Here is a 222,991-nt window from a genome sequence, read left to right on the forward strand (position 1 = left end):
TTACAAAAAATAAAAACCTAAGGAAAAACAATATGAAAATTCAGTTTCGACTTAAATAGGTTTTCAAAAATTAAAAATATTGGCTTCAACATTATTTTATTTTAAAGAAAATATTGTTTTCGACATTGAGTAGGTTGTTTTCATTTTATAAAAATCCAACAGTCCGTTTTTTATAAAAAAATGAAATCTACAATTGGTAAAAATTGATTATCAGTTCTTGATATCTTTCAAATTAATTTCATTAATCCAATTTGTTAAAATTTAAGAAATGCTACTAAAATTGGTAAAAATTTGTTTTCGACTAAAAATCCATTTAACAAAACAAAACTATTTGAAAAATGTTGTTGTTAATTTTAAAAATATATAAAATAATGCAACTAACAACTTGTTTAAGCCAACACGAAAACCCACAAACGGGTTGGGAAGTTTCCTTGGAATCTCTAAAAGTGGTAAGCTACTAGGCCCTTATATAGCGTTTGAAATAAAGTTACCTCGATTCAGGTTCACAAGTTTTGTAAGGGCATTATTTTTATGCTGATGCTTCTTCATCATATATCTCGTTTATTTTTCATATAATTTTTAAAATCAATAACTTTTATTTAAAACTGGCAATGCCACAGGTTCTATGTTTTCAATTGTTTCAAATTTCGAATGACGAACACATCACAACAAAGGGAAAACCTTTGAAAGATTTTATTCATATAAATGTTTTTGTTTACAAACATATTTATTGACAGTCGTAAAATAGATTGATTAGTCATAGCAAACCGATACCAAACCAAAATACCAGATAGGTGATATAGGCATAAATAGAGAAACTTGTATTCATGTACTAAATTATTAAGTGTACTAAAGCACGACAGTTGAGAGTTTCAAGTGTGTTGAGATTTCTGTTCAGTAAGGTTTAACATCAGAACAGCGGTTCTTATTTGTGGAAATCTACTAGCATTTGATCTATTTTACGTTGTTAATTGTGATGAGACCATTTTCGGGTCAAATGGCTTCGTCAATAAGAAAAATGGAGAAAATACGAATTATAAAAGAATCCCTTTGCGTCCAATATAACTGACTGATTGATAACATTTCGTGAACAAGACGGCAAAAATTGTAAAATCAATTTGGTGAAGATTTTATTTGCAGTAGTAGTAATGTTATATGTTCAAATGGTAGACATGTGAATTCAAGAGGGCACAAGCGTAAACAGATTTTTCTCAAAACCCACCTCTGTCTATCAACTCCTTCTCTCACCTCCCCGTGGTGAACATCGGGTGCCTAGTACCTCAACTGGAGATTGGGTTCCGACCCCAGTGGAAAGTTGTTGGGGGCAGCAAACGAGAGAGGGGGGGAGGGAGGTGTTTCCACTAAGGCACCTCTCCTTATCCAGACGGCATCGGAGAAATTCCCGTCTACAGTTCCAGTAAGGTTGAACTACTTAGTGAGCACCTTATAGAGCTTCTTCGACTTATTCGGAGCCCAAGCCCTATAAAGCAGACATCACCGCCATCCAGGAAATACGATGGGAAGGGCCGGGCAAAAAGAGGATGAAAAACTGCGATATTTACTATGGTGACTGCTACCACGAAAACCAACAGCGCTTATATGGAGGTGGCTTCGTTATTGGGGGCAGTCTAAGGCAAAAAGTCTTGAGCTATAGGTGCATCAATGAGCACCTCATGACCACATCAAGGCTAAATTCGGCAATATTACCCTGATATGTGCGCACGCCCCCACAGACAAAACATATGAGCAGTGTCCTACCTACGATATTAAAATAATAATGGGCGATTTTAATGCCAAGCTAGGAAGGCAAGACATCTTTGGTGGAATAATCGGGAAGAACAGCCTGCACGACAAAACTTCCGACAACGGATTCAGGCTCACAGATTTTGCTGCGGGGCGAAACGTCATGGTAGCTAGTACGCGTTTTCCACACCTCAACATCCACAAAGGAACTTGGACTTCTCCAGATAAATCTACCGTCAACCAGATTGACCATATTGCGATCGACACTTTTCGAACTTTCCGATGAGCTAACATCGACTCGGACCACTACCTCGTTGGAGCCAAGATAGCACTTCGGATTTCAAGACCCAAGGCAAAATAGGGAAGTGCTGGGAGAAGGTACAACGTCGAACGGCTTCAATCGCCACAAATTGCCAAATCCTTTTCTGAACGAGTTACAAGTAACCTCTCTCAAAGTTCTCTGCCGCCAACACAATGTATTGAAAACCAGTGGCAACATTGTCAAGATGCAATCAGAGAAGCCGCCTCTGATGTACTGGGTTATAAGCAGCCACCAACATGGAACCCCTGGTTTGATGAGGAATGTCGGCAGGCAAATGCAGCCAAACAACAGGCATGCAAAGCGGAGCTGCATAAAAAGACGAGAGCTGTTCATGAGCTCTATGAGCAGAAGAGGCGAGAGGAACACCGACTTCTCAGAAGGAAAAAAAGGGGGGGCATGAGAATCGGTCGAAGATGTTGAGAGGCTTAAAAGCAGGACTGAAGTTCGAAAGTTTTATGAACAGGTGAAACGAAATTCACAAGTCCATAAACCTAGAACCGAAGGCTGCAAAGACGAAAGTGGAAACATCAAAGTGGAACCACGGTCGATTCTGAGGATATGGAAGGACCACTTCGGCAGACTGTATTAGGGCGACGACGAACTGAATTCCGCTGTCAGGGAGGATGATCCATTTGACATAGACGACGAAACCCAACAATCCCGTCCACCCGACATAGACGAAGTCAAGATTTCCATATCTTGAATGCCGAGCTCTTTAAAGCAGCTGGAAATAAGCTGGTTAGGAGCATACACCTATAGAGGAATCAGTCTACTTAACATCGCCTATAAAATCTTCTCTGCCGTAATATGTGAACGTGCAAAGCCCATCGCCAACAACCTGATAGGTCCTTATCAGTGTGGTTTTAGACCAGGAAAGTCCACAGTTGATCAAATATTCACATTACGGCAGATCCTGGAGAAAACCCAAAAACTTATATAGTCTAGCTTTATAAGACCCTTATCATCCCCGTCCTGCTATACGGTGCAGGAGCATGGACTTTGACAAAAGCGGATGAAAGCACCTTGGGTCGATTCGAGAGAAAAGTTCTTCGTGTGATCTACGGTCCCTTATGCGTCGAAGGGGAGTGGAGGAGAAGATGGAACGGTAATCTGTACGAGCTGTACAGCGACGTAGACTTAGCCAGAAGGGTAAAAGTCCAACGACTAAGAGGGCTGGGTCACGTAGAGCGTATGGAAATCAATGCTCCGGCCCGGAAAGTCTTCGAATCTACACCCACAGGACAGCGTAGTAAAGGGAAGACCGCTGATCAGGTAGCGCGCACAAGTGGAAAGTGACCTCACCCAACTTGGAACGCGAAACTGGAGACATCTAGCTAGGGACCGAGCTAGATGTAAAAGTTTGTTGGGTGAGGCCTTAGTTCACACAGGACCTAAGTGCCACTTTAAGAAAGTAAGTGATACCACATGAATCTTAATGCTTTCTTCTTAGCTCAATGAAAATAGGTAAAGTCCCTTACGAAACACGTAAGACTGATTATGTTTATATGATTGAGATCGCTTAGATCGTTATAGAAGAATTCTCGTAGGCAAGACTTCCGTTTTTGAGCTAGAGCAGAGCATGTAGAGAGGAGGTGAAGACCTGTTTCTTATTCATACAGCTCCATTTGAAAATACGCCTAGCCGCGAGGCGTGCTTTAATATTAGACAATATCCGGTTATGACACCGATTATCGATGTTATATGCATTCTGCTTAGAGATAGCAAGCACCTTGAGCGTTTTAAATTTAGTTAAGGCCATATGTGACCTGACACGTGGTGATGTTATTCCATCTGGTGTTTGGCTTCTTCATAGCGTAGCGTAGCGATTCGTATGCCAGAATTAGCAAAACGTGGTACAATGTGTTGTACTGTACCATTTCTGGCAAGTTTATCTGTTTTACAATTTCCTGGGAAGTATCTATGGCCCGGCACTCAGCAATGGTGAATATTAAACGACAGTTATGGCCTGTAATAGAGTTTGTAGAAACAGGGTCCGGAGATTCAATAGCGGCCTGACTATCTGAGAAAATACGTATATCAGATGTTGATATCTCATTTTTATTTACGCGAGAACCAGACTTTTTTATCGTCAAAATTTCCGCTTGGAACCCGCTACAATGATTGGGAAAGAGGAATGAGAGACTTAATATCAGTTTTTTCAAAATATACACCTGCACCAACTCCTTCATTTTTCTTGATCCATCTGTGTAAATGTGGATTAAATCGTCTTCCAGAATGACCTAGAAGTTATTGAAATCTGGAAGTTTTTGTGAAATTGCAGTTGGGCGATGAGGTAGTCTGTGTGCTTTGGAATTGTGGCAAATTTAGTTGTTAAGCCACTGCGATCAAGCTTTAAGGCACAGATTAGAGCTTCTTGATTGCTAAGTAATTTGCCTTAATAGCTGTCGACATTTTGTTTAGGGTTGCCAACACTTATTACACTAATAGTCAGGGATGAAATTTTAAAGTGCTTTATTTATTGGAACACCCTTTCTATGTAACGAAGAAGCTAAACTATGGAATCTAGGTCAAATACGAATTCAAACCGTAAGCCGAAGTATCAACCCTAAGCGGAATTCATTTAAAAATAGTGTAAGTAATTACCGCATAGTGGAACATTCTTCAATGCATTACAAACGAAAAAAAGAACTTGAACCTTAAATAAATAATTCCAATCATGAAACCATCAAACCAAGAGCTCCCACTTTACAACTCCTCATAAAGCGAATGTTTCCCGTATATGGCTTTTAATCTTTTATGACAGCAAAACAACAACAACAAAAACTATGCAACTATACGCAACAGCAACAGTAACGGCTATACAAACTTTTATGGTTTCCTTTTATAGGACGCAAAGCATATTAATGAAACTATTTAATTGTTAATGCATGGGTTTGTTGCCAAAAGCCAAAACAACAACTTGCGTCAAAGCACGACAATCGATCCCCAAACGCATGATGTGGAAATGGTGGCATTGGTAGGAGAAGGAACTTAGGAAAAAAAATGCAAAAGAGAGGAAACTCTGGGAATTTGGTTATTTCGAGTTCCAACATAGGATGTCATGGCTCGTGTCGGTGTCGTTGTCGTTGTCGGAGTCGCATAGTCGAGGAGGCTGCAGCATATCATCACAATTTTATCAAAAATTTATCAGAAAGGTATTTCTGACATCAACATTGCAGTGCCTCGGTCTCGGTCTCGGATATACAATCAACGCTGGCATATTTCGTAGATACCATACCACCTATTTCTATACACACTGTGGTGTCATTGATGCTGTCGACGAGGATGTCCCAAAGCCATTCTCATATCACCTTTGAAGTATATGTACCTACTCGTCGTCGTCGTGGTACATGTCATTGTTATGCTTCTGTCATCGTGATCCACCTTTGTCATGTAGCCGTGATTAGAAAATATATAAATAAATCTGTATGCGTCCCTAGTTACCTTCAACTTCAGCTGTAGCTTCAGCCAGCCTTGAATGCCTTTATATTCCACATACCTACGAGTGTAACCTCTATCCCTGTCCCCGTTTGTTTATTATCTTTGAGCACGCCAGGTTCCAAAAGGTTGCTCTTTTGTTTATGTCGTCCTCATTCCTCATCCAGCAGCTTATAAAGGTCCTCATGCAATAGCAGCGTAAAAACAACGCCGCCGTACCTACAACCTATATTCCGTACCTTAACAAAAAGGTTTCTACCGTCCTCCTAGAGGACACGTGAAAAACATTGGGGAAAACACGTCTTCCGATCGAGTGTTTCCATCATGAAGTTGTTTCCCTTGTGTCGCAACATAATTTAAGTGTATGCAATAAATTTAATTGATTTCCAAGCATAATAAACCAATTAATTTGAGCAAAGTTTAGTGTTTGTTTTCGGTTCCTATTCAGCAACTAAAGGATGGCTTTCTGGTCGATGACGCTATATTCGATTGTGGCTGTGATGATATCGATATTATACCTACTCTATGTTTTGGTTACCCTGCTGACATGAATGACGGTGCTGACGCAGAGTGCTTTTGGGAATTAAGTTCCGGTGAACAATGGAAATATGAGAACCCGAAATTCTAGAGCACATTTTCAATTATTGAATTATGAATTTTGGCATTATTGTGTTAGAATAAAATTGCATTGCCTTGGAATTTTCGAAAACATGTGATTCTCATGATTAATTAGGAGTTCTAAATATGTATGTATGATCCTAGATAGCAAAATTTGTAGAAACTTTGTTTGTGAAATTTTTAATTAGGTAAGGGAAAAGTTGAAGAAGTTTGAAGTTAAGTAATTTTTCCTGATTGTCAATCTTAATTTATAGCCGTCAGTAAAATTCTGTGACTATTAAAATACAGCTTTTAGTTTTAAATTTAAAAATGTGTATTACATTAGCAATATATTACAGTTTAACTTAGCGTGTCCGTATGGAGCCAGTAAATTAGTTGTAAGTTGCGCAAGGGGAAGAAAGAAATGAGCTGGATTCCTCGTACCCCATGGAAAAGAAGAGGTTTATCGCAGTGTGCGCCGCCGTGGCAAGCGTAACCGCACATGAACGCATTGGCGCAAGAAGCAGAAGATGCCGCAAACAGTCGCTGCAGCCGGACCGTTTACAGAATAATCAAAGGGCTGACGGTGAACACATCTCAAAGCCATACCTGGTGAAAGAAGTAGACGGTTTTTTCCTAAGATCTGTAGATGAACAAGTCAGAAGGTGGAAAGAAAACTTTTCCCAGTTTTAAACCGAGTGTTTGCAAACAACGTGCAGCCGATGACTTCTACAACTGAGATAAGATACTAGCCGTAATTAAAGCACTTAAGAACAATAAAACGGTAGAATTCGATGGAATTCCCGCAGAGCTTTTACAACCAGCGTCAACGTCATCAAGCGAACTATCCACTCATAAACGAAGCCTGGACTACCGAAATCTTCTCTGAAGAGGGAAAGAAGGGATTTACCGTCAAGCTCCCAAAAAAAGGAGATCTTACAAAGTGCGTAAACTGGAGATGGATATGCGTTCTACATGTCGTTGCGAAAATAGTAGCAAAAATCATACTGAACCGCATCAGTGAACACCTTCTCCTGTGTCCTCCTGTATTGATCACATCGACACCTTGCGGATCATTACTAAACAGTTGAATATCGAGTATCACTGCACCTGGTTTTCATTGACTTCAAGATGGCCTTTGATAGCGTCAATAGGGAGTACATCGGGTTAGCTTTGCGGAGGAGAAGCATTCCAGAAAACTAATTGCTATTATGAAAGCAGTATGTGATGGATCCAAGTGGTAGGTTGGCAGATGATTTTTAAATCCGTAGCGGAGTCAGACAGAGCTTCATTCTGTCGCCAATATTGTTTTTGCCGATCATCCTCTCAAATAAATATTTCCTCGAAACCAGTGGAGAAAGTAGAGAGCTTTCAATGCTTTGAAGGCATAGTCTCCAATGGAACGGAACCGAACAAAGCGTCATCTGCCGCATCGGCAAACTAAAAGCGGCGTTCGGTATACTGCCGAAAATTCATAGGAATAGCTTTATCAGCTTAAGAACTAAGCCTTATACGAATGTTTTACACAAATGTCGAATCTGTACTTCTTTATGGGTAAAGCGCCTGGAAGGCTACATCAGCCATTAAAAGGAAGCTGCGAACCTTCTGGAATAGATGTCTTCGTAACATCCTAAGGATTTCATAGAATGACAGGTCAGGAACCTATATACTCTATTGGATCTAAGTGGCAATGGATTTGACATACCCTTCGAAAAGGTAACAGCTTCAATGCAGTGCAATCCACCTACAAAAAAGGGAAGAAAAGCTAGACGACATTAAGCACATAGAGCAGGACAGTCTAGGAGGGTCACTAGGCAAGAGTTGAATGGAGGTGAAACACATCTCCAGAAACCACACATGATGGCGCGTTGGCGTAGTAGCGCCCCTATGCCCTTTAAGTGTTCCCCAACGAACTTAAAAGGTCTGAGGACTTAAGTAAGTAAGTAATTAGGCTTCTTTTATGAATTTTCGGCTAGCTTTAAGGTAGTTATAAGTTCCAATAAATAAAAATGAATTTGAAAAAAAGTGCGTTGGACAGTCGAGGCACTATCTTTCAAAAGTCTGTCCAATTACTAGCGTATGCTGATGACATTGACATAATCAGAAGAATTCAAAACAAAGTACATGCTGTCTTCAAGAAGAAGAAAAGACATAAAACACCAACATCTCGGTCAAAACTTCAATATCGACAGACGTAAGTTTGAGGTAGTTGAAAGTAAACGAAGAATAACTCTTGTTAATCGAGGGTTTCTTAAAGCTAATTAAGCAATTGAGTAGCAAAGCCCTTTCTTGAGGGACCGAAGTGTCGCTATATAAGACCCTTATTATTCCCGTCTTGCTATACGCTGCAAATTCATGGTCTTCGAATCCACATCCACAGGACAGCGCAGTAGAGGAAGACCGTGGATCAGGTGGTTCGCACTAGTGGAAAGTGACCTCACCCAACTTGGAGCGCGAAACTGGAGACATCTAGCTAGATGGAGAAGTTTGTTGGGTGAGGCCCTAGTTCACACAGGTATATTGCGCCACCTTAAGCAAGTATGTAAGTATAAGTGTTTAGTTCTAAAGGATGTGTTAACAAAATTAACAAATTTTAATAACAGAGGTCAATTAATATGAAAAGTTACTATGTCTATAAGAAGAAGGACTTGCAATCCTCCAGTAGATCTTATAAAATGCGTATGTTCTAAGGTGTCCCTGAAACTTTTCAATTCTGTCTTTCATTATAAAGGTTCGAATCAATGCTAAAATATTAAAGAACTGACCATATTAGAGAATTGTAAAGAGATAATAAAGTATATGAATCTAAACATATGTTCGTGTTTCCTTTTATAAAAATCAAAAAATTGGTTTGCTCTGTTTATAATAAAATCATAGTGAGGCAAAAAAAGTTTTTGTCTAAGATTACTCCAAGGCCTTCCTGTTCCTTCCTTCTCCCTGTTACATACCAATGTTGAGAAAGTGATATATGATTCTGAAATAACTCAGTAAATCTATTACAGGCTAGAAATTTTACAGATGGGTCTTTTATTAGTTATGTCCTGATTTGAAAATTTTGTGATAGATAGGAAACCTTCCAGCAGGAATCCCATCAGACTTTTAACTCTTATTAACATCCAAATTAGATAAAATATCTTAAATGTATACTTAAAACTACAGAACCGATATTGAAAACTGTGCTAATATAAGGTAACTTTTGGATAGGGGGAGTATATAAAAAGTATAAACTAATTAAACAAAAAGAGGATGGGATGCGACCCACACTGATAACTTCCCATCCCGTCTGTCGATCTGTCTTGCTTAAAAGTTTGTCAATTTTTACCAAATTTGCGTATTATTTTTTGAAGATTTTATTTTGTATGTAAAAACGGACTGTTGGATTTTTATGTAAAGATTACTGAATATCGCAATTAATATTTTCTGTGAAATAAAATAAGTCTGATGCCAATATTTTTAATTTTTGAAAAGCTATTTGAGTCGAAAGTAAATTTTTACCAAGTTTTAGTATTTTTTTAGAGTTTATTTTTTTGTAAAAAAAGACTGTCCATTAGATTTTTCTCAAAATTTTATCGAATATTGAAAACAATATTTCTTATAAGATAAAATTAGTTTGAAGCCAATATTTCAAATTTTGTAAAAGATATTTGAGTCGAAAATCAATTTTTACCAACTTTTAATAATTTTTTTTTAGGTGTTTTTTTTTTGTTAAACAACTGTCAATTCGATTTTTTTTTAACATTTCTCAGAATGTTGAAAACAATATTTCTTATAAGATAAAATAAGTTTGAAGCCTAAATTTCAAGTTTTTGAAAAGATATTTGAATCGATATTAAATTTTTACCAACTTTGGGTAATGTTTTTTTTAGGTTTTTATTTTCTATAAAAAAAACTGTCAATTCAATTTTTCTCAAAATTTTATCAGATGTCAAAAACATTATTCTTCGCTGTACAAAATTGTTTTGGAGATGAAATCATATTTTAGTCGTAAAATTTTGGAGGTGACAAATTTTTTTTTTCAGTTTTTTTGATTTACAAAAAAACAGTTAAAAGGATTTTTTCCAAAAAAATATATTTCTTTGATATCACGTTACAATTTAATATATAAAATTTAATTCAAGTCTTTAGCGTTTTTGTTTCGTAAGATATTTAGGGTTAACCAAAATTTTTATCTTTTCTGGTTCTTGAGCTTGGACGACGAAAAAAACGTTGCGAACGTACAAACGTACGCCACACGCACGCACAAACATCTTTCTAAAAATCTTTTATTTCGACTCTAGGGCCCTTGAAACGTAGAGAAATGCCAAAATTTTCAATTTGACAAATCGGACCCATTACAATAACTTCCTTTGGGAAGTTAGTAATTTAAATATTGTAGGCACATCACTACTAATTGTATCCTCATACTTCAGACTACAAGGAAATCCACTTGATTTACACCTGAAGCTTATGAAATTTCAAAAACAAATGGTGTTTAATTTCAGGTCACTTTCAATAGGAATCAAGTTATTTCGATATTAGAATTTTATTAGAATTTATTGAGGAAATCGAATTCTCTTTGATGATTTAGATAATTTATACGGAATTAATAATTATTCTTATCATATTTATACAATTTTACCCTAGCCCCAAAGCAAAAATCCCCAAAACATAATCTCCAAATCTAAAATCTCCGAAACAAAAATGTCCAAAACCAAAATCCACAATTCCCAAAATCAAAGTCCTTAAGCACATATGCACAGTTTTCAATTATGTCTAAGAAATGATGTTTAGAACTAAACATAATTTCTTAGCTATGCTCAAAATATGGTGCATCTGTGCTTAAGCATGTTGAATTTGGGAATAATTCAGAACAAAATTAAGTAAATCGAGCGCGCAATTTAATCGCATGATTCACTTCTTGAATATAATTGTTTTGAATATATAAAATTTCATTTAGATTGCATGAAATGTAATCCAAAAACTTGGAAACAATAACATCATCCATTTCAATTTGTATTCCAAAAAAAAAAAAAATAAAAAAACAACATAATGATGCTGGGGATTTTCTTTTTGGAGATTTTGTACTAGGCGATTAGGATTTTGCAGATTTTTAAAAGTGTGGAGATTTTGCAATTCGGCATCATGTCGGTATTCAGTTATTTTTTTGTCCATAATACCAGATAGGACCAGAATTTTGTTAGAACAAGACCCCCAAAACGCTTACAAAACTAAGAGGTAATTCTTGTTATGAAAAGTGCTTTCTCAAATTAGCCGTTTGAATTCGGCATATAAACTGCTTTGCTGCAATTACTCGTACACAGGAATGGTTGATAATTGTAAGTAAGTATAGATCTTGTTTTTAACGGACTGTTGCACCACCTAATTTTCTTTTTTTTTTTAAAACTTGTTCCAGCAGTTAAAATTTGTCAGCAGTTTCACTATTCCCGATCGAAATCCCAAAAGTATTTTAGTTTTTCGAATTTGTAAACTGTACCAATTTCAATGCGTTGTTTAAGCCTTAGGTTAATATCGTCCCATTTTAAGTAATGCCGTACATTCTCAATCAAAAGGAGACACCTGCCTAAAACGCACTATTCATAATGAAACAGCTTATTGAAAAACCTTTTATTCCGAACGATAAAGATTCTTTTTTCATAACAATTGGTTTAACAAGTCTTTTCATTTCGTTTTATTTCATTTGTTTTGAATTGTCAATTGTCAGCTAGCACAAACATTGAATTTGCTTCAGGTAAATGTTTAAATAATTATTAAACAAAAAATATTTATTCTACTGGAACATTTGTTGACTCAAACAATTCTGTGGGTTATATTGCATTAATTAGTGTTGGCTTTAAGTTTTAAATAGGATGACAATATTATTAATAATAAGTTTGGAAATTTTGATAATTTATCACTAGCATCTGTCTTTTGTGAAAATATTATAACAACATTCATCATAGTTTATCCATAGTATTAATCCATTTCTAAAAACAAGTCCTTGCGACCCTGTCACGTTTTACGTTTTATTATGACTTATTATAATATTTATATTTGAATAATCATTTTTAAGGAACCGTAGAACTGTTAGAACTATAGCTAATTGCTTTAATTAGTAATTAGAAATCGTTTTAAGACGTTTGTGATAAGCAAATCGTGTATTTTTGTTAATTGTTTTCTTGTTTACACAACATCTTATCTTGTTTGTTTTAATTTTTGAGCAAACCAAAAAAAGTACATCATTTATGGGAATTTCAAATTGTTCAAAAAATTATGACTCATTTTTCACAATTGTGTATAGACCATACAGTTTTATTTGTTTAACCAAAAGAATTGTTTATTAACGAAGGTTTTACATTTGATTATAGCTTAAAATAGAAAATATTGATCATTATTTAAGATGCACACTCGATTGTTCCATACCAACATCGTTTCCGTTCTGAGAATCTTATGATCGGAGAATAATTCGGATTGGAAAATTAATTCTTTTAATAGAAAAATAATCGCAAAGAAATTAAGCCTATTTTTGAAATCATTAAAAATAATAACTGTGGAATATGTTTGTTTATAAAAAACTTTCAATCAGGTCTATGAAAAATTTAGAGACATCTAAGGAGTTAGAAAAGATTACCGCCTCAACTCCATACTCCATATTTGACATTTCAGTAAGGATAGTGGTATCGAAGTCTTTCCTAACCATCTCCCAATTCTTTCTGGCAGGAATTTGAAATCTTTACTTAGGTTCAAGGCAAGGGTGCAGTAGTCGGGTTCGTCTCAAAAATGGCCACTGGAATCAGATCGGATTGCAGTTAGATTCGTTGAGCCTTAGCGAGATGCACTGCACGATACTGAATATTTAATGTGTAGGTATACTGGTAGGAGCTGCAGCCATCTTTTGGACAGGATCAAATGTCCCCTGTTGCGCTGACACTAGCTATTCTTTGTACCTTCCTTAGTTTTTCGATATTGTGTTTCTTGTTAAGCGCACTCCACCACACAATCGATCCATAGGCAAAATAAGACCTAAAACGGCTGTTGTAGGTCGAGAATCATATTCCATTGAAGGCCCCACTTTTTACCGAAAATTTTTTCTACAGGTGTTGAAGGAAATGTAGGCCTCAACAACGTGGAAAGTTTCGCGGAAGGATTAAGGTGTGATGTCTTTCAAAATACATCTGGTGTAAGAATTGAAGCCGAACGACCTACTACGTAAATAAGCAGAATTGTCGATTTTGGAGTAAATATCAGCCAGAAGCATTGCAAGAGCTAACAATACATCCAAAAAAGTCACAGTTTGGTGCGGTTTATGGGCTGGTGGCATTATTGGACCGTACTTCTTCAAAGATGATGCGAATCGTAACGAAACTGTGAATGGTGAGCGCTACAGGTCGATGGTATCCAACTTTTTTTGTGTCCAAAATGCAAGAGCTTGACTTGCATGACATGTGGTTTTAACGGTGCTACACAGCACGCGCAACAATGGACTAATTAAGATGCTAGTTCGGTGAACATTTTATTTCACGTTCGGGACCGGTCAGTTGGCAGATCGTGCGATTTAACGCATTTAGATTATTTTTTTTGGGGCTATGTTAAAGCTCATATCCATATAGATGCATTGGAAGACAACATTAAAGCATTTATTCCTGAGATACAAGCCGAAATCTTGGAAAGAGTATGCTAAAATTGGACTAAGCGGATGGACCATTTGATGAGCAGTCAATGTCAACATTTGCATGAAATAAACTCCCAACTTTTCTGTAGCTCTTAAAAAATCACCCTTTAGTATGACTCCTAGATACTTCGAAGGATAAGGACAGGATTTGACCTTTCATTCAGGGTAGTGTGAAGGCAGGTGTTTAAGTTTTGGTCATAAAGAGTATCAGTTCAGTTCACTATTCTTGGCCAAGCTGCTAACTTTCTTTGGAGCCATCTGTGTGATGTCACTTATCACGGTGACGAACTTTTCCGAAACCAGTAAAACCAAATCATCAGCATAAGATACAGCTTCACTCCACAACTTTTCAACATTACGAGGATCTTATACATATATGACTAAAATCCATAAGAGATCGTGTTACCTGACGAAGCTTGAATCCTTTCATCACTTAGCATAGAAAATATCCATTCTTTAATGAAAACCTCTACACTAAGGTGAGTAAATTGTTCGAGAATCGATTTAGCAAGGACGTTATTGAAAGCCTACCTTTTACGTCTAAGAAAGTAGCAAGACTTAATTCTTTAGAATGAATTGTCTTCTAAATGATACACTACCTCTTGCAGGGTCGTCTCAGAAGACTTGGATTTGAGATAAGCGTGCTAAGATTCTTCTAGGGGACATTCTACGAGTATATCCCTGGTGCGTTCCAGTATTTTAAGATAAGAGGTCAAGCTAATTGGTAGGCCACGCCTACCTACTTTCGGTATACAAACTTCTTTAACCTTTGTTTATGTATCCGGTAGATGATTGCGATTGAAGCTTCATTTGAAGATGATCTCCAGCCATGTTAGTGCTTTGTCTTACAGTTTTTGTAGCATTACTGGTAGTGTGCTATCTAAATCTGGAGATTTAAAGGGTGAGAATGTATTAATAGCCCATGAACTGCTTTCTTTTCTAACAACAGAATTAATTTGTTCTATATAAACTAGTTTGGTGTTTGGATTTCTAGGCGTTTCAGGGTTGCAAAATAGACAGTTAAACGGTTCTGTGCTGTGCGTTTTTTGTTTAGTTTATTGAAATGCAACAGTTGTTGCTCTCACTGTGAGCTGTGATTTCGTTTGATACAGCATTGAAAATAAGTGAAATTGAGTTGTATTTTTCGATATCAGGATCTGATTAGCAGAAGGCAAGAAAAAACAATGGCACAGGCCTGTAGAAAAAAATTGTTTTGACAATGGGCGCAACAAAGAAAAACAAGATGCATATTTGTGTAGATTGATACGCAAAATTCAGTTGAAAGGCGTCGATCTGTGAGTAAAAATGAGATAAGGAAATACCAAAACAAATATTATAGCATGAAATAGAAGTTTGCAATAAAGCATTTAGTTTAGTTCATGGGAGTTAACAAAAGTAGGGTTGAAAGACTCTCTTGTTTCTTGCTTTGAAAAATTACAGCACATTCGGACACGAGACGTAGACACGTCAATAGGGCTAACAAGATTCCAGAACATGTTATCCAAAACATTTATACTAGCGATCTTCGCACTTTAGTCAAAATAAAATCGAGTTACTTACCTTTCCACTTAAATGTGAAAAAAAATGTATGGCCTTTATTCAGAGATGTTTGAACCTGAAGTTTTTGCATTGATGAGTGAACAAAATGGTTACCATAAGCCACAAGTAACATACGATTTTTACAGGGAATATTTTTCGAAAAATTTTAAGCTTTCGTTCGGATCACCTAGATCACATACTTGCCAGACGTGTGATATTCATCACATCACATCATTGCAGCAGCTGAATCTGAAGAAGAACTAAATTCACGCAAAGTTGTGCAAGACCGTCATGAAAAGAAGGCTAAGACGATTTATGAAGATTTATGTAAAAAAGCGCCTTGTGCTTAATAGACTCAAAAGTCGAGTGCATAACTTTCGATTTTTAGCAAAATTTGCCTCTTAATTTAATATCATCCGGTAATGTTTTTTACAAAAGTCAGTTATGGGTTTCTATTTTTGTATTTTCCATTGTAGTACAAAAAAAACGTAAATGTACGACGAAACTATAGGAAAAAAAGGTCCAAGTGAAGTAATCAGCTTCTTGCAACACTTTATTGCAAACTTTTGGGGGAAACTATACTTATTTTCTGATAATTGCCTCAAAACAAAAACAATACTTTCGTTCAAAACTAAAATACATACATATATGCTTGTGTAGAGCGCACAAATATCTCCGTCATTGTACATCACTTACTAAAACCGGGTCATCGTTTCTTAACCTGCGATCGCTCTTTTGGCGTTATTGAAAAACAAAAGAGAGAAAGACTGCCAAAACTTAGTGGAAAAATGTTCGAAAAGATTTAATGTGGTATCAGCGACCAATCAGGATATATTTGATTTTAAGTCCAGCTAAGGTCCGTTCTACAAAAAAACAGTGACAATTAAATTGACCATTTCAAAATATCGAAGATTTTGTTATGCCAAAGAACGAAATATCACAAGTATCTCAGCTTCCATAAGTCACGCTTAAATAATAATAAATAAATCGAACTGTGAAAAAAACCCGAACGCATTTAAACCGAAAATACTATACATAAACAGCCTTCCCTTAAACTCGAAAAAGTATGAGGATGTGATGACTTTGTCAAAAAATATGTTAATTCCAGATGATGAAGCCGAAGCCCTTAATTGATTTTTACCAAAAACGGTGCAAGAACCAGGCAAATCCAAAACTTAATATTTTTCTTCTAATAAACATATAATTAAAAAAAATTCTTGAACTTAAAAAATGTGTCTTATGTTTTTTTTTTAATAAATTAATATTTTGCAAAAGTTTTGATTTACTATTTTTAAAGTAGTTTTTTTTTAGTTTTCTCAAAACTTAAAAAAGTGGAGTTATCTGGTTGTTACTCTTGATGCTTCAATTTGCTTAGATACACAATGTCATATGTTCAAAGTTGGATTTCCCATTGAATTTTGTTGCTTAGGAAAGTTTACTACACTCCAAGACCGAAGTTGTTTGTTTTATATTTCAAATAATAATGAGTAACATATAAATATGATTGTGCTTTAGTTAGGGATCTACTAACTGAAGTCATTTCCACATCATCACCGAAAGCTGTTCTTTTGCAACTTTATGATTGTTCGAAGACAGTTTAAGCATACTAAATGCAATGTTCAACCCAGCACAGAACCATGAGAAACATCAAATGATAACCAGTTAATTTTAACTGTTTTATGTTTTGATTTATAAAGTTTTCCCAATCGCATGTCATATTAAAAAAGAGGCTGGGATGCGACCCACACTGATAACTTCCCATCCCGTCTGTCGTTTTGTCTTGCTTAAAAGCTTGTCTATATGTACTCGTATCAATTTTTACCAAATTTGCTTACTTTTTTTTTGTCGATATTATATTTTCTGAAAGAACGGACTGTTGGATTTTTGTATAAAAATTACTGAATATCGAAAACAATACTTTCTGTGAAATAAATTAAGTTTCAAGCCAATATTTTTAAGCTTTGAAAAGCTATTTCAGTCAATTCGATTTTTTAAAAATTTTACCAAATGTTGAAAACAATATTTCTTATGAGATAAAATTACTTTGAAGCCATTATTTAAAATATTTGAAAGGATATTTGAATCGAAAATCAATTTTTACCAACTTTTATACATTTTTGTAGGTTTTTATTTTTTGTAAAAAACTGTCAATTCGATTTTTTTCAAACTTTCACTGAATATTGACAACAAGATTTTTTGAAAGATAAAAGAAGATTAAAGCCAATATCTCAAAGTTTTGAAAAGATATTTGAGTCGAAAATCAATTTTTACCAACTTTTATACATTTTTTTTTTAGGTTTTTATTTTTTGTAAGAAAACTGTCAATTCAATTTTTTTAAAACTTTAATTGTGTGTTGAAAACAAGATTTTTTGAAAGATAAAAGTAAATTAAAGCCAATATCTCAAAGTTTTGAAAAGATATTCGAGTCGAAAATCAATTTTTACCAACTTTTACAATTTTTTTTTTAGGTTTTTATTTTTTGTAAAAAAGCTGTCAATTCGATTTTTCTCAACATTTTTCAAAATGTTTAAAACAATATTTCTTATAAGATAAAATAATCTTGAAGCCTAAATGTCAAGTTCTTGAAAAGATATTTGAATCGATATTCAATTTTTACGAACTTTGAGTAATGTTTTTTTTAGATTTTTATTTTTTATAAAAAAACTGTCAATTCGATTTTTCTTAAAATTTTATCAGATGTCAAAAACATTATTTTTCGCTGCACAAAATTGTTTTAGAGATGAAATCATATTTCAGTCGTAAAATTTTGGAGGTGACAAATTTTTTTTTTCAGTTTTATTGATTTTTAAAAAAAACCGTTATATTGATTTTTTTCAAAAAATATACCTGATTGGTATCACGTTACAATCTATTATATAAAATTTAATTCAAGTCTCTAGCGTTTTTGGTTCGTAAGATATTTAGGGTTAACCAAAATTTTCACCTTTTTTTCAAACTGCTATGGTAAAAAAACCACCCACGCAATTTTCTTGAGAGCCCTTTCTGCATCTTTCTGCCTTTTTATCTGTATAACAAAATTTATTTGAAGTCGATATCACTTCTGGTTCTTGAGCTATGGACAACGAAAAAAACGTCGCGAACGTACGGACGTACGGACGTACGGACATACGGACGTACGGACGTACAAACGTACGTACACGCGCACGCACAGACATCTTTCTAAAAATCTTTTATTTCGACTCTAGGGACCTTGAAACGTCGAGAAATGTCAAAATTTTCTATTTGACAAATCGGACCCATTACAATAACTTCCTATGGGAAGTTAATAAACGAACTGACATAGCCGGTCCATTATCAACATTAAGCACTTTTATTCTTATATGATTCTTAAAGAGCTTTTAAAATAGATAAGACAGTTTTTCTTTTGTGCTCATTTTAAATGTGGAAATAGGGTTTGAACAAATTTAAACACAACTTTCAATGTAAAATGGAACCAACCTATTAATTTAAATTCAGCCTCTACATATTTTTTAAACGTTGAAATTTTATGAATACAAATTCGCTTGCATTCGACACTTTAAACTTTTGTTATTTAAAAAACAAACTCATTGTAATAATACAAAACTCAACTAAGCAGGTACTCGAAGAAATTGTGTTAACTTTCAATGAGGGTACTAGTTTTGAACTGATTGTATATTAATTATTAATTTCATAGTTTCTGTAATGTGGGTGCCGGTTAATTAGTTTTCATAATGAATTCGTCATTGATTTGTTCTTGCTAAATAATTCAATCTAGTCTACTGTTTTATTATGATATGAAAATAGCTTAATATTCGCAAGCTAATTTATTGTAACGTAGTTCTCGTTGCGTGATAGTACTGTCATACCAGATGTCTGGGGTTCAATCAATACACAATTCTTGCGTGCCTTCTGCGTGGAACTGACAAATCCTACAAGATTAATTCTGGTCATGAAAAGTGCTTTCCGAAATGAGCCGTTCGAATTCGGCTTAAAACTGTAGGTCTCCTCCATTCTTGACAACATTACTCGCACCCTGGAATGGTTAGAGTTGTAAGTCACAATCCCTTAGTTCAAAACGTACTCTTGCGCCACCTTATTGATTTATTTATAGTTTTTGTATCAAACTGCCACAGCTGTATTTAATTTATTGACTGGCGAAACTCAGGATTCAAACAAGTTTGCGAAAGATATTATTAGCGTGGAAGTGGAGGTTTTGACAATTGAAGAACGACGCACGTCTTCAAAAACTAATTAAGAACATATTATCAAGACGCAAATCTCTTAAGCCGAAGCTATAAACAACAAAATAAAAACAATCTCTAAATTTAAACATACTCGTATTGTATAATTTTTCAGAGTCACATTTTACGTTACACATTGGTGAAGGTATCCATGGCATCGCGTACTGCAGCACACTTCGTTGGCAAAGCACTGCGAATTTGTAAAACACATTAGGACCACAATTCACAGAAAAAAAAAACTATTTCCATCTTACCTTGGATCCAATTTCGAGACACTGAGGAACATCCCTGGTTGTAGAAGGATCCTTGACTGTAGTGTAGATAACCTCTGCTTCTGTTTTCGATTCGTCTTCAACTGCTGCAGCCTGCTTCTCCTCTTCAATGCGTGGTACGATAGAATTTATTTCTCTTCCCACAGCAGCTTGCTGCGTTTTCAGAGGATTAAAAATGAGCTCCAGCAGCGATTCATATGACACTGTTTGGGGTTCAAACGCTATACTGGCCGGTGGTGAAGCCAGTTCCGGTAAATCGAATCGAGAGTCAAGAACTGGGGAGCTCTGCACCGAAAAGCTTACCGGCACTGGCTTATCCACAGGTTTGATGTCAGACGAAGTAATGTGTGAGCACTGGTACAGGAATGATAGACAGGTATTGGAGCAACAATCCCAGTGGTTCAGGCACTGCGGAGGGAAAGTTTAATTAAGTAAACCAAAACAAAATTGAAACTAAATTGAATTCCTTACATATGCTCCACCTTTTTGGCATGGTTTATTTGTAGCTGCAAGGCTGCAGCTAAAAAGCGTCACAAGCAGAATTATTCTTCTCTCCATACTCGTGTTTATGTCACTTGGAACTTGGGCTTCAGTGGAAATTTAATACCTTAAGCTGGTTTGCGATCCTCACGCCAACACTGGTCGCAAGTGAATGATAAAATAAAACTCACAGAAATTCTTGTTTATGATGAATCAAACTTTTTCTTATAACTTTATTGGAGACCAATTATTGAGAGCTCTGGGACTGGGTCTGAATTCTGAAGACACTCAGATGCAAGCGTTTACACTGCGAGAACGAAAATATTTATAAGTAAAAAGTTATACGGACACAATCTTAGGTGTTTTGTTTTGTTTATTCGGTTCAGATGTTATTGAAGATAGTGGCTTATGTATAGGCGTTTGAATGTTTTGATGTCTGTAGCACACAACTTATAGTTCATGGTTGCCATGTTGTGCTATTTAAAGATATAAAACTCGAGGTATGATGTGAAGTAAGAGTGTCTCACTGTAGTTTTAAATGGAACATAGGTTTGAAAAATTAGCATTCAAGAACAAGGCCTATTGTGTTTTTGGTACCTGTATTAATCAAATTGTTATTTCGGTCAGTGCATTATGTTTATAGAGAGGTCGAAAAGGCAAAATATATTCAGTCAATTCAGATTTCACTTGATTTTAATTAAAACTGGCTACACTGGTTAGACGTTGTTTGTCCCCTTTGGAAGTGCATTATTTGTATCGATTGTTGATTGATTACCGACGAGTGCATTAATTGATAAGAGTTTTGATTGTGAAAGTTTTCGTTGCATGCACTCGTAATTCTTATATACACAATATATACAATATTGAAATTGGTGCATTTTTCATTGTGTTCAGTAGAGCTAAAGTTAGAAACAGGTTATGTCCAGTTAAATAAGATAAAGAAAGGGGTCAACCCCAGAATGACAGAAAGTAAACTATAATCGTTTTATGGTTTTTAAACTGCTTTTGGTGATATAAACATTATTGTTTTTGCGTCGAGAATCTTGGAATGCATATATTTGGTTTTTAGAAATTTATTTTGGAGCACTTATCCCAGTTTGTGGAGTTTTGAATAATGTCTTAACCATATTTGATTTCAAAAATGCAAACAATCCAAGATAATATTTAGATGCTGTGCTTATCGATATAATATAAAACATACATAATCAGGAGTAGTTAAATAAACACGATAAATTTCAAAAATGAAGTAAATACATTTTGTAAATTTAACCGTTGTACTTGGTTTAGTAGTACCCATGATGTTAAGTGCGTTGGACTGTCATGCCAGAGGTCTTTGGTTCAAGCCCTGCCCATGCTATCTATAGTTTTTCCACTGGTATTGCCTCTTAAGAGGAATCGACAATTTTTGCAAGACTAATTCTTGTCATGCAAAGCGCTTTCTCAAATTAGCCGTTCGGATCCGTCCGGATGTAGGTCCCTTTCATCCCTGACAACAGTACTCGCTCACTTGAATGGTTGAGAGTTATAAGGTACTAGGCCCTCTTTCTCAACGGACTGTTGCGCCACTCAATTTATTTATTTACTTGATTTGTATGCCTGTTAAAATTATCTTGTTTAAAAAAAAATGAAATATGTTTGAGTTTTGATCATCTAACACAAAAAAAAAAATGCGTTGCATCGTTTGGATGGATGGATGAATATATTTATTTAAGCAGAAAATATATTACAATGATATCTTACGGTATATAACTACTTTCCTACTGACAACAAGAATAACAGTATTTTTAGCAAATGAAAAAGTAGAACAAAAATATAGTGAAGGAATAGCTTCTAAAAACCTTCATTAAAAGAGTTGAAACTAATAAGAGGCGGTGAAGCTCTATAAAAACCAAGCTTTACAATATTATCAGTAAATAAATAATGAATAAGTAAATAGATACATACATAAATAAATGTTTAATAAATAGATGATTAAATAAATAAAAAATAAATAAATAAATACATAAATAAATATAAGTCATAAATAAATAAATAAAAATAACTAATAAGTTTTCAAACATTGAACATTAACTAAAAAAGTGAAATATATAAATAACTTCAAAAAGAAATTTAAACAAATTAATTAAATAAATATTTTTTTTATATAAATATTTATTAATTAGCCAGGTTTGCTATCAATTCATTGGCGGAAAAATTGCATGCTATGTTATATCTCTCATAAAGCCTTGAAAGTCTTAACGATATAAGTTCAATATTACAAATTTGGTGCAGTTCTTCTGTCGAAAAATGTCTCGGAAGATTCAACATCAATTTCAAGAGTTTATTTTGAATGATTTGTAACCTACGAACGTGACTTATAGCACATCTGCCCCACGCTGGAGAACTGTAAAATATTATTGCTTGAAATACAACTTTGTATACCAACAACTTATTTTTCATGCTCAACTTAGATTTACGGTTGATGAAAGGGTATAAACCTTTTATTGTGATATTAATTTTTTTTACTATTTCTTGTAAATGTAAGCCAAAAGTAAGAGTTTTATCGAGGTATACCGCAAGACATTTTGCGCTTGTTTGCCAACCTGTACTCATTCCGCAAATAACTAGGTTATTGCTTGGCAAAAAACAGGCTTTTCTTTTTCGAGGGAAAATGACAGCCTGTGTTTTTGAAGCATTTATTTTTATTTTCCAAGCATTGCAGTAGCTTTGTATTTCTTTTAATGCAGATTGCAAGTTAGCTTCTATGAAGACGCTCACTGAATCTGAAGAAAAGATACAAGTATCATCGGAAAAAATAGCTTATTCACAGTTTGGGAAGGAGGGGAAATCACAAGTGAAAATGTTATATAAGATTGGACCCAGTACAGAGCCTTGAGGTCCACCTGCACTTACATCAAAAGCATCAGAAAAGTTATTGTTTACAGTAACTCTAAATGTCCTGTTTCTTAAAAATGATTGTACAATCTTTATGAGATACTTTGAAAAGTTTAGAATCAAAAGCTTATATAGCAAAGCGTCGTGCCAAACGGTACCTGTGGTTTTTTCTTCATTAAAATTTGTCTTAATATGTTTGGTTATTCTATGTACTTGGTGAACTTATTTGTGGAAGGCACGAAATCCAACATGTGTTGTTATTTTTTTTAATTACTTGTTCAAAACATTTACTTAATGAGCTAAGTAAACTGATCGTCCTGTAAGTGCAAGGCATATCTGCAGATTTGCTTAGTTTTTAGAGGGCAATAATTTTAGCTAATTTTCAACTAACCGGAAAATAATTTAACTTAAAGCAGGAATTAAACAAGTACTGAATGTATTTAATAGTTTTAATATCATCTAAAGAGACCACATCATCTGGAGAATCAACATTTGAAAGTTATAAAGAATTAATGGAATTATTTACTAAAGACTGAATAATGTTATTTGTGGTTCTGTTGTCTGAATGATTGTTAGAAAAACTTTGTGCAAGTGCGTTTCCTTTTTCAAAATTAGACAGACCAATTGTATTTCCTATTCTTAAAGCAAGAACAAATGAATTTTTTTTTATAATTTTTATAATGTTCCAAAATGGCTTACTTCCAGTTTTTAAACTTTTAAGTTTTTGATTCCAAGTTCTGTTTCGAGAATTTGATCTTTAATCAACGCGTTGAGAAACTTTACCTGCGAGATATAATACGGATCTTTAGTTCTTATCCACTTTCTACGATTGATGCTACGAATCTTGATAATCTGGACAATGTTTGAAGGTAGTTTATTACCTGAATCACATTGTACTTGTTTTTTTGGAATTGCTTTATTAGCGCTTTCGAGGATAGCAGTTGTAAAATTTGAAACATTCATATCTATCTGTTGAACATTAAGTTTATCCAAATGAATGTTATTCATTATTCTTAACCTTGATCGCATTTCTCTTTTATATATAGACCAATTAGCATTTTCCAGATCTAAATATTAATTTCTTTGTTGTAAAGGTGAAACCAGAGTACGGATTAGAACTGGTAAATGGTTTGAGCCTAGTTCTTTTATAACAATGGGTTGAGAAAACAGATTTGGGATGTTTGTTAGGAAAATATTCAAAGTAGACGGGTTTGGCCTACTATTACTAGGATAATATGTTGGCTCGGGAGGATAAAGTACATTGAACGAATACCTTGAGTTTATATTTTCAAGGATATTGCCCCACGCATTGGCTCTTGTACAGTCCCATCTCTGATTTCTGCAATTGAAATCTCCACCAACTAAAAATAAATCATTTGAACTAATAACCTTCCTCAGATCATTGTTAAAGTTGAAACGTTTTTCGTTTGTAGTTGCACTACCCGAAAAATAAACAGAAATTATGTTTAAATCTGAACCATTTGAAAAAGGAATTTTATACCAATATTTTCAATAATTTTAGTATTTAAAATAGGAATAAGTTCGTGACGAATTGTTTTGTTGACAAACACGACAACACCGCCTCCTATACGCTCTTCTCTATCTAAACGATAAAAAATATATTCTTGATTAACTAAACCTAATCTCTCTCATTAGGAGAGAGCCAAGTCTCAGAAACTAGGCCTACATCTACATCATGGCTTCTGAGAAAGGCAAAAAATTCTATTGTTTTATATCGAATGCTATGAGCATTCCAACATATATTCATGTATGTATGATTCATGGTGTTTGCTTATATAAATATTTAATTGCTAATTGTGCAATGGTATTAAATTGTTCTGCTTTTGTATTACAGTTGCTTAACAGTGTAATCATCTCCGCCGTAAGTTGGTTTATCTCTTCTAAGAAAAACAGATCACTCGAGCTGTTTAAATATATGAAGATATTCAGTTTTTCAACAGTTGAACTGTTAAATGTATTTTTGAGAAATTATTATTTTTCAAAGTATAGTTTTACTGCTTATGAATTATTCTTTGGAACGAAATAACTGTAGTTGTCAAAAGATTCAACAAATTCAATATTGAGAAAATAGATGGCAATACTGTTTGTCACCGTCATCTTCGTACTCCTGAACGATTTGGGTTATTAAAAAGAGACCTGGAGGTCATGGTGCTAGTCACATGTAATAACTTATATAATATTATAGTGGACGGAGAAAAAAAGTTGTCATATTACCAATCGTCGATAGTCAACATGAAATTTGACCAATTTGTCGATCTGACAACCAAAATAGTTAATATGACAAAAAATTGACTACTGAATAGTCAAAGCAACAATTTTCGATTGTCAATTTAGGGCAGTCAATATGAGAACAAAAGACAACCACTTTAACCTTACCTAGCCAAGTCTGTATTTATGACAGATGCGACAAAATGGCTCTAACATAATCGCTATGAAGCTTCTCTATCAATCTATCCCTTTCAATCAAAGGTCAAACTAGTTTTTTGTATCAAAACGGCGCACTACAGCGCTAATTGGATCTCAAGCTAGGTTGCCTTGAGATCGCCATTTCTACCTACCTACCTATGACAGGCATAATTTGAAGGCTAGATCTGATGGTAGTATCTATTCGAGAATTGGCCAAATAAAAAATTTTCTAAAAAGCTTCTTCATAACATAAGGATGTAAAAAATGTTTCGGTTACCTCTTAATCAAACCAAGAATTGAATTTCAATTATTAGTTATTGAGTTAAAGTGTTGCGAAGATTTTAATTTTCTATCGGAAAACACAACAAGGACAGATATGTATACTAAAAAAGTAGTTAAAATCACATTGCAACTCTTCACAATCACGGAACTTGAAACAGTTTTGAAAATTGTAAAATCTTCGGCATACATGATGCAGTTAAAGTACTTCAACACAGACGGTTAATTGTTTAAAAATAAAAGATAATAGGACCTTAATGACTACCTTGTGGAATTCCAGAGTTAACTTTGAATTTCTTTAGTTCGCAACCATTGAAAAGTAAAAAGTATCCACACTTCTTAATATAACAAACAAAACTCGATGTGAGAGTTTGTCAAACGCCGTACTGAAAAGTAAGTAAAAAAGGCCAATATTTTTTGCTTTTAATCTATGTACATAAAACTTAAAAATTTAAACACACCTTAAAATGAAATTCAATTTCATCGTTTCAATCGTTTGAACTGTCAAAATCAAATGTTGTTTTGTTTGTTATTTTAGCTGCATTTTAAATCAAAATTAAAAACACTTTTCTTAATTGGAACAAGTTGTCTGTTTTTTTTTTTGCAAAGAAACGAATGCGACTGATTTCTTATTTGGCAAGTATGTAGTTACACTTCTATTGTAGAGCCTACATTTTCTTTTCATTTTTAACTCCAAGCAACTCTTATGGAAAGAAAAATGTTTGCTGCAAATTGTAAGTGGGTTGAATAAACATTATCAGGAAGAACACCTTGTGTCAATTAAGAATAATGATTTTTGTTTGTAACCACTTAAGTTCTCATTGTTTTTATAATCATTCCATTAATATACAAAATTGACAACCGACAATTTATCATATGGACCATAATCGGCTGAAAATTGTCTATTTAGAAGTCAATTTGATTACCAAAATGTAGTTGTTCTCCCACAAATGTAACTTAGCTGTCATAATGTGAATAAAGTTACGCTGTTGTACATTCTTATATAAAATTCTTCACTTTACTTTTGTAACCGGAAATCTTATGACTTTCCAAGAAAATGGGAATAAAAGCCAATCAATTTGGTACTTTTATTTCGATATACCATATTATTGGAACTGCTTCACCATCTCAACAATTATGTGAAGTTTAAACGTTCCTATCTAGAATGGTGGAATGCAAAAACGTCTTAGCCGATTTTAATCTTATTTTTAACCTCACACAGTACGCAAATATAGCCATATCATAAAATAATGTTAATTTTTAAGTCTGGCAACCATGTTTTAATCTGTTAATGGTAATTTGAAGTTATAAACCTTGTTGTATTCTACCCAACTGGTTTTAATTTGCTTCTGTTAATCTTATTTTATTTTTACATATACCTATATGTACATAAACATAGCTATGGATTTTTATAATGTTTAATTTTTATTTTGTTTCGCGGTTCTCTATATGAGAAGAGTTTGACTTCAAGAACTTTATTGAACATTTAGAAGATTAATCGAGCTATGGTTTGTTTTGCGCATTCGCTGAAGCTAATGAGGGTATTATTTTTATTATTATTTTTTGCATCCGCTGTAAGATTTCATTTTATGATCATTAGTGTGTTGATAATAATGATTAATGATGTTTATTATGTTAATGAAGATGACTAATTTGTAGTAGAAATAATAATTATTTTAATATTTACAAGGAAATGGAAAAATGGGTTTTTAGTACAAAATTGTGTTATTTTTATAAAATGAACATAAAATCTACCCACCTTAGCACAGATTTTATTATGACAATTATTTTCTGATGAGATGTTTTTTATTGCAATTTTTCGAACAAAGTTCAATTAACCAGATTTGAGAGTGCATTTTGAATAACACAAGAAACGTAAGTTTATTGGGAATTATACTTACGAATTAATTCCAATATTATTTCACGCTTTTATAAGAGTGAAAGCGTTAAATTTTTGTTTACGTTGTTTTTTTTTTTTGGTATCAGGTTCATTGATATGGATTGAACTTATTGGTTATAAATAGTGTAGGCGTTGTGGACAGCTGAGGAATGTATAATCGTTTTGAAAAACATTAGCGAAATTTTTTTTTAAATTCGAATCCTAGGCTAATTTACCATAACCATCCCTTACATAATGTTTTCTATAATTTTGTTTATATCTTTGACAGGTAAAGATATTTATAAATTAAAACTATGTAAATTTGTTATGAGGAGATCGATAGCTTCGAAAACGTCGTTAAGTATTGTTTGAAAACGAAACAAATACAACGAATAATTTGCGTCTAGTGAAAAGTGAATCGATGAGAATTAAGACATTCTCATCGTAGCTTTTCTAGAATCGAGTGGTTGACTGAAAATTATTAAGAAGGTCCTCCTATTTCCCTTTCAAGCAATTTGAATACATATTCTTAAATTTGTTTGACTTTTCAACTGGCATAAAATACCTTCGAAAGGGATTTATAGTTTCCCCAAAATAGAAACAAAGTTCAACCCTTTCTACTCTTTCCACTGGGCTCTCAAGATATTGAGTAGGTAGTATGGACAACTTTAGCTGTAAATGTAAAATCGTGTTTTGGCGATTTTTGAAAACTACTGTATTGGAAATACTAAAATAAAGAAAAAATGAGTTCTAACTCGAAACTCAAAATAAGCCTGGAATGATAATGATTCTTACACAAGTCAAATACAACGCTGGCCGATGGTTGTATTTTACAACTTACTTAACATAGCACACTAGCGAATGTCATAGTTTTTCGACATTTCAACCCTCCTTAGGCCAGTTTAATGGCCCATTGTGTTTTAACATGAATCTTGAAGCTTTCATTTGAGCTCAATGCAAACAGTTTGATACCCTTACGAAACGTGAGATACTGAATACACTAATATGATAACGATCGTAATAGAAAAATTCTCCTAGGTGATTATTGTGTTTTAGAGCCAAAGCAGAGCATGTTTAAAGGAGGTCTATAACTGTTTCCTGCTCTTCCTCGCCCATACAACTTCTGCAAAAGTTATTTGAGAATACGTCTAGCCGCGTGGCGTGCCTTCCTATTAGACAGTGCCCGAGTATAACACCGATAATCGAGCTCATATGCGCGAACTTCTTAGAGATAGCAAGAACCTTGAGCGATTTAAATCTAGTGTAGGCCATATGTTTTTCTTGACCTGACACGTGGTGATGTTATTCCACTTGATGAATGCCTTCTAGCGTCTTAAATTAGCAATAGTTTACATGTACCGATTGATATGCCAGCATTAGCCAAATGTGTAGAATGGGTTGTAGTGTAACATTTCTGGGCGGGATCATCTGCCTTTAGTGATGGATTTACGCCTAGGCCCGTGAGACCCGGGCCCAGAAATTATTTATGACGATAATTTCGACGTTTTTGTGCGGACTAAAGCCAGGAAAAAGAAATTTTAAAATTAATTAATATTGAAAAAATATGTATGATTTCTCTGATTAAAGTTTATAACTTAAAAAAATTATATTTCAATAAATAAAGTTATTTTTAAATAAAAATATTGGATCAAAATCAATGAAATTCAATTTATCAAAAAGGGCGGCGCATAGAACGGGGCCTAGGACGGCAGCAAATCAAATCCTTCACTGTCTGTCTTACAGTTTCCTGGAATGTATTAATAGTCTGGCACCCAGTTATGTTAAATTTTAAACTGTTGTGCTATCCCCTGTTATAAAGTTTTTAGAGCAGAGTCCAGAGATTTGTTAGCGGCCTGACCATTTAAAATAATACGGATTTCAAATGTGGATATCACGTTTTCTTTAAGCCAGCACAAGACTTCTTTTAATATTTCCGCCCAATAATAGAGACTTAATTTCAGTCGTTCACAGTATACACCTCCACCTCCACCTCCACCAACACCAACCCCTTCTTTTGTTTTTGAAACATCTGTGTAAAAATGGATTGACTCATCTTTTAGAAAGATCTGGGAAGTATGGGAATCTGGAAGTTTCTGTGGAATTGCAGTTGGGGATATTGAATTGATTCTAAATACTTAAGAATAACTGAGTGGCCAATGTTGTTGTTAATCCACTGAGATGAACTTCTGAGTAGAAAAGCAGAGCTTGGAGTCTTTTGTTTGCTAATTATATTAAAAGGTGTCAAAAAAAGTATTTTATACAAATTGAGTGGGCGACTTTATTTATTTTGATCCACCATACTGCCACACCGTACATTAAAATCGGTCTGATAAGCGATGTGTATACCCAATGCGTATTTCGGGTTTGTAAGCCTCATTTATTAACTTCCCTTAGGAAGTTATTGTAATGGGTCCGATTTGTCAAATTGAAAATTTTGACATTTCTCGACGTTTCAAGGTCCCTAGAGTCGAAATAAAAGATTTTTAGACAAATGTCTGTGCGTGCGTGTGTACGTACGTTCGTACGTCCGTACGTTCGCGACGTTTTTTTCGTCGTCCATAGCTCAAGAACCAGAAGAGATATCGACTTCAAATAAATTTTGTTATACAGATAATAAGGCAGAAAGATGCAGAAAGGGCTCTCAAGAAAATTGCGTGGATGGTTTTTTTACCATAGCAGTTTGAAAAAATGGTGAAAATTTTGGTTAACCTTAAATATCTTACAAACCGAAAACGCTAGAGACTTGAATTAAATTTTATATAATAAACTGTAACGTGATCTCAAAGAAGTATATTTTTTGAAAAAATCTATCTAACGGTTTTTTTCTAAATCAAAAAAACTGAAAAAAAAAATTTGTCACCTCCTAAATTTAACGACTAACATATGATTTCATCTCCAAATCAATTTTAAGCAATGCAGAATAATGTTTTTGAAATCTGATAAAATTTTGAGAAAAATCGAATTCACAGTTTTTTTTTATAAAAAATAAAAATATAAAAAAACATTATTCAAAGTTCGTAAAAATTAAATATCGATTCAAATATCTTTTCAAACACTTGAAATTTAGGCTTCAAGCTCACTTTATCTTATAAGAAATATTGTTTTCAACATTCAGTAAAATTTTGAGAAAAATCGAATTGACATTTTTTTTACAAAAAATAAAAACCTAAAAAAAAAATTAATAAAAGTTGGTAAAAATTGATTTTGGACTCAAATATCTTTTCAAAACTTTGAGATATTGGCCTTAATTTACTTTTATCTTTCAAAAAATATTGTTTTCAACATTCAGTAAAATTTTGAACAAAATCGAATTGACAGTTTTTTTTATAAAAAATGAAAAACCAAACAAAAATTAACAAAAGTTGGTAAAAATTGAATATGGATTCAAATATCTTTTCAAAAACTTGAAAGTTAGACTTCAAACTTATTTTATCTTATAGAAAATATTGTTTTCAACATTCGATAGAATTTTGAAGAAAATCGAATAGACGGTTTTCTTACAAAAAATAAAACTCTAGAAAAACAATACTAAAACTTGGTAAAAATTTACTTTCGACTCAAATAGCTTTTCAAAAATTAAAAATATTGGTTACAAACTTATTTTATTTCACAGAAAATATTGTTTTCGATATTCAGTAATTTTTATATAAAAATCCAACAGTCCGTTTTTTCATTAAAAATAAAATCTACAAAAAATAGAACGCAAATTTGGTAAAAATTGATACGAGTGCATAAAGTCAACCTTTTAAACAAAACAAATCGACACACGGGATGGGAAGTTATCAGTGTGGGTCGCATCCCAGCCTCTTTTTAAATATTTTGGTTAAACAAGTTATGAAGGTACATTTCGTTGACCTTTATTTTCGTGGAGGGCTACTTCCAAATAATCCAATAGCTTCAATTTTGTATTAAGAACTCTAAGAACTGAATTTTAAAAACGAGTCAAACATACAAAAATAAAGAGGTGGCCAGCTATATACTGGCTTTATCAATTAGGTGGTGCAACAGGTGGCGGAGAACTACACAGCTGGTCAAAAAATAGGTGTGATTGAATTTTTACTCAAATGCATGTGTTTGATGTAAAATAACGTTTTTTTTATCGCGAGCTTTACAAAAAGTTTCATTTCAAGAAACAACAGTTATTCTCTTTTCGTTGGCGCTGAGCACATTGCATTCTGTTTGTGATATGATAAACTGTTCTTTTAATTTTGCTGGATTAAGATTTGGAGTGTCAAATCAAATCAATCAAATCAAATTAATTCGAACTTCATACCTTATTTATATCAAAGAGCGTACTAACTTTTAAGGTAACTTGTTTAAAAGTATTTTTTATCTATAGTCATAATTTTTTATATATTAGAGTTTTAATTCCGGCAGAAACGTGCACTGTTCACCGGAAGAAAAAAAGAATAGTTTTGCAATTAAGGAATGAAGGTAAAACGTATACATTTATAGCGGAAGATCTAGGAAGAAATGCTCTCAAGGCCATATCATTGCTCGAAAACCAGGGAAAGCCGAAGTAAACGTCAATTAATACTGATCGCCGGGTCCTTTTTTTGCAAATCAAACCCTTTTGCTTCATCAAGGAATATAGGCGCTGAAAAAAAAACAAAGTCAATGCACGCACAATTCGCAGAAGACTTTAGAACTTCAATTCCTGGTAGGAAGATTAGACGGGTAAGTTCCCTTACTAAGAGCAAATAATATAAGGTCATGCAAAGAACTTGCCTCAAGCCATAGAAGATGAAGTGGACCTGAAGGAGCTAAGAAATGGCGTAATGTACTCTGGAGTGACGAAACAAAAATTAATATTCTCATCAAATTCAGAGCGTAATGTCCGACGACCAAAAGAAAAGGACCCACGCTATACCAAAAAAAAACTATCAAACACGTTGGGTGTAATATTATGGTTAGGGGCTGTTTTTCCTGGTATGGTTTGGGCCCTATATTCCGTAACAATAGCACCCTGACCAAATACGAGTAAAGGGATATAATCATCCGAAACATACGGTGGGTCTTTTGCGAGATTGGTATCGAGAGAAAGAAGTCTCCATTGTTTCATGGCCAAGTCAATCCCCAGATCGCCACCAGATTGAGAACTTGTGGGATAAAGGAGTATGCTGTTCAGAGGGAATTGTATTCTATGACCCAAAAAACACATAAGAAGCTTGTAGAGTCAATGCCACGCCGACTTCAAAAATTTTTGGAAAATAATTGTGGACACTCGGGGCATTAAAAAAAGGTAATTGAAAATGATGATAAAACACATCAAAATGTTTTTTTCCATAAAATGAATAAAAACTCAACTAAAAAGCGTTAAATGGTAATATTTTGTTAAATATTTATAGCCTAATAAAAACTGTTGTTAAAATAATATTTAAGTATGAAAACAAATGAAAAAAGAGGCTGGAATGCGACCCACACTGATAACTTCCCATCTCGTCTGTCGATTTGTTTTGAATTAAAGGTTGTCTTTACGTACTCGTATCAATTGTTACCAAATTTGAGTACTATTTTTTGTAGATTTTATTTTTAATGAAAAAACGGACTGTTGTGTTTTTATATAAAAATTACTATTTGAGTCGAAAATCAATTTTTACCAACTTTTATACATATACTTTTTAGGTTTTTATTTTTTGTAAAAAAAATGTCAATGCCATTTTTTTCAAAATTTAACTGAATGTTGACAACAATATTTTTTGAAAGATAAAAGTAGTTTAAAGCCAATATCGCAAAGTTTTAAAAAGATGTTTGAGTCGAAAGTCCATTTTCACCAAATTTTATTAATTGTTTTGTTTATGTTTTTATTTTTTCTGAAAAAATGTAAATTCGATTTTTCTAAAAAAATTTATAATTTTGGAAATAATATTTCTTACTAGATAAAATTAGTTGAAAGCTATTATTTCAAATTTTTGAAAAGATATTTGAGTCGAAATTCAATGTTTACCAATTTTGAGTAATGTTTTTTAGGTTTTTGTTTTTTATAAAAAAAATGTCAATTCGATTTTTCTCAAAATCTTACCAGATGTTAAAAACGTTAATTTTTAGTTGCACAAAATTGTTTTGAATATAAAATAATTTTTTATTTTAATTTACAAAAAAAAACGTTGATTAGATTTTTTCAAAAAATATATTTTTGTGTGGTATCACGTTACAATACGTTATATAAAATTTCATTTAAGTCTCTAGCTTTTTTGGTTCGTAAGATATTAAGGGTTAACCAAAATTTTCACATATTTTTTAAACTGCTTTGGTAAAAAAACCGCCCACGTGATTTTCTTGAGAGCTCTTTCTGCCTTTTTATCTACACGTACGCACAGACTTCTGTCTAAAAATCTTTTATTTCGACTCTAGGGATCTTGAAACGTCGAGAAATGTCAAAATTTTCAATTTGACAAATCGGACCCATTACAATAACTTCCTATGGGAAGTTAAAAAAAAACTTTTTATAATGTTTTTATTTGGGTGATTAAGAATGTACATAGCTCAACTCGCTCTATACACATTTTTCCGTCTTTAAAGTTCTAAAACTATACCAGCTTCAAAAGATATTTGTAAGTGAATTCATCCTTGTTAAAACTTCATAAGTAGTCCCCTAAAATATCTGCAGCTACTGACTGGTAAAGAGTTCAAAAATATTTTCTGATTGCTTCCTCTGTAACAATTGCTCATCTGTCCCTCTGGTGTTACCAAAGAGCAAATTCCAGGAATTTGGTCAAGAGCGTTGATATTCTGATTTGATATTGTTGCTGTATCTCCTATTTTGTTCTTCTTTCTTTTAAGAGGTCTGTATATTAAATATTTACATATGTATGTTAAACATGCTTAAAAATATCCATTTTACTTAATTTTTTTCCAAAAATTCTAAAAATGTTGATCTTATTCGTCTTTAGTCTATAGTATTAACAGTACGTATATCAAAACCATATTAAGAAAGAAAAAATTAATACAAAATGTTTTTGATTCGTATGAAGGATAAAAAAACACTGTTAAGACATTTAAAGTATTTCTTATTTACAAAACTATTTGTTGATCACTTTCACTACTTCCACGAATCTACTTGTACCTTTTATAACTAAAATTGGAACACTATTGAAATGTTTGGCACATGATGCATTGTCTGCCGGGGCAAACGCAGACAAAAATTTAGGAGGGGTTTCAAAAAATATATATTTTTTTATTTTTTATTTTAAATGTCATGTGTTTTTTTTTCTTTATTTGGCACAATTTTTACAGGTACTAAGAAACATGTTTGAATAAAAATTTAATGTATACACATATTATGTATGTAGGTACATATCATAAATTTTTGGTTAGATATACACTCGTAGAATTTTTATAAATTGAAATCCAAGCGCCTTGGTACATTTGCCATAATGTTTATTACGTCCTCATAATCGACGTCTATTACTTTGTAGATGTTAAGAAACATCAGGCGCCCTCTCGCCGAATTTGCTTCGCAGATAAGTGTTTAATCTGCGCAGACATGAGAAAGACCGCTCAACTGTAGCCACAGATACTGGCAGATACCAAGCAGGCCGAAAATACAACTGCGAATTTTATTCTTCTGGTTCGCCAGACCTTATAGACTTTTTCGTAGCTAAAGGTATTAAACGAAATCATATAAGTGTCGAAGGTAATTACGATTTATCGTCAGATCATACTCCAGTAATTTTGTCACTGAGCGAAACAGAAATAATATAAAAAAAAGTGATCCCAAGCTCGTGAGTAACCAGGGTACGATCTTATAACTGCTCAGGTTCTGAAAGAAATGCCTCTTATAGCCTTCAAGAAACTCCAATTTATAATAAACGCATGCCTTTAACTAAGATATATGCCACATCATTGGAAAATTGCGGAAGTCATTGTTATACCTAAACAAGGTAAGCCACCAACAGAAGTTACATCTTACAGACCAATATCGCTTATACCAATCATGGCAAAAGTTTTTGAAAAACTGCTACTGAAAAGGCTTAGCAAAATAATTAGAGAAAGAAGACTAATTCCGAGCCATCAGTTTGGATTTAGAAATAAACTTTCCACGATAGACCAAGTGCATCGAATAACGGATGTTGTTAAAAAAGGCACTTGAAGAAAAACAAGTATGCTCGTCTGTATTCTTAGATGTTGCTCAAGCTTTTGACAAGGTTTGGCACTTGGGACTTGAGTACAAACTGCATAGGGACTTCCCCAGGCAGTACTACGAAATACTGAAAGCCTACGTTACGAACCGACTCTTTAGAGTACGGTACGACCAAAATTACTCGGAACTTAAGAAACTTGAAGCCGGTGTACCACAAGGAAGTGTCCTAGGACCAACCCTGTATCTGTTATATACAAGGGATATTCCAGTGAACATCAACGCTATCATGGCCACCTTTGCTGATGATACTGCAATATTGGTGCCAGATAAATCCGTTACGAAGGCTACACAAAAATTGCAAAATGCAGTCGATAAAGTTAATGATTGGACGCACAAATGGCGTATCAAATTAAACGAAACAAAATCGACGCATATAAACTTTACAAACAAAAACATAAACAACGTTCCAATTTTTATAAACAGTACAGAAGTACCTTACTCGAATACCGCCAAATACCTTGGAATGAATTTGGATGCAAAGCTTAAATGGAAAGAACACATCAAAAAGAAAAGAGAAGAACTAAACTTGAAGTACAGAAAAATGTACTGGTTAATAGGAAAGAACTCTGACCTATCTATCCAGAACAAACTAATGTTATATAAGCAAGTATTGAAACCCGTTTGGACATATGGCATCCAACTATGGGGCTGTACAAAGAAAACAAATGCTGAACCCATCCAAAAATTCCAAAGCAAGGTCCTTCGTGGAATAATAAATGCCCCTTGGTATATAAGAAATAGCGATCTACATCGTGACCTTCAAATTGAAATGGTTACAGAAGTGGTTAAGAAACACGCTGTATCACACAATCAGCGACTGCAAAGTCATACTAACTCTGAAATGGAGACCGTATTAAATGTACGAGACAATGTTCGGAGATTAAGAAGAACCAAGCCTCATGAGCTGATGGGCTAAAAGCAACGGGAAAGTGTTATAACCTTAAACTTCCCCCAATGCGATTTAAAAATTAAGAAATAAAAATCATTTGTCGATCTTTCATAGATTGGTCCTGATTCACCGTTGGTTTTCCCACACTACACGGTACCGATTCTTACCGAGTGTCTTTTGAAGATTTCCATCGGATGAAAAAAAAAAAAAAAAAAAAAAACGTTCATGGTGAAAAAGTAAAGTTTTTGGATCTATTTCGAACCTATAGACCGAAGAAATATTGTTTTGCGCCTAGGGGAAAAACGCGACAAAGGCAAACAGGGTTGCTATTTTTGTTTTAAAATATTATTGTGTCACAATTCAAGACGTGAAAACAGTTAAGTTAACGTTTTTTTTTTAAACTAACATAAATGAACCGAACAATTTATCGGTGTTTTCATATTACATTTTTTTAAAAACGTCTCATAAGTGGCCGTGAGACCGTTACATTGTTTTCCTTTGAACAATAATAGATATTTGTTTACTGCACAAATTCTAATATTTTGGAGTGGGTTGTACCCCCAAACCTTCCCCTGAGTTCGCCCCTGATTGTCTGCGTTCCTTGTAAGACATTTAAAACCATTGAGGGATTGGAAAAACAAAATATTTTCTTTTGAAATCAGAGCGCAAGTGGTGCACCTTGTCTATGTCATCCATGTCCTCATAAAAGAAATACAATCAATATAGTCTCAAAAAACCTTTCCATTCAAAAATAATTTTGTTTTACTCTTTCACAAATTTCAGTTGCAGGAATATTTATATTTTTCATTAAGTAAAATAAAATTTTATTTTATTTAAATCTTGCGGCTATTTTTTTTTAATAACTCATTCAACTATATTTTAGTTAGAGTAGCTATAACTATGTAGGCACTTTCCTTTCTAATCATTTAGCCATTTCCCATTCCCATTCAAACGCTGAACTAGAAAACAAAATGCCGTTCATGAAGCCAGCCATTTATTTTTATATTTACTCCCGCACATAAAATAAAAATAACATTTCAATTTATACTGAAAGCTGATATCAAAATATCAACTTCCACTAAACCAAAAGTCCTTGAAATCCCCCAGTTTACATATACAGTCAAGTATAAGGCTTATTTAAATATGCCTCACTGCCTCTCCCTGAGTTGGGTTGAGCTGAGTTGAGTACATTGCGAGACCGTGCAGTTTCGGAAATTATTATTGAAAAAAGATTTCCTCCATCCTACATACAGGTCAGTGATATTTTTATTTTTATAAAAATTATTTACACGTCTGTATTTATACGAGCCATACATATGATAAACCGTTAAAGTTGATACATATAGATTTATATAAAAATTGGTTTATTCATTTGGAGGGAAAGAGTGACACCAAAGGAAAATAAAGAATAAAAATGACAGAGAGTGTACATATGTCAAAAAGAATATCACACACCGCTACGGCATGCATAACCTAGTTATTCACGCCTGGATGTCAGGGTGACAGGATACTGAACAGCTCCAACGAATGATTCTATTGAATTTGTCGAATAATGAAAAGTTATTTCACATTTTGCATTATCCTATATCAAAGTTGGTATACTCGTAGCCTCGTAGGTAGGTACCTAGGTACCTTTTCGTGTATGATAGGTTCTTTTATTCAACAAGGCGGTCCTAGCTCATCTAACTTATTTGTTGTCGTGTTCTTTTTAGAACTAAACAGGTATGTATTGGTTTTGAAAAAAAGCAAAGGTGTATTTCGACGAAAAACGAAAATGTTCTTTTTGTTACTTCTAAATTTAAGTTCAAATATAGCAGCTTTTTTATAAACGATTTATTTATTTTAATTTATTATACAAGTTTCAGTTTCAACAAATCACTAAAAATAAGTACACAAATTTTAAAAATTAAATAATATTAAAATGAAATTCTTAAAAATAAAGAACATATAACAGTTTTGAATTTCACTCTCGAGAATTTCAAATCAATATTAGCATCCATTTCATTTAATTCTCTAAGTGACATTGAGATTGGCTTATTCATACCACAGTAAGTTGTGCCTAGGCTGAAAAAGACCTCAACGATATTGATGGAGCCTAGATACAAATTAAATAGACTTAGTTAGGACAGTTGGTTTGGAAGCACAAAATACCACCCACAAAAAGTACATCAAGAATAGTTCTTCTAGATTTAAGCATCTGCAAGCTCAAAAGATTTTGCCTGGCCACAGAGTTTGTACAGAAGTTCCAATGCATTTTATGAAAACAAACCTTGTAAAGCGATTGTGGTTGTTGGTGAGGGTTCCAAAAAGATTTCGCATTATCCAGAATAGATTTAACTAGAGAAGTGTCAGAAAAGTCAATAGAATTTCTTTTGTATGAATTCTAGAATTGAAGTGGGTTTTTGCGACAATAGCAAAAACCACATGAGGAGCAAATGAAAACTTGGAATCAAAGGTTACTCCTAATTCTTTTACTTTTGTAGTTCTTTTAAGATGAGCGCAATCTAGTGATTATGTATATTCATATATACAAAGTGTTTTCGAGAGATAGAAAAAACAAAACATTTTTTAATGTTAAGATTCAAGTATGTACATAGTTTACTTTACACCAACGGGATAAGTTTAAGTTTAAGTTTAAGTTTAAGTTTAAGTTTAAGTTTAAGTTTAAGTTTAAGTTTAAGTTTAAGTTTAAGTTTAAGTTTAAGTTTAAGTTTAAGTTTAAGTTTAAGTTTAAGTTTAAGTTTAAGTTTAAGTTTAAGTTTAAGTTTAAGTTTAAGTTTAAGTTTAAGTTTAAGTTTAAGTTTAAGTTTAAGTTTAAGTTTAAGTTTAAGTTTAAGTTTAAGTTTAAGTTTAAGTTTAAGTTTAAGTTTAAGTTTAAGTTTAAGTTTAAGTTTAAGTTTAAGTTTAAGTTTAAGTTTAAGTTTAAGTTTAAGTTTAAGTTTAAGTTTAAGTTTAAGTTTAAGTTTAAGTTTAAGTTTAAGTTTAAGTTTAAGTTTAAGTTTAAGTTTAAGTTTAAGTTTAAGTTTAAGTTTAAGTTTAAGTTTAAGTTTAAGTTTAAGTTTAAGTTTAAGTTTAAGTTTAAGTTTAAGTTTAAGTTTAAGTTTAAGTTTAAGTTTAAGTTTAAGTTTAAGTTTAAGTTTAAGTTTAAGTTTAAGTTTAAGTTTAAGTTTAAGTTTAAGTTTAAGTTTAAGTTTAAGTTTAAGTTTAAGTTTAAGTTTAAGTTTAAGTTTAAGTTTAAGTTTAAGTTTAAGTTTAAGTTTAAGTTTAAGTTTAAGTTTAAGTTTAAGTTTAAGTTTAAGTTTAAGTTTAAGTTTAAGGCAATCGACATCCATTGTTACTTTCAAAAACAATTTGAAGTCATCAGCATTACAAGACATTGGCTAAAATTGATAAGGTTGCCATCTATAAATATGATAAACAGCAATAGACCAAGATAGCTGCCTTGTGGAACACCTGAAGAACAACTAATGGGCCTTGAAGTGGGCTTGTGTGAATATCGAATATTTCAAGTTTACTGCAGTAATGTTGTGTGACAAACTGAATCAAAAGCTTTACTAAAGTCTACATGCATATACAGTACTAACTTGGCGTTGGTTTTCGATAGATTCGAACACGAAAAAAGACAAACATGCTAGGTTTGCTGACCTACCTGAAATTAATCCATGTTGATAAATGCTAATGTGTTCTTTGACCAGAAAATAAACCTAAAGCTTATTAAAAAAGCTTTCAAAAAGTTTACGAATCGCACTTTGTTTGTTTTTTTGAACCCAATTTAAAAATGGGGTCAAGTAAGATGATTTCCATTCATCCAAAAGCATTCCAGTAGACAAGAAAAGATTGAAAATAATTAGCAAAGGAAGGTAAAGCGAACATAAGCCCAGGAATGCCGTCAGCACCAGTTCTTGCATTAGGTTTAAGTCCATCTAAAACATCGATGAAGTCTAGTTTCATAGATCCTATGTCTGCCATAGGTTGGTCATTAGATGAAATGACAGTATTTCCTTGAGAATTAATAAACTGATTCAAAAAAGTAAGTTTCATTAATTTCGTTAGATTCCACTCCATTGAAATTCATAAACTTTGGAACTCCAAGTGGTTTCCGTTTTGAATTTACAAAACCCCAGATTTGCTTTGGATCATTTTTTAAGTTCGATTCGACGTTCATAATGTAGTTTCTGTGTGTGAATTTACAAAGAATGATGAAATCTTTACGGATTTTACAAAATTGTATCATATCACTTAGATGATTAGATTTTTTAAATCTGGCAAAAGATTTGTTTTTAAATGTTTCAAATGACTCAATCTTTTATTGTAACCTAGGGCACAATTGATTTTGAAAATGTTGCAACTCAAAATACAAAACAATTGTTGCCCAGTCCTTGAAAATGTGTCCTAGTAGAAGTGGCTCTTCTTTTATATAAACTTAATTGAAAGTTATAAACTTGCTATGCAAAAAAATATGAACGCTATCAAAGACTGGGTCACTGCCTACAGTTGCAGAAAATATTGCGGTGGTTAAACTTTTATTTTTGTACATAAGGTCTCATGTAATTTATTAAATTTCATCTTACTATTCTCATTAACCATCCATAAAGCAAGAACGTACGTTCTCGTATCGGAGGTTTACATTATAAGTTCCTCCAGTTTCAGGGACAAATAAATATCTTTCATCTTCCCTTTTTTTTTTAATGAACGAGCTCCACTACATCAGGATGAAATATTTTAATTTAACCAACAACGGAAAGAGTTTTTCAATTTGGAGATCTTAACCAAAAAAGGAAAGGCAAACAAAGGGCTTAAATGATGGTGAAGGATATTTAAAAGCCAAGCCGCTTTTGAATGGAAATTAAGTTGATGGAGACAGAGGAGGTTTTCTTTTTTAATTTTGTTTTTTTTTTTTTTTAAGAGGGAGAGATTTTTTTGAAACAGGATTATTTTATTAAAACTATTTTGAAGGTGTATAAAAATATACGAACAGATGAATTTAAGTATATAAAAGTTAATTTGATATAATCTAGGTAGATAGGTATAGGTACAGGGAATCAAAGGAAGGACCTGAAAGATTATTAAATGAGGGAGAATAAAAATTGAGGTCAAGTAAATCCTTGTGTATAATACATAATTCAACAACGAAAAATTAATCTGAAAAGAAAGATCAAAGAAGTTTTTTTTCTATGTACTACTTATATTTACTTATTTTGAAATGGGCTTAGTGTATCCAGATGTCTGAAAGGCTTAGAAAAAGAAAATATTTATTCAAATGATTTCGATAAGCAATCAAATGTAGGTAAGTGCCTTCTTAATTCAATATGCATAGGTCTCCCTTACGATTACAAAGTAGGGCAAAAAGGCCTAAGCAGGACGTTACTTAAAGTCTTTATTAGGCTTATGATTCATAAGTAGTTATTGGCTCCATCAAAGGACTGTGGAAATTGTTTTGAGAAAAAAGAAGCTTGGATTAGAACTGCAGTGGTAACTTATGACCGGTATCCTTGAAAGCTTGAAATAAACTTAATTATATCATTTGAAGAACTTTGAAAAGTAACCAAAGCAAACTTTAGCTTTAAGCTGTTTTTTTTGCAAACAAAAATCAATATTCATTTGATTAACGACATTAGCTCAGAAAACAACACAGCAGATTAATCTATAAATATTTTTAATAGTTTCAATCATTCATGTCAACAAAAGCTTACGTTTCGAATGCAGATATCTTGGGAATTATTCAAATAATGCGGAACAATAAATCAAGGGAAATCGACACTCTTGAAAACTCGTATTTTAAAGAACTCTCAACCATTGGAGTAACTTTTTCTCGAGCCAGGAAAACCACCTTACAATCCAAAGAGCCCTCACCTATTAAGTTTACTAAGTAACCTTAAAGCAAAATACTTAAAAAAGTTTACAAAATGAAACGTGTCGACTTTCTTGAAACCACAAATGTCAATCCAACAATTTGGCTTTAACTAAGCTCATAGTACCATCCATCAAGTACTCAAAACGTGTAACCATGTTTAAGAAAAACTTATTGCGAGACAGAAACTAACTGGTCTGGAAGCTATATTGGTTTCAGAAAAGCATGTTAGCATCCTAAAAGAACTCTTACAACATGAATAAGACAAACTAATACTTTGGGCTGATTAGTGTAAGGGACTTCATCTCTTACCATTAAACTTTATTTAAATATTACAAATAATGTATTACGGCAACGCTGATTTACGAAATTATGTTCAGTTTAAAGAAATATTATAAAAGAAAAGCTTTGAACATATGTTTCGTTCGAAACATAAACTATTTTATGTATAAAATTATCACTCAATGATAGATCGAATGATATTCAAACTGTTTTTATGTACAGAACTTAAAATCTATTGTTTTAAGAAAGCTTCCTTTTAAAATGATTGTCTTAATCTTATGTACAGTCTGAATAAATAAGTCAAACGAAGAAGCAATGTTTTTTTTTTAATGTCTTTTGCTTTGCTTGCTTAAATATTTAAATTGCACGTTCAAATTATTTTAAGTTTTTTTTAATTTTGCATGCTGTTAATTTAATTAAATTAAACATAACATTAGTGTGGAATGGGAAATGGAGAAAATAAAAACTTTCATATTTCAACACTCCCTGTATTAAAGGAATCCCATTAAAGTTCTTACACGTGGATAACTAGCTGGGTCTTATTTTAGACAAAACACTAAATTCAAAACGGAATAAAAAGAAAGAGTCAACTGTAGCTTTATTTTCTTGCAAAAACGTTATTACGCATTGTTTATACACATTGGTAATCAGCTGCAAGCTCTATTATTCGGCATACTACTTTCTACTACTGTCATACAAATGGACTAAAAACACTTAGCTGGGTCTTGTTGTAAGGCAGATAAACTTGCCAGAAATGGTACACTGCATTATATTTTACCACGTTTGACTAGTGCTGGCCTGAATGAGGCAAATATCAGCACGTGGCAGGTTACAAAAAACATCTGGCTCGATAATCGGTGCTAGACGTATTCTCAAATGACTTTAGCTGAAACTGTATGAATGAGGAAGAGGAGCTCTACCTCAAAAACGCAAGAATTGCCTAGTAGAATTCTTCTATAACGATCTAAAACATACTAACTTAAACTGGTTTAATTGGGCTTTGAAGAAAGCCTCAAGATTCATGTGGTATTACCATGGGCTATTAAACTTGACTAAGTGTATCCATATTCTATCAGGGACACATTAATTTAAACAGTCTACTGTTCAGTGTTCGAGTCCCTTTGCATGTCGGAAAGGCAATTGATACTTAATGGCATGATAGTGATTTTCATAAACTCAAGATTTTTGGTTGTCCTTTTTATCTTATGAAAATTGTACAAGACTTTTTCGGAAATATAAAATTTCAAGTTAATGTAAATAATATACAGTCCCTGGCCAAATCATTAGACGTACTTTAGATTTTATGCATAATCTTAAATTCCAGCTATTTTAATCAGGTTTTCGAATATAATTGTAATGCATTTAAATTATTTTGTATGCAGAATATAAACTACTTCCTAGAAATAAAGCAACAGATTTAAAGAATTTTTTTTTTAAATTAATATTTTCAGTTTTTTGTTGTTGTTATTTTTGTAATTTTTTTCAATATTTTGTCGAACCTCTTTTTGCTTTAATAAGAGCTTCAATTCTACTTTCAATGCATGATTTGACTGTTTACTGCTTTTGTGGGTGGTGATTCCACACGTGAATTATTCTTCCAATAAGTGACCGCATCTTTAGCTACTTCCCTCTTCATCAGCTCCCACACGTTTTCAATTGAGTTCATATCAGGAATGTTTCCCGGCTATTCCAACAGGGGGATGTTTTCTTCCCTCAAATAAATTTGTATGGACCGGGCTGTGTGACATAGAGCTCCATCTTGAACAAAAATGTTACCATACATCCATTCTTGAACGTTAAAATTATTGCTAATAAACTAATAATTATAAAAATTCTTCTGTGCATCTAATAATATGGCCAGGGACTGTACATTCCTCCTTTAAAAATATAACCTCGGGGGTACCACAAGGACCTCAAAGCTGATGTGACTCCATGAAATGCGATGGAATGGTCTGTGATTTCTACTATGGTAAGTGTCTACTTGATGCGAGGAAGCGGTTATTTGGATGTGGTTTTGCTGTTAGAGGAAAACTAAGGCAAGGAGTTTTAAGCTTTGGGAAGTAAGCGAAAGAGTGAGGACAATCCGCATTAAGGCTGAATTCCACCTCCTGAGCCTTTTTAGAATGACAATAACAAAGAAGAATTTTACTAGGCCCTCGCCAAAACATATGAGCAATGTCCCTAAAACGGCGTTAAAATTCTTCTTGGAGCAAAAGGTTGAGAACCGCTTGTTTAGAAGAAAGAAAAAAGAATATGAGCAGCGTGAGGTCGAGGAGTTCTAGGGATGAAGTCACTTGAAGATTCACTTACCGCCCTGGAGCCTTCAAAGATAAGGAGAGGAATACCGTAATCATTGCTTAAAATCTGGAGAGATCATTTAAACCAGCTGCTTAATGGTGATGAAGTAAACGATTCAACCAGCGAGCAGCCATGTCAAATCCATTTGGTTGACGATCAAGACTTCCACCCACCCGACCAGAGTAAGATCAAACTAGCCATCAACAGGCTAATGTCGAGCAAAGTGGCCTGTGATGACGGGCTGCAGGCGAAGCTTTTTAAGTACGCTGGAGCAGATGTGGTAAGGAGCATGCACCAGCTAGTTACTAAAAATTTGGTCGGAAGAAAGCAAGCCCGACGAGTGGAACTTGAGCACCATCTGCCCGATCCATTAAAACAGTGACCATCTTCTCTGCAACAACTATCGCATTCGACATCCTGTCAAGCAAATTATGTGACCGCTTTTCTCACTCTTCACCAAATCCGGGAAAATACCCAAGAACATAACAGCGAAAAACACCATCTTTTCATCGATTTTAAAGCTGCTTATGACAGTGTTGACAGGAACGAACTATACCGTGCCATGTTGAGTTTTGACATCCTTAATAAACTGGTAGGACTTATCAGGATGACGTTTGAAAATGCTCGTTGCTGCACCAAAATTGGAAGAGACTTGACCGAAACCTTCGAAACAACCAGAGAACTTCGACAAGGCGGTGCGCAGTTATGTAACTGGTTGAATTCTTGAAAGAGTGGTGCGCAACACCAACAAAAATACAAGTGTCACCATCTTTCAAAAATCCACACAATATCTTGGATTGGATATCGAGTCTGAGGCGAAGAAAATGGGTCTTGACATTAAAGAGAACAAAACGAAGTATTTACTGTCGTCAAATAGAGTCGATTCACACAAAATTGGTCAAAACGTGACAATTGACTAGTATAACTTCGAGGTGGTAAACGAATTAGTTTATCTGGGCACTGCCTGAGATCAAACGTAGAATTACCCTTGCTAATCGCTGTTTCTTTGGCCTAAGCAAGCAGTTGAGGAATAAGGTCATATCGCGAAGTACCAAAGAGACACTGTACAAAACCTTAATCATCCCAGTCATGCTGTATGGTGAAAAAGGATCTCTTGGTATCTTCGAGAGGAAGGTTTTGCGTACGATAGCGGAAAAAAGTAACATCTGGTGGAAAAGTTATAATCATGAGCTATACTAACTGTACAGCGACTATCCACTTGTCAAAAAAATGCGTGTTCAACGCTTAAGATGGCTAGGGCATGATGTCGAGCGAATGAACATCGAAACTTCAGCCCGTAAGCTCTGAGTCATCTGCGAATTTTTATACTGTTAAGCCTCTATCTACGAAAAACTAAAGTGTCTATCAATCTATCTTGAAATGAACTGCCAAATTTTGTACTAGAAATGTATTTCTATAAACTTATTCAAACATCATGTGACTTTCAGTATTAAGTTCTTTGATTAAACCTGAAGCCATTTTGACATTATTTACCACTTCTGAAATATGACAAACTTGACTTCTGAATAGACTTTGACCGTGCATGTCCATTAGTTGGCAGTTCAATTTAAAAAAAGCATGAAATAGCTTAACATATCTGATTCCGAGTTGGTAAGAAAGAGGTTTTAAATTTGAACACTAGTCTGTCGAATTATCTTCTCTTTTTTTTTAAAAAAGAAGAACCCTCAAAACCTTATTTAATCAAACCACTTTTATCGAAATAAACGGAAAGGTCGCTCATCCATATTTGTGTGTAAATTTATCTTTTTACACAATTGATAAGCTTTCAACAAAACGCACGTGGCTCGAATATCCTTAATTCAATTTAAGATACATAAAAGGAAATATCGATTATCCATTTTTTGTTTAAATAACATTCCTCGGTCTTTGTTAAAACTTAAATCACAACTTGATAAGTAGACAAAATTCATTCATCAAAAAGAGTTGAAGTTTCATAGCAATATTCACATAATTCCATTCACAAATTACAACATAAAAGTTCATGGCTTGTGGAAGTGCTAAGAAAAGCATTACATTATAAATAAATTGACAGATCCCGCAATATAAATAATATTAAAAAGGTGTCAAACAATCAAATCTAACCAATAGTCAAAAGGTTGTAAAACGACCATATCAAGTTTATTGGATTTATTTTTTTCGACTCCTTTTCATCGTACCTATCATTTTTTAATTTATCTGAAATCTAGAGCTGTTCCTTAAGAGCTTGCATAACTGGCATGCACCCCTTTTCCCATCGGCGGGTGTGACGGGCGGCGGATTCGTCAAAGAAAACGGTATACAACAAAACAAAATTAATTTTAATTCCTTGCCAAACGAATTAATCTATGAAGTGAATGCCTGTCATTGCCAGAAGAGATATTGATCGCCATGATTTCGCTTCGAATTGCCTCAGGCAAGGCTCAAATTCAAAGTGCGAAAACGGTGCGAAGAGGTGTTTTCGATTCCAGCAGTTTTGCATATCAAAGCAAACACAATTGAATATCATCGATGATTACAAGTCGTCATCATGATAAAATCGTTATCAAGATAAACAAACGTATCCTGACGGCATACACACATACGAATAACACAACAAGGATAAAGTTCCAGTCCAGATCGAATTTACCTAAACCTATTTTCCTCTACATATATACAAGAAATTGAAGCCCCTATTTATTTGTCGAAGAAGGGTAAATTAATTGGATCCATTGCAAATGACGATGCAACTAATCGCGTTGATGGGTTTTCTAATTGCTTTGGGAAATAGAAGAGACAAATGGAAATAAAAATGCATTATTTGTCTTCGTATACATCAGCAGCAGAAAGAGGCAAGAAGTAAAAGAAAGGCATAAAGGATATACGACTACAAGATACGAGTCAGTTTTCCATTTATTTTTCTAACTAATATGCACAACGTCTACGGTAGGAAAAACACCTGCGGGAGCAGCATTCATCACTAACGCTGCAGGCGCTTCCAATTTCTTTGCATTGTTGTTGACCGGCAGCGGGAGCCTTCGAAACGCAAGAGGACAATCCAAAGGGGTTAAAGGATGATGGTTAGTTGATACTGTATAAAATTATAAATTCATGTTGTATGTACCTTCGTCGTAGTGGCTGTTGTTGTTGGGGATGCTGTTGATGGTGCAGTAACAGCCTTAACTAAAGGATGCAAGGCCTCAATAGTTGTTGGAGTAGAAACAGAAATTGGAGCAGAAGATGGTGTTTCACTGGCTGTTGTTGCTGGAGTCGTCGTCGACATCCTAGTCGTCGTCGTAGTCATCATTGTCGTAGACTGAGACTCCAATGATAGAGACTCCTGATGAAAGAGTGAAGAAAGTTCAGAATAAGTAAAGAAGGTTATAACAAGCAACAGCTTTTGAAGGAAATTGGAATTTAAATTAAGTTACTTATACCTGCGACAGTAAAATGCATGAAACTATCACGACGAAAGTGAAAATAAAGGACTTCATTGTTGATGTTGGATGTTATGGTACTTGTAGAAGAAGTTCTTGATACCTAAAGTCAAAGACGAGAGAGAGAGTTGGTAAATGAACGAACACGGATGACTTGATGCTGAAAGTGGGCTAAAGTTTTCTTTTATATACTTTTAGGTACCTATAGGAACTTTTTTTTCATAACAACCCTCAAAACTTCAGCATCATTGGTAAAATTTGATTTAAACTTTTGTATATAGGAATCTGTATAAGAAATAGAGACCTACTTAGGTACATATGAAGGAATATTTTGTTTTTGCAACGGTCATACGAGTATGTCTTATCATTGGGGTTAAAGCCAAATGTAGGTTAGTGGGGTGTAATGATGGTCTTGGATGTGTTATCATTTTAAGATAAAAAAGTTTATTGAGCTCAAGGTTGTTTTCTCCAAATGAAAATAATCGTATGATTCATTTTAGAATGAATTAAACAAGATGTAAAGATTTCTTGTTGACATCCACGACATCCACGAACAATTTAATGTATCTTTATAAATTACTTAAATTTATATTTAGCTTTTCTTATTTATTTGGATATACGGGTTTTTCAACATGAATTGTAACTTTGATATTAAACAGTACCTACCACAGGTCTACAAACAAAATTTAAATTGTATATGTGGTTTAAAATCACAGTAGAAGGGCACATACTTCATACCTGATTTATTTATTGTAGCATCTTAGGTCTAGACGGATTCTAACGAAGTCAATAAATTGTCCAACTTTATCCCGACTGACTCAGCTAGTTGGCGAGCCAACTCGTATTCCTGACGCTGCAGGTCAGTCCGCCAACACTCTAGACTTGTTTCTATTTGTCTTACCTTATCCTAAAAAATATGCCATATATTATCAGAACTTTTATCCTGAACAGGTTTTAAAGCATCAGACCGAAGGAAAACGCAAGGTTTGATGCGAGTTATAAAGAGGTTATTAGGGCCAAAAAAGTCAGTTTCCGTTGCTATAAAGCCAACCGTACTGAGGAAAGCCGGATAAAGTTCAAACAAGCCAGGAAGGCCGGCAACAACCATATTCAACGGACCAAATTTTTAAGGAATTTTTCCTCTTCATCGGTTTCTATACGCTCGTTGTCAATAACACTCCTTTTGTTAGCTCCTTAGAGAAAGCTTATCTCTTTGTTAGGCAGTTCGCCGCCAATTCTGCGCTGCCAGTGAGTGTTATGACTCATCCTGTATTTGAGCGAGTAAGTGATTCTATGGGACCAATCTTTTTTCGCACTCGTACTGTGGCAAGAGTCCTAAGAGATCTAAACACACATAAATCCGCTGGTGCGGGTGGTATCCCCGCTATTGTTCTGAAGAGGTGTTCTTCAACGCTGGCAAAACCATTGCGTAAGCATTTTCATCTGTCCTACTCCACACGTATCGTTCCGAGAGGATGGAAAACTTCATTTGTCCAGCCCATTCCAAAAAAGGCGAATCTTCCTCACTATCAAATTATCGACTGATTGGTCGATACTGGTGATCTCATGGTTCATCTCACCGAACAGTGGAGCAAATCTTTACATCGCTTTGGAGAAAGTAAGATTATTGCACTAGATATTTTAAAAGCATTTGATAGTGTTTTGCATCAGGCACAGCGTGGAATTTAATGCTTCGAAAACCCAATGCTGTCTTGTATCGTTAAAGTGAGATACACCCCAATTGCCATTATCCATAGATTGCACTGAACATCTCGATATTCTCGGTATGTGTTTCACCAACCACCTCATGTGGAACGATCACATGATGATGTCGCTAAAAATGACGCAAGGTGTTTGGGTTTCCCTAGGCGATGCAAGAAATATTTCACACCTTCTGATCTGGCTGTTATCTACAAGACTTATATATGTCCGAAGCTTGAGTATAACTCACATCTCTGGGCTGGTGCTCCTGCAACTTTCTTAAGCCTCTTGGATAGTATTGAACGTAGAGCATTTAAATTGACAGTTGATATATTATCACCATCATAAGTTCATTTTCTTCGCTTAAACATCGTCGTAAAGTTTCTCGTCTCACCCTTTGTTACAGTTATTTTAAGGGTTTATGATCTAGTGAAATAGCCACCTGCATTCCTCCTCTTAAACACTTTAACTGTAATACTCGCGCATCTAGGAATGCTCATCAGTATACCCTCTAGTCCAACTTTGATCGTAATGTCAAATACAGGGATTCGTTCTTTAGCCGTACTACGCGAATGTGGAATATCAAAACCAATGTGCACCGACATCTCCTTTCAACGTCTCTCTCCTCTCCCTAGTGCTCAAACTGTGTCTCTGCATAATAAGGGTAGTAATATCCACTTGAATGTGTGCTTATTATGAAAAAAAAACCTCTAGGCAAGTCGGACCATTGTTGCATGTCTTCTTATTTCTCATGCCAAAAAACTATATCTAAAGAGAAAACCCCTACAAGAACCATTTAAACAGCTGGCATGGTCACAGCTACTTATTCAGGAATTTTAACTGATCACTATGCTTTGAATGGAAACTTTTATCTCCAATAGGATACAAAATTTAAGTTTCTAGATTTATAAATCTGAACGCATTGAGAACACCCGGAATAAGTTCAAACAAGCTACAAAGACCTGTAACGAACGTATTTAACATATAAACTTTTTGCGTAACTGGAAATTACGCCAAAAATATTGCAATGTCCTGAAGATAGCAAATATTTCTGGTCTTTAGTAGAAAACGTTCGCAACACTATGTCAAAACATTCACAAATCCACTGGCCCGGATAGTATCCCCGCTATTGTTCTGAAATGGTGTACTTTAACGCTGGCAAAACCACTTCGTAAGCTTTTCTATCTGACCTATTCCGAGTGGATGGAAAAAAGTTTTTTCAACTTGTCCCTAAAAAAGGCTAATCCTCTTCACCGTCTAATTATCATCCAATTTCACTTAAGTCCCTTCTTCCTAAGGTCATGAAAACGTTAATTAATTTTCAGGTCAAAAAATATCTTGAATATCGAAAGCAAGAAGCTAAGAAAATGATGGCAGTACGGTTTTGCAGCAACGGATCCACTGGTGATCTCATGGTTTATCTCACCGACGAGTTGAACAAATATTTATATCGTTTTAGAGAAAGCAGGAATTTTGCTCTTGATATTTCAAAGGCATCACATAGAGTTTGGAATGAAGCTCTTTTACCGAAAATGCATGCATTTGGTATTAAGGAATCTCTTCTTTGTTGGGTTAGAGATTACCGTTTAGTTTAAGTAGTATTGGACGGGTTCAAATCTGATATTCACAAAACAAATGCTATTACACTCCAGGGCTGTTTTTTGTCTCCAACACTCTTCCTCATTTTTATAAATAATTTTTTGTATGAAACTTCTTACCCACTTAAATATTTCGATGATGACATTACAGTTAGTGTTTCGTATGGTAAACAGTGGCTAATAGGGAATTAAAAACATGTAGAATTTAATGCTTCAAAACTCAATTCTGTCTACTATCACAAAAGATTAACCCTACCACAATGCCACTATCTATTGGTGGCTTTTGAATTAAGCTTTCAGAATTAACAGCACCGAAAATGCTGCTAAGTGTATAGTTTTTCTCCGACGATCTGGCTTCTGATCTGGCTATAATTTACAAAGCTTTCATTTGTCCATAACTCGAGTATAATTTCCAAATTTGGGCTGGGAACGTATTTGAGTCTTTTGTTAGAAGTTAAAAAAAGAGCTTTTACATTAATTGACGATTGTTCTATTACTGAGATGACCGAAACTTTAAGAGCGTTTTTTAAGTGATGAAGCTCATTTTTGGCCCAATAGCAAAATATGCTCTGAATTTGTTTAATGAATCACCAATTAGATTTAACTACAAAAAATAACTGTCTGGTGCGGTTTGTATGCCAACTGCATTATTGGACTTGAGTAGAAAGTGCTATCACGTTATGGTTACCGTTTTTTTCACCAGAATTTGAAGACATGGACTTGTACGAAATGCGGTTAAAATGGCATACGTAACAGTCAATTCACTAGACTTTTTTCTTGGCTAAGTAGCTGGCTTAAGTCTAAAAGACGACAGAGTTAGAAGAATTCAAAGCCAACATTTAACGCGAAATAAGGACCGTTTCTGCCGAAATGTGTGCTTGAGTCATCAAAGACGGGATCTAATGAATCGACCCCTGCAAACGTGTCCAAGTTAAAATTTAAGTTTCATAATTGGTTTGCGTGATCTTCGAATTGATGATTACATTTCTTATTTAAATTTTAATATGTTTTTGAGGCGGCATCGTTGCAATTTTAGTAATTTCATAGTTCATGTGTACCAAATATAAAAGCCTGAAAGTTTCAATACTGGAGTTGCTCAAAGAAAAAGATGATCATTAAAATTAAAAGAGGAAAAAAACTAAAGTAGATCAATCATGCTATATTTATTTAAAATCAATTACGTTTTAAAATCGTCAATTGCTTTATGAAGACCAAAGAAAAAACATAATTTAAAGTTTAATATTAATTAAGAATATTTCTTTTTTTTGAGCTTTGGGTAAGTTTGTATAAATTTTGTATACCAAGTTGAAATTAAATATCTGCGACATAAGGACATGACAGTTATGTTTATACGTCCCATGATTGTACATTATATTTATTGTTAATTAAGATTCTTTTTCCTGACCATTACTCAGCTAAGTCACATTTTAATAATCGAAAAGTAATTATAATAATTAGTGGTTAACTATAATTGCGGCAATTTCGAATTGTTCATTTTATATTTGGTTTTACTGTTTTTGTTTTAGCAGCTTTACTTGTTTCCATGCTCCATGGTATTTATTCGTTAAAATTCTTAAAATTTATAAGAATTAACTCAGATAAATTTAATTTTGTCAGACCCTGAATTGAATGCAGGTGTCGATGTACACTGTAGAAGAAATTTAAGTAGATTGCAGGAGCACCAGCACAGAGATGGGAGATATTATCAAGCTTTAAACGATAATATGTCTTGTAGGAAAGGCCAGATCAGAGAACTATAAAAGCTGCTTAAATCGTAATTTAGGAAACTCAAAAACCGTTTTTGGCGACATCACTTATAATGTCCTTCCACAAGATGTGGTTCGTGATACAAATAACGAGAATATTCAGCTTTGATGTAAGTGCCGTCCATGGTTAGTGGTAAGGGGGTATATATCACTTCAACGATCCAAGACAGCATTGGATTTTTGAAGCATTACATTCCACGCCTTTTTTATTCCCCGTAGTATAATGCTGTTTAGGTAGAAATTTAATGAGCTTATCATATTTTTCGTTGTAGTTCCACATCCAAAGGAGAGGGATGTGAGTCTAAAAACGAATATGAAAACCTAAGAGTAGAAGTTGCAGACAGGTTATCATTAATAAAAATGAGAAAGAATGTTGGAGAAAGAACAGAGCCCTGGGGCACACCAGCATTTATTTTGTGGTTTTCAGAATTTATTTTAAATCCATTTAATACAACTTGTATTGAACGAATCGAAAAGTAATTACTAATCCAATGAAGCAGGGACTCGTGAAAACCGAAAGTTCGCGATAAGATAAGTTCGATAAGAGAGTCTGATGCCAAATCCTTTCAAATGCTTTTGAAATATCAAGTGCAATAATCTTACTTTCTCTAAAACGATGTTAAGATCTGTTCCACTATTCGGTGAGATGAACCATGAGATTACCAGTGGATCTGTGTCTGCAAAGGGCCTACTACCGATATTCGAGATATTTTTTGAACTGGTAATTGATCAGCTTTTTCATGACCTTTTAAAGAAGGGACATAAGTGTAATCGGTCGATAATAAGATGGCGAGGAGAATTCGTCTTTCTTTCGGATGGGCCTAACAAATGGTTTTTACATCTAGGTGGAACGAAACCTGAGAAATAGGACAAATAATAAAGTTTGCCATCGATAAGGACCTACTATTCTGTACAATAGCGTTTTTTACTACTTTCTTATCACAACATAGGATTAAATATTAAAGTACAATACCACGTCCAGCTTGCGATATTCTCATTAAAAAATAAACGAATTTTTATGCGGTTTTCAATAATCGACTCAGTGTTTCCTGAGGGACGTAGAGGTGTATAATTTGTTCATATTTATGAAAATCAGGGCCGGAAGCAGAACGTAATTTTGGCGGGGGGATTTTAAAAAAATATATATTGCATTATTTTTTTTATTTTGACATTTGTCAAGTGTTTTTTTTTTTACTATTTTTAAATAGGTGCTAAGACTTGCTTTCACCATTGACAAAACAGTTTGAATTTGTATGGCTTATTTCCTAGTTGCCGTTGTCGATTCCATCATTCTTAGGCTGAACTCACACTGTAATAATGTGTGTTACAGAAACAAAGACATAAGGTGAGATTTTTCTGTTTTCACAGTTCTCTTTTGTTTATTCAAATTTACCGTAGATTGCTAGATTGAATTTTGAAATTGTCAAACACGTTTTTCTTAAACTCACCATGAAATGATAATCTAAAAAAATAAATTAGGTGGCGCAACAGTCCGTAGAGAACTATGGCTTAGTGACTTACAACTCTCAACCATTATTGTGTGTGAATAATTGCATTGATGAAGGGGACCTACAGTTTATATGCTGAATCCAAACGGCTAATTTGAGAAAGAACTTTTCATGACAAGAATTAATCTTGGAGAATTTGTCAATTCCTGGCAAGAGGCAGTACCCGTGAATAAAACCTTAGGTGGCAAAGGCAAGGATAGAACCCAAGACCTCTAGAGTCTAAAAATAAACACGACGGAACCAATGTATGGTTAAGCTGTTCCTAAATCTTTTAAACGTCAAAAATAAATTACTGATTGAGTAAATTAAGTTACGAGACATTTTATTTGAAAATTTAAAACCAAAAATTTGATATTTCGTTGGATGTTGGAATGCTACTAACTAACAAAAAACGAAAGCTCTACTTAACCCCAATGGACCCCTTTGAAATAGATGAAGACGATTTGTATGAAAGGCATTGATTCGGGAAATAAAAACTGTCAAGTTTATGATTGACTTTTTAAATATTATAGATCAAAATTTTATGAAGTGTATAAGTAGTTTTAAGGCTTTCAAAGATTTTGGCTCTCCAGCTTACCCAATTTATTTTGTTATCATCTACAAGCCATTTTGTATAGGATTAAGTGCAATCTTTCAAAATTTTAGTATAATTTGCCTTAAAACTGTTTCTAACTAAACAGAGGCAAATTCTTTATGAATAGCAGCTGTTTAACTTGTGTGTTAAATTCAGACTCCAGTTCAAATAGACTCGGGTTTAAAATATGACTATGAATATGCCCCATATTGTTTTGTGTTTTACATTAAGGTATGTTTAAATGCAGAAACGCATTCAAATGTTTAAAGTAATTGAAATTAGGAGACATCACGTAACTTTCGGGTAGTTTTCCCGTGGCAAATTTTAATAAAAAGATTCATAAACACAACAATTTTTACGGGTATTTTGTTGATTTTGTACTTTTGGGTTGAGGTTTTTTTGAATTTACTCAACTGTTTTGACCAGAATACAAAATTTCAATAAAACAAGTTAATTGTTAAAATGAACACCTACAAATTGTTGATACAAATTATTCTATATTACTGCCAATGCGTGCTTTGAAGTTGGGAATCTTTTTTGCCAACATCTCTCTTTTGGGTACCGAAATTACCCTCAATGAACTTTTGGCTTCGTTAGATGGAGCTCGTTTTTCAAAATGCGATGAATATAACTTCGTAACATCCCAAGTTGATGTTATCGACCGATGGATAACAGACTTAGGCGGACTTAAACACTGTTTGGCACTATGGCTATATGATCTGCTTCAGATCGATATTCCTCTAAAGGGTGGCTTTCAACTGACTCACAGCTGAGTCAATTTTGTAAAATTTGTCTAACTAATGAATTACAGTTGCTCAGGACAATTTTGTTTCGTCCAAAGATAGTCCAAAACTCTCACACCGTTTCAGCAACACACTTTTGGCACATTTAGTGGGTTTTCACTTTTTTGAGAAAGCTGTAAAACTGTGAACCGTTTCATGTCGACGAATGGCAAAAACTGACCTGAGATGTCCAATAACTTAGAGCTGAAAGCCTTTTAAAATAGCATACTTCAGGTTTTCTATTCAAATTCCAGAATATTTGTATATATTTCGTACAAAAGTGAATAGAAAACAGGAACCCAAAAGTTCTCATTTAGTGTTACCCCAATCTTTATAGGTTTAGTATTTTTGTTTTAATTTAACCTGAATTATTTCTTCACAGAAAATCTAAAATAAAAATAAGCAAAGATTTCACGAAGAAAACAAATATATAGAGATAAATATCGAAGTTTAAATGAAACAGTTTTATTTGTAGCGCTGGCTGATGGTTAAATAAACCTATATTGGCCTCAAAGCAATTACCTTCTCTTTATTTCTTTTTATATTTGAAAAACCCAGACAAAACATTGCAAAGCAATAAAACCCCATCTAGGGAGATAGTGATTTAGATTTGAAAAGGCAATTCCTTAGCACAGAGTCTAGTTGTCTAGTTGCAGAATAACTTTCGATTCCACATCATCGTCGTCGTTCCCGTCGTCTTCGCCGCACCACTCCTTTTCCTATGGGATTGGGGAAAGGGAAGGGAAAGAAGCATCTAGACTGTGGGATGTGAATGTGTCTTTCTGGCATACTTCCAACTTGTTGACAATGCAATCTGAGCTTGTAGGTACCTACTTCCTTCATACGTGTATCTATCTATCTATATCTAGAGCTTGTATACCATAGATAGCAACTGTTTGTGTGTTTGGGGAAGTAGATAGTATATTGACTATTGAAAGAGCCATTAAATCCTTTTCAACACAAATTTCTCAACCATTACCATCTCTTATTGTTATGTTTTACATTTCTAAATTGTTCTCGACAAATCAGGGATAGAATTGTATCTGATGTATAATGTATAGCAATTTTGAACATACATAGATATTTATTTGTTTCAGAATTAGAATTTGAAGCAAAACTTTAAATACCGTACCCTGCAGCAGCATGTACTTGTTCTCCTATTTGGTGACAATAAAGTTTTATTCTCAAAGTTTGCTGCAAAATTTTCGAGGTACATCTACGACCGCATGTTTTAAAACTGAATAAATTATGTTTTATTCTTAGAGTCAAAAGTTTTCCTACCTAACCAAGGCATCACCACAGGCTTTCTTTATTGATTCGCTACTATTAATAATAATTTTGCTTCAAACTTGTACTTTTTTGTTAATTTAATTAGAGTATGAAAGCTTCAAAGAAATACTTATTAACTTTACCAGCTTACATTTTGTCAAAACAGTATCTCACAACAAAATCTAGTTTAAAAAAAAAAATAACGTTTGAAGTACAAAAATCTTCAAAGTTATATTTTTTTTAACTTGAGATTAAATATCAAAGCAATATTTAAATGAGAATTTGCATGCAGATTTTTTTTTAGAAATGTTTTACTTGATGCGTTCGCTTCACAGTAAGAACATTATTTTGAAACAAAAGCATTGTTTTAGACTTTATTTTCTTTCTTTTTAGGATTTGATGAATAGATTTTCCGTAAAATAAACTTTTTACATTGTGTATTTGTAAAAGTTGTTTTGAGCAATATTTATGCATAACAACTTCTTCTTAACTTTTAAAAATATATTTAAAAAAATGCGGTGAAAATTAAGACTGGGATTTGTAATTATGTCTTAGTAGAACTATCCATCACGCAGCTCTTCGAAAAAACTCGCTCAGGACTTAAACCTCTGTAAAACGTCGAAACTTAAAATATTTCGAAATCTTTGTCTTCTGAAACATTTTCATAGTTTAGAAGAAAAAAATTGTAGCTCATGAATCCTACAAAAAACACCCTGTTCAAGTCTTTCAATCATAATTTCTTTCTATCAAAAGGCAAATATATTCACGAACTTGCTTAAAGTTAAAGTATTTGATTTTAAATTCATCAAAATGGACTAAAAACTTTTGGAAATTTGTCCATTTGAAATGGAGAGCTGATGGCTATCTAGTAAATTTTACTTTTAATAAATATAATTTAACTAGTTTGCTTACAATTTTCAGCAATCTTTTATTGACACTCTTGTAAAAATAGATGACAATTTTTGTATATGCTTGCGAGACTGTCCCCAGACTACCTTTAATAATGTTCAAATGACGTTAGACAAAATCTTGCATTACTTCTTTAAAGATGATTATTCCTCTGGTTCAAATGAAATTCCGCCAATTGTCCTTAAAAATGTAAGTCAGTGGTGGCATCTACCTTTCTTCGAATATTGGCACTGATCTTTTAGCTTATGTAAATTTCCAACTATATGTAAGGAGTCATTTTTTACACCAATCTTAAAAAAGGATAACAAGTCTAAAATAAGTAATTACAGACAAATCTTTTAGCTGTCCTGTGTTCCCAAACTTTTTGAACAAGTTGTTTGTGATATCCAATGAGGAACATGGTTTTATGCGAAAACGTTTCACAATTATTAATCTACTTGCACAATTGCTCAAATACTCTAAATCTCGGTCAAGAGCTACACTGAGTATGCTAAGGCTTAAAATTCTCATGATATCATCATATCTACGCTTAAGGAACTGAGGTTTCCTCATCAATTTATCACATTGATTTCATCTTATCAAGTTAAATCAAGGAGTTCATTCTCTAACCCTCTAATTGACATATTAAGAGTTCCCCAAAGTAGTCACTTAGGACCTATACTTTTTATCATAGGTATCAATGATGTATGCTGATATAACAATCTTCAAAAGCATCAAATCTATAAAAGATCGATTACAACTCAAATGGAATATAAACAGTTTTGTTATTTGGTAAAAAAAATGGGCTTAACCTTAACTCAATTAAATGTTAGGCATTAACTTCTAGTGCGATTGCTTAAAAAATATCGCATAACTTTTTTTACATCGCTTTCATAGTTTTAAAGATCTTGGAGTTCTTTTTACTTTTAGATTAGATTTTTTGGATAAGATTGGTTTTTAAAAGATTGATTAGAAGATTTGTTTATAAATTTAACTAACAAAAAACAAAAAGCATGGCCTTACTTCCGTCTGCCTAGTTGACAAATCATAAATAATTAACATAGCTCAATAATATATTTAAACATTTTCAGTTATAATTATACATCTATACAGAAAAGCTAGTGTGTAATCGTCTTGCATTTTTATGGTTCGTATGAACATAGGTGATAATCCTGATTCCATTATAATAACAAAGTTGGCTGTATTTGATGGCAGTTTAAAACTTCGCTTAGTAAAGTATCGGAGAAGTTTCTCAATTGTTTCGTATATTTTCGTTCGCCAAGTTTATGCCGCGTTAAACAAGACAGACTCAGATATCGCTTCAAATATCTTGAACTTGCTGCTATTTGCTATACTTTTGTTAGAAAAACATTTTTTCTAAGTTTCACTAATTGCACCTTAACTAGTTTCTCTCTTAGGTGTTTTTTTTCATGCTCATGAAAACTTCAATGACCTCTCCATTATAGAACTATTTTTATTTCGCCGAATTGCGGCTCTTCGTTTATAAATCAAAATTTTGGACTTATTAAGATTAGCCATCAAACTCCAAAGCTGTCAATATTGATACAGGCACTTTATCATTGACTGCAATGATTCAGGTGATGCTGCCAAAAGAACAATATTGTTCGTTAACAGCAATGCTTTTATTATTTGTCCAGCAAAGTCTATGCCACCTGGTAAGAGGTCTGTAAGATCTTCAATAAACAAGGGGAACAGACTCGGACTCAATGTATAGTCCTGTCTGACTCCGGATTGTGTTTTAAGCCCTCTCGAGAACTCTTCTCCATTGCATACCTTAGCAATTGTTTCTGCATATAGATTCTAAATAACTCTTCCGAACTTCCATAACATTCCGTTTCTATACAGCTTGTAGATAAGCGATAGCCATTATCTCTCATATCAAATGCAGATTTAAAGTCAACGAAAACGTAAATAGCTTCTTTTCTTTATCCAGGATTGTTTCTGCGATACTTTTAAGGGTAAAATGTAGCCAATTGTCCACTGTCCTAAAGCCAGCTTGAAACTTCTTTAAGAGTTGTTTTCTATCCATTTATTGAAAGTTTTTTGCAAAATTAGCGTACATTTTTTATATCAAGCATTTAGAAAGGATATTCCTCTATAATTAGACACCTCGGCAAAGCATCCTCTCTTATAAATCGGGAAAATGATGGACTCCTTGAATTCTAGTGTTATCATTTCGGTTTCCATGACATTGTTAATGATAGTTGCCAGTCGGTTGACTAGCTCTGCTGTGCCATACTTATACAATTATGGTGGTATGCATGCCGTTCGTACCCCATGCTTTCCCATCTTTAAGTTCCATTACAGCTGAAATCACTGGTTTTATTTACCAGAAATCTGGTTTCCTGTTAAAATGTTTGACAGACAATTTTCTGGTAAATACTACCAGCATCCTGGTGAAAGTATTTATTTTTTTTTGGTAAAATGAAGATTATCTGGAATCTGGTAAATAGAACCAGGTAACTTATTTTCGAGTGTATTTTTTCGTGGTAGATAAAACCAGTCTTCTGATACTTATTACCAGAAATACTGGTAGAAATCTAAAAACCACTTTTTCTGGATAAATTTAGCGGGAAATCTGGTCACCGGTACCACCTTTTTTTAAAGTGTAGCCATCATTCGAATATCTGTATGCTCTAAGCCAACTAAACGATAATTCTCGTGCCTTTCTACAGTCACCATCATACCATGGTTCTATGAAGTTGTACCGGGATTTGCTGTTGGCAGCTACAGTTGAATATGACTTCTTGATTATTTTATCCAGCTTGGGTAGATCACAGTTTCTTTGTCTCAGTAGGGAGATATCAAGCCTTGATTGATATTTTATCTACTTTGTCGGTTTCCATTTTAGTTTCGGTAGGGAGTTTATAGCCTTGGACTCTTGAGCTTCTCTGGAAATCAGTCCGAACGTTATGATCATTGGAAAGTGGTCGGAAAACGGTACTATATTTATTTAATGTCTATCATATTTTCATTCCTTTCGTTGAATACGAGACTATAGTCTATCGCAGAGCTTCCCTGACCACTGACAAAAGTTAACTGACCTTCAATATCTGACAAGCTTGCACCATTTTGTATTCTTACCCCGTACGAGTTATACAGGTCAATTAGCTTAAGCCTCTTGCGTTGCAGACTAAATCTTTCGCTTTTCTCTAGATTCTCAGTATACTGTTCTCATTTGCAGCTTGGCTTTTGTACAGACTCGTTTGTCTGAAGATTTATAAAAATCCATTAAAATTGACTTTTTACCTAGACCACACACATTATAAGAAATTATTCTATAATTTATCGTTTCAAAAGTATTTTAATTTTTTTTTCATCATAAACTAAATTAATTTTAGTATGGCAGACGGCAGATTGAGAAGGGCTGCTGTCATTTTGCATCGCTATTTCGATCATCAAATCATAAGTGTCACCAGCCAGCAGTTTAAGCATTAACAAACTATCTTCTGCATCCGAAATTAATTTTCCATTTCTATCGAAATAAAACTTTTTTTCGCAAATAAAAAGTATTTGTCCTCTCATTTGACTTTTCATATTCTGATTTCGAGAACTTATGTGTGACCTTAGCTTGTTTAAACGATTTCTTCCCTCTCTTGCTTTTTAATTCTAATCTAGATTTCACGGAGTATATTAATTCGGTCATTAGTAAAGCCAACTCTGGTTAGGTTTTTTTAAACTTTGGTCAAAATAGTGTCAGGATCCCTAATTTTCTCTCGCTTTATATAACACTTTGGTCCGCCTCCATCTTAAGTTTGCATCCTAGGTTCACGCTGGCCATAATTTGTAGAATCAATATATTCAAATATGAAATTTCTCGTTCTTAAAGATCGACTAGGTGCATAAATATCAATCAAAGAAAACAAAAACTCGCAATCAATGTCATTTGAAAGAATATCACGAACAAACATTACACTAAACATTCTACGCCTTGATACAAGAGTTTGCATCCCTAACAAAAGGCATCTAGATTTATAATCAAGATTTTAGTAAGCATTTAAACTAAAATTTCTTAAAGCAAATCTCAAAAAATTCTTTTGGATATTTTCAATTCTTGTTATCAACTTTTTGTTATCAGGATTTCAAATGGAACAGAACAATACTCCAGTAATGGTCTAACAAGTGAACACAAAAAAGCTTTCAGTGTGTATGGATCCTTAAAATCAGAAGAATTCCGTTTAAGAAAACCTTACATAGAGTTAGCTTTTGTAACAATATAGGAGACATGTAAAATAAAGTTAAGTTTCTCATCAAATACTTCGCCTAGGTTTTTAATCCCGTGGACTCTTAATAGTTTGATTAATTTGAGGAAATAATCAAAAATTATGGTATTTTAAGTGACTGTAAGTTAACACAGAACACTTTGACAGATTAAGGTCAAGATAATTTTTTTTCACACCTATTTAACTTTTACAAAATCGGTATAAACCATTTCCATTTGAGAATGCTTTTCTACTGCGTTAAAACACTAATAAGAAAAGCACGGCAAATTAGTAGAATCTACCACTAATGAAACCATGTTGAAATTTAGAGATATTTGATTATTGCATACAGCTTGTTTTTTACTTATTTGTCAAAAAGCTTTGGAATAGTTAAAAGTTTACCAATTGGGCTATAATTTGTAACCAACTTTCTATTTCCGGACTTAAAGATTGGATTAATATAAGACACTTTCCATTCATCTAAGAAAATAACATTTGAAAGAGATTGGTTAAAAATAATCTAAAGGGGTAAATATAGAGTTCTATAACAGTCATACGTTTTGACTTAAGAGTGGTACCATGGTGTCATCCTTATAAACATTGATAAAGCTTCTTCAAAAGCCTCTAACGCAGAGAAGGGTTATTAAAAGTGGTATTGTCTTTGTTCATCAACTTTTAACTGGTGTAATTATTGCACCTGATTTATTAAATTCTAGAAGTTTAAACTACCATGGAAGTAATCACAATTGCCGTAATTTTATTAAAACGTTTAAAATTTTGCGAAAAATAACATTGTTTTGAATAACAAACGGACACACAAGTCTGTCTAAAAACGATAAATTTATGTTCTTAAAATGGCTACGTTAAAATCATAAAACTGACAAATTGAATCAATTTCAATAATCGGAAATTAATACAATGTCAATACTCCAAATAATTATAAACAAAAGGATTGATTTAAATTAAAAAAATTACAATGAATCAATGTTTGAATTAATAAGCAGTATGAAAATTATGATATTGCCATATTAATACATTTTTTTATGTGAGGATGTCTCTTAGCCAATTGAATGCAATTTATTGATTAATAAATTCATGTGATTTTATAAACCTATATATTTTCATTCAAATGCAACATTATTAACACATTTCCGTTATAGAAGAGATAAGTAAATAAATCCACGTCAAAATAACTTATTTATATAATGAAGCGTCAAGTTATTGAATAGATTATTATCAAATGCAGTCCGCACTGATAATTAGCAAATCAAACAATTGCTCTGAGAATTCACCTTCCAATCGAAATCATTGTAACTATGATTTTGAATTATTGTTTTAAATGAACTTCATGGGACTTATATCAAGATTCATTTGATAATTAATTTCATTGAAATCATGGATTATTTGTCAATTTATCTCAAGGTTACTTAAAGCATATTAAATTAATTTGTAGTTTTTCACGCAGTTGTTTATAATCCTTTTGCTTGAATCGTGAATAATAACTGAACTAGAACAGTTTCACTTTAAGAAAGGATGCAACAAAAAATACATAATCCTTGAAATTAAAAGCTCTGTATGTAACTTAACAAGTACATACCACCACCGTGCCGCGCCATTTGATAAAATCTCATGAATTTCAGCTGAGAAGCTAACGTCATCAAACATAAAACTATCTCCCCACTTTTATCCATTTTGCATGTCCTTGGGGTAAGAATATCAACATATCCACTGCCCCACTTTCCTCGTCGCTCACATAACTTTTACTTTATGTCATTTTGTTAATTATGATAATGTGATAAGAAGCAATCATGACAACGAGTTAAATACTTAAGCTTCACTATATACACTCATACAAGAGGTGCTGCTTCCTTTTTGCCAAAAGAAGAAGAATATCCTTTATTGTTTTACACGAAAACCAAAATAATAAACAAACTTATAGTATGTTGTTCGAGTACGTAAGGAATGTACTACACGTTCTTTGGTTTATGGTCCTGGCTGAGATGTACATAAGCTTGAAGAGAATCGTTTGTTTTTCGGTGTGTTTTCCTTGGCTTACGTATAAACTATAAAAGAAAAAAAAAAACATTCTCAAGGATGCAATAAATATTTAATAGCATCACGTATTATTTCCGGCTGGTATTATTATCCAATGTCTACATCAGCCTCAGTATATCTTTGTTCATAAATAACTTATACCCCGATTGCCGTTTCCTCTTAAAATAATAGCTGTGTTTTTCCTTTTCATTGTTATTTACCTTGTTCAACTGTAAGGAAACAACTATAACTGCACTTAAGCAATACACAAATTCGATAGACCAAACGATTTCCCAGATCGATATTTTAAACAGAATTCGACTGTGGTAACCACTAAAATGGGAATAATAACCCCACCAAAACTAAATTATTGAAATAACACTTAAACATTTTAACATAGAGTTGAAAATCAGTTAAGACTTAAAGATTTGAATGTTTTTTTTTGTTCAAGTATATATTAATTTAAATTCTGTACCTGTATTATGTTGTTGAGGGCTATTCTGAAACCTTTAGATGGGTGCAAAATCGTAAAAAAAACATAATTTTAATAAGGAAAACAACAAAGTACAGTGGCGATCCTTGGATAATATTGGTCACTTAGTTTTTAAATAATTAGTTTTCACTTAGTTTTAAGAACGTCGTAATATTATAATTTATAAACTTTTTTTATCGATTTAACAGAAACAATACAAATCAATTCTATTTTGGAGTTCAAAGAGTTGACCTCTCATTATTTAGTAGAAGCTACGTTTTCAAGGTATCCAGTCAGAAAGCCATATTGCCGGTCAATTAGAAGCTTCCGTTCTTCAAGATATTTCTTAAGCTGAACATTGATCATGACATTGGAAAGAACTAATGTAAGTGCAATTGGACGGTAGTTAGGTGGTAAGGAAGAATCGCCTTTTTTAGGATCAGGCTGGACAAATGCAGTTTTCCATCCATTCGGAAAGAGATTTGTAGAATAGGACAGATGGAAAAGCTTACGCAGTGGTTTTGCCAGCGTTGAAGAACACCTCTTCAGAACAATAGCGGGGATACTATCCGGTCAGCAGATTTGTGAAAGTCACGATTTTTAAGTACTCTTTTAACTGAGCAAACTGTGCTGCAAGCAAATTCGATTCACCTATTCGATTCCCTTTCACACTGCCTTTGCATTTTGCTATCCATTGGGTGAACTGCATTATCCCAAACCAATTTGACATTCAAATAAACAGCTGTTCATCTAAAAATCTTGGGAATGTTTGATAAATTGTTTTGATTCATACAAAAATTAAGTTTAATCAATCCACTTAAACAGAATAATTTGTGTAATTTTTGGAAATGGGCAATATTTTACTTTTTATTCCAATATTAAAAAGTGGCTTCATTCCCCTATAAATGTTAATATTCTTTTATTTATAAAACAAATATTTTAAATTTAGCAATAAATTAGTTTTCACTAACATTTTGCTTACAAAAATTACAAACCAGACATCAAATGAACAATCCGCCGAATTTTTGATGCAGATCTGAATTGTATGGAATGAATGCTTTCACGTGAATAGAAGAATACCGCGCAGTATTACCGACGTTACTGACATTCAAAGATTCACTTCGAATGAATAGCAGAATAATGATTAGTGAAAATTCAAGTACAATTCTCAACGATAAATAGCAAAATAGGCCTGTTTATCAATGGAGCTAAAATAGGAAGTGTCATTAAAAACGAGAGTAGGAACCGAGGAAGACGTATTGTTAAGCACATTTTTTACAAACCAGACATTTTTACTACCATTGGGACATTGTATAATTTTTGCTGTAATTTCTGATCATGCACAAATTTAATGCGTTGTATATTTCCGTTACAGGTCTTTATAGCTTGTTTAAACTTATTGCGGATTTCCTCAGGTGGGTTGGCTTTGTAATTCCGGAAACTTACATTTTTAATCCTAATAATCTCTTTACAGCTCGAATCAAACCATGAGTTTTCTTTGCGTTTTATAGATATTATCCAATTCGGGATAAAATTTCTTATTCCACTATCGAGGAAGCATAGTGACCAGTTAAAGTTCCTGAAGAATTCATTGATACCGGTTCAGTTGCTTTCTCATATTGCCAAGCGGTTCTCGTAGGGGTTTTAACTTTAACTGGCGTTTTTTGGCATGAGAAATTTGCAAATATGAAACAATGGTTTGATGTGCCTAGAGGCGATAATACACTTACAGTATATTTACTACGATCAGAGGTAAGAAACCAGTCTAGAGTTGGCACGTCAACTAAATGAGTCAGGTGGTTAAACTCAGCAAAAATCTCCACATGCCTTCCTTGGGATTTTGTCTGACCAGAATAAAGCAGCCAAGAAGAATTGTGTACATTGAAATCGCAGTAATAACGATCTCACTGTGCGGAAAATTTGATTTAATTCTCTGGATAGAGCCGGACAGCGCATCGAATTCGTTTGAAGTCGAATTACTATCCAAACTTGGGGTGCGATATATAAAACAAGTATGAATGATGCGCCTTTTAACAGACAATTTGAACCATACCTATATGTATAATTAAAATTGGCCATACTGTGGAAGAAACTGGTAGGCAACATTATTACGGACGTAAACACCTAGACCATGGTTACAAAAGAATAATGGCACTAAGCTATAACCATGAAGGTTTAACTCCACATGATCGTTGTTTTCGTCAACCTGGGTTTCACTTAGTGCCAGAAGAGCTGGCCTGTTTAAAACAGTATTTACGTATGCAGAACAAAGATTTTTTCTTAGCCCCAGAATGTTGCTTTTTAGACACAAAACTTACCATCACAAAGCATAAAAATACAAAAAAAAACCAAAGGAAGACAGTTATCTATGTAGAACATTTATTTTGATTACTAAAAAACTTCACAGTTGCAATTATCTATTAGTGCTATGCCTTAATTTTAATCACACTGATCCGCTTCTGTACATTAACAAAGATGTAACCGCAATTTATCTTGCATTACTTACATAGTCTTTTGCTATTGCAACACTGCATGCTTAAGCAGGCAGAGCACCTATGCAAGTACTGTGAGGGTAGATAGAATGGGGAGAGCGGTGAAGGCGATCTTTCCCTGCTGTGCCGACCTTCCAGGGTGGATATCCCAGCCATCTAAGACATTGGACTTTTATATTTTGACTAGATCAGCGTCGCTGTAGAACCTGTAAAGTTCGTTTTATCTTCTCCACTCTTTACTATGCAGATGGGACCAAAAAAGTTTCAAACTAACAGATGATGACGTTTTTAACAAGACTTTGTACTTCAATGTGCTTCATTGATGACAACCTACATGCTCGTCTTGCACTCAATGACCACTAAGCTCATCTTTTCCGCTTCCTTCGCAATGCTGAAAACGTGCAACTGACAATATTATCGGCTTTTACGAGTAATTGGTAAGAACTTTTAAAGATTGTTCCTCTAGTGTTGACGATTGAGTTTTCAACAATTCTTTCTAGATCGACGCCTTGTCTTAAACCTTTATTTATATCAAAAGCATCGGTGACTACAAAAAGAAATTCTGACCAAACTGAACTTTTTATAAGACAGCATCCTTTATATTTCCTTAAAATTTACTAAAACAGTGCAGTTTTATCCAATTTACTAAAAATCATGGACTTTTTGTTTGTTTGTACGTAACAATTTAAAACTATTAGCAAAATGAAATTGGTAAACAATTTTATTACAATTTTGTTTAAGATTGGTACCTTTATATTGTCTTCGGAAAAAATATTCTCTGTTACCAGATATCAGAATGGTACCGGAAATTAAATGCCATCATTTAAAAAAACTATGTGTTGTATTTTGTTTCATAATAATATTGTAAGTTAATTCCTTCTTAAATATAGAGGTCCAAAAATTATTTTTGAACTCAAATATGGCTTGAAAAATTTGGGTTTTTTCTTCGGGAAATGATCATAATAAATTCGTTTTGCTTTGAACAACTTTCAATACACAAACCATAGACATAAGACAAAGTATAGTCTAGTTCAAAATGGCCATATTCTCACCAAACTCTTTCTTGGTTCAATAATTTTTAAGAACAAAGCCATAATTTATTGCATATTCTTCATTTAGTGCTCATTGTAATTCAGACCTTATGCCTGGACAAGTAGTTCATGTTTTTAATCTATACTCCAAATAAAAAGACAATAATCAGGGCTTTACAATATGTCTAGTATATCACTACAAAATTAAAGACAATTTACAAGACACAAAATATTTAAGAAAAATTCATACGACTGAAATATCAAAATGACGCACAAAAATAACATGAAAAAAATGTAATAAAAAAGTATTAAATTTTGAATTTTTTAAAGATATTTACATATCTTTAAAAACTCCATTCATGGTCTGCCTTTGCATGAAATTATTATAAATATATCGAAATGAATAATCAAAGTATAAAATTTCCTACTTCTTTATAATAATTTGGTTGACTTGTAATATTTTCATTTGGTTTAATAATAATACATAATATATTTTTACATGTTTATGTATTTAATAATTCATTTAAAAGGTTCTTGTGCTATTTTAATCCAATTAATAAATGAATAACTCAATAAAAGTAAATAAGCGGATATAAAATCATCCCATATGATGGAAAGATTGAAATATGTTGTATATTATTAATACATTGTATATACATATTTTGTAAACAAATTATTGAGATAAAGGAATTTTAAAAACCCATATGCGTGGAAAATAATGTGTCCATTAAAAAATTCCATTTATTAATGTGATTATTTGTAGATTATTTGCGTTGGTGGCTAAAGTAAAGTTTTATTAACTATAATAAAATACATTCATTTTGTTTGTATTTATCAAGTGATTATTTATTTAATCGTGTCAAATTTCTAATAACTTCTATGCTATAAACAGTTTTGAAAAGTGACTTTTAATAAATTTTGTTTGACATCAAATTTGTATTAAAGACTTTGATGTCATGAAATTCCCTTAACACGTCAACAAAAGAGGCACTGTCATTCAAAAGTTCGTGCAACTACTTTTATATGCTGTCGATATTGTCAATGGGGCTTTTGCGCGAATTGAAACAGATGTGTTAAAATGGGCCCAGTGGTTAATGATGAGGGAAAAACAACACCGAGCGACCGACATCTCGTCCAAAAATTTAAAGTAGTAAGGATTTTATTTTCTATTTGTGATCAACTATAAGCGCAGAAAAAAACCCAGCGCTGAGATCAAATCAAGAAATTCTATTGACAGGAAGATAAACTTTATTATAGGCCCCTATTATCTTCGTCCTTCTACTTGGCTCAAGAATGAACCATGACAAAAGCAGATGAAAGATTAAACTTTTAACGGTTTGGGTTGGATATATCTTAACCCATAAATGGTTTTGAAAATATTACGTCTTTCATTTGATACCAAACTCATTCGTGTACCCTTTGGTCATGAAATTAAATGAGTTGTTTTTTTTAAGTTAAAAGTTATTTGAACATACATTTTTTTAATATCCCTTGAACTTACTAACAAAGCTTGAATGGCTGAATCACAAACACGCTTCAGGTTCTGCTTAGTCTGGGTTACGGTGGGCCTAATTCGAGGTTGTTTTGAATGACATTTCTATTATTTCATCCTCCAAAAAGCAAATATTTTGCTTGTTGACATTTTTTTACAGCTGTTGACCTATCAGAAAAAAATGTTCAGATAATTGGACCAAAGCTTCCGTTTGGAGTCACATTACGTTCTTTTCCTAACGATTGTCAAACGAAACGTGAGGTCGAAGCTCCGTTGTGATAGCATGCATTGAATTCCTATGGATGAACTCGTAAACGTCAGGCGAAGCCAAAGCTGAAGCGTGTTATTGTGATTCAGCCATAAAAACCATACGCCTTAAAACAAAGCTATTGATATTTTTGTACTTATATGAAGGTGATAATAGGCGTTTTTTTTTGGCATCGCTATCTGCAGCCGAATTCGATTTCCCAAAAAACATATCCGCAGTTGACCATCCGCAGCTGTTTCATTCTAATTGGTAGACTTGTCTACTCTGTCAGATAATAAAACAAACCAAGCGTCGAATTCCAGCAAAGCCTCCTTTTTTTTTCTTAATGCTACATATTTTAAGAAAGATTTTTTGTATGTAGGTACCTGATTTATAATTAAATATGGGAAGTTAATAAATGCTAATTTCCCTTTTTCAATTATTTTCCATTTGTACATCTGCATTTGTTCAAAATTTGTTTTTTTTTTATTTTGGTTTTGCTTTCGGATACGTTTTTGACGTATTGGGGTATGTTCGTAGATTTGGTCAGTCGTGCATCGTTCATGAAATTAAAGTTGTTATAGGTTGGCCACTTATTTGCAGGGTCGGAAGAACGAATGAAGTATAATTTTGACAATAGGGGTACACATGGAGCAGAGTATCCTGTCCAAATTAAATAAATAACCTTTACTTAACTTTATTTTACAACGAACATTTTTGCCAAAAACTTTTAAATTTACAAAATTAAAAAAAATTGTTTGTTCTTTCTAGCGCTTTTTGTTAAAAAAAAAATGCAAAAATTGTTTTTTTTAAATCATTGATTTCAATTTTATGATCAGAAAAACTTAAAAATATTTAACTTATGTTGTTTTCTAATTGCTTTTTAATTTTGTGTGTAAAAATCTCAGATTTTTTCCTAGATTTACAAGCTGTTCAACAATGAAATGTCAACAAATGTTGGAAGAATGCTAGAAAACCTTTTTTATGGAAAATTAACTGTGGGGTGGAATGACAAGGAAACAGAGTAAAACAAAGATGTCTTTTGATTTCGTATCTGTTTTCCCTATTTATTGACGTCATCAATGACGATTTTCCCTGTGAGATAGAGTTTGCTGATTCCGTCCCTCCGGAAAGGATTCGAAGACCTTCCGTGCTAGAGCGTTGGTGTCCATTCGCTCTACATGACCTAGCCATCTAAGCCGTTGGACTTTAATTCTGTTAAATAGGTCAGTGTCGTTGTATAGCCCGTACAGTTCGTAGTTATATCTTCCCCTCCATTCTCCATCTGTGCATACGGAACCTAAAATCAACAGAAGAATTTTTCTCTCGAAGCATCCTAAGACGCTTTCATCTTTCTTTGACAGGGTCCAGGCCTCAGCGCCATAAATGAGAACCGGGATGATCAGTGTCTTAAAGAAGGTGATTTTAGATGCTCGAGAGAAGACTTTACCACTCAATTGCCTTCTAAGTCGAAAGAAGCAGCGATTTGCAAGAGTTGTTCTTCGTTTGATTTCAGTGCTGGTGCTGTTATCTGTGTTTATAGCGGTGTCTAGGTAGACAAAGTCCTCAACTACCTCAAATTTATAGCTATAAATGATGGCGTTTTGTATAAAACTTCGTTGTTCAATGTCCTATTTGATGACAGCATACACTTGCTCTTGCCCTCAATGACCACTAAACCCATCTTCTTCGCTTCCGTCGCAATGCTCAAAAACGCTCCACTGACATTACGCTTTGATCTTCCCATTATGTCAATATCATCTGCATATCCGAGTAATTGGATTTGGAAGATTGTGCCTCTAGTGTTGACGGTTGAGTTTTGCACAATTCTTTCCAGAACGATGTTGAAGAAGTCGCATGACAGTGCATCGCCTTGTCTGAAACCTTTTTTGACATCAAATGCATCGGTGAGATCTTTTTTCGATATTGAAAGAGCAGCGTGCATTCTCCATCGTCATTCTGTACAAACAGATAAGTTTGACAGGGATGCCAAAACTATATATAGCTTTGTAGAGCTCTTCCCTATGGATGCTGTCACACTCGGCTCTAAAATCGATAAAGAGATGGTGGGTATCAATCGGAAGCTCCTTCAAACCTTTATAAAAAAATCCTACATAAAAAAAACTCGAAAATATTCAAAATAATGGAGTAAATTACGGATTCGAACATAATTCGAACATAACATAATTATTTTTATTTTTTATTCAACATAATGAAGTAAATCATTGATTCGAAATTATTTACAGCCGTAGAACATGATTATTTTTTAACTCAATGACTTGAACACGAAAATTACAAGAACATCCATAATTCATAAACTACAAAGCGCAATTCATCGTGTGCTTTGAATTTGTGAGAATGCACTTCCCATAGCAGAAATGACCTCCATAACATCGTACATAGCCCTTCACATTCACGCATTCTCCTAAAAATTCACGTGTTTTCAATCATTTTTCTTCTCTACTGATTCCTTCCTACAAACCTGAACATGAAGCAAAATCTTCATTAATCATTGTTCCACAAAGGTAAACCTTACCTACCCAAAGTTTGACAGCATTGTGGGTCTGATTGATTTAACTTCTTGGGGAAGCAGGTGTGAAAATCATATACCTACAGCAGGTAAGTAAGGGCGTTCCATCACAACAACCCAACACAAAGAATGAATTTGCCTTGTAAATTCATTACTCAGCACCTTGTCCACTTCTTAATATAAAAAAGGTAAACCGTCAATTGTTTTTTGTACATCACGCAAGCTCTTTAAAGAAAAGTAACAACCTTCCTAAAACCATCAAATAAATAGAATTTTCAACAAAGTCTCGCTATCTAGGTACAACTGAACGCCATACGTACTTTGTTTTGTGTTTTGTAGCTCTTACAAAACCTTACAACACAAAACGAAAGTAACCACACGGCTATATTCATTAAGGGATCGCTAAAGTAAAGGACATTCTGTCTACTTCAAGCATTTCTCGTCATAGAACAAAATATATAAACCCGTCCTATTGAGAGAGAATAATGAAAACATTTCCCTTGCAAACATCAAAACTTCCTCCATCAAGTTTCTACATCGCGACTTAACACCACATAATCCGGCTGCATGATAAGGGATTACAACGATTTTAGCTACTTATAAGGATTATCTTAGTTTCTAGTATCTGCTAAGAGATTTCAATGTGCTACAAATAGCACGACTAAGGCGAGCAAATCTTATTTAATAACACAAAAACACACACAGGACGTAAACAGAAGTATTAAGGAGACCGAGGCAAAGGGAACTTTCATTTCTATATCCGTTGCTTTATTAAATCTCAATCATTATTTGGCTCTTTCGATATTTAAGGTGTGTACACTACACAACCATTATTTAACCGCTTAACACGCATCCTTTTGGCCACACACCATACTTACTTAATTATCGAACACGCAAACCCTAAAGGAGCTCTTCGTATTTCAGCGGATGTGGCTCGTTGGTTGTTCGTGCTCATCCTTTCAAGGACGATGACGATGATAAGGATGGTGACGACAACTACAACGACAAGCAACGACAACCACGACGACGAAACTTTGGCTGCATTATGAATCTTCGTTATACATATTTGTTGAAGTGAAAGCGGCAGCAGCTCTCTCTCTCTGCAATAGAACAAACGGACCACATTAAAAACATAAAAAGAAACAACAAAAACTGGAAAAAGGACGAATTGAGCTTACGGCCGCTAGCGCTCTTTAAGGGATTTCACGATTTTACCATTTAATTCCTTTCCTTGTTCACAAAAGAAAATCTCGCTCCGGGGAACGCAGGATAATTGATTAAAAATCTGTCCTACATTCTATGCAATTGCATACGACCACCAACCGACCGAATCGAGTGTGTGGAATGTGAAGGTCCTTGCGCTGTGGTGCTATGGTTTGTGTAGAAGTAAATAAAACCTACACGGTTAAAAATGTATGAGCTTTATTCGTATAAATAAAATCTGCATAGAAAATTTGAACAGGGTGACATTGTGGACTTAGTGTTGAGTGATTTTTTTATATTTTTAATTTTATGTGAGTTAGAAAGTGGTGACTTAAGACTTTAGAAAACTAAGTTCTTTGCAGCTATCACCCAATATCAAAACTTGAACCACCAGTGTAGGAGCTAAGAAAATAAATAAATAAATTGGGTGGCGCAACAGTCCGTTTGAGAACTAGGGCCTAGTGACATACAACTCTCAACCATTCCTGTGTGCGAGTACTGTTGTCAGGGATGGAAGGGACCCACAGTTTTAAGCCGAATCCGAACGGAAAATTTGAGAAAGCACTTTTCATGACAAGAATTATTCTTGGAGAATTTGTCAAATCTTCGCAAGAAGCAGTACCCGTGAAAAAAACTTTAGGTGGCATTGGCAGGGATCGAACCCAAGACCTCTCGCATGACAGTCCCACGCACAAATCATCATGCCAAGGGTACTACGGGTAGGAGTTAAGTAATAAAATATAATAAATATTTTTTTAAAAGATTGTCGACTTTGGAAGGAAAACAAGTCAACATGATTGCAAATGATATTAGATTCTCTAATGCATCAAGTTAGAGGCTCATTGAATAGTTTACTCTATGATAGGATTCATGAAATAGAGTGCAAGATCGCGTTTGCATATACGGAGCATATACATATATCGACTAAGGACAAAAGTAAAGGGCAGTTTATATGAGATGTAATAATATCACGTATATAAAGATCACTGAAAAATACCGACAGCAAATTCAAAGTATTCTAGGGAAGATCTCACATAAGCATAAAATAATGACCGAAGGGTAAGTGGATCTTTAAACTCCTTTGAATTGCGAACTATAAACCCTAGCATAGTATTTGCTTTAGCAACCACAAAGTCAATGGTTTTTCTTTTCTCTTTGTTTAGTAACTTGTGTTTTATTTATTTCGTATTCAAAACAAATTGGACTAAGACTGCTTTAAATCTGAAGTCTCCGGCTTCATATTGTTTACAATTTTTATTGTTTTATTTTTTGATTTCAATAATAAAAAAGTAACAACACCAATTATGCTTAATATTAATACTAAAGCTAGGCTTATATTTGAGCCATACATTATTTTCTTATGATAGTGTAGTTCTTTTATTTCTTCTAAATTTTTAACATTTTGCATAATTATTTTATTAAAATCAATTGGTTTAACAAACATTTCATTATTTTTATTTGATGGATACAAATATTTATCTGGTATAATTGTTTCTTAATTACAAAATTTAGTTTGTTTTATTGTTAACGAACAGTTATTATAATTAATTAAATAATTTCCTGTTAATGTATTATTTCTTTCACCACAATTTTGCCAAATTACTTCTTTATACATATTTTTAAGTAATAAAGTTTTGTCATCTATTTCTTCAATGGTTGTTTATTGTATGTTAAGTAACATGAATTTGTAATAATACAATTTTTACTTTTCTTCAGATTTTTAAAAAGTGAATTTTCTTCGTATTTATATATTTTTTCATCTATTTCTACAATTATTTCTTCTTTTTCATTAATTTCCAAATGATTGGTGTTTGGTATTGATTTTATAATTTGTAATTCTTTTCGTATAAAATTTACCGGTATTTTGATGGCGAATATTAATAAATTGCATAACTCCTGCTTTTAAAAGTTTAACTGTAGAAAAATCAATGTTATATTTTTCCAGTTCTTCCAAAGCAAGCATACTTGGATGAATAATATTGTTCTTAGCGGCCATTATGTTATCAAGAATTTGATTTACTTTGTTTTCCAAAAATATAAGCTTAATTGACTGTTCTAAAACTATTATTTTGTAATTTAAATTACGAATAAATTCATTTGTTGTGTTGTATGATTCTTAGATTTTAGTTCTTGTTTATTAAATGTACATTTTGTAAACCGAATTTCCTATATGGTTGGTCCTTATGCCTAACTCTCTTATAATTTTTTATATAACCTTTAGTTCTGTTTTCTACATACTTTTTCCTACTTTGATTTATTTTTGTAATATTTTTAATTTTTTTATTGTTTACACGATCTACTAATTTTTGCATGTCAAAGTGGCTTTAATTCTGTTAGCCTGTCTTGGAGTCATTTCTATAGTGGAATGAATCCTGTCATTGTAGTTTCCAATTGCTTTTTGGATCTTTTGTTCGAGTGTCATTTCTTCTTCAATAGCTTGAATATTTTCAATTAATGTCGAATAAAGCCTTTCAACATCAGCATTTCCATTGTGACTATTTGGTTTAGTCCAATGTACTTCAATGTTCTTGTCGTTTAAAAATTGAATAAGTTGTTCTGATTTAAATTCGTTATCCATAAAAATTTTATTTGATTTATCAAAACTACCTAAATATCCTTCTAAAATAGCTGTCTTTTTAACCCAATTCCTATTATTTATTAAATAAGCAACAGCAAATTTAGTTAGCTTATCAATAATAGTAATTAAAGTTTGTTTACAATAGTGGAAAATATCAATATGAACGATATCGCTTTTAGCTTTTGGTGTTTCTGTTATATTCATAATTGTTTTGATAGGATTTCTATCGTATTTAATTTTTTTGGCATTTGTCACAATTATTTATTATGAGCTGGATATGTTGCTGCAACTTAGGAAAATAAATTTTTTCTTTAAGTGCTTGATAAGTTTCGTTTACTCCACTATGTAAATATTCAATAGTATGATACAAGGAAATTTGCTTATGACATTCTTCTTCTGTTTCTATTTCTTGTGCCCTTTTAGTGGTCTTCATAAATTAAATTTTTCTTTCGTTCGAAAATAATTGTATAATCAACTGTTGAATTTTATTAAAATCTTTATCTTCAACATATGATTAAATTCCATTTCTCCCTGGTTTAACATACTTGACTAGTAATTCTTTAATTTCATGTTCGTCATTTTGTGAATTAATTTCTATTATTCTTCTACCATGAAGTTTCTTCATCTCTTTACATGGACTATATGTTAAAATAAATTGTGTTTTGTACTTGTTAATAATTTCTTCTTTTATACAAATATGATCCTGAAGCTGTCCCTCTACTAATTGGATGGTATCAGATAAGTGCATGTTAGATTCATTACTATTTCCATCACATATATTAGGACTATCTTCTAGCCTGCTTAGAAAATCAGCTACAGTGCTCTCTTTCCCTCTTAGATATTCTATATCAAAGTTGTATTCTTGTAATTTGAGAATCTATATATTTTGAATTTAAATATTTTATTGGGGCATGATCAGTCACGATTACTACCATTTAAATATGGCCGAAAATATGTAACCGAATAAATTATTGCCAAAAATTCTTTATCGGTTACACTTTATTTTTGTTCATGTTTATTAAGAGATCTATAGACGTTACAAACCGGATGGCCGTCTTGTGAGAGAACCGCTCCGATGGCATAGTCACTAGCATCTGTTGTAACCGTAAACTGTTTGTCATAATTTGGAAATTTCAAGATTGGATGTGAAGATATAAGAATTTTAAGCTTTTGAAAAGCTTCTATAAACTGAGGATCTTTGGTATTAATTTTAATGCCCTTTTTCAAGTACTTAATAAGTGGATATGCTATCTTTGAGTAGTCCTTTATAAATTTTCGATAGAATCCCGTAATTCCAAGAAAACTTTTTAGCTGTTTTTCAGTTTTTGGTAACACAATTTTTTGAATGTCTTCAATTTTACTGGGATTAGGCATAATACCATCTTTGGTCAGAATATGCCCTAAAAATTTAGTATCCTTCTGCATAAAGCTGCATTTATCGGCTTGTATTTTTAAGTTATGTGTAGATAGAATTTTGAAAATTTTGTCTAAAGATTTAAAGTGTTCACTTAGAATTGTTGAATACACTAGAATATCGTCAAGGTAAACAACACAGATTACATTAATGCAATCCCTTAGTATTTCATTAATTAAACGCTGAAATGTTGCGGGAGCATTTTTTAAGCCAAATGGTATTCTTAAAAACTCATAAAAGCCATCTGGTGTGACAAAAGCTGTTTTCTCAATGTCTTCTTCTGCTACTAAAATTTGGTGATAACCCTTTGCCAAATCAATTGCTTTTCCTAACCTTTCCAATATGCTGTCCATATTGGGAAGTGGTTGTTTGTCATCAATTGTAATTTGGTTGAGTCTCCTGTAATCGACAACTATCCTGAATTTTTGGACGCCAGAATTATCTCCCTTTTTAGGTATGACAAAAATAGGTGAACTATATCTACTTTTACTTTTTCTTATTATGCCCTGAGCTTCCATATCCCTCATTTGTTTTCATACTTCTGTCTCATGCTGAGGTGGATACCTATACAGATACCTATACATGCAACACTTTATTATTTTTTCTTTAATAAAGTGAAGGTGTGGACGTGGTTTGGAAATACAATTATTAAATAGCTTTCTTTTGACTACCGATAGGGGTGAGGACAAACACTAAATACTTTACTTTAGTACGTTTCTTCGCGATCACTAAATTTTATTTTGACCACTTCGTATCAACTTTCGGTAAAAGTATATTTTTTTTTATGTCTGGGTTCTTTCCGACTGCGCCAGTTATATATTTTAAGTAGAATAGAAAAACGACTGTATTGCTTAGAGTTCCAAACTCAACTCAACTCTTTATTGCCAAATTAAAGAAAAAGTATTTTATTTACAAATGTATGTAGGTATGTATCTTAAATGAATGCTTACTATGTACAATTGGTATTATGACTTAAAATTTATTTATGCTGATTAATTTTTTATTTGATTTTTTAGTAAAGCAACGGAAGTGAGGTGTTTATTTACCATGAGAGTGGTTGCAATTCACTTTTCTTGGAAGGGTCAATATACGTTACTTGCTTACGTCCGTTCGCGACGTTTTTTCGTCCTCCATAGCTCAAGAACCAAAAGAGATATCAACTTCAAATAAATTTTCTTATATACTGATAATAAGGCAGAAAGATGCAGAAAGGGCTCTCAAGAAAATTGAGTGGGTGGTTTTTTTTACCTTAGCAGTTTGAAAAAAGGTGAAAATTTTGGTTAACCCTAAATATCTTACGAACCAAAAACGCTAAAGACTTGAATTAAATTTTATATAATATATTGTAAAGTGATACCAAACAGGTATATTTTTTGAAACAAATCAATATAACGGTTTTTTTTTATAAATCAATAAAACAAAGCAAACAAACTAAGACGGTGGTATTAATTGGAACACCCAACAGTAGTCTGGACCATTCTATTCACTGCCTTTATAGGAAGTTCTATTGGGAAGTTTACTTACCAAAAGGATATTTTAATTAAAAAAAACTTATGTGATACCAATTCGATCTTATGTATCTAGTTTTTTAAGCAAGAACCGAAAAGTTACCTTTTTAATTTTTTTTTTGTTACCTAGAGTAAAATTCTCCATCATTCAGTTTTTCGAAAGGAATTGCTTCGTACATACAACATCGCACTGTTATGCAAAAAGCCGAGTCTTCAAATATTTTGAGATCTTTGACTTTCGAAAACATTTTCTCAGTTGAAAAAATGTCAAGACATTTTACCTAATACATGATTTTCCATGTTACGGTTTCAAAAGTGAACCTAAGCAGAATACATAAACATTTTTTTTCGTGATATTTCGTTTTTGATATAAAGTTTAAACGCTGACATTATGTGTAAATCACTACATTGTTTAAATGGCCACCGCCTAAAAAGTTGCAAACGTTGATTCATCGGAGGTTATTTTCGATCACTTTTTCCACATATTTGGGTTTATTTCAGCCATAACTTGACGAATTTTGGTTTATCTGCATAAACACGATCTTTCGCGTAGCCCCACAAAAAAGTCAAATTGCATGGCCAGTAAACATCGTCACTACGAGAAATGCATGCAGCACCGTCTTGTTGAAACTACATATTCTTTAAGTCGTATTCTTCAATAACAACCAAAACAAGTCGATATGACCATAACGTTCCAAATCGTCGGTGTTAAAAAATTAAGATCCAATCACAACTCCGGACCAAAGAGCGCAGCAAACAGTAACTTTTTGTAGATGCAATGGCATCTCTTCAATTGCTTGAGAATTCTCAAAATACTTCAGTTCTATTTATTAACATATTTACCTCGTAGGGAATGTGCTTCGTCGCTCAAGAAAATATTGTTCCATTAATTCGCCGTCCCCCGACTGTTGTTCAAGCCATTATTCGAAATATTAACGACGTCGTGAATGGTCAGCTGGCTTCAGTTGTTGTGTGAGCCTGACTTAATCTGGGTGTAGGTTTAAATGCAAATTCAAAATAGACCAAGATGAGCCGTAATACTGTCCTAATTCCTGAGATCGACGAGGAATCGACATGTTCGGGTGAGGGCTTCGGCAACACTTTCACTTACAGCAGCGATTTTTTCAGTAGAACGAGCGAAATGATGACACACAGGCCTTAACCAATCCAGACGCATCAAACTTCTACACAATTTTGACAATTGCTTACGTAGTTGCACCTCCTCCCAAAGTACGGTATGTGGCTGTGGCAGAATCACCAGTTTTGTAGTAGGTATTAACAATTTGTATGCGTTGTCTGATAGCTAAGTGATCCATTTTCGTAAATTTAAAAATGTTTGTCACAGATGTCAAATTCCATTACTATACTTTTGAAACCACAAAATAGATAACCGGTTATAAAGACGAATGGCACATAGATTTTAAAAATTGCCAAAAATTGCAGTTGAAGTTTTGTGGTTTTAATTTAAGCAAAGTGTAAGCAGATATAAGATTTTAAATTCATTTAAAATTAGCTCAATCGTCTTTTGAACTTTTAAAAATTTAAATCCTTCTCTTAATTAACTGTAAATTCTAAGTGGATTTTAGAATAAGGGTTGACTTTGATAATTTTAAACGATATAAAGTAAGGAAAAATGTTTAATGAAGATCAAGATGTTGACAGTTTCCAGGATTTCTAACTACTTAGAGAGTGTTTACAGAGACCTCGTTTATTCGAAGAGCTATAGAAGGTCTTGTATTTAAATCAAGATGCTGTTTTGATAATTCTTTGGTTTGATTTTTAATTAAACATTTATTTTATATTATTTTGAAGAGTGCAAAAACCTGCAGTTATGTATTTAACACATATTCTGTAAATCTTATCTTTGGAATGGAAACAGGGTTTTTGGAATAAAGAACTTTTTAAACTAGAGTCCGGTTTATTGCTTCAACGAGAACTGTTTAACATTTTGCTCCATTTCATTTTATTATACGCCATAACTTAATTTTTTTAACCGTGTAATGCAGTAAGGCGATATAAACAAGCGGCTGATAAAGTTTCAAAGTATTCATACCCGTTGCGCTTGCCTTAAATCGCCAATTAAAGTACTAAAATATGTGTACGAGCCTCCCAGAATCAGTTTATACGATGGCCTATATCTACGACTTGTAGTAGATATTTTCAAACAACACAAAGTTTCCAGCTATGGGAGCATGCAACAGCGTTACTTTACATGTTACCTACAGCTACATGAAAATAAAAATACAAAAAGAAAAACTGAAAATAAATTTCAATAACTCGCTCATTCCATAAGATCGTTGCTCTAGCACATCAGTGCCTGTTTCTATGTCCTTGCCTATATTTTATTTTCGAGCGAGCAGTATTTTATTTTTCTTTTACCGCGTTCCATTCCGCAATAGGATCCCAATGCCACAAGTAAAAAATTCCCATCTACCACTCGAGCGAGAGTGAAGTGGACGAGCGGCAAAGTGCAATGGGGTGGCATGCGGCGTGTGGCAATAGCGATGACGATGGTGCGGAGTGAGTAGCGTTATGACAGGACGACTTACTTAATGTAAAAAGCCTAGCAATCCAGTGTGTTGTACGTTGGAGATGGCATATCACGGCTGGCTGGATGGGCTGATGGCATGGTGGCGATGGCGGTACAGTATCCTGAATGTTGTATCTCAAAGAAGGAGAAGGATATTTAAGCGAGATTGGGAACATATGTAGGCATTGTGTGTTGATTGCGAGAACCAGCGCATGCGCACTCCCATCACTCAATTCGATATGCAGTAAGTTCTCATGGGGAAATGTCCTTTTTCCGTACGAAATTCAATCGGTCTGGTACTTTTGCTAGGATTTCGTAGTGCAGAAATCTGAGGAAGGCGGCAGCTCGCAGTGGGTCTTCGGTTGTATCTCCTGCATTGTGTTGGGTCCTTGGTACACTTACCTGCTAACTTTGGTGTTGAAGACAGTTGACTGTCGTGCGTTGAGGCAATCGCTGCTCTTAGCAATCGGTGCTTTCGTATTTGGTGGTGACGCACAATATCCTGTGGCTAATAGTGAGTGAATGACTTCAGGATTAACTTTGCTTCTTCTCTTGGCCTTCTATCTATAATTTATTCAACATTTTATTATAGTGAGTGAATCAGTGTAATAATTGCAACAACAACAAAAATAATCATTGGCCATTGTCTGCATGTTAGTGTTGAAAGTGGAAATGCAATTTTATTGATGTCCTTCATGTCGTGAATCGTGAGTCGTGAATCACAAAAAATAAAAAAATAAAATAATAAAAAAGTGGAATTCTTGAGTGTAAGAGTCGTGCAGTTGCAGTATTATGAACGTCGCGTCCTGCAATAAAGGAATTTAATATTTATAAATGCACCAGACTGCCTGGCGGCCTCGGTCTTCATTATCATAGGTTCTAGAGTCCTGGTGGTCTGTCTCTGTTGAGTGCGGTTCTCGTTCGGGCTTTTTTTCTTACCTGCTACGAATATTTAGCTCTAGTGTTTTGAAAAGTCGCTCCGGCGGCGTGGCGGAAACGCCAGTGACGTTTTCACCTGTTAATGCAGACACATTTAGCATTTGCATATAAATATCCTTGTACTCTTACGTACCTACGTGTCGCTCGTCGTAGTCCTCGTATGTGGCCGTAGTTAACCTGACAAAGAGTACCTCGTTTGCGATGCAGAAGCACTGTTGAGGTAAACTTAGAATGCTAATTTATGTTTGATTATGTTGATTTTGTGTACCGTTATTAATGTTGTTGTTGTTGTTACCATTTTTATTTTATTATTTCGAGCTTATTTTTCTTATGATATATGGTACGTGTTGACGAGGAGGAATTGTTATGGCAGGAACTGGTACAATTCTATGTGAAATGAATCCAATTAATTATTCATCAATGATTCACAAACCTAGGAAATAAGGAGCTCATAGAGAATGTAGTCGAAATGACGATCAGAGTACGGCCTTGATGTTGTTGGGGCTCTATATGAATTTAACTATTCTTGTAGAAAGTTTTATTTTAAGCAAGAAAGCTATGAAATTCAAGAAAGAAAAGAACCTAGAAAATGGAAATTTTGGTGTTGCTTTCCTGGAAATTGTTTTGTAAAAAGGCAAGGAAGCAATTAACTAGTGCAGGTATGCAAATGGAAAAAAAACTTAAGAATACATTATTGGAAATTGTTAATTTTTCAGGGAATACTTTGTTCATAGAAGTAAGATAGATAGCAATGAAGCTTTAGGCAAAAAACGTGAACGGTAGTAACAAAAGAAAGCTTTGAATATTAAACATTATAAGTTTTCGGTTCGCTGATGATGCTGTGTAACCTAATTACAAAAACAAAAGTTTTTACTCACATTTTATATTTTTTGGAAGTATTTTTTAAAGGTAAAGCGAGTTCTACAAAAATATTCAATGGCTAACTTATAGAGTTTAATGTTTTTTTTTTTAAATATTCTCTACTTTTGTGGAAAAGATTTTCAAAAAATGTCTTAAAATCGTTTTTTCAATTGTTTAAACAGGGATTTAAACGTATTTTGTAAAAAAAAAGCAAAACTACAAAGCCCATATAGAATTTCTCTTTTTAACACAAATTTATAAAAGACCTAAGAATATCTTAGGCTTTTTAAATGGTTTTTGTTTGAATCATTAAATGTATCGTTGTCCAAAAAAGATAATTTGTTTAATATTTTAAAATGAAAGCCTTTATGTATCTTTAAATGTCTCTTCTTGAAAGTTTTTGCAAGAGCAAAATTGAAAAACCAATTGAATAAGTCACAAAAATGGCTTTTTTTAATCCCTTATTTAAACACCCTTCATTTTATCGTCTTTAAGACTTCAAAAACATCGTTAATATGTAACTTTTATTTTTATACAAATTTAACAACACAATTATAAATAAATTTTGTGAAAGATAAATAAACTTTGATGTCAATATCTTTCCTTGTTGTCATAACACTTAAGTCGAAAACTATTTCTTATCAATTTTATAGGTTTTTAAGTTTTATAAAAAATGTTGGCAAATAATTTTTTTTTGTTCCTATCATTTTCAGGCCAAAATAAATAGTTTCCAATTTTATTATAGGATTTTTATCACTTTATTACTTATAAAATACAAATATTTATTAGAAATATTTTATGTTAACAACTTATATATGTGCAGAATAAAAAAATTTAAAATCAATACCTTTATTTATTTTCGAGATATTCTGATCTTATTTTGTGCAGATTCTTCTATTTTATAACAAAAAAGTGACAGTTTGATTCTTGGAAAAAATGTTACACACACAATATTTTTAATATGTATTTGCCAAGACATTAGGGTAAAAAATTATTTTTTTCAACTTTTAGTAGTACTTTTTACTTGTGACATATGGGAACTATATGGCAAGTCTTTCCATTAGTTAGAAATTTCGAACTCGAGATTTTAATCACACATGATCTAATATAGTAGAGATGTTGAAAAAAGTGGGTCCCCCGATTCTGCCTGCCTGCCTGTCTGTCCTGGCTCCTACATCCCTAGGCATTGGGTCGACTGACTTCAAATTTGGAATTTGACGTTATGTTCCGATTCGCGGAATGTGTTTTTTTGTTTTTAACGAAGACTTAAAGTATCGATAGTCTCCACACAAATGTGTAGGTCAAAAATTGAAAATTCTAACTTTCTCAAGAACCAACTGATATATATTTTTTAATTTTCGCTACAATTTTTTTTTCTTAATTTGGCTTCTTTCAATATTAAAAAATATGTTTGTAGTGCTCCGAATGGTACCCTCCATAGAACAGGTATTTTGTTGAAAGTTTTCTCAAGAAATAACAAACCGATTTCAATCATTTTTGTTCTGCACAAGCTCTTATACTGTCTCAACAATATTTGAAGGTCAAAATGTAATTGCTTTTATTTTTGATTCGATATCTTTAAAACGTTAGGTTTAATTGAAATATAAATTGTATATAAATAATTTCTGAATACTTAAAATAATTTAAACTTGTCATAGGGAGTTCTTGTAATCGGCCGAATTATCGAATTGAAAATGTTGACATTTATCGAAATTTTAAGGTACCAAGAATCCAAATAAAATATTTTTAGAGAGATTTCTGTGCGTGTGTGTGTACAACCTTTCGTACGTCCGTTTGTCCGCGAAGTTTTTTCGTCGTCCATAGCTCAACTAAATTTTGTTATTCTTATAATAATGCATAAAAAAAGATGCAAAAAGGATTAAACAAATATTGAAGGGGTGTTTTTTTTACCTTAGAAATTTTTTAAAAAAAAGGTAAAAAATGATTATCGATTTAAATATCTTTTTAAAAATTTGATATTATGGCTTCAAACCAGTTTTCTCTTAAAAGAAATTTTGTTTTCAACATTCTGTGACGTAATGTAATATCATTGGGAGAAATGAAATTGACAGTTTTTTTTTACAAAAACTAAAAACCTAAAAAATTATACTAAAATTGTTAAAAATTGGTTTTCCACTAAAAATCTCGTCAAAAAAAATAGATTTTGAAATCAAACTTTTTCCATCCCAGCTTCTTTTAAAACTTAAGCCGACAACTTTTTTTTACAAATAATTAATTGAAAACAGTACTCTAACGATTTTTAAATACAAATTATGAATTATTGTTTTTCGAAAACCAATTTTTTTTGGAAGGTACATTTTTAAACTTTAAATAAACTCTGCATACTTATAAAAAAACTACCGCTCAATCTTTGGTGTTATTATCCATACAAAAATATATTTGAAGTCAATACATCTTTTGGTTCTGCCCATTTTAGTTCAAGTGCTTGAAAATCTCATAAAATGTCAACATTGTCAAATCTGACGTAATACAACAACTTTAAATGGAAAGCTGTCTAAATGTAAAATAAGAGCACATCCTTTTTTTTTGTTTGTTTCATGTTTTTTTCACCACTCTGAAATTTGGTTTCTTAATAAAAAATAGTTTAATAGATTTTTTAACCGTCCTTCGCAAATGTAACAATTATATGAAAATTAGGATTATAATATTTGTAAACATTACCTAAAGTAACCGTGTTTTGTTGGAAAATCTATCAATAATATAGTAGGATTTTACACCTATAACAAAAACCATATCCGCAGTATGAATACTACCGATAAAAGTTAAAGTAGAATTTTACTGCGGATGGATTTTCGCCATTTTTACAAGTCTCGAATGGATCTTACGTGATTTTGATCTCAAATGTTGGTCCGATTGATAATGCATTTGTCTTTCGATGGCTGTGTTCGTTGAGTAATTGTGCATTTGGAATGATGTGTTTTCCATTGGGGAAAAAATCAATCTGTTACTCTTGATATTCTTTAGTTTTGTTAATGAAAATGGACTCACTGGCCTTATTTGGCAAAATAAAATAAAATATAATTAAGTTTTGCTATGTTTCCACCAAAGGTTTATCTCAGTTTAAAAGAAAATTTTAAAATGATTAAGTTTGACAGCACTTTTTAAAATGCAAATGGTATTTCGATGTTTCTTATAAAGTGCAAGTGCGATAGTTTAATTCGTGTTAAACAATGAAGAGCTGAATAGTTCAGCACCATATAAGAATATGATTAAACCAAAACTATATTTTTTGTACACAAACATGCAAATAAACAGACCATAACGTGTTATCTGTAGAACCAACTCCTCCACACAGGTTTTTGTTTTTAAATTTTGACCCTCAAGGAAAATCAAGCTCATTTCAACTCGATTCAGGTATATAAAGAATTTAGGCGAGCTTCAAGCTAGCTTCAACACCACATGTTAATGTAGTAGTCTACGAAAAAAAAACCCTTCTTGAAGTTTTTATTTAATGTCAAATTGTTTGGTTAAAACTTTGAAATCACATTACACAGACTTATTTTCTTGATTTTGAAAGTCAACTATCAAAAATCAGCTTACACGATTTCAACCCTGGTCTCAATTTGGAATTTTTTTTTTAAAATATTTTTGATACATTATTCTGGAAAATATTCAATTGTATCAACTTCCAAATATAAAAAGCAGATTACTGTGGATCTTTTCTTTGGCAATTTTATTACTAATTATGGAATACCAAAAAAAACACGGCTAGTAAAAAATATATAATTCATTAGTAGTTTGTTTTAAACTGTACTCAATTCTCTATTTTAAGTACCGTTTAAAATTAAGGAATTTTCCAATTAAGTATTAAGAATATCTAATTTTGCTAAAAGTGTGAAAATTAAAAAAAAAAAAACAAGTGAACTGGAAAGTTCCTCTTTCTTTCAACAAGAAGTGTAGTGTTTTCCAAAAACATACAATGAATCAAACATGACAAAAAAGGATATGCATTGAAGATGAATGGCAATTTCAAAAAATTTTATTGAAAAAAGAAACTTAAAACAAAATACTACTCAAATATGTGAAAATTGATTTTTATCACGAATATATTGAAAACCAAGAAAGGCACTGATTTTAAACTTATTTCATCTTTTAAAAGATATTGTACTCGTACTTGAATTTTGGTGAAATTAAAATAAAAAAATTAGTTGAATGTTTTTATTCTTCAGTAAAATTAAATAAAATCTAAAATTCTACATCAAATTGGTTTAAGGTACCAAATGTCGACAATATTTTTGGAAGATTGAGAAAATAACTCATTGCAAATAAAATAATCATTTGCAAAATGTGTTGCCCATCCCAGTCACTTCTCACCTTGTGATGATGATTTTAAAACAAAATTACGAACAATAATTGAATCCAAAAATAGGATATGTGACTTTTAATTAAACTGACATTTAAAATTGTATACCAGTTACTGGTTTGTATATAATTTACCGAAACATGCATTTTTTGTTTAACTTTAAGTAGTAGAAATTCGTATAATATACAAATAAAAAGTACGTATACGCCACAGTGTACTATTCAAATTGCACAGCTAGTGCAAAACTTTTCAATGTGCTTTGTTGGAAAAAATGGATGTGTAATAATGGTTACAATATGCAAACGCAAAAACTGATTGAAAAACTAATTTTCACTTTCATTAAAGAGTTTGCAGGTATAACTTTTATTTGTATTTTTTTTGTGTACATACGAGTAATATATATGAAACTAAAACCCAAAAATGATTCGAAATGAATACGTCATTTCTTTTAAAACCAAATATAAATGAAAACAGAAATATTGTGTTGCAATCAGTCAATGGATTTTAATTTATTTAAAATTTTAGTCTCCTGACATTTCACACTTCTCAAAACAAAACATGCATTCATGTATTTTTTAAAATTAAAAAAGCAAACATTTGGGAAAAAATTTATAGCCCAGGATATCTTGTTGTTCACTCTATGCATATTTTGAAACAAATCTAGCTTTTATTGTAAATAAAAAAGCTCAATGAATGGACTTCATCCAATAGTGCAGAAAATATAGAAAAAAACATTCTTAAACATATTTCAAAATCTTTACTATACCGACGCTTACGTATTTAAAGTCTTTTTCTTATTCCGAAATAAATTGAAGTAGTTTAATAAGGATAGTCTTATTTTGCTTTTAGAAATGATAAAAAAAAATAAACTCTAGTTCTAAACTCTGCATAATTTAAATTTTATATTCTCTGAAACGAAAAATTCCTAGGCTATATCCATACAAGAAAAATTGTAATGTTTAATAAATTCCATCTCAACTAAAGGTCAAAATATAAAAACAGCACACCTTATAGCTCTAATTGGGTCACCAATAAGGTGTAGAGGTTGCTCGTGACTGCCATTCCCATTTAAGTATATATGTTTATCTATCTTTTTATATGTAGATATACTATTCTATGTTACCTGTGTATCTTTTTCTATCAGAATAATGTAACGCTATCTCTTAGGCTATATATTTAACACTCCAATGGTTATTTTACCTCAAGCTCACAAATTTATCAAATGACATAGCAAATTTCTGTCTAGAAATGATTTTCTACGTGTCTCAGTGGAATCCCGGAAATCCCAAGGATCATTGGCCTTATGGGGCTAAAGAAGAAAATGGAAGCGAAAAAAAAAATGATGATGATGTTTTGGTTTCTTTTTATTTTGCGTCTTAAAGAAGAAGGTATCGTGTGTAACTAGGTAAAGGTCGGTAAATTTATTATGTAGAGATGAACTTTGAGAAAACATCTTGAACAAACTACATACATATAAAAAGAACAGGCTGATTGTATGTCACAATGAGTAATAACATCGGAAATGCACTCATCACTTCTCATTGTGCCTTTCAAAATAAATATTTTCCTGCATTAAGCCAAATCTTTATTTAAGGAATCTCGAAATGTTTGCAAATTGTACTTGTTTGTATTGTTTGTCTAAAACATGAATAATGCAGGTTTTCAGACTCACATCCCATTTCTTCGGATGTGAAACAACAACGACAAATTATGATAAGCTCCGACGTAAACAGCATTGTACAATGGGGAATAAAAATCGCTTCGAAAACCCAATACTGTCTTGTATCATTAAAGCAAGATATACCCCCTTTTCCATTATCCATGGATGGCACTTGAATCAGTTGAAAAGTAAATAATGATATGATTTGCTCGGAAAGTGTAAAAGCGATTCGAACATGTTTTCCTCATAAAATCAGTTGAAACTGATACTCTCGATATTCTCGGTAAGTGTTTTACCAACCACCTTTTGTGGAACGATCACATACGCTATGGCGGTCGCCCAAATTGCCACAAGATGTTTGGGTTTTCTAAGGCAATGCAAGAAGTTTTTCTCCCCCTCTTTCTGTCTAACCTTCTTTTACCCTTATTTCAACGGTTTATGCTCAAGATAAATAGCCAGCTGCATTCCTCCCCTTTAACAGTTCAACTGTAATTCTTAATCTTCTAGGAATGCTCATCAGTATACCCTCGAGCCCAATTTCGGTCGTACTGTCAAGTACAGAGATTCGTTCTTTAACCGTACTACGCGAATGTGGAATGCCTTACCACACACTCTGTTTTTCCCAGCCATTGCAATATTCAGGAATTCAAAACCAATGTGATCCGACACCTAATTTCAACGTCTCTCTCCTCTTCCTATTGCTCACACTGTGTCCTTACATAATAAGAGTAGTTATATCCCCTTGAGTGTGCGCTTATTGTAAAAAAAAGTACCTTGGGTCGTTTCGAGAGAAAATTTTAGAAAGGGAGTGGAGCAGACGATGGAACGGCGAGCTGTACAGCGACGGACCCAGACTAAGCCAAAGTCCAACGACTTAGATGGCTGCCTCACTGGAGACATCTAGCTAGGGCCAAGCTAGATGGAGAAGTTTATTGAGTGAGCCAAAAGTTCACACAGGACTGTAGCAATACCTTAAGTAAGTAAGCAAGGTGTTGATCCAAATGCAAAATTCGACATAATGTGCCGTAGGACAGTCCTAATTCCTGAGAACGACGAGGAATCGACAAATTCGGCACTTCGGCAACACTTTTACTGACAGCAGCAATATTTTCAGTGGTACGAGAAAAACGATGATGCACAGGCTTTACAATATCTGTTACCAATCCAGTCTTTTCTGACTTCTCCACAATTTTAGCAATAACTTGCTTAGTTGGACGATTAAATAAACTGTAATCTCATCTTTAAGCACGATAGGTAAGTGCCTGAGGCACAATCATGACTTTTTTAGCAGGTTTAAACAATTTGTATGCGTTGTGCGATAGTTAAGCGATCCATTATCGTAAATGTCAGACTTTCAACTTAAAAAAATATTGGTCTAACAACTTATTTTGACAGATGATGAATTCTAGGCCTATGCTTTTGACACCTTAAAATGGATAACTCATCATCAGGGGAATTTAACTTGAAGTTAATGCTTTAATTTGTCTCAAGATATTTTGTGTTTCTTATTTGTGTTAATTTTTTATCAATTTTTTTTGGAATTATTTTTTAAGTTTTAATTTTTGTAAATATATGTATCAATTTTTGTTTATTATAAAAATTTCAATTCAAAAATTCGGACTAATTAAAATAATTTCATTTATTTGCTTACGGTTTCTTAAGGTAAGACAAAATATTCGAATATTTATCACCGGTACTAAAATGAATCCAAAATTTAATAAAAGTTAAAGTGACTTTTCACTGCTTCACACTTTGCCATGTTCAAAAACAACAAAATTATCTTCTCATTTTATTTTAATAAATATTCAAACGTTTCATTAAACACAAACATACACAAAACTTTGTTATATCTGAATTTATTTCACGACCGTAAGTATAAATATTATACTTAATAGGACAATAAGTCAGCGAGTTTTCATGCCAGTCACTTTTTAAATCCTTTCATCGCTTGTCAAGCACTCGTAAGCTTTTAACATTATTTAAATAAAAAACCGTTTTATAATTTATCGTATAGGTAGGTATGCATGTACCTACCTGCCTGCCTTCCTTCCTTTATAAGAAAAAGGCAAACATTGATTATAATTCTTAATGTTCACACAGCACTTAGTGGAAATAATTAAATTTGTGAAACAAAACTCCTCATCCTTACGCTCCAGACAGCCTTCCTCAGTTTTCATTTTGTATAAGAAAAACTCTTGCTTTTGGTTAGACTTAATTCGTAAATTTGCATATTTAATAATATGGCAGTGCTCACGCAATGAATTATAGCCATTAAAATTTGCCCATAACTATAAACAACATAAAAACATACTGACTATATATTCGTACGGATGGTTTTGTTTGGTTGCTTTGGTTCTGGGTTGGTTTGGTTTGGTTTGGTTTGAAATTCTAGGAAGCTATAATTTGTGTTTCAAGGCTGAGGAACAATGTTGCCATCATTTTACAAAAGGAACAGAAACAGCAACATAGCTTGAGATACAAAGAAATGATGTGTTTTGTTGTTCAAAATGCTTGTATCTTCAGTGAAATGTAATAAAAAGTAAAGATGTGTTTTATCGACTTTAGTGTTTATTTTAATGGTTTACATGATACCATCATTAAAGATATTGTTTTATTTGACGATCATAAGCAATGAATTTTATAGTTTTCGGTAACATCTTGAATTTAACAAAATGTTGTTCTACTCTATTTTTTATATATTAGTTTCCATTTTTATTTCATTTTGCTAAAATCCACCCTCACTTTTTAATGTATAAGCATTTTTAGGAACAAGAATGACTTCAATGTTTATCATCTTGTCGAAAAGTCTGTAAATCTTAGTCATTTTTTATTACTTATCGATCTACAAACGTTTTATATAAACGCAGCGTAAAATCATAGAATATGTTAAAGCCAGTTAAACATTTACGCAATGTTTAAATGAGAAATTTTGAGCCTAAACTGTTCAAAGATTTTTTTGAGGCTGTTTACAATTGTAATAGTTTCCTCATATCATTTTCTAATCATTAAATAGGTACTGTGTATCTGACAAAATGGCATTGCAGCTACTGTGTAATGGATCGGAGAATGTTTTCAAAACATATTTAAATGGTTAAATAGGACCTTTATAAACGATTAACCACTCTGGAATTGTAATAAACATAACAAAAATATAAATAAGTTGGCGCAACAGTCTCTTGAGAACTATGGCTGAGTGAATAACAACTCTCAACCATTCCTTTTATCGAATAATGGTCTCAGGGATGAAGGGGACCTACAGTGTTAAGTCGAATTCGAACGAAAAATTTAAGAAATCACTTTTCATGCGAAGAATTCCTCTCAAAGGATTTGTCAATTCCTTCCAAGAGGCAGTACCCGTGAAAAAAAACCTTAAATGGCACAGGCAGGGATTAAACCCGAGACCTCTGGCATGACAGTCATATACGCACTAAATAGAACCTAAATAAACAATTAAACCGTCCGTATAACCATATAAACATTAAGAGGTGTTTGGAATCTAATAAAGAATTATAATTAATACGACATTAAATGAATGTATTATTTTTGTTATTTTTATAAGCTTTTCCTCAGTTCGTTTATTATATTTGTTGATATTTACAATTTTATAAACTATATGATTGAATACGTTAAAAGAAAAAAAATATTTGTTAAAATTTAAAAACTTTCAATATTAAAATTATGCAATTATAAATTTAGAATTTGTATATATTGAATTTAAAAACAAAATAGTTTGGTAAAATTTTAAAAGTTAATAATGTTCTAATTTGTGCTTATTTATGATAGATAGTTACTCCATCTATTTTCGGTCTGCTGGATTCTTGTTCTCTAGTCTCCATTTCGTTCATTTTTGTACAAATTAGGCCCTGAAGTGTAGCCCAGTTCCATTTCAACCTTTTTGTTCTTCTGAAGTTAATAATTTCGATTCTATTACGAATATTCTCATTTCTTACCCTTTGACTGGGTCGTATGTACAGAATTTTTCTATATTCCTTTCCAATTTGGTCTGACATATCCTTAGCTGGTTAATTGTTTTTGCAGTCAATCTCATTGTTTTTAGTCCGTAAGCAAGGACCGGTGGAATAGCAAAGTCGAGGATAAATTTCATTGTGTCTGCATTTTGGTCAAATTTTAAAATATGTTAAAGGCTCTAGAAATGATTCTAGCTACTTTTGATGAGTCGGTTAATCTCTTTATTTTCTTGGTTCTTAATTCATTTTAGCTAACCGAAATGTTATGTTATCTTTAACGTTCAACGTTCAATATTTCTCTTCGTTTAACATTGTATCGCCTTTTGTGTGATTTGTCATGACTTTAGTTTTCGATTTGTGTGCTTGAAGGTTGTTAGTTCCGTCAGTAGCTTTTGTAGAAATAAGATTTACTAGAGTCTGTAAATCTGAAACTGTTAAGAACTTATCCACATATCCTTATTTCATTATATAATATAAGATATTTAAAACAAACAACTATTTAAATACGGACGTGAGTCATATTTCAACTTCGTAAATTTTGTCTCTCTTATTTTAGTAATTTCAGGCTTCTAAAAACGAGTTTTGTTACAAAAATGTTAGCAATTACGAATATCCTTAAACATCTTTTGAATTTAAAAACGTGATAAATTGATGGATTATCAAAAATTAAGATTTTTAAAGCGTTTTTGATTCTATTGCCATCACAATTAAATTTCTACAAAACTTAAAACTCCCTTGCAACTAGTTTTATAGCAGAGTGAATGAAGCAAGTTAATAATACGTCTATAAGGGAAAACCATCATTTGTCTTACAGAATTCAAAAATGTTGCTTGGTTGGAACAATATAAGAAGTTTTTTTCAACTGTAGTATCAAAAGAACATAAAAAAGGGTTTTCAAATAAGAGCGGGTAGATGCGAGCTTTTAAAAAAATTATTTTTTAATTTGAAAGGAGCATGTATGCATTGTGTGAATTATGGATCCTTGAACTAAAATACAAGAATGTAGAAATGGCAGTGATTGTTGCTCGCGATGTCCCACTAATAAATGAAGAACATTTTTGACTCGTAGTTTCACAAGACAAGGTGGATTATTTATTTTGGATGCACCAAGTGAAACGGGTAAAAAATTCCATATTTCGCTAATTCTAGCTAAAATACGATCAAATATTGGATGGAGGAAGAACAGCTCATTCAGTATTTAAACTGCCACTAAATATTCAAAATAACCAAGACGCAGTGTGCAATATAAAAAAAAAAACAATTATCCCTGTCAACAGTGCTGAAACAGTGTAAAATTATAATCTGGGATGAATGTACTATGGCACACAAACATTCGCTTGAAGCTTTGAGCAGGACAAAGAAAGATATAGAAAACAACGACAGACTATTTGGCCTACTCTATTACTCCTTTTAGGTGATTTCAGACAAACACTACCCGTTATTCCGAAGTTCGCTGATGAGATCAACGCGTGCTTAAAAACCATAGCCAATGTGGCGTGATGTTGAAAGAGTACAACTGAAAGTAATTATTCGTGCTCAAATGCTTCAAGATCCATCCGTTGAAACATTCTTAAAATATCTGTTAGACAGATGAAACTGGATGCAAAAAATTATCGGTCAATTTCTGCACGATTATTTCTTTTTTTTAATAAGCGCACTCACAAGGGGATATTGAATTTCTGAATTATGCAATGGCTGAGAAAAACAGAGTGTGTGGTAAGGCATTCCACATTCACGTAGTACGGCTAAAGAACGAATCTCTGTACTTGACAGTACGACCGAAGTTCTGATCGAGAGTGTACTGATGAGCATTCCTGGAATCGTGAGTATTACGGTTGAATCTCTCGTATATCTCGCTTGAATTGATTCATAAGATATTTCCCGATGTATACTTAAACAAAATGCAGATCATTAGTGGCTTGCAGAAAGAACAATTTTAGCAGCAAAAACGTGGATGCCAACGAAATAAATCTCAACATACCACATTTGGAGATTTGGTATCATACAAATCTATTGAAACAGATTGTGATGCTACCACGGTTGTTCAAAGGTACGCTATTTGTAATTAAAAAATTAATGAAAAATGTTATCGAAGCCATAATTCTTAATGGCAAATTCCACCTAGGCAGGGATCGAACCCAAGACCTCTTGAATGACAGTACAAAAGTCCACTTACCATCATGCCACGGGTAGTAAAAAATATTGTTGGCCTTCTCAAATTATTGTATTTATGTAATGTACATCAAGTGTGATGAAGATAAGTTTTGTATCTTTGTAATATCGATTTCTTAGAAGTTATAAAACTTAAGACATTCAATAAGTGCCTCTTAAGCTAAGTGTAAATTAATATTTGTGTTTGCTTTGCTATCTCCATGATGAATATTTTTTTATGTTTAACTAAAGTGTTTTTGTTTAGTGTTAAACAATATTTCTAAAATAATCAAAATTCTTGTAATTTTATCAACGAAAGAGAAAATAAGAAATCAATTTTATAGGCAAGAATATCAAGAATGAAAACTATCTCAAAATATCTAGTCTATCTTCTAGTTTTTTAATTCTTGCTGGTCAAGAAGATTACATCTTGTACCATATGAATTTGTTCAAATATTTCATTTAAATCTACAGACTGCTATTGTATTAAATCGTGTTTGGTTGGCTTCAAGTTGATTTAAATTCAGAGAATAGTACGGGTTCCATATTACACAGCAATTTTCAATTACTGGTCTACAACACTCGTAGCAGTAATATAACGACTTGAGTGCAAAAATGTCACAACATTCTTTGGAATTAAGAAAGAAAATAAATTGGTTGGCGCAACAGTTTGTTGAGCACTAGGGCCTACTGACTTTCAACTTTCAACCATTTCTGTGTGTGAGTACTGTTGTTAGGGCTGGAGGGGACCTACAGTTTTAAGCCGAATCTAACGGCTAATTTGAAAAACCACTTTTCATGACAAGAATTACTATTGAAGAATTTGTCAATTCCTCGAAAGAGGCAGTACCCGTGAAAAAAAACTCTAGATGGCACAGGCAGTGATCGAACCCAAGACCTCTGGAATGACAGTCCAACGCACTAACCGTCATGCCACGGGTACTGCTTCTTCTTTGGAATTACGGGTTTTAAAACCAAGTAAGGTGTTAGCTTTCGCTACCATAAAGTCGACGTGGATAGAAAAAGTTAGTTTCCAGTCAAAGATGACTCTAAGTTCCTCTTTGTGCAGACCATATGAACATTGACACCATTTATTAAATAAGTCAAAGTTATGACGAAACATTATATGCATAATCACTTCTAAATACATAAAGATGTAACTGGTGAGTAGAAAACTAGCTAACTAAACTAACTAAATTGTTTTGAAGAAAAATTCGATCAAATGCTAATGTAATACATCTTACCAATTTAATGTCGTCAGCAAACATAAGGCAAAAAAAAAGATTCTATGATGTGAGTAACGTCATTAACAAAAAGAAAAGGTAAAGTAAAGGTCCAAGATGGCTTCTTTGGGGAACTCCAGAGGTGACAAATATTGGAAGTGATAAATACGATTGTGTAGTGACGTATTGGTTCGATCTCGAATGAAAAACTATAGCAGATAGTTTAGCTATTAAAATGTCGTGATTGACTCTATCGAAAGCTTTATAAATGTCATTGTAAATAATTAAAGATTGAAAAATATCTTCAAAGTTGCTTATGATCTCATTGCAAAGAATGGTTAGATAAGTTGATGTAGATCTTCCAGAGATAAAACGGTGGAATGAGATCTTTGATCATAAAAGTTAATTTATTAAAAACCATTTTCCTAAATAACTTTAGAATCATTGGTGACACCTTGCTAAGGTTTCGATTTGTGAATTGGTGTAATATAAGAAACTTTCCAATCTTATCAAAAATGGCCCTCAGGGGTTCATAAAAAAGACAAGTTAAGAGTTTTGAACGAGCAGCAAAACAAGATTTCAAGACAGTTGGTAGAATCCCAACAGGATCTGCTTTCTTATAACTATAAAGATGACAATACTGATCTTTTAACATCTTAGAAGCTTAAGATTAAGGAACTGATATTTACTTGATTCACTGAGAAGAATTTACTGTTGTAATTGAAGGAGAATACATTGACTGAACAAAATTCAAAAACATAGTACTAATTTCACTAGCATTAGTCACTGGGAACCCCACTTGAAATCTTTTTACTTTTGATAAAACTTCAAAAGAGCTCGCTATTTTTCTTCAAATTCGGTGCGATAAATATAGCCCTTATAAAAGAGTGTATTTAGTACATCAAATTCGAGCGTGTTTTGAGGGCATATACTCATGTTCCGATGCAACAAAATTTACTTAAATATGGATAAGAACTTGTTTAACGTTTTATTATAGAAACTGATACACATGTATAAAATATGCTTGTACCTCACAGAGTTTAAAGTTTCTATCAAATTAATTTGACCAAACAGTCTTAGAATGTAGTAAAATCAAAGTTCTTATTAGAAGCGAATACATAAACAGCCTTTAATTTTAAAAATCCATTTATAAAAGTGGCAACCATGAAGAGAACCTGGAACAATGGTTAAGCAAAACGTGCAATTCCACAACATCATCGAACATACGTACAAACAATTTAATATCCGTATCGGTACGAATTAATTCCAAAACTGTACCAATCCAAGAAACCCATTTAACTGATTATATTGTAGTAAAGAAAGTCTCGAGTGTTTCCCACATTCTCAAAGAAGCAATAAATGATGGTTCAACATCGAATTAATATAAATTGTGGCAATAATACCCAACCACATCCCATCCCATCCGTAAAGGATACCTGCCTTTATTGTGTTCATTAGTTGTGTCTAGGATGTAGATTATATTTTAATCATGTCGTCGGCCTCGTAGTCCTTCTTTGTTAAGTAGCATGTGAGACAAGGACATTGTGGAATCTGAATAATTTTACATATTGATTACATATTCAAAATTTATTTTTACAATGACAAAGAGATGAAACTACTGCTTGTTCATCGTTTGAACAAAATGCTGTTACATCATCAAAAGGACTAAGCCAGGATATTGTACATGTGTTGTGTACCTCTGTATATGAATGTACGAAAATCAAAAAAGAAAAACAAAATTAACATGGTACACCCTTGCACATGGTTCTTGGATAAAACATGAGATTATTATTAAGGACGTCAACTTAGGGTTGGCCTAAGTTTGTTTTAAAGTGCTTCTGTGGCAAGGATTAACACTATTAAAGTTTGTTAAGTGGAGATAAAAGTTAAACTTATGTACATATCAAGAGGCAAAGTGTTTAACCTCTCTACAAAGTGGATGAGGAGCATTTTTGTGGACATTTCGGGGAGAGCACCAAATTGCTGGTAATTCAAATAAGTTAACTTAAAATAAGGGCTTAAGCTTCAAAGTATATAGGTTGAAGGCCATACTGAGGCATTTTTCGTTTTTGTTTTTGTTTATTATTTTTTTGTTGTTGTCATATTGTATCGTTGAGAAGCCACAACAAAGGATGAAAATATTTATATGATACTACTCGCATAAGGTACCTTACCTTCTCGTATTTTGGTAGAGGGGTAAAATAAGTTACCACTGGTTTTTAAATTTTGATGAATTTTACTTGTTCTTTATTTTGGACATTACTTGAGATGAAGCCCTAAAGTAATTATAAAGTTTCTTTGGCATTTAAGTTAGATAGACGTTCAGGATTCTATGTTTTCCTAGTAAACTTGTAAACTCAATTAACATGACCCTTATAGCTTAGTAAGTCTGCGGTTTTTTTAGTGACTGTAGCGGAATTTCAGGACATCATGAGAAAGATTCCGAAGAAAACAATTAGTTGAGGTTCATAACGTACGGTTTTAAGTAAAAAGAAGAAAATGAAACAACAAAGATGAAAATTTGCAAAGAGATTTTAATAAAATTTGATCAGTCAAAATATGATTTGTTAGGAACATTGTGCCAAGATGTCTAAGTGTAGAACCTGTAGCATGGTGGTTAGTGCATTGGACTGTCTTTGGAATTTTGTTCGATCCCTGCCTATGCCATCTAATGTTTTTTTTTTCAAGGGCACTGCCTCTTGCGTGGAATTTTCAAATTCTCCAAAAGTAATTCTTGTCATGAAAAGTGGTTTCTCAAATTAGCAATTGAGATTCAACTGTAGGTCCCCTCCATCCCTGACAACAGTACTCGAACACAGGAATGGTTGAGAATTGTAAGACACTATGCCCTATAGTGCTCAACGGACTGTTGCGCTTCCCAATTTTTTTTTAAGATCGCTAAATTAATTGCATCAAGATATGCAGAAAGCATAAGTGACTTTGAAACAGAATCTGTGAGTTGTTGTTTTACTACATTCATATTTAAAAAATTGGTTCTTCTCCAAACACATCGCGAACCTGTAAAGTTACCAACAAAGCTTGAATTGTATTCTACTTATCATTTCAACATTCAAAAAGATTAGAGAAATTTGAACTAACAGCTCGCGAAAAAATTACACCGTTTTCACATAAACTAAATTAACCTAACAAACTACCGAATAGGTTTACTTACTTACTTAAGAGGGTGCTACAGTCCTTTGTGAACTAGGGACTTATGTAACACATTTTTACATCACATTTTTACGCACTCCATGTTGGATGATATCATTTTCGACTCGTGCGAGTCACCTGATCCAAAGTCTTGCTACACTTTGCTTGCTCGTGAGAAGGCTTTAATACTCAGTTCCTTTCTTAGCAGAGAAACTTCTTTAGGGCTGGTACTGTGGTAGACAAAGCCCTTAACTGCTTAAAAGTAAAGTCTGCCAATGGTGGTGTTTTCATAGAAATGTTTGTCGGTATTGTAGGCTCTTTCTTATTAACAGCAAGTACTTTGTTCTACCCTCATTAACAGTTAAACCAATTTTTGCCGCCTTTGGGTCAATACTCACAAAAGCCCAATTGACCTCGCCCTGAGTTCTTCAGATTATGTTGAGGTCATCAGAATATACCAGTAAGGGAGCTCTGCACTTTTCTTTTAAGGTCGATGTTAAGGAAATCGCATTACAGCGCAACGCTTGTATCAAGCCTGTGGGTATCATCCTGCACAAACTGACTAGTTTGGCAAGGATGCTAAAACTAGACACGGCTCTTCCATCCCAGATTGTTTCAACTCACAGCAGAATTGGATTTCTGGTCACGGTTATACATACTGCAGAAGTGGCCTTTCGATATCCTCAGCATTCGTCTTTGCAACCTTCAGTGCATGGTTTATGTACTTGTCAATTCCGTTTCATTTGTTCATTAAACTTTGAAATTTCTCAACATATCCAATAGCACGCTTCTCATGTTCTTTCTTTTTCCCTCTGGGAAATTGCTGTGCTTCTCTCCTCTTCTGCTTATAGATATATGAGCAGCTCTTGTACTTCTATAAAGCGCAGCTTTGTCTGCATAAAGTTGCCTGCCTTCATCAAACCAGGGGTTTCTGGTTGTTGGCCGCTTAAAACCGAGTATGTCAGAGGCTCTGATTGCATCTTGGCAATGTTGCCACTAGTTCGCGCTATATTATGTTTGCGGCAGAGAACATCGAAGGAGCTTACTTTTGTCTCGGTCGGAGAAGGATTTTGCGTTTGTAGTGGTTGGACGTTGTATCTTCTAACAGCATCTCCCTGTTTTGCCTTGGGTCTGGAAACCCAAAGTTCTACTTTGACTACAACAACGTAGTAGTCTGAATCGATAAGCTCCTAGGAAAGTTCGGACATCCATGATACTGGAAGGAAGTCTAGCGTCGATTGAAATATAGTCAATCTGGTTGGATTAATGTGGAGAACTTCAAGTTCTTGTGTAGATATTTAGGTGTAGAAAACGAGTACTGGCTACCATGACGTTTACACCTGCAGGAAACAAATATTTTTCCAGCCCCCTTTCATCGGATTTCCTAGAAGGTGGTGATATCTTCTTTAAAGCAGCTAGGACTTCCGCTTATTCTTCGGCTAAGCGTTGTTTATTAAGGGACCTTACATTACTAATGCATATCTGAAGTTCGTTGTCCTTAATTGTCCACAGTAAATCCATTTGTTTAGGAGGCTTGTTGGTGCTTCTTAAATGGTTTTTATTAACGTGGTCATTAAGTCATTCTGACGCACGTCCTTAAATCTGAAGGACCAGCTCCTTGATTTAACTCCAAAGGCAAGAACCGGCAAAACCACTCCTTACAGACTTGCGCTCTGAAAATGTCGTAGTAGTCCTAAAAGTTCTTCTCTAAGTAGTTTAACCTAACTGAAACTGTAGACAAATTCCTCCGCAACCGTCTAGATGAAAGAAGAGGTTAATTAGTGGAAACATCACCGAATCAGCTAAGCGTTTTGAAAATCTCCGCAGAACAGCTCAAACCCCACTATAGATTGCATACTGTTGTAAGTTTTTTTTATTTCCAACAAAGTTATCATTCACAGTTTTTTAAGATCATCGATGGAAAGTTATAAGAATGGATGGATCTCAGTAACATTTTTTATACGAACAACTAACACAAAATTCTTGTTTAAGAAAAGACTAACATTCAAAAAATCTATAGTTTGTAAATGATCTCTCAAAAAAGACAAACAAAAAAGAAAATGGTACACTAGGCGTATACGTGATTTTTATTTATTTAATTGATTCCTTACAAATAATTTTCCTAACTGAATCAAGATTGTGAATAAAAAATACTCTATTTTGTTCTCCTGTACGATGGCTCTGAAGTCAAAACACCATCCTCAACAGAGAGTCAATCGACTTAACTCCAAATTGAAACTAACAAGGCACCATGTCAAATTATGTTAAACAGAACACTTTTTACAAGAAATCCTTTTCTGCCAGACGAACATTTCTATGCACACGAGTATAATAAATCCAATTTAAGTATCAATTTTATATTCAATCAAAGATGAACCAAAATATCCTATAGCATATCCAAAACAATGAATAAGAAAAGAAAGACATTTACAAATTTTTAGGGACGTTCTACGTTTATAAGTAAAGTCGTCGTCGTAGGTATGCCTTATAGCGTATACAAAATTCAATTATATTGAAGAAATACCTATACCCTGAGCAGACAAATGGAACCCAACCGTCAGTCAAGAGTCTCCATTCAACCTTTAAATTATGAACAGATATAGATAAGAGCAACCCTTTTAACAAAAAGAACAATAAGCAAAAGTACGAGTACTGATGTTTCTATTTTTTGTATGAAAAAGTTTGTCTTTATTTCGATTCAATCTTTCTCAAAAGAATAGTGTAGTGAGACTCATGCGTTTTCCTTAGCTTGAAACTCGACCTAGTTATCGAGACAAAAAAAGGTCGAACTAAGAAAGCAATGTTGAAAGACATGGTGATGGATGTTTTATAAAACATCATTATTTTTACTTTCAATATACTAAGATTATATATATGTACGGAGTTTCAGCATCAGCTACTTTTAAGGTAAGTTATATGCTTTTGTATAAAGTTGATGTCAATCATTCGGTATTGATGAGAGAAATAGATTTTTTAAACTATTTTAAGTGAAGGTATGAAGCGATATGATAGGAGCGAAAGTTTCTCAGAATCTAGATTCAAGGAAATAGAGGCAATGGTTTTCTTGAAAGACTTTTCTGTTACTTCCTTAGGTTATTGTCCGAAAACAAACACTCGTGGTCTTCAAATTCGTATTAAAAGTCTTATGATGTGAAACCCAGTTCTTCTTGAATGCATTTCTGACGTAAAAAGCAAATGCATACAACTTATCAGCTGAACAAAATTTTTGCATGCATAAAGTCTGATAGTGCGATGATGATGTTGATGATACCAGAGATCCTTTGTGGCAAGAGCAGTTGATGAAAGGTCTTTGAATTCATTCATTCATTCATCTGGTCACGTTTTCATTCAAAAAATAAAAATTGAAAAAAAACAACATTGATTCGTTTTATTTTTTTCCATTTATTCTTTGCCTTTGAAAATTTGAAGGAGATTTTCAACATTTTTATATTTATCACAAAAAATGGAATTATTTGTGGAACAGGTTGGTTTTGTAAGAAAGCACACAAAAGTTAAGGACATTTTTAAGCAGACAATCGAAGCGGAGAGGAAAACCACAAGAAAAACAGGCAAAAATTGCTTTAAAAAAACAAAAACAACTAATTCATTGGTCTGTACGCTGTTCGTTTCATTTTGTTTTAATATAAAATTGTGGGATACCAAAAGAACTTCAAAGGTAAGGGAGACTTTAGTATAAACAAAATAAGACATTTAATTTTGAAAAAAAAGCAAAAGTATCGATGTTTTTTGTTATTTCAATTAATTAAAAATATTTTTAAGGCTGTCCAAACCCCTACGAGTATAACAGCCAATGGCAAAATTAAATGACTGTAAGTGTTACTGAAATTGTAGTATTTAAAGATATAGAACGTGAAGAATATTTCCAATATTTGAATAAGAATTAAATTTCTGCACCTTTGAAGTGAGTAATTGAAAATGGTACCAGATGGAGCTTAATATGTATATATGTATCTATACAAAATAAATCATGTGTTCGTCTTAATGAATAAATTAGTTGGCGCAACAGTGCGTTGAGAACTAGGGCCTTATGACTTACAACTCTCAATCCTGTGTACAAGTAAAGTTGTCAGGGATGGAGTGGACCTACAGTTTCAAGCCTAGTCCGAACGACTTATTTGGAAAAGACAGTACCCGTGCAAAAAAAATTAGATGGCATAGGAAAGGATTGAACTCAAGACCAGTTTATCTCACTTTTTTTTTAAACATTTTTACTAATCATTCTTAAAACCATCTTAAGGCTAGATAAAAATTCATAAAATTAGCCTTATCAACCATAACTTTCAAAAAACTCACTGGCCCCATACGGACACTTCAATTTAAATAGTCCAACGTAAACTCACTAAACATTTTGCCACGAATATGTCCGTCTGGGAACACCATTAACACCGATTGATTTGGTCACACTTCTTGTAAAATAATGTTTTTTATCAGAGGCCGAATAAAAGCATCAGTGGCTGAGTGAGTAAGTCCCTGTAGTGATCGGTTGAACTAGTGACTACTTCGGGCATAATGGAAGTGATAGTTTAACGTATCGTCTCACTTTTTAAAATCGTATTAGTTTTATGCTTTAGAGTTGTTGAAAGAATACAAATATCTAGGAGTCTGCTTTAATAAGAACTTAAGCAAAGAAAAACATCTCAGTAACAAACATGGTAAGGCAAAAACAACCATAAACGTATCATGGAAGCAATGTTTTAATAATAAGGAAATTGAGCACACGAATGAATTCAGGGTCTTCGAAGTTGTGCTGAAATCAGTTATGTTTAATGCAGCGCAAGCTTGGGTGGTCGGAAATATGAGAAGTGTTAAAACTGCTCGGATTTTACATAAAACGGATTTTCCACCTTCCTTCGAGTACGCCAAACTACATGATCAAGCTGCAGGCCCATTACATCCTCAAAGTTCTGGGGTGGAATCGGCTAAGGTGATTGTTGACTATCACTTTCATTCCGTCTGTGTAAGATGATTCTACTCAATTCAATTCGATTGAACAATTTCAGATTTAAATTGTCAAAATTCGTTGTTGCATTGGTGAAATTTTAAATTGATTCTTATAAAATATCTAAATAAAAGTTTCAAATTGGCTGATTTTGATTAAAATTCTTACTTTTCTTGCTTTTTTTCGAATGTCGTAAGCTTTGTCGGTCACAGGATTGTGTTTTTTAAAAGAAACAAAGTGAACTAAGAAAATTTTCCAGTCGTTTGTGTAAGCGTCTGGTAGCTCTATTCGGAATAAACAAATTTGTTTGAAAACGACTATCACATTTTTTTGTGATAGCTTTTTGGGTATCAATTTGACTATCACCTTATGTAGATCAAATTCGATAATTTTGATTGTCATTTATCAACAACCTTAGCCGATTCCACCCCTGGATATTCCAAGTTATCGTCTCCCGAAGAAAGTAGTTCTTCAAACAATCCAATCCCGAAGTGGATGGTTTAAAGACTGGATAGAACTAGCCGAGCAGGTGAAAGTTGACCTTAACTAACCTAACCTTGCCTCTTAGAAGCCAACTTAATATTGCCTAATAGCTTCTTTGGATGAAGCCTCAAGAATACAATACACGGAGCAAGCCAAAAGCTCACTGCACCGCATGATTTAAAGTAGACTAGACTACGATCTCCGGGAAAGAAACTACTTCCACTCTTTAATATGAATTACATTCCTCACCGTGAGGACTTACTTATTTTATAGAAAGCTACTTTATACTTCATACTTTATACTTTATACTTTATACTTTCTATACTTATATACTTACTAATCAAATTATGGTTAAAAATGTATGTTTAAATAAAATCAAAATCTAATCTAAATCTGTATTCGTTTTATTTGTTTTTTTTTTTTGTATTTCATGTGGCGTAGTGGTTAGTGTGTAGGGTTGTCACGCCAGAGAGGATCCCTGCCTGTTCCACCTTAATCAAAAGAAAAAGCTTTCACGGGTACTGCCTCTTGCCAGGAATTGAAAAATCCTCCAAGAGTAATTCTTGTCATGAAAAGTACTCTCTCAAACTAGCAGTTCGGATTCTGCTTAAAAAACTGCAGGTCCCCTCCATTGAACAGGTCCAATATTGTTGGCACATTTACCAAAACATTTCCTAAATGCTTGTTGCAATCTTTTTCAAACTCTCAACCGTGTCAGAGATAGATCGCAAACATTTTTTAAATTAGGGATTATACATCAAATTTTATGAAAGAAGCATTTTGTCATTGAAATATTAAGACTTTTAAGAAATCTCTTATCTTTCACCGAAAAGTATAGAATCGCTTTAGCATATTAATCATTTCTGTATTCAAAATATAAAATATTTGAGATATGATTTAGAACCTTAAGAATCGGGGGTGCTTAAAAATGAAATTCTAAATATCTAAAATATCCATTGCTCTTTTTTACAACCACATCGAAGACCAAATTTATAATTTTTAGTAATTTATCTGAAACTGGCAAAAACAATTCTGGTAATTGGCTCCACTAATCCAGTTTTTAAATCTTTATACCATAACATTGTAATTGATAATAGACAATGTAATAAACTTATTCGTTTTCGAAATATTATTTTTCGTTCCCTATAAATTTTATTAAAGTATCTGAGGAATCAATTTTTCAAATGAAATGAGCGTATGACAAAATAATTAAGACAAAAATTTAAAATTTTACATTTTGAAATATTATGATTAAATGCTTTTGTAAAGGTATAAAAACCCTTTAACATTTAGAAACCGAAAAATGACTAAAACGTGGTGTTCGCGACTTTTGGAGGTCCATAATTAAATAACACAACTCGAACACTAGATTTTTCAAACTTTTAACACCAAAATTGAAGTTTAAAACAATTTGCAACTTTACTTATTTCTCATTCAGGGATTGAATAGTTTTTTTCGCCTAATTGAAAGGGACTCGTTTAAAGTTGAGCATAGACTTGAAGAGACATTAGGCAACACCAGTTTCTAATGTTGTTTAAATGTTGTATTAAAATAATAAATTTAGTCAAAATACATTAGAAATGAAAGATGCTCGGATGCGACCCACACTGATAGCTTCCCATCCTGTCGATTTGTCTTACTTAAAAGGTTTGTAGTTTTTCGCGTTTTGTTAAAAAAGTTGTCAATTGAATAATTCTAAAAAAATTAAAAATTAATAACATTATTTTGCATATAATAAAATAGTTTGATTTTAAAATCTATTTTTGTTAACGAGATTTTTTAGTAGTTAACCAATTATTACCAATTTTATTACCATTTCTTCAAAGTTTTTATTTCTTGTATAAACAAATACAGAATTGGATTAATGGAATTAATTTTAATTTTATTGTTCATCGAAAACCAAACATCATTTTAACCAAACGTTCATACTGTTCATACATTTTTTTTTTAGATTAAATTTTCTTATGAGAAAATGTTGGATTTTTTCAAAAATTCACTGAATGTCGAAAACAATTTTTATGTGAGATAAAATAAGTCTGAAATTTTTAATTTAATTGAATTTTTAATTTTTGAGAAGCTATTTGAGTCGAAAGTACATTTTTTGCCAGTTTTATTATTGTTTTTTACAGGTTTTTATTTTTTGTTAGAAACTGTGAATTCGATTTTCTCAACATTTTTCCGAATGTTAAAAACAATATTTCTTATAAGTTCAAATTAGCTCAAAGCCATAATTTCAAAGTTTTGGAACAGATATTGTAGTCGAAAAACAATTTGTACCTATTTTTGTTAAAATTTGTTTAGGTTTTTAATTTTTTGTAATAAATCTGTACAATTAATTTTTCGCAAAATGTTACCAGATGTTAAAACGTTATTTTTCTTGGCCCAATTTTGTTTTCGAGATGTTCATTCATAACATTTTTGAGGGGACAATTTTTTTTCCAGAAGTATTTTTGTTTGGTATCACGTTACAATATATTATTTAAGATTTATTTCAAGTTTCAAGAGGTTTTAGTTTGTAAGATATTTAGGGTTAACCAAAATGTTCACCTTTTTTTAAACTACTATGGTAAAAAAAACCACCCAAGCAATTTTCTTGTGAGACCATTTTGCATCTTTCTGCCTTATTACCTGTATACTAAAATTCATTTGACGTCAATATCTCTTCTGGTTCTTGGGCTATGGACGACGAACGTATGAACGTATGGAGCTTTGTCCTAAGGTGGAAAATAGAACAAAATTTTAGTTCAATAAACCTCATCTGTTATTAAAAAAAAAAAAACGGGTATATAATGAAAGACTTTGACATAAGGAAAAAATTGGCTTGGGTTTGCGATGCAATATACCCTCACCTTTTATTTAATTTATTTTGAATAATTTAACTGACTTTAACCAAAACCTGGCATAACACAAGGTTGCATTTGAAGCGTTAAGTTTTTGGTTGCCATACAAAATTGATCTGAAGTGTCTAATACGAGTAGTATAAGGTTGCATTACCAAAAGTTGGCATAGTCTAGAGTTGCTTGCATTTTAATGTGATTACTTCGTTGAAAATAGAGAATAAGACCCATGTGCTATTAAGTCGGGTTTTATTAACTTCCCATAGGAAGTTATTGTAATGGGTCCGATTTGTCAAATTGAAAATTTTGACATTTCTCGACGTTTCAAGGTCCCTAGAGTCGAAATAAAAGATTTTTAGAAAGATGTCTGTGCGTGCGTGTGTACGTACGTTTGTACGTCCGTTTTTTTCGTCGTCCATAGCTCAAGAACCAGAAGAGATATCGACTTCAAATAAATTTTCTTATACAGATAATAAGGCAGAAAGATGCAGAAAGGGCTCTCAAGAAAATTGTCCGGTTGGTTTTTTTACCATAGCAGTTTGAAAAAAAGGTGAAAATTTTGGTTAACCCTAAATATCTTACGAACCAAAAACGCTAGAGACTTAAATTAAATTTTATATAATATATTGTAACGTGACACAAAACAGGTATATTTTTTTGAAAAAAAATCAATATAACGGTTTTATTTATAAATCAATAAAAGTGAAAAAAAAATTGTCACCTCCAAAATTTTACGACCGAAATATGATTTCATCTCTAAAACAATTTTGTGCAACGAAGAATAATGTTTTTGATATCTGATAAAATTTTGAGAAAAATCGAATTGACAGTTTTTTTTACAAAAAATAAAAACCTAAAAAAAAAATGTATAAAAGTTGGTAAAAATTGATTTCGACTCAAATATCTTTTCAAAACTTTGAGATATTGGCTTTAATTTACTTTTATCTTTCAAAACATCTTGTTGTCAACATTCACTTAAAGTTTGAAAAAAATCGATTTGACAGTTTTTGTACAAAAAATTAACAAAAGTTCGTAAAAAATGATTTTCGACTCAAATATCTCTTAAAAACTTTGAGATAATAGGTTCTTATTAATTTTTTCTTATAAGAAATATTGTTTTCAACATTAAGATAAATTTTGAGAAAAAATAAATCAACAGTTTTCTTACAAAAAATAAAAACCTGAAAAAAAATGTATAAAAGTTGGTAAAAATTGATTTTCGACTCAAATATCTCTTCAAAAATTTAAAATATTGGCTTCAAACTTATTTTATTTCAGAGAAAATATTGTTTTCAATATTCAGTAATTTTTATATAAAAATCCAACAGTTCGTTTTTTCATAAAAAATAAAATCTACAAAAAATAGTGCGCAAATTTGGTAAAAATACATAAAGACAAACTTTTAAGCAAGACAAATCGACAGACGGGATGGGAAGTTATCAGTGTGGGTCGCATCCCAGCCTCTTTTTTTAAATGAAATCACCTTTAAATATCCTTCCAATAGCATAGGATTGATCCAACAAAATTTGGCACTTACCTTCATCTGTTATTTAGTTGGTTTAGGTGTCATATGAGAGGGTATTTAGCTCTCTTTTTCACCGAAATATCATCTAGTAGCACTCACGTCTCTTTTTCCAGGGCCATGGAAACGCTGATTAATTATCAGCTTAAGAAATATCTCGAAGAAGAAAAGGTCTAACTGTTGCATCGTTTCGGAGAAAGTAAGATTATTTCACTTGATATTTTAAAAGCATTTGATGAGTTTCATATGAAAACCCGTGTTTTGTTGGAAAATCTTTTAAAAGTAAAGTAGGATTTTACACGAATAACAAAAACATTATCTGCAGTATGAGTACTGCCGATAAAAGTTAAAGTAGAATCTTACTACGGATAGTTTTTTTGAAATTTATACGAGTCTTATTGGTACGGTTGATATTGCATTTGTGTCTCTATAGCTGTGTTCGTTAAGTTGTTTTGCATTTCGAATCATGTGTTTTCCATTGGTAAAAAAATCAATCTGACTCTATTGATAATATTTAGTTTTGTTATTGAAAATGGACAAATTGGGCTTATTTTTCAAGAAAAAACAATAGGAAAGTTAATCAAACTAATCAAATTTCAGCACTCGCTATGTTTATCACAGATCACCTCTTTTGGAATGATCACATGTTCGATATTACCAAAAATACGACTGGGTGCTTTGGATTTTTCCCGTGGCCGGCGGCGCGGCGGTGCAAGAAATGTTTCAACCCTTCTGATCTGCCTGTAATTAACAAAAGCTTTTATTCGTCTTAAACTCGAATAAAACTCATATATTTGGCATCTTAATCAACTTTTAGTCTTTTATATAAAATCCAAAAAATAGCTTTGAAAATGATAGGTGATAGAACTATAACCTAAACATTTACATCACTCAAACATCGTCGCACTGTTTCATGCCCTTCGTTGTTTTACCGTTCACTGCATATGTTACCGGAAATGTATGAAACATAAGAATTAAGAATAAAGCGTCTGTTTAATTTTAAGTAGTTTTAATTCACTTTAATATTAAAAATAAAATTATAATTTAAATTGAATTTAGATATTAGAATAACATATTAGAATTATAAAAAAATATAAAAAATATATGAGAGTTTAACTTGACTTTCACTCGACGTTCAGTAGACTTTCCGTTTTACTTTACTTTTACATTTCTTGACGTTACTTTTTTGAATAAACGCTTATTGCGTTAAGTTTTATCTTTATAGTCTAGTTACTCGTAAATTATGAATTTAAGAAATGGAATGAATTGGAAATATTATTTGAATACTTATAGTGTACATGTACAATGTTTGGTTTTAACTTAGGATGTTTATGATAAGTAGTCATCCTACATACAATTCCTAGGAAATGTATACAGTACCGTACCGAGTCTATTTAGGAAATGTATAAAAAGATTTACAAAAGATTATTTAAACCACCTATTTCCTAGGAATGTATATATTTCCTATAGGAATTGTGTACAATAACGCTAGGAAATGTGTTAAATTAATATTATGCATATCAACAATCTTGAAAAATATATCATAGCAAACAAAAATTATATTTTGCATTACTTTATTTTTAAATGAAAGAACTTATTTATTTTCTTATTTTTTTACTAGGGTAAGTAAGAGTGACACTTAGAATAACATAATATTTGATTTTTGAAGCACAAACATTTTGATGATCTTCAATCTTTCTTGCAAAGAAATTTTTTGAATCCTTGTCCAATCGCAGTTAATTGCAAAACTGTGCGTGGTGAAATTTTGGTACTATGTACTTTTTTGGTATCCAGAATACCTCTTGAGCACACACTGAATTCAGATCTATAATGTGTTATGATTCCATTCTTTGTCCCAATCTGATAAAACTCGTTATCTGTTGTATTTAAGATTACAGCTATGATTTCCTGTTGTGGCAGATTTTGCTCAGCAGACGATTTGTTTGCACTACTAAATTTGTGTTTAACACAAAAGACAAAGCAGTTTGGAGTCCTGTCTTTTCGTTGCCTCTTCTGATACAGAACAAATTGCGTGGAGTGCACATCTGCATTGTCTAAAAGTATGAGATTCGCTCGTTTCTTTTGAACAGCCAATGCATTCCTTATTATATGCACCTGCTAAAGGTACTATGCTGGTCTCACACTGATCTTAATTATTACAGACTTTGATTTGTTCTATCATATTTACATTACGTTTAGCCGATGATAAGTACCTTTAATGATTTTATCTACTGATGAAGACTTCAGTTTCGATGTTTTGGGTGAAATCATTTGTTGTATACATTTCCTAATAATTATATATAACGACGAATAACACATATTTCCGGTAACATATAATGTTCTGTCGAATTAACCAATTGCATTTCCTCTTTAAAACAATTCAGCCGTAATACTCGCACTTATAGAAATGCTCATCATTTTACTCTTGAGCTCAATTTTGGACGTAGTTTTAAGTATAGAGAATTTTTTTAGCCACACATTGAAAATGTGGAATTCTTTACCGAACTCTTCGCTTCCCTCCCATTCTTCCTAACACTCGTACTGTGTTTAAACGTTAACATGTAAAGGGTATTAATAGCCCCTTCAGTTCCTATAAACTTTAAAAAAAATGCGTAGATTTTTGTAAATAAAAGATGAAGGTAATTGAACTCAAAAATTTACTCTTATTTAACCTTAGGGCCAGGTTAAAGCTAGGTAACCCAAACTCAAGTTATGATTTTCCCAATACTATTTTTGATACAATATTGGTCATTATCAAATAACAGAAGGGGATATTTATTCCCTGTAAGTTTCTTAAAATATTAACTCCTATATATAACCTTTAATCCGATAATAAGTAGCGATATTGTGCTAAAAATTAGAATAGACATGCCATTCTGTTTTTTATTCACGTCTGTCAAAATTTTCTTCAGTGCGCATTGTCAGCGATCATATAACACAAAGTTTATTATTTATTGGTTAATCATGCAGAAAGCTATACTTTTGTGCTTCAATTTTAAGAAATCGGAGTCGAATAACATCGAAAACTTGTGCAAAACTATGAGACAATATTTTCTCCGAAATGATGCTTAGATGGTTTCGTCCGTTCAAAGACGGTTATTTCAACCTTAGATAATGTTAAGGACCAGCAAGGACAAGCTCTTTTGTAGACACTCTACTGTAGGTGCTAAGCTTATCCCTCTTATCCATCAGGCTGGCTTTTCCGGACTACTTTTTAATGCTATAAATGTTATAATGTTGTAAATGTTCAAAGCAGTTTTAAACAAAAGCTACAAAACTAAGACGAAATGTTAAAAGAGAATTCAACTTAAATACATAAATTTTAGATCTTAAAAAATGAAATAAAACTAAGTAAACATCTTTTGAAAACAGGGATAAAGATACTTAAATAAATAACAATAAGAATGCCAACAACATAAAATACAAAAATCCAACGATTTTAACAAGTAAGTCGTTAAAAGTAGATACAAAGCGTTATAATCTATATCCATTTAATGCTCAATTTAAAATTGTACCCCTCAGTAAACAAAACATCAAATATCAAATTAATGCATCAACACAAGGAATATACTATTCAATGTGTGTCAAATAATAAAGAACCACAAAACTTTCTCCGCAATTGTGTTGTTCATTTTATTTGACATCTCTCTTTTATCGATTCGTTAAGGTTTATTCCAATCCGATTTCAAATATAGCTTCATAAAACCTTTACCAACAATAAACTTGAGCACAAAAATGAATAAATAAATACAAACAAAATTTTCTTTTGTCTTACATCTGTCTACAAAGCAATTTACAAAACACTATTTGCCGTTTCAAATTCGAATAAATATAAGCTGTGCCAAAAAAAGAACTACCACTCAACTCTGAATCCAAAACACTGCCAAAACCCCATAATACCAAATCATACCCTTCTCTTAATATTAAGATGAAGACCAACCACTTCCGTTTGCTCCTTGTTCCTTCTTGTACTTCTCGTTGGGGCCCGTCGTCCTTGCCTTATGACTGAGTGAGGAAAAACATGACAGGCAATTCTAAAACTTTTTCTGTCTGTTGGTTTTGAATTTGATTATCGAGAAGGGTGGGTTTGTGAGCTTGAAAGCTTGTCTTTTTTTAGAATTCTACAAATTTGTTCACCCTCACCTTATCCCTAATCCTTGTTTCACCTAACCTACACCTACCCTACATCATACTCAAGCTACACGGAATAAGAAAAAGATGATTATATTTGCATAGCTTGCTGTGGGGCTAATTTTCGAAAGAAAAATATTTCAATTAAAAATAACGAAAAAGAAAACAATCAAAATAAAAATGTTTAATGTTTGTAATTTGACAAAAAAAGAATCTCAAAGTTTGATGTGCTGAAAAACTTCCATGGAAGAAAATTAGTTAACATTATTTTCAGTGCAGATACAAAATTCGCACCATGCTGATTTATAGGGGAAGCTATGGAAGGGGTTTTGTTTGATGATACAGTGTGTTGATTTAGTTGAGTAAATAAAGAGTAAAAATATCTCTAATATTAATGTAACCAAAAACTGTGATAAAATCAATATTTTTCCTATGATGTGGATGTGTGTTGTGTACATAAAATCTGCTTCAAAATTTATGTTGGAAGAAATATATGCAAGATAAGACATTTTTGGGAGACGTAACCAAAATTAGATTCCGTTTTTGCCATCTTATTTTGACTAGCATAGGCACACAGAGCTTGAATAGGGACATAAATCTTAATACGAAATAAATTATTGTTATATGCAGGTATGCTTCAGTTTTCACATTATTTATAAGGGTACTTTTTTTGAACATGTTTAAAATTATATTTCAAATTTCACATTCTAAAGTAAACAACGGGCTCATATGAACGTGCTCTTGATGCTTTAAAGGGTTTTCTATAAAGATATTTCATTTTGTTCTTTTGACAAATCTTTTTTCTAGAGATGTCGAACGGGGTTTGGTTTTGTCGAATTTGGGCCATATTTTCTTGGCAGTGTCACATGTTCTTAATGTATTTCACTCTTTCATTGGTTTTAATTCACAGGATCCCTATATTTTAGGCTATTGATTGGACCTTAAATATGAAAAAAATCAAGGAAAACAATTTACACTTAACAGATTGTCTTTTTTCTAAGGAATCAAGTCCAATCTAGACACACCTAAATGAATATGAAGAGTGGTAATTTCTCAACCTCAGTTGTGTGGCTTAAAATCTTATAAAAGTTTTTTGCCACCTAAAGTTTTTATTCACGGGTACTGCATCTTGCGAGGAATTGACAAATTCTCTGAGAGTAATTCTTGTCATGAAGAAGTGCTTTCTCAAATTAGCCGTTTGGATTCGGCACATAAACTGTAGGTCCCCTCCATCCCTGACAACAGTACTCGCACACAGGAATGGTTGGGAGTTGTAAGTCACTAGGCCCTAGTTCTCCACGGACTGTTGCGCCACGTAATTTATTTGTTTATAAAAGTTTTTTGAACTCTTTCAATACGGGTTATTTCAATAGAGGAAGAAGGATACCATATATTTGAACAATACTCGAAATAAAGACATGTAAGCCGATTTTGAGGCATAAAGGTTGATGCAGTTTCGCTTAACGAGACCAAGCATTGCAATTGCCCTTGCTTTAATATAGTCTGCGTGTGACGGAAACGACAACTTTGGATCAAAACTGACTCCTAGATCAGATTTGCGACCAAGAATCTAGTTTAAAATTAAGAAGTTTTGTATCTTTGAAATTAAAGTGCAATGTCCGTTGAAAACTAGGGCCTAGTGACTTACAACTCTCAACCATTCCTGTAAGTGAGTAATGTTTACAGAAATGGAGGAGACCTTTAGTTTTTTTAAGCCGAATCCGAACGGCTAAATTGAGAAGGCAATTTTCGTGACAAGAATTACTCCTGTCAATCCCTTGCAAGAGGCAGTACCTGTGAAAACTTTAGATGACATAAGCAGGGATCAAACCCAAAACCTCTTGCATGAAAATATAACGCACTTACCATCATACCACGGGTAATACAGTAAAAACATTACATTTGTTTATATTCAAATGAAGAAAATTTCTTTCACAACAAAGAGAAACAATATTTAAATCATTTTAAAGATTTTGATGATCGATTCTATAATTTTAAGTCATCAGCATACATCATCATAAAGTATTTTCAAGAAAAAATGGGATAGCATTAACGAATATGTTAAAAAGAACTGGCCGAAGGTGACTTCCTTGAGGAACTCCTTATAAAACATTTATGGGACTAGATTAAATTTCCTACTTTCACATATTGCGCCATATCTTCAAGGTAGCTGGATATCCATTTCAGCATCAAACCATGAATAACAAAACGTTTTAGCATATCTAAGAACTGTATGATAAACTGGGTCAAAAGCTTTTACAAAATCTGTATAGATAGTGTCAACCTAGAAACCAGATTCAAAAGAGTCGGTGTCATAAATACAGAAAAACATGTGATTTGTTTGGATGGATTAACCTGACATAAATCCATGCTGTTCAACAAAAGATTTTTAACTATAAGCTCAAAAAATTTTGTGATTGCAAATATCTTATAAATCGTAAGATTATTAACTAAACCATTTTTGTGTGCCTAATTTGTAAATTGGACTTACATATAAGAATTTCCATTGATTTAAAAATATTTCACTAAAAAGGGATTTATTAAAAATAATCGTAAATGTCAGGGGTAACGAGAATTTACAGCTTTAAAAAAAATAGGGAATTCTATCAGGACCATGATTCAATATGAAATTTAATGCTGAGATACCAAAAAGTATATCCGATTCAAAAAAATAAAGTATGAAGGTATTAACAATACTGATAGAATGGTTTTTAGTTTGGTCCATATTAAATGCGGAATGGTCACATACACCTCTGCCGATTTAAATGCAATTTGATATTCAACCATTGCAGTTTATATTTTCCTGAAAAGCAGTCGACTTTTTCTATTAATTAAAAAAAAATCCAAAAAGGCCATAGGATCAGAAGAAATGTGGGTTTAAATATTTAGTACATATTGTTTGTGTATAAATATTTGTTCAAAAAATCATATGCCTTTGGAAACTGGCAGAAAATCTTTCTGTAAGTTCCAGTGTTTTATGTTCTGAATTTTGCAAAAGGTTTATTTTTAACATTTTTTAAATTAACTAAACTTTTATTAGACCAAGAAGTTTTAAGTTAATTACAAAACTTTCTTTTTTTAATATATTTGTTTAAGTCGATAGAAAATGTATCCAAAAAATTGTTAAAGATAAATTGGCAAGCACGTGCTCCCAGTTATTTGATGCAATGTAATTATTGAGTGCAATGAAATCTCCTATGTTAAAATCAAAATGTTCATCATTAGATACAAGTTAAGAGTTTATGACAGTTTTTCAACATACAAATTGAGACATTGCAAAATTAGGAGGCAGTAAGATATTAAAATCGTTAAAATTAATAGAATCAGCCTGTTTATCGTGTGACTTACTTAAAAAAGAGGCTGGGATGTGACCCACACTTATAACTTACCATCTGTGCCTGTCTGTTGATTTCTTTAAAAGTTTAACAAAATATTACCTAATTACAATTATTTAGACAACATAAATAAATTTAAAGTTAAAATCTTTCTTTGTTGTCATGATCCATGAGTCAAAAATCATTTATAATTTTTTTTTAAACTTAATTTAAGTTTGATTTTAATATTTTTTGTTCCCAATATTTGTATTCGAAAGCCATTTTAAACCTGAAAGTGTTTCTTTCTTTTAAAAAAATATCAATAAGATTTTTCTGAGAACATTTACTTACATTACCAAAATAATTTGGCATAGAATGAAATTATTTTGAAGTCATTTATTGTAAAATCTGTTTTTTTTTTGTGTTTTTCCACAAAAAAATATTCTAAATGCTAAAAACAATATTTTGATTAAAGTAAAATTTGTTTGATGGCAGTAACTTTAATTGTTGCCACGATATTCAATTCGAATATTAATTTTTCAAACAGAAACAGTAGTGTGTTTTTCTATTTTTAAAGACGTTTAAAGGTCCCTAGTGTCGCAACGGTTTTTTCGTCGTCCATAGCTCAAGAACCAGAAGAGATATCGACTTCAAATACATTTTGTTATATTTTTTTATACCATAGCTGTTTAAAAAAAATTGCTGAAAATTTTGGTTAACCTTTAATATCTTACTAACCAATGACGCTGAAGAGACTTGAATTAAATTTTATATTATAAATTGTAACGTGATCCAAAACAAAAATTTATAAATCAAAAAAAAAAAAATGAAAAAAAAATTGTCACTTCGAAAATTTTACGAATACAAAATTATTTTATCTCCAAACTGATTTGTAAAACGAAAAATTAAGTTTTTAACATCTAGTAAAATTTTGTCGAAAATTGAATAGACAGTTTTTTTATAAAAAATAAAAACATAAACAACAAAATTAATAAAAGTTGGTAAAAATTGATGTTTGGTTCTTGATATCTCTCAAATTAATTTCATTCATCCAATTTGTAAAAATTTAAGAAATGCTACTAAAATTGGTTAAAATTTGTTTTCGACTAAAAATCTATTTAACAAAACTAGATTTTCAAACTACACTATTTCTTTATATGAAAATATTGTTGGTGATTTTAAAATGTGTAAGAATAATTTAATTGTTAACTTTTTTAACCCAACAAGAAAACCTACAAACTTTTAAACAAAGACGTGTTACCAAAAAATTAAATGAGTGTGTTTTTATAAATTAAAAAAACTGAAAAAGAAATAATTATTAGCTCGAATATTTTACAGAGAAAAAAATGAGAATCTCCAAAATTGTAAAAAAAAAAATAATTTTATTCAACAAGAAACAAAGAAAGATATTGACTACAAATTATTTATCTCACAAAAAATATTTGTATGAATATTGTTAAGGTTTTAAGCAAGACAAATCGACAGACAGAATGTTAAGTTAAAAGTGGGGATCACATTCTAGACCCTTTTTACTTTTTATAAAAACGTCGCACTGCTATTTTTTGACATCTTTATTTTGGATGTAATATCATTTTTTGTTCGTAAGATATTCAAGGTGACAAATATGTTTATTATGTTTTTTCCCGATTTATACAAAAAAGTAATTACATTTTTTGAATGTATACCAATTTAGTATCATCTCACAATGAATAAAATAAATTCTAACTGAAGCCGCAAGCATTGTTTTATTGGGGGATATTCAACAGGGTCAACAGAAATTTTCACGTTTTTTTTTTAATTGATGTAATAAAAATAAAAAGATTTGTTGCAAAGCCCTTTCAGCACATCTAAATGTTATAACCATTATAATAAAATTTATTTGAGTTCAAATTCTTCTCTAGTTCTTAGGATATGGAGAATAAAAAAGGTATCTGCGTAAGTATATACTGTGCGTATGACATCTTTCTAAAGCCTTTTTTTTATTTATACTCTAATTACCTTGAAAAGTCGACAAATATCAGCTTTTTCAATTCGAAAAATCGGATTGATTACAATATTTTCCTATGAGAAGTTAAAAATTGTTTCTAGATGCGTTTTTATATGAATTAAGACTCAATTACATGCGCTTAATTTTAATTATTAGAAAGCTATGTGTATAACTATGATGCTCTTATTCAATACATTTTAGAATACAGAGTAAAATACCCTATATATGGCACTAAAAGTCAAACTTGTTTGATCCAAAAAGATACATTTTTAAGGATATTTAGGTAAACCGAAATTCCTGGTCATATTCATATCATCATTAAAGTATAACTCTTAGTTTTAAAACGCATGTTTCAATTGATTTCTTTCAAAAAAAAGAGGCTGGGATGCGACCCACACTGATAACTTCCCATCCCGTCTGTCGATTTGTCTTGCTTAAAAGTTTGTCTACATGTACTCGTATCAATTTTTACCAAATTTGCGTTCTATTTTTGATTTTATTTTTTATGAAAAAAAGGACTCATTTTTATATATAGAAATTACTGAATATTGAAAACAATATTTTCTCTGAAATAAAATAAGTTTGAAACCAATATTTTTAATTTTTGAAAAAATATTTGAGTCGAAAGTAAATTTTTACCAACTTTTATACATTTTTTTTAATTTTTTTATTTTTTGCAAAAAAACTGTCAATTCGATTTTTCTCAAAATTTGTCCTAATGTTCAAAACAATATTCCTTATAAAAAAAAATTAATTACAAGCTATTACCCCAAATATTTTTAAAGATATTTGCGTCGAAAATCATTTTTTACCAACTTTTGTTAAATTTTTTTTGGTTTTTATTTTTTTGTAAAAAAACTGTCAGTTCGATTTTTTTCAAACATTAAAACATTAAGTGAATGTTGACAACAAAATTTTTTGAAAGATAAAAGTGAATTAAAGCCAATATATCAATGTTTGAAAAGACATTTGAGTCGAAAATCAATTTTTTAAAACTTTTATTCATTTTTTTAGGTTTTTTTTCTTTTGTAAAAAAACTGTCAATTCGATTTTTCTCAACATTTTTCAAAATGTTGAAAACAATATTCTTTATAAGATTAAATAAGATTGAAGCCTAGATTAAAAGTTTTTGAAAAGATATTTGAATCGATATTCAATTTTTACGAACTTTAAGTAATGTTTTTTTTAGATTTTTATTTGTTATACAAAAAACTGTCATTTAGATTTTTCTCAAAATTTTATCAGATGTCAAAAACATTATTCTTCGTTGCACAAAATTGTTTTAGAGATGAAATCATATTTCAGTCATAAAATTTTAGAGGTGACACATTTTTTTTTCAGTTTTATTGATTTATAAAAAAAACCGTTATATTGATTTTTTTTTCAAAAAATATACCTGCTTGGTATCACGTTACAATATATATATTCGTAAGATATTTAGGGTTAACAAAAATGTTCAACTTTTTTTCAAACTGCTATTTTAAAAAAAAAAACACCCACGCAATTTTCTTGAGAGCCCCTTCTGCATCTTTCTGCTTTATTATCTGTATAACAAAATTTATTTGAAATCGATATCTCTTCTAGTTTTTGAGCTACGAAAAAACGTAGCGAACGTACAGACGTACAAACGTACGTACACACGCACGCACAGACATCTTTCTAAAAATCTTTTATTTCGACTCTAGGGACCTTGAAACGTCGAGAAATGTCAAAATTTTCAATTTGACAAATCGGACCCATTACAATAACTTCCTATGGGAAGTTAATAAAATACTGTATTTAGTTATTTAGTACAGTTACCGAAATGAAATGTTGACACTTAATTTATTTCGACTTATTTCGGAAAATATAAAATCTTTTGCGAGAAAACCAATACTTTATTCATAATTTCTTTTTTGAGAAATTAGTCTTAATCTAGTTTTATTATATTTTTTAAAATAATTGAATTAGGTGGCGCAACAGTCCATTAAGAAAAGCGGCTTAGTGATATTGCTTAACTTATTAGAGAATCATTTTAGGGTTGGAAGGGACCTACAGTTTGTACTGTAGACAATTTTAATAAAACGTATTTTTTTCTACTACACGAAATTCTATGTTTCTTACCTTATGTCAAAAGACATTTATCATAACCACCCTTTAGTTTTTGGACTTTTCGATCTTAAATTTGAATCCCCTTTTCAAAAAAAAAATTAGAATCCATTTAAAACACACTCACCATTAATCAAATAAAAGGAATCAATAACAATAAGGTACAAAAAAGCATCTTCATTGAAATTTAATCCTCTTTCACAAATCCTCGTATTCTAAAAAGTAAACCACATTCCCAGCATATTTCAACGGATACCCAAAACACTTTTAAAGCATTAACCTAATGCAAATTAAATCACAATTAATGTTTCCATCCAAACCCAAACCACAACCATCACTCTTCAACGCAGCTAAAAAAAAAAAAGATTGTAATGCTTTCGCACCAAGCCGAAGCGATGCCATGAAATGGTTTGCGGCTTTGCCTGTTGAATTGAATTTCAGCCTATAATTAAGGTTTTTTAAATTTCTGTTTCGTTTTGTTTTTGATTGACCTAGTTGCACGGTTGAATGATAAAAAAGACCATTGCTTCAAATTGACTGGAAAAATTTAAATTCAATTTACTTTGGTAAAATAAAAACACACGCATCTGACACTTTTCCTATTTTAATACATTTTTGAAACTGCTATAACTAATGTGACGAAACTTATATACACACTGAAGGGAAATTGAATACTGAATAAATTGTTTTTTCTTCACTGTTTTATATAGATTGTGACCAATTTCTTGAAAAAGTTCCAACCAACATATTTTCTTTTTGGTGAGTGTTAACTAAAAAATATTAAAAATTGGTTGAACAATTTGACTCTACACATTTTTGAGAGCAAGATTGTTTTTAGAAATTGCCTTTATTCTGCATTTTTAGTTAACTCATTAGACTGTTAATTGTTTCCAAGTTTTTTTATATATTATATTTTTAAAGGAAGATTTTAATGCAACTGAAATGTTAAATCTAAATTTGAAAGAAGATCCCAAATCTTTCAAAGAAAAATTCACAAGAACAAACTAATTACAAAAAACCGCAAAAATACAATAATTTGTTAATTAAAAATTGTCATGTGACATACTGGAAGAAAACATAAACTTGACAACAATTGTTTAAAAATGGGGTAGTGTCGATTGGTGTAAGAACTTCTGAATAAGTTCAATCGTATTGGCTCAAAATCAGTCATTAAAATTAGTCAGTTACTAGCTTTTAACCGCGACCTTTTAACCTGAGCTGTGATTTTTAGTACGTATGTTTGAATTGTGCCGAGATGGGATGAGGCCATACTAAGTGTGATTGTCATGGGTTAGGTTAGGTTAATACATTTTTAGAAAAAGATAGGTTACTGCAATACGAAGTTTTTTATTTTTTCTTCCTTGGCTAGTACATAAAGATTTTGTGGGTTTGAGACTCGTGAGCACGGTGCATTTAATTGTCCATGGGAAAACAGTTTTTTTCCCAAATTTACACCTGAAACTTTCAGCGTTTGCCCCTGAGTTTTTTATCGTTGCATTCTTTTAAACTGAAACGGCAAATCGGTTGGAATTATCGGAATGCGGGGAATTAAAACACGTGTTCTCTTTGCTATTCGAGTCATGATTATAGCTTTTATAATACTTCGTCCTAGGGCAGTTATTTGTAGCCGTGTACCATTACATAACCTTAGTGCGTCAACATTTCTCATTAACAGGACTGGAACACCAACCTTCAATCTCAATTTATGAGAAGGCACCTCTGTTAATTCCAAGGAGTTGAGAAAGTCTATGGGGTATTCTACCGCGTGTGGCCCCCACGTTCGCAGTCGCCTCGCTCCTCAGCCGAAACAGAATTATCAGAAAGACATACCCAGTGAATTATTTGTAGCATGGCTCGCGTTTGGCGATGAAAGGTTGAGCATAGCAAAGTTTAGGTTTAAAATTATTATTTGTGGAACTTGTGGCCACAGTTTCCGTTTAAGGTTGAGGGCTTAAGGTACGTGGCGCACGAAACCCGCATTAATATACGTGTATGATTAGTTTAACATGTTAGACAACTTATTTGATAAGTGTTGGGAATGAGTTGTGTTCCCATAAAAAAAATAAACTGGTATATCCTGAAGTCAAAAGTTACTCATGTCTTTTCTTAAGTCTCAAACTATCTCCCTTCCAAATTTCATTTAAATCTGTTAAGAAGTTAAGGCGTAAAAGCGATCGGCTCACATGAATTTTCCCATGGGAATGCTTCATTTTCCCGGGTAAAAAGTAACCTATGTCCTCTCTCTGGTTTTCATGCGCTCTTCGTGACCCTGGCAGAGTGTCATATCATTTGTTGGACTTTTACCTTCTGTTTAAATCTACGTAGTTGTAAAGCCCGTACCAGCTCGTCGTTCCACCTTCTCCACCACTCACCTTACATGCATACGAGACCGTAGATCACGCGAAGAACTTTTTTATATAAACGACCCAAAGTTCTTTCATCCGCTTATGACTTATTTCATGCTTCTGCACCGTATATAGTGATGGATCTAATATAGCGACATTTTCATCACTTGAGAGAGGGCTTCACTTCTAAATTGCTTTCTTAGCCTGTGTTCATAGCAGAGCCTAGAAACTACCTTAACTACCTCAAAGTTACGTCTGACGATTGTGACGTTTTGACCAAGACGTCGGTGTTGTAGGTCGTTTTTTGATGACAGCATGTACTTTGTTTTGCACTCATTAACCGTTAAACCCATTCTTGCCGCCTCTGCCTCAATACTTACCCAAAAGCATGTTCTAGAAATTGGACTGACTTTCCAAAGACAGTGCCTCTAGTGTTAACGTAGGAAGTCTGCACTATTCTTTTAAGTACGATGTTAAAGAAATCACATGACAGAGCATCACCTTGTCTAAAGCCTCTTTTTCATGGATCAGCCCGAATTCTAAATGGTAATCCTACTATCACATGAGGCCTTGAAATCTATTAAGAGATGGTGGGTGTCGATTTGAGTATTTTCCAGGATCTGCCGTAATGTGAACATTTGATCGACTGCGGACTTTCCAGGTCTAAAACCACACTGATAATTACCTCATTGTTGATCAGGTTGTTGACGATGGGCTTCAGACGTTCACATATTAGGGTAGAGAAGATTTTGTAAGCGATGTTAAGTAGACAGATGCCTATATAGTTGATGCAGTTTAAAAGGTATCCTTTTTTTCAGTATCGGGCAAACAATTCTTAGGTTCCTTTCATCGGGAATGCTTTCTTTTAACATTACAGATAAGTTGGTGTATACTCATAACCAAATTATGTCCATCTACTTTAAAGAGTCCGGTATTCAAGCCATCTGCTCCAGTGGCTTCTTTGCTTCATCTAATTCAGGAAGACGGGATTGTTGGCTTTCGTCGTCTATGTGGAAAGCGCACCGAATTTCGCTTTCAGCAGGATGGTCCATTCCACTCTTTTTTTCTTAACTTTAACACAAAATAAAAAGAGTTTCAGCAGAAGTTGTTTTTGTTTGAAGTCTTTCAAAACAAATAGTTGCCTGTCTATTTGCTAAACCCGAGGATGAGAAACTTGAGGAACCGAGGAAAATCATCAAATCCTTCCTTATCGCAAAAAAAACTTAAGCCTCTCAAAGCAGATGAAACAACTAAATTTTTGAAGACTTAATATATGCGCGGTTTAACCTTGTTTTAAAATCTAACGATTTATTCTTGTTCACAAACTTTGTAAAAAATGTAAAAATGTTTTCAAAATTGTTGAAATTTCAGCAAAAAAAATAGATTGGTCGTGAGAAATGTTGAAAAATAGTAAAAGTTTGTAGATGGAATTTAAAAAAACAGTGTTTTTAATAAGCAAATTTATATCTTTCATTTGAATTAATTACTTTTACTCATTATTGTCTTTTAAAATGTTTAAAATTGACACATATCTACAACGTTGTTAATTTATCGTGTGTCATTTTTATAGCTGAACATATGTAGCTATTGTTCAAAAAGCTTTCAACATATTCATATCCTCCACCATTCAAAATTTATATTTATATTTCGTCCTTCTCATTTTCGGTTTCTCATAGACAAAAGGTCTCAACCTATACGTATGGAACACAATGTTTGATAACCTAATAGGTTTAATCTATTTAACATTAAGTATTCAATAAGAACAAAATATATATTCCTTCAAACTTAAATAATTACATGACAAGAAATATATTTCCTTATTTTGATGATGAAAAAAACTAAAACTATAGTAATAAAATCCTGCAATTACATAACTCACCTGTTCCAAACAGACCAGTTGGTAACCCTAATTAGCCGAACTAGTGCGAAGTCTCATGCCTTTTCTTCTAATTATATACAATATTGATAAGGACCATTCTGTTGATTTTAATGGGTTCTTCATAACAAAGTATTACCTTATATTTTAGTTAACCAAAAAAAAAATAGAAAAAAAACGATATTATATTCTATCTGCTGTGTGTATAAAATATAATAAATTCAAGAGAACTTCTTTTCCCAATTTAGGGGCTCGAGCTGAGCTCCATTGATTGGCTCGCCAATCACAAAAACAAAAACAAAAAAATAATCCTATATACTCGTAGTTGCTCAACATCCAAGTCTATAATTAATTGTTTTGGCTAGATGGAAGGATTTTTCACATTCCTCGTACCCCATTTCCTTTTCCGGTGCGGATTCACACAGAATATTCATCCTGCCGGAAACCTTCATTAAAGAGGCGAACCGACTTTAAGGCTTAATTAATATCCTCAATATAGTATACCTTTGGCATATATAATATTGTAAATAAGGTGCTTTACCTTCGTTCTGAAAAGATGGAAAACTTTGTATTTTTTCGTATTTTAATGGTGGGCAAAGTGAGTGAGAAGGGAACATTGACTAGCTTTCTATAGCTCAACTATGGTTGGAGGTGGCATGATAGCAGCCAGCAGCTAAGAGCAGCTTCAGCACCCTGTAAACAAAGTTAAATCGTTTTATGGTGGTAAACAAGCGTACACAAGGACCAAATATAACTTTGCAAAACAATCCTTAGCACTTTTCTCCATTACCTCGTCGTAGTAATTAAACCGCTGCTGTACACGCAAGTGTACACTTGTAAATTGTAACCAAAGTAGAAAACGCTCGCAAAAACTGTTTTGTATGCTTACATAAGTTCTTGTTGAATACCTTTCCTCTATACCTTTCGAGTCCGACCGACCATGGCATCAACTCGACAGATAAAATGTTGTCAAAAGAATGAAAAGCGATTTAATTTACATTTACATTTAAGTGTTTTAATTTCGAATTTAAATTGTTCTTTTGTTTAATTTTATTATAACTTAAATGATTTAATGATGGTAATGTTGATGGAAATGGAGATGGAGATGGAGGTACATACTCGTAATGCAATTCGAAATGAATCTCCTTGTGTTTTCGTTTTCATTTTCGTCAGAATTCTCATAGGACAAGGACAATATCTGATTTCAAAAGTCGATTGAGAGAGTTAAAGTTCAAAGTTCGTAGAATTTGTTTTTCTTAAATTTAATTAATAAGATCCTTAAGTTTATGTTCGATTAAAAAGTCAGAATAAAATTATATACATAAAACAAGGCGGCCTTCCAATCCTCTACTGCCCTTGGGCAATCTGTTAAGGTGTAACTTAAACACTTATTATTTTTTTTTATTAATTTTGTGTTTGTTAAGGACGGAATAAGGAAGGAGTGGTGCGTATACCTTCATCTGGTCTGTGATTTTAAGGGATTTAATTTACATTTAAGAAGGCGAGAACTTTATTTCGTAATAATTTTTCCGATAAAATAAAACTTAAGTCATCAAAATTGTCAAAACCGATTTAAGTGTTTTCGCCATTTTAACTTGTCTTGAGTAAAATTATATTATGTGCAATTTTCACACAATTTCATAGGAAAATCGTCTCGTATTTTTATTACTTCACCATCTAACATCCTCTAAATATAATTATAATGTTGAAATGAAAGTTACATGTGATATAAAGTTCTCTGCAAACGTTTATAGGTTTGTGGTACAAAATACAAGAATCTCAAGTGAAAAACAACAACATCAAAAAACTAATAATAAGCGCCGGATGTGTAAAAGTAGTCACGTACTATATTGCGGGATGGCGGCGATAGCTATGCGCTTAAAGAACTTATCAAAGGAGAGATTTGCTCTTGCAATTTGCTTGTTCGTCACATTAATGAGAAATAAAAATACGCCCCACTAGCAATTTCATTCAATGATGAGTCTTGAGTCTTCAATTAATTTTTATAGGAGAACTATTAATCGGGAGTTATAATAAAAACCGTTATAGGAATACAAATGTATTATATATTTTTATTTAAGAATATCTTTGGAGCTTTAAGCCTTAAGCCATCAGCTATATTGACGTTATTTGATGAAGACAATTTTAAGGAATATATAAGTACAATATGTCAAAAACACTTTGTTGACTTCCCATAGTAAGTTATTGTAATAGGTCCGATTTGACGAATTGAAAATTTTGAAATTTCTTAGCCCTAGTGTCGAAATAAAAGATTTTAAGATTGATGCCAGTGCAGTGCGTCCGTGTATACGTACGTTAGTATGTCCGTACGTCTGTACGTTCGTACGTTATTGACGTTTTTTTCGTCGTCCATACCTCAAGAACCAGTAGATTTAGCGACTTCAAATAAACTGTGATATTATATACAATAAAATTTTGTGGTTGGATAGCATTTTAAAAAAAAGAGGCTGGGATGCGACCCACACTGATAACTTCCCATCCCGTCTGTCGATTTGTCTTGCTTAAAAGTTTGTCTTTATGTACTCGTATCAATTTTTACCAAATTTGCGTACTCTTTTTGTAGATTTTATTTTTTATATGAAAAAACGGACTGTTGGATTTTTATATTAAAATTACTGAATATCGAAAACAATATTTTTTGTGAAATAAAATAAGTTTCAAGCCAATATTTTTAAGTTTTGAAAAGCTGTTTGAGCCGAAAGTAAATTTTTACCAAGTAAAACTTGGTATTGTTTTATTTTAGAGTTTTATTTTTTGTAAAAAAAAACTGTCAATTCGATTTTTTAAAAATTTTACCAACAATATTTCTTATGAGATAAAATTACTTTAAAGCCAATACTTAAAATTTTTAAAGAGATATTTGAGTCGAAAATCAATTTTTACCAACTTTTATACATTTTTTTTAGGTTTTTATTTTTTGTAAAAAAACTGTCAATTCGATTTTTTTCAAACTTTAATTGAATGTTGACAGCAAGATTTTTTGAAAGATAAAAGTAAATTAAAGCCAATATCTCAAAGTTTTGAAAAGATATTTGAGTCGAAAATCAATTTTTACCAACTTTTATAATTTTTTTTTTTTAGGTTTTAATTTTATGTAAAAAAACTGTCAATTCGATTTTTTTCAAACTTTAACTGAATGTTGACAATAAGATTTTTTGAAAGATAAAAGTAAATAAAAGCCAATATCTCAAAGTTTTGAAAAGATATTTGAGTCGAAAATCAATTTTTACCAACTTTTATAAATTTTTTGTTTAGGTTTTTATTTTTTGTAAAAAAAAACTGTCAATTCGATTTTTTTCAAACTTTAATTGTATGTTGACAACAAAATTTTTTGAAAGATAAAAGTAAATTAAAGCCAATATCTCAAAGTTTTGAAAAGATATTCGAGTCGAAAATCAATTTTTACCAACTTTTATAAATTTTTTTTTTAGATTTTTATTTTTTATAAAAAAACTGTCAATTAGATTTTTCTCAAAATCTTATCAGATGTCAAAAACATTATTCTTCGTTGCACAAAATTGTTTTAGAGATAAAATCATATTTCAGTCGTAAAATTTTGGAGGTGACAAATTTTTTTTTTCAGTTTTATTGATTTAAAAAAAAAAACCGTTATATTGATTTTTTTCAAAAAATATACCTGTTTGGTATCACGTTACAATCTATTATATAAAATTTAATTCAAGTCTTTAGCGTTTTTGGTTCGTAAGATATTTAGGGTTAACCAAAATTTTCACCATTTTTTCAAACTGCTATGGTAAAAAAACTACCCACGCAATTTTCTTGAGAGCCGTTTCTGCATCTTTCTGCTTTATTATCTGTATAACAAAATTTATTTGAAGTCGATATCTCTTCTGGTTCTTGAGCTATGGACAACGAAAAAAACGTCGCGAACGTACGGACGTACGGACGTACGGACATACGGACGTACGGACGTACGGACGTAGGGACGTACAAACGTACGTACACACGCACGCACAGACATCTTTCTAAAAATCTTTTATTTCGACTCTAGGGACCTTGAAACGTCGAGAAATGTCAAAATTTTCAATTTGACAAATCGGACCCATTACAATAACTTCCTATGGGAAGTTAATAAGGTTAACATTCTAGTTAACCCAAATAATCTCACGCAAACTAATATCGCTAGAGACTTGAACTTGAAACGCAATACCAAAAAAAACTGAAAAAAAAATATTTGTCACCCCGAAAATTGTACGAACAAAAAATGATTTTATCTCCAAAACTATTTTGTGTAACGATAAATAACATCTGGAAAAAAATGGAATGACACCTTTTTCTATAAAAAAAATAAAAAAAGGCTGGGATGCGACCCACACTGATAACTTCCCATCCCGTCTGTCGATTTGTCTTGCTTAAAAGTTTGTCTATATGTACTAGTGTCAATTTTACCAAATTTGGGTACTATTTTTTGTAGATTTTATTTTTTATGAAAAAACGGACTGTTGGATTTTTATATAAAAATCATTAAATATTGAAAACAATATTTTCTGTAAAATAAATAAGTTTGAAGCCAATATCTAAAATTTTTGAAAAGATATTTGAGTCGAAAATCAATTTTTACCAACTTTTATAATTTTGTTTAGGTTTTTATTTTTTGTAAAAAAAACTGTCAATTCGATTTTTTTCAAAATTTTATCGAATGTAGAAAACAATATTTGTTATAAGATAAAATAAGTTTTAAGCCTAAATTTCAAGTTTTTGAAAAGATATTTGAATCGATATTCAATTTTTACCAACTTTGAGTAATGTTTTTTGTTTAGATTTTTATTTTTTATAAAAAAACTGTCAATTCGATTTTTCTCAAAATTTTATCAGATTTCAAAAACATTGTTTTCCGTTGCTTTAAATTGTTTTAGAGATGAAATTATATTTTAGTCGTTAAATTTTGGAGGTGACAATTTTTTTTTTCAGTTTTTTGATTAATAAAAAAAACCGTTAAATGGATTTTTTTTCAAAAAATATACTTCTTTGAGACCACGTTACCATATATTATATAAAATTAAATTCAAGTTTCTAACGTTTTTGGTTCGTAAGATATTTAGGGTTAACCAAAATTTTCACCTTTTTTTTAAACTGCTATAGTAAAAAAAACACCCACGCAATTTTCTTGAGAGCCCTTTCTGCATCTTTCTGCCTTATTATCTGTATTACAAATGTTTAAGAATGCCGAACATCGGACGCAACACCCTATAAAATATAACTTGCAAAATCATAACATTAAATTTCATTATATCTATGTATGCGCTTCCCGCAATGCACATCATATTTTCTTTTATGTACACACTCTATGTACTAACATAAACTGTAAATTCTCTATCTCCATTGAATTGCCTAATCTGTATACCTTTTTTAATCGTCACTCTGCATTCAATCACCAACGAGATCGGTTGGCTTAAACACTTAATCACAATTCACAACAAGTCAAACATATTTTGTACAGTCAAACATTCTACATAAATTCACACAGTTCACAATCATTAAATAATAAAATACAGTCAATTAATTATTAATAAGTTGAACAAAGTTATTTTATTTAAACAAACAACAGACGGAACATACATACAGACATTTACACGTAATTATAAACACAACAAGGAGGTACACGATTACACAAACACAAATTGGAATTGGTAACAAATTATCAAACTTACTAACACCAATTATTAAATTTACAAAATATTAACAGTTTATTAAACAAAACACACTATACATTTTCACACAAATCGAACATTCATACATTCATCATTCATCCAAATCATAAATTTCATACAATCCAAATCATAAATTGGTCCTTCGATAGCCAAATGACGCTTTTTTTATGAGAAACCAGTGCCTTTCAATTTAATTAATTGAACTTAAATAAAAAAAAAAAAAAAGCACAGTGCGGTTCGTAATAAAGTGGACAGGTTTTTTATTCCGGTTTTTAGACCACACATAAAAAAAAGAGGTGATTTTGCGGGAAGGTGTAGGCCGTTATTTAGGCGTATAGTTTTGATTATTTAGACAGTTAGTCGCTAACGTTTTTTTTTAACAAACGGTACCTACTATTCCTAACGGGCATTTTATGCAGATATTTCATACATTTTGAAATTAAAATTAATTCAAAATACGCTTTAATTAATTCATTGTTTTTTCTAATTAAAATGAATAAAGTTATCGCAAAGCGTGGTCGTGTTAAAGGCTGTATTACTCTTACAGCAACATATGCTAGTGCGATTCCAATTTCGACGACTTCAGAGACATTAGAATTTCGTCTTGAAAAACTTAATGAAGCGTGGCAAGAGTTCATAACATTACAAAATGAACTTTTAGACTTTATCGGTACCAAAGATTACGTTGATCGTGAATCGGAATTTGCCGAATATGAGGCAAAATATTTTGAAACTCACGCTTTGCTGACAGATGCGATTCGCGTTAAATCTAAAGCTCACGGGTCTAGTGAAAAGGGTATCGCTCAAGGTTACCATACGCCGTCGGAAGATTCTGATATGAGCATGCCGTACAAGTCCGTTAAATTACCAACCATTACAATTGAACCCTTTTCGGGTGAATATAAAGATTGGCCAACTTTTCGGGACATGTTCCAGGGAACTGTCGATTCGAATAGAACAATTACCAATACGCAAAAGTTACACTTTCTAAAATCGTTTCTGCGGGGAGAAGCCGCGAATCTTCTCAAACATATTCAGTGTTCGGAAAATAATTATATTGAGGCTTGGACAAGATTAGAGCAACGTTACGATCAAAAGCATCTTATCGTCCGTTCTTTTATTCATTCGTTTCTTTCGCTTCCATCATGCAATATAGCCAACGTCCAATCGCTTCGTAAGATTACCAACGGTGCTGATGAAGCTGTGCGGGGACTCAACGCGTTGGACACGAACACACGTGATCCATGGCTTATTTATCTACTTCTCCAAAAGGTAGATCAAGATACTAAGAGGGCTTGGGCTGAGGAAGTTGGTTCACGAGGTGATTCAACCATACATGAATTTTTAGAATTTCTTCAAACACGTTGCCAGTGTCTTGAAGCTTGCAGTTCTTTTCCAAATCCTACCAGCACCCGAGCGGTTCGTGCGCATTTAGTGAAATCTGGTCCAAGCTGCCCAAAATGCCAAGAAGGGCACTTACTTTCAAGTTGTCAAGCCTTTAAGACCTTGAATATCGAATCTCGTCGTGAATTCGTACGAAACAAGTCACTCTGTTTCAATTGCTTGCGTTCGGGGCATGCCTCCAATAATTGTCGCCTCACAGTTCGTTGCCATTTATGCCGCTCTCGTCATCATTCTCTTCTCCATTCGTCTCAGTCTCAAAATTCTAATCAAACATCAAATCAAACTTCGAATTTTAATTGAAGTCGTAATTCAAATCAAGGTTCTAATGCAGTTTCTGATTCAAATCATCAGTCGATAAATTCTAATTCTGAAAATCCAACTCCACATTCTTCAAATTCACTCATTGCAAATCATTCAATCTCATTCAAACCTAATCACCAAGTTTCAACAATTTTACCAACAGCTGTAGCCCGAATTCGGGATAATCAAGGACTTTATCAAATCGTGCGCGTTCTTCTCGACTCTGGTTCTCAGGTGTCATTTATAACTGAGCAAGCAGCTCAACGCCTAGGGCTCCCTCGAAACCGTTTAAGAATACCAGTAGTAGGAATTGCGTCAAAATCTGCTGGAGTAACTAATGGTTTAGTCAATCTTAACATCGTCTCTTGCTACAGTTCCGAAATGATTGATCTCAGTTGCTACGTTTTGCCTACCATCACTTCATCGCTTCCACCACTATCAATCGATCAAATTCCTCAAAATCTTTCTTCTCTGAATCTTGCTGATCCTAACTACTGCGATCCTGGTCCAATCGACATTTTGATAGGGGCTGATAGAGTTTTCAATATCATAAAGGGAGCTGCTGAAATCGAAAAAGGAGGAACTCTTACTTCGATTCCAACTATTTTTGGCTGGGTCATAGCTGGTCATCATTCACAGCACTCACCAGTAAGATCAGGAATTCAAACATTTTGTACTCGGTTAGATCATGCTCAGGAGTTTGACTTAGAAAAATTCTGGAGGCTTGAGGAAGTTTCCAACGAACAACCACTGTCTCTTGAAGAACAGTTAGCTGAGGAAAACTTCGTCAAATCTCATACTCGTCTTCAAGATGGCAGATACGAAGTACAACTACCTTTCAAGTCAACAAAACTCAATTTCGGAGATTCCTTCGGTACGGCTCTAGCGCGTTTTCATTCCATTGAACGGAAGTTCAATTGCAATCCAAATCTGAAATCTGAATACACAAAATTCATAAATGAATATATTTCACTTGGACATATGGAAGAAGTACCTTCCAATGAAATTCTAAAGTCAAACAATTCAAGCTACTATTTGCCTCATCATGCAATCTTCAAAGGTGATAGTAGTACCACCAAAATCCGAGTTGTTTTCGACGCATCTGCGAAAACTCGATCGTCTCAATCTCTAAATGAAACCCTTCTTGTGGGTCCTACCATCCAACGTGACATATTTTCAATCTGTCTTAGATCTCGTCGACATGCCTATCTCATAACAGGAGATATTGAAAAAATGTACAGGCAGATCCGGGTTTCTCGAAACCACACAGACTTTCAGCGAATTGTCTGGCGCGAAAACCCTGAAGAACCATTGAAACATTTTCGTTTGCTCACTGTCACGTACGGAACTTCGGCTGCTCCATTTTTGGCTGTAAGAGTTTTGCAACAGTTAGCTGCAGAGTCTTCAAAAACTCATCCTCGAGCATCCAAAACTCTTCTCAATGATTTTTACGTTGATGACGTCATCACCGGTTCAGACACCATTGATGATCTTATTTCTCTTCGAATTGAATTGGTGGAGTTGTTGAAATCAGCTGGATTCAACCTTCACAAGTGGACTACGAATTGCTGGCCACTACTTATCTCTTTACCAGAGGACCAGCGCGAACTTTCACCGGTGGACTTCGAAGAATCTAATTCTGTCAAAGTTCTGGGATTGCAATGGTGCCCATCCAGAGATATCTTTTCATATAAGGTCAAATTGAATCTAGTAAATTCATGTACTAAACGCCACATCTTGTCAGATGCTTCCAAAATCTTCGATCCTTTGGGATTTCTCGCGCCGATCGTAATAGGAGTAAAAATATTGCTTCAGGAACTCTGGAGGAAGCAGATCAACTGGGATGAAGAAGTTCCAGACTCTTTATCACAGCAATGGAACAACATCAGGAACGAGCTACATATCGTGGAAAACTTCGCAATTCCAAGGATCATGCTACAAAATAAAAATGAATGGGAACTGCACGGCTTTTGCGATGCATCCCTGGATGCATACGCAGCAGTCGTCTATTGTCGAAACATAAAACCAAATAATTCTATATCTGTTACGCTCGTTGCAGCAAAATCTAAGGTTGCCCCTTTAAAAGTTTTACCTCTTCCAAGGCTTGAGTTGTGTGGAGCCTTATTACTCGTTCGATTGCTTAACAAAATTAAGATTTCATTACAGGAACCAGAAGTCAAAACGTTTGCCTGGACTGATTCATCCATTGTCTTGCATTGGTTGGCCGCTCCCCCAAAGAATTGGTCGGTATTCATTGGAAACCGTACATCTGAAATCCTCACATCGTTGCCGATAAAATCGTGGAATCATGTACGTTCGGCTTCTAATCCTGCAGATGCCGCTACAAGAGGATTGTTACCATCAACTTTGGAAAAAACTACCCTTTGGTGGGAGGGACCCCAATGGCTTAGTAAAACTCGAGATCAATGGCCATCATCAAGTTACAATACGGCAGATATCGACACTCAGCACTTGGAAGAAAGAAAGGTTAAACCAATCGCACAGGTATTACATTCAAATATAAACTCGAATCACCCATTTGAAACTATAATCAATAACTCTTCAAGCTGGTTTAAAGTAGTACGTGTAGCATCATACGTGTTTCGTTTCATCGAAAATTATTTCCTACCTAAGGAAAAGCAGAATTTAAATCCACTTTTCACGGAAGAGTTATTCTATGCCAAAATTCAAATCATAAAATATGTTCAATCGTCTTTATTTTATTCAGACATTCATTCTTTAAAAACGAAAAACGAACTTTCATCAAAAAGCAGGCTTTTAAACTTAAGTCCATTTATCGATTCTTCAGGTGTTCTTCGTGTCGGCGGTCGGCTAGAACACTCAAATCTTACCTATTCAGAAAAGCACCCCATAATTTTGTGCAAATCTCATCGAGTCGCAAAGCTAATCGTGGAATTTACACATAAAAATCACTTACATGCCGGTGCCTCGCTTTTATTCGCCTTAATCAAACAAGACTTTTATATTCTGGGTTGCAGAAATCTCGCTCGAAAGGTTGTTCGGGACTGTACTCAATGTATTCGTCAGCGTAAAGCAACATCAAAACAGCTGATGGGAAATCTTCCATCCGAACGCATTCGGTACGCTCGACCATTCAGTAGAGTAGGCTGCGATTATGCAGGTCCAATATCACTACGTTTAAATCGGGGTAGGAACCCAAAATTCGTAAAGGCTTACATAGCGCTATTCGTATGTTTCGTGACAAAGGCAATCCACATCGAACTCGTCGGTGACCTGTCATCAATTGCCTTTTTGTCAGCTCTCGACCGCTTTGTGGCCCGCCGCGGTAAACCCTGTGAGATTTGGAGCGACAACGGAACCAACTTTGTTGGTGCTAAACGTCTACTCAACGAGCTCTACAATCATCTCTGCAGTCAACAACACAACAACATCGTCATCGACCACCTGTCTAAAGACAACATCAGTTGGAAGTTTATCCCACCGTCCTCTCCACATTTCGGAGGTCTCTGGGAATCAGGTGTTCGATCCATCAAGCTGCACCTGAAACGTGTCATAGGCGATACAATACTCACCTATGAAGAAATGTACACCTTATTAACAAAAATCGAAGCTTTGCTTAATTCACGCCCAATGTGGCAAACTTCTGACTGTGACCCTATTGCCCTAACACCTTCTCATTTTTTAATAGGGGAAGCATACACAGCTGTTCCTCAACCCGATGTTTCTAACTCTGTCATTTCAATTAAAACTAATTGGTCTCTTTTGCAGGCAATGCTTCAAGGCTTTTGGAAACGTTGGCATGCTGAATTTCTTACTTCATTGCAGCAACGCTCAAAATGGCAGAAATCGCAACCAAACCTCGAAGTTGATGATGTCGTTCTCCTCAAGGAACCCAATTTGCCTCCATCTAAGTGGATCGTTGGACGAATTATCAAAACCCACCCCGGAGCAGATGAAAAATGCCGAGTAGTAACTATTCGCACCAAATTTGGAGACTACGTTCGACCAACAATCAAAATTGCTCGATTACCTTGTTCTGAAAGGCCATAGGCTTTCAGGGGGGGCTGTATGTTTAAGAATGCCGAACATCGGACGCAACACCCTATAAAATATAACTTGCAAAATCATAACATTAAATTTCATTATATCTATGTATGCGCTTCCCGCAATGCACATCATATTTTCTTTTATGTACACACTCTATGTACTAACATAAACTGTAAATTCTCTATCTCCATTGAATTGCCTAATCTGTATACCTTTTTTAATCGTCACTCTGCATTCAATCACCAACGAGATCGGTTGGCTTAAACACTTAATCACAATTCACAACAAGTCAAACATATTTTGTACAGTCAAACATTCTACATAAATTCACACAGTTCACAATCATTAAATAATAAAATACAGTCAATTAATTATTAATAAGTTGAACAAAGTTATTTTATTTAAACAAACAACAGACGGAACATACATACAGACATTTACACGTAATTATAAACACAACAAGGAGGTACACGATTACACAAACACAAATTGGAATTGGTAACAAATTATCAAACTTACTAACACCAATTATTAAATTTACAAAATATTAACAGTTTATTAAACAAAACACACTATACATTTTCACACAAATCGAACATTCATACATTCATCATTCATCCAAATCATAAATTTCATACAATCCAAATCAACAAAATTTATTTGAAGTCGATATATCTTCTGGTTCTTGAGCTATGGACAACGAAAAAAACGTCGCGAATGTACGGACGTACGGACGTACGAACGTACGTACACACGCACGCACAGACATCTTTCTAAAAATCTTTTATTTCGACTCTATTGACCTTGAAACGTCGAGAAATGTCAAAATTTTCAATTTGACAAATCGGACCCAATACAATAACTTCCTATGGGAAGTTAATAAAAACCTAAAAAATTCCATAACTGTTGGTAAACATTTCGACTAGAAATCTTGTTAACAAAAATAGATTTCGAAATCAAACTATTTCATAATATGCAAAATATTGTTGGTAATTTTTTTAATTGTTGAGAATAGTTCAATTTACAACTTTTTTAACCCAACACGAAAACCTACAAACTTTTAAGAAAAACAAATCGACAGACGGAATGGGAGGTTATCAGTGTGGGTTGCATCCCAGCCTCTTTTTAATATTGCAAATATGTTTATAATAAAAAAATATGACTGGGAACATTATTCAACAGTCTGCAAGCTTCAACAGGCCTGTGCAATTTCAAACCCTTGTGTGTGGACGACTTAAGAAACAATAAAGTCTATAGATAGATAGATAACTTGGAGTCTTTTTAACTTCCCATAGGAAGTTATTGTAATGGGTCCGATTTGTCAAATTAAAAATTTTGACATTTCTCGACGTTTCAAGGTCCCTAGAGTCGAAATAAAATATTTTTAGAAAGATGTCTGTGCGTGCGTGTGTACGTACGTTTGTACGTCCGTAAGTCCGTACGTCCGTACTTCCGTATGTCCGTACGTCCGTACGTTCGCTACGTTTTTTTCGTTGTCCATAGCTCAAGAACTAGAAGAGATATCGACTTCAAATAAATTTTGTAATACAGATAATAAGGCAGAAAGATGCAGAAAGGGTTTTCAACAAAATTGTGTGGGTGGTTTTTTTACCATAGCAGTTTGAAAAAAAAGTGAACATTTTGGTTATTCCTAAATATCTTACGAACCAAAAACGCTAGAGACTTGAATTAAATTTTATATAATATATTGTAACGTGATACCAAACAGGTATATTTTAAAAAAAAAAAACAATATAACGGTTTTTTTTTATAAATCAATACAACTGAAAAAAAAATTTGTCACCTCTAAAATTTTACGACTGAAATATGATTTCATCTCTAAAACAATTTAGTGCAACGAAGAATAATGTTTTTGACATCTGATAAAATTTTGAGAAAAATCTAATTGACAGTTTTTTTTATAAAAAATAAAAATCTAAAAAAACATTACTTAAAATTCGTAAAAATTAAATATCGATTCAATTATCTTTTCAAAAACTTGAAATTTGGGCTTCAATCTTATTTTATCTTATAAGAAATATTGTTTTTAACATTTTGAAAAATGTTGAGAAAAATCGAATTGACAGTTTTTTTACAAAAAAAAACATAAAAAAATGTATAAAAGTTGGTAAAAATTGATTTTCGACTTAAATATCTCTTCAAAAATTTTAAATATTGGCTTCAAACTAATTTTATCTGATAAGAAATATTGTTTTCAACATTTGGTAAAATTTTTAAAAAAAATCGAATTGACTGTTGTAAACTTGGTAAAAATTTACTTACGACTAAAATAGCTTTTCATTAATTAAAAATATTGGCTTCAAACTTATTTTATTTCACAGAAAATATTGTTTTCGATATTCCGTAATTTTTATATAAACATCCAAAAGTCCGTTTTTTCATAAAAAATAAAATCTACAAAAAATAGTACCCAAATTTGGTAAAAATTGATACGAGTACATATTGACAAACTTTTAAGCAAGACAAATCGACAGACGGGATGGCCTCTTTTTAGGAATCAAATCGAAAAGTAAGATTCAAGACCGATACTTAAAAAAAGCATCCTGGTTACAGCTAAAATGTTGACGAGCCTGAAACGAGACGTGATCAAATCTACGCAGGTTAAAAACAATTCGAGCAGTGACATTTTATGTTACCTTTTACTTCTGATTCGAATGAAAGTAAAGGTCTGAACGAGTGACTTAAATAACTTCAATTAAAAATGAGTGAGAAAAATTGATCTAATAACAACAGCATCTATTTCAGTATCCCAAGTTAGTCTATTGTTAAGGATCAATAGGAGGAGAACTATATAACTGAACATCATCATTGAAGATATGGTATTGACAGAAAAGTCAATAGATTATCACAGTAGTACATTTTTTATGTCTGTCTTACATCATCCGACACATTAAGCAAAGTTAAAACTCAACTAAAGGGTGATTTTTTAAAAGATATATTTGAATCTATTGTTCGGTCCATATAATTTAATGCTTGAAGATTATTTCATGCAAAAGTTGACTTTTCGATGCGTCAATTGAAGCAGGCTTATCTGTATAGACATGATTTTTAACGTAGCCTCACAAAAAATTGTCTAAAGGCGTTAAATCACACGATCTAGGCGTCCAATTGATCGAACCCAAATGTGAAATAAAATGTTCACCGAACTCGAAAAATGTTACGTTGCAGTAGTTCGTTCAGCTTCAATTCTTGCACCAGCTTTATTTTGAAAGGCATCATACCTAAATCCTTTAGCAAAATTGTCCACGTTGTTGAGTAACAGAGGCCCAATTGCTGCAAACGGCGACGAATCAATAATTGATGGTCATCATTAACACTGGCCGATACAGCTGCGATATTTTCTTTAGTTCACACTCTACGTAAACGTGTTGGTGGGTTAATGTCCAACAATGTAAATTTGGTTTAAAATTTATTCAAAATAGCTAGTGGGTCGATTAAACTGACTGAAGAAGCCCAAGATGAACTTTCTTAACAGAGCACGCATTTTGGTAATAAAATCCAATAATTTGTAAGCGTTGTTCGTTTGTAAGATGATTCATGGTTAAATTATAGACTAAACTGAATATGTTTGGCAGAGAAATAAAACACGAAACGTACGACAGCTGTTTAAACCAGTGTTGCCAAAAAGATAATAGCTAAAAAATCACCCTTTATATTCAAACCAGAATTCTGACTGTGGAGGTATCAGAAGTTGTATGTCTTTAATACATTTGTTTCACTGGTTACTTATAAGGGTTTCAAAACGTTTTTACTTAAGGAGGCGTTAAAGGGTTTTAAAAGCTTTAGATAAAACTAAATTGAATTTGGGAAGTACAAAATTTACGATTCATATCCTCCAAATCAATATCGTCTTCACCTTAAGCAAATGTTCCCAAAAAAACTGTGAAGACCGCTTTGGGCTAAATTTATTATTATAAAAATTGTATTTCGTAGATTTTTTCAAGCTCGTAACAAGATTACGCAACCGTTTAAATTCGCGAAGCATTTCTGGACAACTTAAACGTCTCCAACGACAGTATGAAACATCTTTTGCCTTAGTTGAATTAAGAATACCAATAGAAAACAAGGGACAACTCGCTGAGGTAAAATTTTCAATTTGAAAATTAAGTTTGATATTCTATTGATTAAATTCAAATATACTGATAAACAATCGTTAAATAAATAATCAGCATTGATGCTACGAAATTCACAACACTGGAAGGAATGTTTTGATTTTTGTTTGAAGTTTAAGTCAAGGTTTGTGAGAACAAGGTCATAATATGAAAAGACGGGAATATAATTAACAAAAGAAAGACCTAGAGGATTTATTGGCGTTTTAAAACAATTTGATAAGGGTTGAAGAAGATTAATATGTACATATATAAGATTCTCTACAAATAAAGAATTCAGATACAACAGAAAACATTTCTTCCACAATCAGTTTAATCAATCGAGGAGAGGCTTCTTCTCGACTAGTCTTTCATTGTTTCCAAAATGTGAACACTCAAATTTTTCTGTTTTTGTTAAACTACTTCATAAATTGGGAAACTAACAGTCTTGCTTGCATTTTTACAATGCGCCTTGAGACGTAGGTGTACTATTCTTTTTTTGAAGGCAATATTAAGTTTTTTTGCGAAAAAAAATAATGACAAATCTGGCTTTCTTAAAGAAGGTTACAAAATAACCATTACTTTTTGTTTGGTATGGAACTGTTTCGTTTTTCTATTCAAAACAATATACAAGTATTTAAAAATAAACCATTTCGAATTTCCCAGGACTTCGTTGTGTCTCTATTTATAAAAAAGTCAAGTAGTATCTAGAGAAAGAAATTCTGGACTATTTATAAAACACCCGTCAAACTTCATGAAAGTTTTAATCAAAGATTAATGAATTCTATTGATGAAAGTACCTTTATAAAAAGAGTGTCCAAAACTTTTACAAAATATTTAACCATGCGTACAAAAGTGACAGTAAAACAGAATAACTTTCTAACTTTGTCAAAAACTTTAACGCATTTTTAGGTACATCTAAATATAAATTGTTCTTGTAAGTATCGAAATCATTGACTAAAACTAACCCTCACATTTATTAGTTTCTAAAGAACACAACTTTAATTCCCTTTAAGCGTGCTTATAATAATTATGAATGCATCCAAAGCTATTCCACACTCCTTTTACTTTTCATCTCGGACCAATGCACAAGAAAGAAATAAATTCCAAAAACTTTATACTTAATTGATTTTTTTTTCAAAACACGAAAAAAAGAGGCTGTGATGCGAACCGCACTGATAACTTCTCTTTGGTTTCCGCTAAAAATTTACAAATAATATTTTATGTAACAATTCAATTTTATTATCAAGATAAATTGAAAGAGTAGATATGCAATCAAAAATTGAAATTAACGCCTTTTTAGGTGGAGATGTATTCGAGGAGTTAAATCAATATATTTTTATAGGAAAACGCTATCTTTAATTATTACAAAACATTAATAACCATATTTCTAAGATATGGAAGTAAGTATCTTCTTTTGTTCTAAAAAAAAACTCAAAATGTAAGTTTTAGTACTTTTTTGTTTCAGGTTTTATGTTTCTCTAAATTTTTAATAACTTTACAAAATATTAATAATAAGACTTTGTAAAATATTTTTGAAATTTTGAAGTCATTAATGATTTTTGTTCTCAAGACACTTGAGTCGAAATTAAATTTTTAAAAGTTTTAATTATTATAGCAGGTTTTTGTTGATGGTAAAACTAATCGTCAATTGAACTTTTTTCAAAAATTATGTGAATATTAACAACGATATTTTGAACAGAATAAAAAATGTACTAATCTCATTTGTTTTCGTGATATTTGAGTCGAAAATCATTCTTAAAAAAATTTAAGTAGAATTTTTGAAGTTTTTGTGTCTGTCAATTTGTTTCAATTTTTAAAATTATTAAATAGTAGCATTATATCTTTTAAAAGGTGAAACTATTTTAAAGTCAAACTCTCCGATTTGTCAAACTGAAAATTTAAAATCGAATATTTTACGAACCAAAAATTATTCCATCTTCAGAATAATTGTATGCAACCAAATATATTGTTTTTGACAACTGCTGAAATTTTGAGAAAAATCTAACTGACAGTTTTTTATAGAGAATAAAAACATAAAAAAAAGTCTGGGATGCGACCCACACTGATAACTTTTCATCCCGTCTGTTGATATGCCTTGCTTAAGAGTTTGTAGGTTTTCGTGTTAGGTTAAAAAAGTGGTTAGTTGAATTATTCTTACAAATTTGAAAATTACCAACAATATTTCTCATATAAAAAAATAGTTTAGTTTGAATATCCAGTTTTGTTAAATAGATTTTTAGTCCAAAACTAATTTTTACCAATTTTAATATCATTTCTTGAAATTTTACAAATTGGATAAATGACATTAATTTGAGAGGTATCAAGAACCAATCATCAATTTTTACCAAATTTGCGTACTATTTCTTGTAGATTTCATTTTTTTATGAAAAAGCGGATTGTAGGATTTTTATAAAAAAAGCTACTGAACATTGAACATAATATTTTCTGTAAAATAAAAAAGTTTAAAGACAATATTTTAAGTTTTTGAACAGCTATTTGAGTCGAAAGTAAATTTTTACCAATTTTTAGTATTGCTTTTTTTTATTTTTTATTTTTTCAAAAAACAACTATCAATTTAGATTTTTCTCAACATTTTACTGAATGTTGACAACAATATTTTTTAAAAAATAAAAGTAGTTTAAAGCCAATATCTCAAAGTTTTGAAAAGATATTTGAGTTGAAATCAATTTTTAACAACTTTTATTAATTTTTTTTGTTTAGGTTCTTATTTCTTTGTAAGAAAACTGTCTATTCGATTTTCCTCAAAGTTCAAATGAATGGAAATTAGCTAGAAGCCAAGATCTCAAATTTTTGAAAAGATATTTGAGTCAAAAATCAACTTTTATTAAATTTTCTTTTAAGTTTTTATTTTTTTGTAAAAAAAACAGTCAACTCGATTTTTCTCAAAATTTAACGGAATGTTGAAAGCTTTATTTTTCGTTGCACAAAATTGTTTTGGAGATAAAATCATTTAGTATTCCTCAATTTTTTTTTGTCATTTTTTTTGATTTATAAAAAAAAAACCATGAATGGTTTTTTTTCAAACAAAATATTTTTTTGGCATCACGTTAAAATTTATTACATAAAATTTAATTCAAGACTCCCTCGTTTTTGGTTCACAAGATATTTATGGTTAACCTACATTTTCACCTTTTTTTAGACTGCTATGGTAAAAAAAACGGCCACGCAATGTTCTTGAGGGCCTTTTCTGCATCTTTCTTCCTTTTTATGTGTATAACAAAATTTATTTAGTCGATATCTCTTCTCGTTCTTGAGCTATGGACGACAAAAAAAACGTCGCAAATGTACGTAAACACGCACCCACAGGCATCTTTCTAAAAATCTTTTATTTCTACTCTAGGGACCTTAAAACTTCGAGAAATGTCAAAATTTTCAATTTGAAAAATCGGACCCATTTAAAATCTTAAAGATATTGGCTTCAAACTAATTTCGTCTTATAAAAATATAGTTCACAACATTTAGGAAATTTTTTCTTAAAATCAAATACCTAAACATCTTTTTTACAAAAAATAAAAACACTTACAAAACATTACTAAGACTTGGTAAAACTTGGTTTTTTGAGTTAAATAACTTTTCAAAAATGTAGAATTTGCATTCAAACAAATTTCATCTTATGGAAAATATCGTTTTTATAATTTTCTCTTATAAAAATCTAACAGTCAGATTTTTCATAAAAATTAATATATAAAAAGAATAGTATAGAATTTGTATTCGTTTTTACAAATGCAAACAAAAAGTACCAACAAATCCTGCATACCTTAAGCGGAGTTTCCTGCGCTCATTTGCACCTCAAAGACATGAGTTTGAAGCCTTAAAATCTGCTAATAGCTTCAAGCATACAATTGTTCAAGAAACTTGTTGATAAAGGTGTCCGCCTTGAGATTTCACAAACCTTTACAGGAGCAACGGAGTTGGTCTTTCGTCTTTATCATTGAATTCAAAAACGATTAAACTACATATTTTATCAGTATGCATTTGACTGATATTATAGAGCAGCCAATCTTTTACCATTAATATCAAAATATGTTTTGAATTAAATTGTTTTTACCGCAAAATTCTTTAATCAAAATCAAACTTCAATAAGTAGATTATATTTAATCAATAAGTTAAGTACAAAATCTAATCACTACACCGAAGATTACCACATAATTAAATAAAAGATACCTCTGTTCTAACTAAGTGCTAATTAAAGAGTATCTATTTTATCTTAAGGCCAAAAGAAAAGATATTTTTTCCTGGTAGTGACTTTAATCCCAGGTCACAAAAGTTAAAATTCAAATATGGCTCTGCATTAAATACCGTCCTTGTTAAAAAAAAAAAACAATCTTTCTATTTTTGGCTTGATCTTTATGTAGAATTATGTTATCGACTTCATTACTCTGTTCTAATTACTTAATTAAATTTTTCCAAGATTTTTTTCTTGTAAATATCAAAAAGAAAATTCCCTCAGTAACACCTTCAAAAAGCATGATTTTAAAAGAAAAAACACAAATAATTTAAGCCTTTTTTGTTCCTTTTACAAATAACCACCGCAAACCAACCAAAATAAACATTCCACCTCTTCCGTTCCTTAATTCAAGAATCAACTCCAGCCAAAACCCTCATAGGACGAATATAGTTTGTGTGTTGTTCATTCAATTTAAAGAAGTTAAGCCTTTTCAGCCTTCCTTTTCCCATATTACCCAATACACTTGCAATATAAAACTCCGGAAATTGTTCCTGTAGCCTAGTCTCAACCGGAACCGAAAAAAAAAGTCCAGAGTTAAAAAAAATGGATGATAAAAAATGGAATACAGAAAAAACACAAGCTTGTTAGTACCCAATTTCGGTATGAAAAAAAGGAACTTACAAATGTTCACATTATACCAAAGACCATCCAACGAGGACCAAGGACCAACGACGACGCACTTAACAGCACCACCATCGTACTTGTTTATTTCCGTGATGAAAGTTAAAAATTTCCTTTACAATCAGTTTCAGTTCCAGATAGAGAAAAATTCAAGGCTCGGGCATCCTTTTTTTTTTCCTTTGAAAAACCTTTGAACAAACCCCAATTCCTACTCCTTGTTTACATGCATCGCGTTAACTTTAGTCATCCCTTTAAGCAACACTATGCCCCCATTCCTCCAGCCCCTACCCTTTCATGTTTCATGATAAGAGCCGGAAATGATAGGAAAGAATGAAAAAGAAATGGCGAACCCCAAAGAACACACACAAGAATAAAAAAAGGCAACTTAAATGAGAATGGCACCATAAGAACAGTGGAAGCGCAGTGCGGTGGCGTTGGGAATACTGAAGATACGTCTTAAAGGGGGGAAGGGTGGAAGAGGGGGGTCATAATGGGGATGAAAAATACTCCTTGAATTCCATCTCTCACGTCCACGTCTCGCGTCGTTGTCGGTCGCACCCAGTTCTTACGACTGCATAAATTTGAACAAACCCCAAATTGACTATAAAAACTTTGCCTATATTGCAAAGATATTTATCAGTAGCCTTTGCGCTATCACGGGCCGGTCACATTCTTTCCTGATGAATAGGGAGCACCACACGCTCAACGATATACAGAGGAGGATTATGATTCAGGCACGCCCGGGCCTAGCTACTAAACGAAAAGTTTAGGTTTTTTGAATCAATCTAAAAGCAATTTAATCGGTGGGCAAAATTGTAACTTAAGACTTATTTAGGGGGCTTAAACGAGGATGCTCAATGAATCATTTTATAACTTTTATTTTCACGGTAATGGCTTTATGGATTATTAAAATTACAAATACGAATGTACAAATGATATTTTTTGTAATAAGCCTGCAAATTGTCATATTGATTGAAGACTTAGCTGTTTTTAAGTTTTAACTGTCTAAATTACAATTCAATGCATTTCGTCAAAGTTTGACAAAATTGTTTCTTCCTTAGATTGGATTAAAAGAGTTTGAGATACCTGTCTTTTGGGGAATTGAAATTACTTATGTATATAGGCCAGGCTTAGACTTAAAGCCAGCGGTAAAAAAGTCATGACGAAAATGTTTAAAATTTTACTCATACTTGGGATAAAATTTGCTATTACACAAAACCAAAAAGACAAGCCGTGTTTTTACTGTAACAAAGTAATTACAGTAGCCATTTACTAAAACTTTATTCTACATACACTGGTTCAAAGATCCACTTGTCTTAATAAAAAAAGCATACCAATATTCCTTCAAGAACGCTTTTATAGAAGTTCATTTAGTTTTGACAAAAATTGCCTTTTGTGAGCAAATTTAAAATAGAAGGCCAACATTTTTTTAAGGCATTTTAAACTGCAATAACATTTAATTAAGTGTACATATGTATTTATTCTTAATATGATTTTAAAGCAGTTTTTGGTACACATTTCATCAACAACTCTGAAAACTTATTTTAAGCGTCAAAAACACACTGTTCTTAACCTGAATATTGGGCATAAAAGGTATAATATGCTCTTCGATTAGAATAGAGCTTACCACAGGATGAATGTTGTTTTTTTTTGACAGATAAAATATCACTTATTTAATTGTTTTTTTCAAAAACGCTTTTTCAAGTTCAATTTAGGTGAAGCAACGATAAAAAACCAACATTTTTCAGACTTGAGTTTAATTTTGAAAATTTCAAGAAGTTTGAAAAATTATATAAATGTCGCAACATTTTTTTTTTTAGACTTTAGAATTTCAGAAAGTAGTAAGCTTATAGCAAGCGTCAAACTACGATCAGAGGCTCATCAGAAGTGCATGTGTTAGTTGTTAGTAGAAAATAATACAATTATAGCCTAACACACGCACAAAATACAAATTAGCATTTAACTATTACAGAACAAAAAATAAAATGAGAACGTTTACGATAGTAAAGCACTGGTTCTAAACAATGATTTTAATCCCACCTTATTTAAATTTAAATCAATCGATGGACAGTTGAAGTTATATAAAATGCTCATTAGACTTAAAGCTTCATTCTTTCCATAGTTAGTTCTATGGAAGTCAATATGTACAAAGTGAAAAGTTCGCAGGAGATGAGTTCCGCCTCGGTAATTAAGGTGCATCAATTTCACCATTAATAAGTTGATGGAGAAATATTAAGTCATTGATAATTGTACAAAGAAAGAGGAACAAAGTGATCATTGAACTCCTTTGCCCAGCGTTTTATAAGACCAAGCGTAGAACTTGTCTTATTAACAATAAAATGAATGTTATGTGTAAACTCTAAGTTGGAACAGAAATGTACACCTAAATCTTTAAATGTGGAGACACGACTGAGTTTTTGCTGTGATATACAGTAGTCAAATACGTTACGGATTAGTTTTTTAGTGAAAGTTATCGTCTGGCATTTTAAAGGGTTGAGTGAAAGGCTATTTTCCCACACCAAAATGTGAAACTATCAATGTCTGCTTGTAAAAGAATACGATCATGGGTGGACTTTATTATTTTGAAAATCTTCATATCGTCAGCAAAACTAAGAAGTTCAACATGAGGATACATCGTTAAAAGACAGGATGAACAGAAAAGGGCCAAGATGGCTTCCCTGGGGAATACCAGATTGAGCAACAAAAGGTTCAGAATCACAATTTCTAAATTTTATCTATTAGGATCTGTTTTCAAGGTATGACTTAATCTTAGAAAAATGGTAGAAAACAAAGAGCCTTTAGTTTAAATAAAATAATTCCGTGGCTAAGTCAACTTCATAACCTTGTTCTAAAGCGTATGAACATATGTTTGAGAATGTGAGGAGATTAGTAACGGTTGATTTTTTTTTCACAAAACCATGTTGCTGTTCGCAAATGATATTTTTACTTTAACAAACAACTTGTTCAAATACTTTAGGAATGCAAGAAAGCTTTGCAATGGGCCTGCAATCGCTTACATCCGACTTGTTACCTTTCCTGAAAATTGGTGTTAGAAATGACTTCTTCCATATGCTGGGAATGTTGCCTGTTTTTAGAGAAAGTTTGAATAAGAAAAAAAATATACTTCATCAACTTTCTGGGCTATTAACAAAATACTCCCGGAAATTTGTCGCGAAAGCGTTACAGATATCAACAGTTTTATCTAACGAAAGGTTCTTGTAAGTAAAGTTAACTGGAAAGCCATCTGATTTTTTCTTTGAGTTTACAAAATTCCAAAAATTTTTAGGATTCTCTTTCAAAGAGGTGGCCATATCAGTAACATAACAAGCATATACAAAATTAGAAATAGATTTAAATTGGTTAAAGAGTTCAACATAAAAAGAGAAGTTGACTGGAGACAGAGTTTTGAGATACGTTTTCCATGCCTTATTTCTTTTGTTACGCAGTAAACGCAATTCTTTCGTGTACCAAGGATGGCTAAAGTTTGTATTTCTTGATTTCTTTATCGGTACATTTTTTTCAAAACAATAATTAAGGATCCTATAAAAAGTTGAAACTGCTTCGTCAAATGCTAGTGTATCAGCAATTCCAGAAATGGTTGTATCTTCAGACAACTGCTGGAAATTGGCTCTTCTGAAATCAAAATTATATAAGCAATCAAAAGAATTCTTGTGATTAGTAAGGTGATTACTTAAGTCAAAAAATATGTCCAAAGGGGGTGATATTTGTCAATATTAGTAATTCCTGATCTAGATTCTGGAACAAGAGTACTAATAGCGTCAGAAGAAAAGACTAAATCGATAATTCGATTTTTTGAGTTTTTAATACAGCTTGTTTGCTGTAAGTCAGGAAGAAGGACTTTATCGAGAAGACATAGTTCCATTTTTGAAGAAGAAAAAGAGGCTTCAAAGCAGGATTCGTCTTCGGAAAGAATCCAGTCAATGTGTGGTAGATTAAAATCACCTAGAAGTAAATTATTGGTGTCAGAGTTGGACAAATTTATAAGATAGTTTAATGCCAAGGAGAGATCGTTATAAACAGCCTCCAAACTTTTTGAAGAAATGTAAACGTTTAAAATAAAAAAGTCTTAGTCTGTATCATTATCTTTACACATACCAGTTCAATTGATAATTCAAATGGAAATGATACAGGAGAAGAGAAATATGTATTTTTTACCGCTATGAGAACACCTTCATCTAAATCCTTTGCATTACCAACATGACGATCGGTTCTGTAAACTTCGAACTCTTGACTGAATAGTTATGTGTCGGAAAAGCTTGAATTAAACCACGTTTCTGTCACAACGAATACGTCGTGTGAAAATGATTGGGAGTTAAGTTTTTTGACTTGGTTTTCAAAGAAACACCCTGTTTTTGACTTTGAGTAAATTCTTTGACTTAAGTTTCTGCGGGCCATATAAAGGGTGATTTTTTTGAGGTTAGGATTTTCATGCATTAGTATTTGACAGATCACGCGGGATTTCAGACATGGTGTCAAAGAGAAAGATGCTCAGTATGCTTTGACATTTCATCATGAATAGACTTACTAACGAGCAACGCTTGCAAATCATTGAATTTTATTACCAAAATCAGTGTTCGGTTCGAAATGTGTTTCGCGCCTTACGTCCGATTTATGGTCTACATAATCGACCAAGTGAGCAAACAATTAATGCTATTGTGACCAAGTTTAGGACTCAGTTTACTTTATTGGACATTAAACCAACCACACGAATGCGTACAGTGCGTACAGAAGAGAATATTGCGTCTGTTTCTGAGAGTGTTGCTGAAGACCGTGAAATGTCGATTCGTCGCCGTTCGCAGCAATTGGGTTTGTGTTATTCGACCACATGGAAGATTTTACGCAAAGATCTTGGTGTAAAACCGTATAAAATACAGCTCGTGCAAGAACTGAAGCCGAACGATCTGCCACAACGTCGAATTTTCAGTGAATGGGCCCTAGAAAAGTTGGCAGAAAATCCGCTTTTTTATTGACAAATTTTGTTCAGCGATGAGGCTCATTTCTGGTTGAATGGCTACGTAAATAAGCAAAATTGCCGCATTTGGAGTGAAGAGCAACCAGAAGCCGTTCAAGAACTGCCCATGCATCCCGAAAAATGCACTGTTTAGTGTGGTTTGTACGCTGGTGGAATCATTGGACCGTATTTTTTCAAAGATGCTGTTGGACGCAACGTTACGGTGAATGGCGATCGCTATCGTTCAATGCTTACAAACTTTTTGTTGCCAAAAATGGAAGAACTGAACTTGGTTGACATGTGGTTTCAACAAGATGGCGCTACATGCCACACAGCTCGCGATTCTATGGCCATTTTGAGGGAAAACTTCGGAGAACAATTCATCTCAAGGAATGGACCGGTAAGTTGGCCACCAAGATCATGCGATTTGACGCCTTTAGACTATTTTTTGTGGGGCTACGTCAAGTCTAAAGTTTACACAAATAAGCCAGCTTTGGAAGACAACACTTTCGAAGAAATTCGGGCTATTCCGGCCGAAATGCTCGAAAAAGTTACCCAAAATTGGACTTTCCGAATGGACGCAGCCGCGGTCAACATTTAAATGAAATTAGCTTCAAAAAGTAAATGTCATGGACCAATCTAACGTTTCAAATAAAGAATCGATGAGATTTGCAAATTGTATGCGTTTTTTTTTTAAAAAAGTTCTCAAACTCTTAAAAAATCACCGTTTATTTGCGTTGCAAATAGAATCAAAGTAAGTGGAGTTCGTTATTAATTTAAAAGAGGAAACAAAGCTTTTTGGTTACTGATCTTAGTACACCTGATGGATGAACTGGAAGGTATGCTCTTTTTAGACACTAAGTGGGAAGTTATATCTTCTAGCGTTGTAACTGCGTCCAGAAGAGATATTAAAATTATTTTTGGTTTCGAGACAGCTTTGATAGGGATGAAGTTGTTTATTAAAGTTCCTGTAACGGAGTCACTATTGGAAGCTAAATCAGAGACAACAATTTGAGGTATATGAGGAGTTCCGGTGGGATCTGTAGGTATTAGGGTGATGTTGACATTTGTTTATTTGATGGGGGGGTAGAATTTCTAGCAAGTTCAGAGTTTTCTCGGCTTCTTTTCTTTGACTTTTTCTTTTGTTTATCAGGTACACTTTCTGCGTTATTAACACCAGAACCTCATTGCGCAAGAATATCTTTACCTGTAGAAGAGAAAAAGTAGTGGGAATAGGCTGTGCCAAATCATTAGTCGAAGTAGAACTATCGACCATGATGTTGGTTACAGAGTATGCATTTAATTTGCAAATTGCAGTGTTGAAAGACTATAGTAGCTCTTCAAAATCTTTAAAAAGTTTTAAAATGTCAGCCTTAAAAGAAGACATTTTAAAAGCTAGTTGAGATGCAGAGAGCTTACGGCAGTCGTGACAGTACCAGTAAGCAAATTTCGAATTGGCTATTTTTTCAATGAAAGCGTTGGTTGAACTAACGCATTTTGCATGGTAAAGATTACCACGGGGTCCGAAACACTCAAATAGAGGATTATTATTAGCACCCTCTTGCCAGTTTTTATTGTAGCAATCCTTTTTTTTGAAGGAGTGTTAAAAAAAATAATTTAAAATAATACATACATAGATACAAATTTATTTAAATTAAAAATAGAAAAAAAAATAAAAAAATATGTGTTATAAGTTGTCCTAGCTCTTTTTGTTTGAGTTGAAATTAAACTTAAAGCTTCTAACACACTTTACGACTCCAAAACAAGGCTACAAGAGACGAAACAAAACATTTAACTATTGAAGAAAAAAATCATGGCTTAATTGCCAAAACTAGACTGACATCCTTTTAGCCAAAGATTCAAGTAACAAAGCTATCATAACGATGTGTCTAGTTTCGTAACTTAAATTGTTAAAATATTTCATGCTTTTAAAAACTTCATAACCACTATAAAGATAAGATTTATTTTTTATAGCCGATAGTAGATTAATTCAAAAATAAACTGATACTCAAGTATTTTCCTATTCCATGTTTTTAAGAAAATCGCTAAGTTGTTTTTATATTTATTTGAAAATTGTTGATGTTTAAATTTATGTAAAACATACCCCATTCAAAAAACGGAAACCACTGCTGATAGAGGCCATAAATTATTTATATTCCTTCTTCCTTTTCAAATGACGCCCAAATAAAACTTTTAAAGAGAGACCATTTTATTCAACCACAAACTAATAATATATGTATAAACATATCCCTATCTCGTAAAACATAAACTTTTTCATTTTCAATCCAATTCAAATCCGTCTCTGCTAACGCCCAACGATACCGCCCGTCAAGGCCGCACACATAAAATAAAACCAAAACGGTGGCTCTTCGATAACAATGCATGATTATAGTATACGAGCCTGTCGCCTGTGGGTAGGTGCGTTGTTTCAGTGATGCTCTAAGGTCTTCTTATTTTTTTTGTGTTGGGGTTGTGTCGGGGGTGTTCCTTTGGTTAAATGAGATTCGACGCGGGTCGTAAGTCATTTCGATGCCATGAAATGTAAAGAATTCGACATGTACTACACTCGGACTCACCACACTGGATGATGTCTTGATGGCTGTTGTTGGTTAATATCGCTTCAGCCAATTACCCCGATTTGGAGGCTTATTTCCTCGGACTTCTTTTTTTCTCGATATTAACTGAAAGATTTCATAATTCATATCTTTCATATTACTGTCCATGATATTCTTTTTGACTTTGTTTTCCTGGGTCGATCCCCAGAGCTTGTACATACAGATGACTATAATAACGGAGACTCAATGCCTCTAACTCCTGCAAAGCCCTGAATGTCCTAATTACGTGCAATCACTGCCATAACCAAAGGACGAAGGAGGGATGATAGCTTTTAATGTGATTGTGGGGATGTCACTTCTTTCTATAATTTTGTTTTTCTTTCCTTTCTCCTTTTCCTTTATATAGATAGAAGGTACAACCTTTCTCTTGAAATAACTTTTTTTACTTAATTTTGTTTTTTAAGTGAAGATGTAATAATAAAATATTTGGTGTATTTTCTTATGAATTCTATTTGTAAGGGGACCTCTTAAGCCTCGCTGTTTAAGCAGTAAAAATATTTTAATTTCTTTTTATTTCAAAAGACTGTGTGTCTTTTTAATACGCCGCTTACAAACGAAAAAGTCGCAACCGAAAATGTTAAGATAGCACGGAATCAGTGGCATAGAAATTAACAATATTTGATTTGCATGGCAAAACACTAAAAAGAATTTTTTTCAGATGCATAGCTGATGTGATAATTGTGAAAAGAAAAAGGACGTTATTTGCATTTTAAAGGCGTTTTCAAGATGTGACTGTTTTTGTCATTTCAAAATTAATCACTTATAATAAAGATAATTTATGTTTAAGGGAAATTTTGATATTTGTTGTAAATAGCCTTAGCTCTGTTATTAATTGTATAAGGAGGACTTTTTTAACTCCTATAAACAGATAACTAATGGAATAGGATTTTGCGTTGTTCTTTATTTGCTCAGTGAGTTGAAGTGCTTTAATATTATTAATATGCTCAAGTCGCTAAAAGTATTTATCAATTATTTGAATTTTTAGATTGTACCTTTTTTGTGCCACTGGTCTGACTGTCATAACCAACATAAGGGAAGTCCGAAATATTGTTTAAAAAATCAAACGCTTTAAAAGTAGTTGATGTCGAGTTGGTAGATGTAAACTGATAAATGTCAAAATGACAGATGTCAAACTTAAAAGTGTAAAATTCACAGATGTAAAGCTGACAAATATCAAAAAGGTATTTGGCAAAGTGACAGACTGCAAAATCATTTCTTAAGGTGGAAAGATATTAACAAATTTGTACAATAACAGCGTTTAGGTTAAGTACGTTTTCCACACCTCAACATCAACAAAGGAACTTGCAGTTCTCTGACCATATTGCAATCAACGCCAGACATGTTCCAGCATCATGGATGTCCGAACTTTCCGAGGAGCTAACATCAACTCGGACCACTACCTCGTTGTAGCCAAGGAAGTAGTTCGGCTTGGGAAAAGGTTCAACGTCAAACGGCTACAATCGCAAGCGATCACCAAATCCTTCTCCAATCGAGTCAAAAGTAACTTTTTTCGAAGAAGACACAATGCATCGAAACCAGTGGCAACATTGCCAAGATGCAATCATAGAAACTACCTCTGACGTACTCGGTTTCAAGCTGACACCACGAGCTCTATGAATTGAAGAGAAGTGACAATCCCCGCCTTCTCAGAATTAAAAACGGAGAGCATGAGAAGCGTGCGGTAGAAGATGTTAAGAAGTTCAAAAGCGGAAATGAAGTTCGAAAGCTTTATGAGCATATGAACAGAAATTGACAGATACATAATCCTCGAACTGGAGACTGCAAAGCTAATAGAGCAAACATTTTAGTGGAACAGCAATCTGAGGATATGGACGGACCACTTCTGCAGACTATATAAAAACGACGATGAACCGTTGAAAGGCAGGATGATCCATTCAATATAGACGACGAAAGCCAACAACCCCGTCTTCCCAACTTAGACGAAGTAAGTTCGGAAGCTATATCTAAGCTGAGATCTAACAATGCCCCTGAAGCAGATGGCCGAGCTCTTCAAAGCTAATTACAAATTACTTTGGATAGTATGCTTCACCTCTGTTCATCAACTCCTACTCTCACCTCCCCGCGGTGAACATTGAATGCCTAGTACCTCAACTGGAGATTGGGTTCTAACCCCAGCGAAGCTGCTGGAGCTGACGGCTGCCACATTATGTTACCGTCTGAAGTCGTTCGTCAACAACCTGATTGGTCCTTATCAGTGTGGCTTCAAACCAGAAAACTCCACTATCGACCAAATATTTACACTACGGCAGATCTTTGAAAAACTTCAGGAACTTCAAATCGATACCTACCATCTCTTTATCAACTTTAAAGCCGCGTATGACAGCATCCATAGGGAAGAGCTCTACAAAGCAATGTCTAGTTTTGGCATCCCTGTCAAACTTATTCATTTGTGCAAAATGACGATGGAGAATGGACGCTGCTATATCAAGGTCTGAAAAGATCTCACCGATGCACTTGATGTCCAAAAATGTTTCAGACAAGGCGATGCACTGTCATGAGACTTCTTCAACATCGTTCTGGAAAGAATTGTGCAAAACATAACCGTCAACACTAGAGGCACAACTTTCCAAAGGTCCATCCAACTACTCGGACAAGCAGATGATATTGACATAATTGGATCAGTGGAGCGTTTTTGAGCATTGCGATGGAAGCGCATAATATGGGTTTAGTGGTCAATGATGGCAAGATTCTGATGCTATCATCAGAAAAGGGCACTGAACAACGACGTCTTCTACAAAACGTCACCATGGACAGCTATAACTTTGAGGTATTTAAGGACTTTGTCTACCTAGGCACCAATCAAATGAAAGAATAACTCTTGCAAATCGCTGCTTCTTTGGACTTAGAAGGCAATTGAGAAGTAAAATCCTCTCTCGAGCATCAAAAATTACCTTCTTAAAGACACTCATCATCCTGATTCTTGACACTGACCTCGTTGCAGAATTAAAGTCCAAAAGCTTAGATGGCTGGGTCATACAGAGCGAATGGACATCAACGCTCCAGCCCGGAAGGTCTTTGAATCCAATCCCGAGGGAGGCGCAGTAGAGGAAGACCGCGACTCAGGTGTCGCACTCAGTTGGGTGAAGACCTCAACCAACTTTGCGTGCGATTGAGGCCCAGGTCCACCCCGGACTGTAGCGCCACCTTAAGTAAGTAAATACCTAAATCTGCTTCAACTTATCTTTAAGATATGGTTGAAAGAAAGTATGCCCGATGAATAGAACCTATTTTTTGCCTTTTTTTCTCTAAACCACACGAATCATAAAGGCATAAGTCTACTTAATATCAATTACGAAATCTTCTCTGTCGTAATATTTGAATGTCAAAAGCCCATCGTCAACAACCTGATAGTGTGGTTTTAGACCAGGAAAGTCCACAGCCGACTAAATATTCGCATTACAAAATATTAAGAAACGCAAGAACATCAAATCGACCCACACCATTTCTTCATCGATTTCAAATCCGTATATGACAGCATATACAAGGACGAGCTGTATATATCTATAGTTTTGGCAGCCCTGCTTAATACGTCCATTTGTACAGGATGTCAACAAACAACTTAAAAGAACCTTTCGATGTAAGAAAATTCTTTAGATGAGGTGATGCGCTGTCATGCGATTTCCTTAAGATAGTCCTTGAAAGAATAGTGCAGAAAGTAATGCGGTGCAGAAGAATGGCTATGAAACAATTACCTTGGGTCGAATGGATGAAAAAGTTCTTAGCCTCATCTACGGTTCCGTATGTCTAAAAGGCTAGATGAAGAAGTTTCTTGGGTGAGGCTCTAGTTCACACAGGGCTGTAGCACCACCTTCATTAAGTAAGTTAAGGTAAAGTAGATAAAAAGGAAAGTAGGTAGATTCGTATTACAAACGAATACGTACAGTACATATTATACAGAAATCCTGTCAAATATACTTTACATATCATACGCAAGTAAAAATTCCGTATTGATTTTCCCACAACAGTCAAATATATCTTTGTATTTTTTTTTTTCATATTCATCAAAAATATTTCAAGTGGATTTTTTAGAAAATCTCATCTACATATGAATGTTAAATACCCCAAAGGAAAATTATTGAACTTATTTACCCTACTTAAATATTATATTCATAAAAATATATAAGACATCTTGTAATGAAACCCAAAGCCTTTGTCATTGAATAAAATCTCAAAATTCTTTGAATGTCGTTCAAAAGCAAAAACCATCCTTTTCCTTCAATTTTAAATTTTGAATAATGAGAATAAATCTACAAAGGATCGCATTTTACTTCTTCGTATATTTATTTTTCAAGTTCCAGCTATTTTTTAAAAATATTTAAAAAAGAAAAGTCCGTATTTTCATTTCAAACCTTCAACAACTTTAAATTACGATAATTGTAAAGCAAATATGAATGTTTCGAAAAATTTTAAACCACACTAAACGAAAAGCATTAAAACCATCACGAAAATTAATTGACACGCAACTCTTCAACTTCCACGACATAAAAAAGACAACAATTTCACTTCAAATTAAACACACAACAACAAAACTATCTGCAAAGTGTTTACAAAGTATCGTTTTAGACAATAGTGATTATGAACCAATTAATATGTACTTCAAAATATTTAAACGACAGCTCGCGCATACCGGAGACTATACACATAGATAGTTACGTTTCAAAGAATAATTACGTATACGCACGAGTGACCCAACTCATATTGAGAATGATTTATATGACATGAATATAAATAACACAAAAATAAACACGCCGACAAACTTAAGCTATTAGTTTAGGCCAAACAAAATAGTATTCTTCTTGGAAAAAGAAAACGAAATGACAACAGAAATGAGGATGGAAAATTCTCCATTCGAGTAAGATACTTAAGAAATTAATTTTTTAGCAATCCATTGCCTTGATTTTATTCATTTCGCTCATTTCTGAAACCTGAGGAGGAGAGTCTTCTTTTTGTTGTGTTTGTATTTCGTATCATCCATGTTTTCAACCAAAAATTTATGAAAAATCTCATTTTCTAAACATAATAATTTCTCCCCCTTCTAACATCATCATCATCATCATCATCAGAGTACTCGTATACTTCTATCTTATGGCATAATGGCCCTATGTGGAAAGATAAAGAATGCCCTTGGCTGGGGATAACCATGGAAGTCATATTTTGAAAACTGTATTGTACCCAGCTAAAAGCTCATAATTCATCTACTCTATCGAAAGGGATATGAAGAAGGACAAAAAGTACAAAGGTTCGTTTGTTGGTGAAATGAGTATGCCTTGTACCAGGCATATGCTCTGTTTAAAAAGGGAAGTAGTTGATTTTTTGTTGTATGTGCTTGTTGCGTTGTTATTTGTAAGGTTACCATATTTAGGCACTGATGAGGTCATAAGTTCATTTTTTAAGTAAAATATATGTAAATTTTATACAAAGAAAACCTGTTAAGATTTTTTACTTTTTACTTTCTTTTTAAAGGACACGTATTGCCTTTGTATGTCAGAAATAATCCGAGGTTTCGACCTTAGATAAAATATTATAATAATTGAAAACCTAAGTTCTTATAGGTTTTTTTCTTGAGTTAATTGAATTTGTTCACTATAATTTAGCTACTTTGCTTTGTATTATTTATCTTAAAAATAAATGTATATAAAGGTTCTATATATTCAATATTTGTAAGAATATAAAGCTACAAGATAACAAACAACAAAATAAAACAACATAACGAAAACCAACAGTTTTGCGAAATAATAAATTCGTAAATGGAAAATTAGTCAAAGTGACTAAAAATTCTTTAAAATTAGCAGAAATCAGAAAGCCATAGAAAAATCGAACCATTTTTCAAAAATTTAAAACGTTAAATCACATGATTTTGGTGGAATTTTGTTGTCACACGATCTGGAAACTTCTCTTTCTGACTGTGACTGCAAATTTTCAACGTTCTTATAGTGAATTTTAACGCACATTAGTGGATAATCATCCTTTTATTAACTTTCCAAAAGAAGTTATTGTAATCGGTCCGATTTGTCAAATTGAAAATTTTGATATTTCTCGACATTTCAAGATCACTAGAATCTAAATAAAAGATTTTAAAAGAGATATCTGTGCGTGCTTGTGTAGGTACGTCCTTTCGTTTACGAAGCTTTTTTCGTCGTTTATATCTAAAGAACCAGTGGAGATATCGACTTCAACTAAATCTTATAGAATATATAGTGTCAAAGCATCCAGAAAATTTTGTTCATAAAAATAAAACTGTAATTTTTGTATAGGAATCAAAATCTTTATAAAACAATATGCATAAATGAAGGTACTGTCTTCAAAATGGTTAAATATGTGCTAATTTTTGTTGTTAACGCAAGACACTGTTCTTTGAAAAAATTAAAAATTTTAAAGAAATGCTTCTGAAATTCGAAAAAAAAAAATTTTTGACGAAAATACTCGGTAACAAAAATAAATTTTGAAATACAAACTATTTCATCATATGCAAATATCGTTCGTAATTTTAATACATATAAATTCGTGCCAAGATGTTTGTCGGCAATGGACTCTTAAACTACTTTACCGATTTTAACAAAATGTGTACTCTTTGTCCAGTGAGATCTAACTTAAAATATAGGAAAGGTTATTTCTCAATTTATGATCGCAATTTAATTTTTTTCTGTCTATTATTTGACAATTATCTGTTATGTTAGATGGCACAATCTATATTTAATTGAGTGATTATTTAATAGATGGCGCTATGTCAAACTTCCACACGTTCAGCTATAATTTAATAGCATAACTACCAATGTAGTAAACGAAATGCAGTGAATCTTACATTTTTAATTATTGGTGGAATGGAAAAAAAATAATTCAGAGTATTTTCCGTATATAAAATGCATTGGATTGTCAACTAACATTTACACCACGCTCTTTAATAGTTCACTGAATAATGCATATTATCCAGTGCATTGGAAGGCCGCTGTGATTCATCCTCTCCCGAAAAAGGGAAAGGACAACTCCAACCTGTCAAATCTTCGGCCGATAAGTCTTCTTCCGAGCATCAGCAAAGTTTTCGAAAAGATCATCAATAGGCCTCTGACTGAAAGAAAGTTTGTTGTCAAAAGTGGCAATGTAACTTCCAACGAGGTCCTTTACAACGGGGCTCGAATCAACAGAATTGACAATTTCGTGATAAAACTCGTTCGAGGTCACATTGCAAAGCTATGTCTTCGACCAACAATTTAATTTTCGGGGCGTTCTATCCAAACAACGAGTATTTTGAAAGTGCACGCTTGAGTGGTTTCATTCCATCAGAGGCATTCTTCTTTTTATATAGATGCGGTCTGATACAGGATAGATTGGCAGTTCCGCTAATCTACCACGTCAGACGAAGAACCGTGGATAGGTGACTCCCGTACAATCGGGACGCCATGGCACAAAGTTCAGTAGGGCTGTGTCCGAGCGGGACCGAACTGATAGGGTGAAGAAGGAGAACCAGTTTTGGTGGCTTCAATCGGCACTTGATATTGGGTAGTCGAGATGGGGTTTTAAGCCTTGGCTGGCTTACATAATTGTTTATAGTTTTAGGGTTTAGTTTTAAGTACAATAATAATAATACTACGCTGTCATGTGGCTGTAGATTCGAAGACTTTTCGGGTCGGAGCATTGGTTTCCATGCGCTCTACTTGACCGAGCCATCTTAGTCGTTGGACTTTTACCCTTCTGGCTAAGTCTACGTCGCTGTACAGAGCGTACAGCCCATAAATCTCGTCGTTCCATCTTCTCCTCCACTCCCCTTCGATGCATACATAGACCACACGAAGAACTTTTCTTTTGAAACGACCCAAGTTGCTTTCAACCGTTTTTGTCATAGTCCATGCTTCTGAACAGTATAGCAGGACGGGGATGATAAGGCACTTATAAAGCGACACCTTGGTCCATCGGCATCAACTTGTCTAAAACCTGTTTTGATATCGAAAGGTTTTGTTAAGTTGTTTTCAACCTTTATGGAACAGTGGCAATTCTCCATGGTTATCCTGCACAAACGGACGAGTTTGGCTAGGATGCCGAAACTAGACATGGCTCTATACAGCTCGTCCCTGTTGTTTATTTATTTATTTATTTAGCTACGATATGAAAATATCAACAGATTCGAAAAAATAAAACTAGAACAAAGTAAAATAAATTATAAATATAATGTACGAGTATGTACATATAAGCAGAAACAGAAATAAATAATTAAGTTAAAAATCAACATATTGGAGAGAATTTATTAAAGTTTCTCTGGACATGCAAAATATATCAACATCTTCATTGGCAATATTAAACAGATTGATACTACGACAAATACGCTCTTGCTGACCATACAAGGTAGAGTGGCGCTCCGCATACAACAATTCTCTTGATCTTAATGATCTTGACGGTGCATAAACATTCATTAAAAAAAGTAAAATATCACATTTGATTGAAAAACATAAAATATCACGTATAAAAATAATACTAAAAACCTTCCTTCGCTTTTCAAGAGTTTCAAAACCCAACAACAAACATTTAGAAGTATAGTTCAAAGAGACATTAACAGGTAAAACAAAATTTCTCAAAGCAAATCTCAAAAAACATTTCTGCACTCTTTCAATTCTTTTAACTTTTTTTACTGGGAATTAGCTTTTGAAACTATGCAGTCAACATGGCGCTCAAAACAAAGTTTGGAATCAAAAACTACACCAAGATCTTTTATTTCAAATACCCTTAATAGTTTAATGTCATTCATTAAATAATCCGACAAAATTGGATGCAAAATGCGATTATAAGTCATTACAGCACATTTGTCATAATTAAGCACAAGGTCGTTAGTAATACACCAATCATGAAATCTATTAAGTTTATTTTGGAAGGCAAAACAATCGTTAATAGATTTTATTTCTTTGAAGATTTTTATTTCATCAGCAAATATAAGAACATGACAATTACAAAAACACTTACAAGATCATTAATGTACAATAAAAACAAAGATGGACCCAAATGGCTTCCTTCTGGTACACCCGAAAAAGCTAAGATTTCCTTAGAGCGATAGTTGCCTATGTAGACTATCTGTTTTCTTCCTAATAAATAAGATTCAAACTATTTTAAAACTGAGCCATCCAAACCATAAGCTTTAAGTTTTGCCAACAAAATATTCAAGTTAGTTCTGCTAAACGCTTTTACAAAATCTGTGTAGCACACATCAACCTGTGCACCGGATTCCATAACAGATGAACAAAAATGGGTAAATTCAACTACATTTGTGCACGTTGATCGACCTTTATAAAACCCGTGTTGAAGTTCAGAAATAGAATTACCAATTATGTAAACAATTTTTTGGTGCATAAGTTTGTCCAAAAGTTTGGGCACTACTGGCATATGGCAAATAGGCCTATAATTAATAACTAAATCCTATATTCCAGATTTGAATAGAGGAATTGTACATGAAGTCTTCCATTCATCTAAATAAGTTCCTGTTGAAAGGGATTTATTAAAAATTATTTGTAAAGGCAGACTTAAGACGGAAGCGCATGATTTAAAAACAATTGGGTAAATCCCAAGCAAATCTGAAAAATTGGAGGCTTAAGCTCTTTAAGCGCAGTAAAAACTTCATCAAATTCAACAAACATGGAACAACAATCTGTTATGGGTGCTAAATTACAAGGAAAACTTGAAAACGAATTAGACGAACTATAAATTTTTTGAAAATGACTAGCAAACATGTCAACTATTTCATTTGAATTTGTTGATGAAACTCCATTATATTCCATGCGATCAGAAAAACCAACACTGCTTCGCTTATCATTTACAAATCTCCAAAAGGCCCTAGAATTACGTTTTAAATTTTGTTCAATTGACTGGCAATAGGAACTATACAAAAATTTAGATAAAAACAGAAATTCTTTTCTAAGTCGACAGAAAAATTCATAGTCCGAGAGCAAATTAGAAGTTTTAAATTTTGTATGGGCTCTTGTTTTCGCATTTTTGAGTTTTAATAAACGTGCATATACCAAGGTAGATGATTATTTACTCTTTTTAATAATTTAGGCACATATAGATTTAAATCTAGTTGCTGTCATATGCGGCCTTGAAATCGATGAAAAGATGGTGGGTGTCGATTTTCCCGTTCTAAAACCAAACTGATAAGGATAAGCTTCAGACGTTCTCATGTTGCATGTTCGCTTGTAGGAAAACCGTCAAACATATTTGTGTAAATGAAAGGCACTTCGATTAGTGCTAAATTAAATTATAATTTATAATTCAAAACAAAAAATATTATTCTTAGAAGATCGCCCTACCTACCTCATTTATAACTTTAACAGTCACATGTTATTTACTAAAAACTTTGTCATTTCCTACAAACTTAATTCTTTTGTTTTTGCTTAACATTATTTGAACAAAAATTTCTAATAAATTTATTCAAAGTCCTTCTCCTTTAAATCCCAAACCAGTAAATTTTTTAACTGCTTTAATATTTCCGTCTTTATTCGGTAGTAAAAAATCATTCGTAATGGTCGCCATGTTTTTTTACAAATAGCATTTATGTACAAAAAATTTGGCGGTTCTGATGTTCCTAATTTACAACAATGTAATATGACAAAAAACGTTAGCCACAGCAATGATTGGATGGGTCAGCTAGTCTTTTATAAAAATGCAATTTTAAACATTTTAAAAAACATTTTATTGAATTCAAATAATTTATCTCAAACAAAATATTGTTATAAATATTTTGTTACAGTTTTTAGCAGCGCAGACGGAATGTGAATGTAATTTTAATGTGTGTCTTTATTTTTTTAAAATACTTCAATTTAATTAAAATATCTTCAAAACTTAATAACCAACTAATTACTGTTTTATCTTCAACATCATGCAAAAAATTCAAGTTAAAAAAAAAAACAGATTTTTGTTCCTAGTTTAGAACACAAAGCTGGTATCACCAAATTTCGAAAACGTATAAAATAAACTCTTTATCCTTCCATCGTTTGTCGTTGCCGGTTGGTTAAGATGGTGCAAAAGAAAAAGAGTGACTTCCTTAGAATTGCAAACCGAACAAGAATGAATTCTCAATTAACTGATGAAAATCTCTTTGTATGATAACAAGAAGAAGAAGAAGAAGATATAGTTATCCCCATTATAATGGATTTTAACCGAAAGTTAAAAATTCTTTGCACCGACAAACTGTTTTCTTGACTTTGTGGCTATAACCAGATTAAGGTATAAAAAGGATGTTGTAGTTTTTATACTTTAGCTTTTGCAGAGTTCTTTCTACTTCGTTATCGTTTAAGCATACCTTTATTAGGAAATTACATTTGTGTAAACGAGAAAAGCTTTGAAAACTTAGAGTAGATAAATCATCACAAAATTGACTTTTTTAACAGAAGGAAAGTATAAAACAAGATTTAAACCTTCTTTAGATTTTGAATCTGGATGTTGGCTGTGAAAGTAATTTGATCTTCATTTCGATTTCTGTATAAATTGTAAGCTTCAATTGATGGTTTTGTGAATTATGCTTGGGAGAGTTGTGTGAAGGAAGGTACCTGTATGTATTTTCTCCCTATCCAATTTTGTTGTTTTATTTTATCTCTAGTAATAATAAAATATTAGCAATTTTCATTAATTTGCTTTCAGTTTATTGTTATAGAAAGTGCAGAAGTTATCTTCAAAATGCATAGAGTTCAAAGCTTATCCTTCTAATCAATTTATTTTTGTCAATGAACAACAAACCTGGTGAAGCCATAAACACAATGTATAGATTTACACTTGGGTATTCATCGCCTCAAGTGTAAAATATTTCATCAATTCCTTTCATAGAAAACCACATGCCTTTCATTCCAACTTATACACCAATATATGTAAATTATATCCCGCAGGAACACCTTGTATATGTATCATCTCAAAAATGCATTCAAATGGCAGAGCTTTGTTCATCATAATGCATACCTTTGGAAAATTCCTTATCGGGTTACCTTATGAATTCTATAGAAATGGTCCAAAAAATAAGAGCATATACCTATGTATGTAAGAACCTCACATTGCAGAAGTACTTGAATTATCATATTGAATTTCTGATAAATACATTATAAAGAAAGACTCTTTTTAACATGATAAGCATGAACATGAAGCCTGTTATATATGTAGCCGTATATAATCTTATGACTATACCAATTATAGTTCTTCAAATGATTTCACAAATCTGCTTTTAGCAAAGAAGGTAAACCAATAATAAGTCTTGGAGAGAAAATCACAAGATCCCAATCAGAATTAAAGTCAATTCCAATTTATCCATAACCTACAACTAACCAAACCAATATCTTCTTCTTCTTTTTCAAATAAGAGGCTTCGAGTTGGATGGCTAAGTAAATTTCGTATATACCTTAATCTAAACTTGATAATAATTGATTTATTGATTTTAATGCCTTTCAACGTTTCCCAATTACCATACCTTCTATCGCTGGTTCTCCCTGAGGTACCTTAGACACAGCTAAGCTACTATATATGTACGTCTTCGCATTAGAGAAGGCGTTGTTGATTTTCGAAGCTAAGTTCGAGGAGGTGTGAAACTTCGCTGAAAGGCTTGCAGCCTTCGATTTTGCACCCTTTAATCGGAAATAATTCCATCCGACAGCTATCTGTAAGGGTGCTCCAGCTCCAAGAGCATCATCATCTGCACCACCAGCAGCACCTCCAGCTCTACGAGCTAAACCTGCACCAGTCAACCATTCCGTCACGGTAACTTTGCGATTTTGCATCGTAGCTTCCTCTCCAGGTAAATGAATGAATGAATAAATGAATGAATAGTGGAAGTGCAGAGCAGAGAAAAACACCTGAAGATCGAAACAGGAAAATCCGCTTCCAGTGAAATAGAGTTAAATATCGTAACAACCCTTAACACCATTTTCCAATTGACTTGCCGGCAAACATTGTTATTTCCTCAATTTCGAGGTCATTTTATAAATAGTACCACTGTCACGCTACATCTTCCAGCACAACATTTTCTCTGCACCGAATATGTATAGGTATAGGTAAGGCATAGGTACTATCCGTTTGTCCTATGCGGTAGTTAAGTTATAGAACAACCTTATAAAATCACCCGCAACCCATATTTTACCAGGACGTTATCAGGGACGAGTACGACGTCATTGTTGCCGCTCGACTGACTTATCCTTCTCCATCCATCTTCCTGCGTGTATATTTTGCTCGTAACTTGTTCAATGGGAAATAGGGAACGACAGATTTATTTAGCGCACAAATTCCCTCCTGTAAAACATTGTGATGGTGTCGTTGTCGTGCCTATCGCACGCGGCTGTATACCCAATACTCTCTCGGTCTCTACCCATGCCATCCCAGAATAATACTCGTATAACGACAGAAACAGCAGCAGCAGCAGCAGCAGCAGAACAGAACGCTCTAGGATAAGATAGAATGTCACAGGCAAATAGCACACTACTCAAGCTACATGATACAGCCTTGGAGCTCCATTGGAGGTATACTCGTATAGTCTTCGCTATAGGTACCTACGCCATGCACTATGGGGTAGAATAATCGAAAAAATGGAACTTAATCAAACATAATTACGCTAAGGAAACCGGAAAATTTATTACTTTTTCTTAAACTCGAAATATACAAGTGAATTTCTCAATTATTACTTTCGAGGACTCAGAAGAAGAAATTAAGTGTAAACTTAAAAATTTCAGCAGTTTAAGTTTTAAGAAGAAGACTTGACTTCGGTTCAAATCAATCAATTTTGTGATAGTCGTGTTTTGAGCTTTCGTTTATTTATTCACGTGTACTCTGGCTTGAATATAGCTTTAGGTAGAACTGTTTAATATACCGGAAAGCAAAAATAAAGATGTTTTATCTTGTCTAATAATTTTGCACCTGCCGCTGATGTTAGCTTAAATTACTAGAAATAAGGTTGATTAATATTTTGACATTAGAAAGTCAATGAAAATTATGGAAATTTTAGTAGCTTAGGAAACCTGTTTTTAAGTATTGCATGTACTCTTAGTTATTTTATTTTAAAATGGAACATCCTTTGCAAATATAAAACACTCTGCGCAGAGCAGACTTAATTTATTAATTATAGTAGTATTAAATAGTTGACTCCATACTGGGAGTTGTCAAAAAGTCTCAAATATGAAAGCACTCTGTATGTAGTGCAGGAGCAAAGAATCTTGATAATTTGTAGCTTTGCTAAATTATTCCAGTTAGTTTTGATTCTTATAAATTGATACTTAAACTAGAAAAATAAGATAAAGCTGCATATGTATTCGTAAAACTTACTTTTTAAATTTTGTAACTAGCTTAAGCTATATATTACTAACACAAAATCTAGCTATTGCACAAGTACTTAAAACAAAATGTTGTAGACTTTTATTTAATTATTAGATATAGAGACCAGCCGCTAACCTTTTTGCCTGAGGTAAGTTAAGGAAACTTCTCTTAATTGGTTTTTGTTTATATTCATGAATCGGTGTGAAACTTAAGATAATTACTTACAACACCAACTCCTGCCAGTAAGCCTTTATTTGGTAGCAAGTTCTTATACTTGCAGTCCTGAGACATTTTTTTCGCTTAGTTTTTGAAAATTACCAAAAGGATTTACACAAAGATTTACGTAAAGATTTAACCTCTCTTATTTGTCGAAATGTTTCGAGTGAGTTCCTCTTTCTAAGCTATCAAGACATATCAAATGTACCTATTTGTTAACCTTTGGTCTTGGCCATCTTTATATTGATTTTTCTGGATGAACAATGAAAATAACAATGGGGAAAATAACCCTAGAAGTGGTCGCCGGGCTTCATGTGGGACGCAATCCACCGAGCTTTGTCTACAATTACATCATTCCTAAAAATGAGTTTTTACTTCCACTTTATACTTATTTTATTTTATATGAAAAACTAGCTGACCCAACAAACGTTGCTTTGTCATATAAATAATTTCTAGAGAATATTTGGCAAGCAATAAATAACTTATTGTAAGTGTGTAAGGAGAGGTATAGAGCACTGTAAACGGTGGCAAAATATTAAAATAACAAATCACTAAACAATTTTTAATTTATTAAAATTAATTCTTTAAAATAATAAATAATATGAAAATACTACAAAAAAACAATATCAATCCCTTAATACAATAGAGTGTACAATATTTTTTGTGATCCCATCTTTCTCCATTAGAAACAAACTGAATGGTTTGCCCACTCGACAGCACGCCACGTATAGTTATCCGTGTGAATAGCATGGAGTTCTAAAATCTAAGTCGCAGACAGACATCGTTTCGCCTTGAAACTTATTGATAGTATTTAAACTGAACTGGCACATCAGTGGGTATAATAAGGTTTCGCGATAATAATATATTTTCACGTCGGAATTTGCCTTTTAGAATTATGGCTTCAATAACATTTTTCATTAATTTTTGAATGACTAATTTCCGGAGATCCAACCTTCAGTTGTAAATTATGCGGCGGCATGCCCGGTAAATCCAATGATTTCAAAAACTCAGTTGGATAATTTACAGCTTCGGTAAAATCACAAACTGTATCAATAGATTTCTATGACACCAAGTCTCCTGGTAATAAATGTTGTATCTTGATATTTAATACGTTGACATCTACATTTTTTGCTGCTAAAATTGCCCTTTCTTGCAGCCACTCAGGATTTGTACATTGTCCGAGTACATCGGGAAATATCTGTTCATCCCAGATGAAAATTTTACACTGTTTCAGCACTGCGGCCATAGATGCCTTTTTTTATGCACAACGCGCTTGTGTTATTTTGAATATTTAGTGGCAGTTTAAATTCTGAATGAGCTGTTCTGCCTCCCTCCAATAAAGTTGCCGCAATCCCAGAAGATGCAACAGCCAATGCGGTACCATTATTTGATCATATTTAAGCAAGAATCAGCGAAATAAGGAATGTTTTCCAGTTACACCTGGTGCATCGAAAAAAAAAAGAATCCACCTTGTCCTGCCGAAACTGCGAGCATGTTGTGGTCATAAATGGTTCCTTGTTCTTCATTCAATAGTGGGATACTGCGGGCCACAATCGATGCCAAGTCTCCAGTATTGTATTGTACTTCATGATTCAATTCAGTGTCTATTAAATCAGTATACCGAAATTACTGAGTCGTAAGTTGGCAATGATAATGCAAAGATCCTCAATAGCTATCAATACTTCACTGAACATAGCGTCACTGAATACCCTATTCTCAGACCTACCGAATGTATATACAAAATTTCATCGAAATTGGTTAAGCCGTTTCGGAGGAGTACGGCAACTTACACTGTGACAGGAGAATTGTTTATATTAGATTGATGACAATAGCCATTCGATTTGTATATGAACTGATTTCTATGGTTTTTTTTATAATTTATATCAGTAAGTAAGCCTCTAACCCAGAGGAAGGACGACAGTCCTTTGTTGACGATGTTTCGCAATAAAATAAATTGGGTGGCGCAACAGTCCGTTGAGAACTAGGGCCTAGTGACTTACAACTCTCAACCATTCCCGAGTACTGTTGTCAGGGATGGAGGGGACCTACAGTATTAAGCCGAATCCGAACGGCTAATTTGAGAAAGCACTTTTCATGACAAGAATTACTCTTGGAGAATTTGTCAATTCCTCGCAAGACGCAGTACCCGTGAAAACAACATTAGATGGCATAGGCAGGGATCGAACCCAAGACAACGCACTAACCATCATGCCACGGGTGAGATAAGAACAACTTTTAAAAATTTAAATAAGGCCAATTTCCATAAGGCCAAATTATTTTGAGAAATAACACCTTATTATTTTAGAAGAATATAATAACTTATTTTTGTGTCGACGTATATAAGGGTTGACGTGCTGCCCCTCTGCGACCACCCTGCTTGGATATAGGATTTCAGGTGCCAGGTTGAAATGATGCAACCTTTCTTTGCATTTATGGTAACCAATACTTTTGAAAGCGAAACAAAATCAATTTGGATTTACTTCACTTTGATTGAGTGTAACAAGACCAAATATTCAAAATTGTTTTTTAAAACACTTTACAAAAGTAAAATAAGGCCCATCCTTGAAATCTGGCGTTATTTCACTTAGCCTTATTTCACGTCACAAGCAAAAGAATTAGGGAAAGTATTAATTAGAAATAGAATGGAATGTGCATACGCTAAGGACTAACAGACCTTTTATAGATTTTCAAGCTATTTACCTATGATACAAAAGCATGGCTGGACAGTCCCCATAAAATAGTTTTCAAGGGGTTGGCATTATGAATCTATTTTGCATCACCCACCAACGAAGAATATGAAGAAACCACTCCCGTTTTTGCCACGTACGCGTTTGCTTACAGGAAAACAAATAAAGCAAAACGTTCCTTGGCTTCAATTCATAAGAAACCCAAGTTCCCAGTTTTAAATTCATTTTCAACTCCTAACCCTGAACAAACTGTTCATTTCATCATCAAACAGTGCAGGACGTTAATTCGCGTGGAGCAGCATTTCCAAACATTTTTGAAGTCTTCTTCGAATGCAAGATGAAAATCAACGCTTATCAATAAAATAAATTAGGTGGCGCAACAGTCCATGCAACCATTCCTGTATGGAGTAATGTTGTAAGAGATGGAAGGGACATACAGTGTATCTGCCGAATCCGAACGGTTAATTTGAGGGATTTGTCAATTATTTTCAAGATGCAGTACCCGTGAAAAAAGTTAGGTGGCACAGGCAGGAATTGAACCTAAGACCCCTTGCATGACAGTCCAACGCACTTTTTTTTTAATTCATTTTTATTAGATCATTCTTAAACCTATCTTAAATCTAGACGAAAATTCATAAAACTAGCCTAATTATCCATAACCTACAACTAACTTAATGGTCCCATACGGACACTCTAAGTTAAATTATAACACTAACTACTAATGCCTTTCGGCCCTGAGATCTATTTTACTTCAATTTAAATTTTATTTATTTTTATATTTATTAGAAAATTTTGAGAACAAAAATAATCTCAAGATCCAGATTCGAGAATGGATTATTTCCATTGTCAATGGTAGGAAGATTCGAGCCACTCTAGGCAATTCAATCGCAACAAAACACGTGAGTAGGGGAACACCCTAGGGTGGTGTCCTTTCGCCTCTTCTATGGCTTCTGGTCATGGATACAATTCTCGTTAAATTAGAGAGATGTGGAGTGAAGGTGTCAGGAAAGTACACCTCTGTGATTAGTGAAATCACGGAGTCAGCTTTGAAGAAAATTAGCAGCTGGCCACCAGTTGTGGACTAGGAGTTAACCAAAGTAAAACCGAACTGTTGCTCTTTACCAATACTAAAGTAACGCCCTTCACGCTACCTCGACTCAACGGTCAAATCCTATCATTGTCTTCCAGTGCAAAATATTTGGGAGTTATACTCGACCCTAAACTAAACTGGAAACTAAATATTGAAGTACGGGTTAAAAAGGCCTTCTACGCCTGCAGCAAAACTTTCGGCAAAAAGTGGGGACTTCAGTCGAAGATGATTTTATGGACGTACACAGGCGTAGTACGCCCAATCTTAACATATGGTTCGATTGTGCGGTGGCCTGTTTTTAGCAAAGCCTGTAATATTGATAAGCTAAAAAAGGTTCAGAGAACAGCTTGCGTTGGCACCACAGGGGCCATGCGTACTTGCCCAACGGACGCTTTAAACGTTATCTTGGATCTTCTACCAATCGACATTTTTATTAAATACATAGTTTCCTGCAGCACTATAAGGCTGAAGGAATCAAACAGCTGGTTGTCAAAACCTTATGGTCACAGCAACACAACGAAATTGATTCCCTCAGATTTTATCTCGGTAGACACTGACTACTGCACTCCTACTTTTAAGGGTTTTTATGTTATTTTCCCATCCAGAGAAGATTGGGAGGATGACATCGTGTCGATAGGTTTCGACACAACCATCTTTACTGACGGCTCAAAATGAAGTGCGGAGTTAGTCCTGGATCTTTTCTGAGTCCCTAAATGTAGCCAAATCCTTTAGGCCTCCTGACTTTGCTAACGTTTTTCAGGCTGAACTGCTGGCAATAAGAGAGGCATGTTAGATACTTAAACAAAACCCAAACCAAAACCGAAATGCGGATATCTTTACAGACAGTCAGGCAGCTGTCAAAGCCATTAACTTGGCCATATCTTCATCTAAATTGGTCCAGCAATGTCGCGATGAGCTTGCGAACCTGAATATTAACATCGGTGTCACCCTGATATGAGTTCCGGGCCATAGTGGTATCGTAGGAAATGAACGGGCTGACGAGCTAGCCAGGCAAGGATCGGTCCTTCATAGCTCACTTGCGGAAATGGTTAACATTCCTCTTGGTGCTATGAAGGGTAAAATTTGTTTTTGTCTACCAAACTGAATCAAACCGAAGGTGGAGCAATAAACCCAACTGCATTGTATCTAGGAAGATATGGCACACCTATAACAAAACCCGTACAAACGATCTTCTACGCAGGCCAAGGCAAGACATAGCCAGGATTGTTGCGGTTTGTATCGGACGTTGGCATATAGGAGTTCATGCAGAAAAGTTGGGTATCTCTTACAACACCTTTTGCCGTAGTTTTAATGACCAAAGAGAAAGTGAAACGATAATCCATTTCCTCTGCAAATGTCCTGCTTTGGCAAACACTAGATAAAATACTTTGGAAAAGCATTCTTTCACGAACTTGATGAGCTATCTGAGACAAAGATTAGAGACCTGATCTTTTTTCTCAATGCGACAAAATAGTAAGTTTATCATTACAATTTACTTGTCAAAATCGATCATCATCTAACTTCTAGAGCCATATCTTAAAAACAGCAGGAGTTGAGTAAAATTAGTTTTAGAGCTTTTTATATAAAAACCATAGTACCTTCTGGTTGAAGTCAAATAGGGTGACATCTAGATATTGTTGAGAAATTTGCATTGAAACTTTTTTGTTATTTTGTCTTGTAAGTTAATTTCTCCCTTACTCTGCTGGCTACTTATGGGAATGTAAATAATATTTTCCTATCGCTGCCGTGAATCTTCACTTCGTGACGCCAACGCCAATAATGCCGCATGTGGTCGTCCTAAAAGTTTCTGCTCATTTGAGTACTTTGGTTTCTATACACAAAGGTTTCATATTTTTCGAAGTTCATAAAATTTTTCAACTGCTTAATTTGCCTGTAACATTTTTCAATTAAATAAAACAGAAATTATCAACAGTTTTGTTATCATCGATCCCACTGTGTGCAGTGAAATAACAGATCGCAATAATGAGTACGACGATGAAGTGAGAAATTTGTTGTTGTAGAGTTTTCGTTTTCCATGGTTCCATCTCGTTTTTCATTTTACATCAGACTAAGTCTAATTACAAGGCCATTTTCATTTTTTTCAATTTTTTTTATTTTCAAATGCAAGGCTCTTTGATAGATTTAGGATTCAAATCTGACACTTGTTGGATTTTAAAGTATAGATATTTTGTATATATACAAAAAATGTATATAGATACACGTATTTATTTATGTTTATAGAAATACTATTGAAAGACAAATATTTAATGGATTTACAAAGTTATGGAAACAATTTGTTAGAATTAATGGTGTTTCAAATTGTTATTTCAGATATTTGATGGATATTTCGAAAGAAAGTCATCAATCAACTTAAAACATTAAATTAATAAGTACTGTATAATTATAGCATTGGCACAAGAAAAGAAGAATTAAGGTTTTGAAATTTATTTAATTTATCAGATTCACAGTTTAAGAATTGGAGAAGTAAGTAGAAGCATAATTATGTTTAATATTTCGCAATGATGAAAATGAAAGGAAAACAAAAAGTTACATGTCTGAATGAAACATCATGGCAAAAGCATTTTATCATTTTCGTGGAAAATAAACAATTTGAAACTCAAACATCCAACCAACTGGTTCACAAGAAGAATTAGTAAAATTGAAATTAAGGAAAATATGTTGTTGAAATTATATACACGTACAATTATAACTTTTTGAAAGCTTATTTGATTTTAAATTCAAGTCAACAAACAGCGGAAAAAATTAACTTGGCTAAAATAAACCTAAATTAACTTTTCGGGTCTTCTTTTTAGACGACATTTTTATCTTCGTAGATGTACGTTTTTTTCGCATTTTTCAAAGGAATTAATATCTGATGATGTATGAACAATTTATAAACGTAATTCATTATTACATACGTAACATAAATAGCATTTTATTTTATATTTAATTAAAGACAATTTTCGATGTTGATGTTATTTGGTGTTTTATTTATGTAGGCTTTAATCATATTTCAAAAAATTAAGTTAAGTAATTCGTGCGTTAATAAAGAATTTAAAGATTTAATTTGAAGGTTTCGAGAATACGCTATAACAAGATATTTAGCAGGTTTTATAAAAAAAAACGTATAAACAGTTTGTAAGGATTTTTTTACAGAGACATATCTACCTCCATTACTTAAAGTGGAGCTACAGTCCGGGAAGAAGCTGCGCCTCAACCAACATGAGTCTCAAACAAGCTCGGTCTCTCTGTCTCCAGTTTCGGCCTTAAAGTTAATTGACGTCATCTCCCACTTGCGTGTGCCACCTGAGTAGCGGTCTTCCTGGACCAAAATTCACCCGAATTATTTAATCTCGCAGGGATGCCAAAACTAGAATTTGTTCTGTAAAGCTCTTCCCTAAAGATGCAGTCATATACGCGGGTTTAAAATCGACAAAGAGATGGTCCGTATCGATCTGCAGTAATGTGAACATTTGGTCAATGATAAACTTTCGTGGTCTGAAGCCACACTGATATGGACCTATCAGGTTGTTGACGAAGGGCTTCAGACGTTCACACGTTCTTATAAGTAATGTTCAAGAGACTAATGCCTCTGCAATTGCGCAATTCAGGGGGTTTCCTTTTCTTGAATATTGTTGCCGTTAGCTCCAGCATCTCTGTTGGACTTCAGTTAAGATATAACTATCTTTACTTCGTCGAGGTCTACTAGGCGGAATTTTTTATCTGCGTCGCCTATTGGTTGAGTGGTTCTATCTCGCTTTTAGCGGAATCCGATTCGTCACCGCCGTTTCCGTGTTCTTAGCATAGACTGCGGTTTTACTACGATGTTACACTGATCGCCTTACAGGCTCGTGTTACCCTTGGGGAGTTTGGTAAAATTTACTAAGTGACGTCTCTCAATCTCCTCGATCACGCGCTTCTTATTATAAGAAAATATTTCTGGTCAAGAAAGATAAAGGGTCTCTTAAGGCGAACAAGTGTTACAGGAACGCATTGCTTAAAAACTTCTGTGGTGTGAGCTCTGCACAATTCTTCCAAGCACGATGTTAAAAAAATTGCAGGACTGCGCATCACCTTGTCTTTAACCTTTTTTTACATCAAAAGGTTCTGTTTAGTTGTTTCCAACCTTTACGATGTTAAACAAATCGCAGGACAGCGCATCACCTTGTCTAAAACCTTCTTTTACATCGAAAGGGTCTATAAAGTTGTTTCCAACCTTTATGGAGCATCGTGAATTCTCCATGGTCATCCTGCACAAACGGACGAGTTTGGCCGGGATGCCAAAACTAGACTTGGCTCTATACAGGTCGTCCCTGCAGATTCTGTCATATGCGGCCTTGAAATCTATGAAAAGTTGGTGGGTATCGATTTGGTGTTCTTGGATCTGCCGTAATGTGAATATTTGATCGACTGTGGGACCTGTCAGGTTGTTGACAATGGGCTTTAGACGTTCACATATTACGGCAGAGAAAATTTTATAGGCGATGTTAGACTTATTCCTCTATAGTTGGTGCAGTTTAGGGAGTCCCCTTTTTTCAGGACCGGGCAAACACTTCTGAGGTTCCATTCATCGGGCATGCTTTCTTCCAACCATATTTTACAGATAAGTTGGTGCATGCTCCAAACCAACTAATCTCAATCTGCTTTAAAGAGCTCGGCATTTAAGCTCCAGCGGTTTTATTAGACTTCAGCTTAGATATGGCAATCTTAACTTCATCTAAGTCGGTAGGACGGGATTGTTGGCTTTTTTTTTCGTATATGTTGAATGGATCAACCTGCATGACAGCGGAGTGCAGTTTATCGTCGCCGTTATACAATCTGCAGAAGTGGTTCTTCCATATCTTCAGCATTGACTACGGTTCCACTATGATGTTTCCACTTTCGTCTTTGCAGCCTTCGGTTCTAGGTTTATGGACTTGTGAATTTCGTTTCACCTGTTCATAAAACTTTCGAACTTCATTTCTGCTTTTAAACGATTGAATATCTTCAACCGCTTTCTCTTTGTTCTTCTGAGAAGTCGGCGTTTCTCTCGTCTCTCTCGTCTCTTCTGCTCATAGAGCTCATGAGCAGCACTCGTCCTTTTATGCAGCGCCGTTTTGCGTGCCTGTTGTTTGGCTCAGGCGGCTTCTCTAATTGCATTTTGGCAAATGTTGACACTGGTTTTCGATACATTGTGTCGGCGGTAGAGAACTTCGAGAGAGGTTACTTGTAACTCGGTCGGAAAAGAATTTGGCGATCTCTGGCGATTGTAGCCGTTCGACATTGTACCTTCTCAAAGCACCTCCCTGTTTTGCCTTGGGTCTGGAAACCCGAAGTGTTACCTTGGCTACAAAGAGGTAGTGGTCTGAGTCGATGTTAGCTCCTCGGAATGTTCCATCCATGGTGCTGGAAGCGTGTCTGGCGTCGATCGCAATATGATCAATCTGGTTGACGGTAGATTAGTCTGAAGAAGTCCAAGTTGCTTTGTTTTTATTTTTTTTGTTGTTATTTTTCTCATCTGTGGGGGCATGCGCGCATATCAGGCTTATGTTGCCTAAAGCTCAATATTTCTTGCCTAAGTCTGACTCCAATGACAAAGCCGCATCCAAATAAGCGATGTTGCTTTTTGTGGAAGCAGTCAGTGTTCACTTAGCAGTTCAACCTTACTGGAACTGTAGACGCCACCGTTGATTCCATCTCGGGAATTCCTCCGCTGCCGTCTGGATAAGGAGAGTTGCCTTAGTGGAAATACCTCTCCCCCTCTCTCGTTTGCTACCACCAACAACTTTAAACTAGGGTTGGAAACCCAATCTCCTGTTGAGGTACTGGGAGTAGGAGTTGATAGACAGAGGTGGGTTTTGAGAAAAACCTGTGGACGCTTGTGTTCTCTTAAATGCACATGTCTACCATTTGAACATCGGCAGTTAAGATTGGATACTAAAATTTTACTCTCTAGAACTTAGTTTATATTTTCAAAAACTAAACATATACAATTCAAAACGCTGTCTTACAAAATTCTGCAAGTATAAAATAAATTAAACCAGAATCTTGCAAAAGTGAATTTTGAAAACAATGTTTTTTTAACGAAAGAATGTTTACCTTCGTCAGAACCACCTTGCTACAAAACCAAACATTATTATAAATTCTATACATACAAAGCCATTATGTATTTCTGATAGAAAAGTACATAAAGGCTTTCAATCAACATATTCCAAAAATCTATAAAACACTGTTATAACTCAGTTACCCAAATCAAAAAAATAAAAATTGATAATGTAAAATTCAAAATCCCCTGTAAGCCGATAACTCTGTTATCGAAAAGGTACAACAAACAATTCAGCTGGATTGTTTATTTAACCAGAATTTAAATTTCTTAGAACCGTAACCCTCCAAAAATTCAGGTTATTTCAAACGTAATGAAAAACACAAAAAGCAGGATTACTTATATCCTCAGAACCAAGCAACAACCAAAAAAGAAAAACTCAAAGAAAAACAAGTCCAATTAACCAAACCAACCTCCAGTCTCAAAAATAAAACATGAATGATTCTATAACTCAATAAAATAACATAAAACCCCAAAAACATAGACTGGGATTTGTTTTCTAAAGTGCAAAAGGTTGCTGACTCAGTAGATATGTCGGTCCATATACTCTAGGTTTGTATAATATAAACAAATCACCCAAAATAATATCATTTTGCACTAAATCTCGTTGGGCTTGTACCTATATAAATTCCAAAAATATATTCCCTTAGCAAGCAGATATATTTGAAGTACAAGTGGAATCACCCTTTCATGTGAACACACGTCAAAATGAAAAACCTTTCTTGTGAATATGGAGTGTAGGCATTTTAATGGCAATGGGAAAGTCTACAGAAAAAATTCTTACTTTATTTTCATCAGCAAAACTCTGTGCGGATCTCTCTGAGGGGATTAAAACTCTGACCATTTGGGGTTACTACACACCCCCAGTTGGCCTTTCAAATCAGAGTTTTCATTAAGAGAATCATAAAGGGAAAAAACGAACAAACAAAAAAAGGAACACACTGAATACGAGTATAAGAGAAAAACCTCCCATTTCTGGTTAAAATGCATTCACTTCATCACTTCGTCCTTTTTATCCTTTAATCTTTTGCTTTTACGATGGTCTCCTTCTCCATACATATGTGTACACATCCGCCGCAAGTGGATATGGGTACAAGGTTTGTTAAGGAAAGTTCCCTCTGTTGATATGATGATGGTGATGAAGCTCTTCTCTGCACATTAAGCAGGCTAACCAAATGTATATCAGCACTCATATTCCTTGAGTCCAAGAAAAAATGTACCCACTTGAATCAGGATGAGTTTGCATCTAACATTTAATATTGTTTCGAAAGCAAACAATGGTATCGTGTGTGCCAGAAATATAAGGCCCACAACACTGAATTTTTATTTCGCTTTATTTTTTCGTTAAAAAAAAGATGCATTAACCCATTGACACTCCTACTAGTCATCATCATCATCATCAACATACTGGTAGTCGCTTTCGCTTCTCATCTCATCCTGTACATCAAGCAGTGTGGTTTCAAGGAGAATGGTGTGATGCTTGTACATTTTCATTTCCCACTCACATATATGAGCCCAAAAGCCTCATGTTCCGTGAGCAAATATTCATTTTCATACGACCGCTAACACGCCTTCCAACCATTGCCTCCATCACCCCTAAAAGGACTCCCGCAGTGATGATGCTGCCTTATTGCAACAAATATGTAGCACGAGCTCCAGCCCATCCAAGGAACGACAACGACAACAGCAGTGGCACTGGAACTGGCAACCGAAGCCATAGTCGAGGTGAGTTCTCATCACCATCATCATCATCATCTCTCAAACAAATGTGTTGCTGGGGTTATTGTTTGTAACGTGGTGGCCGCCTTTATAGCTATTGAAGTATTCATAATGGTATTCATTTAAATGGGAACACAACTACCCTACCCAGTATCCACCCATCAGTACCACCCCATAACCCACTGCCCACCCCCAACCACTCCAAAGACCATCTCCCAATGCCACCTCCTGGTGCTTTGGTTGAAAATTGTCAACATATTACGGTAATGTGTTCGTCCTCCTTTTCCGAGTTGTGCCGAGAGAAAGGTTATTTGCACAGCATCACCATTATACCAAAGCAAGGATTCAGGCCCACTAAAGGATGAAGAAAAATATAATACAAATCTAGATGTGTTGTGTTGCGGCCTCTTTGGGAAATGGGAAGTGGGAAGTGCCCCACATGTGATGTGAAAGTGCCGATACAATGGGAAGGAGTGGATGCGGGAAATCTTTGCTATATCCATCCGGACCATCACCAGTTGAATTTTTATCGTGTTATTGTGATGAGGAGAAACGACTACGACGACGCTCAGGCACAGGTGCATAAAAAAACAACATAAATACGTTTATAAAAACACAACAAAATGCAACCTGAAACAGCAGGGAACCAGGCAACAGGGTCGCATTTGTATGAAAGGAAGGTTTTTCGTTGTTTATTGCAAGATATCTTGAGGCTTTAATTAAAATAATTGCTGAAAATGCTTCCTTGAAAGGAATTCAGCTTACTATCTTCATATATAATAGGATCAGGTATCAGCTCTCATAAATAACCGCTTCTTTCAGCAAAAAGGTGCATCAACATTAATGTGAAACAATTAATCACTTTTGATTAATCTTACGGAAACAGTAAGTCGTTTACCTGGACTTTACTGTTTCCAAATTGAAAGATGTGGTTTTTAAAAAGACTGTTACAAATTTTGAAACTTTGATAATGACAATTACTGCAACAACAATTCTCTTATAGATTAGAATTCACATATAAACTGGCCTAAGGTTCAAAAAGTTGCTTTTCAGAATGCACATAATAATTCTAAATCTATAGCTCAGTGACCATAAATAAATAAATTAGGTGGCGCAACAGTTCGTTGAGATGTAGGGCCTAGTGACTACAACTCTTAACCATTCCTGTGTGCGAATACTGTTATCAGGGATGGAGGGGACCTACAGTTTTTTGACAAGAGTTACTCTTGGAGGATTTGCCAATTCCTCTCAAGATGCAGTACCCGTGAAAAATAACTCAAGATGGCACAGGCAGGGATTGAATCTAAGACCTCTAGCATGACAGTCCAAGGCACTAACCATAATTCCACGTGACCATTTTCTCCATTAATATGTATGTATATTTAAACAGACTTGAACTATATTTGTCTTTTCAAAAAAAAATACGCATTTGGTAAATGAAATGTCAATTTTTTTATTTTTGTCGCCGAATAGTGGAAAAAATCTTTACATCGTTTCGGAGAAAGTTAGATTATTGTGCTTGATATTTCAAAAATATTTTATATGATTTGGCATCAGACATTCTTATCGAAAATGTGTGCCTTTGGTTTAGATGAAACTCTCCTTCGTTATATTAGAAATAACCTTTCTGACCGTTCAATATATTTAGTATTCGATGAGTTCAAGTCTGAAAATGAATGCTGGTGTGCCCCAGGGTTCTGTTTAGTCTCTGACACTCTTTCTAGTTTTCATTAATGATATGTCGTCTCGGTTTTTTCTGCGTTTCGTTGGGCCTGCTTCGAGGTTGTTTTGAATGATACTTCCAATATGACATTTCTTAAATGACACTTCTGTCATAAGCAACTGTTATTTCTTCTTAAAATAAAAAAAGGTGAGTTTTGAAATCGAAAAAATTAAATTTATAGCAAAAGTAGCCTACACAACCTATAATAACCTTCAAAAGCAAATGTAATTTGTTTGTTGACTTCTTTACAGCTGTTGAGCAGTCAGACAAAGCGTATGTTCAGCAAATTTTAACTAGCGCTTCCGTTTGGAGTCACATTATGTAACATTAAGTTATTTCATTACGATTGTCAAATGAAACGTGAGGTCGAAGTTTCATTATAATAGCATGCCTTGGGCAGGCTCAGGCGACATAAGGGACTTGAAAGTAAGGCAACTTTCTAGCATCTAATTGGCCAGCTGTCAAAAAAGTGCCTTCCTATTAAGGCAACTTTATTTGAAACTTGACAGGAAATTAAGTCAAGAAAAATCTTCCTAACTATCTTCAACTTATGTCAGAATGACAATCAATCATGTTTTTTTAATTAACTGAAACTTGAACTTTATTCATCTACGATTTATTTAATTTTGTCACAATTTCATTTAATATTTTGTGTAAAAGGGTTTCTTGTCAAATTGGAAAAGAAATAAGTAATATTTTGTTACAATACGAAATTCAAATTGGGATGGACTTGTAGTTTAGCTTATTTGCAATGGAAAGCATACAGAACTAGAGCCTTTTTTTAAGACAAGAGCATTTTTCTCGATTAACGTTACTAAATTATGGTTTTTTCTTGGCACTCTTCCATTCAGATCTCTAAACTCTTCGCACGGCCTCTGGGAACTTCTTTTTCCGACTTATGGTTATCTTTCCAAATTTTGACTAAGAACGTTGATATAAACTGTTACATAGCTATATGCAGACTTTTGTGACTAGCAAGCTCTGCTGACGTTCGGCTTTTAAAAGTAATAATATCTAAAGTTCCCAAAGTTCTTATATTCACAGGTTATAAAGACTTTTCTTTGAATATCGATAGGGTAAGGAAAAAATTTCACGGAATGTTATAGCCACTAGCGGTCTTTTCACTTAAATTTGCGAAGAATAAATTCGGTCCTGACTAGAGGAAGGCACACAAGACTCTATCGTGTCGTTGTTCGCTATATGGTTTATGCTCTTCTATAATAAAGTACTTGGTGCTGCCGAACCGAGTGCATTGAAATATTGCTGTGATTGTTGCATTCATTCCAATTGTCATTTTGCAGAAAAGGTTGAAGCTAAAAAAAACTGTCATCTCACCGACCGACCGGCAACGACTGTGTTCAACAACACAAACTATCTGCCATTCAAACTGGGGCACGTTCAAAGCTCGGTGTATTCAGGAAAATATTTATGTGTACCGAAGTTAGAAGATGAAAATATGCACGGTACGAAGACAAAATAAACAACATTCATGATGTGGGGAAGCATTTTCGAAAACATTATTTTCTGCTTTGCATGCCTTGTGTGTTTGGTACATAGTTTTTGCGTCATAAACACAAAAGCAAAAAGCATTATCCAGCAGAAAACCCACTTTTCCTGCAGCAGCATCACAGTGTCCTTAGCTTAAAACGAGAAAGGATAATTTACAGAAGAGGTACCTTACCTAACTACCTGTGCTCGTATACCTTTCCTACATGGAAAGATATCGGCGTAGCATGGCAATGAGGACGAATATATGGATGGCACAGGATTAGCTACCTTTCCAATTCGATCTTGAAAGGGTGAAATTTCTATGTGGTTAATCTGCCGCATAGAGGATTTTTCTTTTATTTTGTGTATTTTTACGGAAAAGTGGAGAGTCAATGTCGATGCTGCAAAATATATTGGTTCAATTTATCCTATAGACTTACCTAAGTTATACCTACCTGGGAGTTGGAACTCGAGCTCATCATAACTCGGTTACCTTGTTTCGTTCCATTGAGAACCTATACTTTATGTAGGTCTATAAAAAAATGTAGACTCAGTTAATCTCCTTCAAATCGATACCCCAGCCCATTCCATTGCAGCCTCCAATTGATGTGGATCATCTATTGTGTGTGCCTTATTCTGTATTCCATATTCCTACCCCCAAAGATACATTGGTCTATAGGTGACTTGGCCAGTTGAGTACATTCAATGAAGAGGCAAATTGACAGGTTGTCAGTTTATTTTTCCTCTATGTGCCTTTTGTATCCAACTGTGTTCTGTTTCTGTTTTCTTTTCAGACATTGTCGGTCCTTATATCCTGCTTGTAGCTCTATGTTCCTTTTTTGTGTATTTTTATTGATAGATGGCCTCTTATAGCAAGCTTTTAAATTGTATGTTTATTCAAAGGAAGAGTGCTTTATGCGTTGTTCTTTTGTATATCCTCGCATTTTATTGACGGTCAGAGACTGAGTAAAGATCTTAAAGGGAATATTTTTCTGTAGCAGCTCTTGAAATGAGCAGAGAGTATTCATTGAATGATGACTTAAGCATCTAAGTTAAAGACTTTGTACGATTTGTTTTTTGCTTTCTTATCTATACGAGAATATATGTATGTATGTACATTTTCTTTAATTAAATTTGAAATAGATTTTTGTAAAACATATGAACAAGGAATCCAGGTAAAAGTTAACTTCTTCGAAACAAGGTCAAATCAAAGAATAATATTATTTGTTTGTTTATATGTATAACCAATCTCAAAGGATACGAAATTTGCTTTTGAAGATTTCTCTCATGGAAACAACAACTTAAAATTCCACAGGAGTACATAATTTGCAGAAATCTAAAAATCGGAAATAGTAATCATTTTTTAAAAAATTTTCAACCTCACTTTCTAGATCTTTTGCCTTATTTTAGTAGTGGTCCTTCACCTTCAGGTTCCAAAAATACTTTGTAAACTCTTTTGCGTCTCGGCTCAGTTAGATTTTGGAAATTTTATATACCAACGTTGGTGATTGCATTGGGAGTGCTTTGTATAGTGTGGCCATACATTAGTTGTTAAATACGGTGATACTAGTGTTGTCCATAGTTAAACTTTTCGCACTTTTTGTGCAACTTTTAATCATGTTTTTTTTTTTTAAATATAAAATACTAAATAAATCCCCTGAAGAAGCTGGAAAACAACTAACGAAACGTCGGGTAAAGCCAAGATGGATTACTTTTATTTTATTATTAATCGCATCCAACTGATTGATCATCAAAGCTCAAGAAACAAAAAAAAATGTCTCACAAATTAAACATATGATCAAGTTCCCATTATCAAAGATTGCAAAAAGTTTTTAGTGACATGCAAAAGTTACATAACGTTGTTTATTTTGTTTGATGTCTTGTCTGATCGACTACAAAAATAGACTTTTTCATTTTGTGTAGTCTGTTTTTTCGATTCAGACAAGAAAGGTTAAGATAGTCGTGTTCTATTATTTCGTTCGTTATCATTATATTTTGAGATCATAGAGTGCCCTCCGAGCTAGCTCTGCTTGAGCTGACCTTTTTGCTTCTTAATTCTCGTGATAAACGTTCAGAATCAAATGTTGTGAAATTAGGACTTGGTTTTAACATTTATTATATTTTTTTTTAGAATAGTACAATCTTTTTTTTTCAAAGAATACTTAAAACGTACAAAGTGCAGGTTGTCTGGAAGCAGATTTATATTTTTTAAATTATTTGATTAATTATTATATTTGGAATATTAAATGACAGGCTAATTATTCGGATTTCAATTTTTGAACATTATGTCATCCAAATGTATTCTGTCTGTTCAAAACGGAGCTAGGTGTTACGCGCCAAACGATGCAGTAAACTTGATTCACTTGCACTGATTTCTCGACGAATGTTTTAGGTTCTCTAGAGTTCGTTGATTGTTGCTGTATACTTTCTCTTGAAGGTAGCCCCATACAAAACAAACTCATTGGGCTTAAGTCGAAGGACCTCAGTAGTCACGAGATGTCCCCGAAGCGACTGATAAGTTTTTGAGAGTAAGCTTCCCAAAACAAATTCTCACCATCATGTAAGAACCACGTGTGCGATGTTTGCGTGAAACAAAAACATTTTCTTTGAGTCCTTGAACGATTTGAATTTTAAATGGATGGAACTTTAAATCATTTTTAAAAGTCTTTGATTTTCACGTAAACTTTCTTCAACCACTTCAATGCTTTCGGGGGTCCTTGAAGATCGACTGGGCTAGTTGATGGCTTCTAAAAACATAAAAAGACTGCATTTGTCACAAACTCTCTACGGACCAAATATATTTTAATAAATATTAGAAAATGTTTAATGTTTATAGTAATTCATCAATTTTTACAGAAATCATAGACGAAAAAAGTATGTCTTTTAAACCAAAAATTGAAATAACCTTTAGAATAATTGTTGGCATTATTTAATTAATTAAACAGAAATTTAATGCACAGTTCGTGATGAAACTAGTTTAAGTCTTCTAAGAAATGTGAAAGTATGATTGTGTTAATATGATTGAGATCGTTTAGATCGTTATAGAAGAATTATCCTAGATGATTCTTGAGCTTATGAGATAGAGCAGGGCACATAGAGAGGTGAAGAACTGTTTCCTCCTTTTCCTCAGACATTCAGCTTCTTCAAAAGTCAGTTGAGACTTTAAATTTGTATAGGCCAAATGTTTTCAGTGACCTGAAAAGGGGTGATGGTATTCCACCTGATGACGATTTCCAATAGTTTACATGTAGCGATTGGTAAGCCAGAATTAGCCAAACTTGGTAGAACGGATCTTATTTTTCTTTTTCTGGCGAGTTCATCTGACTTACAATTTCCTGACATCTGACAAGTCTTTTGTTTATTATTCAGTTGTTTATGCCAAACCATCATAACAAGCTACACGATTGGACAGCACGTTCAAATAATAAAACTTTACTATCAAAATGCAAACGTTTAGCGCATTGCGCCCATCATTTTACGGTAGACGTGGTGGCCCTTTACAGTCGATTCTTCAACGTTGGTCACGAAATTTGAGACGACGAAATTTGAGGAAAACAAGATCAGCCGAGAACATACCCGCGGTCCGTGAAAGTGCACTGCAGAACCCGACGCATTCTATTCATCGCCGTGCACAAGAACTAGGCCTTTCGCAGACTACAACTTCGGGAATTTTGACCAGGGCCAAAGGAGCCTTCGCTCTGACGAAACGGCTGTTTTTTAGCAGTCGGCTTGACCCCAGAGTGAAGGTAATTTGCTACATGGCCCTCATACGGCCAATGATCGTTTATGGTTGTCCTGTGTGGTTTAACGTTGCTCCTTCCCAGGTGGAGAAGTTTCGGGTGTTCGAGCGGCAGTGCTTACGACGCTGCACCGGCTTATATCGAACAGCCGAATCTTCTTATGTGCATTACTTTTCCAACGAGGTCCTATACAACGGGGCTCGAATCAACAGAATTGACAATTTCGTGATAAAACTCGTTCGAGGCCACATTGCAAGAGCTATGTCTTCGACCAGCAATTTAATTTTCGGGGCGTTCTATCCGAACGACGAGTATTTTGAAAGTGCACGCTTGAGCGGGTTCATTCCAACTGCCAGGATAGATTGGCAGTTCGGTTAATCTACCACGTCAGACGACGAACAATGGACAGGCGACTCCTGTACAATCGGGACGTCATGGCACAAGGCGGAGCAGAGCTCCTTCGGTTTAGTAGGGCTGTGGCCGAACGGCTGATAGTGGAAAGCAGGAGAACCAGTTTTAGTGGCTTCAATCGGCACTTAACAGTGGGTAGTCGGGATAGGGTTTTAAGCCTTGGCCGGCTTACATAGTTGTTTTATAGTTTAAGGGTTTAGTTTTAAGTAAAAAAGGCATGGTGGCACAAAAAGAAATAGAAAAAAAAAACAATAAAAAAAAAATACAAAAAATAAAATAAAAAAAACATTAAAAAAAACAAAATTAAAAAAAAGACAACAAAATATGAAAAACAAAAATGTTATATATTTAGATTTGCTGCTGTGGTTGTTCTAGTTTTAAATATTTAAGTAGTTTATAGGTAGAACAGGTAGTTTCAGTTAGTTTTTAGTTTTATATTAAGGGCCTTATTTTAAGTAGTTTTAAAGTAAAAATAAAAAAAAAGGATCTTGATATTAGCTTTTTTCAAAATTTTCTTATAAATACTGAAATAAATAAAATATAAATTGAAGTAAACTTCGGGAATTTTGCTTCGGGACTTGGGCCTACACCCATACAATATTCAACTGACCCAGGAGCTCAAAGTTCATGACTATAGACAACGCCGTTTGTTCTCTAACTGGGCTTCGAATCGTTTGGAAGAGGAGGAGAGAGGTGGTAAGATGCTTTCCTGACCCTCCGCATCGAGACCAGCTAGGATTTCATTTACCACCCGGTTCCATGGGAAAGGGGATAGAACACAACCTTGCATTATCCCTCTACTAAAAAATCTTTTAGCAGAAGAGTTGCCAAGTTTTGTTTGCTGGTAAAAATTAAATGAAAATATTTGCAACACAAAACCCTTTTCTTGATTGTAAACAATTTTGAAATCAAACAGTATCTTTTTAAGTAGTGTTAGAAACATTTGTTTGTCAGTCTTTTTTTTAACAAGAATTCATTGAATCTTGTTCTTTGCAATTTGGTATTACGTCATTTTTAAGTTTAATTAAAGTCACTAGCGTTAATAATGTTTGGGATACTTGGGCTCAACCATTCTTTTTTAAATAACTACAGTAGGGATAACACAGACCCAATTCTTGTACAAATTCTTTCTGCATCTTAGCATTTTGTTATCTCAAACAAAGTATTTATTTAAACAGAAATTTCTACATGTTCTTTTGATATTGCCGGCGGAGAAAAAAGCAACGCCTTAAATAGTACTGCATATTTTTTAAAATTCCTTACTACAGTACAAAGCAAAGAAAAATCATGCCAAGTTTTTAACAGCTCGCTGCCGGCATACCAACCTCTTTTTTTAGTTTCTTATCTATCGGTGTATTTTGTTTATTTCTATTGAAAGTGAAAGTCTATTAATCATTAAAGCCTCCATAAAAAGTATCCTTTTTTATACTGCAGGAAAAAAAAACTCTACAGCAATTTAACTATTATCCTTCACATAATCGAAGACAAGATTTTCAGACCCTCAACAAAAACAAAAAGTTTGGTATTTTTCTATTTAACAAGAATTGCCGCCATGGGCTATTTCAGCATCCAGCCTAATAGGTATATAGTATATTTATTCTCACCCTTTTTCTATAAGTATTTTATATGTTTATGGTATCTTGAGTATTATAATACATTGCTTATTTCCTGCTAGATACACTGGTTGCTGCCAGAAATGATGAACAACAGTCTTATAAAACAAGCCATTTCTTATTCTAGCAATGTAACTTCATCGACTTGAATATTTTGTGTTGGTTTCCCAAGAGCAACACAAAACCAAAATAAAAGAAAAGAAAAAGAAAAACTTGCAACAAAGGCACTTCACACAAAAAAGCACACATAATGAATTTCTAGGACCAGGACAAACATTTGGATACCTACTTTACTCTCAAAATATCCTGTGGCCATAACATTGAACCATCACAAACCTCCTTCCCCTTACCTTTCTACTCCCCTTCTATTCATTCGTGTCCCATAAGCTTTGTGTCATAAAATTGTGCACCATAACATTTACCAAAAGAATTTCCTAGGGCTTTTTAATAAGTGTCGCCAACTGACTGCCATTCATTTCGGAACGTGCGTCTTCGTTGTCGCTGTCATTGTCGTTGTCAACATCTTCCTAGTCGTCGTCATCATCGTTTTTCTTGTCCTTCTGTCAAGGCGAGCTAGGCGGGTCGATGTCCTTCTCTAAAGCCAGCTATTCCTTTAGGCAAAACTTTGCGAGCAAAGAAGAAGATTCGTTTTAGCAGCCATTCAAAATAGGTACAATAAACATAAGTAAAATATCGCATCATTGTCATACACAAAGATTATCCGTATTATTGTTTCAAAATAGTCTCTCATCATGGAATGGATGGCAATGCCAAACGTTTGGATAAGTTACATAATCTTGTTTGCTTACTTATGGGAGCTTGGTAAAGCCCGAAGGCATGTCAGTCAATTTAACGATCTGGGAAAATATTGGCTCTTACGAAACGCCTACAATGTAAAAAGAAACCTTTTATCAGATACGAACTTTACGAACATAACCGATATCCGTTGGGAATATTGGTTCTATTTTTTGCTGTGGAGAAATGGAAATGGCTATTGACTTAAATCTGAAAACATAATGGTGTAAAAGGGTTTAAGGACTTGAGGGATATGAAATGCTGATTTGGTTCTTTTTTTGTCGTCAATTCCACAAAGATTCGTTTGTAAAGTTAAAATTAAAATAAAAAAGAAGGAGAAGAAATAAAAACAAGTTCTTATCCTTCTGTCTTGTCCTCTACAACAAATAGGCTTGGATGATTTTAGTAATATTATGTTAATTGAATTTTTTAATCAATATACTAGTATTCGTACAATTTTGTTTAAAAAATTACTTCATGACGTAGGCAGATATACATAATCCTTTTTTTAATAGTAACATGAATAAAAGACAACATCATTCGAATTTCGAAAAGGGTTGGTTGTCAACCCGTTCTTGATGTACATATATTCCTAAAATGTTTGTTAATCATGTAATTTCTCTAGACTATATACAACTGCGATTTTTTTAATTCCATTAAAGTAAACTGCAAACTTAAATTCCTACTAGGGGTATCATTTGACAAGCAAAAATGTATCTGCACTCGTACATTTATATCTTTCTAAAACTAATTTTAAAATCTGGTTTTAACGTAGCATCAAGTATTTTTGAGCAATTCATACTCAAAGAGGTTGTCAAAAATGGAAAATCATTGCTCAAAATGGTGATTGTTTGTGTTTTTTAGGGTCACAGGGAAACAACGTAATCCACTTTTCGTATTTGTATTTGATAGACCAGTTAATAAAGATTTTCAACTCAAAAAAATCCTACAGTTTTTAAACTTGGGATGTCTGGTGATGACCTAAAAAAAAGTCCCCAAGAATCCGAGATAGAGTCGTATCAAAAAATTTTATTACACAAAATTAAAGCTCATTAAATGTTATAAAAAAGAGTTCCAATCATTTTGTTCGTATCTATTATAGTTTATAAAATAACTCTAGCGATAGTGAAGAGAAACATAAGTTTTTTTTCCGTTTTTTTTGGGTTTATTTTAAAAACTATTTGTCGTATAATAAAATAATCTACAAATATAAGTTTATTAAATTTCTAAAAGAAATATGATACAAATTTTACACAAAAAGAAAGCTTATTAAATTCCCTAAAAAAAAAATGGTATGCATTTTTTCGTGTCTGTAATTGTCCACAAAAACTACTGTAGTATTCAATGTTTATGTCCTTTTTTATTTCTGGAACTAGTTGGCCCATTATATGGCTTGTTGCCTGCATGCCTAGAGAATGAGCATTGTAGCAAGTTACTTCATTATCTCCAACGATTCCGCTCGCTATTGACATCATTTCATTTGTGACTGGAAATGGAGCATAACTTTATAACCAATTTGACAGCTTTGCAATGTATGTATTATCTCTAATTTTATGTGCCTCCCCAAAATCTTCATGTTGCTCACTAAAAGAAAAAAAGAAGAAGAAGAAAGTGAATTCTTCGAGTGATGAGAAAATTTCATGAGAAGCAGTCAGCCCCGGAACCCATTTGTTAAGTACACTATCAGTGATTCCACGCCTTGGTAGCAAGCCACCCATACTCTTCATTCCATGTATTAGAGTTTTTTCAATCGATTGGTCCGACGTCACCCCTGTCCAAAATCGGTCAGTTCTTCTCTTAGTAAAGTAACCCTCTTGCACAATGTTTTTAAATTCATCTGGGGTCATCACAGAAGGCAGTTTTATCATGTCCTGCAAATACAGGTGTAATGATTTGGCGTACGAGAAGTGTCCGACGGAATGGAAATATGGAATCATATTCTTCAAACAGTTAATATGGCCTTCCAATCGCCAGACCGCTAAGTGTGAATAAAATCTTTAAGCAATGTAATCAGGTTACACAAGTGAATCTATCAGGCTGCTGTTGTTTCATTAAATTTGAGTTTGGATTTTTGGGGACTTTTTTTGTGTTATCACCAGGTGTCGTGGCCAACTTTTAAAAATCTGCCTTACTACACTTCACAATTTATATTTAGTATTGTTAAGAGAAAGCAAGCGTTTTCGTTTCCCTGTTTTGTAAATCCAGATTAAAGACTTTCCTTAACTGTTCAAATACTTATCTTTAAGAATATAATTAGGTATTGACAACCGTAAGGATTTCTGAAAGCTTTGAAATTTCATAAAAATGTTATAATCAACTCGAAAAGATAGAAAAATGTACAGGGTGTTTAAAATTATTTAATGGGGTGAATAATTCAAAATGATAGGAATTGTTAAGCAATGTTCAAGATTAAGTTAAATTAAAATAAATATAAAAAATTATTTTCAAATGAGTATAAGTAGAAAATAAGGTATGTTCAAAACTTAACAAGTAGAGTACAGTGCTCTAAGCCTTAAAGAATCAAACTGTTAGTTTGCCAAACCCTATAGACATGGTGACACTAGTTAGTTCTTATGCAAGGAACACCGACTACTGCTCCCCTACCTTGAAACTTAGTATAGATTTTAATGTCGGCAAGGATTGAGAGGATGGCAAAGCTACGAAAGACTTCGATACCACTATCTTAACTGACGGTTCAAAGATGGAGTGGAATCTTCTCTGATACCCGAAAAGTCTCTAAGTTTGTCGGTCTGATTGTGCCATTGTAAATTACTAGCAATCAGATAAGCATGCAAAATACTCAAATCAAACTTAAACCAATATAGAAACGCTGCTTTCTGCGCTGACAGGGGCTTTTATGGCTATCAATTTGGCCAAAACATTCTCTATACTGGTCCAACAATGTCGGTATGAATTATCCAGCCTTAACATCAACATTCGTGTCACCGTATTTGCGTTCCAGGTCATAGTGGCATTGATAAAAATGAACGGGCGGATGAGTTGGCCTTCAATCGTCCCTTCATAGCTCACTTTGCGGAAAGGGTAAATATTCCTCTGGAGCTAAAAAGGGCAACATTTTCTCAATTTTTCGGACAGAATCCAACCGCTGGTGGAACGTGGAACATTCTAACGGACTGTACCATATCCAGGTAGATAAAGCCTACCTATAACAAAAACCGTTCAATCGAACTTTTATGTAAACCCATACATTAAATAGCCAGTATCACTGAAACGTGTACCGGACAATGCCCGATAGTAGAACATGCAACAAGGCTGGGTATCCCTACCAATATGCGCGATGCGGAGATCAACATAAAGGGGAAACTGTGATTCATTTTTTACCAAATTCGCGTACTATTTCTTGTAGATTTAATATTTTTATAAAAAAACGGCCTGTTTGATTTTTATAAAAATCTATTGCAGTCGAAAGTAATTTTTTAAAAAGTTTTAGTATTGTTTTTATTAAGGTTTTTATTTTTTTGTAAATAAAACGGTCAATTCGATTTTACTCAAAATTTGCTCGAAGCCATAATCTCAAGTTTTTGAAAAGATATTTGAGTCGAAATTCAATTTTTACCAAGTAATTGAGTAATGTTTTTTTGGTTCTTATTTTTTATAAAAAAAAACAACGATTTTTGTTAAAATGTTATCAGAGATGTTGAAAACGTTATTTTTCGTTGCACAAAATGGTTTTCGAGATAAAATTATTTTTTATTCGTAAAATTTTCGAGGTGATACATTTTTTTTTCAGTTTTTTGATTTATTATTTTAAAAATATTTGTTTTTTTATCACGTCACGATACATAATTTAAAATTTAATTTAAGTCTCTAGCGTTATTGGTTCCTGAGATGTTTTAGGTTTTTTTTTAAATGGCTATGGTAAGAAAAAAACATTCACGCAATTTTCTTGAGAGCCTTTGCATCATCTTTCTGCATTATTATCTGTATAGCAAAATTTATTTGAAGACGATATCTCTTCTGGTTCTATTGCTATGGACGACGAAAAAAATCGTCCCGAACGTATGTACGCAAGCACGCACAGATATTGTTCTAAAAGTCTTTTATTTTGACTCTAGGGACCTTGAAACGTCGAGAAATGTTAACATTTCCAATTTGACAAATCGGACCTATTACAATATCTTCCTATGGGAAGTTAATAAGACCAGTTGTTAAAAGTTGGTCTCACTTTATTTGTGGATTTATTTTACCCCACCTCTTATTTTTTATTAAATATTATTGCAAGAAAGAAATTAGTAAAAATAATACAAATCACAATATAAAATGGCACAAATCCACTTATGGGATTAAATTTAATTATAAAAATCTGGAAGAAGAACATGGGCACGAAAACTTATGTGTTAATCTCATTTCAAAAGTGTAAAAGTATAACAAATATAAATATTGTTATATTCTACTTCTTCATTTGAGTTTTTTTCATGAAATTATTTAATTCACCAAATTCTAATCTTTAAAATTAAATTATTGTCTTAGGCAGCATCAAACAAAACGTTTTTTATTCGATAGTCAAGTAAGTGCGTAATAATTATAAGAAAGTGGAAAATTGTCGGCACCGACCCTGGCGCTAGTTCAAAACAGTTTTGTTGCATTCGGTATGTTGCTCGTGTTTTGGACAAACATCACCAAAGCAATTTTGGGCATTAGAAATTTCCACCTTAGCTATTTCAAAGCACGTGTTGGGAATATTCAAATCAAAGCCAAGGTACGCGTTTACCTTCTTTTTACGTTTTTTAAACAATTGCTTCAATAGCAAATAATGTAGGATGCATTAAAAAAAAGTGATGAGGACTCGCAGGAATGCTTCTAAGTTATGCGTCGGCTTTTTCAGTTCAGGCTTATTGTCTTTTTCATCAGCAATTTGATTCGTGGATAGCCAGGAACACTTTTACCGTAACTATTATCAATACTTTAAATTATTTGTTTTTTTTTTTGACGGAAAACTTTATAAAACAACGACGATAACTTAGTAACATGGAAATAATATAAAAGGAATCTAGGCTTTTCTCATATGTTTAGCCACGAAAGCCTTTAATTGATTTTTTCTTTACGAGATTATTAAAATTTGATTTTCACAAATAATCTCATGAAAAAAACTCAATTGAGTTTAATCACTTCGGCCAAACAAACAATTAAGTGAGAATCAAATATGTATAGCTGTCGGAAATTAGGTAACTATCACCTTAGCGCTTCCACACTCCCTGAATAATGTATGTACCTAATACCTATCTATTTTTCCGTACTATGTGCCTCTTTCAGTTAAGATTTGGGTTTGTATAGGTATAGGTACAAAAATGAAGATCTCAGTTTCCTTCATCAAAATACATCCTGCATACCTTCTCCCGCACCTAAACGAACCCAAAAAATCAATTACATAAATCTATCATAGGAAATACGCTGCTTCCAAATATCAATTCACTCAATATTGAATTTTTCATGGAAAATATTTAAGTAGCAGGCTTCATAATAAAGCCAACACAACAAACCAAGACAAATGCTTTCATTTCAAATCAAAACCATTTTCTTTTCAAAATGAAGAAAACAAGAAGAAAAAAAAAGTAAAGAATGAAAAGCAATATCCGAGTTTTCATCCTATATTATTCGCATAAGAATTTGTGTGTTGTCGTTTTGCTTCTTTTTCTTGGAGGAAAATGTAGGTTTTCGTCTTCTTATCCAAGGATTCCACATTTAACCTTCTTGTATAGGTATATGAGATATACGTTGGTACACATATTTTACTATGTTTGTATACCTTTACAATGGATGTTTGTCCCTAGCGCAATAACTTAATGGTAGCAAGAAATAAAGGTTTTCCATTGAAATTTTCTTCACTTCATCTTTTTTACATTTTGATATACCTTTAAGTTATAACAGACAAGGGAGGGTACAATAGCTTACCTTCATAAGAAACTTTCTTCATTGATTACTCTTGTTGCTTTTTCATTTAGCCTAAGTTGCTTGAGCCTAAAAATCAATTCAAGTTGACAACGTTCGTTGTCGCTATTTTCAATTTACACAAATTTTCGAGAAGTAAAACAATACACCGAAATGTTGTATCTTTGCCATCTCTATAACGATCTACTTCCACACTATTTGCCCCCCATAGGGCACTTGAAGAATATAGAAGGCTTTGATTTAACACCATGGCAGGTCTTTTTCAATCAAATTCATACACATACATACACTGTTCAAAAATCTAAAGACTCGAAACTTTTTGATATTTCTATAACGTTGTAACTTTGTCCTCAACTAAAAGTACTGTAAATCTAGTTTATTCCCGGAGTATCATCCTTCTAAAAATAAACAATAAAGCGATTGTTGAAACTTTTAATATTGTCAAGAATCTGTAAATAAACCTCAAGTGGTTTTTTGGAGCACCTGTCCAAATTTGAGAATTGGTCTCTAGTGTCGAACGAATTAAGGTTTAATAGATTACAGTCAAATCAGAAGCTAAAAGAGAGTCTTGGACCATCGGAGAAACTACAAGCAGACTTGTTGGCATTGTCCAATACTTAATAACTCGACGAAATATGGTCTGCGATATAAGAACTGATAGCTGTTACATCTCTTATGTATCAGCTAGAGTTAGATAACATGAAATTGTTCAAAGTTTATTATTGCATATGATTGGACAATGCTGGAAAGATCAGATTTGAAAGTGTTTATCATACGTTGTAGTTAAAACCCTGAAGGATAAGAATGTGCATCTAAAAACGAATGTGAAGAAATGAGAGTCCTTTTGTCAGCGAAATAATTAAGTTGATTAGAGGTTTCAGCAAAAACTCCTTAAAAAACATAAGGAAAGCACTAACGGAGTACTTGGTGTGCACGCGATTGTTTTGTGGATATATGATTTGAATCCATCTAATACTTTGTGGTCCAAAACATAATTTCCAAAACCAAGTTGTTGAGGTCCTCTCCCACCGGGGTGCGCCATCTGAGTCGCGGTCTTCCTCTACTGCGCCGCCGCGCCGTCCTTCGGTATGGGAATTGAAGACCTTTCGGGCTGGAGCGTTGATGTCCATTCGCTCTACATGACCCAGCCATCTAAGCCGTTAGACTTTAATTCTGATAACTAGGTTAGTGTCGCTGTACAGCCCGTACAGTTTGTCGTTATATCTTCTCCTCCATTCACTCCATTCCATCACGCTTTGATGTCGACGGCTTCAAACGTTCACATATACGGCAGAGAGGATCTTATATGCAATGTTAAGGAGCCTGATGCCTCTGTAGTTGGCTCAATTTAGAGGGTCTCCTTTTTTATGTATCGGGCAAACTATACTGAGATTCCACCCATCGGGCATGCTTTCCTCCGACCATATTTTGCAGATGAGTTGGTGCAGTGCATGCTCCCTACCAATTCATCGCCTGCTGCTTTGAATAGTTCGACAGCGATGCCTCCAGCAGCTTTGTTGGACTTAAGTTTAGATATAGCTATCTTTACTTCGTCGGGTAGGCGGAATTGTTGATCTTACACCGTTCATCATCGCCGTTATATAATTTGGAGAAGTTGTCTTTCCATATTCTCAGCATCTACTGCGGTTCTACTACGATCTTCTCCTGATCGTCTTTACAGGCTTAGTTCGTGAATGGTACCCTTGGGAGGATTTTTTACCTTTTAGTACGATTTACGAACCTCATTCCTGTTGTGACATTCCTCTTTTTCCTCGATCGCGCGCTTCTCATGCTCTCTTTTTTTCCATGTAAGAAGCCGGTGTTCCTCTCTCCTCTTCTGCTCGGAGAGCTCGCGAGCAGCTCTAGTCCTTTTGTGCAGCGCCGCGCCCGCCGCCGTCTTGTATGCCTCTTGTTTCGCTGCGTGCGCTTGCCGGCATTCGTCGTCAAACCAGGGGTTTTGCTGTGGTGGCCGTGTGAAACCTAGCACTTCAGAGGCGTTATCTCTGATGGCGGAAAGGCAATGTTGCCACTGGTTTTCAAGCATAGGACTCCTTAAGAGGTTATTGGAGAATCGATCGGAAAAGGACATGGCAGTCTCTTGCGACTGTAGCCGTCTAATGTCGAATCTTCTTACAGTACTTACAGTTTTGGCTTGGATCGGGATATCCGTAGCCGTACCTTGGCTACAACGAGGTAGTGGTCCGAGTCAATGTTGGCCCCTCGGAATGTTCGGATATCCTGTATACTGGAGAAGTGTCGTGCGTCGATCGCAATGTGGTCAATCTGGTTGACGGTTGATTGATCAGAAGATTTCTAAGATGTGTGAACTGCGTACTAGCTAACAGAACGTCCCGCCCCGCAGCAAAATTGATCAGCCTGAACCCGTTGTCGATGGTGGTGCTCATGTATTTTGTCCAAGAGCTCGAAGAATATATCTTTGGTGTCTTCATCTTTCTCCTTTGTTGGGGCATGCGTCGTGATGTGCTCGCTCACACTGTTGAAATTCAAGACTTTTTGCCTGAGATTAGTTCCAACAACAAATTCATACCCAAATAGACGCTGTCTTTGTTCTCGGTAGCAGTCGCAGTCTTTTAGTTTGCATTTGCCCGGTGCATCCCATCGCGCTTCTTTAATGGCGGTAATATCTGCTTGCAGCAGTTTAGAGCTTCCGCTAATTGTTCGGCTGCACGTGGTCTGTTAAGTGAGCTAACATTCCACGTACATATCCTTAGTTCGTTGTCCTTATTTCGTTTGCGTGGTTTGTCAACAGTGAATCCGTCCGTATCCAAGGCTTGTTCGCAACTAAGGTATTTTTTACGTGGCCAGGAAGTCACCCCGACGGCACAGCCCCCAACCTGGAGGGCCAGATGGGGGTTCCGAATATGTCGAAGAAGCTCTATAAGGTGTTCACTAAGTAGTTCAACCTTACTGGAACTGTAGACGCCACCGTTAATTCCATTTCGGGAATTCGTCCGCTACCGTCTGGATAACGAGTGATGCCTTAGTTGAAACACCTTTCCCCCCTCTGTCGTTTGCTGCCCCCAACAACTTTCTACTGGGGTTGGAACCCAAACTCCAGTTGAGGTACTAGGCACCCGATGTTCACCACGGGGAGGTGAGAGTAGGAGTTGATAGACAGAGGTGGGTTTTGAGAAAAACCTGTGGACGCTTGTGTCCTTTTGATTGCGCAGGTCTGCCATTTGAACATCGGGACACACTAAGGCTACTTTAATGGTCAATTTTGATAAAATATGAGCCTTGGGTTTTCTTCTAAGTTCAATGAAACCAGTTTGAGTCCCTAAGAAAAAGTGAAAGACTAATTATGTTAATATGATTGAAATCGGTGAGAAGAATTCTTCTAGGAAATTCTTGCGTTTTTGAGCTAAAGCAGGGTATGTACAGAGGGATGAAGAATTGTTTCCTCTTCTTTTCCATCGATACAGCTTCTGCAAAAGTCATTTGAGAATAAGCCTACTGTTTTCTTATTAGAAAGTAGCGTCTTGAAGTAACACTAGCTATTACGCCAGCATTAGCCAAAGGAATCAGTTGAACTGTACCATTTCTGGCAAGTTCATCTGTCTTCCTGAATTGTCTCTATGGCCCGGTACCCAGCAAAGCTGAATATTAGAGATAATCGATAATTATGGACTGTTATAAAGTTTGAAGAGACTAAGTCCAGATATTTGATAGCGGCCTGACTATCTGAGAAAATACGGATATCAGATGTTGATATCACGTTTTCTTTAAGCCGAAACGAGAGACTTAATTTATTTGTTAATGAACCATCTGTGTAAAAGTGGATTAGTCTTTCAGGAATGAAATATCATCCCAGAAAGATCTGAAAGGTATAGAAATTTGTGAGTTTTTGTCAAATTGCAGTTGCATGATAGTATAGTCTTTGGGCTATGGAACTGATTCTAAATAATTACGGAATGTTGGAATATCAGAGCTTAGTTTAACAATAACTTAGTTAGTGCGTTGGACTGTCATGTGAGAGGTCTTGGATTCGATCCCTGCCTAAGCCATCTAAAGTTTTTTCACGATTATTGCCTCTTGAGAGGAGTTAACAAATTCTCCAAGAGTAATTCTTGTCATGAAAAGTGCTTTCTCAAATTTGCCGTTCGGATTCGGCTTAAAACTGTAGGTCCCTCCCATTCCTGACAACAGTACTCGCACACAGGAATGGTTGAGAGTTGTCAGTCACTAGGCCTCAACGGACTGTTGCGCCACCCAATTTTTTTTTTATTTAAATAACAATAACTTGGTTCTAATTTGTGAGGTTTAGCATGAGTATTCTCCATAGTTCTTACATTTCAAATTAATAGCTCGGAAATCAGTAAACCAAAATCGAAAATACCTGAGAAACATTACTAAGCCATTTGCACTGAATAGAAACTCCCAAAAATGTCATTGGTTGATTCAGCGTATATGGGTAAGACACATTTATTAGACTTAAAGGCTGCCTAAAAGCTTATTAATTTCGAATTGCAATCCGAAAGGTCAATGGATCTCTTGAAATAAGCGGCATTTAACGCACTAATACTTCGTTTTTACTTGTATTTTTTAACTATAGGTAAATTCAATTTGTTTTCATAAACAAAAACAGATTTTCTCCCCCAAAACAATTTCTTCTAACCAATGACCCATATATAACGCATAAATATTTTACACATTTGCACTGCAAAGAATGACCATGAAAACCTCCGAAGTCGCTTTATTTTGAATCCAGCTGAACCGCTGTCCCGGCAAAAACCTATTATTATTTTCCCAAAAAATCAGAAGTTGGAGATTTCAACCTTCCTCGATAAACATCTGCCAATGTGACCTTTCAAGAAAAAAACAAAAACAAACTTTTTTTCAGAGTGTACAGGCCTAGGTACCCCACTTCTTCTATACGTTTATATATGTTTTGAACTCACACCAAACGACAATATGGACTGGCGATATGGCGCGGCGGGTGGTTTTGGGCTTTGGAATTTAAACCCATTGTAGGTAGGTACATAAGTATCTTGTTCAATGGGTTCGCGTGAATTGCTTCAACTTCATCTAGCTACAGGTATCATCAGTGCCTTTGATTTCATAGCTCAATAAGCTTTCGTATCGATTGCGTTTTGCGTTCGCATCGTCCTTGATGGTATTTCGTTAGCCCGGGATCGTCAGGTGATATGAAGGTAGGCAGGCAAGCAGACTATGGATAGAAAGATACATTTGCGGTGCGATAGGCATTTATTTTTAAACATATAATTGATGTTTATAAAGTTTCCAATAGGACTTCTGGAAGAGCACAAGTAAATATAAACGAAACTGTGAGTTTTTTTTTCTAGTGGGCCCGCCTACCTCCTCCTGCTATCGATTTTTATTTTATGAAATCCCGGCATTACCTTCTTTAACTTCTGAAAACATTCCTATTTAGGCTTCTGTTTTTAACATGGAGCATAGGTACACCGCTCCGCTCACCGCGCCGATAGAATGCGAGTTCGAGAATAGGATTCGACATAGCAATTTGTATGTATTATGAGTTCATACCTCGATTTCCCACTTCCTACCACCATTTTGGCACCTCCCCCCTGTTTCAAGGGCGATGATGGCTTTCTTATGATGGCATGAACAAAGTTGAAGCATGAAGGTTGATTGATTATTTACTATTTATTTTGTTCAAATTGAAAAATAGTCCTTTTTTGAAGTCTCATGTCTCAGCCTAAATTCCTATTATACGTGTACCATATACAAGGATACACACGCGTACCTAAGCTACCTTCATATGCCGTTGTCGTCAATAAATTACTCGAAACATGAATCATAGAATCAAATTTTATTTAATGAATTATTATATGTTTGGTGTATTTTCGTTTCAGATATCAAAAAGGACGTATCCGATTACATAATCCAACTTTAACCACTTATCAAATGGATGAAAACATATCTTTCGGGGCTGTTGGAACGAATTACGAAGGATTCAATTTTGATAATAATAATTCGAAAACGATTTAGGTTAAAGAAGAAAACACAATTCGAATTGAGGAATGATGTAGCTGTTGGCTTAAGGTTGTTTTTCCTTTTAGCAAGAGAGGGAAAGAGAGAAAGTTAGTATAGAGTGAGACACAGATTGCAGAGTTTATTAATTCGAGAACGAAGAAGACGATATTAATATTTGGCAACTTGCTGCTAAGTCATGGATCATCGATATGCTGATATAAGCGGCATTGAAAGCTCCGAGGGATATATTAACTCGACATTGGATGCCAACAATAGAACAAATCCGATATTTTCAATAAAACCAGATTTTATAACGCAATGGTAAGAAAATTCCGTATTATTAATTTTGTATTAAAGTTAATTGGGGAGGTATGCATATGAGGAGAAATAAAATTTGAATTAAGTCTTGGTTAAGATAATAGAACATTCTCAAAAAATAACACACTGGATATAAATTAATTACTTTGAAAGAACTTTATTTTAAGGATTAAGATATCAAAAATATCAAAATACCCTCGAAAAGGGTGAGTTAAAAATTGTTTGAAGAACCTTTTGCAAACTAAAATTTAGCAGGTTTGTAAAATAATGCAACTTTTACAATGCAAGTGATTGATGTGAAGTTCCAGCAGTCCTAAAAGGGATTCAATAAATGCAAGGCAAATTCAATGCAAAGTCTTCTACAGGCTTAAATCAATTCAACTGGCTAAAAACTAATTGCATTGAATTTGTAAAAGCTTTGAATATCTTAAATAGATACTTTTCTAAATCCTCAAATTTTATTTTAAATCTTAACTTGTATGTCTAAGGAACTGACTTAGTTAGTTAGTTAGGAAAACTTTTTTTGCGGAATGTAATTTAATAGTTCGCCTCTAACTTTAAATATAGCATTTATCATACTTATGGGGAAACGGTTGAGGAGGCATGTTCGTTCTTGAAGATCTAAATTTAGTTGACTGTAAATCATTCTATGTTGCGAAGGTTGAACTTCCTCTTTAAAACTTTTATACGCGACATAGCTTAACTTATCTCTTATTATTTTAAAATTTTCTTTAAGATCTGAAAGGCTTATACCGGGTAAAAACTCGATACTTTCATCTAAGCTAAGAGCCACTCCTATCACTTTTTGACTAGATTACCCCTCGATGACAAAATCTTTTTAAGTACTTTTCTCGGCAGTCTTTCTTGGTTCATTTTCATCACCTTAATAAAGTAGTCAAAATGCAGCTTTAAGGTCCTTAGAAACAATGCAGGATCAGTTGTTTCCAAATGTAGCATATAAATTGGAGTGCAAATTGGTAGCCGAAAAATGCGCTTTAAGAAATACCTGAGGAACCTTTCTACCTCTTTGTATTTGCAATATCCCCAAACTTGCGCGCCATAAAGCATTATAGAAGCTGCTTTCGCATGAACAAATTTTAGCTTTAAACTATGCTCGACACTTTTGTTATCGATTCAACGTTTCCACACAGAAGAAACTCTTTTGGATTCCGCTATCTTGGTATCAAAATGCTTTTTTATGTTGAGGTTAGATGTTATTAAAACCCATAAGTATTTGTACTCTCGACCAATTGCTACATATTCCCGTATATATCCACTTTTCATTATTTGCATATCTTCCATCTCCGGTCCGAAATATCATAATTTTACACTTCTGTAAATTATCTGACAGATTCCAATTATCAGAGTATGTCTCCAGTCTGTTCACCATACAAATATCAGTCCTGGTATCCAAATACTTCCGAACTGGATTCCTCCTCCGACCTCCTCCAAGCAAATAGCAGTGTGCTAAACACAAAGCCTTGTTTAACTCCCATTCTGTTCAGATATATATTCCCCATCCCATACGTAGGCCACATTTTCATACATTGCTCTGATAAGGGTAACGACTTTACTTGATACTCAAAGCTTATAAAGCTTATAGAAAAGCGTTTCACGGGCGATTGAATCAAACGCAGCTCGAAAATCAACAAAAAATGAGTAAAGTTTTTTTTGCTTCTTTTGAAGTCCTCTGCAATGTTTATCAAACTGAATACTTGGTCTATAGTTGAATAGCTCTTTCTAAATCCTGCTTGAAATGCATTAAGAATTTTCTTTTCTTTGGTCCAATGTGTAAGCCTGTTTAAAATTAGAGTACCGAAAAGCTTTACGGACGAATTCAAGAAGAAGATGCCCCTATAATTTTCCGGTACATCATAAGACCCTTTTTTGTGTAAGGGGTATATTATTGACCTCTTGAAGCTTTCAGTGACGTCTGCGCTTTCAAAAATCGTCTTGAACTCCTCTGTCAATACGGATAAGAATTCTATGGAACAGTTCTTAAAAAACTCTACTGGAATTCGGTCTTCACCCGAAGTCTTACCCATTTTGACATTTTCAATTTCATTTTTTAGCTCACTAGTCGATAATGGTGCATCAAGAAATTCATCTTTGAGCTGCGTGCTATGGAAGCGGTGCAAATTGCGGCGCGTTGAGTAATTTTGTGAATAAAATACGGAGTTCAGACGCATTCAGTGATTTAGCAATTAAATTGGTATCCTATTTTGAATATTTAATCTATCATAACATCAGATCAGTAATTATTTTAATATTTCCATAATGAATGCTTCCATAATTGAGTTTTCTTTAGCTTTGGCGTATTATAAAGAAAATGGAAAGTTATTTTAGTTAATATAACAAAGAAACTTTGGCTCTAGAGATTTAAAGGGTTCGTACTTTAAAGTTTTGAGTGATTTCCTTACTGAAAACTTCTATCATACAGTATTTTATTAGACTATTTCAAGAATGAATTGGTCAAAGAATTAATGTCAGTAATTTAAGTTAGCTTGAAGTGTTGCTATCCCATCTTTTCCATTATATCATTTCACAGTATAGTTTTTACCTGGAAGTAGAGTCAAGTTTAAAGTAATTTAAAAATTATGTGAACCAAAAGCTTTATATATGTGCAATTCGAGTAAAAAACGTAACTCAAAATTAAGTTTAATCGATAAGTGTGATCAGTTGGAATTCCTTTTAGCATTGCTTAACTCCCCAGATACTTTATAGTCTATCAGTCATATTTAGTTGAGCCCAATTCATAAAGGCTCTAAGCAAGATATTAACACATTTAGTTTAAAATGTCACTATTTAACTTTTCATTCTTTCGAAATATACGCATCATCTACGTGGCGCTTAAAAATAAAAATTAAGTTATTTTAGTAATACTATGACCAATCTTTAAACAAATATAAAGGATTTTAGCAACCATCTAAACAAATGACGGTTACTGGTAAAATGGCGGATCCAGGGGAAGGAGTGGTCGAAGGCGTCTTGACTCCCTCCTGTGATTGTATGGTTTTCCAGTTTGTGCCAAACGTGGTAAGATGGGCTGCACTGTACCCTTCCTGGCGAGTTCATGTGCCTTACAGTTAACTGGAATGTCTCATGGCCCGGCACCCAGCAAAGGTTATTTGATAGCGGCCTGACTATCTGAGAAAATACGGATATCATATGTTGATATCACGTTTTCTTTAAGCCAGGATAAGACTTCTTTTATCGCCAGTAGTTCCGCCTGGAACACGCTACAAAGATTGGGAAGGTGGAAATTTCAGTCGTTCAGAGTACACACCTCCACCAACCCCTTCTTTTGTTTTTGAACCATCTGTATAAAAATAGATTGACTCTTCTTCCAGAAATACTCTATCCTCCCCGACAGATCTAGGAGGTTTAGAAATCTGGAGGTTTCTATCGAATTGCAGTCGGGGGAAGGTGTAGTATGTGTCCTTTGGAATTGATTCTAAATACATAAGAATTAGGGAGTGGTCAATTTTGTTGTTAGTCCACTGCGACTTAGCTTTGAGGCGAATAGCAGACCTTGCAGCTATTTGTTTGCTTAAAATATCAAGAAGTGTTAGGTAGAGTAATTTGTTCAGTTCCGCAGATAGGGTCGTGCGAAGCAATCCGCTTATACATAGGCAAGCTAAACGTTGGACTTTATTTAATTTGTCGTGGTTTTTGCTTTCTCTTAAGCAGTCCACCATACTGCCACACTGTTCATTAAAATCGATCTGATATCCTATGTGTATAGCCAATGCCTGATTCTGGGTTTTTAGCCCCATTTATTACCAATAGCTTTTTTGCAAGAAAAGAGAGTTACAGTAGCTTTTTTGACTCTTTCCTGTGCATTAAGTTTCCAATTTAGTTTTTTATCTAAAACAAGACCCAGGTATTTGGCCTCGTCTGAAAATTTTAATTGGATGCCCTTAATAAAGGGAGGGTTGACAAATGGAATTTTGTATCTCCTCGAAAAAAGACTAAATCGGTTTTATGTTGGTTAGCACAAAGTCCACCCAGATCAGCCCAAAATATTACTTTGTAAGAGTTCTTTTAAGATCGCCCCCGAGCTTGTACTCTTATGCCAGCGTTTTTTCCAATCTTTGAAGCACTCTTAATATTCACTTTTTGATAAATGTCCTTGAGCATTTTCAGGACAAACGCCGAGAGGTTGGCGCATGACTACGGTATTGTTTTGGCAAATGCCATGAATTGTTTTATCATCAATCTGAGCGTTTTTTTTGGATTGCTTCACACAAACGTCAAGGTAATACTCCTACGATCTTGTGGCAAGAACTCTTGATGCACTATGCCATTATAATCTAAGAAAACAGTAAGCCAAACCTTCACTTTTGATCAAAATTGACGTGTTTTTTTGCTCTTGGTGACGTTGGATGCTTCCAAGTGGACGATTGTGATTTGGTTTCGACGTCATAACCGTACATCAATGTTTCATCGCCAGTTATGACCCTTTCAAGCAAACTTGGGTCGACATTGACGTCATCTAACAGCTCCTGAGCGATTTTCATGCGATTGTTTTTTTTTGTTCAAAATTCAACAGTTCAGCGAAAATCGCTAAGCTCATAAAAACACGTCAAACCTTAGTAACTACCAAAGACCAAGTAAACCGAAAATTGCTTCATACTTTAGGGGCTTGTATATTCATATGCATATAAAAATAAAATTGGTGTTTAACTGAGGACTGGACCAAGAACATAATATGAATCGGAAATCAAGACTTATTCCAATCACGCAGCACAAAATTTATCAACTTTTGACCAATAGACGATCCAGTATGGTTATATGAGCCATAAAGCTTATACAGTTAAGTTGTATAAGTAAAGGTTTCATCTAAAGATTTGTTACCGATATTTACCGAGAAGCTAAGAATAATCAGCTAAAATCTTTGTTTATTTGCTAAATCAAATTTAGAAAAACTTTAGTAATGTGTTTAATGTTTTTATAAAGAAGCCTTAAATAAAAGATCGCCAATTTGATATTAAGTTGCCTTAAAATTCCTGAAACTCGTCTTCAGTTCCATATTATTTTTTTGACGCAAATAAATAGTGTAAGGCTTTTTTAAAGTGGTTTTTCTTTAAAAACTGATGTTCAAATCAACTTTTTGAAGTGAATTTGCTTTGGATGCTCTAAAACTGTGATTTAAATACGAATTTCAAGAATATAAATGTTCCAAAAACAACAAAAGTAACACTTTCTTAAAACTAATGGTTTATTGAAAAACAAAATGAACGTATCTAATAATTTAATTTAGAAGTTTTTAATCTTTCGAGAACTGAAGTAAAAATAAATTCTGAAACATGTTATTTATATGTTCTACACAAAAGTTTTTTTCCAACATACATATTTGTTTGCCTTAATTTGATTCAGTTTACTTTTTAGAAGAATTACGTACTTAAACATTTTTCTCTTTCCAATTTTTAAGTTTTGTTGACTCTTTAAGATCAAAATATTTCCGAAAGGTTCACGCAAATCAGTTATTTTTTAAGAATTAGCCTTTCTAGCATCAGGTCCAAATTGCAAGTAAGCATGCTGATAATATTATATATTAATAATAGACTCCTGAAATTTGAGCCAAGAAAAATACGCCAGAAAATTTATTATATTCGATTCTGTTTTATTTTCTTACAAAAAAGATTAAATTTTTCTTGCAAACTTATATTCTTGTAGCGTCCTTTGCATTTATAAAAATTCCAACAAGAACAGAGTATTTTATTTTTAAAAAATGCAATGTTTAATTTCTGCGTGAAAAACACCAAAAAAATCATCTAAAGTATTGTAATAAACCTCTTAAACATGGCATATTCAAAAAAATCTTTGAAATCTTGGTATGTTTTCATATTTAGTTTAAATTAAATAGATAGACCATATCTTGCTAAACGAAAATGTTTCAAAATAATCTAATAATTAAAGCTGTCACTTTAGCCTTTGAAATAGGTAAATGAAAAGTTAAGATGCACATTATGTTATTTAAATTTTGTCAGCCTTCTTTACAGAAAATTTTAAGCACTTTTAAAAAGTCGTATTTATGTTAAGTTTATGGCCCCTCTCCCTCCCTCATTAAAAGTCTCGATCCGCCTTTGGCTAGTGGTATAAATAAATACTTCAGTCCAGATAAATTTTACTGATACGTTTCTTAGCAAATCTGGAAGACAGTTTTTATTTATTAACTCATAAAATAGTCCTAACATCGCTGTAAACCTTTATGCATACAATTTTATGGATCAAATTTGATTGTAAGGGCATTATATACAAACAAAAATTATTCCCCCAATTTTCCATTAATTAAAAATACTTCCCCAATTTCATAGAGTTATTCCTAAAATCAATTAAATATTTCTTCTAGGAGACTACAAAAAGAACGCGAAAACATTTGCAAATCCCTTTACCAGCGCATAGTTAAGCACTCCGAATGTCAAAACTATCTGGCACTCTATCGTTCGCTGTTCGAAAATGCCAATGACATTCCAGGCTGGAGCACCTCCGACGACGACAATACCCTCTATGACAATAAATCAACAAATGTTACTACGGTGACAGGAAAAAATAATTCATCGGATGACGATGGACCTGCATTAGTACTGCCACCTTTTGATTTGTGGCAAACGATAGTGATTGCCGTGTGCCTGGCGATTTGCATTATCCTCACGGTGGGCGGAAATATTTTGGTGCTCCTGGCATTTATAGTTGACCGCAGTATACGACAGCCGAGCAACTATTTTATCGCCTCTTTGGCAGCAACGGATATGCTTATTGGTAAAATTGAATTCGATGCATGCATTTGTATGGTTTGCCTTGAAGTTGATGGTTGTTTTCATTTTCTGTTTCCTTCCAGGTACGGTGTCTATGCCGTTTTACACAGTTTACGTTCTGATGGGATACTGGGACCTGGGGCCGCTTCTTTGTGACCTGTGGCTGTCCGTTGACTATACTGTTTGTTTGGTATCACAATACACAGTTCTTTTGATTACAATTGATCGGTTTTGCTCGGTGAAGATTGCAGCGAAGTACCGCAGCTGGCGAACTAAGAACCGTGTCATTTTCATGGTCACAATAACGTGGATTATTCCAGCGTTGTTGTTCTTCATTTCGATTTTTGGCTGGGAACACTTCACGGGCAAACGCGACCTTCTGCCTGGTCAGTGTGCTGTGCAATTTCTCAAAGATCCCGTCTTCAATACTGCCCTCATTATTGGCTACTACTGGACAACTCTGGTCGTGCTTTTTATCTTGTATGGTGGTATTTATAAAACTGCCTACGAAATGCAGAAGCGCAGTGAGGCGAAGCAACGAAAGATGCAGTCGATGGTGGCTTTGAGTGCAGGCGCTATGACTGGCATGGCTGGCCGCGCCGCAGGCATTGGTATCACTGATGGATGCGCCGGGCAAAAGGCAGGCAAATCAGTTGCCGCCGATAGTTCAATTATACCCGCATCCAATCAGACGTCATCGACTTCCTCTGACCAGAAGGAAGTTCCACCAGCTGCTCGGAAGGAATCGGCTTCAGGGGAGAGGCAACATTCAACCGACGTAGGAGTGAAAACTGAAGATAAGACAAGACGTGACGTTACCGAGGCTGAAAAAAGTGAACGCTCTAGTAGTCCTGCTTTCGATTCGGATGACGAAAGTTCCGTTAACCAGATTCAAGCCACCAATCAACAGCAGCAGCAACAACAATTAGCCATGCTGCGGAAGCGCTCGTCAATCGGTCTTGTTTTTGGAGCGCAAGCGGCTCTCATTGCCACCCGCAGTAAAGGTAATGTTATTTCCAATCCCCTGCCTGAGGAAATCCGCTTGAAATCGGATGCAGAAATTCTGTCCTACATCCCAGAGAATCTACAAAGTGATGACAATAAAGGCTCTCCACTTTCCCCAGTCGACATTGATCCGATTGAAGTGCCCAAAGAACACGTAATTCCATGCCTCGTCCAAGCTATCCTTCCTCCACCCGAAGGCTTCCAATGCAACTCACCTCTATCCGAAGGATCTGATAAACAACTGGGAAGTGCTACAAGCGACCTAACAGCCACTTACTACGATGCCATGAAGAGCATGGACGGTGCTGACCTGCGCTACATGGATGAAAGCTCCATAATTCTCCCCTCGCCGAACCAAGAAAGTCTCTCGACATCCTACAGCTTCCCCCCACTTAAGTTAGCACCCGTTAATGCAGCTGCCCAAGCCAATCAAAATGTCACCAATCCAACGCTCCTGCAAAAGGCTCTCATCCGAGCAGCTGCCCAAAGCCAACATGCACCCCATCACCAGAACCAGAACCCCAAACCCAACTCCCAAATAGAATCTGAAACTAATAAAAATAACGATTTATCTCATCCAGGAACAAGCAAGGACATGAGTGTTAAGATCTTGGAAAATGTCCAAGAGGTGACGACGACCGTTACAACAACACTGGACTCTAAAGCGACTGCAACGAAGCCCCAGCCAGTTGTAACCTCCACCAACAAAATAGACTGCAACACCGACAAGGAACCCTCGAAGGCTGCACCCAGCACGAGTTCCGGTTCCACCTCCATCGGAGGCAAGCCCACGCAAACTGACGAAGCGTCACCCGCCACCGGCATTCAATCCAACCGAACTTCGAGCAAGCGGGACTTCATCCGCTCCATCGGCCAACACCTAAAGGGCAGAAAGAAAATCCCACTCAGCATACGGAGACAAAAATCCAAATCCGAGAATCGAGCACGCAAGGCCTTCCGCACAATCTCATTCATACTCGGGGCATTTGTAGCTTGCTGGACACCATATCACGTGCTGGCCCTGGTTGAGGGCTTTTGCTCCAACCCACCTTGCACCAACGAGCACCTCTACATGTTCTCTTACTTTTTATGCTACGCAAACAGCCCCATGAATCCCTTTTGCTATGCCCTTGCAAATCAACAGTTCAAGAAAACCTTCACTCGCATCCTCAAGGGCGACCTTCACATGACGTAAACGACAAACAAATATACAAACATTTTTAACATATCTACATAAACATTTAAAACAAACAAATTACAAAAAATCGTTACATCTATAATTTTTTGGAATATAATAATCAAGTCAATTGTCAATTTGAAAAATTAAAAAAAAACTAACAAAATTATTAAGTAAAATTATATATACATGCAATTATTATTAAAAACAAAAAAAAACAACAACAAAATATCAAAAATATATTTTTAGGGTTAAATTGTAGAAAAATTATAAATAAAATATTGAATAAAAAGTATTTTTATCTATAGATACTCATATGAAAAATATTTTAAACAAAAAAATAGACAATAAAATTTTAAAACTTTTTCTTTTCTATAAAAATAAATAATTAAAAATAAAATAAATAAGTTATTATATTTAAAAAAATAAAGAAAAACAAAATAAAGCCAAGTATTTTCTACAAACAATTAAAATTAAAACAAAACAAAAATAAGAATTAAACATTAAGATGAACACGTTAATGGTTATTTGCACTTTAAGGTAAACATTTACGTTTAAGAAAATTTATAGAAAATAAATTATTTAAATTACTTAGAAAAGAAAAGAATAAATAATATATATCATGTAACTATATATTTGTGATATTATTTGTTAAGAATTTTGAAAATTTATTTAAGTTTTAAACACGTAAAGAATTTATTATTGCTTCGTTTTTATATCTGAACGTTGTTGGTGCAGAAAGCTACAGAATGTTCTTTGAGTAGATGAGATGAAATTTTTAAGTTCAAATAAAGACTTTTTAAAAGTTTAAAATATTAGTTTAAACATAACTTTTGTACTTTTATTAATTGTTGTTAATATTTTGTATTAATTATATTTAGCTTTTATATTTTTTTTATTATTTTTTATTCTGTTTATTATTTAATTTATTTTTTAATCAGATTTTCTTTACTCATTAATCTTTATTATTTTAATTTTATTTGGAACGAACTTTCTTGTTTGTAAATTTTAGTTTTCGACTGCAAATAAGTGTTTATTATTTTTTGTTTATAAATTTGCATTTGAAAAGTAGAATTCAAACGAACAAGAATTTGATTTCCACTTTTCTTACTAAATATAAAATTATTTTTACAATCCTTTTTTATTTTAATTTCCATGTTAACTATGAAAAAGGACAATTTTGGCAATTTTCGAGCACTCAACATTCAGAATAATATTTCTCCTTCTGCTTTTAATATGAGCCCCAAAGCAGAAGGAGATAATAATTTATTAAAAATGTTATAAACAGACAAACAAACATAAATTTGAACATACTCACAATGTTGACTAATATATCTTTTGCATTTTTACTAACTTATGGAAATATCATTAATAAACATTATGTCCAAAGTTTTTGGAAAAATGTGTTCAAATATTTAACAAATATATGGTCATTCCATATTTTCATCATTATGTAAATGTATTTGCATATCCATTTTTTATTTTTGAGCAGGTATTGTAACGGTTATATCCGAATCAAAATTTAAATAAATTAAAATAATAATGTTTAATTTAGAATAAAAAAAAATTAAAATTTGTAAATTAAAATAGGTGTAATATTAAATAAATAAAAATAGAATACAAATAAAAACACCAGAGACTATAAACCAAACATTAAAAACAAAAATACAGTGTTAAAGGATTAATTTCCGTAATTCAATGAGATTGTTGTAAACAAAATGCAAAACAAAATAAATTTAGAAGATAAACGTATTTAGTACAATAAATATTATGGTATTTGTGTTTTTCTTTACATATAGCCACAATCATCCACATATGGACCAATCATTCTAAACTCAGGACGGCTTACCGAAATTACGCGTTTAAAACTTAAAATAAGCAAGAAAAATAACTTTTATGTCTTCTCAAAAACTACGATTTATTTGTACGGAATTCAAGTGAAAATTCCATTTTTTTGGAAGTAACTCATTGTTTTTTTTTAGGTGTAGGTGTAACACGCGTACATTTATAGGTTTTAGCGAATAATGTTGCTTAATTGAAATGTTTTAAAAAGGATTTCGGGCAGCGGTGTAGTGGACCATTTTTAGCAGAAATTTGTCTAGAAATAAACATGTAGTATTATTCTTTTATAATCTTAATATTGAAACCCGTTGATAGCAAATTTGTTGGTAAAATTGATGTTTTCGAACCGCTTTTTACTTTCTAATTATGGAAATGCATTTAAAGAAAAATCTTACATTTTCCATACACGCACTAGAAGTCAGGAGGTATGGAAAGCAACTTTCCAGCTGCCAATATGTAGTGCGGGTTTTTTTAGAAGATAACTATAGGTTGGCAGCACTATTTTAACTGTCAGATATTCGGTAGTTTTAGACAACATAATGGATTTCATTTGAAATCAACTGCATTCTTTTAAAGTACGTTTTGACAAAAGAAACTAATTACGTTCTTCAGAGTCATAAACTTCAAGCTCGGAACATTACTTTACTAACACTCACCTTCAGTTGATTGTGCAAAATCTACCAGAAACGTAATTGTCTACAAAGCATTATAAATAAAACATCAAATGGAATTGTACACAAAATAAATAAATCACAGATTTATAAAGTACAGCTTTCAGATGAAAGAAAAATTATGATTAGCTGTCATTTTTACATGAATGAAATTGGCTTGATAGTTAGGTGATATATCTTGACTAAATTTCCAATGAAGTTACCTTAATTGGAAGGCAAAGGGCAGGTTCAGACAACAGAAGGGACTTTATGGCTGTGTTTAACCTCGTGTTGGATAGGGTATTTTGGATAGGTGGATTTTTAGATACCTTGTTGAACGAGTTGGATAGCTGTATTGAGATAGCTGTCAAAAAATAAAAACAACTTTCAGCTGTTCACAAAAAGCAGAGAAACATGTAAGCTTCGAAGTCAACATTATTCTAAGATAAAACATTTAATGATGATGATGAAGTGATAGGTGCGTAACAATTTAATAAATAAGAGATAACCTTGATTTGTAATCTATGTTCAATTTCCTCTTAGTTCAATTGGAAATCTATACGATTATTAATTTACATGCGAAATCTTCGGGTTTAAACCATTTTCGTTTAACAAAAAATTATCCTAATAGAAACGAGGACTATTATGAAGTGACAATATCTAGATATAAAGGGTGATTTTTTTGAGGTTAGGATTTTCATGCATTAGTATTTGACAGATCACGCGGGATTTCAGACATGGTGTCAGAGAGAAAGATGCTCAGTATGCTTTGACATTTCATCATGAATAGACTTACTAACGAGCAACGCTTGCAAATCATTGAATTTTATTACCAAAATCAATGTTCGGTTCGAAATGTGTTTCGCGCTTTACGTCCGATTTATGGTCTACATAATCGACCAAGTGAGCAAACAATTAATGCGATTGTGACCAAGTTTCGCACTCAGTTTACTTTATTGGACATTAAACCAACCACACGAATGCGTACAGTGCGTACAGAAGAGAATATTGCGTCTGTTTCTGAGAGTGTTGCTGAAGACCGTGAAATGTCGATTCGATGACGCCGTTCGCAGCAATTGGGTTTGTGTTATTCGACCACATGGAAGATTTTACGCAAAGATCTTGGTGTAAAACCGTATAAAATACAGCTCGTGCAAGAACTGAAGCCGAACGATCTGCCACAACGTCGAATTTTCAGTGAATGGGCAATAGAAAAGTTGGCAGAAAATCCGCTTTTTTATCGACAAATTTTGTTCAGCGATAAGGCTCATTTCTAGTTGAATGGCTACGTAAATAAGCAAAATTGCAGCATTTGGAGTCAAGAGCAACCAGAAGCCGTTCAAGAACTGCCCATGCATCCCGAAAAATGCACTGTTTGGTGTGGTTTGTACGCTGGTGGAATCATTGGACCGTATTTTTTCAAAGATGCTGTTGGACGCAACGTTACGGTGAATGGCGATCGCTATCGTTCAATGCTAACAAACTTTTTGTTGCCAAAAATGGAAGAACTGAACTTGGTTGACATGTGGTTTCAACAAGATGGCGCTACATGCCACACAGCTCGCGATTCTATGGCCATTTTGAGGGAAAACTTCGGAGAACAATTCATCTCAAGGAATGGACCGGTAAGTTGGCCACCAAGATCATGCGATTTGACGCCTTTAGACTATTTTTTGTGGGGCTACGTCAAGTCTAAAGTCTACACAAATAAGCCAGCAACTATTCCAGCTTTGGAAGACAGCATTTCCCAAGAAATTCGGGCTATTCCGGCCGAAATGCTCGAAAAAGTTACCCAAAATTGGACTTTCCGAATGGACCTTCTAAGACGCAGCCGCGGTCAACATTTAACTGAAATTATCTTCAAAAAGTAAATGTCATGGACTAATCTAACGTTTCAAATAAAGAATCGATGAGATTTTGCAAATTTTATGCGTTTTTTTTTTTAAAAAGTTCTCAAGCTCTTAAAAAATCACCGTTTAGTTTGGAAGAATTTCGATCTCATAACTCGGATAGACCCCATGGGATGGCACAAGGGGACATATTATTTCGATGTCACTAACTTGTGCCTCATTGAGGTAAATTTCAGCCATCATCTCAAAGTATGGCTAATTTATTCGCCCTCGACCAGTCGACGTTTTCTTGTCCGCTCCGAGACCAGGCGGAGAACAATTTTTGATGGGAAGGAATTAGAAAAAAAAAGGCTGGGATCAGACCCACACTGATAACTTCAAATCCCGTCTGTCGATTTGTCTTGCTTAAAAGTTTATAGTGTTTGCGTACTATTTCTTGTGGATTTTATTTTTGTATGAAAAAACGGACTGTTGGATTTTTATATAAAAATTACTGAATATCAAAAACAGTATTTTCTGTGAAATAAAATAAGTTTCAAGCCAATATTTTTAAGTTTTGAAAAGCTATTTGAGTCGAAAGTAAATTTTTACGAAGTTTTAGCATTGTTTTTTTTTTTAATGGTTTTATTTTTTGTAAAAAAAAACTGTCAATTCGATTTTTTAAAAATTTTACCAAATGTTGAAAACAATATTTCTTATGAGATAAAATTACTTTGAAGTCAATATTTAAAATTTTTAAAGAGATATTTGAGTCGAAAATCAATTCTTAAAAACTTTTATACATTTTTTTTTAGGTTTTTATTTTTTGTAAGAAAACTGTCAATTCGATTTTTTTCAAACTTTAACTGAATATTGACAACAAGATTTTTTGAAAGATAAAAGTAAATTAAAGCCAATATCTCAAAGTTTTGAAAAGATATTTGAGCCGAAAATCAATTTTTACCAACTTTTATAAATTTTTTTAGGCTTTTAATTTTTGTAAAAAAACCGTCAATTAGATTTTTTTCAAACTTTAACTGAATGTTGACAACAAGATTTTTTGAAAGATAAAAGTAACTTAAAGCCAATATCTCAAAGTTTTGAAAAGATATTTGAGTCGAAAATCAATTTTTACCAACTTTTATAAATTTTTTTTTTAGGTTTTTATTTTTTGTAAAAAAATTGTCAATTCGATATTTTTCAAACTTTAATTGTATGTTGACAGCAAGATTTTTTGAAAGATAAAAGTTAATTAAAGCGAATATCTCAAAGTTTTGAAAAGATATTCGAGTCGAAAATCAATTTTTACAAACTTTTATACATTTTTTTTTAGGTTTTAATTTTTTGTAAAAAAAACTGTCAATTCGATTTTTCTCAGCATTTTTCAAAATGTTGAAAACAATATTTCTTATAAGATAAAATAAGCTTGAAGCCTTTGAGTAATGTTTTTTTTTAGATTTTTATTTTTTATAAAAAAAACTGTCAATTATATTTTTCTCAAAATTTTATCAGATGTCAAAAACATTATTCTTCGTTGCACAAAATTTTCTTAGAGATAAAATCATATTTCAGTCGTAAAATTTTGGAGGTGACAAATTTTTTTTTCAGTTTTATTGATTTAAAAAAAAAAACGTTATATTGATTTTTTTTCAAAACATATACATATACATGTTTGGTATCACGTTACAATCTATTATATAAAATTTAATTCAAGTCTCTAGCGTTTTTGGTTCGTTAGATATTTAGGGTTAACCAAAATTGTCACCTTTTTTTCAAACTGCTATAATAAAAAAACCACCCACGCAATTTTCTTGAGAGCCCTTTCTGCATCTTTCTGACTTATTATCTGTATAACAAAATTTATTTGAAGTCGATATCTCTTCTGGTTCTTGAGCTATGGACGACGAAAAAAAACGTCGCGAACGTACGGACGTACAAACGTACGTACACACGCACGCACAGAAATCTTTCTAAAAATCTTTAATTTCGACTCTAGGAACCTTGAAACGTCGAGAAATGTCAAAGTTTTCAATTTGAAAAATGGGAACCATTACATTAACTTCCTATGGAAAGTTAAAAATCAAAATGCATTAAAAAACCAATCTCCAATTTTCAATGCACGCACTAGAAGTCAGGAACTGTGGAAAGCAACTTTCCAGGAGCCAATACAGAAGTTCGCAGCACTATTTTAACTGTCGGACATTGGGCAGGTTTAAAAAACATTTTGCAGACAAAATAAGGGACTTCATTTGCAGACAACTGCATATTTTTAACGTACATTTTGACAAAAGAAACTAATAGGATTCTCCAGTGTCATGCACTTCAAACTCACAACTTTACTTTTCTTACTTCTACTCTCTGTTGACTGTGCAAAGACTACTAAAAACACTGTCTAAAAAACACTCCTCAGGAAAACTTTAAGTCCATCTCGGCTTGTATTTCGTATTTTAAAGAAATATTACTAATTCCATTTCCAATCTTACAAGGAACCCTTACGTACAAAACATAAAATAGAATTGTGCAGAAAATAAATGAATCATAAAGTAATAAAGTTCAGCTTTCAATAAAATGAGAAATACATGATCAACTGTCTTTTTGACATATGTTAATTTACTTGTAGTTAAGGATATTTAGTCACCTTTCCAATAAAATTGTCTTAGGGGTTAAAGCTATCAGTAAAATCCATCCGTAAAATTTTTGTTTTTAATTTTTGAACATGTTACAGAACATATTGAACAGATGTATTTCTAGCAAAAGATTGATGCAATCACACTAATCCTATATTCCAGTATTTTTTATTTTTTTTTCAAAGAAAAAGAATGCATTTAAAGTTCTATTCAATTTATAAATCCATTTTAATTTTTGTAATGATGAAATTTCATTTTACTGAAAAAATTCCATTACGATTTACTGTTGGTGTTCCAATTTTTTGCTGTTCCGATCATATCATTAAAAATTTTACTGATGAAAGCAATGGTAAAAAAAAGGCCCAGGCGCAAAGTTCGATGTTTTGATCGAAAGGAAACAACAATTTATTAACGTAATTTTATTGATTGCTAAAAACGCTCATCAGTAAAACATTTCAGATTTCTCATGTTTCAAATTTTCTGATGGATTTTACTGATAGCTATAACCGGCCCCTTTATGGGCAGGTATGAACTTTAATTTTTACCAATGTGACTAGTTCGTTTTTCAAGTGTCATGAATTTCAAATTCAGGTCTTTACTTCACAATGCTCTACCTTCAATTTATAGAACAAAAACAACCCAAACATTAAGGTTTACAAACTATTTGCATTTTGTATTGTAAAGAAATATTACTTATTTCTTTTCGCAATTGTCCAGGAAACCATTTACAGAAAACATTGAATAGAGTTATGCAGAAAATAAATAAATCATAGAGTAAAAAAGTTCAGCTTTCAGTAGAATTAAAAGACATGGTCAACTGTCATTTTGGCAGAAGTAGACTTGACTTGTTAGGGAGATTTTTCTTGCCTAACTTTTCAATCAACTTTCCATTACATTTGTTAACTGGAAGGTTATTCAAATTCTAGAAACTTGCTTTACTTTCAAGTCCCTTATGTCGTCTTAATCTGTCCATAGTCAATTTATTCCGTAAACACATTATTTTCATCAAGGTAATGTAGACGAAGAAGCAATTAAGAAAAAAAAAAATCGTAGTCGGTGACCGCAACTTAGATACCTTTAATTCCAATACTCGGTCCTTATTGGCTTAGTTCAATTTTAGACCGGAAGGGTATCTAGATACCTTTATGTTAGTGCTTTACGTATGAGAAAAGAGATAATCCACAACAGCTGCAATGTCAAAAAGGTATATCCAAGAATTTCTTATGTATGTGGGTATCTAACAGAACAGCTAATTCAACTAAGGGTTGAATGTGAAAAGCCTGAGAACGGATTTCAAATTTATATGTTTTTTGGTAAAAATCAAGTGAATTATTAAAATTATTCATAGAAAACTTAATTTTGAAATAATTTTGGACCTAGAAATCTAAGTGATTGTTTGTTTGTCAAAAGCTGAAAATTGATCTTAATTTTTGTACAGCTTTCTCAATAAAGGTACTCAACTCGTTCAGTAATGTATCTAACACGAGATTGAACGCAGCCATTATTGCCGTGAATACCTGATGATACTAGTTGTTCGAAGTATCGAAAATATCGTTGCCCGTTCCGTTGCAAACGGTCCAAATTAATTTATCGCAAATGGACTTGGAATACCTGCTACAAACACGGCAGGAATGGCCGAGTTATCGAAAATTGGGTCCATGAATCGACAGCTGCAAACTTTCGTAACGGATTTGAAATTTGTATGTTTGGCTCAACTTTATAGCAATTTTAGACCGAGGAAACATTTATTTCTATTTTAAACTAATTTTCAAAGTTCACTTGTTCACATACAATTTTGACATTTCTTCCCTGTTTTTTGGTCGGTATTGCCATACTTGAGTGTTTTTTTTGCGATATCTTTGATCTAAGTGCTCAAATGCATAATGTACGTTGCATATACCCTAACTCGCACACACCCCAAATCCTATAGTAACCCCAAGCAGAGAGGTTACACACCTAGAATACGATGAATTCAAAATAACTTGTTTTAGACTCAAAAAACGAAATACAAAAAAAGTTGGGGTAAGTCCGAAAAAGAAAATATTTTTTTTTAATGACTGAAAGGTGTTTCCTTAATATTTAAGACATGTTCTATTGAGACCCCTACATTACTATTTTAAAAATTATTTAAATTATCCAAAAACTTAATTTTACCATAATTTTGGACGTCGAAATCTAAAGGCCCAACTATTATAAACTTAACCGAGCTTAAGCCAGGTTAAGGGAACGAACCAATACGCAGCCTTATATGTCACTAACCATAATCCATAATAGACTTTCTGCTCAGTTTCGTTAAATTTCGCTTACTTTCGGGCAATTACGCAAGAGCCATTTAAATGGCTCGAGCTTAAGCAAATGTCAAATTTGCTTAAGTTACTTGAATCCATTATGGTTACTTTTTGTTTTGACGATAACTTCTGATAGATAACTTTTCGTTCGGTTTTGACATTAGCTTACTTTCAGTTAAGTCTATTATAGTTGGATCTTAATGGCTGAAACACATACACGCTTCAGCTTCGGCTTCGTCTCCGTTACGTTAGGCCTGCTTCGAGGTTGCTTTGAATGACATTTATATTATTTCATCCCTCCAAAGAGCAAATATTTTGTTTGTTGACATTTTTTTACAGCTGATGAGCTGTCAGCCAAAGCAAATGTTCAGATAATTGAACTAGAGCTTCCGTTTGGAGTCACATTACGTTACATTACGTTCTTTTCCTTACGATTGTCAAACGAAACGTGAGGTCGAAGCTTCATTGTGATAGCATGCATTGAATTCCTATGGCTGAACTCGTAAACGTCAGGCGAGTCCCGAAGCTAAAGCGTGTATGTGTTTCAGTCATAAATGTTTTGTCTGCTTTTTGTGAACAGCTGAAAGTTGATCTTTATTTTTTGACAGCTTCTCAATTTATTTATCAAACTCGTTCAATAAAGTATCTAATGCAAGATTAAACGCAGCCAATATCGCCCTGAATACCTTGCTGCCGTTTCGGCGTTCGTAGCAGACGGCCTTAATTAATTCTACGACGTACCTACGTTAGTTAAATTTTATATGGAGAAGATGCGTTAAGATGATGAGTTTCATATTATTTTTGGCTTAATGTATTCGTTGATAAGGAAAATATGCGTTATTGGTCACGTAAAAACCCATATTTGCTTCATGAATTAACTTTTTATCCTCTAAGATACAAATGTTTGGTTGGCATTGCATGACGACGGTGGTATTAGGCATTATGATTACCGATTATTTTTAGCCCGTATTAGAAGATACGGGTAAGGACTTGGACTACCTGCCACAAGTACATTTTACAATCGATTTATTGAATACTAAGTTTGATGAAGTTATCTCAAGTACTTTGCCAGTCGATTGGCAGTCTTGTTAGTGTTATTTTACGCCTCTTGACTATTTTGTGGAGTCATTGGCTAATGCCAGCTAGCCAACGCGCCGTTTTGGTTCCAATGTGTGAAAATTGAGTCCACGAATCGAAAGCTGCAAATATTCATAAATGTTTTGATTATATCATACAGTTTTTGAAATAACTCAAACAGTTAATGTTTTATTTAAAAAAAATCAATTCCTTATTACGAAAATCGTTAGATTCGGCGAAATTTCCCAAAACAGATGAAATGATGATAATTCTCAAGTGTAAGTTGATACACATAAACTAAATAAATAAACTGACGGTTTGGTATGCTTTAGGGGTTTGTGGAATAATTGCTTCGTACTTTTTGATTTATCGTTTGAAAACGTTTGGTAACCGCATAGTTTAGCACGTTACGGACCCGTAAACTGCCATTCAAGATCATGGGATTTAACGTCGCTTGATTTTTTTGTGGGAATATGTGATATATATGTCCGGAGCCATAGACCATTTTAAATTCAAAATTCGCTGCGTCATTGACGATATAACTACTGCAAATGTTTGAAGAAGCCATCAAATATTGGACCTCCAAATTAGATCAGACGTGACGGTCATAAATTATGTTTAAATTTGAATGGCAGATTACCTTATAAATAAATAAATGAATTAGGTAGTTGATGCAACAATCCATGAAGAACCAGGGCCTAGTGACTTACAACTCTCAACCATTCCTGTGTGCGAGTAATGTTGTCAGAGATGGAAGGGCCCTACAGTTTATATGCCGAATCCGAACGGCTAATTTGAGAAAGGACTTTTCATGACAAGAATTACTCTTGGAGGATTTGTCGATTCCTCGCAAGATACAGTACTCGTGAAAAAGTTAGGTATCACAGGTCCAACGCACTAACCATCACGCTACGGGTACTACTTATCTTATGAATACATTTAATTTCATGCCAATTAAAATAAACCATATTTATTGTATACCATTTTAAAGTTCTCTAAAAAAAACACTGTTTACATAATGAACGATCAAATGAAGTTGACCGTCAACCCGGGATCTCTATATGTTCTTTTCTATAACAAAAGATAGATTCGATCCTGGTTGATGCGTTAACTAATTAACGGTAGCGAAATGAGCGGAATTTACGTTAATTCGAAGTGTACTAACTTGTATTTCACTTTTACTTTTTTACTATAAAATCGACTCAGTAGTGGCCGATAAAAAACCATACGAAACGAGCGAAAATGACAAATCTTTATAGCGAGCGAAGTTCAAAGAAAAGACAGTGATTTCCCATTAGGGTTTAATACAAGAAGAAGCTTTTATTTCATTTATAAGGTTCTATTTATACACATATTTTTCTAGTCGTTTAAGAGAGAGAAGTTACGTTAATTTTAAAAATACAATTTTAGGGCGAATTCAAATGTAAAAATT

At 33.5% G+C, this 222,991-nt stretch overlaps 3 protein-coding genes and 1 long non-coding RNA gene across 5 annotated transcripts; 3 read left to right on the forward strand and 1 right to left on the reverse strand.

Moving 5' to 3' along the window:
- Positions 1–18,914: 18,914 nt before the first annotated feature.
- Positions 18,915–20,587, forward strand: LOC129939007 (uncharacterized). Its single transcript, XR_008780498.1, has 2 exons — positions 18,915–19,320; positions 19,382–20,587. It is a non-coding gene; the product is annotated as an uncharacterized LOC129939007 (long non-coding RNA).
- A 27,463-nt stretch (positions 20,588–48,050) lies between these two features.
- On the reverse strand, positions 48,051–48,749 carry LOC129952769 (integumentary mucin C.1-like). The gene is made up of 3 exons (XM_056065587.1): positions 48,599–48,749; positions 48,286–48,501; positions 48,051–48,197 (listed from the first exon to the last, which is right to left on the reverse strand). The coding sequence occupies exons 1-3, from the start codon at positions 48,653–48,655 to the stop codon at positions 48,087–48,089; spliced, it is 384 nt and encodes a 127-aa protein (XP_055921562.1). The 5' UTR covers positions 48,656–48,749; the 3' UTR covers positions 48,051–48,086.
- Positions 48,750–82,854: 34,105 nt separating this feature from the next.
- LOC129939869 (muscarinic acetylcholine receptor gar-2) lies at positions 82,855–211,494 on the forward strand. 2 transcript variants are annotated; one of them, XM_056048048.1, is made up of 5 exons: positions 82,855–83,597; positions 122,747–122,795; positions 201,865–202,306; positions 208,659–209,068; positions 209,148–211,494. In XM_056048048.1, exons 3-5 carry the CDS (start codon positions 202,182–202,184, stop codon positions 211,262–211,264), a joined length of 2,652 nt encoding a protein of 883 aa, XP_055904023.1. In that variant the 5' UTR covers positions 82,855–83,597; positions 122,747–122,795; positions 201,865–202,181; the 3' UTR covers positions 211,265–211,494. The 2 variants fall into 2 exon arrangements, with proteins under 2 accessions (XP_055904023.1, XP_055904022.1); XM_056048047.1 differs by lacking the exon at positions 122,747–122,795.
- LOC129942362 (uncharacterized) lies at positions 132,443–137,686 on the forward strand. The gene is made up of 3 exons (XM_056051259.1): positions 132,443–133,271; positions 133,674–136,323; positions 136,429–137,686. The coding sequence occupies exons 1-3, from the start codon at positions 132,443–132,445 to the stop codon at positions 137,684–137,686; spliced, it is 4,737 nt and encodes a 1,578-aa protein (XP_055907234.1).
- Positions 211,495–222,991: the final 11,497 nt, after the last annotated feature.

Source organism: Eupeodes corollae, chromosome 1 (genome assembly GCF_945859685.1).
Source record: "Eupeodes corollae chromosome 1, idEupCoro1.1, whole genome shotgun sequence".
Taxonomy (NCBI): domain Eukaryota; kingdom Metazoa; phylum Arthropoda; class Insecta; order Diptera; family Syrphidae; genus Eupeodes; species Eupeodes corollae.

Coding starts and splice junctions, on each gene's coding strand:
- LOC129952769 (XM_056065587.1), bottom strand. CDS start 48,655: ATGAAGTCCTTTATTTTCACTTTCGTCGTGATAGTTTCATGCATTTTA. Junction 48,502..48,598: donor CATGCATTTTACTGTCGCAG/GTATAAGTAACT, acceptor CTCTTTCATCAG/GAGTCTCTATCATTGGAGTC. Junction 48,198..48,285: donor CAACAGCCACTACGACGAAG/GTACATACAACA, acceptor TGCGTTTCGAAG/GCTCCCGCTGCCGGTCAACA.
- LOC129942362 (XM_056051259.1), top strand. CDS start 132,443: ATGAATAAAGTTATCGCAAAGCGTGGTCGTGTTAAAGGCTGTATTACT. Junction 133,272..133,673: donor TGAGGAAGTTGGTTCACGAG/GTGATTCAACCA, acceptor ATTCAAATCAAG/GTTCTAATGCAGTTTCTGAT. Junction 136,324..136,428: donor AATCCACTTTTCACGGAAGA/GTTATTCTATGC, acceptor ATCAAAAAGCAG/GCTTTTAAACTTAAGTCCAT.
- LOC129939869 (XM_056048048.1), top strand. CDS start 202,182: ATGGATCATCGATATGCTGATATAAGCGGCATTGAAAGCTCCGAGGGA. Junction 202,307..208,658: donor CCAGATTTTATAACGCAATG/GTAAGAAAATTC, acceptor TATTTCTTCTAG/GAGACTACAAAAAGAACGCG. Junction 209,069..209,147: donor AGCAACGGATATGCTTATTG/GTAAAATTGAAT, acceptor GTTTCCTTCCAG/GTACGGTGTCTATGCCGTTT.